The 244,451-nt window shown below is 30.3% G+C and overlaps 8 protein-coding genes across 8 annotated transcripts; 5 read left to right on the forward strand and 3 right to left on the reverse strand.

Annotated features, from left to right (window-relative positions):
• The first annotated feature begins 5,796 nt into the window (after positions 1-5,796).
• LOC136976408 (uncharacterized) lies at positions 5,797-10,924 on the forward strand. The gene is made up of 4 exons (XM_067271673.1): positions 5,797-6,052; positions 9,123-9,242; positions 10,271-10,363; positions 10,427-10,924. Exons 1-4 carry the CDS (start codon positions 5,992-5,994, stop codon positions 10,684-10,686), a joined length of 534 nt encoding a protein of 177 aa, XP_067127774.1. The 5' UTR covers positions 5,797-5,991; the 3' UTR covers positions 10,687-10,924.
• Positions 10,925-22,242: 11,318 nt separating this feature from the next.
• On the reverse strand, positions 22,243-28,888 carry LOC136976489 (uncharacterized). The gene is made up of 4 exons (XM_067271791.1): positions 28,808-28,888; positions 25,775-25,903; positions 22,910-23,002; positions 22,243-22,841 (listed from the first exon to the last, which is right to left on the reverse strand). The coding sequence occupies exons 1-4, from the start codon at positions 28,866-28,868 to the stop codon at positions 22,468-22,470; spliced, it is 657 nt and encodes a 218-aa protein (XP_067127892.1). The 5' UTR covers positions 28,869-28,888; the 3' UTR covers positions 22,243-22,467.
• Positions 28,889-31,256: 2,368 nt separating this feature from the next.
• On the reverse strand, positions 31,257-31,922 carry LOC136976516 (uncharacterized). The gene has a single exon (XM_067271820.1). The coding sequence runs from the start codon at positions 31,920-31,922 to the stop codon at positions 31,257-31,259; it is 666 nt and encodes a 221-aa protein (XP_067127921.1).
• Positions 31,923-39,521: 7,599 nt separating this feature from the next.
• Positions 39,522-113,110, reverse strand: LOC136976398 (ubiquitin-associated protein 2-like). Its single transcript, XM_067271656.1, is given in 23 exon segments — positions 39,522-40,836; positions 40,915-40,973; positions 55,435-55,521; positions 64,676-64,763; positions 66,822-67,024; positions 67,172-67,250; positions 67,324-67,412; positions 67,521-67,686; positions 67,758-67,933; positions 68,010-68,324; positions 69,102-69,207; positions 69,302-69,476; positions 70,707-70,843; positions 70,917-71,141; positions 71,216-71,387; positions 72,564-72,640; positions 77,789-77,847; positions 78,029-78,313; positions 78,387-78,597; positions 79,499-79,609; positions 82,349-82,432; positions 89,966-90,118; positions 112,910-113,110. Coding segments are annotated over 22 exon segments (3,309 nt in total). The 5' UTR covers positions 90,095-90,118; positions 112,910-113,110; the 3' UTR covers positions 39,522-40,560.
• Positions 106,446-174,150, forward strand: LOC136976517 (programmed cell death protein 4-like). The gene is made up of 12 exons (XM_067271821.1): positions 106,446-106,646; positions 126,896-126,985; positions 127,044-127,158; positions 158,420-158,511; positions 158,588-158,701; positions 160,469-160,690; positions 160,802-160,899; positions 164,121-164,235; positions 165,838-165,945; positions 173,413-173,523; positions 173,781-173,926; positions 174,011-174,150. The coding sequence occupies exons 1-12, from the start codon at positions 106,446-106,448 to the stop codon at positions 174,018-174,020; spliced, it is 1,422 nt and encodes a 473-aa protein (XP_067127922.1). The 3' UTR covers positions 174,021-174,150.
• Positions 174,151-176,855: 2,705 nt separating this feature from the next.
• LOC136976385 (microtubule-associated protein futsch-like) lies at positions 176,856-192,786 on the forward strand. Its single transcript, XM_067271637.1, has 3 exons — positions 176,856-177,447; positions 182,198-182,293; positions 184,538-192,786. Exons 1-3 carry the CDS (start codon positions 177,339-177,341, stop codon positions 190,414-190,416), a joined length of 6,084 nt encoding a protein of 2,027 aa, XP_067127738.1. The 5' UTR covers positions 176,856-177,338; the 3' UTR covers positions 190,417-192,786.
• Positions 192,787-215,500: 22,714 nt separating this feature from the next.
• Positions 215,501-235,903, forward strand: LOC136976386 (protein O-linked-mannose beta-1,4-N-acetylglucosaminyltransferase 2-like). Its single transcript, XM_067271638.1, has 8 exons — positions 215,501-215,640; positions 219,690-220,225; positions 224,690-224,752; positions 228,473-228,562; positions 229,641-229,765; positions 229,848-229,953; positions 230,038-230,148; positions 232,583-235,903. The coding sequence occupies exons 2-8, from the start codon at positions 219,719-219,721 to the stop codon at positions 232,796-232,798; spliced, it is 1,218 nt and encodes a 405-aa protein (XP_067127739.1). The 5' UTR covers positions 215,501-215,640; positions 219,690-219,718; the 3' UTR covers positions 232,799-235,903.
• Positions 235,904-239,369: 3,466 nt separating this feature from the next.
• Positions 239,370-240,004, forward strand: mRpL54 (mitochondrial ribosomal protein L54). The gene is made up of 2 exons (XM_067271792.1): positions 239,370-239,497; positions 239,578-240,004. Exons 1-2 carry the CDS (start codon positions 239,398-239,400, stop codon positions 239,973-239,975), a joined length of 498 nt encoding a protein of 165 aa, XP_067127893.1. The 5' UTR covers positions 239,370-239,397; the 3' UTR covers positions 239,976-240,004.
• Positions 240,005-244,451: the final 4,447 nt, after the last annotated feature.

Consider the following 244,451-nt stretch of genomic DNA (forward strand, 5'->3'; position numbering starts at 1 on the left):
CTGAAGTTTTCGCTTCGAAAAGAGGGCCCTTTAGTGTTGCTAAATTTTGTCGCTAATTGGCGTCTTCACACCCCCGTTCAGAGAGACGGGCGCATGCCGGCTAAGGCAGTATTCCCTGGCTAAAGTTTTGTGAAATCCATTGGAATTTAAGGTAACGTTCCTCCCCCCGCGAAAGGAAATTGACAAAACAGTAACATACCTAGGTATTTTTATACCGCATTATTTCTTTTATTATAAAAGAAATTTTGATCCTTTTCAGAGCATTGTTTATTGCTGCGTGCCATTGTGTAAAAGCAGTGGACATACGAAAGGTGTTGCTTTCCATGAGTTTCCCTCTGAAGCACAGTTGAAAACACAGTGGCTCTTAAGTATAAAAAGAGAGGATGAGAAAAAAAAGGAGTTCTTGGATTCCTTCCGAAAGATCTAGAGTTTGTAGTCGACATTTTCTCTCCACAAGTTATAGTGTTAGCACAACACGAAAAGGCTTTTACCTGGCTCTATGCCATCAGTTTTTGAGGCGTATCCAGAAAGATTGAAAAGAAAGGAGTCTGAACCCAACCCAGAAAATTGCCCAAAAAGAGATGTACACCGTCTACAACTAGATATTTAACTAGTGTGGAAAATAGTATTGATCAGGAAGAGGATGAAACAAATGAAAACAGAACAGCCGTATCTAAATCCACTACTTGATTATTTTGGAAAAGCTACGAGAAACTCCAGCCAGTAAAGAAATCACAAAATAAGCCACTGAGCAGAAAGGTTTTGCGAAAAACTGATGATATTCAGTTATTTTTCAAAGATTGAACTATAGTATATGTATTTTTGTTGTTCTAGCTTTTGTCTACATGTTCGAAAGAATTTTTATTAAACAGTACTCATTTGTTGTATTGAATAATATGCTATGGTAGACAAGACATTTCATTTTACAGAGATCAAATATAAAAAACGGGAGCACCAGATGACAAAGGTACAATATTGTTTCATGAACGTATTTCAAGGTAGTAGGCCTAATATTTCCTTTCACTTGTGTTCTCATAAACGAGTGGATTGCAAATGTATTTAGTACGTAGTCCCGTTGCACATTTTCTCTCGTATAAATCAGAATAAACATATACGAGCGTTACTAGTAAGCAACAATATACACAAAGCACTAGGGAGCTTTTTCTACCCGTAAGCAAGGGGTGTAGAAGCGCCCCTGCTGGCCGCCGCGAGAAACCGTTTTGTCCCCCTGCGCATTCTCGAAATGCGACAGCTTCTCCTTTATTTCGTAAGCAACAATTCTGTCATTATCTTAATAAAATCATGATTTGTGTTTACGTGATAAAATATGTGAAACTTCTACCAACATGATTTTGGTTTAAAGCGATACGAAATTCATCATACACTATAGGAACGTGTTAGCTGAATGACCTTGGTCGAAACAGTTTTTACTAAGCCATTTTGTTCGGCCGGATGGCCGAGCGGTCAAGGTGGCAGCCTACCGCTCTGGGGGACCCGGGATCGAATCCGAACGGGTCGAATAATCCCCAGGAATTTTTCGGGGGGTGGTCCGTTCGGATATGTCGGGCCCCGTCCCTCACCACCCGGTCGCCCCATTGTGGGCCTGGCCGAACCCATAATGGGCCTTCTAAAAGAGGCCCTCTTAGTGCCCACAGGGCGGAAAGAGTTAAAAAAAAAAGCCATTTTGTTAAAACCCGTTTTGTCTAGTTAAAACTAGTTTTAACTCAAATTCATTTTTGACTAGCAGTAAAAACTAGTTTCAACTAGTTAAAACGCGTTTTCACTAAAAACGGGTTTTTACTGTAACATATATATATATTTCATTTTTTAGCTGAATTCCCCTCTGAGCACTAGTGAGTCTTTTCATCATACCCATCATAAATTCGGCCCCCACAATAGGCCTGCCAAGTAATGAGAGACGAGGCCAGACATATCTGAGATAAACCACCCATAAAAAGTATCTGGTGTTGCTCTTCCGAATTAGATTCCGGGTCATCGAGAACGGTAGGTAGACGCCTTAACTACCTCAGCCATCTGGTCGTTAGTTAAAATATGCCACCGTAAGGCCTCAGACTTTCGTAATTAAGACGTCAGCTTATCGATCTGGAGATCCGGAATCGAATTCGGGCAAACAACCCAAGAAATTATTGTAAGCGGTCTGTCTTGGATATGTCGATTCTGTCCCTCACCATCTGGCTGCCCCATTGTGTCTTGGCCAAACTCACAGTGGGCTTCATAAAAGACCCTTATAGTGCCCACGGAGTCCAAAAGTGCTCTAAACAGGAACTATATTATTTGAAATAATCTACGTTCGCTCTCAAGAAGATAGCTTAAGCTTGGTTTATTTGGTTACGGCAACGCGACAAATGGGCGATCTACCGAAGAGGGAATGCCTCCCGGGAGTTTTTTTTTTATGGGAAGAGTCTCCTATTTAGGTGTCACTAACCAAAAGAAAACGCGGAAAACTCGACGTGGCCAACCCGTTGGCCAGGCGCGAACCTACGATCAACTACCAGTGTTTAATGGTTTTATCCACTCGGCCGAGATAACATAAGCAGAAACAAACATGTATAAGGAACATGATTTACCGTATTTTACGGACTATAAGACGCTACAGACTATAAGACGCGCCTTAATTTTTAAGCAGTTTTTTAAAAAAAATGCCTATAAGACGCTACGGACTATAAGACGCACCTTAATTTTTAAGCAGTTTTTTTTAAAAAAATACCTATAAGACGCTACGGACTATAAGACGCACCTGAATTTTGGAGGCAATTTTTCGAAGAAAAAAATGCGTCTTATAGTCCGGTAAAATACGGTAATTAATCAATTAGATGGAAATTTGATCTAAATTGTATTGTATATACAGTCAAACCTGTTTTTATGCGCTCTTTTTATGTGCGATTTTTATTTGTGCGATTTTTTTAATGCGAATTTTTAATTTGTGCGGTATAGTTGGCGACTAGTCTCGTGCGGTTCGTCATGTCTTACGTTGACTTATTATAGCTAAATAAACTTATTATAGCATAAATGCACTTATTATAGTAATATTATTGCATGAATATGCGAAAAATGAAATAATTTACTTATTAAGTCAACAAAACACCACCTGGACAAAAATATGTAAAACAGACGATAGACCAGACGATGCAGTCAAGTGCTGACATCTGTTGTCAATAAATTCTATTTCGTACGGTTTTGAGTTATTTTCTATGTGAGACTTTTTTTATGCGGTCCCTGTTGACCGCATTAAAAAAATATTTTTTTAATTGTGTTGCGAAAACTATTATTTACAGCCATTCGTGAAGTTTCGTGAGATTTTTTTTATGCGTTTTTTTTAATGCGGTCCCTATCCCCCGCATAAAAACAGGTTTGACTGTATTTTCTCTCCTGTGACAAAATCCGACAAGGTGTCTTGCAGGTTTTTGTCATTTTCATCTTTCACTCACACTATCCAATTTCATTGTGTATCAGCCTCACCTGTAATAAAATTGGGACCAATTATTATAGTTTACATTCTTTGGAGCTATGCAAAACAAATTCAATTTAATCCATTTATTAGAACCATTTACCATTTTTAACAGAATTGACACTAGCTTCGCCAGTCACTTCGTTTAGAATTTAAATATGATAAACACGAAAAAAGATTTTAAATGGGATTCTACTTTAATTAGGCATACCAACTGTGATTGATTATGATAATCTGATTGTCTATTTTTGCTTATAACGGAAAATTCAATTTTAATATAAAAATTATAACGTTAGTGACAAAAAAAAAGAACTTTTGATAAATTTACAGTTTGCACTCGCATCGTTGTCATCATCCAAATACTTTAAAACCAGACCTGTATATTTATTTAAATTACTGTATATACCAGAGTTAACGTGTACATTTATGTACAAGGTGTGACAATTTAATTCCTGGAATGGCCGCGTAACATTATTATACCGAACATTATTATTATATAACGCGCCCGTGACATTACAGTGGAACCTCGCTTAACGAGCACAATTCGTTCCAGTATTACTCGTAATGCAAAACACTCGTTAAGCAAAACAATTTTTTCCATAGAAATTAATGTAAAATACAATAATACATTCCATGCCGAAAAAATGCTCAAATGCTTTATGTATAACGTTTATTCAAAAAGAATTGTACAATATACAGTCAAACCTGTTTTTATGCGCTCTTTTTATGTGCGATTTTTATTTGTGCGATTTTTTTAATGCGAATTTTTAATTTGTGCGGTATAGTTGGCGACTAGTCTCGTGCGATTCGTCATGTCTCACGTTGACTTATTATAGCTAAATAAACTTATTATAGCATAAATGCACTTATTATAGTAATATTATTGCATGAATATGCGAAAAATGAAATAATTTACTTTTTAAGTCAACAAAACACCACCTGGACAAAAATATGTAAAACAGACGATAGACCAGACGATGCAGTCAAGTGCTGACATCTGTTGTCAATAAATTCTATTTCGTACGGTTTTGAGTTATTTTCTATGTGAGACTTTTTTTATGCGGTCCCTGTTGACCGCATAAAAAAATTATTTTTTTAATTGTGTTGCGAAAACTATTATTTACAGCCATTCGTGAAGTTTCGTGAGATTTTTTTTAATGCGTTTTTTTTAATGCGGTCCCTATCCCCCGCATAAAAACAGGTTTGACTGTACACTGTTAAGGAGTTTGAATCACCATCATCTTTTCTTCTAGCGCGGAATGAACCAACCTGAAATGAGAATTCGATTTGCAGAAAACAAAAAAATCACAGCTAATATGTTTGATAAACACTCCAAACAATATGTCAAATTCTTGGGTTATGTAAAGGCTATAATTAAATATCAGAAATTAATTAATTGAACTAGAGGTAGGCAGTTATGTTTCCATCTCGTATTAAATTTAATAATTACAAAATTAACTAAAAAAATTAATTAATTTTTAATTCAGACATTTCTAAAATTTAATTTGGAATCGGTCATTAAATTTAATGACCCAAGAATTTGACATATCGTTTGGAGTGTTTATTATATAACGGGCTGTGGTTGTTGATGTTTATAAGTAATATGTGTGAACACAAGTTTGGAAAAATGTCATCACAAGCGAGACTAAGATGCTAGCGGAAGGAGTGCTAAACGCAGACTGATGGAGCATGCTGCATGCACACAATTCGGGACTTCCCCTCTCCTCATCACTCGTTATGCGAAACATCGCTCGTTAAGCGAGGCGAATTTTTACTATTCGTTTTTGCTCGTTATGCGAAATACGCGTTAAGCGAGGTTCCACTGTATTATGATACGTCAAGTAAAATATGATATTCCTATCACCTGTTACCGAAAAGACACGAAACAGAATACGTGACTTTTGCTACAACGATCACCGAAATGTCGTGCCGAGTTGGACAGAGTTATATAAAAAGAGTGACTGTTGAAAAGAAAAGAATAAACAATGTTTAGAAAAAGGAATGGTCAATAATTCGAACATTTAATAAACAGACAAAATAATGTAATCATTGCATTCTTGTCGGAAACAGCTTGAACGAACTCAAAGCTTCAATTGCCCGTAACTTTTAATACATCAATATTATATACGTATATAAATGCTTCAGTATCTTGCCTTTTTCTGCAGAATCCAAAATTACACTTTTCCGTTTGAAATTTCAAAGTTGCCCCCGTCCCTCTATGAAAGGCGGCGAGGAGCGACATAATTCTGTCATTATCACGAAAAGATCCTTTGAAATAAAAAAATAAATAAATAAAAAGGACGGTTCGCATCGGTCAAGTGTTTTCCAATTATTAGCTTGTACCACTGTACAGAACACCCTGTAAATATAAATGAAATTTTTCTTGTTTATTGAGATGGCGCTAGAGATCAGCTGATTCATAAAATTACTTTCGTTTGTTTACGTTTTTAGTAGATGAATGTTTTGCGTGAAAATATTTATACTTTCGCCAATATTCAATCGATAAAGCAGATTTATTCGTAATGAATTCTATTAATTGTAAGAATTTAATATTTCTCGTTTTCTTGTCCACTGTAAGCGAAGGTAAGTAATTAATTGTAATCGCATTATTAATTTTTAACACAGTTTTTTTTTTTAATTTTATGTTAACGAGGAAATTAAAATTATAAAATCGTTTAATATGAATAATGTTACGGCCAGACACCTTATTGATTGACATGTAATGCCGACGGAATTCATAGCCTCAATTACAACAGCTTATTTGCTGCAAATAATATGTATAAAATGTTAAATTATATACGCGAATGAGATATTGTAAGTAAAATAATACTTAATAATACAACTTTTTTATTTAATCAAAAATAATTTTATCTGAAGTGAACTTCAGCTTTCTGTTTCAAGAAAATGTAATTTTCATACTCTTATTATAAGTAATTATGATATTAGCTTTATATTTATAATTGAAAATATGAATTGTGGTTAAGACGTTTCTTTATAACTTAATCTTTGTAAAGTTTATCGGCAGAATATAGTAGAACTCAGATTATCTGAGTCCCGATTAACCTGGGTTCTGTATTATCTGAAGAGAACTTGTTAAAGAATACATTACTTTTCTTACATTATAATTCATAACATCTTTGTAATGAATGCACTGAGTGGGTAAATTGTGTATTTCTAATGTTGATGGTACTGCAAATGGCTGATGCTGAGGTTATGGTGGAACATTGTAGCAAAGAAGGGAGGAACTGCTATATATGAAACTTCTAAAAGACTTTCTAAAAAAAGTTTCAAGCAATAACAAGTGCATGAAACTTTCTTTAGAACAGTAAAATGATTTGTTTTTGTTACCTTTTATCATTTAACTTCAATGTGAGACAAACTACTCATATTAAGGTGTAACTATAATAATACACATTTTTATTCTTGAAAGTACTGTACAAATTAGCTGTATAATAAGTGATGCAGAAAATGATTTTTTCATGTGATAAATTGAGTAAGGTGTAAAAGTGTCACCATATAAATCTTTTATAATTGTATTTTGAAATTGGAAATGTCTGTGACCATTTTATCCAAATTTTCAGTTATCCAAGGTAGAATTGGTCAACATTTTATCTTGGATAATTGAAATTTTACTGTATATTCAGCCAGAAATGAACGGATTGACAAAAGAAAATAAAGTAAAATGGGTACAGATAATGGGAGTTGGTAAATTAATATTAAGAGCAAAAAGTATAACATTTCATAAAGCAACAGGTATAAGGTTATTTTCCAGTGGAGTGCAGTGACATTTGATAATAGGGAAGCTGTTTCCATAAACATTATAAACAAATACTGAAAATGACAAAAATAAACAAACTGTTTATTTTAATTATAAAATAGATACATTAACATGAAACAAAGATATAAGAACTTGTTTATAAAAATAATCGCACAATATGTATTTATGTTTTAGAAAATACAAGAGAAGCGGCATTTCCACAGCTTCCATGGACTGCACGCCACTGTTATTTTGAGTACTGTACATTATTTACTGAAAGAAATGTTGGGCAAATAGTCCTATTCAAAATGTATATCTTCTTTATCTTTGCCTTTTTCCATGTTTATATGGGGTCAGCATTTCCTTCTCTAATATGTTTCCTCCATTTCTTCCTTGATAGGAAGAAATGGAATGAAAACATTAAAACTTTAACTTCATATATATTCTATATATGAAGTTAAAATAAAGTTGCACATCTTGTTGGTCTATGGAATGTTGTCCTTTTTAATCTTAAAAATAAATTAACATAATTTTTGTAAATTCTGTTTTTTTATTCTGAAAATTTTCATAAATTTTGCAAATAAATCAAATTCTTAGATACAAAATTTGTTTTGTTTAGGTTTTGTAATTTGCAAAAAATCTTTGCATTGTTTAAATCTTTTTTTATTGATTTTATAAAAAAAATTCAAAATTTTTATAAGTTTATATTCAAATATCTAAAATTAATAAATTAATCTGTCATTATAATAATGAAATGGTACAGAATTTTATATATTTTTGAATGATAAATTTAACTTTGTGAATAGATACAACTTCATGTCATTCATCATTTATATATATATATATATATATATATATATATATATATAATATATAGTTTAGTTTAGAAAACTTCGTACTATTCTAATTACTAGAGTAGATTTAAATTTCTGGCCAAATATGCTTTTGCATACTATGTTATTCAAAATAAAATTTATCTTATTGTATAGAAATAAAATATAGCTGTTGGAGAAGCTTGATCAGATTAACTTGCAAGAAAAAATATATAATTAATATTAGGCATAATAAATCTACATCAGACTTAACATAATGATAAATTATAAAATTTTTATTATCAATTATGATATCCTATTTTTGTTTTAGTATAAATAGATTAATATCAAATGTCTAGTCATCTGTTTATGGCAAATGTAAACATTGATATTTGTCTATGAACAGTAAAAGCTCAACTGATAATTTAATTCTTTTAGCAAAAGATTGAGCATAATTGTATAAAAATGTTATTAATATAAATAGAAGTTATGTAGTATCTTTTAAAACAATTTGTTAGATTGAACAGATATAATTATATAAATTTATTTTAGGGCTTGTTATAGAGGGGGTTCTTATTTGTCCTGTTGGACATTACTCACGGCCATTACTCATAGTAATTCATAATAAATAAATAAATGTAAATTATTTCTCTAAGCCATTAATATGATAAAATTAACATTTGTGAAAAGATTTATATTAACCAAACAACTTAATAACTTTGTCTTTTTTCTAAAATTTATAGTTGCTATTAGTAATAATTGAAGTTCTCGGAGACATATAGTACTAAAATGTAAAACATACAGTAAAATGAAAAATTTCAAAATGATGAGATGATGGCCACATCTATCGGCAATGTTTGGAGAGCAAAAATATTAACACACAACTGTTCATACAATTTTAGAACTTTTTCGAACATTCAAACTCAGTTACCTCAGAGATTCTGACAGCACTATATGTCCCTGAGTGCTTCAATTATTTAATATTATGAATTATATCTTAAAATTAATTTTGTTATACAGTATAATGTGAGTATACTATAATAAATATTTTACATTAACTTTTTTATTTTTTCATTTAATATAGCATTTGGTGTCTACAATTATTCAATATTTGCTTTTGATGAAACTGGATGCAGCTGTTATAAATATACTTGTGGCTGTTGTGCCCATTTAGAAGTACCAAAGATTTATTTGAATGATACAGGTAATTTGAATAAATTTATAATTGATTCATTATAGTTTACAATATATTTGTAAAACTACAGTTATTTTTTCATATTGTTTCCTTTCATTCATGACATAGTAGTTTTTATGTTATAAATAAAAATGAATTTAACTAATTAAAAATAAATAAATAACTGAAAACTAAATGTTTTATATTTACATACAAAAATCTGAATAAGCAATTTTCTGAATTTTTAACTTTGAGAAATTCCTTTACTTTTTGGATAAAATATAATGCAATTTAATAGAGTATATAAAATTTTGTCACAAATTATTCTCTAGATTGCTACAATATACAAAAACATTCAAAAGTTGTTACCACATTAAATTATCAATAATCTTATTAATGTCTTTTAGTTTAGATTAGTTTAGTTTGTATTAAAATAAATTTTAAAATTTTCATATTTAATTATTTATCTTAATTACAGTAGAAGATGTCTATTTTCTATTATTAACAATTGATTTTCTCACCCATATTAAAAATAAGACATTAAACAACATATATTAAGATATGTCATATATAAAAGAAAATTGAAATAAATTAACAAAAATTTTATTGAATGAAGTTGAAACTGATGATAATATATATATATATATATATTTTAATAACAACTGAAAACTGAATTTAAAAAATGATATATATATATATTCAGTTGTTAGGGAATTTACAACTGCCATAATGTTATATTTTTTTTCAATAAGTATCTCATTGTTGCATTGAAATTAAAAAACAAATACTCTTCTTAGTATTGTTTAATGCTTTTAAAATTCTCAGAAATAAAAGTGATCATATTAGATAAGTACATGTTGAGATATCTTATTTTGTTGTTAATTAATTCTTTTATTAAAAAAAAACATAAAATATTCAAAGTTGAAATTTGAAATTATAAAATATTTAGTCATTTGAAAAATAAAATTTTAGATGGAATCTTAACCCATATTATATATTTCACTTTGCATATCGTATTAATAATCATCTATTTTTCTATATATGTATATTCTATTTAGGTTGTGTAAATCTCACTTATCTTCCAAATGATTATGGATTATCATTTACTGTCACTATTGATAACAAAACCATTTACAATGAAACCATTTCAGGTAAGTTTTAAAAATTAAAATATGAAGTAATTTAATTTTTAACATTAATATCTATATTGGTAGTTCACAATCCACCACCAATTTGTTTTGGAGTACCATATCTAAAGGAGTATGCAGACATCTGCATTCGATTTTATGATCTACAAGTTTCTAAACACAAGTTACATGGCTGTGTAGAACTGGAAGCTCGGCTTCACGAGGTGATCTTAGCAACGTATAAATTGGGTTGTTTTAATTTAGGGCATGGTTCTTTTTCACTACCAAAAAAACCATCCAGGAAAAAGACTATTTTTGTTCCAAAAATTTCTAAACTTATGCTATAAAGTATATATTTGAGAATTAAGAAACAACAATATACTGTAGATTTCTTATATTTGTTTAAATATATATTGTTTAATTATGTTTAATGTAAAATAATAATTCATTATAATTGTTAAAACAAATAATGAAAATAGTCTTGATTACATGAAATCACTCTACTGATTACAGAATATGGAATATGATCACAAAAGTTTTTAAAACATTTTATTTGTAATGATTATGACATTTTTTCTTCAAAAGTTATTTTTGTTTGGATAACAATCATTATTTTTTAAAATATCTATTGCATTGTCAGCTTAAATGCCTGAATTAATATTAAAATGATTGATAGTTCAGAGTTAAATAAATAAATAAATACTGAATAAATAAAGCATCACTACTTGATGTGATAATTTATAAATTTTAGTAAAAAAGCAGTGTTTAAAAGAGAATATCCATCCTCTTTTAAGTTACAGGCAGTTACTTCTGAGAAAACCACTTAAGTTAAATTTATATAGTTTAGTTGTAGTGAAATTGAAATGAATTATTTTGACTTTTTAGTACAATAAGTTGTAACAAGTGAAAGAAATTTAATATAAATGAAGATGCTTTTATGATTGAAAAATGACATTTTAATTTCTGACGTTAATAAATTATACTGTATGTTGAAATTTATTAATATACTCAATATTTTTTTTAGAAAATTGTTTTATTACAAAATATTTTTATTTGTAACATTTTTAATTGGTAGAGATTGATTATAGTAATACTGCAAATAGGAAACTAATAGTGATTGTATATTTTTACTTTTATATATTTTTATATTAATTAATGATTAATGAAAATACAGTATTATACTCAAATTCATTAATTTGCAAACTTGAAACACTAGAACAAATTATTTTTTAATGAAGTTTTGAAATGAATGTATTTAAAGCACTTAAATGTAAGTAATTTAAGATTTTTACAAATATTTGATGTTTTATTGTAGTATCGTTTGTATATTTATAAATAAATAAGTATACATTACAAAGTCAATCTGTTCTTTAAATAATTTCAATTGTCGTCGATAAATTGCTTAGAAATACGTGTCCTAAAATGATTTTCATTATCTTTTTTTAGCAGTGGCGTGCCGTCATTGGAAGCGATGGAAGCGCCGATTCCACCTTCCAATGACCTTCCCTTGTATTTTATAAAATATAAATTTTCATATTTTAACATACTTTGAATTAATTAAAATTAATATTTTATTATAACTGCATTATGTATCTTTTACAAATTTCTATACTACATGTGAAAAAAAATGATAAGATTGCTATTGTATATTCGAATAATTCGGTGGCGGAAGGAATGTCGAAACCGGGTCAGTTTCTAATCAGCCAGATTATATAGGCATTAGCACATGCAGTTTACAGAGCACCAACCTCACCCGGTTTAGCTGGTAGAAGCGACACACGCGTACGGAGTCCAACTTTATAACCTGGACCGGTTCTGAGCTGTTAGCCGCCTGCTAGATATTCGGCCACCCTCGCCCGATTATGTGAATCATGAGCAGACTAGATCAACGGCGGGCAACCCGCGGGCCAGCTACGGCTGGCGAAAAGTTTCTATCCGGCTTGCGAGATCTTTAATAGATTATTAAATTGGAAAAATAACTAATTAATAGTTATTTTTCCAATTCTTTGTAATTTTCGAAAACGATAAGAGAAATAAATGTAGTAATTAACTTTTTATTTATTTATTTCATATTTGCAGACTAAAAAAATTACGAGTCACAAGAAGGCGTCAATTAACTACTACGGCGCGGAAAAAAACGTAAAATTTATTCTGGCCCATGTTATAAAAAGGGTTGCCCACCCTAGACTAGATTTATAACAACCCAACCGATAGGAGTTTACTGGCACGTTTTTATGATAGTTCTGTATAGTTGACAGGAGTTTTAAAAAACTCCATTAAAATATTTGATATATTTATTCCGCGTTTATTCTGCTCTCTCATCTTATATTACCGGTTTCAATGTTAAACCGGTGATACTACGATTTGGTATGTCCCATCTGTAAGGGGATGCAGAAAAAACATGTACAATTCTAGTACAGTGTTAAAAATTAACTGTTACTTTGGCAGCATCATTTACAACCAAATTTAATGAATGAGACGCACAAGGTACAAAAAAGCTCTAGAATTTATTTTCCTTAAATTTACGATCTAAGTATCCATTGTCAAAAACATTTATCTTTCCAATGTTTTCCCAAGACCACAGATATTCAAGTACAAAGTAACTGGTTTCGACTTATTTCTACTTAAGAAGTAATTAAATAATTAAGAGATCAGGGAATGGGGACATAAATAAAACCCTGTTGAAAGAGCCAGAATTTTACTTAAACAAAAGCTTGACCGAACCAATCACTCGCTCAGTACAGTGGGGAACTGATTTCCATGCACACCTGGTATTAAAACGAATTAGTTAGAAAACGAATGACTATTAAGTTTAACATAGTTAGATTTTTACAGCTACGGTGAGAAACGTTTAAAATTTACAACAGCCCTGTGGCGTCCTTTGAGATATACTAGTGATGCGACAAAAGAGGCAATTGACATTGACCGGTATCGGCACCCTCGGGATTTGGCACGCACACACTCACTACACACCTACCTGGACCGTCACTAGTTCCATCCATTAGCTACTCGTATCAAGATATTTGACTAAGTGGATTGTTTTAAGATTTAAAAAGTAAAGACTATTTTATGTTATTTTTATGTACGTTTCTTTACAAAGCTATATTTTAATTATAATTTTCTTTAAAAGTATATTAATACAATCGAACAATACATTGTACCAGGTATGTATATCCACCGCACATTTTATTTCACCGAGTAAGTTTTTATAATTTATTTTTAATTTTAGCCCTTATATCGTGGCTAGTGATTCAGAATGTAATTGTGATATTAAAAATACATTTAGAGAAGTCTACAGTTTTTACTGGCTTATCGAACAAATGAATGCGAATGGACCCTAGACCAGTGATTCTTAACAGGGGGCCGCGGCCCCTGGGGGTCCATAAGAAGTTTGCCGGGGGCTGCCAAATTATGCAAAATTTCCTTCAGAATATAATAAAAAGAAAATTGATGTATAATCCGAATATCGTATTGAAAAGTGAAATAAGAAAAATAAAGTACCTATATAGAAATTTTATTTATTTATTTTGTATTTCTTCCTACATACAACTTTGTTAGTACAGAAGAAATAAATGTAAATATGCTACTTACACCGCAGTATTTACTTCTTTTATTCCAAAGCAATTTTAAGAAACTATTAATGCTTGGAATTTTAAAAATAATTAGGAAAAATAGTAGGCTTTGAAAATTTAAATATTTTTGCAAAAGTTATGCAAAATCCTTACGACAAGTGGGCGTTTTAGTTTTAGTTTAGTTTTAGCATCGACATTGGATCGATTTATCGACATGTTTCTTATTTTATTTTCTGTTAAAAATTAATGAGTTTTCATGTTTAATTGTGAAGTTTGAATATAACATTAATAATGATAATAAATAGATAATGAAATAATAAAGTTATGATTTACATTTATTATATAAAAAATAAAGCAATAATAAAAAAATCAATTTATTATAGATAAATTATCAAATTATCAAATATAAATTATTATTAAAAAATGGGGGTCACAAAAAAATTATGAAATATTTGGTGGGCGGCGAGTATAAAAAGGTTAAGAACCACTGCCCTAGACCATCACTGACGCGCAATTAACTGATTACCCCTGGAAGTCGGCTTCTTACAGAAACACAGCTTCCCTGTCATCAAATGTCACGGCACGCCACTGATCCTTAATAACTACCCAAAACATTTATTAACGAATTGGCATGCACAATACTATAAACATAGATTTAATATAAAAAATAAAAAAGATACTAATTACAAAACTTTTCCTTACGTTACTAAAAATATAGGCCTATATAATAATTGTTCTAAATTCCTTAAAAAGGATAATATAGTTTTGGCCCCATCTTTGACCAATAAAATATCACAGCAAATACATAAGGTAACAAACCAAAGTAATATTAATAAATGGGAAAAAACGGAATTAGTTTACAAAATTAATTGTAATTGCCAGTGGCGTGCCGTGACATGTGATGATAGGGAAGCTGTGTTTCTGTAAAAAGCCGACTTCCAGGGGCTATCGGTTAATTGCGCGTCAGTAATGGTCTAGGGTCCATTCGTATGTGCGTGGTGGCGGAAGAGACAAAGACAACAAGTATCTGACAAAAACCGTTCATTTTAACATAAATAAACATACACTATATACGAAATTTTGTTTGCTTTAGGACAATCAATTGTTCGGACGTCCTGGGCATCGATGTGGTTCTTCGATGGTCGATCGAAGGTCGCCCCGGGACAGTGGCGTTGACAAGTCTGCAAGGCACGGGGAGACTTTGTCCGTTAGAGTCGGGGACACGGTCTACGAGTAAGTCCGAAGTGGCACGGGTTACAGGTTGGCACAATAGACGAGAAACAGTTTTTTTTTTTTTTTTGCGCATTTACACACGGCGTTTTGGTTATTCGGAACGTTAACCGAGTGCCAGGTGTCCTCGATTGTCCGAGATTATATCAATCTCCGTTCTTTCTTTTATCCATTTCAATTGGTCGTTCTCCCTGAATTACGCTTCCCGAGTGGTTGGTCCCTTGTTACTAAACGTAACAAGACTCTTACCTGGAGCGCGAGAAAAGTCAAAATCGAAGATGAATTCGATCTTTCACCGATCATAGGACGACTTCCTTCCGCGATTTATGGTTTCTGCCTGGCAGTTTGATATAAACAATGGGTGTTCGACTACAAACGACTTTTACCTATGTTTTTTTAAACGAATAAATTTTTCTCTAAATTAACCGTTTTTTCGCGTCTTTCGTCACGGGTTAGACCCGTCCGGTACATCACATTCCATAAAAGTTTTAAACAAATACTGGAAATGATAAAAATAAACAATTTATGTATTTTAGTTCTAAAATACAAATAATACATACATAATACAAATTGATATGATACAAACAATGATAAAAAAACTTGTTTTATTAATTTTTTATAAACTAACTCTATTCGGCGATTTTTTCGGCAAAGTCGTTAATTACTTTAGCATAAAAGTCGCTGGTCGTCGACTCCATCGACGTATTTGAAAGCTCTTTTTCTATCGAAAGCAACGCTAGCGGCCACAATATTCCTCCGACCGAGTGTTCTGGCCAATGTATGAATTTGCTTCGTGGTCGAAAAACTGCGCTCAACAGACGCACTGGTAGATGGTACCATAAAAATTAATGATATTAAATCATATAATTCTTTTAGTACGCCTTTATTCGGATCGACATTAATTATAATACTTTATATGTCTAAGAGTTACTTGTCGATATAGTCCGGACACGAATATAAATATTGCGATTCACTACGTAATTTAGGTAAATCAAAAAATTTTCCATAAAATTTACTTAATTTAAAGAATTAAAACACGCTTGGAAAAATTGTTTTTCGTAATATTAAAATTATTAACATCTAAAAGTGATAAAAATTCTAGATTTTCTGTCAATATGATTACAGTATAATTAAAAGAAAATTATAATTAAATATAACTTTGCGAAGAAATGTACATAAAAATAACATTGAATACTCTTTACTTTTTAAATTTTAAACAATTCACTTACAAGTTAGTCAGATAGCTCCCTACCAGTGGCTAAGGGATAGAATCGTTGGAAGCGTTAAGGAGGATGCACACATGCGGCGCGGCAAGGAAAAGCGGTGACGCAAACGCGTCTTCGCCGCGCGGCAGCACGACCACACAAGCGGCAATCCGTTTACATTTCGGCGCATGCGTTCAGTATTCAAGATGGCGAACGATATCGACACTCCGCTATCCACGTGTTTACAAATTTTGTTTTGTACGGCTCGTTTTATTTAGCTAGAAGATTTCGTCGAAGATTCGAATGAATATTTTGGATTAGAGATATCGTATTGGCAAGAATCTTGCCGAGATATTTTGTTGGATCGATAAAGAACTGATGTACAAAATAGGCTTATTCTTCGATTAAGATCTCTCGATAAAGAATACTATTTCGAGTAAGATTCGGTTGTTTTGTTCTTTGAATTAAATAATATATGATTACTGTATCTGTGTAGAATTTGTGTTAAATTTATTATTCTTTCCTCTTTATTCTGATGTTAGTTATCTCGGTTAACCACGTCGAACTTTCCGCTATTAAAACACCACGTGATTGTATTTTCTCACGTGACTGCCAGACGAAATGTTATTGGCTGATAGAAACGCGTCTTGGCGGCGGCCGCCGCGAAAGATAGAATTCGACCAACTTTCGCGGCATGAGAAAAGCGGCACGAAATAGACCTCTGCGGCGAGAAAAAGTGACGTCATTCTGCCGCTTTTCCTTGCCGCGCCGCATGTGTGCATCCGGCTTTACACTTGTGTAGTTTCCACCAGCTAAATCGGCCGAGGTTGGTGCTCTGTAAAGCGCATGCGCCAATGCCCTCTGGCTGCTTTACACCATTCAGTTATTCTCGTCGTGAAAGCTGTCTCGTAAGCGCTTCCATTCCGCCACTGACATTCGTATATACAATAGCAATCTTATCTTTTTTTTCACGTGTAGTATAGAAATTTGTAATAAGATAGATAATGCAGTTATAATAAAATATTAATTTTAATTAATTCAAAGTACGTTAAAATATGAAAATTTATATTTTAGAAAATACAAGGAAAGCGGCGCTTCCATCGCTTCCAATGACGGCACGCCACTGTTAAGGATAAATTTGTAGTCTAAATTATTTAATTCAGCTTTGCATTCACTCTGTTTACTCGTTCTTGTATATATTTTCTTTAAGTCCATCATATATGTATTCTTTCTTATAGTATCTGGGATACACGAATAATAACTAATCGTTTTATTTACGTTAGATAGTTTTTTTTTATATGTTTTAAATAAGAAATTCTCTTTTTCTTTTATTATAGTTATGTCCAAAAAATTAAATTAAAATTAACGGAATTGTTTTCTGTGTCCATTATAAGCCCCTCTAACTCGGGCTGAGAGGAGGGGATGGTCGTTCGAATTTACGAAAGTCCGAATTAGCGGGGTATTTTCTCCGATGACATGTAAACAAGAAGGTTCAGTAATTTAGTACAATCAGCTCTAGGCAGATGTGTTACCGAGCCACAGTACAGTACATTATAATGCTGAATTTATTACAGGAAATGAGCTTAAGAATTTCGTGACAGTACAGTATATAGCAACTTAATTTAAATAGTATTTAATAGAATTCTTGACGGATAGTATTTAAAATAGTACTAGAAAGTACTATTTTAAAAGAATTAATTTCTCTCTTGATCTTGACGGCGTTGATGGCATACTCTTTGGTTATTATTAGCAAATGAGCAAACTAGGCTTTTTTTTTTCTTTTTTTTAAATGTTTTGTTACCCATAGACAAAGGTAACAAGTTTTCGTTGCTAAGTAAGAAATCGAAAACATATCGAAAATTGTACACGTATTTAAATATTTATTTCCTTTTTGTAATCAGCAACGACAGCACAGAGTAGCTATATTTATCACTTTTTAATCGATTTAGATATTATTCCTTTCGTCCCTGAATAACCTTATAACTTGTCGGGACGAGTTTCGTATTTCGGTTAGCAAATCTTATCAAATAATTTATTAAATTATTAATTACGAAAATAAGTTTTTTAATATTTTACATATTAGAATGCAAAAATTAAATAAGTATATTCTATTATCTGTTAATTTTGTTTTGGCCATTGAAGTCCTAAACAAAGTTAACGGATTGACATCTATATAAAAATACCTCCTACGACGCGAGTATTTAAGCTGATTTGACAATAAAATTTCTGTCTTTCGATTTTAATGAAAGTCTCGTTTTTATATATAGTTTTTTAAATATTTTCAAGAAACTTTTATATTTAGGAACACGCTCACGCTTATTTATAATCCAATAATGTAAAGTAAAATAATTACCATTTTTATCATAGCCTACTTTATCTTATCAGAATTGTAATGGCTATCTTTTCTCAAATTATAATCGATTATAATTTGAAAGAGATATAAAGCAGAAAATAAGCTTGCTTTTATTAATATGAAATTAACGTTCTAAATGCTTTGTGGTGGTAAATTATAGGGTACATTCTACCAACTTGCTCTACAATCATTTTACTATTGATCTAGCGAGGAGTAGAGTCTCGAGACAAGTACAATCAAACTTCTGAACAATGGCCACTGATGGGAACATAAAAAATGGCCGTTGTTTGCAATTTATTTTGTATGCATTGAAAAAAGAAATGTTCCTGGTAGAATGGCCGCCGTTTACGGGTGGTCGTTATTGGAGATTCGACTGTATATATCAATTTTATTTCACGCATTAAAGCGCGCGAATAGTTGACAATAAATAATATCAATACAAATATTAATCAATTATAAAAATTTTGGTCATTCACTTGTCTAGTCACACCTGTTATTTAACATGTTATCAGATTATTTACACGTTAAAATATAATAAGTGTAATTATCGTAGAATGCGCGTTGTTTTAATCGAATTCTTGCCTTACATAATGTTTTATCTTGGATTTTATTGGGCTGCAATTTGAAAAAATTGTAAACCTGTAAATTTTCATTGTCGTCCGTCCGTTCGTCGTCAGTGTCCTTTCTTAATCTCGAGAAACGTGTTAGATAGATGAAAGTCGAGATAGGATATGGAAAGATTAGGGGCAGGAAGCCTGGATTAACTGTATACGAACTTCCGTTGCAAACCGGAAGTCATCTTATTTCAATTCAAAACTCAAAATCATTTATTTTGATTTCACTACAATTAAATTATATAAATTTAACTCAAGTGGTTTTCTCAGAATTAACTGCCTGTGCTTTTTACTAAAATTTATGAATTATCACATCACATGCTTTATTTATTCAGTATTTATTTATTCAAAAGTTAAATCTGAATTATCAGAAGCTCTGGTAATTCAGATTTAACTTTTGAATAAATACGTCGCAATTTCTACTAGATTCAACCTAGTAGAATGTGATGCAATACGAGATCGTTACGAGTGACCAAAATTGCCTTTGTCTCAGGAAGATATCACTTGTCTCATCTGTTGATGTCATTCGTCTCCAAAAGAAAAGACGAAAGATAAGTGACCAGGGCCGTGTTCAGTAATGCAAAAAGAATCTAATTGACTAGGAGGGCGGAGCTAAAAAGTGTTCTGAGCATCTTTGAAGGGTATGCTGAGTTAGTAAGTTAGACTGATTGTGTGTAAAAATAATGGATTATAAAAATACGAGTATATTTAGTCTCGCACGAGTATGCTACACATCTTGAAAATCGTACGACGAGACAAAAACTATGATGTAACTAGTAGAAAGTTAGCATAAACAAAACAAGGTGACTAAACTAATGAGAATTCTAGCAGTGGGAGGAGTCAAGAAGTAGTTAGAAACGAGTTCAACCTCGCAGCAGTACTAGACTTAGCAAGAATTCTGGATACTAAACATGGCTCAGATTAAGGCCGGGGCCGTCGAGCGCTTGAATGGGACCCGGAGATAAAGCGGGCCCTTCTCTTTCCATTGTTTATTTGAACAAATGAAATAGTATATAGAATGTTTCATTATTAATAAAAGATATTCTTAAAAAATCTTTTTGTTAGTAAAAATAACATTAATTTATAAGGTTAGGAACAATTACGGATTCTCGTGTTTTCCCCCGGGCAGGGGAAATTTCCAGCTTCCCCTCTCGACAGCCCTCTTCTTCAAAGTGAGATGAAGAAATACATATGATCGGCTTAAAGTTTTTTCCGATTAATTTTCACTAGCCATTTTTTCATTAAGGCAGAATTTTTGTGCGAAAATAAATGAAAAGATTCCATTTTCTCTACGTCAGCGCTCCGCAGTCAGTGTACCAAGGCAATGCCTCCAAGAGGAGGAAAATAAATATGATTAATACATGTTGATTCAAAAGAGGAATGATTTGCCTATTACATGTTTATTGAGTCGATTAACTTTGTCACAGTAAAGTTTGTCAAAGCAGAATTAGCCATTTCCACTGCTTGTAGAGACTTATTGTTTTCACTTCTTTCACACAAAACTAGGCCCACAACCTGTTAGCTTCTTAGGTAACGATCCAGAAAACAGAACAGAAGACAGATTTTATTAAGATGCTGCGATAAGAACAAAGGTACTACACTCTATCAGAACAAATTATAAATTACATATGATGAATTAAAATTTAATTTTTAATTTACAGTAGAGGAAAAAATTAACACAATAATCTTAACAAATTGTTTTTATTAATAAAGAATTTTACATCGAAATAATTATTAGACTATATCAGTCTAATTATATTCATACTTGGATCTATAAAAATGTGCTAAATATTGATAAAGATATATTTTGCTCAAGTATAGATATATAATTAGCTGTGATAAGTGATGATTCTTTCAAGTATATTTACAATATGATATCTAGGGATGCCAATTGTTTCAAACTGTTTGGAATTTCAGTTACTTTTTGAAAAATGGACTGAGTTTTTTGTTTGTATTTTAAAATTGCCCTTATTTTTCTTAATTATAAGTTAATCCGAATTCTTTTAATTTCCGTTAGTTTGAGTTTTTCTTCTGTTTTTGTCTCCCTTCACCATCGCCAACAAGTCCATAATGGCAGCGGCTGGATGAAGACGAATGGGGCTTCATATATTGGGAACGAACCGTCCATGAGAAATTCCTGGGGTTTTTCGACTTAGTCCGGATTCGTTTCTGGATCCCCAGAGCGGTAGGCTGACACTTTAACCATTTCGATCATCTTATCTCATCATCATTTCATCATAATCATCAAGAGGAAGAGGAAATGTTCCCAAGATTGTAGGTTTTCACCTCATTTTTGTGTTTTTACTTTCCCGGCTATACAGTATATAATAGAGGGACAGCATGGCGATCGGTCAAAAAATGACTCCCCCCACATTCTTACATTTTTAGACTCGGCACCTTGAAACGTTGAGAATGGGGTAATGATGATAAAACAAAATTTGGCATGGTAGCTTGTGTATGAGGAGCATTGATGCTATTAAATTTTGGTGGTTAAAGGTCGAAGTTGTGAAGAGATAAAGAAATATCGTGTGTCATATTCCTAGAGGGTTTGGACTTAATGAAGATGTTATTCTTCCTTACTAGAGTTTACAATTTTTTTAAATCACTAACTTCAAAATTAAGCCTTTTTCCATTTTACACTAATTAAAAATATAAAAAAATTTAATAAGAAAATTTCATAAAAGATGGCGCTATGCACAATTTTATTTAACATGATTATAAATATACTGCACTATAAAAGTTATTTTTTAACAGCCAGAAAAGTTATTCAACTTGTTGCTGGATTTTTAAAAATAGAATTTAATTACATTTAAAGCGATTTTAACCTTTAGTATTTTAAGTTAATATAAAATAATTTAACCATTTACAGTTTGTGGTGAATATATATATATATATATATATATATATATATATATATTATATATATTTGTTTTTGTGACAAGTAATAGATGGTAGCAAATGTTAAGTTGTCGAAATATCATCTGTAGAAGTGGGAAATTCAAAAAACTTTTATAGTTATATTCAATATTCTGTAATCTAAAGTGTGATTTCATGTAATCAAGACTATCATCATTATGCGATTTAACAATCACAATGAATTACATTTTACATTAAACATAATTTTAATATATATATGTAAGCAAGTATGAGAAATCTATATTGTTTTTTGAATCAAATACATATAAGGGTGAATCAATAAATAACCAGCCAAAAGCAACAGCATTGCTGCTTGCTCCGGCTGGTTATTTATTAACCCATCCATATAGTTTTCAACGTAATTTAAAAATTTTTTGAATGAAGATAGAGTTTTTTCTAGATAATTTTTTAGTGTAAAAAAAGAATCATCACCTAAATTAAAACAACCTGATTTATATGTTGCCAACTTTACTCTGTAAAGCCGAGCTTCCAGTTCTACACAACCATGTAACTTGTGTTTAGAGTCTTGTAGATCATAAAATCGAATGCAAACGTCCGTATACTTCTTCTCTAGATGTGGTGCTTGAAAACAAATTGGTGGTGGATTGTGAACTACCAATATAGATGTTAACGTTAAAAATTACATTACTGTATTTCATTTTTTAATTTTCAAAACTTACCTGAAATGGTTTCTTTGTAAATGGTTTTGTTATCAACAGTGACAGTAAATGATAATCCATAATCATTTGGAAGATAAGTGAGATTTACACAACCTAAATAGAATATACATATATAGAAAAATAGATGATTATTAATACGATATGCAAAGTGTAATATATAATATGGGTTAAGATTCCGTCTAAAATTAATTTTATTTTTCAAATGACTAAATATTTTATAATTTCAAATTTAAACTTTGAATATTTTATGCTTCTTTTATAAAAAATTAATTAACAACAAAGTAAGATATCTCAACATGTACTTGTCTAATATGATCACTTTTATTTCTGAGAATTTTAAAAGCATTACTATTTAAAAAATGACTTATATATCTTTTATCATCAGTTTTATTTTTATTCAATAAAATTTTTGTTAATTCATTTCAATTTACGTATTTATCATACAAATATTTATTATAAACCATCACACTTTCCATTATTTATACCTGCAAATTTCAATTTTCTTTTATTATATGACATATCTTAATGTTTTAATTTTTTGTGTTAATAGACAATTAAAGTTTTAGGGTTTATCAAACTGACTCACTTGACTAATGTTTAAATTACTAAAAAGCTCTAACTGAAGAGGGGGGCCATTATAAAGCCCGAAATGCATTTTAGATTGGTAATAGTGTGCATGTATATAGGTGTATATAATTAATTAATAAACTCCCCTTGTCAAGTGAGTCAGTATGATAAGCCCTAAAAGTTTAATTGTGTATTAACACAAAAAATTATAATAGTAATAATAAGGGCAAGAAGCTATAGTATTAATATACGTTGTTTAATAATGCTTTATTTTTAATATGGGTGAGAAAATCAATTGCCAGACATTTCCTACTGTAATTAACATAAATAAATAAAATTAGAATAAGTTTTAAAATTTTTAGTGAAAATTGAGTGAAATCTTATCATAATATGATTCTAAAAATATATTTAGGATTAATCCAATTTTGATATTTATTATGATAACTTATCATATATTGTATTTGTTAAACAATCTACTTTTGAAAAATATCAAAAACAGTCTTTCAAGTAAAATACTGTAGATCTTTATTATTTAAATTTATCTTTGTATACTAGTACATTTATCAATTAACAGGACTTATTATACTGGAAAATTATGGATGCAGATATTTAGTCTTACAGATCAGAAATAATAATTTTTATTTAGTTCACCTGCAAAAAATCAGATCTTTGAATATCGGAAGAAACGATTTTATGTAAATATTGGATAAATATAATCATCGTGTGAAACGGCCGGTGCGCTTCACCTGCACGGTGTGCGGTTATTTTTACAAAATAAAAATATTCACGAAGCAAATCTGTATTTTTTTTTGTGTATTAAAAATACTTTATAATTATTTTACATTACAAGACGCAATGCTTGTTAATGTATCTCATTCTAGCATTCTTTATAAGTTGTGCTTTCCGTTCTTCGTATAATTTAATTCGGTCTTTGGATGACTTTTTGAAAGTGTCGGTCGTGGAATTTGTTGACGGGGGTTAATACACACACACCAAAAAAAAAAAAAAAAAAAAAAATACAGATTTGCTTCGTGAATATTTTTATTTTGTAAAAATAACTGATCAGATTAACTGTGATTCTCATGCAAATAAATACTTATTATTTTGTTCGTCAGCAAGGAAGCGCACCAGCCGTTTCACACGACGATTATATTTATCCAATATTTACATAAAATCGTTTCTTCCGATATTCAAAGATCTGATTTTTTGCAGGTGAACTAAATAAAAAATATTATTTCTGATCTGTAAGACTAAATATCTGCATCCATAATTTTCCAGTATAATAAGTCCTGTTAATTGATAAATGTACTAGTATACAAAGATAAATTTAAGCTATGATAAAGGACACAAAGGCATAATCATAATAAATATCTATTCAATTATTATCTGTTGTAGATGCTATAACAATGTTATAACATCTTTTGAGAGTAATTGACGTTTAATTTGTTTTTACTTTTGTTAATTATTTGCAACTTAAAAAATAAAATGTGTATTCATTTAATAAGATACAATTTAATAAGATTTTGTTTACAGTGAATATTCAGTAAAAATTTAAAAAAAAAAAAAAAAAAATTAAGGATCACACATTTGATGCTCCGTTAATGCCATCAGTAAGCGATTCCCTGCACAGTAGCTTACAGTAGCTAATACAGCTAGCAAGATCACTGATTCTTAATCTTGCAGACTCCTGAAGAAAATGGAGTTTTAAATAAGCCTTATTCCATTCAACAATTAAAACTTTTCATCAAAACAAAACGTAACAGTTATTACAATTGCCACATTTTATTTAATGAATGTATTTTGAGATCATGTTTATACAAATGAATTCATATTCAGAAAATAGCAAGTAAACACAACATTTATGATGAAAATTAAGTTATTGCATAAATAGGTTTATATATATAGAAACATAAAACTAAAAGAAATTAATAAGATTATTGATAATTTAAAGTAGGAATAACTTTTGAATGTTTTAATATATTGTAGCAATCTACAGAAAGATTTGTGACAATATTCTGTATACTCCATATATTTATTAAACTGCATTATATTTTATCCAAGAAGTAAAGGAATTTCTCAAAGTTAAAAATTCAGAAAATTGCTTACTCAGAGTTTTATATGTAAATATAAAACATTTACTTATGAGTTATTTATTTATTTTTAATTAGTTAAGCTCATCTTTTTATAATATAAAATTACAATGTCATGAATGAAGGGAAACAATATGAAAAAAATAACTGTAGTTTTACAAATATATTGTAAACTATAATGAATCATTTATAAATTTATTCAAATTACCTGCATCATTCAAATAAATCTTTGGTACTTCTAAATGGGTACAACAGCCACAAGTATATTTATAACAGCTGCATCCAGTTTCATCAAAAGTAGATGTAATAGCAGATATTATATTGTAGATACTAAACGCTATGTTAAATGAAAAAATATAAACAGTTAAAGTGAAACATAATAATATTCTTTATTAGAAAAAAGGGAAGTACCCTGTTGCCCAGAGACAAGGCAATTACAGATATTAAGGTAAACAATTTTTTGTACAAACATTAGTCTGTTATTTCCAGTATTTTTTATTAGTTATATTTTAGCAAGTCCTTAAATTTAATTGGTAATTTCACAATTACAATTTTATTTAATAATTTTAATAACACAGTTATATAGATTATAAGGTTCCATCTTTGATAGATTGTTTAAGTTTTCTATAAAATCGTGTCATGTGCTTGTCAGAATTATGTATGCCATTTTAAATTATTGTGGTATTTCTACGAGTTTCTTCCAATCTCTTTTAATATGTATATTACCGAGAAATAACTAGAATTACACCAATAACAATGTGTAGTTAAAAAGTTAATGTATACGTTTCTTACTTAATAATGAACAATTATCAATGTAAACAGATTAATCGCCCAATTGCGATTAATCTTTTTACATTGATTCTATGGATTTTTAAAAATATAGTTGAGATGAAGGCATATTTATTATTTTTAAATAGTAAAGAATGGTAAGTATTGGATTAATATAAAAGTTTCTAGATGTCATCTGCCGGAGAACAATTTTGAATTTTCTAAATTCAAAATTGTTCTCCGGCAGATGACATCTAGAAGTTTCTTGTAGATATGTAAATGAAGGATGTTAATGTGCAAAATCATAATTAAAAAGCTATTCTGTGTGCCAAAACTGGAATTGCATCAGTGTAAAGTTATGCTATGTATTTAGTGGGATGTTCGCAGACCAGTCCATTTGGAGATTCTTCCACGGAATACCGTTATAACTTCCGAAATGTACAGTACTGCCTCAGCTGCAACGTTTGGTTGATGCTATTCGCACTAAGCGGCTACAGATGAGCATTGTGCACTTTCTTCGTGACCGCACGTGTCAAGGTCTACCAGACAGAAGTTGCTTGATCTCGGCTAGGAGGGTCACTCCCCGATATTGCACCATCTGACTTCCGTCTCTTCCAATTCACATAAATGTCTTGGAAGGAAACCACTTCTCTGATGGTGAAGAGATGAAAATCAAACTTGCAGAGTTCGAGTCAAAAGAGCCCGTATCTTATTCAACAGGAATCCGTAAACTGTATTCAACAGAAGGTGCTGAAAGATAATGACAATTACTTTCTTCAATAAACTATTTTTAACTTTTCCGGCTCTGTTATATATAACAGAAGTAAAGTATTGCGATCGGTCAAAAAATGACCTCCCGAAGATTTTTACATTTTTGAACCCGGGACCTTGAAATGTCGAGAAATGAGATAGGGAATATTTTCTGTATGTATGGTATGTATGGATGCTTGTGTGTGTGGGGGGCATGATTTTGTTTACCATGTTTGAAGCTTAATAGCTACTGTGTTTTTTGTCGAAAACTTCTGAAATTTTGCAGGGCGGTTTGTGTATTAGGGAACTGATGCTATTAAATTTTGGTGGTTAAAGGTCGACGGAGTGGGAGAATAATAGATGGTCGTGTGTCACATCTCGAGTATAGTCGGCTTAAGTAAATTAACTCTTACCGAAGGGAGTAGAGGTTTGAGAAATTTAGTCGGAATGTGATCACTACTTGTAAAGAATTAATAGGCCCATGCATCTTGTCAATTGAGTCGTCTGTCCTCTATTGTGAAGTTTAAATCCAGATACAGTGGAACCTCGCCTAACGAGCAAAACAAATTGTAAAAAATTACTCTCTTAACGAGCGACGTTTCACATAACGAGTGACGAGGAAAAGGGAAGATTTTGTAAAATCCCGATTATCCGAGATAACATTGACCAACTCTACCTTGGATAACCGAAAACTTGGATAAAACGGATGAACGTAAACATTTCCAATTTCAAAATACAATTATAAAAGATTTATATGGTGGCACTTTTAAGCCCATTTTTACACCTTATTGAATTTATCATATGTAAAAACATTTTCTATGTCACTTATTATACAGCTAATTTGTACAATACTTTCAAGAATAAAAATGTGTATTATTATAGTTACATATGAGTGGTTTGTCTCACATTGAAGTTAAATGATAAAGGGTAACAAAAACAAATCATTTTACTGCTACATGTGTTTTTACTGCTGTAGTGCTTTTACTGCTCTAAAGAAAGTTTCACGTACCTGTTATTGCTTGAAACTTTTTTAGAAAGTCTTTTAGAAGTTTCGTTATATAGCAGTTCCTCCGTTCTTTGCCACAATGTATCACCTCAGCATAAGCCATTTGCAGTACCATCATTAGAAATACACAATTTACCCACTCAGTGCATTCGTTACAAACATTTTATGAATTATAATGTAAGAAAAGTAATGTATTCTTTAACAAGTTCTCTTCAGTTAATACAGAACCCGGGTTAATCGGAGTTAATCGGGATAATCTGAGTTCTACTGTATTCTGCCGATCAACTTTACGAAGATTAAGTTATAAAGAAGTTATAGAGAAATACGGTCATATTTTCAATTATAAATATAAAGCTAATATCATATTTACTTATAACAAGAGTATGAAAATTACATTTTCTTGAAACAGAAAGCTGAAGTTCACTTCAGATAAAATTATTTTTGATTGAAGAATAAAAATTGTATTATTAAGTATTATTTTACTTACAATATCTCATTCGCGTATATAATTTAACATTTTATACATATTATTTTCAGCAAATAAGCTGTTGTAATTGAGGCGGCAATGAATTCTGTCGGCATTACATGTCAATCAATAAGGTTGTCTGGCCGTAACATTATTCATATCAAACGATTTTGTAATTTTAATTTCCTTCGAAAAATAAAATAAAAACACGCTATTAAAAATTAATAATGCGATTACAATTAATTACTTACCTTCACTTACGGCGAACAAGAAAACGAGAAATACTAAATTCTTACAATTAATAGAATTCATTACGAATAAATCTGCTTTATCGATTGAATATTGGCGAAAGCATAAATATTTTCACGCAAAACATTCATCTACTGAAAACGTAAACAAACGAAAGTAATTTTATGAATCAGCTGATCTCTAGCGCCATCTCAATAAACAAGTACAGTGCTACAAGCTAATAATTGCAGAACATTTGACGGATGCGAACCCTCCTTTTTATATATTTATTCTTTTTATTTCAAAGGATCTTCTGGTGACAATGACAGAATTATGTCGCTCCTCGCCGCCTTTCGTAGAGGGACGGGGCAACTTTGAAATTTCAAACGGGACCCAACAGAAAAGTGTAATTTTGGATTCTGCAGAAAAAGCCAAGATACTGAAGCATTTATTTAATTTAATAGCTATTGAGTAGAAATTTTTATATCAGTTTCTTTTGAAAATATATCATTTAAATTGGTTACTAGTTCCAGAAACTGATGTGAAGCCATTTTATTTTTTGATCCTTTCTGCCTTGTGGAGGCCAAGCGGTTCCGTTTCCTGAACACTAGGTCGTGGGTTCACGCCTCGCTCGGACAGCTGGTCACGTGGAGTTTTCCGCGTTTTCTCCACGTTTGTAACGCCTAAATAGGAGCTAGTTTCCCTTAAAAAGATGTTGGGCGATCTGCCTAGGTACCCCTAGGCAGATCGCCTAAGTGTTGCGTTGCCATAACTTAACAGCAACAATACGTATTCTGTTTCGTGTCTTTTCTGAAGTAACGGAGATGGTTGGTTTGGTTCGCAGATAATTGTTTCAATATGTTACGTAGAGTGGAGTGTTTACTAAAATCAGGGTCGATAGCTATACTGGTCCTTCAGGTATGCTCTAAAGTAAAGTTAATATGTGAGGTAGCCACTAGCTGGCTGTAGAGTCGCATTACGGCGAGAAATTGTTTGTTTATCTATTTGGTTAGTAGGTAGTTTTACCGTTTTCAAGCATTTTTGTAACTTTTTTCTGTTTTGTCAAAAAAATCTTATTCGTAATTACATTTTTAAATTTTATATCATGTATAAAGAAAAAGTATATTTGGTTTATAAAAAAAATTTAATAAAATGATAAATTGAAATTACGGATGAAGATGTGGATAAATCGAAAATAATTATATTTTCGATTTAATTAATTTAGGTTTTAAATAGAGAAAACTGTTTTAAAACTGTTATATTGCTACATATTGTGAATGAAAGTTTCGTACTTTCTGAGTATAACATATCTGTTCAATACATAGGTAATGGTAAAATAAATAAATAAATTTGCATTTTATTGTTTTATTTTATTACATATGTATGACAATATAATTAGGAAAACCATAGCTTATCCTTTGATACATTTAAATAGCAGCCCACCAGTGGCCAAGCAGTTCCTTTCCCTGAACACTGGGAGTTCGGTCGTGCGTTCGCGCCTCGCCAGGACGGGTTGGCCACGTCTGTTAACGCCTGAATAGGGGCCAGTTACCGTTAAAAAGACATCCAGGAAGACATCCCCCTAGGCAGATCTCCCAAGTGTTGCGTTGCCGTAACTTAACTAAACAAACAAACAAAACATTTAAATAGGGATAGAAATTTAATCCAGATAAAGACAAACTATTTTTTTAATTATGTAGTGTTAAAGTTAATAAATTAAGTGTGCTATACAATTTTATTTAATTCAGTATAGTGAGAAATAGTATTTGGGATGAAATAGTTTTGTATTTTTGACACGAGAAATTACTTAATTATAATTATAACAACACACCTGAATTTTTGCCGAGCATAAAATTATTTTATTTCAAACGTTTTCAACCTATTTATTATAGGCTATCCTCAGACTTACGATTATCGTTCCAAAATAAAACGTAACGTTTTTCGAATAAGTTTCATTTTTAAATTTAAAGATTTAGAATAATTGTGTATATGAAAAAATAAATAAATAAAATAAATAAATAACAGTAAAAATAAAATAAAATAAAATGACATAAATAAATAAACACCGTATACAAGGCCATGTATAACTATTACAAGTTTTAAGGGTTTTTAATCCCCATGCTTTTTTCTATCATGTACTGTACAGTACTTCCATGCTGTTGGAAGCGCATTAGCATCCTTGGCACTTAGGCAACGGTTTTTTAATTTTATTTTTATATATTTCCATCTTTTCCATTTCTAATGCAATGGTCGGGGATTGGACTGTTTTAATGATTTTTGCCTCATTCCATTTTACATTCGCTCCTTCCGTCTGCACATGATTGCTAAAATGGTGTTGTTGTGTGCTTTCTTAACGTTGTATCTGTGTTCTCGCAGACGTATTGCTAAGTTTCTTCTGGTTACACTCACATAATCCTTTGCTACTCTTAATTGTTGATTTTCAAATGGAATTTTATACACTTCAGCCTTCTCTTACATTTTTACTCTGTCTTTATCATTCCTTAGTAAGCTGTAGATGTTGGGTGCTCTTTTATATACCATTTTTGTGTTTTTATAAGTACTCAATTCATTCATCACTCCTTCTATATGCTTATTGTATGTGAACTTGTTAATTGCATCTACTTTAGTATCTTTTTTGCCTTTATGTTGTCTGTAACTTTTGACCAGGCCTTCAATTGTGGCGGTTTTGTAGCCTGAATTTGTTGTAGTTCTTTTAATTCTACCAATCTCCGTAAGACGGTCTTGAACGTTGGTGCAATATAAGAACGCTCTTTTAATAAGGGACTTAAATGCTGATAACTTGTACTTATATGGATAGTTGGACCACGATGGTATATATAGGGGAGCATGCGTGGGTTTTAAATACACCACTGTTTGTACATTTCCTTGTTTAAATTTTATATCAATGTCCAAAAAATGGAGATGAGTATGGTTTTTCTGTTCTAGTTTTAACCCATGATCATTACTATTGATTGCAATTAAAAATTGTTCAATTCGTCGGTTATCTTTCCAAATTATAAACACGTCATCGACATAACGTTTGTAGAATATAATGTCCTCTGTGAAATCTCTGAGGATGTCTTTTTCCAGTTTACTTATTACTAGTTCGCAAATGAGTCCTGACATGGGACTTCCCATTGGGACACCTTTCTTTTGTTTGTATGTCACTCTGTTGAATCCAAAAAAGGATTGGTAGCACATCAAGTCTGCTAGATTATTTAAGTCCTCCGAGTATGTCGATAACACTGGATTGTGTTGGACCCTAAATTCAATGAGTGCATTGTGTGAAGCCCGAGCGATACTCGAGCTAATGTGTTAATAATAATATAAAAATGTCAAATCAGGGGATCTTTGATTCTGACGTTCGTAGAAATTGGAAGAAAGCCCTAAATAAAATCGGGAAATATTAAAATTATTAATCGAGAGAAAAATGTTTTAACCTTAAAAGGAGATGCAGCGCTGATATTATGTATCAGACTTATAAGAATTCGAAACAATTGAATACGAGCAGGAGTTTCAAGTTGCGATTAATATCCCTTGATTGGACTAAAACACAGTGTCGAATTTAAACCTTTAGTAGCTCGAAATGGTCGGTCATCTGCCTAGATACAGGAAACCGACCAATCAGGAGCTGGAGATCCAGGGAAGAGAAATCTTATAAAAACCTGGATCTCAAGGGCAAAGTAGACTTTTCTCTGCCTCCCCTTTGTGAAGACTTCTCCCAGCTTCTGTCCGTGTCGACCACTGTTCAGACTTTCCCCGGCTAACAACTATAATCAACTGTCCAGACTTTTCCCTGCCTCTACGAGTGGACATCATCCGATTGAACTTCGGGTTTTCACCATTCGTCACAACCTCCCACCGTCTAGCGTCAACTGTCTGCCCCAGGGTTAACAACCGAACCATCGAGAGCCACCAGAAGACAAGACACGCAAGACACACTAGATTGTAAGACTTAGTGTAAATAAACGGGTTTGTCTCTGCAGCTATTTGCCTCACTTTCCTTCACCCCACATGCGATAAGTCCTGACATTTGGATATCACGAATTCGGCAACCTCACAATTGAAACAAGATATTAAATTCATGGATGGATATAGACTTTCAAAATCCATCACTGTCCCTATTTCATCGTTCATTAAAGCTAAGTCTTGCAATTCTTTTACCTTATTTGGATTATGAGCCACATAATTATTTTCCTCTAGCTCCTCATAAATGTACTTTTTTAAAGCACTCTCTAGTATATATGTTGGTGCGTTACATTTTTCCACCACCGGTCTGATTTCTTTGTTCTCTTTGTGTGTCTTTGCGAATGCGAAGATTCTAGGCATCCAGAGGCTGGGGTTATGCGACCTTTTTAAGAATGTTAGGAATGACGCAAGCGGTGCTTTTTCAAGCTTTTTAACTTTTTTGTCCGTTAATGTGACTATCTTTTCGTCCACAATCTCACATTCAGTCTTCTTAATGTATTCGTTAATAGCTTCATTGTAACGTTTTCTTTCCACAATTACCATTTGCTTGGTTTTATCCGTTTTTGTTAACACCAACTGATTTTTTGTTAGCCATTCTTTTGTATACCTTATACTGCCTCTAACTGTTCGTTACTTTTTAGATTGTGATCCCTTTTCATTGAATACCATTTTCCATCTAAAATAATCCTTTTCCACATCATCAATGAGGTAATTCTGTTAAATACCGAAAAGAATCTTTTTATTCTATCCACTTAAACCAAACTTAAATATTTCATTATATTTCAGGCAGTGATTCTCTAGCTTTGTTCTATGGATATACCGAGGTGTGTAATACAAGGTGTAGAATTTCAAATGTTATGTTATATCTCTAGCTTTGTTCCATAGAACAAAGCTAGAGATTCAATCTAACCTTTGAAACCACGGCCGATATCTTCGGCACTAATAAACAATGGGAAGGAGGCTCAAAAACGCGTTTTGAAAACACACGTAAGCATAATGATGTTTCATTTACTTTTAATAATTTTGGATTTAATGCAAAATGATAAATATCGATGCCAAAATCTCTCATTGGCAAATTGTTACACTGGCAGACCACTTTCCAATGAGAGATTTTGACCTCCATATTTGTCATTAGAGTACTGCTTAATCATTTATTTCTAATATTCTCGAATTTCCTCGACTCATTCTAGACACATCACGTCCTCCAAATTTTCTTGAGATAATTCTTTGATATAAAACCGACGAAGAATTTTCATATTAAACATGTTCTATGTAAAAATAGATTTTTCGTTATCACGTAAATTTTACAGAAGTTAGGTTGACGCGTAATAAACCATTTTTCAAAAAATAATTTTTACATAAAGCAGTATTGGAAGAAAGTACCGGTATTTGAACACTATTTTAAATTCCATTCAAATTAGAATGCTCACATTTGAAGAAACACGCCTCTTAAACCGAATGGTTTAAGAGGCGTGTTTCTTCAAATGTGAGCATTCTAAATTCTAAACCGAATGGTTTAAGAGGACTGTTTATATCATTTTCTAAGTAAACAGTGATAGTTACTTGTCTTTGCTTAACTAAACAATGGCCACAATAAAAGAATTTTATAATTTGTTTTCTCACATCATTAATAAACTACTACAGAAGCAACCAAAGAGAAGTTGCAATGTGTGTTGGTGTGTCGTTACGGGCCGGATGGCCGAGCGGTAAAGGTGGCAGCCTACCGCTCTGGGGGACCCGGGATCGAATCCGAACGGGTCGAATAATCCCCAGGAATTTTTCGGGGGGTGGTCCGTTCGGATATGTCGGGCCCCGTCCCTCACCACCCGGTCGCCCCATTGTGGGCCTGGCCGAACCCATAATGGGCCTACTAAAAGAGGCCCTCTTAGTGCCCACAGGGCGGAAAGAGTTAAAAAAAAAGGTGTGTCGTTACGAACTGTAAATTACATTTGGTAAATGTTTAAAGACACATATAAAACCAGTAAGGCTCAATATCACCTATTAAAAAAATAATAAAAATGCTTAAAAAATCGAAAAATATCTTCCAAACAAATAAGGAATAGAAGAAAATACTGTAAAACAAATATTTATGACAGAACAGTAAGAAATAGACTGAATGACAGAATTTTCATTTGCAACGCCAAAACACTGTCAAACAAAAAAAAAAAAAACATTGTTTAAAATGGTCAAGGCAGCACAAAAAATAGAGCGTAAAGACTGGAAAAAAGTTGTTTTCATATAAGAGTCATATATGCATTGGAAGTGGTGGTGATGCAGGAAAATTCGTTTGGAGATGTCCAGATGGAAAATTTAAGGAAGATCGCCTGAATAGGAACAATAGCTTCCAACAAGTTTAATGATTTTGGGCTGCATGTCAGTTATTGGACCTGGTAATACATGTATTCTTAATGAGGCTATAGTAGCAGAAGTGTGTGAGGTTTTTAGAATTGTTACCGATTCCAACAATAGAAAATCACTTTAGTGATACTGCTATTTTTCAGGATAATGCCAAATGCCATCGAGCCGAACGAAACACAGAATTTTTAAAGTCTAAGGGCTTGTAAATGACCAAAATTTAAATCCTATTGAAAATTTACGGGCAGATCTGAAAATGCTGGTTGATGAAAGGATGCCAATAATAAAGATGAATTTTAAAAAGCCATTAAAATTAGCTGGAGTAAAATAACTTCAGAAACCTGCAAAGAATTAATCTTGACAGGCCCAAGATGCATAAAAGATGTAATAAGATTAAGAGGAGGATCAACAGAATATTAACTTCTATTATTTTGTATGTGATCCTTTTATTATTGTTGACGTTCTTTGCCAATACTGCTTTATGTAAAGATTCTTTTTTGGGAAAATGGGTTTGGTTTATTCATTTGAAATTTAAGTGATTAACACTTAATCGCCCAACGAACAAAATGTATATTTTTGTTTTGAATTTTTTTCATTTTCATTTTCTTGTAAAATGATTTCAAACTAAAACGACTTAATTTTCTTACATCATGTTCAAATATTTTCTGTCGGGGGTTGTAGTTATTTGTTCTATGGCTCTTCGATTATCGTTTTTTAGTGTTGATCTTTCCAAAGAAAATTTGAACATGGCGGCACGGTTCTGTCTGGTCTCGTTAAATACCGGGAAAATTTGCCAGAGCAATCGAACTTGCATTCGATATCTATAATGATTATTTTCACGATACGCTGCTTTTTCATATAATATAAAGTATATTTAATAACAACCAGATCTTAATCGGATTTTTTTTCGATACACGGAAATACACCGACGAGTTAATTACAAGATAGAATAGTTGAAGGGGCATTCTCTTGTATTAAGTTGGCAAGACAATATAACATATGACGTATTTCGTTTCGTATAAGACGAACTACGTCATTGGCTACCTCGCTTATTGCTTGCCACCTACAGGGCCCCTTAGATTCAAGCAGAAGGGCACATTTTTGTATTCGTTTTATAAAGTCATTAGAGTTCGAAGAGATTTTTGTAATTCCCTTATTAAATATATCAATTGTGTACAATTTACAAAAAATAAAACCAATTTACTAGGATAATGTCTGCAGCGTGCTTTGTTATTTAATACAATTTAGGAAATAATGATGCAAGTTTAGTTTAGTTTACAGCAGACGTTTCCACCATTATTACAATAGTGGAAACGTCTGCTGAAAACTGGCGACAAGCTTCTGCCCGCCATCTAGTGGTTCGAGAAGATAACTACACTTTACTTCATTTCTACCGCGTGTATAAGGAGACGTTTTTGGGTATTAATGTAAAGTTTTGAACATTTTTATATCTCACAATAATTAGAATGGCCGGAAGATGGGTTATTTGCGCTATGTATGGCTGTTTTAATTACAAGATACAAAGTAATCGCGAGTCGTTTTACAGATTCCCTAAAAACAAACAAGTGTAAGTAACAAGCAATTAGATTTTCATTTATATCAACATTCCTCATTTAAAATATTATCATCATTCAACTTGTGTTTATATTGATTTTCGGATGCACTCAGTGGGTTATTAAATTAAGAGCAAAAGGTCCGATTTGGACAACGGTGGTTCGATTTTGAAAACGAAAGGCCAGAATATTTAAATTACGTCGTGCGTTCCGATCATTTTACGGAAAAGATTATCTCCAGAAATATCAGCAATATTTCAAAACAATTTTAATATATTTTTGTTACAGAGCCCGTATGGAATTAAATTTAAGTTAATTATTTCTTAAAGAACGCAAATATTAAAGGCTTTTGTGACAATTGTATTAAATTATCGGCAGATTAATATTTCAAAGTCCTTATTAAAGTATATGTGACAAAAAATAATGATTCGTCTGAAAGTTTTCTGAGAACAAAAAATGCTAAATTAAAGATTTCACATATGTAATACAGTAGCGTGTCGTTAATCGGAACGATTTTCAGTCGGACTGTATCATGCTGAATCGAACGTTTTTGATACTAGATTTACTTCTAAAGTATAATTTTCATGTTTTTATATTCTTTAATATATTTATTTTGTTTGTACAAAATAAAGAAATAATTTTTAACGATACAATAGCCTCGATTATTATTATAAAAATTTTCGTTGGCGAAAATTCAACGCGAAGCGACACGCAACGGAGAAAAATTTCAACATCGGATAGGTTAATATATTTTTTCGTACATAATTGGTAATCGGAACAAATCACTAATCTAAACCACCCCAGTCCCCAATTGATTCCGATTTTTGACTCTCTACTGTAACTGTATTATCCATGACCTGTAGATCAAACTGTACACGCAATACATTTTGGCGTTCAATGTCTTTTAATTTAATGTAAAATTGTTTCAATTTAATAAAATAAAATTAAAACCTGATTTTAATTTTAAAAAATCTGACTCATTGCATTTGATTTAAAGGAAGGAATAGCAGCAACAAATCACTATCCATCCACGTTTCCTACTAAATAAAATTATAATTCGTGTTTTAAGATCATAAAATAAAGACAAAAAGATGATAAAATATTTATTTCTTTGCATTTTCGCAAGCTTTGTTAGACTTTACATTCTGAGGTGTTAGTGTTCTCCTCGAACCGCTAGATGTCACTAGTTCGCGCTGTCGCCACTACGGTACAGTACGTGCTAATTCACGAGTTTCCACTATTGTCGTATAAACTATTTGGTTCCATTCACTCCCGTTAACTTGACTTCTGTATATTTTGCATCTGGACAATGGGACAGTACATTTAAATTTAGTACGACTGAATACGTCGATAATTTTCTGTACGTAATTATAAATGACGTATTAATTATGTTGTGCAGAATTGTCTTATGGACGACATAAATGTCATGTACAGAATGTTGAACACACGAAAAATTTAAATTCTAACTGTTTAATATTCTTCTAGTGTAAAATTGCTTTATGAATAATTTCTGTCATCTAACGTCTGTAATTAGACTTAAATGGCAGAAATTAAAATTCTCGGTAATATAGAGAGTATTGCAATGTTTCAAATATAAGAGGGCCTTTAAAAATAAATAAAGTAACAACAATAGTATAGAAAACAAGGCCTGTAACAATCATTCTCATCAAAATAATTTTGTATTTAGAATCAAAGAATCTGGAATATTGCTTTTTGAGAAGAAAAGCAAGGTAAATTAACTTTTATGCAAATATATTAACTGAAACATTAAGCATAAGTAATATTTTATTAAAAATCTAAAAAGATGTTAAATTTATTAAAACCAAGCAGGCAAAATTATAATTGTATCATAGGGAGAAATTTACTAAATGAAAATTGGTGTTCTGTAGTTTAAAATTTGTTTGACTTGAGATAAAATTTGACACAAAAGATGTCAAATGTTATAAATTCATTTAAAATTTCATCATGTTTCCAATTTGCATTTGTTTATACTTAATATTTGTAATGTGGAATTCCAGAATCTGGATACATCTTTGTGCGAGAAGTTTTGCATCACCCTAATGTTTTAAAAACGTCGTCGTCGCGCATTTTAATACAGAAAAATTTTTGACACTACTTTTGGTTTTTATCGACGCATTCCGTACTTCTTGGACGAGGACGCGAGCAATCCGACTGAATGAAAAGTGTTGACGTTTAACAATTGATAACTATCAGATTTAGAACAAGATTATTAAACATACAAGCTTTTATTATTCATGAGAGCAATTTATTACAAATACAAAATTTCTATTCACATTTGTTTAAAATGCTAAATATTTGCAAGTTTAAAAAGCATGTATTATTTAGATGTACAATTAAATAACCAGGCAATATATTTCAAACTCTAGCCGAAGCCGTTCAATTATTCTAAGAACTAGAGTTCAATATTCACGAAATATTTGGATTCTAGATGCTTTACGAGCATCGTTTGTCCCAAATAAACTGACTGGAATCAACAACAGCTTTCATTTTTTTTTCTTTTCTTAGATCAATTTTAGATTTTTTTTTCTGTATATATTTATGTATATACATATATTTATGATATAAAATTTCACATAACCAAATTTTTTCAAATATAAAAATCACATTTGTGTGATGCAAAACCTTTCACAATTTTGTAAATATTTTTTTTTAATTATTTGTACACAAAATTTCGAATTTGTTTACCTTCGTCTGTTTTGGAATCTTTGGAAGGGAATCTGTGCATCTCCCCACGCAGAAACGTCTCCCGCCAGGACAGAGTCCCCCGCAGAAGCGGGATTCGGCGGCGGGAGGGATCGTCGTGCACCGTGGCGCGCCGGCATCATTAACAGTCGTCATCAGAAGAGTACCAAGGCAGTTTATTAGGGAACATATCGTAAGGACATTATATAAGTCACATGTAAGAATATTACCAAACACCACTCGTCTGGCTATATATATGTATATATGTACATCATAATCTGCAGAAATGAGCACATTTTAGAAAAAAACGTGCCATCAGAAAGTGATATGATGGGAAAGGTACAAAATTACCAATATCAAACTGTTGACTTACAGTTTGAGTAGGAACTCCGTTAAGAACAGAGAAAAAATAAAATGATACATAATCTGTACATGATAGTTGCAAAGGAAAAAAACATGATGAACGACACACACATCTTTCATGCTATGGGAAAATATCCAGATTATAAGGTAATATGTCAAAAAAACTAATTTCTAGGTAAGGTGTAATTCCACTAGTACATTAATTCCAATAATTTGTATATGTGCACAGCACAACACACACCGAATAAAGCATGGAATCTTTTTCGTGGAAAATGGGGGGATTCAATTAATAGTGTTTAATTCTGTCATATAAAATACAGAATTGTATTTTCTCCACACCCACAGTAAAGTTTTAACGTTTTTTAATATTACATTTGGTTGTGCTACTTGCTACACGCAAAAGGTTTGAAGATAGTAAAGTATGCTAATGTTATTAACAAGATAACAATTTAGATGTAAAAATACCCAAATAAATATACAAAGTGGATGTGTTATTACATGTTGTCATTCAAAATAAAAATCACAGTTACATGATGGTCCTGTACCACACAAAATATTTTCACACAGTTAATGTTCCTAATACACATTTTTCGATATAATAACTTGGCTAGCATATAGAAATAAGGGCAACATATTCTTTGTCACGATGCTTACATTCACAGCAAAAAATTCAAACCCTCACCAGACACCACAATGTATAATGAAAAGCACCAATAAACTCCTGACAGATACTAAAAATGGTACATACTGCCTTCGATAAACACAATACCAATACTTGCTGACAAATGTATGTGATCACCAACTTGTAGTGTCTGGGTGCAAGTAAGAAATATTCAATTACTGCTCCAATATGCAAAGTTCTGCTTATTGCCACCGGGTCCCTTCTGCTGACTGAGTGTGTTTCTCTGTGGTCCGGTCGGAGGATGGCCGGGATCTTGCTGAAGATGGTGATGGAGCAGAGTGGAATGATGTTGTCCGTGGGCCAGAACCGGAATGAATGGAGTGGCGGCGTACGGAGCAGAAGAGACGCCGAGGGGACCCGTTGTCTGACTACCGGCTAGGTTGAAGGGTGGAGGAGTTCCAGCATGAAATCCAGGCTTCTCGTACGACTGAAAGATAATTTTGTCAGAGCGTCAACAAAAATTAAATCGAGCGGGAAAACTTTAGTCTTGTCGAGAGTGACTCACCTTGGCTAGCTGTGCATGATTTTTATTGTACACGGCAGCTGAGATGTCAGGCGATCCTGCTGTTTTGGAGAAAGAAAACATTAATATACCTTATAAATAATGTAAATATTTTTAAACATTTATTATGCTATACATAAATGCATTCATAATTTATAACAAGCCTAATACCTAATCTAATGCAACTAAATCCACTTATAACTTTAAATAAAATACATGTTAAAACTATTATCTCAATCAATGGCTAGTAATTACTGATGGTAATTAACAAATTATGTAACAATTACTTATCAAAACTTTTTAGGATTTTTGACAAAACTCACTTCCCTTTATCTTAAAAGGGGTTAAGGTGGTTTGTGTCATCCTGTACACATACAGCACTCGATTAAACAGGGCCAGGGCCAATGGTTAAGGAGGGCAATATAAGATTTTCTACAAATAGTTCTTACAAGAACACTGATGGAAAAATGAGTTAAAATTCCATTAAATAGTTTATATTTTGGTTGTATTCTGTTTTATAAAGTGTGGCAGAACAAATTGGAAATCTAAGCCAAACTCATTTCTCTGGAGCTAACAAGCAAACTGCACAATTTGCTTAAAATAGTTTAATTAATGTAAAGCATATTTTATTTTTAATTTGATAGACACTTTATCGTTGATTGTTCATCTCTATCGGCTAGAACTGTATCTTATTGGATAAAGTGGAAGTTGGAACCGGGAGGAAGAAGAAAAAGGTGACTTGCAGAGTAGAACAAGAGGTGGTGAGGCAATATCAATGCCAAAGAATACCTATATGAATAGCAGGTTTTTAATCAAATACAATGCCAATGTTGTTGGCAGTAAGGATAATTATTTGCCTATTAATAGATAAAGAAAAGCAGATCAAAACTTTCTGTCAATCTTAAAAAACTTGTAATTTTAAAATCAAAAACAAAAGTATCAAGATTGGCCTGTAATAAGAGGGAATCAGAGTTAACGATTTTTACATTGTTGGCATAAGTGGCAATAGTAGAATTATGATTGTGGGTAATAAGAGCAGACACAAACAAGAAAAAGGAAATTACTCAAAAGACTTGTGATATGCCACAGATGGTAGGGCAAGGATAACAAACTCAGCTTTAACCCCCAAAAAACCAAAGCAATCATCTTTACTCAGCAGTATAAAAATACACTTTATAAGAGGTACCCCACAGTAAAAATGGGAGAAAACAGTATCAGATGCTACAAGCAAATTAAATACTTGAGTGTACTTTTTTTAACTCTTTCCGCCCTGTGGGCACTAAGAGGGCCTCTTTTAGAAGGCCCATTATGGGTTCGGCCAGGCCCACAATGGGGCGACCGGGTGGTGAGGGATGGGGTCCGACATATCTGAACAGACCACCCCCGAAAAATTCCCGGGGATTTTATTCGACCCGTTCGGATTTGATCCCGGGTCCCCCAGAGCAGTAGGCTGCCACCTTGACCGCTTGGCCATCCAGCCGTGACTTGAGTGTACTACTGGATCATAAACTCTTGTGGGTCCCACATATCAAGTACAACAGGGGTGGCCAACTTTTGTGTACATAAGATCTACTTTTTATCTTAAAAATGTGTCGTGATCAACTTGTTGTCATAGGCATAGTCTAAGTGGAGAGGGAGAGGTGTGTAATACATACTATGTTTATACACAGTATTTCAGTACGAGGTACACTCCCGCGAGCTATGGGTAGATAAGCAAAATATATTCGAAACTATTTTTCTATTTTTTAAAATCACTTAAGTTTTCGAGATATAAGGCTCATAAAAAAATAAATTTCCAGACCCAACTTTTGATATTTGCAGCTACCAGTTCATTCCATACAGGCGGTACCTAAAAAAATCTTTCAAGATAAATTATATTGTAAGTTACTAAAAATCTAATTTTTTTATCAAGTGCAATGTATAAATTGTGGTACTATTTGTTCGTAAATATGAAAAAGTACAGTATGGCTGATAATTTGATTGAAGATTATCATAGAAGAATGATATTAGATTTTGAGATTTATTCTTTGTTAATCGATCGATCGCGGGAGTGCACGTTGTACTGAAACACTCTGAATATCTACCTACGTAAAAAACAACATAATTATTTAACGGGCCAAAAAACTCACACCCAGGGGAATTAAAACACGAGTAATTATTAACAATATTTATTAATTCGAATTAGATACAGATAAAGACAGATTTGGAATCTATTTTATTACCTTAATAATAATGGGAGAAATAGTAATAATATTGTTAATACATGTACTAAAGAAAAGAAGCTACCTTATGACAGTACCAAATATTCAAGCTAAATGGCTGTGTTTTTCTATGAGTCGAGTCATAACTGCATGCATACTGTTGCGTTTGCTTGTTACGTTCAGGCGTTGTGTTCAGTTACAAGTGTAACACATAAAGTAAAGGCATCGCAAGCGGTCGACCAAAATTGGCTTCGCGATCGACTTGTTGGCCACCCCTGAAGTACAACACAGACAGAACCTTGCTGATTTTCAATGGTCTAGCAAGACATGCCAAGAGTAACTGGGGCCTTACCAGTGAACACTGGATGTCATCTATGAGTGTGTCTTCCTGCCTATCATTAGCTATGCCTTGGCTGTCTGGGTGGAAGACATTAACAAAGTGCACATCAGAAGGGGGCTGATAACTGCACAAAGAAAGGCCTTACTCGTTATTGCTAGAGCATATAGGAAAACTGCTACTAGTGCACTCACTACAAATTATCATGGGAAAACAACCAATCTACCTGGCTGTTCCGTCTATTGGCTGGACTCAGCTTGCCTTGTGTGGCATTGCCAGCATTGCCATTAATCACCTTCTAGAGGACAACACAATGGAGGAAAATGTCAAAATGGGAGACCTCCTATCTTCTTATTTATGGCCCATCTTGGACAAAGAACCTTTCATGGACAATGACTTTTGTATATACACCAATGGATCCAAATTGGACAACAAGGTGGGGTGTGCTTTTGTGGTATTCAAAGGTGACAAAGAATTTTTATACCAGCAGTACCACATAAACAGTCGTTGCTCTGCTCTTCAGGCAGAGATGTGTGCTATCCACCAGACCCTGTTCTGGTGCTGTGATAACCTCAATCATCACGACATCAACATAGTCACTGACTCAGCCTCTTCCATCTGTCTTATACAAGATTTTAAGTGCACCCATACGACTATCAACAGCATTAACCACCTGGCATTGGGTAGTACCAACACGTACTCCCTCTCCTGGATTAGGGGTCACCAGGGTCTGCTTGGCAATGACAGAGCAGATGCTCTGGCCAGGCAGGCTGCTATGGATTGTAAAGGTGATTATATCTACAATGCTATTACAAAGAAGAGTGCAAAAACCATCTTCAAGAATGAGAAGAACAACATCTGGGAAAGCAAGTGGAGAAACGAGCAAACTGGTGCTATTACATGATTATTTTTCCCAAGCATTCTCACCAATTCAAAACATAAAAGACACTTCTACACTCACAAAGAAGTCCAGTTCCTAACCACACATGGGTCTTTTGCCAGTTACCTTAAAAGGTTCAAGATCCAGGATGATGATAAGTGGACAATCTGCAACATAGAAGACAGGCCACTGCACTACATTTATCAGTGCACTGCAATGGAGAGCAACAGACTCAGAATCCAACTCTTGCTGACACTGCTGGCATTCCATGGCCTTGCTCCCCACATGAACTGTTGAGCAATCACATGCTACTAGATGAGTTTCAGTGCCTCATTAAGAGTTAGTTTAAATGCATCAGCAATAATAGAAGATTTCCCTACATGCAAAACAACTAACTGCTATAAGGGTATTTATAAGTATATGTAACCATTTTTTTTAATGTCCATCATCGCTTTGTTCATCTCTATTTTACATTAATCCTAATGAGTATTGAATGGCAATTATATTCTCTGTATTTTAATGTGTAATACTTTGCATTACTTCTTAATTTGTATGTTATTTGTTGCACTGTAATTTATTACTCATTGTTTCTACTATAAGCAAATTACTCTGTTTTCTACATATCTTTTATATAACTGTGTATATTCTGTAATCCTATGTTTTGGTACTCTATGTCTATATGTATATCAACCTCTGCGGTGCTCTGCAGAGCAGAGATCCTTGCAAATAAAGTATTATTATGAATGAATGCCACAGACAGAGAGAAATTGCAAAAGTCATGCAGTTTAATTCCTAGAGATGATGGTAATTTAAAAAAAAAAAAAAGCAGCCATTGATGTACTAGCAGGACATACAAAATGTAATTATGTCTAACAGGAGAAAAGGGAGTCCGCCGAATCAAACACCCAATCAATGTCAATATATAAGACCTGTGTCAGTAATTAATTGAATATGGTATTTAAACTTCATTAAATACACATATAATGAAGTTAATTTCTATTAAACAAATTTTTGAAATCCAGATAGATTAAAAAAACTTTATTTTTCATATTAATAAATATTAAATGTGCTAATAAATAACATAATTTCAAAAAGCTTTAAAAAAAATAAAAAAATAAAAAAAAAATTAATGAAAAGTTGATTTTCTGAAATTAGCAGCAATTTAATTTATTTGCAAAACTGGTTTAAAGTCATTCATAGCTCACTTCTGCAACTGTCACTGGCCAGATGGATATTATAAGTTAAAATACAATATCATGGTACTCCTAAAGAGATCAAAACTCATGTATATTTGAGGGCAGTTTCATAATGAGTTTTTGATGTATTTGAATCTGTAAGAATGCTCTCTTACTGACAGAAAGAGATAAAATCTTAACTATTTAAATAAAGTTAGAATTATCCATTAAAAGTAAAAAGTTTCATCAAAAATTACATGAAAAATAGTCTTCATTGTTTAGTTTGTTTGCATACATGAAAAGAAGACACAGTATACTTCATTACTGGTAGAATTTTCCATTTAACAAACTTGCCACGTTTTCCAAAGGCAATTTGTCATATGGCAGTTGACAACTGTAACTATAAATAATGTGCCATTTTTTCATTTTGTTATATTAGTGTTTAGTTTAAATTTTTTCCTAGAATATTTACATATTCATTTGAATCTAAATATTAGCAATTTCAATGTTATCTGAAATTGAAACTATGGTAGTAAAATTTATCACTGGAGATAGTGGAAACAAAATATAAAATTAAAATACATATTTAAATTAACAATAATTTAAGAACTTATAAATAACATTTGATTATTCTAACACAAGTAATGTCTACAGTAATAATTTAATTCAAGAGATGGTAACCCTACCCCAGTAGTTTATTGAGCAATTGAATCCCAAAAAGGTTAAATTCTTTTTGTTTGTGTGTATATATATATATATATATATCAGAATATTAGTGAATGAATTCATTTCAATTTTACAATAAAACAGTAAAAAACTCACTAGGTCACAAATTTTCCAGAATATCAAAATGATGCAAATATAAGCGGTAACATTTTGCAAGTCGTGTGATTTTTGGCGCTTAAAATGTTACGGCTTCACACAAATTCAACTTCAAAACACAGACATTTAGTGCCAATATCGTCTCAATATTTTTTGCCGCAGAAAACATTGCATTTTATTGAAGAATTCAATTCTTCAATAAAATGTATTTACAGAAAAATGGAATTTACAACATCATGGCACTGCATTTTTCATATATCTGCTACCAGTGAAGATCTAGATTTAAAAAACTGACAGCATTACCATCACCATAATACATAATTATATTGCTATTTTCCATCCTTCTAAATATGTTTCTCTATGTAAATAAATAAATATACCATTCACAGATTTTAAAATTAAATTATAAATTAATTTTAAAAAATAATGTATAGAGCTAGGTTAGGTTACAGGTAAAGTGTTTGCAAATATGACAACTGATAAATATTCTGTAAAAAATTGGAAGAGGATATGTGCCCACTGACCCTACCCTTCATTTGTACTGTACAATCTACTAACTTAAAGACAATACATATTAGAGACTTTCTAGAGATAGAAATTATTACAAGAATAAAGGTAAAGTAGTCATCTTCAATAAATTAACAAGCACAAATATTCAGCTAAGAAACTGGCTCAAGCACAAGAATAAAAAATAGTCGGGTTGATATTATTTGCTTTACGGATAATTTAGATATATTATGAATCATATGGCATAGAGAGAATACAGGATTATTCAACAATAAATTTCCATTTTTAAACTTTTTATAAATATAAAACAAATCATATATATTGATATCTATTGATTAGTCATAAGTATTATGATTAAAAAAATATATATCTATAAAAATCAAAAAGCTTACATTGAAATATAGAATAAGAAATTTATAAATAATACTTTTGAAAATATTTATTACAACATTCCATATTAAAAAATTTCAACTTTATTTCATTATTATTAACCAACCTTCAAACATCAACTTTCTATTGAATTAATATTTTTCTGTGTAGAAATTTTCAGAAATGCAATGCCAAAATATCTATACTTTAGCCACTTAATCATTTTAATTTTTAGATCAACTTACACAACTTGCCTGGAGCCCTTACTATAGAAACAACATGAAATGAGTTGGATTTGATTTTCTAACATTTTGAAATCCTTTACTAATGTCTTTGTAATATTTCTCGAGCTTTGGCAGAATATCATACAATAGTATAATAAACTTATTTCTAGAAATGTCGCGACACTCGTGCAAAAGGCAATCGACAAAAAAAGCACCGAGGTGCAATAATTTTCAAAAAATTTAATTTTTAGAACAAATGGTTCGGTATCGATATAAATAAATTTATGAATAATGTTATAAACAAGCAATATCAAAGACAACGATGAAACTGGCATAACAGAAATTTTAATAATGATGATCAAACTGAATAAATAAAAATAAAGCACTTTTGGTAATTAAATACACACTTTATATAGAATAAAACATTAAACTTTAACAAAATTTGTAATTTCGAATGCCAAAATGGGAGAAGATTAAAAAGGTAAAACTTTACTATGCAAGCAAAAATTTCTCTGAAGAGAAGACTTAAAAATATTTAAATAATTCTTCAAAAAGAGCTTCTAAAAGGTTATTAAGAATAATGTAAGAACTGACTTTTCACAAAAGTCAAAAAAACAAAATTAATTCAAATTAATTAAGTATATCTATTTTGACAACAAATCCTCAATTGATCTGGACATCTTAAATGACAAGGGATCTGGGTTCGAGTCCCAGTTGAAAAACTATTCTTTTTCACGGAAGGACAGTCCCCGATACCTCGAACTCTCTTCTAGCCACAGGCCTGGCAAACCAAGAGCTTTTATTTTTCTACAAATCGTAGAAAAATAAAAGCTCTTGGTACTCGCCAGGCAGAGGGGGTTGAAAATATTTTAAACATTTTTGCATAATTTTCAAAAAATTGTGTTTGAAAAGAAAGACAAATTGCAAATTTTATTCTAATTTAGATAGAAGAGGATTTTAGTGTAAACAAAATTTAGACTAAAATCCTCCTCTATTTAAATTTTATTACGTCTGGAATAATTTACAGTATTATGTTTAAATTCCTGTGCCTATCTTTGGGTGTCACTAAATGTAAAAACAAAACAAAGATAACTGCTATTGTTTAAGAAAGCTAAAAAAAACTTTTTTCTTGCTTCCTTAACCATAGAAATTTTTTTTTATATATTTGCATATAAAATCCTAGCAATTATTAGATATAAAATTTTGTTATCTACATTTACACTTAAAGCATATTGTAAAAGAAAATGAATCACCAAAATATCCCAGCTATTTATTTGACAGGTTTGACATTTAAAAAAATTGACCTTATAAGAAAGTACAATATCAATTTAAACTTTTAAAGTCTTACAATGAAATTAATGCATTAACAATAGTAATGTTATGCAATGATTTATTTAAATTGAAATATCTTAAAAATTGTAAACTACAATATTTGTTTTTTTATTTATACTTTGTTTTTTTCCAACTTTTGTACACAGCATACATTATAAATACACGTTTAATAAAATTTCAAAGCATATAATTGAATAAAAGGTTTAAGTCAAAAACACAATAAAAGGATTTAAAATAGAATCTATACAAGTTCTAGAAAAGTTAGGAAAAATCTTCAGCTAAATCAATCATAAGAACAAGCTGAAATCTGTTCATTCACTTCAGTAAAAAAATAACAATTTGGTTTTATTCCAATTAAATTCAGAAAAATTATTTTGTGAAATATTTAATTCATTTATATTATATTTAAAAAGTTAAATGAAAATTTTTACATTCACAAGATTATATTTTGGGAGGGGATTTCACTTATTTGTATTTGTAAAGTGTATTTATTTATATTTATTAGCTTTGATGTTAATGGTCTTTATATTATTATAATTATATATATATATATAGAATATATAGAGAGCTAAACAATAATAGATTCCTGTAATAAATTCAAAAATAATCTGTATTTTTCTCATACATTTATTTTCAATTAATCAAATATAAAAATTAAACTCTTTTTTTATAAAGTTTGTTAATATAATAAATTTCTCAAATCATTTTTCTAATCATACAAGAATGTTGATTTCTATATTATATACAAACAATGTTGAAAGATAAAAAAATATGTAAATATATACCAGTATTTGGTTTAATTTAAATTAAATTAAATCTAAAAATATTTCCTGTCAGGTATTTGTCCAAAACTATTCTAAAGCACTAAAGAAGCTAGTCAAAGTTATTGTTAAATAAAACATTGTTACAAATGGAAGCAAAACCAATTTCATGTGTTTATTAATTTATTAAATAATTTACATATACTTAAGAAATCAAATCAGTATCAAGTATAGTAATATACATTTTTAGTCCTGCAAATCCATTATGCAAGTTTTGTATAAACTGTTCCAGCATTAAATAAATGACAAGGAATGAACTCTAATTGAAAATAAAAAAATGTTTAAGTAAATTTTGCAAATTAGAAATAAAGAGTATTAAGCAATTCTTGTGATTTATAACTTTGCTTATGACTGTTTTTATCATTGTACTGATTTAGGAAACAATGTAACTATATTTTATCTTGTAGCAACCTGTATAAAAATGGTTTTATTCATTTTAATACAATTTTATAACTCAACTGTAATCAAAGTATTAAAAATTAATTTTAACAAGTGACATCAAATTTGATATTAGTTATTTTGTATGCTAAACTATATTGTGTATATTGGTAATCGTTAACAAGATATTCAGATTGTATGTTACAAGAATAAAATTTTGTGTTAATATTGAATTTGTAGACTAAATAAAAATATTTAAGGATTAACAAAACATATAATATATATAAATAAAAATTAGCTTTAAGTATGAAGAAAAGTTTGAAGAATATTGAATATGAAATTATCAAAAATTATAAATGAAGATATAAATCTAGACTAGAAAGACAATATATACATATGTATACTGCAATACATAGTGGATAATTAAAGTATTTGTGAAAGAAACTTCCTAAAATGATACCAATCCTTCGAAACAAGCTTGAGTTTTCAATAAATTAAAAACTAAATATAAGTAACTTGTTAATATTATGTGTCTATGTATACAAATACACAAAATATGTACTTGTTAGCATTTTAGTTCAAGTTTTTACTTACATGTAACTCCAAAACTCTTCATGCATACACAAGCTACTTTATTTATATGAACAATAAAACAAATAAATAAATTTTGTTTACATTTAGCCTAAACATTTTATTTAAAGGGAAATCTATTAATAGAAAGTTAACAGAAATTTTTTAAATGTACTAAAATCATGTTTTGAAGATTGAATTTCCCCCAAAATGTTGCCTTATAACCAGAATTGTATCCTTATTATTGATATAAGAGAACAGAATTCAATCAATCAGTTATGTCAATTACAATTTTTCATCTCCAGTAACTCTCCAAAACTGGGATTGTATAAACACACATTGCCCAAAACCAACACCAGCACTTTAAAAAGAAAAAATTTACTGTTTTCATCTATATAAAATAGACATTATGAGGTAAAAACGACATAGAACAGAACCAGTTGGAACATAAAAAAAATTTTTTTACCTCATGATGTCTATTTTATATAGAGGAAGATGTTAGTAAATTTTTCTTTTCACAGTGCTGGTGTTGGTTGTGTGTTTATCTTCTATATTAGTTGAAAGATGATCATTTTCCAAGAGGAAAAATGTGTAAAATTCAATTTATTTGAGTTTTTAATACTTTACTTCAAAATTCTGTCATCCAGATCAGTGAGTGTGGTGGATAAACAAAAAGTCATACCCCGACTCTAGCAAATCTGAAATGTGCTACCTTAGTTTTTTTTTTTTTTTAAATATCACACTACAATTTCTTTTATAAGAAAAACATCACTGGGTACCTAAATATTTTTACCTAAAATTTCTTTAACAAATTTGAAGACGAGTCTGCCCAAAAGGGGTCACCATTTATTTTGCGTTCCAGACTATACACATTCACAATCATGTGTATAGTCTGGAACGTAGAATAAATGGTGGCCCCTTTTGGGCAGACTCGTCTTCAAATTTGTTAATAATAATATCTCCATTGGATGGAAAAAAATTTTACAAAATAAAATTTCTTTATAAAAAGTCATTCTAACATTAATGGCAAGAATCAAAAATGGACACAACAAATTTACCTTGGAAAAACTTTCGAGTACATAAAGAAATGTGCCATATCTTAATAGTCAAAAGTATTTCATTTTTATTAATTAATTACAAAAAGTTGATTTAAATTTAATTATTTTCAATAAAAAAAATTAAATACAATAAATGCAAAAAAATATGATCTGACGAACGACTTAATAAATTGGTCCATAAAACAATTTCTCCCTCTCCGACTACAACGGGAATAGTTAATTTCCTACTGATGGTTGACCAAACTCAAGTATGTAACAGAATTTTAAAATATGAAATTTGGAAAAAAAAATCAATCATCTTGAAGTGCAATTGTGCCCCGAGAACCTGTGAAAAATAAGCCAAAATAATCCCATTAATTACATTTTGCAGTTTTCTCTTTCTCTTTTAGTTTGTTGCAGTTAGATTCTGATCTCAGTTTTATTTTTTTTCATTGTTTTTCTATTGGCTGTTTTAAGACCAAATTGCGATACCAAAGCTATAATAAATAGTCATAAATAACTTGAAAACTTACAATAGAAGGGCAGTGAAAAAAATTAGTCAAATTACTCAAAACAATTGATATCCAAAGTAAAACATCGCAGATGCAAACAATATTGCACCAAGTAAAAATTATGGCACTCTAAATGAAACTCAAACTTTTTCTTGGGAGCTTATCTTTGGTAAAGATAGCATTAGTGCTTTGAAGCAATACCGAGCGTTTACTTTCCAGGGACGACCCCTCAACTAACTACAAGTGTTCGGTGATTTTATCTACTTGGCCATTGGTGGGCCTTAAATTAACAAAAGCTATTCTCTATAGAGTATGTCACTTGAGATACGCATAACATTTTGCTATGAAATGGCTTTTATGAGTGAATATCATTTTGATATCTAAATGTATCAAAATGTTTGTTTTCTAAAATTTCTTTACATACTAATTGATTAAAAAGTATTTTTCTTACTTTGCATGTTACAAATAGTAAACTTTGAGGTCAGAGTTGCTGGAGTCGAAAGAATTTTACCGACTCTGGCAACTCCGACTCCACAACACTTGTCCAGATGGATTCTGAAGTTCAGCAATGGCATTACTTGATTTCTTTAGGTGGAGGGAAAATGCCTACAACTTTTCTATTGGTTTGCATGTAAATTTTCTTACACTCCATAAATAACTGAATAATGTGTAATTTTGTTACTGAATATTAATTGTAATAGTTCAGTTTGAAGATAACAACAAACTTATTAATTATATACTTGATTAATACTCAGCTAGATGCTTCTTAATTTCCACAACACCACCTTATCTCACTGAGAATTATTAATTTTGACAAATGTTTTCAACCAGTTATAAAAGCCATCTTCAGGTTTTTAAAAATTCATGGAACATAGATAACTGTTCTATTTCAAAAAAAAAAAAAAAGACAGTTAAGAACATTTAAAATACAAAATTCTTTGGAATAATCAGCTATTTGAATCCAAAGAATAAATTACAATGACATACAATTTAAAATAAACTAATAAAATAAGAAGAAAGAACAAAGTAAGTTTACACATAACAAGAACACGGCTGGTGTTATGAATGAAACAGCAAACTTCAAAGACTCCCAGTTAATTTTCAAGAGTGTGCCCACCATTTATAGCCTTTTAAAAAATTATAAAGATAAAGTTAAAAAAGGAGAGCAGGCTGGAGTATACAAAATCCCATACAAAAATGAACAATCAGATTTGGAGAAAGAATACATAGGAGTCACAAACAAAAACCTTAATAAACAAGTACAGGGTGGGACATAATGGAGTCCCATATTTACAGGGTGAATTAAAAAAAAAAAAAAAAACAGTACAATAATATGGAAAAATTTATTTATTCAAAGTACACGTAAGAAAGTTTTTTTGGTTAGGTTTTAAAAATGATGTTAAATCTTTACAGCTGTGCCTCCTAGTGGTATTGCGTGAAGTAGCAACAAACTGCATTCTCATCTGTCTGGCACAGTGAACAAGCAGAATTTTCATTATTGGGCTGTTGGAAACCCTTGAGAACTCCACAATGACCTCTTCACAGCCTGAAAGTCACTGTTTGGTGTGCGTTGTCCTGTGTAGGCATCGTAAAGCCTTTTTTTTTTTTTTTTTAAGAGGATAGTGTCACTGTTACCGTGACTGACTTCAAACCGATACGACGACATTCTGGAGAATTTTTTGCACCCCAAAATGAAAGAATATGATACAAGTGGCTTTTAGTTTTGACAGGATGGAGCCACAGCCCATACAAACTGTTGTTCTCATGCCATTTTGATGGCAATGTTCCCCGGTCAACTAATCTATTCACGAGAAGCCATTGAATGGCCCCCCTCGCTCCCAATTTGAGCCCCTGTGACCTTTTCTTATGGGGGTTCAGCATATAATCAAATCCCTTTACTTATGATGATGAAACAGAAGATTGAGACAAAAGAAGATTAGAAAGAAAAAATAACACAGAAAATGCTCTATATTAAAAAACAAAAAGTGTATTTCTTTAAAGTCATAATTATATTAAAAAACTCAAAATTAATTGATAAATTATCATCAAGAACCCTACAAAAACTCAAAGAGGGCAGCATTCATGAAGAAATTGCCAAAATTCCTCCAGATATGCTGGCGAGAGTTGAAGAAAACTTCAAGGAACAGCTCAAAATGGGCATCGCCCATGAAGGCCAACATTTGGACATCATTTTTAAAACCTAACCAAAAAAACTTTCTTACATGTACTTTGAATAAATAAGTTTTTTTACATATTATTGTACCTTTCTTTTTTAATTCACCTCGTAAATGTAAGACTCCATTATGCCCCACCCTGTATAATATTGAGAAAAGGCAGTATTGTTTGGCTTTGTCTAGAATGGCGCAAAATGAAGGATCAGTGGTAGAATGAGAGGAAGTTAGCATTAAAAAACTGGTACACTCACCAACATTAGTAATGAATTTAGAAAAAGTTGAAATTTATAGAAGTAACCTTTCACAGTAAGCAAGTTTATGAACTATAAAGATGCCACAGTGTGGAAATATATGAGCAAAAAGAAATTGTTGGAGAATACTGCATAATGTCCATACAAACAGCAGCTAATGTTATGATTAAAATAAAAAGGAAAAGAATAAATTACATTTTATTTTATTAGTTTATTTTAAATTATATATACATACATACACACATACACAACTATTTTATTCTTTGGATTCAAACAGCTCATTATTCCAAAGAATTTTATACTTAACTGCTCTATTTCAAAAAGAACATTTAATCAATGTTCCACGAATTTTTAAAAAACCCAAAGATGGCCTGTAGAACGGGTTGAAAATGTTTGACAAAGTTAATAAATAATTCTCAGTGAGATAAGTTGTTGTGGAAATTATTAATTATAAGTCTGACAAGTTTTTAAAAATATGTAAAAACTTAATTCAACAAAAAACAAATAGAAATTGTAAAAACTGAAAAATTTATTACAAATTAATTTCTTATATATAAACAGTTTTATTATTAGAAAGATGTAATATAAGCATCGATAGTCTAATCACTTTATTTATATGTATTTAAAAAAAACTGATTGGTCTGTTTTTGTGCTTGTTAAATAATATATTTTTAACTTCCGAAAGTTGAATAGCCAAAGGTTTGTTATGAAAAAAACTTATTTGTGGACAATGTGAAATTAATTGCTATACACAATATTAAAATTTAGGATATTCAATTTTTAATTTTTGAAATTCAAAATTATCAAGTCATTGATTTAACTGATGATTTTTAAATAGCTTTTTGAATAAAACTAAATTAGAATTTATTCAAAATAATTCAAAACTATCAAAAGAGAAGTGAATAATGATAACTTTAAAAAATTTCTTCTGACCTGAAACTCCTTTCCCTTGACTCTGAGATCCAGAACCATAAGTACCTTTGGCAAAATCTTGTGCTTGAGTCAGACTTTCATAACCAACTACAAGAAACCATTTATTATAACTTATGGATTTTTATTCTTGTTTTTAGTTTATCAATAAAAACATTTATTTTTAATTAATAAACCTTTTTTGATAAATATAAACTGAATAATAAAAATATCTAATCAATTCTGGAAAGATATCAAAAATAAAATTGTATGGCAAATAAATAATTGGAAATTTTTACCAAATCTCCAGAACCAAATTCTGAAGAATACATGTAACTGCACGCTTCGGTGCAACGTCATGTCAACTCTCGACTATCCGAGGTAACAAGACCACATTAAACGTTCGATGAAATATAGGTCTTAAAAGTATATAAATATTAAGTTAAAATATTATCAATATTGACGGTTTTATATAAACAATGTGAACGCAAATAAAAATATTTAAAAGTAATCAATTATAACAAATACTTATACCAATCGTCTAATTCGCCTCTTAATAGTCGAGAGTTGCATTATCAAAGTTTGAAATACTTCCTGAAATAATCAATGCTCACAGTATTTCACTTTCAATTCTTCTGAAAATTAAATTAATTAAATCTTTAAAATATTTTTACTATTTATTTCCAGTATGATCAACTTCAATTTATTTCAAAATCTCCTTTTACCAAACAGAAATCAAAATAAATTTTATTTTTCTACATTAATAAATCTAATTATTTTTTCTATTAATAAAAATTTATATTAGAAATATACAAGAATGTAGTTCAACAAGGATACATTTTGATGATATTAAGAGAATTTCAACCAGAACAATTTTTAAGAAATTGCTTCTGTAATACTTGAAATTTTCAAAATTTCATTTGAATCGAAAATTGTTTTGAACAAGAACAACTGATAGTACAATAGCAAAGGAAAAAATGCCTATTTCTATTTAAACAATTATGTGTTTTTCACAATAGACAATAGTGTTATATCAAAATAATAAAAATATATTTAAAAAATCTCTGTATAGGTCTACACGGGAATACAAATATTTAAATATAAATTTTCTAAAGAGAGAACATGATTCAATGACAATTGCACAGATCTAAATTGCTGACAACTTTTTTAAACTTAACATTCTGTTACATTCTATACAGTAGTTAGACAAATTACAAAAAGGTAAATAATTGTAATGTTTTGCCATTTTCCAACTGTAGTTTAATTTTTTTTTTGGGAATACAATGGGCCACCTCACTTTCAATTGATTCAGCATATAATCAAATCCCTTTACTTATGATGATGAAACAGAAGATTGAGACAGGAGAAGATTAGAAAGAAAAAGTAACAGAAAATGCTCTATATTAAAAAACAAAGTGTGTTTCTTTAAAGTCATAATTATATTAAAAAACTCAAAATTAATTGATAAATTATCATCAATTATCTGTTCCCATTAAATATTATTTGATCAGTTTATAAGCTTTTTCACAGGAGATATGTAAACAACAAAAATAAAAATATGCAGAGAGAGTTTTAAATTATTAACTTTTTTCAATTGCTTTATTAAAGTTTCATAATAAAATACTGTTCTGTAGATGCAAAAAATTAGTTTTACATATTTTACCACATTTCTATAAAAAATATTTAGAAGTAAAACGTGTCTCACGTTTTCTCATTTTCAACCGTAAATATGCACTGAATGGTGTGTTTAATATAGTGTCAAACATTCCACAATAGAAAAAGATAAGGGGTGTTTTCAGGTAAAACTTAAAGGAACACATGTTCCATTAAGCAGAATGTTATTCATTCTTTGTCATTACTATGCATTATAACCACATTTCATAATATTGAAGTACAGATAAATAAAGGTTATTTATTTACATACAAATGAGACATCTTGTGGATATAAAAATTTAAATATTTGAGCTGTTTTATTTTGAAAGTGGGGAAATATCTGAAAGTCCATTTTTTCTTGTTTTGAGATATTTAAAGGTTTGCATTTCAGTAGATTTAAAACAAAACTAATTCAAAATTAATGAATTATTGTAAATGTTAATTAAACAGCTAATGTTTCACAGTTCAATAAGTGTAATTTTTTAAAATTAAATATTTAAATAAAATAGCATGCTATTTTTTCATTTGATGAAAAATAAAAGCAAAACATTATATAATGTATATAAAAATAAATAATTTTAATGTAAAGGAAAGTCATTAAATAACAGAAATTTTAATCTAAAATTTGTGAAGGTGTATGCATTGCGAAAAATCTGATTGTGGCATACAAAATGATTTGTTAGAACTATGCCACATAGGTGTCATGACAATAGAGTGGTATGCGTCTGCACAATAGCTCATACAACATGGCAGCTCCACTGTCAAATTACACTGTAGAAGAGCAACAAAGTGTCATTTGTTTCTTATGATCAGAGGAGTTCAGTATGAAGACAGTTGTTTGAGTCAGGGGAACGTATGAATGGGTGGAAAGATTTAAAAATAGAAGACAAAATGGCAGTGAGGAACACTGGAGTGGGAAACCAATTGGTGTGGCAATTGAAACAATGAAAGAGCAGATTGAGCAGCAAGTCCATGACTACAGGTGAGTTACTGTTAATGAAATTGCCATAGAATTCAACATGAGTCATGACTCTGCATACAATATTATGCATGATGACTTGCAGTATAGGAAGGTGTGCAGGAGATGGGACCCAAGGCAACTGTCTATTGATCACAAGTTTACATGACAGATAATTTGTCAGCAGCACTTGGAACATTATGCTCTTGAAGGAGATGCTTTTCTCCATCAAATTGTGACAGGAGATGAGACCTGGATGCACCAATTGTTTCTTACTCTCTGGTTCAAAGGTTAAAAAACAACTGATGCAACAGAAGCACACATCTCCAGTGAACAAAAAATTCAAGACAAAGGCTTCTGCTGGGAAAGTCATGCTGACGATATTTTCGAATGTCAATGGCCTTATACTGGTGCACTTCCAGGAAAAGAATCAAACTGTGATTAGTGCTTGATACAGAGATATGCTGGTGAATAAGTTAAAGCCTGCAATACAATTGAAACATTAGGGACCTCTCTCAAAAGGAGTTTTGCTGCTTCATGACAACACCTGTCTTAATATGGTTGCACATATAGTAGATACACTAAGTGATCTGAAATTTCAAGTGATGAAATATCCACCACACAGTCCAGACTTTGAGCCTTTGTATTTTCACTTGTTTGGACTTTTGAAAGAACATTTATGAGGTCAGAAGTTTGCTGATGACACTGAGGTAATAGAGGTGCAAAGTTGGTTAAATATACACCAAAAATTTTTTCTTGGGGGCATCTTGTGAACCAACTGCATTGTGAAGAAGAGTGACTGTATCAAAAAATCCAGCAATGAGTTGTTTAACTTTTCCAGCAACATTTAAAACTGCATGTGTGGCACCATCTGTTATGATATTCAATTTAAAAAATTTTATATTTTTAACTATTATAAAATGGAAAAAAGCTTAATTTTGAGAGTAGGGATGGTTTTATAAAAAATTGTAAATACTAATAAGTAAAATTGTCATTAAGTCTTACCTTACTTGAGATACACACAACCCTCTATCTTCCTACCCAATTGACCTTTAACCATCAAAATTAATAGCATCAATCCCCTCAATACACAAATCTCCAAAAAGCACAGGAGTTATTTTTCTTCAAAAAGGGTGAGCAAAACTGCCCCCCACACACAAACATCCATACATACAGGAAAAAAAAACCCCAAATTTTTTTTCATTTCTTGAAATTTCAAGGTCCCAAGTCCAAAATTACAAAAATCTCGGAGAGGTAATTTTTTGACTGATCATCATACTTCCCCTGTTATATACAACAGAGCTGGAAAAGTAAAAATAAGGCACAAACAATTTTTTAAGTACCCTTGTTAAAAGTTATAAAATTTCCTTGTATATACAATTTTAACTATAATATATTATTATTATTTTCTGTATTATTTAAGGTTTAACATTTTAATGTATTCATGATAAATAGGTGGTATATATGATAATGATAAACCCATCATGTATTTATGTTTTTCAGACATAATTGGTCTAGTTTTGTATATAAAGAAGATAATTTTATATTTCCGAAATTACTTGATCTTTCTTGTTGTGGTGATAAATCAAGAATTTTAAATGACTTTTACACTCCTATATGCACACTATTTAAAACAAATGGAAAAATACCCAAATATTACACAAATTTTTAGGTTTCAGTGTTGCCACTACTGACATAATTTTACCAAAGCCAAATTATACAGTAATATATTCGACTTTTGTAATAATTTTGATCAAAAATGGACTCTCCACTTTCAAAATAAATGGCTCATTTAATGTTTCACACAATCAGTCCTGAAATCATTTAAAATTCTGTAAAAGTAAGTGAATAAAAAAAAAAAAAAAAAAAAATATGCAATACAACTCTGTGTTTAAATATAATATAGGAAAAATTGCCTCATCCAGCAGAAAAACTAAAAATAAAAAACTGTGCAATATATTTTTGATTTAAGTGAAATTTGGAAAAAAAAATCTCATTTGTAAATTTTATTTTGAATTGATTTGCTAAAATTTTGAAAGGATAATGCAAAAGGCACAATATGCACCAGCCATTACTGACATTTCTGACAGTAAAATATTTCACAAAAATTAGTTTTAATTAATACAGTGATATGCAATATCATATCAATTAACATTATAATCTATCTAGCTTATTTTCTTCATGCAATTTGTGATATTCAAAAAATCATTAAATTTGGATAAAGTAATTAAGTAGATTTTAATTACTTTTTTTCTGATTTTCTTGTTAAGTTTGACCAAAAGTAAAAATACAAAGAAATAAAATAAAAACTTTTTATTCACTATGATTAGCTAATTGTAGGAATATAATTCCCATGCTGAAGCAGGTTTGCCTGCCAAATTGGCATTAACCCCACTATCATATACAGGTAATCTAGGTGAGCATGGATTAATAAAATTAATAAACTTATAAGCCAATTAACAACGTAAACACAAGTATTTTCAGTAACAAGCATTTATCATTTTGAACAACATATTCAATAAAATTAATCAAATTGAAATGCACACTCTATTAGACAATATATGACTGGAAGCTCTCTCTCTTATTCATTAAACTGTAAACCATTGACAAACAAAAACATCCTATTTGACAACTGAAACCTAAGAAACCACTGTCCTATACATAATGTCTGCAATAAGAAACAGGATATCTAGCTTAGGCAGCCAATTTCAACATTTGCAAATTCAGCAACGACAAAGATATTTTTTCATGCAGTTTCCGTAGACTCGAGTTATCTCTCTCAATGCTGTTTTCCTGTTAAAAAAAATGGCTCCAGCAGCATGTTTACAGATGCATATAAATAGTGTATTGCTGCACTTAAACCATTGTAACTATGCAATATTTTCTAAAGGAATACAGAGGAAAGTGAAAATTATTCAGAGTGATTAAAGTGGTTATTGATTTTTGAAAGTAGTTTTGTGAAATAGGCCTAATAAAAATTTCATTCTGTATTGATCCTAGGTGCATGGCTACACAAGATACAATAGACGATTGTCTAAAAATAGTTCTGTAAAAAATCCAAGCTTTACAGGATATTTCTGCAGCAACAGTTGAGAAATGTTTTGGTTAAACAATGGTCAAGTTAAACTTTGAAGAAAACCCTGACATCCTATCATACACTTGGTTTTATTAGTTAAGTTTATATTCATTTCTCTGCTCACATTAATTCTGTTGGTTTCATTTTCTCAAAAGTGGTAACTAACACTGTCTGGAATTGTGAATATAAGAGTCAGAACAGTGTAGTGTCACCAATCAATACTTTTTTAAATGATATTTAACCTATTCTTTATTTTATGTAAAAGCAATTAACTGAGGTAAATTTTACTTTATATGTTATTGAAATGTAACTATGCAATTATGAGGTATTGAATAAAGTTAATTGTTCAGTTACAAGCAAATCATCTTGTATAATGAATTTACTTATTCATTGAAATGTGGGCAAACTTGTTAAGACTATCAATATTTTTGAACTGATTGAAATGCAAATCCTTAAATATCTCAACAAAGAAAAATGGATTTACACTACTTTCATAATAGTCAGTCAAACTGAATAAATGCAATATTCTAGAATCATTTATGATTAAAATGCTGTAATTATTACTGTATTTACTTGCATATAGGATGAGGTGTGATTTTAAAGATCAAAATAAAGAAAATTTAATTTTTTAATACAATTCTAATTTTATTTCGTTAATCACAAGTAAAATATCAAATGCATGTAAATGCACACTTTATCCCGCAAAAATTACTGGCATTTTAAACTTTAAGGAAAATTGTTGTAAAATCAACAACATAATTTGTTCATGTAAAGCAGGACAATCAGGAACCTTTTTTTGCTAATTCTTAACAGTCAAATTCACTCTTTGTCGATTACACTTATGAGTTTCTTTGAATTATGATTTCCAAATAATCATCTGTTTTCATGTGGGAATGGATTAAAACTCATATCGTGCTCCTGTGTGATTTTGGAATTTCAATCTGGAATTCAATTCAAAAGCTTTGCTTTTCCTATTGCTATTCATATTTACTCCTGACAATATACAAGAACAATTCAAAGGACCCAGATAAAATACTTATGTTTTTAAATACAAGAGGGTAAGCATCTGGTAAAAAATGCAAATACATGGTTCACAAAAATTATTTGCAAAAACACAAAGAATCTTTTGCTCGCACATATAGGACGACCTAGGAATTTGAAGCTGTGATACATGAATAAAAACCTCGTCTTATATGCGAGTAAATATGGTACAGTACATCAGTTTACATCATCAATTATGTTTATTACTAAAATTCTTTCATTCTAAGATGCATAATGCTTTTAAAATACAAAATTTGAGATAAATATTTTAAAATTTTTTAAATGTTGTATTAAATTTTCTTATATAAATAAAATCAAGTTAGAAAACTAATTCCAGGAAATACATAATGTTTGCCAGATGTATTCCCAAGATATTCTACATATACAATCACCTTTTTATTTTAACACTGCACTGTAATGTTTTTGAAGACATTTTAAACAATAAAAATGGAGTTTAAATTAAATGTCTGATACAGTACAATCAAAAATATCACTTTTCAGTGTATAACACTTCACGTGATCTATTTGCTAATGATTGCTGATTGTCATTTTGAACTGCAAATGTAAGATGTAAAATGTAAGAAGACATCTCTTCTCAGACAAGTAAAAAAAATGGTAAAAAGTACATCTTATAGTCAAGGAAATATGGTATATTAATATTTTTCAAATATTGATATACCATAAAAAATAAGTTAAATATGTATACTAATTTAAAACATGCTCTTAACTATTTTTACTCACTAAAAAAGTTTTAAAAGAATTGTGTTTCAACTGAAACAAGATGTTTCTAAATATGTAAAGCAGTTGTAAAATTAACTTTGTTACAATTCTCATAAAATCTATTTTTAAATAAACTGGTGAGTGCAGTTTATTTAAAAATAGATTTTATGAGAATCTTACTATCTTTTACATTTTCACTGACAACCTGCTAAAAATCTGCTATGGCATCAAGACTAATTTACTGCATTGTACCCAATTAGTTTGATGTCTAAAAAAGTGATGGAGGCAAGAACAGGCAATATCAATCTTGTTTTCTAGATTCTGGCAAATTCAGTAATAGCAAACAGATAATTGGCACCAAATTATGAAAGTTATTTCAGTAATACATTAAAACCTTCTGGAAATACTGCTCAACAGATTTAATTACACAGTAACATGTAAAAAGTCCTGTTCCGACCTGTTTTTAAGACTTATGAAGACACCAAAAGATTAGTTGAATAAATTAAAGTTATCCAACTAAACAACAATTTTTTGTATTTCCTTCCTAATGATATATTCAGTTTGTTTAAAATTAATAACTGAAGAATAAGTGAGCTATACAACAATATAAAATTAATCTTGCAATTTCATAAAGCTCTGGATTTTCCATTTCTTATGACACTAGACATTACTACCTACAGCAGAAAATTAGGAGGAAAACAACATTCATATGGTGAGAGTAGTTATGTAAACAAAACTGATACGAGTCAAACTCACTTTCACTGGAATAAGCCTGAACACAAATGAAAATGTTCCAAAATTATGAAAATTTAAAGTAACTATTGAGAAATACATTGTGATGAATTCTTTTCTATGTAATGCTTAGAGAGACTATTTTGAATACTACAACGAATGAATACTATTTCTAAGTACTCATAACAGCATCATAGCTATGAGAAGAAAAATTCACAAAGCAGTTCTATGATATTTCTGTGGTTTGAATGGATTTCAAATTTCAAAGCAATGTTTGTGTCAGCAGATACTCTATTCATTACACATTAAAAAATCTTAATTTCTCTAGTATTATATTTATATTAAGACAAAGAATACATTCTCTATGTATAGAAATATTTAACAAATAGAATATAGACAACTCTGGTATTATAAATTAAGTTATAGCCAAGCATGCTAAATGAATTCATGAAATTTGTTTAGAATATGTTTATTCATTTCTGCAGTATTTAAGACACAAGAATGCTTTTGATGTCCTTTTAAATTATTATTGAGTATTAAAAATTAAATAATTGATAATCTCTAAAACACTGCTAATTCTTATTGACCTACATTCACAAAATTATACAATGAGCTCAATTTAAAATATCTTATAATTCTAATTTATCAATTATCCATTCCACATTTCTTCTTTGTCAATGTCTATAGATTTTTGCACATACAGTATTCTCAATACAGTATATTTTTCTACTATAATTAGCAATTTATTGATTTGTATACTTCTTATCTACCCTTAGAGGTAGGAGACTAGTGGGATGCATGTCCCATTAAGTAAGACTGTTGGGACACCAGTGTCATACTTTTTTTTTTTATAACAATGCAAATATTTTGAGGTGCTTACAGGAACCTATAACAATACATTGTATTAATAAAAATATTATCTCAAAAATAAAAACCAGTCTTGAAAGGGTTAAGAAATGTATATAAACTAAAACAAGTCAAACTTGCTCAAATTTTCCATTTCTGCTACAATAATATTTTTATAACTTATAATAAAATGTACATGTAATAATAATTAGATTAGTCTACATAAAACAGTTCTTCACCTGAACTATATGAATGGGAACCATATCCAGTGGGTTTCTGAAATTGAGCATTTGGAGATGCTCCATGGGCATTTGTTGCAGGTGAAACCTGAGAAAAATCATACTTAAAATAAACATATTAATTAGAATTGAACATATCTTACATTATGCAATGTATCTATGGTATAATTTTACTTAGATGTTACCTATGATGGCATTTCGGAAATCTCGACAACACGAGTCTTAGAATAGTTATACATTAAGGCTATGGTGTTTATTTAGCCCACATGACTATGCCGGCTTCGAGTAGCCCACTTGACTGTTCGTGAAAAACTTGATGTTATGTAGTTTTAGGGAGGTATGGGGGCTTGCCCCATCTGAATGCTGAGGTGCAAGCGATAGAGTAATAGCAAGCACTGAGGCATATGTCTACATGTAAAGCATGTAGAAAAGGTGGTAGACTGATACGTGTTAAAAACTGACCTTTGTGCCGTAGGGAATACCTAAGTAAAATTTTACCATACCCATTTATAGTTTACCACTTTTAAAACACAAAAAGTACAAAATTTCAATTTTCAATATTTTCAAATTTTATAAATTATCTACTGTAGAATGAACCATTACTATAAAATTTTTAAAAGTTTTTTAAAAAATAGTCTATTAAAATTATTTGATTAAAATTTAATATAATGCATAATGAAAAAAATTTATTTTGGACTAAATTGTTTTTAGAAATATTTGAAATTTTATATATTTTTTTAAAGAATGAAATCTTTATTTGGAATAAAATCAAAATTCATGTTTTTAATGAATCTCTTTGTACATAATCAAATTGAACATGAATAATCCTATAAAATAAATTACTTGATGTTTTAACTTCTACATGTTCAAAAAAATACAATATAAAAATCTTATGTTTATCAAATAGTTATTTTTTTCTGGTAAATATTAATATACACAATAAGACCAACTGAAATTTTCACCATTTAATCCCATAATTCAATCAGCATGCTCTATCATTTTCTTTTAATTAAATGCATCAAAATCAATTTATATTGGATATGAAATATGTAATTTTCTGCATATTCAAATGCTTATTTTGAAATAAGTTTATTTAATACATTTAAATAGTTTTACTATAAAATTCTCTCTCTCTCGATCCTCTAAAATATTTAGAAAAAACTTTTGCTGACAAATTGAAACAAATCCTTTTTCTCAAAAACTTCCTAATATGAGGGATACCATTCTTCCACTAAGTTCCTCAACTGTCAATAGACAAACTTATCAAAGATAAAACAACAAATTTATAGAAAACATTTAAAGTACTTTTATTATAAATAAAAATAATTTTTATATAAAAACTTGTTTTAATTATTTCTATATTCTGCATTCACATACAAAAACTGTTACATAATACTACTCAAAACTTCAAAAATAAATGTAAAGACATTAGAAAATATACCATTACAATAGCATAGTAAGTTAGACATTTTAGAAATATTTAGGTTAAAAAAAAATAATTATATATTTAATTGTGTCATAATTACAGTATAAAATTTGGTAAAAATAATGAATTAGATTATATGAATATTTTAATGATTAAATTAAAAAATAAATGAAGTGGCATTTTAAACATACATTTGCCAATCTCTAGTAAGCAATCCAAACCCTCACAGACTGAAAATTTTTATTCATAGATTTCAAAGGAGATAATATGCAAAAGGATTATAGCAATCTTATAAATTTCATGCATTTAAATAAAGCTGCTGATATAAGATTGATAGCATAAAGGCTTTTCTGAAACTTATTTAATATAAATAAAATTTAATTTAATTTGCATAAGAATTAACTGTACATCAATTTCAAACAGAAATAAAATTATCATCTGAGATAAAAATCAGAAGTTTATATATTGATTATCTCAAGCACAATCTGGATTCTAAAATTTTTATTAAAATAGGAACTTTTATGAAAGTTTTAACAAATCAACTTATATTTTTTTAAATTTCAAAATAGGCTCAATTTTAAGATGTGATTAGTTTGTAAGTGACCCTTAAAATTTGATAAAAATTATAGTAATAAATGATGTAAAGTTGTATTGTGATTATTAATAATGAAACTAAAAATGCAACAAAATAATCTGCAGTTTATTAAATTCAAAACATACCGAATTAAGTGGAAAAATAGGTGGAGCATAATGATGAATGCCCCCTGCCATCATTCCTCCAGGGAAATAGTATCCATATCCGGGAGGTAGAGGTGCAGGATTAATGAAAGGCTGGCCATGAGGCTGTGTTGATTGACCCTGAGACAATGCTGTTGATACTGCTGCTACTTCTGTTTCACCACGACTATATTTAACATCAGCAACTGCAAAAGAGACAGAATAAAGATTAATCATCACATGAGTTACCATTAAAACACATTCAGATTTTTGATTTTATAATAAAAAATAAACTAAATCATAACAGTAAAAGTATATTATAATAGTAAAAGTATTACATTTTGCAGTCATACCCGTATATGCAACATTTCCAACATTAGGATCACGACCAGTCATACTTGTTGATGCTTGAAATTGCATATCATAATAACCCTAAAAAGTTTTAATCCAATATTTTAATTAAAAAAAGAAAACTAGAATATGAAATAAATATACAAAAACTTACATAGAATGGTAAACCTGCTTGACCCATTATGTACTGATGTCCTAGCATGGCTGGAACACCTGGTGGGATGTTAGGCATAACTTTTCCTGCTATAAAAAAATTACTACCAGCTACTTTCAAACTGGAAATATTCTTACCTCAAATACATACTAAAATCTGAAATAAAATTTTTAAGTAAAAAATTTTTGCCAACTTACTTGCAGGTAAAGAATTCTTCAAAACTGATGTTGTTGTGGTCGAGGAAGAACTGTTTAATCCTAATGCAGAAGTTGCTATTAGGCCTGCACAACTGCTGACTACTGCCGAAGTAAGTGCAGGTACATTCAATGCACTTGTGGTGACATTACTTAATTCATAATTATGCTGTAGAAAACAAAAATTTAATAGTTTGTTTGAGAATAAAAAGTTATTCTAAAAGTTTTAAAAATTCATACTTGAGCAGTATTATGTTGTACATCTCTAACACCATGACTTAGAGAACTACCAAGCTTCGAAGAAATTGAGGAAGAGTGTAGTGGCTGCTGAGAACTTGCTGCCGCAGAACTATTGTATCCTTGCTGGTTTGCAAAATTTGAAACTCCATATCCAGAAACACTGTGAGAATTATATGCTATAAAAGAAAATTATTTTGTGAATATTAATTTATACTTTATTTAAACTTTCATTTCTAAATCTAATATCCTAACCAGTTTGTGATCCATGATAAGTGCTGTTGCCTGAAGACTGTGTAGAACCACTGTAAGCAGACTGACCCATTACATAGGAAGTTGAAACTGCAAAATTTTGACTTTGTGGGACAGAAACATAGCTGTTTTGTTGTTGATTATTTAGAGAAGATAATGGAGAATTAGAATAACTGTTACTGGAAGGCGTTAAATTTGAAGAATTTAGAACGGATGATTTTTGCCCCGTATATTGACTTTGATAACTTGTAGCACTGTTTCTGTGACCAGAATAACTGTTTACAGTTGGATTATCAGAGGAATTGTTTTCTAATGTGCCTGAAATAATTGAAATTTTTTAAAATCCTATCAATCACTCATTTTTACAATAATTAATAAAAATAATAATGAATAATTTGATACTTCTTAAATCTGTATTAATCTGATAAGATTAAAAGTGCACATCTTTTCTTCTGTAATAAAAATACTATCTCTAAACAGATTATTGTTAAAATTTAAAAGGTCTCTTACAGAAAAAGTTAATTTTTCAATATGTATTATATTGTAGATAAATATAGTGCATTACTTGAATTTTGAAATTTAAAATGTATAACAATTTTTTTTAAACAAATTTATTTATCTATTGCTCTTATCTCTGTTTTCCTCCCATTTTCAATTACGAAATTAATAGTATTAAATAAAATAATTCAATTTTTAAATTTTATTTTGAAAATTTTTCATTTTCTAAGAAAATAAATGAAAACAGTTTGCTTGGAAGCAATTTTCTAGGATGTAAGAACTTGCAAGCACTATAAATTCATAGTCTGTATGCTCTGAAAGTGCACTTCAGCAGCTTTGATAGGATTCATAAGTTATAATTTTATATACAAGCTCAGGGAGAATAATTTCATAACTATGTTTTATGAATATGAATTGAATTGAAAATTTTTAGTTATATACATGCATTATTAAATCTTTTTGAACTGCCTTTGTAAATTTTTATTAAATTATGCTTAAAATTCAATCTGAATATTCTATAATTTAAAAAATTAAAATTATATAGTATGAAATTAAGTATTTTTTTTTTACAAAAATAACAATGAGAATATATGATACCATCTAAGGTGGTTGTTTGTCCAGCTAAATTTCCATATGCTGAGATTCCACTAATTTCTCTTCTGTCTTTCTGCGATGTCAGAAGAACTGAATCTGATCCAGTCACCTAAAATATAGAATTTTTTTAATATATTTTTTTTTTAAACCTAATTTTAATGAAAGTTAATTGATAATTTCCAATAAAATTAATTTATACTAACTTTTGAAACATCTGTCAGAGAGGTAGAATGATCCTTTTCAGCTGAACTATGTGAAGTGTTGTTTCCTGTCACATCTGTACTGTGTGAAGGCATTGTATAATTTGTATCTTTATTCAATGTTACAGAAGTAGAAGTCTGCGTGTTTTGGTTACTATTTGTTGATTGATTAGAATGGCTTGAAAAAAAAAAAAAAACAAAATTAAAATAAAATATTACTTGATATAATTTTATTAGAACATTTTAAAACAAAAACAAATATTTACTGCATGGTAAATGGTTATTATAATCCAACATGGAAAGTTTTAAAATTTGTCTTATTCAAAAACAGAATGTTGTAAACTGTTATAGAATAATTGATAGCTTTGTTCTTTTTAAATTGTAAAATTCAAAAATATCTTATGAACAAGGTCGATTAAAATGATTGAAAAACGTTAGAATAATAAATATTTACTGCATAGTACAGAAGAATCTCATTTTAAAGAATTTCTCATGCTGCCAAAAATCTGTTGTTCCAAAAATGTTATATAACAAACAATGGATTTCCCACACACCTACGGAAATATCACCAATGTTATTCACACTGCACACACAGTTATTCAAAAAAATTTTCCATTTTTAACCTCTACACATGTAAGAAATACCAGTATTGAAATTATTCAGTCTCTTGTAATTTTTCTTCTTTATTCTAGAGAAACAGATATGTTACAAGATCATGTATTATGATGTATGTGTACACAACAAAGATGATGGAAATTGTATATACTGTAAGCACAAAAATTGGCAAATTACATATGCTCATTAGCACTTTTGCTTGACTTCACAATTTGTTGAAAAACTCATCCACCTTGGTTTGTTTTGATGTCACTTTTCTGTCTATTGAATACAACAACCACTTGATATTAGCAAGGCCAGGCCATGGTATAGCCTATTTATTCATGCCAAAACTTGTCAGGAAGCTCTTCACAACTTGGAAAGACTCAATGTCCTCACTAAGTTTCAGCATCACATTTGGACCAGGATCAGAATGTTCACTAGGTGGCTCCTCCTCAATCATATCAGCCCAGTGACCCCGTTCATACAATTCTTCAATTGTACACATCCTAGTTATAACAAGTGCATCATCAAATTATAAAATTTGCAGAAACACTAAAACATTAACTACATGTTGCAAAAAAATGTAATGTTTACAATAGATTGGAGTAGAAAAAAAATCCATTATTCCAAGTAATGGAGCCCCTAAAAGGAGGTAAAATTACATTGATCTGGTGGGACTGGGAAAAAATCTGTTATTCTGCAATCCATTAAAATGAGATTCTACTGTAATTGGTTATGTTTTTGTTGTTAATGCTAGTGCAGTTACAAAAAGAAATTTTAGATAATTTAATCCAATTTATCTTAAAAATACCTTTCTGGATAAGCTGATGGTGTTTCTGCTGTACTAAAATCAAATGATACAGGATCTGCTCCAAATTCTAAAGCTCCAAATTGTACATCAAGAGACTGAATAGCATCATCTGGCATCTCAACTGCAGATTCTGGAATCTTTTGAAATAATTAAAAATAAGTAACAGGAAAAAATTTGTAAATTAGAAGTTAACACACAAAATATACATACCTTAGAAGGAGGTGGAATTCTAGCTTTCTGTGTCCTCGATCTTGGAGGAAGAGGCTGAGATGAATTTGTTACATGTACAGAATTATTGTTTGATTGCTCAACACTTCTATTGAGAGGTGTTTGACCATTAGGTAATGGTGATGCTGCAGAAAAAGGACTCTGATAATTGGCACTGACTGACGTTGCACTATGAGATACACTACTTCCATTCATTACACTTCCCACCTAAATTAACACCCACAATTTAATTCATTGATCTAATTATGAACTAAAACAAAAAATTTCAATATAGAACTTACACCAACAGCTGCTTTGATTGTTTCTGCAGCTTGTTTAGCATACTGACTAAAACTGTACTGATTGTGATCAACTTGCGAAGGATTTTCTGACATTACAGATTCTCCTGAGAGATTAGTCGATGGAATGTCTGATCTCACATTTGCTTGTTGCAACAAAGTCGCTAAATCCAATCTTGAAAAAACAAAAAAAAAAAAAAAAAAAAACAAAAACAAAACACACATTCATATGCCAAGTAGCTATTTACTTCTCAGATCAATTTTAAAATTAATATATAATAAAACATATTGATGGCAATATCACTTTTTCTAATAATGTTAAAATTAAATGCTGTAATGCTTTCTTGCAAATGTTATTTATCCACTACTTCCTGCTTTATTCAAGATCTTTAGAATACTTCCTTTAAATCCTAACTGCTTTTGGCTCATCAAAGGTAGCATTTACAAAATAACTTTGTAAAACTCAAATTGAGCATTATCAGCTTTCAAGTCAACCCATTTCAAGCTAACACCATCATGAACAAATGATCTTATATGAAACTTTCAGCTGGACAAATTATTAGATTATCTACTCATGTTTATAAGATTAGCTCAAACAGCTTAGTTTAAAATCAAACATTATTGACTTCAAATTTTACAATCTCTGATTTTTCTCAGACAAAGAGCAAAAAGGCTTGAAAGTATTTGGGAATTAAAAAAAGTAATCTAAAATTCTCCAATAAAACAGGAAACAGGCTGACAATTAGCATAGTAAATTTTAATATTTTATTTAGGCTTATACTATCTCTGTACTAAATTAGTTACAATATTTTAATATTTTCTCTGAATATTGGGCAGTATTGCCAGAGTCAACATTTGATTAATAGAATACAACTTTATATACACACCAATTTAAAATATTTGGAATGGGTTGCCTTACAGTAATTATTATTATTTTTTTAAAAGGTAATTCTAAAATTTGAAACTGAATAATTCAAAAATGCATCCAAAGTATTTTCAAAATAAAAATTCATACATAAAGACACACTAAGACAAGAAAATTGACTAGTCTCAGGTATCAAATGTACTCCATTTTTTCTTAAAAGTTAAATATTGTTGTTAACATTTGATTTATATTTTTAAATTTAATATATATATATTAATTCTTTTAAATTATTTTTTAAAAAATATGATAATTATTTCAAAATAGAAGGAGCATATCAGAAATGTCATTAAAATATAATTAACATTCAATTAATAAAATGTAAAGTTCTAAAGTTTAATAATACATTTTCATTTATCTTTTTTATAAAATCTTTTAATATTTATACAATGAAAATACTATTTAATTAAAATATACATAAAAATATACCTTTGTCCTATCTCTGGGGCAGTGTTATTGGGTAATTCAGAGAGGGCACTTGGGGTAAAAACTTTAGTTTCTGTCAACTAAATTATGAATAAAAATTAATATATAGATCTTTGTAACCAAGATATTTAAAAAAATTTAAAATATATTATTAAAATATAAAAGCTTTCTCTCAGTTAAAAACAACTAATTCAGTACATTTTATAAGCAAGTTTTATATTCTAAAGATTAAATATTCCAAAGACATGACTATAGATGTCAATTATAAAATGAAAAATGATTTATTAATTAAATATAGCTTAATAAATAACTTTTATTATTATTTATTATTATTACTACAAATAAATACAATTTGCAGCCAGATTTGTAAGATTGTAAGAGTAAACACATTAGCGAGGTTGAGGTTGAAGTTTTAAATGCAAAAACGTGTACGTCAAACATTCAGCGCCACCTTCCCGTAAGCCTAGAAGTTTGACAATGGTGTTTGGAAAGTCAGTGGAATCATGCTCAACATTCCAAATGCCATTTTCAAACTTCTAGGCTTCATAGGATTTTAACGAAAAAGTTAAAATCCTATGAATGGTGCTTCGGGAAAACCCCAAGAACCAAAATGCAGAGATCATCTAGAGTGATTTGCTGATCTTCACGCATGGTTTGCTCAACCTTCTCAACTGTCTCACGCTTCTTTCTTCATCATTAATTTCAGTACAATCAGCTGCAAAATCTCTACACCACTTGAGAACATTTTTGACATCTATGCACGACTCACCATACACTTCCATCAATTGAAGATGAATTTCAATCAGTTTAATATGACATGGCGGCAAGCTGTTATGACATGGGCATACAAAAATTGCCACAGCACATACAAAAATGCCTTGACCAAAATGGTAATTAGGTAGAAAAATAGATAAATGTTCAAGCTTTAAAATGATATGAACATTATTGAAAATAAACGTTTCTTTGTATTTTAAAATGACAGGAGACCTTACTTTTGGGATTACTCACGTACTATATTATTTGTTCACATGTAATTAACGTAACCAGTACACCTGAAAACCTTGGGGCAAAAACATAACTATTTTTTCAGGTTTCTGGAAAAAATCCTCACCCTAGTTTCAAAATTTTCTGTATTTTATGGAAATTACAAGTGATTAATGATATTAGAAGTTGATAGGTCAGTCTGTGAGAAGTTATGGATCATAACTCTGGAAATTTTATCTGTTCTATGTTTGTAGATATTCAATAATGTTCAAAGAAACTGAGTTAACATGTTCTTGTCTCAAAACCTTCAATTATCAAATTATATTTATCAATATTTTTCCAAAAGAAAAAAAAATTGAATCAAAATGTTCAATATCAGTATTACATTACTGTAATATTTCCCTATATAACAATTATATGGTTAATGGACAAGTATATTTTTACTTGAAATTAAGTAACTCATAATTAAACTATTTGTATAATATTTTAAGATTGCATGCAAACTGTTACAATGAACTACTACTGATGCTTCACACTTTTAGCCAAACATTTTTTTTACATGCAAGGTATTTGTTTACTTTAAAAAACACTACAATTTTAATTCTTACAACTTATAATGAAAAGAATATGCAGTTTAAATGACTAATATCATTACACAAACTTCAAAGTTTATTTCATTATATGTTCAACATAACTGCCATGCTTACTTTGGATTAGTGTATTCAAATGCAAATATCACAAAAACATGATTGAGAATTTCCTTATTGAGTTGTTTGACACACCAGGTAATGGATTCCTCTACAATAAGTGGGGCAGTTTCTTTAAATGTCTTCAAAGTAAGAATTACAAAAATTTATTTTGCCACTTTCCAACAAATCATTGAATTACTTGGAAAACTTCCATCATTTCAGTTTTGCTTGTTTTGTCAAAGCCTACACAATATATATTTTGTAACAAAACATAAGCAAATCTTTATGCAGAATAAGGCAAGTTGTTCTAAAAAAATTCCTTGCTCCAATGAAATTCTATGAAGTGACTTCCTTGTTGGACTATTCATGACACTTTCTTAAATTTCTTCCACCTTTGCTTCCACTGGATGCTTGGCTTTTGCAGTGTTTTAGACTCACCATGGACATTTCCTGTTTCTTAAACTGTTTGTATAGTCACCAAATTAATTTTCTATCTGATGCCCATGAAGTTTCACATTCACTTTTGTTGCATGCTTAAGATTGGTCTTAGCTAAAATATACCACATAAAAACTAGCAGAAAATAATTACTGTTAAGTTTAGAAATAGCCGTTTTTAACATGTAGTAACTATAGCATCAATAACAATGAACAGTATGGCTCCAAAAACTTTGAAGTTTGTTTATTAATATTATGTAGTCATTTATAGTAAAAAAAAAAATACACAGTTTAAGTTACCAAGAATTAAAATGGTGTCATTTCAAAGTAAATACTTCTATAGATATTGATACATCATAATTATGATTACATTTCCATAGAATTAAAATATTGTAAAATTAAGCCTGGATTCAAGAATGGTCTCATAAGAAACTATACAGCAGTAGTCACCAACCTTTCTGACCTCACTGACCACTAAACTCTATGAAGTGGTATTCAGTGTACTGTGGTATTCAGTTTTGAATACCACAAACCACTATCATTTAAAAAATATTTATGACAAACATTTATAAAATAATGATCATAGAAGTTCCATTTTACTTTATTAATATGAAATTCACTTGTTTAATTATAACAAATTAGGGTGAAGTTTGCTGCTGCTTATTCAAAACAAGTGTATGAATTCTTGGTTCTTTTCCTCAAAAAACAACAATCACACTCACATTATTTATTGTTGATTATTTATCAATAAGTCATTTTGTGTTTGGTTTAAGATTAGAATAAAAAATCCCCAATGAGTAAGAAAAAGCAACCAAACATTTTGTATTTCTTTCATAATACTTTGCATAACCTTGAGTTTATCAGTGTCCAAATTTCTCTACAGACTACCAAAATCTCACAGACCACTGGTTGGCAACCACTTTAATGTCATAAAGTAACCAGAAACTAATGATATTTTACATTTCATTTTCACATAACATGTCATAGCACTTAACGATAAAACAGAAGAGGTTGGTAATGAGAGTAGGTCTTATGACATCAATAGTGACTATTTTCATTTTAATAGAGCCAATAGAAAGGAGTTTATAAGTGAAGCATTTACAGAATTTTCTTGCTTCACATGCTTATGATGATGGAGGAAGATATTTTTATTTTGTTAGAATTAAAACAGGCAGAAATTACTTTCAAGTAAATTATATGTATAATACATAATATTTAAACTTACTTCTACCAAAAATCATAACCAACTTAGGTATGAAATGAAATCTTCCCAAAATTGATATGGATGGTTATATTAATAAAAATATTGAAGTTTAATTGGAGGAAGTTAACCTAGTAATTTTTTTCTATTAAACAAAAGAACTATGTTAAATTATAACAAATGAGATTTCTTCTTATGACATTCATAAACAGTTTTAACTCCACTGAGGAATTCTATCAATAGTGCCCAAGTACTCAGATACCATTTTTCCTGGTACATTGACTTAAAGTGCTATTAGCCATAATAGTATTTACTAGACTTTTTATATCGCAACTTATGATTTGCTTTATGAATACAAGACTTTGCATCCAACAACTTAAGATGAATTTTGTTGAAACTTATGAAGTGTTTAAGGGCCCAAATTCACATAGTAAATACAGACCAGGGACCAAATTTATGAAGGTTATTTTTAGTTCTACAACATTTTAGATACTTCCTAAAAAAATTTGCTTTCTTTCTTGTTTTCAGAAAGTGTCAACAACAACAGATTTGATGAGTGAAATTTGAGCGTATCAAACATCTTGTTTTTATATTTCATATATTATGTTTTAGAATCTCAATCAGTGAAAAATTTAACACAACATTTAAACAAAGCAGAAACATCGACTAAATCATAACCAAAACCTCAAAGTGAAAAATAAGCATGCTTAATAAAAATTAGCAAGTACAGTAGCCTTTCATTATATCTCTTATTTGGGTAATTTGCACTTTTTTGGGGTCTTCCAAATATTCTTTAACCAATAATTTTTAAACAATCAAGTGCCATTGAATTTCTACTGGCAAAGAAACATCTTACTCTAACCACTGACCTTGAAACCACCACTGTACAACCCACAAAAATACAAATCGGAATGGAGATTGAAAATAGACAAAGTAGGTAGATAGATAGATACATCAATTGAATTGCACCATCTGTTATATTGCTCATTTGATTTCTCTCTCTCTACATGCAAATTAATGAGGGACTACTATACTAATTGAAAAATCATTATACTAAAGAAAGTATAACAGAAAAATCATTCAAGTGCTTGGTGAAAATCATAATTTCTCTAACTAAATAGTTTGTACAATTAGATCATCAAGTATTATTATTCTAAATAAGATAAAAGCTCTTTCATTTGTCATTAACAATTGTCTTTCAAAAGAAATTCAAAAATAATCTTAGGTTTTATTGCAAAGAGCTTAATGCACATTTTATTTAAAAAAAATATAAAAAATTAAATTGAAAATTATTATTAATATTAAAGCTAATAAAATTTATAATCATAGAATTATTATTATTTGGAGGTACAGTAGAGAACTGAAAATCTGAATCAATTGGGGACTGGGGTTGTTCAGATTAGTCATTTGTTCCGATTACCGATTATGTACGAAAAAATACATTAACCTGTCCGATGTTCAAATTTTTCTCCGCTGCGTGTCGCTTCATGTTGAATTTTCGTCGATTTTAAGCCTAACAAAAATTTTTATAATAATAATCGAAGCTATCGTATCGTTAAAAATTATTTCTGCATTTTGTACAAACAAAATAAATATATTGAAGAATATAAAAACATGAAAATTATACTTTAGAAGTAAATCTAGTATCAAAAACGTTCGATTCAGCACGACACAGTCCGACTGAAAATCATTCCGCTTACCAGCGATTCCGATTACCGGGGTTCCGATTAATGAGTCTCTACTGTATTTAGGTCAGTTAATCTCTAAAATAGCTTTTATAAATGAAACTGAATATTAAAATTACACTTACATATTATTTCTATTCACTATTATATTATAAAACTCATAAGTACAAGTCATTAATCATTTTTAACCTATCAAATTCAAAAATGGTAAATAAAATATAGACAGATATTTACACTTTCTGTCCAATCTTCTTCACTCCAATCTTCAGTAGATGGGAAGTCAGACCAATTACCTGTAAATTAAATTATTTTTAATGTAATTATATAAATTTAAATTTCTGAAACAATTACAATAAAAACTTGTGTTAAACTCATCACACAAAACATTATAGATCATTAGAAAGTTTAGATATTTCAAAAAATGTCTCATTTTCAAAATATTTGAGATTCAGAAATAGATAAAAAGAAACTCACCAACTGTCATAGGTGTATTATTGGCATCTGCTTGCTCTGCTGTGCTATTAGTCCACGTGTCTATGGACTGTGGAAAGCTATCATTTACTCGATTTTGAAATGTTCTACTTCTATTTCCCCTTCCACGACCTCGACCTAAGAATGTTTTAAATAGTTTTATGAGTTATAACTTGTGACAATAGTAAATCATAAAAACAAATAACTCACGTCCTCCTCTATGTCTTCCTTCTGAACTTTGTCTGTCTTCTAAATTACGTTCATTTTTCTCACTTTCTTTATTTCGCCCTTTAGAATTAAATGAAATAAATAAGCTCATTGTTAATACAAATGTAACTAAACTTTAAACCATAATAATTACATTTTCTACCACTCCCACCCCTATTCAACCTGGGAGGACCACCCCTGTTTCGAGACCCTTCACGAAGTTTAGTGTCACGATTACGACTTCTCTCTCCTTGCACTCTATTCTCTTTGTTACTTGGACTGACATCAGTACCATTGGTTTCAGCTGTTTTCACTGTTGAAGTCTGACGATTCTTTTTCTTTTTACCAGATAATTCCCATTCACCCTAAAACAAACACCAAATATTTATTAAAAAAATACAATGTGGAAGATTCAATATTTGTTGGTTTTAGACTTAAAAACAAGCTTTAAAAACAAAAACAAAAAACCTAAAAATGTTGAATTCATTTTTCCTCTTATCTGCCTTTTATCAGAGACAAAAGATAAGGGGAAAAACAAACCCAACATTTTTAGTTTTTCATTTTTAAAGCTTGTTTTTAAGCTAAAACTAACAAATAACAAATATTAATAATAATTTATTATTTTTGTTTAATATAAAACTTTTAAGGCTGATTTGTAAAAATATAAAAACAAATATTAGTGAGTATGATATTCTTAAATAATATGAAATCAAACTATGTTCAAATTAAATCCACTAGAACAAATCTTTGATTAATAACATGTTTTTATTTCGTCATCCATAAAAAAGTTTTATGGTAAAATTAATATGAAAATGTTGCAGATACTTCTGATCAAGATAAACAAAAAAACCTGAGATGACGACAATACTTTGTAAGAAGAAAACGTCCTCATTTAACTAAAATTAATACGTTATACAGTACTTTTAAATCATGATTGTTAATTAATTATTGATTGGAAATAAATTATCGATTACTTTAATAAACATCTTTCTCATAGTAACGAAGAAGAATAGTAACTTTTGCTAACTTCTAGAACCTAATCCTACATTTTGCATTAGTCCTTTGTTTCTTATCACAGGAATTCACATAACACAGCACTTTTTTGGAATGTAACTACCATGTTATATGAAGGATACCCGTATTTACATTTAATATAACTAATCCTCTCTCATTTATCCATTAATATCACTAATAAAAAGATTTCATTTACAACTTGTTAATTATCTATAAATAATTATCAAACTATAAGAATAAATTACTGCATACCTCATTCTGTTTACCATCCAACAGCATAACTACTGCTTTTGCAAAATCATCATCACAATCATGAAGAGCAACAATCGCTTCATCATTTGATTTTCCAGTTAACTCCATAACCTTAAAAAAATTTTCTTTTGTATAGATATTTGAAAATTATTGTCATTCTCATAATTACATAATTAAGTCAAATAAAATTTCTATTTTGCCAAGAATAACTTTAGTATTAAACACAACAGAAAAAAATTCTATTATTTATTTAACATGAAAAATGTAATTATTCGAGTCAGTAAATAATAAAATTGTTTTAAAAACTGAAATTATGTCTAAAAAGACAAAAATTTAAACACAAACACCATCAAAAAGTGATTTGTATTGCTTCAGAAAATTTATTTTTCTATAGATATTTGAAACTATTAAATGATCTGCTATCTATGTTATTAAATCATCATTAGTTCAGACATGATGGCAATCCAAAATAACATTTAATTTTAAATGGGAAGCAGCTTTACATTTATCAATTATAAATATCATATTTCCTGAATTAAATCCCAGGGAGTTTATTATTAAAAATGTAAATTTCTCCTGGGGTTTATCTGAAGCCCCAGGGTTTTCTCAAGGTCAAGGTTTATCACCTTGAAACAGGAGATGAGTGGATAAAAACTGAAAGAAACACCTTTAATTACATGTACTGTACATTTTTGGAACTGCTAAAACTGTTTATTAACAGTATTTATGGATTACAGCTATGACATTTAAAATAATTACTGTTTTCATACCTAACTTAATTAAGTGTCTTTTGATACAGTTGTTACATTGTCATTTCTATCTATCTGTTCAATGTGTCAGAACCAGGATCTTAACTACCATATCCTGGCACAAACTCACCATCTAAGAGTTATTTCCATAATTACCCTTTGGCTAGTAAGTTCTCAATTTATGAACTCAATTAAAATTTTCCTACATTCAATATTTGACAATACTTATAATTTTATTTCCGTAAGTTTTTCTGTAAACCTTGTAATAGAAAGTGCTGACCTACTCTTAGACAATAAGAAATTAACTAAAATTTTATCTTTCCATATCTGTCACTAAACTACATTATCCAATATTTTGTAGTACCTTAACATGTTTTCCGTGCTTTTCAACCTGGATTTATTTGAAGACTGTGGATTTAATTGAGGAAATTGAGAAAAACACAGTACACAATATAAAACATTCCTTTAAAGTTTTGTTTTCTAATGAAATCAATTCATTCCTATTAGTCAATTTTTATAAAAAAGGTGTTTTATTTTTTGTATCATACAAAAACAGAACCTATAGACTGGTTAAGTGACTTCTCGTAACTATATTTCATTTGCATATATGATAAACTTTGTAATGAACTTGATTCATCCACTTATCTCCAAAACAATTATATAGATATACACACTGTAATGTATCAATAATTCTAACTGTATTGTTTTAACAGTTAAATATTTTGTTAGTATTGAATTGTCTGAAAAATCCATGCCAATTTTAAGTTTGATCACAACAGTTTTGTATAAAATTAAGCTACAAAAAGTAAAACAATTTGAGTAAATAAATTAGTTTAGCATTTATAAACAATTAAAATAAGCAAAAATAAAACTACTCAAGATAGGCACATTATATGGGAGAAAAAGCTATGCCACAAAAAGAACCTATCAAATGATTTCAAAATTTCAGCAGAATAATTTGGACATGAATTCATGAATATACTACTATCTTATAAAAGTCATTCACAACAAAACCAAACTGTTTAACTGTTTAAAACATTCTTAATATTATTACATTTATTGAAAATGTAGGTGTTGAACTATTTAAAACTATGATGTATATTTACAAATATGATATATAGTAACTAATTGTTAGTCCAAAATTTGTGCCTGTCTGACAACATGCACTTCAAGTTTTGGCCTTTGGAAAATGAATACTGTATGAATTATATCTAACACAAATGTTCACGGTGCAACATAAAGATATCTTCAATAATGTAAAATTGAATAAGAATCAAATAAAATAATGCTTCTGTCAAGAATATCTAGTATATCATCTTAATGTCTTTTGAGTGAAATGTAGCAGTTGGCTTATGATTTCAGTGTAAAAATACCATAGAACCAAAAAGTTACATATTGATCTCTGAAAGAAAAAAAAATTGTTAGTTTCTGAGTGAAATCAAATTGCATAAAAACAACATGCACATTGTTTGATTTCTCAGACTACATTAAACAGTAATCTCTCAATGAAAGAATGCATTGAGGTATTGAGTACAAAGATAAAGGATGTGGCTATTTAATTCAAAATTTGAGAAATAAAAATTCAAAAAATATTTATTTTCTTTATTATATAATATAAATATAATGTAAAAGCCAACTATATTTTAAACATTCACAGAAAAATAAAAGTTATTGTCTGATACACAAAATAGTTTACCTGAAGCTAAGTAGTTTACCACTTACCTTGAGGTAAACTATTTTGACTGGTCTGTATTTTCCTACTCCTGAGGATGACCAGTTATCAAAGTTATAAAATAAACAACATATACTAAAAGATTTGAATAAATTGGACTAAATGCAAAATAGACATGTCAGGAAGAGATTTTGTTATCAAAATTATGATTCTTGCAGCTGGTCCATTACTAATCAAGTATCAAGTTGAAAATACAAATCTGCCTGTTATAATTGTTCAGAAATAATTTTACTGCTATTCTTTTTATAGCTAAAAATAGTGCTTTTTTTCTAAATATAGAACTTTTTAAAAAAAGTATGAATATGACCTAAAAATGAAACTAATTCTAAAAGATATTTCTAAATGTTTAAAAAGCTTAAGCAAACGTACCTGTTCCACTTTTTCCTTTAAATCCGGATCTAATTTGTTAACTTCATTCACAATTTGTGCAATTCTCATCTGTTCAGCTGTAGGCTGTAACAAAATTTAAATATTTAAAATAAATATAAATTTTATTATAAATTGTTTTCTAAAACATTTATAAATTTCTCCATGGACCATCAGTTGAAGATAGCAATCTAACTGATGGTCCATGGAGAAATTTGAACATTGATTAACTCAAGGTTACACAAAGTTTATTCAAAGAGGTGAAAGATCAATGGGATCGGTATTATATCTAAAATTCTTTTTTTAATTTAAAACTCTAAAAATAAAAATTTTTAGGTTAAAATTCAAGTAAAAATACTCTTTAAATCCGATTTCGAGTGATTTAACTAGCGTGCAAATAATTAATGAAAGATGCTATACTTCAACCAAAAAACTTCATATTTATTAAACTCCCTTTATTTTTTTTAAAAGTTACACAAAGTATTATGAAAGAAGTGCAAAATTCTTGGTTGCTTTTTATCACTCATTGAGGGTTTTTTTTAATTCAAATCTAAAACTATACACAAAATGACTTATCAATAAATAATAATATCACAAAATCAACAAATAATGTTGCAAGTGTGATTGTCGTCCTTCACGGAAAAGATCCAAGAATTCTTAAACTTATTTCAAACAAGCAGCAACAAACCTTACACTAATTTGTTACAATAAAACAAGTGAATTCCATATTAATTAAGTAAAAGTAAAATAGAACCTTTATGATCATTATTCTATAGATGTTTGTATCAGTTAAAAAAAATTAATAGTGGTCTGCGGGATTCAAAATTGAGTTTAGTGGTCCACGAGGTCAAGAAGGTTGGCGATCACTGTTCTAAAATATTCAGTTCATTTAATTTTAGTTTTGGAAATTACAATGGAATTGAAGTGAAACCTTAAAATTTTTGCAAAATGATATATACTGCTGCACATGAATTAAGAGAGACAGATTCAAATATTTAAATGAAATTTGCAGACTATCACTGAACACATTGGTATATCACTGAAAACTGAGAGGGTCAATTTCCAATGTGATTAAAATAAAATGTGAGTTTGTAATCTTCTTTAGACATTGATAGTATTTAGACTTTTATTTAAACTGTACCTGAAATTAATAACTCCTTACAGGGGAAAATTTTTGAATTAAAATAATGAGACTTCCAGTTTGCATCGGAAGTTCATATACAGTTAATTGGGCTTCCCGCCCCTAAGCTTTCCATATCTGGTCTCAGATTTCATCTAACTCCATTCTCGAGATTAAGGAAAGACAGACGACAGTGAGAATTTACAGGTCTACAATTTTTTCAAATTGCATTCCAATAAAATGTGGGACTTGTACAGAGCAATTAAAGTTGACCCATACAATGATCCCTCAATGCTTCCAACAACATGGTTCAGGAGCTCAGTAGGGAGATACTCCCATTCCTCCTTCAGCAGAATTGATAAGTTGTTCCCAGAAGTGACTTGTAAGAAGCCATACTAAAATATCCCAAATATGTTTGATGAATAAAGAAAGACCTGGCTGGCCAATTCATTCTTTGTACAGTATATCTTCATTTTAAAGTTAACAAACCTTATTCTACCACAAGTATCACCATAAAAACAGTCTGGACAAACGGCACTTTGAAACATGTAGTTCTAGAACTACTGTATATGTATACAGATACTTAGGAATTTTAATTTAAATAAAACAAGAAAAAAAACAGCCATTTTTTAAAACAACCACCACCAAAACATGAAACTTTCTTAATTTATGCAAACTACCAGTGTTGTCCTTTTATAATTTTGGATTCAAATTTTGTCCAATTAAAGTAATTTCTTCATTATAAAAAAACTTTTATAAGATTGAACTAAAAATAAACGAGCTTTAACTCAACAAAATAGTTTTATTTCAAAATAAAACATAACAAAAATTGCAACAAGCAGCTAAACTTTGCTTCTCTACCAAACATTTTAGATGAGAACATTGCCTCACAGGACAAGTATATCAGAACATAATTTGCTCTAGTAAGCACAAAATTAGAACAAAATTATGCTACAACTGTATGTAATCCTATTTTTAACACAGTAGATTATGTTTTTGTAAATCACTCTGAAATGTCCTATACTGATGATTAAGACCAAGATAGTTACATGCTAAAAACATCTGAAATATGCATAAATATGTGCATTAATAAAACAACAAATATACAATAAAATATGCTAACATAAAACTTATTTATTTGCACCAAAAATTATTAGATTTTACTACTAATAATTATTGTATAATAAGCAATTTTTACATGTCTAGTTGGGCTCAACAGTTTCCATTGTCTAAGTGGCAAAAACATGCTTTAAATTAGATAATTTAATGTAATGACTTATGTACAAAACATGTCTGAAATATTTTGCATAGTTTCTGGATTGATGGATTTCTTAGAAGTATGTCTCATAGCTTTTTCTTTGCTATTGGATTCTATGCATTTTCCAGTTTTTCAGAAACTTACTAAATTAGATGCAAGGAAGTATTGAGCAGTTGGCTTTGCTTTTCTAGTTTGATTATTGCATCAATAAGGCAATGAAAATTTGATCTAATGTATGCAATATCATTTTCATGAGCTTCTACTATGCAATTTTTGAGAATGCCTAATTGCAAGAGCATCAATGGGTTAAAAGATATCCATGATATATTTTTTATTTTATCAAAATTGTCTGCACAGTAAAGCACTGCATGCAACTACATCCCCTATTTGTGACAATAGTGAAGGCAATCCAGGAATAAACCTCAAACTACTGAACTCAAGTAAAAGCTTTGGAAATACTTTAACATTTACTACTAGTAAATCTATGCTTAAATATTGGTCTCTCACATTTTTATGTGAGGTAGATTATGAGCTGGATAAGTAAAGTGCAAAAGCTTTGTACATAAGATTTTCAAATCTTCTGCAGCCTTCATTATGTACAAAGCAATGTTGCTGACAAGTACTTTCACACAGATTTCTTTGGGCCACAAAGCATCATTGAAAACTTCCATTGACAATGCTTTATACAATTCCTTTTGACAAGCGACAAAACACAATCACATTTGCAGTACTTTGTCCGACTAAATAATTGCTTTATCAAAATAGAGGTTCTGCACTTGGTTTGTATTTTTTCCCCTCATAACAAAACAAAATGCAGTTCTTTTGCAATGTAAATTCATCTGATGCATTGAGTTATTCAATTTCCAAAGAGAAATATTTACTGATATTAATGCCAAACATAAATCTGAATTAAATTCTGATTTAGATGGTCCTGTCTTGCTTATTTCTGTTAGTAGTTGCTGTCAAGGTTTATCTTCTTTTTCAATTTTAACATTTTGGCTATGAATGTCCATGCCTGAAACCTCACACACACACCACTTTATACACCACACTTGTTACAAGTCAAAAAGTTCACCACCATATTAGACACAAAACTTTAATAGAAGAAATTTGGAAACATTAGTGTTTATGGAACAATCTACTGAGAAATATCATCAAACAGGGAGAGAATCAAATAATAATATTCTTTGAATTTAGCTTTTTATGTTTACAAAGATCTTCCATCAGATAATGAAATTCATTTTATTCATATTTTTATTTATTCAATTTGTAAACCCACTTTATTTCCTTTTTGAGCAATGGTAAAAGTAAATCATCATCAGAAGAAGAATCACTATCTGTCCAATGACCACAACATAGCTTTCTTTGTGGTCACCCAGTTTATCTTATATAGCATCCATAGAGTGTAGTGTTCATATAGCAATTTGCATAGCTGAGGCACAAATACCGAATGATTTGAAATCTTATCAGAAGGAAGTTTTTCAGAAATTATGCAGTAAAGTAAAACCTGTCTAAAACAGTATCCAAATAAAACAAAAACCTGCCTAAATGAAAAAAACTTTCAACACACAAAACCATTTCATTTTAATTTTACTATAAGCCAAAAACTTGTCCAATGTAAAAATGGAATAGGCACAAAGAAAACTTAAAGTGGAAAATTAAAATTAGTAGAATTCCACATGTAGACAAAGTAAAATTGTTTCCAGATGTAACAGTTACTACAGAGCATGACAAACTGTACTCCAAGAACAATTTAAACCTCTTCAGAAAAACAAAGGTCACAATAAGGAAACATACAAATGCAAGGTTTTTGTCATCATTAACCAGAAAGAAAATCAAATGAGTTTCTGAGAACAGAGTTCAAGACAAGCAACAAAATATAATTCATTGAAAACAGTAAAAATAAGGTAACACAATGTTGTCAATTTGATAACAGTCACCTTATTCTCATTAGCCTATCTGAAGCTTTTAAATATAGCTTGTGTTTGACTACAAAATCTGCAAGTCAAATTGATTTGCTTGTTCTGAAATCAAAAGTAAAAATTTTTAAATCTGTGATAAAAGTACCATAACACATCAATTGTATAAGATACCTGTCCAATGACCTGGTTAAAAGATATCCATGATATATTTTTTATTTTATCAAAATTCATTTCAGTCATCCAAAATCAGTCATCCAAACTTCTAAACCTACTTATCAATAACAAAATTGGGGAAAGTCCAAATAAACAGAAAACCATCCACATATCACTAAGAACAAATTAAAAGGAAGATTCATTCCTTATGAGGAGGAGGAACTTCCTTGTAATCAATAATGAATTCTAACAAAAACCTCATAATAGCTGAGTGTTGAATATGTTGATGTATTGTATGTCAACATATTCAACAATCAGCAATATGGTAAACTGTTCAACTTCGATTATTGTCTCATTTATTCTATATATGTCAATTAAACATAAATTAGGATTAATTTTTATGAAGTTATAGTTGATGTTAAAAAAGTAATTTAATATTTTTTTTTTAGTTAAGTCTAACTAATTTATAAAATAGTCTTCATGTATTATTATTATTTTTGTTTGAATTTTAATGTAAAAGGAAGTAACTGTTGTCTATTTATTAAAAACTTATTTTGTAGTGATAAGCCAGAAATCACACTCTAAAAATAATACACAATTATCTTGATTTTTGTGTTCATTGTTTTTCTTTAAGCAGTCATTTCTAGAATGTGAGACACTTTGTTGTTTTTCACTATCACAAGAAGCTGGTAATGGTAATTAATAGTATGTAAATGCATCATTCATAATATTACACTTACATTTCATTTGCAAAACGTTTTTCTGAAATCACCATTATAGTGAAATTTGTGATGTCAAATCATTTTTCGAAATTCTTGCATGAATAGTTGAAATATCACCTTAAAAAATCAGAATTGTATGTTTTGACCCAAGAAAAATTTTCTCCATTAATTCACTATTATCATTTGACATTAATATTACTTGATGTTATTGTAACAGTGATGTGTAATGGTGAGTCATCACAAAATGCAACAAAGTAGATTAAACCAAGCCTCTATTATAGTATCAATCAGCACATTTAAATTTTAAAACATTTCACAAATTTAAAAATGCCATGTTAGACAAAATTGTAAATTTGAGAGGACTCCTAATATTGATAAAATTTGTTTTTGAAATATTTTAATTTTTATCAAACCCCCTCACAATTATCCTTCACACACTCAGTTTGAGAGAAGGAATTAGTTTGCAATGAACTAGTCTAAAAATAAAAATAAAGTCCAAAAATTATAAATTATTGTGATTTAAATGGTACCATTTATCATTTCCATTTTAATTAATAATTTTGATTGCACAACAAAATAGTTAATTCTTAATTATATTTTCTTCTAGTTTGATAATATAAAATTCAGGATATTTATTAAGAGACAAATTTAATAAATTTATATTTTTGTAACAGATTACATGGTTTATTAATGAATAATAATTAAAAATAACTGAAATAATTGACACCTTAGTGTTGTGGCATTACAATTATGATTTATAATTAAGACACACTTGTTAGTTCTTTCAATAGCTTACAGCCAATGTTGGCGTAAAGTGTCTTTTTATGATTATTATAAAAATAACTGCTTTTTTCCCCTTTTAAATGGAAAAAAATATAGTTTATGGTTGCAGATTAATAACAGGGTAAATTATCTTTATATAATAAAATGCCAAATTATTCAGATTTAAAATAAGACAATTCTAAAACTTAATTTTTTTTTACTGAAAAAAACAATTGTCAAGTTGGGTAAAAAAAGAATAATGAAATGAACTGTCAAATACATCAAATGCAAGTAAGCATGAGCCATGTTTAAAACCATTGTTCTCTCACATATTCAAACCTAAAAAAAACAGTTATGAAGATAACAAATTATTTCTAGAGTATATAAAAATCTGAAAGAAATTTATGTATATTTACAACAAAATTCCTAAAAACAAAAAATTTAGATTACTACAAAGTCTATATTATACTGAGTTAAAGTAAAGTGCACTACTACTATTTGCAATAAAAATATTCCAGTTTATAAAACATCTTTGATGAGATTTGCAATGCATGGGTGGGCATTGTTGTATCTCCTTAATTTTTGAAAAATGGAACAATAAGTTTTAGAACTTACACTGTTTCTGTGTGACAGAAATTCAATGAGCAGAACACCTTTTCAGTCCCAAAAGATTCAGTCTAAAGATCATATTGACAGACAATACTGCCTTGAATTTTTTGTTTTAGGGAACCAGAATACATTCACTGCAGATTGCTTTTTGCTTTCAATGTTTACATATGAGTCTCAGGTCTCCATCACCAGTAACGTGATTCAGAAAGCAGTCACATTCACTAGTTTGTTGTTGAATAATTGATGCCAAAGCCATTTTCTGTGATTTGTACTAATCAGTCAACATTTTCAGTATGCATCTTGCACATATCTTGTGCTGTTGCAATTTGGTTGTCACAATTTCACAAAGCACAGAATATGACAATTGAGGAGAATGTATATTCAGCTCTGTAATCATAAAACTTTAGTTCTCTCAAATTTTCTGCTTCACTTGTTTCACAATGGTATCAGTCAATATCATGGGGGATTCATTCCTCTCATTATCATGAACATTCGTATGACTTTACTATATTTACAGCACCAGTGTAACTTTAGAGTTGCTCATCAGTCTGTAGATATTACACAATTGACAGCGAATTTCTACAGCAGTCAGGTTTTTTGCCTGTGAGAATCTTATCATGGGGAACTTCTCATTTAGCAGGATTAGCAATCATCTTGGTGATCAAAATGTTATTCGTCTCTGCCAGGATTTACATGACACAACTGTATAGGCTGAACTATGACTGGATGTACAGTACTTGGCTGCCAGTAATGACTGGACTAGTTTTCTGATGACCCTTGTATATATTAGTGGCATTGTCAATCATTGAATAAAAACTGTTACTGTTAAAATAAAATTTTAAGACAAAATATAATTTTTAACATGACCTTGATCATATAAAAACTCATATTTGTGCTTTTTCAAACAAGATCACAGCTCAAATTAAAAATTCTCTCTCTACATTTCATAGTATTACATTAATTCTATTGCAATGCCTTTGACAAAGATAGCAAACAATATATGGAGCTGAGTCACTGATTCTGTTATATTTATATAATGCTAACAATATAAATAAAATTTTCATTATGTAATACCTGAATTTTTGGATTTACACTGTCTGCAATCTTTGTCCCTTCTGGAGATGACTTTGTCTGAGTTACAGGCTGTGTTTTAGCTCCCTTTTCTTTTGTTTTTCCCATTCTCTGTGTTGAGACTGAACTCATGATATACAGTATATACAAAAGTACCTGAAAAAATAAATAAAAATAAGTGCAACAATCAATATAAAAAAAAATAATAAAAAAAAATAAACTTTTTCAAACTTCAAGACATTTTTGATCGTATTATAAGTGATACTGTGCAAGATATCAGTAATGGAATGTTTTATTAAAAAACTAAAAAAAGCAGCAATCTTACTTCTTATATTCAATATATAAGATATAAAGTGCTCTATATTAATATCAAAACAAAAATTTTATTATATATATATATAAAATCAAATTTTAAAACTAATTTGTTTTAAATCAAGCTTCTGAATACAGTGAGAACATCAAAACTAAAATCTAATGTATAAAGAACATCTTGACTAATATAATTTTGTGTGGATAATCAATGGACTATCTGTATTTAAAAAGGCAATTTGAAAGAAGATGCAGGTTGTGCACCAATTTTAGATTGCAAGTATAAACTCAAACATCTTTTCTTATGTCTACATCACTCAAGAAAACACGAAAAATCTTTTATGCACAGCATACATTCGTCTGTGACAGTGATTTTTCTCCGAAACCAAAAAGATATTATTAGACATTTTAAGACATGTATATCAATTAAAGTGTGAATTAAACATGTTGGAAATTAATGGGAGAAAACTAAATTCTCTCCCAATAATTTCTACAATGTTTAATTCACACTAATTGATATTATTAAACACTCCCATTTTAATTGTAATTTGCAAGCTGAAATTTACAGTAATTATCCTTTAGCTACATATTATTTTAGAGAACTTTGTTAGATAAAATGTGATGCAATAATTGCCATTCTAATAAGCTATAAAGTAGACAAAAATAATTATATATGTTACCGGCAAAACCTGATTTTATGCCAAACTAGTTTAGAATTATTATTCAAGTATATTAATGGTTAAATATATTAATGGTTAATTTAAGTTCATCATAAAACACAAATAAGTTCATTTTTAATTTTAGTTTGATTTTAAAAGTTATTTTTATTATTTCATTTGAATTTTTGAAAATATTTTTGAAAGTTAATTACTTTTAAAAGTGCATGGCTTAATAAAAATATACAAATTGATAAGTACTGATTAGCTTATTTTTATTTTATAGTTTTGTACAAGTGTTGTGTCACTTCTAATCAATACCGTTTTTGGTTAATGTTACACTAGGTATTGAAGATGGCGGCTCGTCTCCGATTCCAGCGATCAGAAGACAGGGAACAGTGGGGATGCACGTTCTAACCTATTCTAATAATTTGGTTGCTAATAATTATGGTAATTTATTAGAATAGGTTAGGTTAGGTTAGGTTAGAACGTGCGTCCCCACTATTCCCTGTCTTCTAATTGCTGAAATCAGAGACAAGCCGCCACCTTCGATATCTAGGGTAACATCAACCCCATTTTTTATAATTAAGTAGACTATAAATAAATATTGTTCATGTAATTGATTGCCTTTTAATTTTATTTTAACCATTAATATATTTGAATAATAATTCTAAACTAGTTTGGCATAAAATCGAGTTTTGCCGGTAACATATACATTTAAAATGATAGCCCTAGCTTGATTGAACAATGTTTTGTTTACATATTTACATTTTTATGAAATCAAAACTAAAAAAGTGACATTATTGTAATTTTAATTTATTTACTTCATTTTATATTAATTTAAAGTGACATTCATATAAAATTAGTTCATTAAACAACTTTTCAGTTGGAAATGTAATAAAATAAATCTTTAACATTTTCTGAACTGTTATTGGATGAACAAAACAATTTCAGAATCCTTTTGAATGGTTTGACCATAATCCATCAAGTCTTTACAATATTAAGCAGCACATCTTTCATTTGAAGAATATGGTGTACATTCAAGATGACCACCAAGTTGCAAACTGATTGGCTGTGTTATCAAACCAAATTTGCATGATTGTCATAGATTTGACAATAAACCGTGCAGTCATCAATCTGACATCACTCCATCTCATATCCTTCAAAAGAAAGACATGCTGCTTAATATTGTAAAGACTTGATGGATTATGGTCAAGCCATCCAAAAGGATTCTTTGCATTTTTGCAAATATTATTTGTGAACTGTGTATTCGCATTTTTTACCAGATGCTTACCCTCTTGTATTTAAAAACATAAGTATTTTATCTGGGTCATTTGAATCATTCTTGTATATTGTCAGGAGTAAAGATGAATAGCAATAGGAAAAGCAAAGCTTTTGAATTGAATTCCAGATTGAAATTCCAAAAATCACACGGGAGCCCGATATGAGTTTTAATCCATTCTCAGTTGAAAACAGATGATTACTCAGAAATTAGAATTTGGAGAAACTCATAAGTGTAATCGATGGAGAGTGGATTCAACTGTTAAGAATTGACAAAAAAAAAGAGGTTCCAGATTGTCCAGCTTTACATGAACAAGTTATGTTGTTCATTTTACAAGAATTTTCCTTAAAGTTTAAAATTCCAGTAATTTTTGCAGGACAATGTGTGCGTGTTCTATGTTCGTTTGATATTTTACTTGTGATTAAACGAAATAAAATTAGAATTGTATTAATAAATCTAATTTTTTTTTTATTTTGATCTTTAAAGTCACACCTCGTCCTATATGCGAGGCCGTCTTATATTCGAGTAAATACAGTATATCATCAAAGAAAATTTATCACTAGTTAATTCACTGCATATGTTAGGCTCAAAGACCGAAATCACTCATTGAGCAAAAAAAAAAAAACAACCACAACTCACTGTGATCGTTTCAAAATAGCCATGAAGCAAAATTTGTGTCATGGCATTCGTAAAAATGGCCACAACGCATTGTGGCTAACTCAAAATGACAACAAAGTGAAATTCGTGTCGTGGCTGTCACGATATTTGACAACATGTTCTGGTTAGGTTAGGTTAGTTAAAGGGTTACTTTTCAACATGTAATCATTTGTGAAAATATGTTGCAGTACTCGATATGTCAATGTTTTTTAACAACTAATTTACTAAAAATAATTACTTTGTCAGGAACTTTTATTCATAAATCAGTCTTTTTTATGAGAATCAAGAATGTTTCAGAGTTATTTATTTTTACAACAACTATTACCGTGACGTTTCGAGTTGCATTTTATGTTCTTTAAGCAACATTTGCATTTTTTATCAATACAGTATCTTTTACAGTGACACATTATAAACCCTTGCTTACTTCCAGGATGCTGAGCGAAGTGTGAAGTTGAGGGTACGTCCTGAATGTTAATAAAGGTCTGAATGTCTCAGAAATTGTAAATTCATTATGAGCATAAAGTCGATCAAGACCCTCGTGTCTTAACTGATACAGACCTGATGGATTAATGCTCACGACAACAGCTAAAACATTTCTGGGAGCTGCATGTCCCTAATCAACATCAGGCACCATAACTAAAACATTCTAACCAATTTCAATCTGTCCGAGTAATCTAGCCTAACCTAACCAGAACGCGTCGTGGTCAAATATCATGAAAGCCATGACACGAATTTCACTTTGTGGTCATTTTGAGTTAGCCACAACACATTGTGGCCATTTTTACAAATGCCACAACACAAATTTCACTTTGCGGGCTTTTTTTTCGCTCAATGAGCGATTTCGGTCTTTGAACCTAACACACATGAATATAAAAAACAAAGTTGTAGCAAGCAACTATAAGCAACATATCATGATCATTGAGTTTCGTCATATCGTAAACAAGCAATAGTTCATAGAGGAACAAAAGAAAATGTTCATCAATTCTTAAGAACTATATCAAGAGCCACAATATCGCAAGATCAAAGGAAAGCAGTCACATTATACACAAATCTCTTCTGATGTCACATCGAAAGCAACAGCATCAACTAGTTTGCACCAGGCTTAAAATGCATTCAAACTTACAGGATACAAATTAATTTTCAGATAAATTTTAGGTACAAAAAAAAAAAAAAAAGAAAAAAAAAAGAAAAAAAAGGTCTTTGTGAGACAAAAAATATTGTATAGTGTACAACAGAATGACAATGTAAATATCACAATTAGGATTAATAAATGCACAACACAAAAAAATATATTCTATAATCTTATATAACTCAAGATATTACATATATGATTGATTAGATTTATGTAATAAATCGAATTTCACAACAAAATTGAAAGTAAAAATGATAAAAAACGGAAAAGTAGGGGGATTGCCATTATCAATAATATTAACAATATGATTGTTAATAAACTTATACAAAGGTCATTTCAGTTCATAAATAGTAAAATATCTCAATCAGAATTTCACTTACATTTAAGTCTTTCAATATAAAATTAGAAAAGAAGCATTTGAATCTAAATATTGTAATAATGAAAAAAATATATAGTATACATGAAGATGGCAATCAACAAAAACTGGAAAAAAGGGTTATTAAACCGTATATGAAAAGTAATCTCAAAAAACAAATACAAATTTGAAGTTCACTGTAAAAAATGAAAATTTTTTTCCTATGTATTACAAAATAGTCTACAATAGTAGGCTGTATGAATTTTGAAATGCACATTCAAATGCAGCTATTGATATGTAAATAAAATTTTTTTGAGAATATCACTATTTTTTCTATTCTCATATATAGCCTATTCTTAATATATTTTAAATAAAATTAATTTTGTTCTCATATTAATTATTTTAATTCTTTACCATTAATGGATTAAGTTTAAGTATTGGCATTTATCTTATTTATTAATTAGAAGTTTTTGGGCATCTTTTAGAAATGAAAGGAATACAAAGTTGAAATAATATTGTTGAAATTGTAGAATAAAAATTATTCCACAATTTTTATTTTTATAAAGTAAAATATTTAATTTTTATGAATGTTTTCAAAGAATCAGCCATAAAAACTATGTATATTATACACACACAATTTTAATATTTAAAGAATTTTACATTGAAAATAAAATGTATAGGCATGATGAAATTAATGCAAGTAAATAAATAGCAGCAGAATTTATGCAAAAAAGAGCTTATGTAAGATTACAAGAACAGTTCAACTTCTGTTCAGAATTTCAGTCATGGTAATGGAACTGTGTGTGTTATGTAGTCCCAATTTATATGCTTCTCAAGTACTTCTCCCTTCACACACTGACATATCCAACTGTTTTGGCAAGAATGCTTTGCTTGCAGAATAGAAATATTTTGGCTGGTGTCAGAATCACTAACAAATTCTGACTTCAGTATTTGAGGTGAATCTTTCATATCCTAAGACTTCTTTCAAAGGACCAAACAGATAACTGCACAGTGACAGATCCAGACTGTAAACTGGATTGTCCAGAATTCCCCACCCAATTTGGTTGATTCCCTTCACCATGAACTGGGCTCCAACACCAACTAAAAAACAATTCTTCATACAGCACAGTTACCAAAATGATGGGAAAAGTGGCAGTGTGTGGAGGAGAGTCCCCCAGAGAAAAACAAAAATTGGACTATGTAACATATGCAATGCAATAACAAAATTCCAGAAAAAACGACCACCTTCATATGTTCAAATAACTTTATCAAACATAACAGATTAAAATTAAAGTAAAACTAAACCTTTATAATCCAGTTTTTTTTTTTAAACTTATGTTTTCAGCTAACTTAATTAGTTATCTTAAAGTTCCACAATCACTTCAACACTCATGGTGGGTCTTGTTCTCATTCTCCAATCTTCTTTGGTATCGCTGGTTTTGAGAGCAATTGCTCAAACTTTGCCTGCCACAACCATGAGGTTTTCCAAAACAAAGTTCTTTTAGGATCCTGTTACATATAGCTACCACACAAAAAATAAAAGCCAAGGACTTTGATGCAAAGACTGCACATTGAAGAGGAAATGTGTATGTCAACCTGAAGAACATATCAAACTGAAAAGAACATCTTACATGCAAGTTACATTGTTTGCTACATGGACTCAATCAATCAGCCCAATGTTGTAACACTAAAATAAATTATCTTTTATTAAAGCAAGGATATACCAGGTAAACAAAGTCAAGCCAATCTATGTTTATATTCTAAGTTCAAGAAGTGACATTAAATATATATTTTGATGTATGTTGACAATTTAACAATTATTCATGTTGATGAGAGAAAGCTAAAAGCTTTCTCTCATCAACATGAATCTAGGAGACATCACATACTATTTAGGAATTCAGGTTCAATGAAAAGAGGATAAGAACTTCTAACGAAAATTTTTATAATAATAATCGAGGCTATCGTATCATTAAAAATTATTTCTGCATTTTGTACAAACAAAATAAATATATTGAAGAATATAAAAACATGAAAATTATACTTTAGAAGTAAATTTAGTATCAAAAACGTTCGATTCAGCACGACACAGTCCGACTGAAAATCGTGCCGATTACCAGCGATTCTGATTACCGGGGTGCTGATTTACGAGTCTCTACTGTATTTGAAACATGATAATGAGAGTAATCTTTTATCAAATAATGATGCACAGAGATTAGCAATAAGGGCATTATTATATAAAACTATGACTACACCCTGATATAGTTTTCTATATAGAATTCTTTCTATACAGAGAACTATAATTTCTTCACTGCATTCTAGTTCTCCTTGACAGGAGAACTAGAATGCAGTGAAGAAAGTGATAAATTACCTTAAACAAACTCTAAATTTAAATTATAGATTTCAGCTGGTAAGAAACTGGATGTGATTTGCTTTGTTAATGTAGACTAAGCTGATTCTAGATATCTTGTTAAGCAGACTAAGAGATTCTAGAGATAGGAAATCATTGAGTGGTTATTTATTCCAGCTTGGTAACAGTTCAATTTCCTGGTCAAGCAGAAAGTTTGGTTACTTTATCATCTATTGAAGTGGAATATACAGTGAAATATGAACTTATTGGTTGTACACCATCAACTTAGGCATCTTAAACATGGCCATCAGATATGCCACAGTGTACCATTTTCATGTTTTGCAAATGCGTTCTTTTTTCACCAACTGTTGATACTACAACATTTCTGAGGCTTCGTTGTTTCCACACACATCTGATGTCACGATTATATTTGATTGAACAAACTTATTGCATATTTTTAACTGCCAATGCTAATGAACATACTTGACTTAATTATAATAGTTGTGAAATTTAACACTCTTACTAATGTGAGATTATATTCTTTGTTTATAAGTTTATTTTTAACTTTCACTTCAGATAAAAGCACATCAGACATATTATGCTTTGAGTTTGTAAAGGATATAATGCAATAAAAAAGGAGGCCAAAGATTACATCAAAATTCTCAAAGACAATCTCAGCATTTCAATGCCAGACTTCATATGACAGAAGTAACTACAGAATGGCTTGCAGCAAAACATGTATTGTTCTTCCTTGGTCACCTAGTAGCCCAGATTTATCACCAATAAAAAAAATTTATGGAGAATTTTGAATAAACAAATATATCATCATCTTATTGACTGCAAACTGTCAAAATAATAAGTGACTAAAATATACAAAATTCTGTTTTTACATCATAAATACATTCCGGAAAACTTCACATGAAAGATGACAAAGTCTTTACAGGACAACTAAGTCGACATCTGGACAAGAATCTATAGTAGGAAGGATTTAGTGTTGAAGTTACATACTGTTGCTGTTACCTAGGTTGAGGTTACTCAGCCAACAGTTTCAAAAGAAATATTTACTATAAAGAAAATGGAAGATTAGTTCAAGATCTTTTAAAACCAGTAAAAATAATACAATATACCAATTAATACCATTTTGTATAACACGATATGTCTAAACAAAATATTACTTTTAAAAACCAAATGGTATAACAAATACTATTCCATATTGAAAGGATTGAATTGGGTCGATGGAATAAGGAAATGCAACAAATGGACAATCTGACAAGGCGGGGCTTGCCTCATGGTAAACCGGTCCCTATTTAAGAATTACACGTGTGAAGAACACTTAGAACTGTACCTACACCTATCAAATAAATCATAAAAAACAACCAAATCTTAAAAGTTACTTGAGTGTATGCAGCAGCTTTTAAATGCAAATTTTAAGAAATTTTTTTAAAAAAAGCAATTTTTTCTAGAAAAGGAAGCAAAAATTCTTTTAGAATTAAAAATCAAACAATGATTTTTAAAAAGGTAAATTTATTGAAATGTATTAAATCAAAATAAATCATGTGAAAAACAAACCAATAAAAGACACAATAGGATGTATTATAAAATTATATTTCATTTAAATTAATTTTGATTAATGTCAGAACTTATCATTATATCATTAAAATATTTCACAGATTAAATGAAATAGAAAATTACTAAGGACACTATTTCACAATAACAACATTGACTTCAACAATTACCAGTAGTAATTTTTTTTTGTTGTACTAAAACAGAACAACAAACCTGTTTTTCAATTACAGAATTAATTCAATAATTAAATGACAAGTTTCTAACATATTTAACAGACTTAGCTTATCTCTATCAACAATTATTGATTTAACACTTCATATAATTTTTCCACCATCTTCATTAGATAAAACAGGTCTATTCATTTTGTACTTTGATTAGTTACATAAGTCTTTGTTCTATTTCTCTCTTCTAAATTTTACTTTTCATTAAATATTTAAAAGTAAATGTTAGTAAATTAAATTTATTCTAAATAAGTTTTTCAGAAATAATTTAGGATAAAAATTTTTATTTAAAGAAAAGTAAAAGTTTTATGAAATTACTTTTATACATATAGCCTAATTGTTTAAAATGATTGATTATGGAATATATAATAAATAGATTATGCATTCTCTAACTCTAGCAGCAACTAGCTTAATACATAATATTTTTATGATAATGCTGAGTGAAAAAGCAATACATTATTCCTTGAAAGGTTTTTAGTTATATAATATCTCTATTATGCATTTTGTTCACTAAAGATTTTTATAATAATTTATAAATTCTAAACTATGATGTTTTCACTGCCCAAATATTTAGAAACAAATGTAAATAATATATCTAGATAATATATTGTATATTGATAATCATTAAAATTCCCTTATTCACATAGAATTGCTATTATATTATATACAGTAGGAGTTTGTTAATATCATACTCTCTGGCAGTATAATATGATAAATTATACATAGTCTATATTATATTCTACTGGATGAACATTGCTTGTTAGAGTTAGATCAACTGTTGTGTGTTCAGTAACATATGCAACTGATGTATTTTCTTTCTCACAAAGTGAGGGCAATGCTGCTAAAAGCAGTTTCTCATACATGCACTCCATGTAGTTTTTGTGAATTGTACATATACAGTAGAAGCTCCAAACTTAAACTACTACAAAAAAAACCCTCACACCAGAGTTCATTAAAATGCCAGAACTGGACTTTGACTAAAAAACAATAGTGGTATTACAAATACAAAGATTATTATGAAACTGAAATGCTGCAATTTTAAATTTAATCTGGGCCCTGTTCAGTAATGAAGAATGCAAAGTAAGAAGTCTAGGAGGCTGGAGCTAAAGTGTTCTGAGTATCCTTGAACCATGTGCTGAGTTAACAAGTTAGACTGATCATGTGTAAAATGGTATATGGCAATCACCTTAGCTTTATGATAAGATAATTTATCATAATTTTATGCTCATTACAAAAAAATATATTTAGTCCAGCACAAGCGGCCATCTTGCAAATTGTACAATGAAACAAAAACAATGACATCATTAGAAAAAGTTAGGATAAACAAAATAAGCTGATTGAATTAGCTAGAATTCTAGCAATGGGAGGAGTAAAGTAGTAGTTAGAAACAAGTCTAGCATCACAGCGTAAGTATACTTAGCAAGAATTCTGCAACACAGTGGAACCTCGCATAACAAGCAAAATAAATTGTGAAAAAATAACTCGCTTAACAAGCAAATTTTTGCATAACAAGTGGCTAGGAGAGGGGAAGTCCCGGATTGTGCACATGCTCCATCGAGCACTCGTTCAGCTAGCATCTTCGTGTTGCTTGTGATCACACATTTTTCCAACACACATTATGTATAATCAACAACAACCACAGCCCGTTATATAATAAACACACCAAACGATATGCCAAATTCTTGGGCTACGTAAAAGCTATAAATAAATATTAAAAATTAATTAATTTGACTAGAAGTAGGCAGTTATGCTGCCATTTCGTATTAAATTTAATGACCAATTCCAAATTAAATTTTAGAAACATCTGAATTAAAAATTAACTATTTATAATTATTAAATTTCATATGAGATGAAAGCATAACTGCCTACCCCTAGTCAAATTAATTAATTTCTATTATTTAAGTATAGATAGCCTTTACATAGACCAAGAATTTGGCATATCATTTGGTGTGTTTATCAAACATATTATCCGTGAATTTTTTTTGTTTTCTGCAAATCAAATTCGCATTTCAGGTTGGTTAATTCCGCGCTAGAAGAGGATGATTCATGCTCCTTAACAATGTTTATTGTATAATTTTCTTTGAATAAACATTATACATAAAATATTTGAGTATATTTTTCGGTGTGGAACACATTATCGTATTTTACATTAATTTCGGTGAGAAAAATTGTTTCGCATTACGAGTAAGACTCTGGAATGAATTATGCTGGTTAAGTGAGGTTCCACTGCGCTGAACATGTCTCTGATTATGGAAAGAATCTAGAAGAAGAAAATCAGTTCCAATATATTACAATTCACCAGTTACACACTGACTAGCATGAGTGAAGAATAGTGCTCTGTCCCAGTTTAACTATGTTCTTTTATACATTGCTAATTTGTATACTACACATGCTTATATACAAAAAAAGTTTTTGATTGGCCATCAAAGAGTGGAAGCTGGAAATTTTTCTCCAGACAACGAGAAAACAAAGGTATCTTCTAGTGGTTCCTACCCGTATAAAATTAATGTTATTTGGCTCCTTGTCAAGTCTTTCCCAGAGCAATTCAGCACCAGACACTTCTTTCCCAGAAAAATTTTTCTTCACATTTTAGAAAGTGAGGATATTTCCTCACTTTCTAAAATGTGAGGAAAGAAGTTATATCCTCTATGTTACTTTGGCCAATTATTTCCATTATCCTACTTTATGTTTGCATAATCAACATTATTAAAATTCCAGCTGACAACTTTAAATTACGATTTTATAGAGATAAAGTTATGTACACAATTTTGTGTACATAACTTATTTACATAAAACATGTTTGTAATACCATTTCTGTTAGAATGAGTCATGTCATTTGGTTTATAAGTATACCCTCTATACATTCATTTTAATAACAGTATGCAAAACTGTGCCAAGAAATAAATACTACACAATATATGTTTTGTGGTAGTAACTGCATAAAACTTAAAACTTGAATATATCAAATTTCATAATTCAATGTTACACTGTATTTAAATATAATGTTTTATATTCCTAATGAATACAAAAGTAAAATATTAGGTATACTTGTATAAAATACTCAACTAAAAATATGTAAAGAAATTAGTTGTATTAATTTAAAAAAAATGTTTTCCCTGAAATAAAATGAAAGATATAAATTAAATAAATCAATGTTCTATATATTTTATCCAAATGGTGCCAACAGACTGATCAAGATTGGCAGATTATGTTTCAAAAATATTTTTGGTAAATAATTATTATTTGTATAATCTACATACTTCTGAAAGGAAATATAGTAGAGTTGTTTTTAATGAGGGTTTAAATGTTGAATGGGGGATGAAAATTATCAACTGACATTTCCATTTGTTTGTAAAATAAATAAACAGAAAATAGCAAACAATTTATTGCAAAGGATTATGAAAATAATATTCTAAAGGAAAATGTAAAGGTCCGCTTTTAGCGTAGCAGGTCGAAAAGCCACGCGACCGGGATAATTGGTCCCACCTGGCGTAGGGGCTATAAACAGCCTGGAAGAACACAGGGATAGCGTCTCCGTTTATGGGTACACGTCAATGTGTTTGCCACGTGTTGGTCGACTTGAAAAACGTAAACAAGGGACGGACGCGACTGTAAGCTACGTCGTCGGGAGGAGGGCGGACGTCTTTGGAAGCTCCCAGGGGAAAAGCAGAGCCTGATTGGTTGCAAGTGATCGCCGTAAAACTCTTTAAATTGTAAGAGTGGCGAGAGGAACGGGGAGAAGGGCGAGAGACTGGATACGTGGTAGTCTCTGACACTTAGGAAGCCCGTGAGGTGTAGAGAGAGAGTGTTCTCCTCTTAGGAATTCCTCTGAGAAGGGTTAGTGTAGAGACCGGACGGCCACGCGGTTGAGCCAACTCCGCAAACCGACGGGAGTTTTCCCAGAGTCTAATAGTCCCCAATAGACAAGCTGTTACGTGAGGCACCACACCTTTGTTGCATCGTGTGTGTAACGTTGTCAAACTTGTATATCCTGTAAATATTTGTTTTGTAAATAAACTGTAAATATTCACTGGACTGAGTGTGGAGGTGTAGCTTTCCTCGAACCATCGTACGGACATTCTTGAGTCGTAAGAACCAACTCGAGACGGATCATCGTAAAGATCGTAACGGATTACGTAAGGATCTTCACTGAAAATATGGAAGGAAACTGTCTGAAGGAGAGAAGAATCATACGAAGACTATCTTGAATAAACTGTTTAAGGTAGAACTGTCTAGAAAAACATGCCTAGGGATAAACTTGTCTGAGGATCAACTTCTCAGGAAAGAATTGGTTGGTCATCTGTTATTTTTACTAATAAAAAAATATTTTATGCATTTCATTTGTTTTAGAAAATGGCTAAAAGAGCAGCCCATTAAGAGACAAAAGGGTCTACTCTACCCTTAAGTTCCATACAAGCTCTCAAGAACACTGGTTTTTGCTTAACTTGCATTTCATCAATATCTCTTTATAGGAATAAATTCTAAATAATTATATTCATGATTAAAATATTTAAATTAGTGTGATGCAATCCATTTATTATGCAAATCTTACTATGGGATCATGCAAATGAAAATCTGGTTGAAAGTGTTGAAATAGTAGTTGAGATATAACACAGTCAAATTTTTTGGGACTTGAGCTGTGTTAACTCCCTAAACTCAAAATATATGGGGAAAGGCAAAATTTAATTATAAATCAAAAACTCACTTGCTACTTGACACTAGTACATGCCCAGAAAATAATTATATATGTACATGAATCATTATGAATGTTGATTTTATGCAATAAAGTGTTCATTAACACATTTTCAGGTTTTATGATCAATCTTAATACAGTATAATGATATACTATTAGATATTCAGACGAATACAAGTGGATGCATAAACAAATTGAAAGCATACAGCTGTCTGCACTGGTATATAATATATGCCAACATCCGCTACAGATTGCATATAACTCATCCAATTTTGCAAAAATACAAAAATGCTCAGTAATCCAGCATTTTCAATAATTTGGCATCACTCTGGTCTCACAGATGCCAAATTAACAAACTTCTACTGTAGTAAAATTAATTGTAATATAAAACAGATAAAGTTAATAATGAATGTACAATAAACATTTTTTCATAGCATAATCACTGTTCAATAAATAATATAAATTATTTAAAACTGACCGCTAATGTTTCATATCAACACTTCTTAAAAGATATTGTTTTGATTGTACCAAACATTTGTTTTAAATACAGTGTGATCCCAATTTATGAGTACCTTGTTCCAGAAAACCTCTTACATCAAAAATAGTGTCATTATTTACAAGTTATTCTTATGATCAAAATTTGTACTTTGTTGGCAGCATAACCATTCATTCTACTTTTATTTTCCCAAAACAACATCTATTTATCTAATCAATCAATGATCCTAAATAAAATGAAATTGTCATTAGATTATTCACCACTATAAAAGCAATACATATATAATCAGACATTTTTTTATTTAATAATAAGATGGCAACAAATCAAAATAAATATGCTCTTGCAGTTATTCAATATTTTACCACCCAACATCAAAAACAAATTCCCTATTAAAAAATTCTAACATTTTTAGCATAATTGATAGGTCATCAAATTGATAGGAAATCAAACTCAAAGGAAAACAAAAACATCCAAACAAGTTCAAGAACTTGATTCTATAAACAATAATATATATACATGAAGCAATCTGAACCAATAAGAAATGAAACATAACTGTGTATATGCATACAGTCCTAATCTGTTAAACAAAGTCTATTTCCATGTCAATGGAAAAGATTCCATATCTCTATGGTTTAGGCACTCCCCTTTTACTTTCTGCTTTTTTGGCTGTTAATCCCTGGGCAGGAAAGACAATGTTCTGGATAATTTTAGCATTCTCTCACAAAACTGCTGTGTCCTCTGTGCTTGTGAAGATGGTTAATGTTGTGTTTAGCCACTGATTGTATGCATCTCATTATTCAGCTTTACAAGTGCTGAGGACATGAAAAACAATGAACTGTAAGTGTTTTTGAAAACATTCACATTCACATTAATAAAGAATCATCACACACCAGAGTAAGATGCAATTAATCTCTCAAACCTTTAACAGGCGTGAAGTAGAAATAACTGTCCAAGCAAACGTTTTTGGATCCCTCCTGGGTCCTTCAAGCTACAAATCGTTTGTAACGATTAATCAGAACGAAGACCAGCCGTTTGGAACGATATTTCAAATTGTGAAATTCAAAAACAGAAAGGAATCACGTGCATACTAGGTTTCGTAAACTAAAGTCATTACGTAATGTCCTGCTTCTTAATGTGCTTGTTTCAAATGGCTGGTCTTCGTTATGATTAATCGTTACAAATGATTCGTAGCTTGAAGAAGGACCCAGGAGGGATCCGAAAACATTTGCTTGGACAGTTATTTCTCATTATATTTAATTGCATTTACAATTCCATTGTCAAATTTGTTTAGTACAAAAAAAACCAACATTTTGAACTGAACATTCAAAAATAAAACGTCTTTTTAACATAAAGAACACATTATATAATTAGAAAATCCTAATTGTCTTTTTTGTACCAAATAGATCTGATGATGGAATTGTAAATGTTCCAAAAATGTTAATCTTTCTAAAATTAAAACATTTTCTGGCTTCTTACAAATGTAGTGTGTGCATTTGAACTTTATTGTTTAAATAAATTATCATCATTTGAAAATAAGGCAAATAACTGGGGAGGAATTTTTGAAAAATGACAACATATTTAGTGTCATCATTTATCAATAATTAGTTTATTTCAGTTATATAAACAGGACGTTAATTTATGTGCCTGTTAAACAAAAACAGTATAAATCTATCAATCATAAAAATTTTAGTCAATATAATTATCATCATCTTGAAAAATAAACATTAAAATAATGGCTAAATAAACTGATGGTTTTAATTCAAAAAGTTTTGGAAGAAAAAATTATGATGTTTTCAAGATTTAACTTAATCTTATAGCTTTGCAATTTAATAACTAAAGAAGAAAATAAGTCCAACTTGTAATTCAATCACTATCACAATCACTAAGTCATCAGTTGGAGTGTAGCATAAAAAAAAACTCATCTTTCAAGTGTTTTTGGGCATTTCTGCCTAGTTCTTAATAATATTTTAATGTTTTACAAACAACACTAAAGTAAAAATTGCTAGAAAAAATTAAATGTTAAAATGTGTAATATTAAAACTAAAACATTACTGTATATAAATTTTTGGAAATTCAAATCTCCAAGACAACCACTGTTAAATTTAAGACAAAAATCACACAGGAAATTTAGAAACGTAATAGCATTAAAAAAACACAATTTAAAAACTTAGAACTTTTAAAGTAATTGTTTTAAGTTTAAATGAGCAGTTATCTTCAGTAATAAAAATTAAATATGAAATGGAAAAACTTCTCAAAGATGAATTACAAGCTGTTGTATTTACAATTCAGTTATAGATGCTAAAGTATAACTAGTAGAGAAATATCCCAGATTTTAATACTCTATATCTTTTATAGATGGTAAAAAGTAATCTACTAACCTATTCTTTATTAATATACATAAAAAAAAGCAAACATCAATTGGATGTTACGAATTAGAGATATTTGTGCTACAGGAATAAGAATAAAAATGGATTGATAATTTTAACAAAATTACTACAATTATTAGTAATATATATAAACAGTAAGACCCCGCTTAACACTGCCTCAAAGCCTAGAAAAAAGCTCAAAATTTATGCTGATTTAAATTATCGCGGCATTTTATTGATTCGTATATAATACGATTATTTACAAACATGAACTAATCAGGTGGCAAAAAGGTGTACTTTCTTTAAATCTATGTTTGTTTGGTGCAATTTTGGAAAAAAATATATTATCATTTATGCCATAGGCAATATCGGCTTCGCTTGACATGAATTAACTGATAAATGCATGAACAGTGTGTGGAAGAAGTTATGGCTGAAGGTATCCAAGAATTCTCAACAAAAACCACCTATCATTCACCAAATTGTCAACCTAATTGATACAGCAGGACTAGATGTTGAGGAGCAGGGTATTCAAGAGTTACAGCAGGTTTCTGGTGAAAGCCTTACCAACTACAACCTTCAAGAACTGGCAGAACAAGGAATTCATGTAGAACTATAAAACAGGGATTCTGCAAACAAAGAACCCAAAAAATTTCTCTACAGATTTCCTTAGTAAAAGCTTGGTAACAATAACCAAAATTGTTGATCAAATTGTAGTGAATGATCCAGATTTTTAAAGGAGTGCAAAAGCAAAACAAGGCATTTTGGATGTGATCTCCTGCTATCAACATTTGCTTAAGGAAAAGGGGAAAAAAGCGACAAATGAAACTACACAACTTTATCACAAAAAAGAAGATTTTCAGAAAATCCAGGACCTTCATCACAAAAAATGAACTTTACATTTCTGTGTTCATGTTTGTGTGTTATTTAACATATATTATTATACAAATTAATATAAACATAACTTAAAATTAAAGTAAAATTTGTTTATTTTTGGTAGTGTGTTCCCCTATCCCTATTTACTCTATGTTAAAATGACCTCATTTAACACTGTTTCATTTAGCGCCTTGTCGTCGTCTAGGAGTGCATCCCTGTGTTAAGCAGGGACTTGCTGTATATTAATTATATATTTTTAATGCAGGTAAGAAAATAACTCAGTTTATTGCAGCCATTAATGGTAACAAATCAAGTATTAAACCAGAAATGAACTATAGAACAGATTAAATCTGACATTCAAAATGAAAATGCTCATAAAACATAGGCTTAAAGAAAAATCAATGAAATGATAAATGGTAGATTCTATAAAATCTTAGAATAAATTAACATTTATTGCATCACTGAGTTTGATAGTAGCAATAAACTATTCAGAGAGAAAGAGAGAAAGAACTGAAACAAAAAACACAAAAGTTAGATTATTTAGCACTCTTATTTATAAAGTTACATATTCTCATGAGTTACAATATTGAACAAAGAATAAAAAGAATAGATAGAAATTATAAAAGTACAAATCAGTAGAATATATGAGAAAGTCCTAGTAAAGCAATTTATATAACAGATTAAAGATGGAAAACACATGAATATAAAGGAAAAAAGTAGGTCATTGGATATTATTTACTGATATATAGAAACTAGTGATCAACAAATGACATATATAGGTGAACAACATTGAAAGGTTACTATTTGTTACTTAATATAATACAGATTTTAGAAAACTAAAACTGCTTTGTTTATTGAAATGATGGATAAAAATGTAATTATTAGTTGAGATGATAATGAAGTTCTTAAAGCCATAAAATCATATAATGCTCGATTACTTTCTAACTTTAAAGAAATAAAAAAATTATTACAACAGGAAAGTTCCCCATTTTATTTGAAATGATTATTGACAACAAATTTTTGATAAGAATCTCATTATTTCTAATATTTCAATAATATTTTGATGATATATTCAGACACTTTCTGTTGTTTCATTAGATATATTCTTATGTCAAAATATTCCATATAAATGCACTTGGGATGATGCTATTTAAAACAAATATTTGTATTTATATTTTGTTAAGAGTTTTTCCTATAATGATTTTTCTTTTGAAATGAATATTCAATAATAATTTGAATATACTAATATAAACTATAACTTTAAAGTTATTACATAGTAGCAACAAAAATATTAACAATTAAGAAAACAACCTTCCATTTTTTAAAATACATAGATGGATTCAAATAAAATCTATTTATAAATCAACACAGCATAAAAGTTTAAATTCTGTTTAACATTTACCAGTAGTTTTATTAAGTCACAAATTTTCCCATATCAAAACAACCATTAATCTATCAATTAAAATATCAATCCTTATCTTAACACTGAAAAACAAAACTAAATATAATGACAGAGAAGTGGAAAATTTTGACAACTATACTGATATTTTCTTCACAGGAAGATGTTAATCTAAAATGCATTTTTTTCACTTGAGGATGAAATACATTATCTGTGGAGTTATTAAAAAGTATTTAAACTATAGTCATGTTAAACCTTCTGAAAAACAAAATTTAAAAATGAATTTGTATATGTAATGAGTCTCGATAAAAAACAATTTATAACAACTTAGGAAAACACATGTTTGCTACACACAGTTTTATTGAGCAAAAGATTCAAAAACAATTGATTACTCAAGATCAGCAGCTGTTACAGTGTGAGAATGTTTGTCATTAGTTCAAAACGTGTTGAAAGTTGCATAAAGTGCATTAATATCAAGGAAAAAAGCAAAAAAATTTCACAAATCAAACTAGTGTGGATGGCCTTGCCTCAGCTTGAGTTGTCATGTCTACTGTTGACTGCTTATGAAATTTCCTGCCAAAAACAAAACGCCTATTAAAAGGCTATGAGAAAATTCATAGCTGGCATGTTCTATTTCTACCGGAAGTGACTTTTCTTGCATTTTCTGATTTTTGGGTCATCCTCACATTGAGCCAATCAAAACAATATGCAACATGCATACATTTGAACAAATTTAATTCACTTTTGTTGGCTAACAAAAATTATGAAAAACAATTAAAATATAGATAAAAATACTAAGAAATTTAACAGCTGCAGTAATAATTAGTATTCATCGTTCTGTTAAAATGCATCCATTTATTATTTGTCACCATTTTTTTCTTTTTTTAAATAGTCATAATTTGAGATATGAGAATTTTGAACTGAATAAATATATTTGGATCTATCATGATAAATGATAATCTATACAATATAATTTTCTTTAAAAAAGGAAATACATAGCACACAAATTATAATTTAATAATTACTTAAATACATTAAGTACTTACTAAAATACTTTGCATATATAATAATTGGTATTTAATTTATACAAAAATAATACTTTTATTTACAAAGTCCATATAAATTTTAAATATATATATGTAATACATATAATAATTTTTACTTTAAATTATAGATCATCATCAATATTAATGGACATTTCATCATTGTAAAAGAGTAAATTCTGAAATCTAATAGCAAGGTTGAGCCCGAAGTTTTAAATGCAAAAACGTATGTGTCGGACATTCAGCACCGCTTTCCTGTAAGCCTAGAAGTTTGATAATGGCATTTGGAACATTGGTGGAATCATGCTCGATGTTCCAAACGCCATTGTCAAGCTTCTAGACTTACAGGAAGGCGGCACTGAATGTCCAATGTACATGTTTTCGTGTTGAAAACTTTGGCCTCAACCTTGCTAATATTTAAAATTCAGTGTGGATAGTTAAGATAGGTCAATGAGATCTTATTGAAAATAGATAAAAAATTATAAATCAAAAATAATAAGTTCTACAGACTATTATGAATGAAAAATAATGGTTAATAAAGAATAAATAAATACATTAATGTTTCTGTATTTGTCCAGAAAATTAAAGTATTTCAACTAACTAAAACTGATATCTGATGACAAATGTTAATAGATACTTTTGTTATTTTAATCAAAAACAGATTGTATAGTGTTTTGTGCATTATTTATTACTAAACATATATTCATAAACTAAACTCAAGATCTAAAGTTCATTAATAACAAGTTAGAATTATTTATAATCTAAGATTTTGATAGTGAAACTTGTTAAAGCAATCTAATTCATGCATCTACAATTTCTTGTTAGAATTTTTCATTTAAGTAGAAAATATTGGCACAGATGAACATAATCAATTGCAATTATACCCAATCATTAACAAAACCAAAAGTGAACTATTTATTGAAAAAGAAATAGCTGAAAAAAAAAATTTTTTTTTCAATTTTTCTTCAATTATAATATACAATATAATCAGCAAAAACTGAAAATAAGAATAGAATGTACTGTATGTAATACTCAATAAACTGATGTGTTCCTATAATCCAATAATATTCAATTTTCAAGAAAGTCAGAAATCTAAAATATTTATCATATAATTGAGAATTCTACCAGTAGATTTTATTTACATTTTAAAATAATTTATAATTATTCAAACACAATTACAATAAAAAAAATTAAACTTTAAAATTTATTCATCTTAATTTATTTAGCTCAAAGTAATTCAATATATAAATTAGATATATTTTAGAAATCCTTATGCTAAATTTAATTTGTATAATAAGATAACTAATTTTAAACTCATTACATATTTTTAGACTAATTATTTTGATGATAGTTTTAATAAAGCAATAAATAAGATTACAAATTTAAATATGTATGTATAAAACATTATACATACAAATTTATCTGATTTCCATTTCTGAAAATAAATATAAAAACTTTGCTAGTCATTAAGTAATGTTTAAGATCAATAATAAATGTAAATTTATTATTATTAATCATCATGTATTCATTACAATCAAAGAAATCTCATTCTAGTATACTAAAATGAATTTTTCTTCATATATGTATAAAATCATCAATGTATCCAAGAATTAACATAGAATTAAAATTATAAAATTTTATGATCCAAATAAAAACTATAATTTAACCATCAACAGTATCAAATTAGAATAGCTACTTTTTGTTGCCATTTACAACTATTTTATATAACCCATTTCAGCATTTTCAAATCAGATATTTGAAATAATAAAGAGGTGCATTAAACTGAATATACTCTTCATATAATTAAAATAACTTTTGTTAGATCAATAATTTGCTTATGTAAGGCAAATGTGATCAAAGAAGTTGCTAAATAAAAATAGCAAATTTTTCACTACTGATAATAAACAGTTTATCATACTTTTTAATAACTATTATTGATAATATAGGATGTGGATATTTGGCAGTCAAAATATTTTTAAACAAAAGGATAGATAATTTAAAAAAATTTCATTTGTAGTATATAATATAAATCTGTTATTTATTAGCAAAACTATAGGCATAATAAATATGCCTATAGTTTTTTGTTATTATATATGACAAAAAATGAAAATACAAAAATGCACATTTTAAAATATAAAATTTTCAGTTATTAATCAATTGTTATGCAACTAATACACAATCAAAATTTTATTTTTTCTATCATAACATTACTCTGCTTTGAATTATTAATGAAACAAAACATCTATTTAGTATAAGAGGGTAATTTTACTTAGATATAAATAATGAATAAATAAAAATCATGTTATTACTTGTAAAGAATGTGTTTTGTGTATTTTAGCTGAATTCTTTTAATTTGAATAAATCTGTTTTCATTATATTTCCAGCTTCCATCATAATTGCTTACTTGTTTTTACTTTTATTTATCAGTATAAACATCTACCACAAATATTTTCGAAAAATTCTTATTTCAAAACACTCAAATTGTATTAAGGATTTTAAAAAATGTAAATGTAACTACAAGATACCAGGAAAAAGAAAGCATACAGATTTTATACTTACTGAAGTATTTAGTTATTAAAAATAATTTTGATGCATAATAAAATATAATTAGTATTTAATGTATAGTCCTAATAAATTATGATTTAAATTAGCTATTTCAATATATATAAAATTTCCAAAATCATAAAACAAAGAAGTAATAGTTAACACTGTTAAACTTTAATCTGAATTTTATATTAAAAACTTATATATTTATAAAAATCCTCATTTAAATCACAAATACAATTTCAATAAATAAAGTATTTTATTATTAAACAAACAGAAAAATCTAAACTAATTAATTAAGACTTGAAAAAATGAAGTTCCTTAGCAAATCTTAAATTATAATTTAACACTATAATAAATAATTTTCAGTCAGTATACAGTAATAAATGAGAAATTTAAATTTGCATAATACAGGAATGTGCAATCTTATTAAAGCAGGTGCTCAAAAAATATATTTTATTGGTTACATGCCAAATGAGGGTTTACTTAGAAAAGAATTCTTGAGGTTCAAAGTTTCTGGAAGGCAGATCTCATTTTAAGCCCACAGGTTGCACATGCCTGATGTAAGATAATCTAAACAATGAGAAAAAAAAGCAGAAATATTTATTTTTTAGTAGTTAAAAACACTTTTATTAAATAACTATTCTAAAAGCACATTTGAATAATAACTGAGACTCCATTATTAACTTGGAGCCATATTAATTTGGCGAATTAGTACCACTTAATGGTGCAGATAACAATAGAAATCACACAAGGTTCTAATATGAATACTCGATATAATTAAATAAATTCTAACACGCCTAAACAGTTTGAAAGGCAAACCAAAACGTTAATTAAAGTTTGCAGAATATAATGAGCCAAAAACACTCGAGACACTCCAACAGCACTTCTCGCTGAGAGAAGGAAACAATGATGCACGTGACACCACCATCACCAAATAATGTCTAAAGAATGTTTTTCACCTCCGTAAACTTTTATAAGTAGATTCGTGTAATCATAATTACTTACTAAACATCAAATCAATCAATCAATCAATTGAACCTGGTTAACCCTTCTACATCCGAAGATGCTTCATTGTGAATGACGTCGTCGCCTTTACCTGATGAATAAACCTCGAATAATGTTAAGCTTGATTCGTGATTATTAATAGTTGTTAATAATGAATATCATCAAATAAAACGATCAAAAATGTCACATATCCTCACAAATTCATTTACTGATCAACGTTTCATCTTTTTACCTTTCGGGAAAACGATCTCTTCTTCGGAAATATCACGTGACTCCGACGTTGTTAATTGAACGCGAACGGTTTCCAATTGAAAATCACTTTATTAATATCTAACTTTAAAAAATTTTAGCGTTAAGATAATTTTTACGTATTTATAAATAATAGTTAAATAGTTTATTGCAATTTTTCACATACATTTACTTTTTTATTACAAATATGTATTTATTCGATACTAGAGGCGTTACTGTCGGATAATGTTTTAATATATTTGAAATTTTGAATTTCGGTTGAAATTCTAAGTTTGTCCAAAATTATTTTTTATTACTATAAATTTATCTACTGGTAATAATAACATAATTTGAAAAAGACTAAATAATAATTAGTAAATGTTACTTCATGCGTTTTTGGTTCTATAGTATTATCTGTATAAAATGCTTAATTTCAGGTAGTTTAAATCTACCACACTAAGGGATGTTTTCGTTTTGTTTTAGGACATCTTCAACTTCTTCTGTTCAAACTGAATTCGAACATTTTATAACGTTTTTGACGAATTGAACCATATTTCAAACTGTACACTTTTGTTCTAATTTGTTAAAATCAAACCCCATTCATGTGCAGTATTAAGATTGCTTCCCAGATCAGCTAAAAGTATTAATTTTTCACACTTATAACAAACTGCCTTCTTCATTCTTCTGTCCTGAAAGCGTTTAATTATATCCTCCCAATTTCTTGTTTCTAGTACTCCCGTCCATCTAGTGAACAGTTTTTTCGAATCTTGCGAATTAATAATGCTTACATGCTTTTTAAAGATATAAATGAAACTTTGCTTCGGAATTTCTTATATTCTTAAGGCCGTACAACTTCGCCCACCAGTGTCCGAGTGGATAAAACCACCGAACTGGTCGGTGAGTTTGCACCTCGCCAACGGGATGGCCACATGGAGTTTTCTGGGTTTTCTCCATGTTAGTAGCACCTAAATAGGGCCCATAAAAGTCCTCCCGAGAGGCATTCCCCCTCGACAGACCACTCGTGTCGCGTTGCCATAACCAAATAAACCAAACCAATCATACCAAGTTCTAGGTACTACGGATTGTTTCCAACATACTTCTACTTCTTTCTCTGGGGCCCATTGCATTAAAATCGTGCTGTTTGTCGTGTATCGGGTAATAGATTCGAAATGCTATTTTATCCTGAGAGTCACTGATCTATAAGTGAATCCTACGTAGAAAATTCATTATTCCCTTAGCTTAATCCGATCGCATAGCTTCCCGGCTTTTTAACTTCTGCCACTGTCTCTTTGTCTGTTCTAATTATCTATATGATCGAGAGTAACCTTTTAAATCACTACTTGGATGCTATTTTTTTCGCTAACGGTGTTATCATCCCTGCTATGGTTTTTCCCGACATTATACAACGCTACTTTTACTACTACTTTTTTTACTTCAATTGTAGATTGCCCTTTATGTCTATCAGTTTGATTTATACAAACATTCATCAATCCCTGTATCACTTTTTGCGGGACCCCATCATGGCCCCCACATCCTACAGCAGGCCCCCCAAACAAGGATCATTGGCGAGCCCCTCCCCCACTCGAATTCGAGATCTTAGTGGTGTGAGGCGAGGAACCTAAGCCGACCGCTTTGGGATATGATAAGGTAGCTAAATAACAAAAAATATTATTTTCATCCACAAACTAAACACACATTTGCAAAAACATAAATTAGATTTATTAGAGACAATAGAGGAATTACATCGACAAATTTTACAATGACGAACACGACATTAAAAACAAAAACAAAATAGGAACCAACACAAGAACTGAAAGAATGGCAGAAATTGGAAAACAAAGCACGTTAACAATACAAAATCCGAGAACCCATCGATTAAATTATTTCGCAGTAAATTTTCTGGTATTTGCCCAAGCAAATTGCCATAATTGTAAACGGAAAAATTCTGATAAAAAGTTTTTCAGCTTTCCTTGTGGCTCAGAAAGGTAATTTTTATACTTTTATGATTGTTATATTAAGTTAATAATAGTAACTTAGAATATTAAACTATGTCAAGAAGTAAATATTCCAATTAAGTTGAACTCAATATTCCACCAGAAAATCCAAGAAAAGCAAAAGATACAAGCTGGCCATCTTCATACCGGGCCCCCATGAACCCGGGACCCCGTGACCGGATGGCCGAGCGGTTCAAGGTGGCAGCTTACCGCTCTGAGGGACCCGGGATTTTTTTTTTAACTCTTTCCGCCCTGTGGGCACTAACAAGGGAACTGTCGGAGTGTCATCTAATAGATTTTAATAAAATTTAGTTAATAATTACGTTAAAAGTATACAAACTCTATGACAAATTTCTAGAATTCACTAAAAGTGTTAATCAGAGTTATTAGCAATCAAATGTCGTACTATTTTATAGTGGTTTAACACAAATATGCAAATTTTTAGAAGTGAAAGGGTCGCGGAGGAAGACGGCGATATTACATTTAGAATAAATGCTGGAATTTTCGGAAATGGGAGAAGAATTAATAAAATTTAGTTTAATTACGTTAAAAGTATACAAACTCTATATCAAATTTGTAATGTTTACTAAAAGTGTTAACACGAATATGCAAATTTTTAGTAGTGAAACGGTCGCGGAGGAAGACGGCGCTATTACATTTATGAATGAATTGTAGTTTTCGAAAATGGGAGAATTAAATGTAAATATTCAAAACATTATAGCAGAATTTAAACGTTTATGTGATAATGTTTGGCCTACAGAAAATATTTGTAGGCCTAATATTTCAGACGTTGATAAACAGGTAGCCAAACTGCTTTTTAATGCATTTAGCGATATTTTAAGTAGTTATGTAAGTAGAGATGACGAAGAGTTTTGTCAGATGGAAAATAATAATTTGATTATAGATAGGCCTATTTCAGATAATAAAATAACACGTCTGCTTCTAGAGAAAGAAATTGATAACGCAGACACTGACTGTGAATCGGGATATTCAGATGATGAAAAATTCGATAAGAATATAATCTCAACAAAACGAAAAGAAGAAATTCTTAACTTGCATAAGAAACACCCAAAATGGAAATTACACACATTACAGCGGAAAGGAGCTAAAGAATTAAAACGTTTTAGTGATTTATATAAATGGGAAAAACAATTTAAATCTCGAAAGCATAGAATTGAAACGTTAAAAATCATTAAAGAACATACTAAACAAATGTTTGACGAAGCTCGAGGCAGCTATAAAATTGTTAAAGGAAATCAATTAAAAATATGGGCATTACAGAAATTTCTTCAACTGAATAGTTCAATTAAATTTACAGCTAGTGATTCTTGGGTTGCAAAATTTAAAAAAGAATATAGATTAGTATCTCGAAAGATTACAAAACTTGTAAATAAAACAGAAATAGTGAACGAAAAGGATATTTTAGTAAAAGCTGCGCAATTTCAAACAACAGTAAAAAATTTATTGCCATCTTATTCGCGTAACTTCATATTCAATACGGATCAGTGTGGTTTTTCATACGAAATGATTTCACCAAGAACACTTTCATATAAAGGAGAAAAAAACACTATTGGATTTGCACATTCTCCAAGTAATAAAGTTACGCATTCCTACACTGTTCAATATTTAATTAATGCTAACGGACAAGTTGTAGGTAATGTATTTATTTGCTTACAAGAGGCTCATGGAACCTTTGGACCTAGAGTTCAAGCATCGCTGTTCAATGCCCCAAACGTAACTGTTACAGCTAGCTCATCTGGCAAATTATCTACAGCAATTATTACAAACTATGTAAAAGACGTATTATCTCCAAATATAACAGAAAACTCTTTATTAATAATTGACTCGTGGAGTGGACAAACAAATATTAATATTTATAATATAGTATTTCAAACATCTACAAATCAAAATTCATGCGAAATATTAATTATTCCACCAAAGTGTACGTCTATATGCCAACCTTTAGATGTCGGATTTCATAGACAATTAAAACTTTTAGCTAAAGAAATTTTAAATGCTATACAATTATTCTGTAATGATTCTTCGATGAAATTGTTTTGGACAACTAGAAATGGCATTATAAAATTACATTCGATTCTTCATCATCAATTATCTGCGCCAATATTTAATAATTTGATTAAACATGCATGGTTCGCTTCTGGACTCATAAATGAAAAGTGTCAATTCTTAAATGTAAAACAAGTTTGTTTTTCTTTTTTAAACACTGACAGTTTAAATTGTGTCGAGAGTAATTGCGAAAATCTTCGATTTGTTAAATGTGCACGATGCCAACAGATTCTTTGTTTATTTTGCTTTGTTGAAAAATATCATGTAAATAGTTGCCCATCTAATAATTTGTGAATATAATAACTTTTAAATATATCTATTAAAATGTATTTATTTATTACGTTTCGATTGTTTTCTTTATATTTATTCTATCAATACTTTTATATTAAATTTCATTGTTAAACTAGTATATATATCTAATCTTTTATAATATTTATTTGCGTTTCCTTATTGAGTTATTGAGTTTCCTATTTGAGTCATTCCTTCTTCCACTCTGTAAATGTAATACAGTGATACCTCTGTTTTCGTAGTGTTTAATACTAAAAAAATTAAGAAATTAATATAAAATGAGTATAAAAAACTAATACAATGGTCTCCGAAACAGAATCGCCATCTAACTGTTTCTGATTGATCAAAATTAATAATAACTGTTCGGCCTCTTCAATTCTTTGCGGTCTCTGTTTCATTAGCACATTTACGCCTTTCGCTACATTAGCCTCCTTTTTCGCCACAACGAAACTTATCGTGGATGCCGACTTCCCGTACAGTACTGTACATGCGACCGATTTCAGCAATCTTAATGCCGGTCACGTATTTTTTAATGATTTCCTTCAACTCGATCGTGTTCCTGGCCTTCTTCGAAGGGCTACTGGCTCTGGAAACTTCCCACGATGGAACTAAAAAGAATGGAAGCAATGGAATTGTTTGGCTAGACGCGCGGAGTAATGCTCATACAGCAAAAAACACCGCCACGATGACTTGTGAGCAGAAAAATGCGTGGGTCGCTCTTTGTTTTCGCAAAATTAGCAACGAGATCATGTGGCACTCCGACGAAATCCGAGGCAAATTTTTTGCACAAAATGACGAAAACCAAAGTCAACAAAAATCGAGATATTACTGTATCTTCCTCCGCGACCCTTTCACTACTAAAAATTTTCATATTTGTGTTAAACTACTATAAAATAGTACGACATTTGATTGCTAATAACTCTGATTAACACTTTTAGTGAATTCTAGAAATTTGTCACAGAGTTTGTATACTTTTAACGTAATTATTAACTAAATTTTATTAAAATCTATTAGATGACACTCCGACAGTTCCCTTGTAAGAAGGCCTCTTTTAGAAGGCCCATTATGGGTTCGGCCAGGCCCACAATGGGGCGACCGGGTGGTGAGGGACCCGACATATCCGAACGGACCACCCCTCGAAAAATTCCTGGGGATTATTCGACCCGTTCGGATTCGATCCCGGGTCCCCCAGAGAGGTAGGCTGCCACCTTGACCGCTCGGCCATCCGGCCGTCGAGACCCGGGATCGAATCCAAACGGGTCGAAAAATTTCTGGAGATGGAGCCGACCGGCTTGTTGGCCCATCCCTTACCACCCAGCTGCCCCATTGTGGATCTGGCCGAACCCATAATGCCATAATGGGATTGTTATAAGAGGCCCTCTTAGTGCCCAAACGGCAAAAAGAGCAAAAAAAAAAAAAAAAAACTCCTTAGCCCCTAACTAGGGCCTGGTCAGTCACTACCATGTCGGTCCCCGTCCCTCACCACCCGACCGCCCCATTGTGGGCCTGGCCGAACCCATAATGGGCTTGCTATAAGAGGCCCTCTTAGTGCCCACTGGGCGGAAAGAGTTACAAAAAAAAAAAAAAAAAACCATGTGGGTGCCATGGACCCATACATACGTGCTGCATCAATTATCAACCTGATACGTTATTTTTTGTGCCAACTGTAGGTTGAGTGAGTGACCACTTTTTTCAGTAGGGCTGTATTATGCTGTCAGTTCATGAGCTATGTGGCGCAGTTTGGCCCATGGCCCTTGCGCCAAAAAGCACCAACCAACCAATCATGAGCTATGGAATCATTGGAGTACCGGTGAATATATGCATCGCTGTTATATGACTTTCTGTACACTTTGGTCCAATATTACAATTTTTGTTACAAAAATTTACATCCAGAAAGTTCACTTCCGAGGAACTTTTCTGATCCATTTTAAAAGTAATGCCCACTTTATTGTTCCAAATAATGATTAGATCATCCCACCCGGTCGCCCCATTTTGTGGGCCACTTAATACTCAACACCTCTGCAAAACTTCAGAAAATTTTGACGAAAGGCAAGAGCGTTATTAAATTAAAAAGTAATCATAAAATATTCGGCACTACAGGTTGAACTAAATATAACATTATAAATAATATACGAATTTCCCGGTTTGCAACAGAAGTTCGTATATAGTTAATCGGGGCCTCCTGCCCCTAAGGTTTCCATGTCTAGTCTCCTCTTTTATCTATTTAACTCTCTAACTCCATTCTCCAGATTAAGGAAAGATGGACAGATGGACGAATGACAGTGGGAATTTACAGGTAGGGATAAAGTGAGCATCCCAGGTAACTAGTAATTTCAAAACAAATTAATTCGGGAATTTTAAGTGTCAGAATTACATTTTTCCGGCCAATCTATTGCCCATCTGTATGGATGCTGATATGACAGACTGTCGCTAATCCTTGGGGAGACAGTCCATCAAGATTAGAAGCTTCGGGCATGACAGACAAAATCTTTTTCTGATATTACTCTATAAGAAAATTTAGTGTAGCGGGTGGAGAAACGAAAATTGAAATATTTCCTGAAGTTTTTATTTCGACAAATTTCTCGACTTGCTTTACTTGTACAGTTCCCACGAGCAGATCGCCAGATATTATTTTTGAATTTCGTGAACGTCGTAAACGCAGACTCTATCATTTTTTGTATTACGAAATGGCATAGAATTCAAACGAACACTCATTACTCGAGTGCAGAGTATGGAAACCTGGCTTCACAGGTATATAACATGTATTTATAATATTGTAAAATTGTTTGGAATTAATTAAGGATTCCATGATTAAAGAATGAAATTTTGTCTTCCAAAAAACCCACCCACAGCGACCCCAAAAACGTGGTACCAAAGCGCAAAACGTTAAATTGAAGAACGCAGAAAGATAAATTAAGTGTTTCTATCCATATTTATGAAAATACAGGGATACCTCGGTTTTCGTCGATAATCCGTCCGAAAACAATCGGAGAAATGAGAAACCGACGAAAACCGAGGCAATTATTTCTATATGAATCAATGTAAATCCAATTAATTCGTTCTAGACACTCCAAAATACATACCAAAACACATTTTATAGAGAATTAATATAGCGTTAAATACTAAAAGCAATAAGAAATTACCGGTAACATAAAAAACTAGAATTAGCATAAAGATAAAAGTATTAAGATTAAAGATAAGATAATTAGCATTAAGATGAAAGAAATGGAATTGTTCGGCTAGACACGCGGAGTAATGTCTCGTCTTGTAGAAGCTAGTTTGGACACGAGCTTCTAGCCTATATCGCCCCGTGGTAAAGTGTGACGTAATTGTTATGTAATAGTAGTTGTATGCGTTTATGATGGTCGTATCGAGGGGAATAATGCCTTACGGGAAATCCGTTTAAGGGTAACTGGCCCCTATAGAGAGGTTTCAAGGTCGCATGTCACGTGATAAAACACACGTTTGCTCCGCCCATTCGCCATTTTTGTGGTAGTTTTCGCTCGCTTAGCTTGCACGTAGTCTGTTATTCGACGTCTTTTTTTAGTTTAAACGTACAAAAATACTGCAGTTCTATTATCATGGATTAAGTTAAAAAAGATTCTTTTCTTGCAAGCTATTCTAGCAGTCTAACAGGACGAGATGCAGCTCTGTACGAAGAGAAAATTTCGTTATGTCAAGGCGATCCATACGAAGCCAGTTTATCAGACTTCGTCGTATATCAAGAGTTGTGGCCGAAAGTAGAATTTGGTGACATTATAAACTATTTGGTTTTTACAACAAATTTCTACACCCTGTCACAAATGAAAGCTTATAAATCTTTAGAGGCCCATAACTATTTAACAAGTGGCTGGGTTTCTCCTGATATAAAAGTAAAAGTAATAAATAACAGCGAAGTAATATTGCTTGGAAAGATATGTTTTCTTTTGTTTGTTTAAACTCGTGTTTTTACGTATTTCTTAAGTAAGAATTTTTGTCTGAAAGTAAAAGTCTAATTAAAAACAGCCGTGGAAATTTTTTAATTCAAATTGTTCAGTACCTTTATTTTCTAGTTGAAACTAGCATATAATAAGTCTACTTGCTTTTCGTTTTAACGTGTAATGTTTATAAGTTTGCACTAGCTAAAGCCTGAAATTACGTTAGTTATTCGTTTATAAATGCACTATACCTAACTAAATTAATATAAGCAAATCAGTAAACTCTTTTAGGTTTTAAAATATAACTTAGTGTTTATTAACGTAAATATTGAAATGAAATGTTTCTGACAAACTCTTGTATTGATATTCACTTTATTCGTAACGAAATTTTTCCGGTTAATTCTCGAGAGCCATGCAGTTTGCCTTCGTCGTGAAAGCTCCTCAGTTTGAGATCCTTGATGACAAATAATGCCGGGAATTTTAAAAAATGATGTTCCTTTGTTCTTGAGTGAACTAGCATTACACCCAATTACACAACAAATCACCATAGTGATATTCGCGACGAAAAAGAACAACACAAGAACTCCAGTTAAAACGCACGTGAACACACACAAAACGTAAACAAGTCACAAACAGTCACAAAGATGGCGCTGGACAATTGCGCATGCTCATGACGTCACTCGTGATGTCGACATGAAACCTCTCTATTCAGGCTTTACAGACGTGGAGAAAACCCGGAAAACTTTACGTGGCCAGCCCGCCCTGGCGAAGCGCGAACCCACGACCGAACTCCCAGTGTTCAGGGAACGGAACCTTGGCCAATGGTGGGCCGTAGTTGTTCACACAACGAGAAATAACGTCACACTGCGCCGGAAAACGCGTGGGTCGCCCTTTGTTTTCGCAAAATTAGCAGCGAGGTCACTTGAGCACGCCGACGAAAACCGAGACAAATTTTTTTCGAAAAAGATCGACGATAACCGAAGTTAACGAAAACCGAGGTATTACTGTAGTGAACTTATAAAACATTGTATCACGTTAGTTTTTGACAGCGTGTTGGAGTTGATAAAGCAATGCATTTTAAGAATTAAAAAATATCTAAGCATAGTCATTTATCTTCTATAATCATATTGTAAAATACATTAAAAAATAAATTTCCAAAATATATATTGCATAGTTAAATGTGTTTTAATACTAGAACAAATGTAAATACTAAATATTTCTGTAGAACTTAATCACGAGTGATATCACAAACAGCGACATTGCCAGATCGTGAAAATACAAATTTCCCTTCTCGCCACATCGAAAGAGACGTGTTACCTAGTTTCTGGCACGGTTTATATTTAAGAAAAGAATATAATCACTAAATTGTTATTGTCAAAACAAATAGTTTTATTAATTACACATATATAAAAATTGTATGTAGTTAATAAGTTCTAGCTATTTGTTTACTTCCAATTTAAAAATATTGTTGAAACAAATTAATAGTCTTGTTTTAATTTCAATCCTTATTGGATTATCGATTATAAGATAACTTATACAGCTTTATAATAGGATTTACATATAAATTTTATTATACTTTCTCATTCAAGGTTACTTTTAGAAAGTATAGACACTTTAAATGCTATAATGTAATGTACCGTACGATGTAAGGAGTGTTTCAATTGCTAAAGTACATATTAATAAATGCAGTGTTCAAGCATGACTAGTAAATTGATGATAAAATATCGATTACGTCTATCATTTACAAATTAAATTTATTCATGAACTTATTGAAGACTTCAGCCATAATCATTAATTAAGAAGAACTTTAGAAGGGAAAATACTCATATATATGTTAATAACACCAATACACTTGAAAATTTCATATAATTGATGAAGTATTGATATTTTATCTGTAATAATATAAAAAAATTTTCTTAGTAATGCTTTTTCTTTGCAGGGTTGCATTTATCTATTAATAATTTTTCATGAAGACATTTAGTCTTATACAGTTCTCATAAAGAACAGCTCAAATAAAATCAGTTATGTATAAATACAGCTTAAATAACTAGTAAAAATTACACACACAATTCATGTTGTCATATGAGAAAAACAATCACATGAACAGAAACTAACTTCTTCTGTTTCTTTAATTATCCGATTACCATTTTTAACAACTTATCGAACATAGATAATGGGAAACTACATTTCAAAATTTATCCACAGGATTCAAAAAATACAAATTTTCAGTGAAGAAAACAATAGAAAATGCATTTGGACCCGATCAGATCGTTGTCTGTCTTACAACTTTCAAGTTATACTTTCTGTTTGTAAAGTTTTTGGCACGAACCCTTCGAAAAATGTTGCTGTTTCAAAGGGTTCGATGTTTTCCATGGAAAATAACAAAATAGAAATGGACATTGTATGAGTTTTACGTAAAGATGATTGAACTGTTCTTATGGTTTTCTTCGTTTTATCTATTTGTGTTACTATTCAAGGAAAGTTTATTGTGTTACAGAACCAAACACGTATACGGTAAATATGCAGTAGAAATGCTCGCCGTGATACTAATTATAAACATTTATGTTTAAGGTTGTACCGTTGTTCAATTTTCAATTATAAAAAGAAACAATGTTTCTTGACATTTTATGAAAAACACGTATGAAGAAAAAAAAATATTTGCCACTGCAAATAGAATTGCCTGTGTTAGGATACTTGGTAAGTGTATTTCTCGTGGTTTTGATTGTTTCGAATACTGTGGCAATGAGCGCGTTTCCAACAGTCAAAAGATACGATGGAAGTGAATTCGAAGCAACGTTCTGCTCCCTTTACTTCTCGTTTTTGTTTCTGCAATTCATTGGACAGATATGTTCAACTATTCTAATATTTTTAGTTTCTGGAGTAATCATTGTAAAACGACTGAAAAATTACAACAAACAAACACAACTTCTTTATTACTGAAAAAAGAATTACAAGAAATTTGCGAAAAGCGCACAGAAATTTGGGAGATTTTTGAAATGATAAATAAGCAATAGAAAGATCTCCATGCTTTGATCTATGCTCACTTTGGGTTAATGTTATCTATGGTTCTCGTCTCTGATTCAAGGAAACAGAAGAAAGAAAACAGTGAGGACGCACGTTCTAACCTAATCTAACCTATTCTAATAATTTGGTAACCTAATAATAATTTGGTTCTATAATTATGGTAATTTATTAGAATAGGTTAGGTTAGGTTAGAACGTGCGTCCCCACTGTTTTCTTTCTTCTGTTTCCTTGAATCAGAGACGAGCCGCCATTTTGGAACCATAGGTAACATTAACCTCACTTTGAATACGTGACATGCTTTCTATGTTTTGCCACGATGTTTTTTGACCTTGATATTGTCATTCGACTACTACTCGGCGGCATTTCGATGAGTGTGTTCTTCTATCATGGGGCCTTTCTTACTTGACATCTATAGTATTATCAGCTTTGTTTTTTTGGTAATAGTAATTTACTATGTAAGAAATATTATGTAATTTTTATACATTAGTTTCCGTTAAAATACTACTCAATAACATTTACATCTCCAAACATCAAACTACCTAGTTTCCTGCATTATTTGTTTACAGAAATATATTTTATTTATTGTGTTTATGCGTTACAACATATTACTGCTTTCCTGACAATCAAACCATTTTAATTTTCTACAGGAAAGTAATTTTTATAGAGAAAATTATATAATTTCAAATGCTATTTTTCTTTACGATATGTTATAATATAATTACTTAGTAGAGGTCACAGAAATTACACGTCGTGCTATCTAGTTGTATAGTCGACTAAACCAGCGAAACCGCTGGAGTGTCACGGGTTGGGTCCTCACCAATAGGCCAAGTGAAATTTATCGGCTTATTTTTTACCAGTGTAACTCCTATATAAGGACAGTTTTAAATACAAGTTATTTCTATAGGCACATCACTTTTGCGGATCGCTCTTCTGTGACGATGTGCCTGTGCCTTATTAGATCATTATTTTTATGTTAATGATATAAAAGTATAACTTCATTTGTATACGGTAATGCCACACGAAGACGATGTCCCGAAAGGAGTGCTTCCCAGGAGATCTTTCTGTGGAAAACTGGCCCTTATTTAGGTACTATAAACGTGATTGAATGTTCAATGTTTATATCTACTCGGCCACTAGCAGGCTCTGAAGATAAAGAGGCAATAAATTAAACTAGAGCGTAGTTCCTTAAAACCAGATTCTAAACATTTTAAGGTTAAAGCTAGTGTAATTTCGACGATAAAGAGTTAAATATACAGTCTGTTGTTTTATATAATGTTCTGTAGTCAGTGGCGTAGCGTGGTGGGGGCGGCAGGGGCGGCCCGCATCGGGCGGAACTTTTAGGGGACGGCAAAATTTCACAATAAATAATAATAATATCTTGTAAAAATTTTTGTAATAAATGTGATTATTATGTTGTAAAATATTATATACATGATTTTTTTATTTGTAACATGTACAGTACAATACACAATAATGATGATTGTTCTTGCCGAAAAGTTCTTTAGAATTACTGTATATTTTAGTTTTTTAAATTGAGATACCTAAATAAGGGCGGCGGCGAAATTTTCCTCCGCCCTGGGCGCTGACACCCATGCTACGCCACTGTCTGTAGTACTGATCTACAATACATTGTTTTTAATCCGATTTTTTCCTCAGTGGCAGAGTCGATAAAACCATTGAACATCGATAGTTTGTTTCTGATTCACCATTGTACCGGCCGTGTGGTATTATCCGTGCTTGTCACATGTGTAAAACGAATACAAGACAGATTCCTATAGAACTTTTCCCGAGAGAGAGGCACTTCCCCTTCTCAGATCGCTCGTTTTTTTGCCTGATCCTATCACTCCGCTTTTACAATAGAAATAGAAAGTTATAACATTATATTAGTAAGCGTTTTATATTTGCAACATGAAAACATGTAAATAACAATTTCACTATCTTTATATGTTATATTTTTCTCTATAGAGTACTAGCAAATTCTTTAGCAAGGCATCATTCTCTGAAATTGGCTACTCAAACAATTTTTTACATTTAGACTCAAAACGTTTATGTATAATAAACTACTGATATTACGATAAAAATTAGAAGAGCCGAATTGAAAACTTTCATGTAAACAAGATAGATATACCAGGCATATTATTGTAAATGTTCCAAAATATCGGAACAGTTTAACACTTGCATTTTGAGCAGTGTTATAAGCACCAAATAAAGTATATTTTAAAAAAGCTCTTAAACAAGTTATTCATTAATGCAGAAAACGTAGGCAAACGGTTAATTATAAACATACGTAATAAAGCTCTGATTATTGAATAATTATTCTGTATTTTAGATCTAGGATAACTTCGTTTCCATACAAAGATTTTCTTCTAACAACTTGTTAGTTGAATTCAAGTTTAAGGTGAATTATAAATAAAATATAGTTATTAAATTATAATCTAAACTCACTAATTATAATTTTATATTTCAAGCTCAATTGTTTCATGAAAAGATTCGGAAAACCCAAAATAGGAATTTCTATTGGTGACTTCTTTTACATTCGAAAAAATTTTCTGATTCGGGTAAGTCAGTGTGTTAATGCTTATCCATTATGCAATAAACAATTGTCTTTGTTTACAGATGGCGAGTGCTCTATACTCAATTTTCTCTTCGGTGGTGCAAGTATCTGGAGTGATGAGCAAACACAAATCACGTAATTTAACTTCTATACCCAATAGTTTAACATCCAATAATAGTAAATCTGTGTTTTAATAGTTTTCAATTCTACTCCTTTGTCGGAATATCTGAAAAGAGTAAGTGAATTAAAAAATGAATTATATAATGTTCTAAATCTTTGATTAAACAAAATCATATATTTGAAAATAGGATTAAGTAATTATAAATATACAGCAAATTCTATGACAGTATTTATTAATTAACATTAAATTTTTAAAATCCGCTTTTAGTAAAAGCTTAGCTAATTTACAAGACTTTTTGTTTTCACTGACATAATTTATGAACATTAAATTAATAATACTCTTAAAGTGAATATTTCAAATTGTGTAAAAATATTCCTTAATATATTAGTAGTAAACTTATGTTTATAATAGTGTTATATATAGTAACATATACATTATTATTTTTAAAAATAACTCAAATCTTTAAGTGTGTTTAAACATGAAAACATCACGGTTTGTTACGTAGTAAATGTCACTTTGCATAGTTAACTGTAATAATTTAGTGATTTTCAAAAATACACAAGTAATACTTATGCATTATTTAAGTGAGATTGTCTCTTCGGTGAGCATTAAAATAAACACTCAAAAAATATACTTAAATATCAAAAATTCATTACACCATAATCAAGTTAATGATTATAAATAGGCTTACCAGATGTCCCGCTTTGATCAGGACTGTCCTGGTTTGATGATAAGGTCTCTCCCTCCCGGCCAGTTTGTCATTTATCCCTGTTATTTGGTAAAATTTTAAAAGTGCCGAACATACAAGATGTAAAAATAGTACACCCTCGTAAAATGGCGATTTGGCAACTAAAATATCTCCTCTGTTATACTCATTGTTGCCAATCTAAATATTTTGAATCTAGATCTAAGTACTTTTAATGTTATGTAGATGTTTCACCCAAAATTTATACCATGTGGCCTAATGAATTTAGATGTTTTATCTTCTCATCTAGATATTTCTTCACAGAATTTAAAATAGCCTGTAGCCTATAAGATCTAGATGTTTTTATTTCATGTTTTAGATATTTTCTTTCAATTAGAGTTGGCAAAACTTACACTGGCACGTCATTGTTGCGCACGTCCTATCTTAGTTGAGTTCAAGCCGGAAGGAACTTTCTCAAATATATTGTTATATTTTGAAGGTAACGATTCAAACTGCATTAAATTTCGATGCCATTAAAAATTATATATTGGTACTAAGATGATTCTAAATTATTTAAGAAATTATTAAAATAAAATTATTAATCTAGATAAGAGATGGTGCCTAAAGTCTACCTCTAGTACCAAATTACTTAGTTTCTAGTCATTAATAATAGTGTATTTATAGCCCAGTGTCTAAGGCGATTGTTTGGTTGAGTTAATGATTTTATCAATGAAATATGTTTTCGGCTTTATTATCTTAATTTTTACTTTATTACTCTACTTTATTAAATACTTTATTACTCTCCGAGTTATAGGACATTATGCAGATATAATAGCGAGGTTGAGGCCGAAGTTTTCAACGCGAAAACGTGTACGTCGGACGTTCAGCGCCGCTTTCCTGTAAGCTTAGAAGTTTGACAATGGCGTTTGGAAAGTCAATGGAATCATTCTCGACGTTTCAAACGCCATTGTCAAACTTCTAGGCTTACTGGAAGGCTGCGCTGAACGTCCGACTTACAGGTTTTCGCGTTTAAAACTTCGGTCTCAACCTTGCTATTTACTTGGAATGCGACATTCACTCGAGGTCAACAATTACACAGAAGATAAATTTATTATATAATATTTATTTAAATACATTTTGGATCGAAGTTTTCGCCGATTCCTCTTCAGACTATAAACAATTAAATTGTATTATAATATACAGTTAAAATTTTGATGTGAAATACTGTATTAAAATAAATCAGAAAAATACAATCTGCGTCAGAGTTTATACCAATATTTGAGACTCTCAGACATTATCACAGTAACAATCATGCAGCATCGAGTAACAATAATCTAGTTGGAAATATTGGTGTAAACTCTGTTGCAGTTTGTATTTTTTAAGTCATTTATTTTAATATTTTATATCAAAATTTTAACTATATATTACAATACAATTCTATTGTTTATAACAGGGTTGTCCAATCTTTTTTTCCTAATGGGCCAAATTAGAAATTTAGGTACATTCAGCGGGCCACAAAGGTACAGTACTTTATATAAATATATGCTTTTAAAAAGTTCAAAACTTGGATATCAAATTTTAATAAGAAATATTATATAATTACAAAAAATTTGTTGATCGGTCTGAATCAAGGTGTTGTTTACATTTTCATTATAAAGATTGGATCTCTGCGATACGTAGACATGTTGAGTGGTCATATGAATGGCACTGATCTTTTAATCCTTTATGATGGTAGCCGCGTAATCAAAGATTCTACTATCTAATCTGGAAGATTGATGATAAAATTAATTTTAAATGTCATGAAACAATCTTGTCATCGACTGAGATTTTTTGTTAATAAATTGTATTATCACTATTACCAGTGGCCGAGTGGATACAACCACTGAACACTGATAGTTGGTCAACGGGCTAGCCACGTGGAGTTTTGGGGTTTTCATCATGTTAGTAACACTTAAATAGGAGCCAGTTTCCCGTAGAAAGTCCTCCCTGGAAACAGATCGCTTTTTTTTATCACGTTGTCGTAAATAAATAAACTAAACCTGATGAAACAGTATTTACAGTATATTTAATAGAATTTAAGTGATTAAATGTATTCTGTGTATTATATAGTAATCATTGATGCTACAAATTAAATAAAATATAAGTTATAAATATTATTATAAAGTTCATTTCGAAATGGACTCACTTAGAAACACTGATCGTTTTTTCTTATATTACTTCTAATGAAGAAATTTGCCCATCCTGTGAGATGTGGCAACATCCTTTACCACATCTCACCAACAAAACCTGAAAATAACTTACATTTTCCTTTATAGTTTCATTGCTATTTCAAAGTGAAAGATTACGATTAGGCGAAAATATCTTAGAAATGTACCGTACGTATTACCTGTAGGCCTATTATTAAACCAGTCTTTCTAATAGAACGGATGTGTTTGGCATTTTATTCACCGTGACATGACATTACTTCATGTTAAAAAACTTGGCAACTTCATTCATTAATAAAAGTTTTAAATGAATTAATGGTTTTACAGATTTTTAGTACATCAAGAAATTGTATTTTAAATAGTGTACATAGTGTACAGTGTCTGTATGCCTTCAGACAAGAGGAAGTCCTACAAGATAGCAAAGAGAATTTCCTGTACAAGAATGGAATATAATGAAGTTTTATTACTGTGAACATGAGGACGATTCCAATGTCTTCTTTCAAACATCTTAACTTCGGATAAATAATGAGTATTTCTTTTATTCGATATTTTTAAGTTAGATCGTTGACTTCGCTTATCATACAAGAATTTGACGTAATGGTCAATCAATATAAATCAATAAGTGAAGAGTCTGGAGATCAAATTCTGATTCGAATTCGTGGACCAGATTCGTTTTTAAATTGCTACCAGGAAAAAATACACCTTTATACAACTTTACAAGAAATACAACATTATATATTGCTCTACGTCTATAATAGTAATGTGGAATTAACATCAGGAAAATAAGGTTTCATTTATAAAATACAATCGAAAGGTTTGCAAATTTTCGATATGTAATCATTTTTAGTGTTTTTGTTGAAAGTATTAAAATTTTTTAAGTATTTGAAAAAAAATGCTGTGAATACGGCCGTAAGAGATGCCAGTTTTTTCCAAATAAATAAAATATGACACATTTAATTAGGTAAATTTTTTTATCTATTAATTTCATTTTGGATTACGTATTTTAAGGTTTATAAACTTTTTATACATCTGTATTCAATGTCCTTCAGCCATCGAGAGAAGTTGAGCTATTTACCATTTTAAAGTCCTCATTTTATTAAAAAAATAAAACAGAGTTTAAAAATTGTATTAAATTTGTAAATAACTAAAATTTGACAAAAATAGATTTTCCCCTCTTAATACACAAGAATACAATTAAGTGAATAATTTGTAACAAATGTTTTTGAAGCCTTTTAAGTATTCGGCCTAAGCAAAATCGATCGTTGTAAGAGAGTCAGTTTGTACGCTTATATATAAAAACAGAGAAAATTATTAATAAAGATTATTTTATTTCAGATTATATATCACTCACTGATTTGTTTGTTACGGCAACGCAACACTTGGGCGATCTGCCTAGGAGGAATGCCTTCCGGGAGGTCTTTTTAAGTGTAAATGGCCCCTATTCAGAGTTACAAACGTGGAGAAAACCAGGAAAACTCCACGTGGCCAATCCGTCCTGGCGAGGCGCAAATCCATGACCGAACTCCCAGTGTTCAGGGAACGGAACCGCTTGGCCACTGGTGGGCCGATTATATAACTTAAAAAGGTTTCTAAATAAAATAAACTAAGAATTTGGAGTCCATCCGTAAGAATTTTTTAAGAAGCCCTTTCTAAGAATCCTACAAGAATTTTACAGGATCTGGCGCCTGTTTTTGCGGGTCTGCTATTTATGCAACTAAATAATATTTTTTAAAGTCTTAAATTAATTTTTGTTGTTCTTCTTGAGTATTGTCATCCGTTAACCAAACTAAAAGTATATTTCTTGTTTATAAAAGATATCTTGACTGAATTTTTAAGAACTTTTATAGACAAAATTAGAAGCTATTGTAAAGAAAAGGTTATAAATAAAAACAAATTACTGAAGCATATGCCAAAAAACTGACCACACCTTCCATCAGTAATGTCTTTGATTATATTTTTAAGACTTCCTCATTTCATTTCCCTTGCCTATGTTAATATTGAGGACAGAATTGATTAAGTGCATTCATTTTTATAATAAATTGATGTTAAAGTGATAAAATTTATTTATGAAATGGATCTTTCGTATGAATAAAATCTCAAAAACACATACAATTTTAAGATTTTACTAAGATTCTATTATATAATATATAAAAATCAGTATAGTTAATATTTAAGAGTAACGTAACATAAATTACTTTAAATTTTCTAATTTTATTTTTATAATTTATAAAGCACGTCGAACTTGAATTCTATTGATTTTTAGTAATAAAACGAAATGAAAGTATAGTGAACTATAAAAAAATGGGGTCGACATCCAGTATTTTATTGTTCGAGTGCATTAGCTTTAGAATGAATAATGTTATTGTGTGCAGTAAAGAGAATAGATTAAAAGAAAGAAGGGGGAAAGACGAAAATATGTACTATAAATTATATGGGTCAATTCCAGAAGTTCTAATGATATATTTAGATGTTAATTTGAGAAATATTTTACAAGTTTTAATTTGGACAATATAGGTCCATACATTTTAACAATCAAAGTAAAAAAAAAGAAATAAATTGTAAATTATATCCATGCTAGTTCCTTTATTAGAAACTATTTGATTTTTTAAATCTATGAGCCAAGTAAAGCTACTTTTTAAAAAATTAAATTCTATAAAAATGGAATAAATGTGAACTTGTATTCCATTTCCACTTGTAAAATTTAAATGACCGAATTTACTTCGACTCTATATTGTTTGTAGTGGCTTAATGCTGTAACAAGTAGCTTCCAATGAATCATTTTTAACAAGAAAATGAGACACGATTCCAAAACTGTTACTCGCTGATAATTCAATCGAATTATAATTAATTATAAACAGGGTTAAAATAAATGAAATTCATAAATTTATATTTAAAAAATAAATTATTTAATGTTTTTAAAAAAGTAAGTTATTTAAATAGGAATGTTTAACGGATATAATTTATTAAGATAAATCTCAATAATAGTATATAACCGATGTAAAATAGATCAACCAATTGAATTTTCGATATAAAGTAGACAATATCAAACAAGAGTTATTGGGCTGCAATTTTAAGAAAAAATATTGTAGACCTATAAATTTCTGCTGTCGTCCGTCTGGCTGACTGTCTTTCCTTAATCTCGAGAACAAGATTAGAGAGATTAATTCGGGACCAGATATGGAAACCATAGGGACATGAGGCTCCGATTAACTATATACGAACTTTCGATGCAAACCAGAAGTCACGTTGTTTTAATTCAAATGTTTTCCCCTGAAAACAGTTAATAGATGATCGGCACGACTCTGTTGTTAAAGGAAACGTATAATGTATAGGGGCAAGACACAGTACAGTACTAATTTGAGGTGGAGAGCATATATTTTAAATGAAATAAATTAAAAATATAATTAAAAATTGCAGCCCCGGCTGCAATTTTTAATTATATTTCATTGTGACGATGTCACAATAAATAATCGCTCGTTTTTTTTTCTAGAAATAATGCAGCGTTTTTCTAGAATTATTAATTCAGGCTTCTATAAGTTTTGAGGATTTGGTAAGAAAAACTTATGCTAATTATTCACAATTAAAACAAATATCAAACGAAGAAATCGTTCTGTTACTTTGCAAACGAACACGAACGAATTGTATTGGAAAGATAAATATTTAATTAAATTTCACGAGATTCATTTCCAAAATAGTCGTGTAATTGATCTTTCAACCTTTTAAATATTCCAACAAAGTAATTAAAGATTCACTCGATTTTTAAAAATTTTCACTCATATATAAGACATCAAAATAAAGAGTAATAACACTTATTTTACTAAATAAAATGTTAATGTCAGTTAAACACAGTTCGACTCAACGGGAGATCCGTTCTGTTTAATACGTTTCTAAAATCGTTTCGCGTAGTTTCATTTAATTTTTGACTGGTAATGGTAATTAATAATGGTTCATATTCAGGGTCGGGTAATATTGTGCAACCCAGTTTCCTATGCCACAAAAGGTAATCATTTTTCTACGAACGAAAATTGACAGCCACATTATTAATCTTAAATATCGCCGTTTCATCTGTTCTATGGTGGAATCTGTTTCTAGGTCCACCAGTGGGTCCGTTCCATAAACACTGGAAGATCGGTCGTGGGTTCGCGCCCCGCCAGGACGGGCTGCCCGCGTGGAGTTTTTTGAGTTTTCTCCACGTCTGTAGTACCTGAATAGGGGCCAGTTACCCTTAAAAAAGACATCCCAGAAGACATTCCTCTAGGCAAATCATCTAAATTTTGCGTTGCCGTAACTTAACTAAAGAAACGATTCTGTTTCTGTATTGACTGTAACTGCTCTGTTGGAACGGATGGTTGTATTTGAATTCAAAATCAGATATTTTAGTTTTTATCTCTTAATTCTATTAATTTAGATTTGAGCAACTCATTGTTGTACTTAACTGTGCATTGGTCGTCCATAAGAAACGGTAATTAGTTAAAGTCTTGTAAAAGTAATTATTTTATATTTGTCATTTAAGTCGTGTATTTGAAAAATCTTCATGTTTTGCATTGATTCTGTTTGGTATCGAATAAAGAAAATCCAGCAACGAGTTGTTTAACTTTTCCAACATTTAAAACTGCGTGTGTGGCGCCATTATATTTTATTTTTAAAAGATTTTTATATTTTTAACTATTACAAAAAGACAAAAAGCTTAATTTTGAGGGTAGGAATGGATTTTATATAAAAAAAAAAAATTGTAAATGCTAATAACGAGTAAAGTCGTCATTAAGTCCGATCCTACTCGAGATATCTCTTTATCTCCCCATCCCGTCGATCTTTAACTACCAAAATTTAATAGTAGCAATTCCCCCAATACACAAACCTCCCTGAAAAATTTCAGAAGTTTTTGACAAAAAGCACAGGAATTATTAAGCTTGAAAGTGAGTGAACAAAATCGTGCCCTACACACTAGGGTTTCTTATTTCCCGGTCCTTTGCTTGTCTCGGAATTTAGAAAAAAAGTGATCTGTTTCCCGGGATAGAATTAATTATTTTTTAAGATATAAAATAAATCTTGAAACCGAATGATATAATTATTTTTTCATTGTTTTAAGTAATTTAATATGTTCTGCAACCTCCAAAATAATAATATTAATAATGCTGTGTAAAATATGTATAAAAAATTACCTTTGAATTACGTAGAAATTTTCACAAATAGAAAAATTTATTAATGTTGGTTAGAAACTGCTTACAACAACAACAAAAAAGCCTTTGAATTGAGTTGAAAATTTAAAGAAAAAATGAACTTAGATCAAACTTCTAACTTAGAAGGTAATATTCGTTTTTTTAAATGAAACATAATACAAAATATTATTGTACATTTTTATAATAAGATTTTAAAAAGCGAAGATGGTCAATACTCCAATCATTTGATCCGGTTCTTATTTTAGTAATGAAAAGTCCTGCTACCGAGAATGCCCTTTCCGATTGATGTGGGTGAAATCGTCTTTAATGCATTTAAGAGAAGATAGATGTTTTTTAGAGAAGAAGATAGTTTTTCACCTGCAACCTCGAAGATTTCTAGTTCGTTTTCGAGATGCGTTGCTATACTTCTTTTGCTCTCTAGTATTCTTGATTTGTCTACCTCGGCTGCTTTAATAGCGGCATCAAGCTTACAGCCCAATAATTTGGCAGTTCGTTTGTCTTTAATAATCAGGTTTATGAAGAATAGCTTCATACTTGCATTCTTCGTACTCATTCGTACCCTTGCCCAATTTGCGCAACCTGGCATATGCAGTTATTCAAGCTACTGGGCATTGTTAAAAATTAAGACAGCATCGGCGCAATTATTCAAGATCTTACAGATTCTGACAAGTAAAGAATTTCCAGTCTTGCCGCAAATAGGCTACATATTGATTATTGTAAATCTGTCACATGCCAAAAAAGCAAAAATTTAAAAAACTAATAAGTAGGTTTAAAATTAATAAATACAAATGTATTGACAGTTTATGAGTTAATCATACTTTCTATTTGCAAAATTTCCTCAACCTTAACACAAAATAAGAAAAAAGTGACCTTTTAAGAAATTTGCGGATTTCCCGAGATGAAAAAAATTTCCCGGGTTGAAAACAGCCGGGATTACCGGGATCCCGTTAGAGAAACCCTACTACACGCACACAAACACTAACATCCATACACACAGGGAAAAAACCCTATTTTTTGCATTTTTTGACGTTTCAAGGTCTCCTGAGTCCAAAAATATAAAAATCTTGGGGGTGTCATTTTTTGACGATTGCCATACTTTCCCTCTGTTATATATAACACAACCGGGAAAGTGGATAAAATGGGAAACCAACAGTGGCCGAACGGTTCCGATCCCTGAACACAGGTAGTTCGGTTGCCTCGTTTCGCCAGAACGGGTTGGCCACGTCGAGTTTTCTGGGTTTTCTTTAGCGTTTGTAACACCTAAATAGGAGCCAGTTTCCCATAAAAGACCTCTGGGAGGCATCTCCCCTGGGCAGATCGCTCATGTGTCTCGTTGCCGTAATCGAAAAGTTACTGTACAGAGTTAAACTTCTTATTTCTGTATACTAAATTGTCTTTTATAGAAAATCTTTTCGTCTTTGGAATGTGATAGCTTCTTTATTTCATGTTATCATATTCTAAAACAAAGAAAAAAACCATTAATTTTTATATTAATATTCTACGTTATTATTTCGTAGTGATATAATATCTATAGGTATGATAAATACGAATTTATGTTCTGAAAAGTTCTAAATTGTAAATTACTATACAATGGCATATATATTATGATAAATTTCATTATCAAAACTATGCATATTTTTTAAAATTATTAGTTGATCACGATATGATATACAGTAGACAAAGCATACAAGACATAAAGAAATGAGAGAAAATCACCCCAAATAAATGAAATATATATCAAAACTACATAATTTTTAATATAATATTTTAGAAATATTTTGTATTTTCTTCGAAAACAATAAATTTCATCATGTTAATATGATTTTCTCAATCATTTCTCCCCGGGCGAATCCGGATGCGGAATATCTGCAACGCAATATTGTTGATATTTAATAAACATTCTAAATAATTTATTATTATTTACGAGAAATGTTACTTGGAAATTGATGAAACTTCATTTCTATACGAAACTCGATATGTCACCGAATATTCCAGCAAGTCGGAGGGCGCTTAAACTTATATAAACATCCTGACAATATTGTGTCTAAATTGTCATTAAATATTGCTTTGAAATTAAAATTGGGTTATGATATTTCCGCATCGATATCGAAATATATTTTTCTTTCGATTTTCCACACGATTGCTTAATCGTTTCTATTATTTACATCTCTTATCGTCTCCATTTATCAGTTGTTTTATTCTATCAATCATCTCAATTAATGTGCTGTAAGTGACATTAAAAATTAAAATCCAACCAATAGCGAAAGAAATGCGATTTAAAAATAAATAAATAAATATCAATTATAGATGAATTTATGAGATAAAAAAATAATTGTTATTATAAGAATTGGTACCGTCTATTTCATAAAGTAGCTACAAATAGAGGAAAAAATAAAAAAATTGTTTTCTGAGAAGCATTTTTTGCTTTATTATTTTAACACTTTCCTCCTTGCAGGCAATAAAATATTTTTCTTCCATATCCATTATGAATCCGATCAGACCCACAACAGCCAAATAAAGAATGGGTTCCATACAGTTGAACTCATTCATAAAAGTTTTTAGGAATTCGAGTTCAAACCGGAGTGCTTTCATGGACTCGCATCCAGTCATTAGTTCATTAAAAGAAATTTTAATATAACTGATTTAAGTAATATAAATTTGGTTCGCCAAGGAGAAATGATTGAGAAAGTTTCATTGTTTTCGAAGAAAATACAAAATATTTTTTAAATATTATATTAAAAATTATGTAGTTTTGATATATATTTCATTTATTTGGGGTGATTTTCTCCATTTTTTAAAGCCTTGTATTATTTATAATGCTATAAAAAATACAAATAAAAACTGTTTTTTTTTATCTTTATTAACAGAGATTAATCGTGTATAAATATGCAGTTATGCATTAATAAACTTGCATTATGAAAGTATAAATTATCAAAGGGTGCTATAGCAACGAAACTTATCGTACGATAAATTTCTCGATTTTTTCTTTATTTTAGAATAGCGAAATATAATTTTTAGTTGTGAGAATATTCACGTTATTATCGATCGCTTAAACATTTTTGAATGCTAATAAATAATTCGCAAGAAAAATTTAAATATTTTAATTTAATTAAAAGTTAAATTAAGATTTTAAGTATTTTGAAAATAATACAGACATGTACTGTACGGTACATAGCCTTTGAATATATATTATACAGTACATTAAATAATTTTATTATTAGCTAATTTCCGACGATAGACTTAAATTACTATTCAAGAGCTTTCGTAGATGAATAATAAGTTGCCAGCATTTAAAATATTAATCAATCAATCAAACTTTTTATTTGATATAACGAGTTTTTTTTACAAAAGGATTAAATAACATTACAACATTAAATTTGATATATGACCAAAAATTTTATACAGTTTATGTAATGTTAACATGGCGAAACTGTCACCCAATAAAATTCGATAACAAAAATCAAATAATTAAAAAATATGTATGTATATGTATGCTATAGGCCTATGTCTATTACATATTATGATATGAAATAAACATATAGGTTGGCTGATACAATAAAGACATCAGCCAGCATCTCTGGAGGACCTCGATGGCCGGATGACCGAATTATTATTTACATATTCGATCCCGGATCCCAGATCCCCCGGGATCGAATCCGGACGAATCGAAAAATCTGAAGAAATTTTTCGGGGGTGGTCCAACCGGATATGTCGGTACCGGCCGCCCCATTGTGAGCTTGGCCAAACCCATAATGGTTCGGATAAGCCCCATTGGGAGCTTAGCCGAACTCATGTGGCTAGAAAAGGTCCTAGAGAGCCCTCTTAGGACCTTTTCTAGCCACAGGGCGGAAAAAGTTCTGGAGGACCCAGATTCGAGTTCGGATCAACTCCGAAAGAATGATCGGGATTTGTTGAATTTCGTTTCGAATTACTTGGCAGCTCCTATTGTGAGTCAGAGATATTGGGATGTAAAACGCCCTCGTAATGCCTATACAGTAACAGGAAAAAAAAGAGAAGAAAATCGATTTATTATTTAATAAATAAATATACTGTACTTGATTTTCAATAAACCGCGATACTTATTTCATACTTTTTTCATATTTTGCATGAATGAATTCAGTTTTAAATACCGATACATTTATTAATATTTTAATTTATTACATTATATTAAAAGGTTCGAAATAGAAATTTGATTTTTACATTTTCTAATACTTTTTGTATTTTAGTGATTTTATATTAAACCAAATTTAAGTTTATATATTCTTTTTTATATTATGCAAATTTATAGTCAAATTAAAGAAAGAAAAAAACTAAATGTATTTTATAATTGCATTAGTGAGTAACCAGAAAATTCATTCAGAAATCAGATGTTGATCGCTTTCTTGAATTTATAATATATAATATACATAAATGAATAAATTAGAATTATTAATGAAGATATTATTATTGTTTTGCAAGCGAAACTTTAATTATAAAATTTAATACATTCTGTTTTTTTTCTTCTATTGATAAATAAATCTTTAACTTGAAGAGTTACAGAAAAAATTATATGGACTACATCCTTTATATTTTAATTAGTATTTTATTTATATTTAATTTAATTAATTTTTTTATAACTTTAACTTATTATTTTAAAATTTACTTCGTTGTTTTATATTCTTATCATCATTAAACACTTTTATTTAACATGCTTTGTATCGTGTCCTCAAAACCTGCAACTCAAATTTTATCCACTTCTAATTAAGATAGAAGGCCAAAACTTTCAGGAGATGTGACAATGCATTTTAATGATGTTTTAGAAGAGTGGTCCACTCCCACCATCCTCTCCAGCCCGAAACCTAATAAACATAAGTAAAAGTAGAATTTAATCGCATGTGTAAATAATCTGCATTGATATGGTGGGGATGAGGTCACCCCAATCTCGAAAAACATGACCAATAAAAGAGGTTTTTTTTAATTTTTAAAAATATATTAAAACTATTTATACTGATTTCTAACTATTCGATTTTTACTTTATTTTTTTCTGTAGTTACTCTCTACATGATGGGGTGGGTTTGATGAATCAGAAACTATTCACGTTGTTTATATATTGTTCCCTGTTGTTTATTTTGTACGGTTTTAATATGAATATGCTTTTAATTATGTGATATTTAGGTAAGAGAAATTAGCTTTATTTTGTTTAAACCTTATTAAATTACGAAAATGTGATTAAATTAATTTAAATTTTTTTTATTTTTCTTGGGCTCCCAGGGTTTCTTCGGAGGAAGGTAATTGTCACTCGCTATGTTCATTGCAGTACTGAGTATCAAAATTGTCTTAATATCTTTATAAAAAATTAGTTATCTAAGTTTATTTTTCGTATAATCACTAATCTTTCTCGTCTTCTTTTATTATAAACTTGATTTATCGCGTTCGAATTGATAAAAGAGAATAACATTTATTTTTATATAAATGATATGGAACTTTTAATTTCTCTTTGAATGAAAAATATGCATCTGTTATAAAATTAAACGTTATAATTTTTCAAGAACAGTAATTTTCTTATATATTAGTATCATGGCCTTCAATGACAGCCATGTAAATACTGTCATTAAAGGCCATGGGTAAAAAACAATATCTATGTATTGAGCGTTTCATTTCTTAAATTAAAACATTTATTAATATACGTAATAACTCTTGTTATAAATTACTATTTAATTTTGAAGTCTTTTAAAACATAATTTTATTACTACAAATCAATGAAAAATGCAGATTTGTTTATTCTGTACTTTTATAGATATTAATAATAATTTTTAATATTATTTTATATTTTGCTCAACATCTGTAATTTGTAAATATTATTGAGTAAAAAATAATGATAAAGAAACCAGGAGAGACTCAGGAAGAGGATATAGATAAAATATTTATATCTTTCTTCCTCAAATATAAAAAACAATTATGATCAATATTATTTAAAACATTATTTTCACATTAATTCAAAATTGTATTATAGTATACTTTTAAAAATTGTGCTTTTATTACACAATAAACAGGGAAATTTACGTTTAAAAAAATATAACTTATTATAAAAAATAAATTTCTATAAAAGTTTCTTTGTTCTAAATAATGCCTTTATAATAAAACATAATTTTTAACTTTTAAAAATATAAATTTCATTATTTTTTTTTTGTCTTTGAGTATTAATAATTAATAAAGGTTTTCCATAAAAATTTAGTATACATTATATGAAACTCAACATGCTTTAGTTTTAATGTAAAAAATAATCCTAATTTTTGGCTAATAAAACAATGAATTGTGTATTTTATTCAATATTTAAAATATTGTCAGTTAGATTAATAAATAAAATATTCATTTTTAATAAAATGCCAAAACTAAGTTATTTTATACAAACTTTCTGTTTATATCTGGAAATTATATTTTATTTAAAAACCAGCAAAGAATACCACGCAAAAAGTTGCAATATAATTCATAAAAATCTCGATTAAGCATCTCATTATAAATTTTTCTACTAACGAAATATTTTAATGGACATTTTACTAAAATATTCGTTCGTTCGAGATCAATATCTGCTGTAAAAAAGTCCAAAAATAAAAACCAACACCACCGTAGTGTTTGGAATTTTGAAAAACGAAAGGATTCAGTTTCAAATTAAAATTAAACATATTTATATTTAAAACGTTCTCTGTCTCCCGTATGTGTTTGAAAGATTCTTGTTGTCTTATCGAGAAATCCCCGCAGCACACACAAATTATTTATTTCAAACATTAACACAAACAAATCAATTACGGCATATAAAATATAAATTTGTACGATAAATAAAACAAAAATTGCAATTTCTCTTAAAATTTTCTTTTATATGCAGTATGTATTTATGCATTTATTATATTTTATATTTAAACATTTAAATTATATTTTAAGTGAAATATTTTATAGATGATAACCCACGTGTGCACGATAGTTTTCTTATTAGATGTTGTATACCAGTGATTCGCAAACTTTTTAGCCACCGTTCCCTTAGTTCTATAAATTTGTACTATACACAATGCCCCCAACTCGTTTTCTCTATGAAAAAGCTTGGAAATATTCTTATAAAAGCCTTATACTTTGACACAAAGTAACCTTGTTTAATGGTCTCCACACCTGGAAACCTTGTTCTTCGGGCAATGTTTCTTCCTACCCTTTTTTTTTTTTTTTTTTTTTTTTTTTTTTAAACAGAGGAAAGGCTGTCAGTGATCCGAACCCTGATCTATGGTCACCGTTCTGTTGAGATCGTGCCTCCAGTGCCCCCTTCCGCTCTCTTGCTTCTTTTCGCCCTCAGATTTATTCACCGCCTCCAGGGGCGGTGGCGCCCACTTTGGAAACCACTACTGTATATGGAAGTGGATGGCCAAGGCGGTTAAGACGTTAAGACGCACTGAAGGGCCCGGGATTGAATCCGGGCTTGCAACCCCAAAAGTTGTTTATGGGCGATGTCCAGACTAGATCTGGTCCCGTTCCTCGCACCCGGCTGCCCATATTGTTGGCCTGACAAAATTCTATCATGGCTGTGATTAAAAAGACCACTTTGTATCCACAGGGCAGAAAGAGTCAAAAGTGAAAAATATTGAATGATAAATTATATATGAAACCAACATTGAATTTTTATTAGAATTTTTCAGACTGAACTCATAAATAAATTATTATAGTCACCGTAGAAAACAATTCACAATATTGAACACAATAGTGAACGAATGGTGAAGTTCAAGTAATATTTTAAATCTTAAATATATTAGTAAAATGTGTAGTTTCTAGTCAAAAACAATTTTGAAACAAAATTGGTACGTAAGAATAAAATACAAATAGCCTACAAAAATAAAAAAAAAAGCTAAATTTTTCATTAAAACACTTCTTTAAATTTAATTTTAAAATATCATGTGATTTCTGACATGGATTAATAATATTATACAATGAAAATACACTTTTAATATTAAAAAAACTTTTATAATAGACTTAGGAATAGCCAAAATAATCAAATTCTCCTATCTGTATTAAGCTACTTTTCTTTAGATTTTCTAAAAATATCTATACTGTATTTCTAAATACTATCACTTCCGACTTTTCTTCGTTAATCCATAGGTCTTGTATGACACAAAATTGTGAAGATGTTTATCTCCCTCTTCAACCAATTTCACTTTCTAAAAGAATAGCAACGGCATCCGCAAAAGACAAAAGATTAATGTGCTTAATTATCTTTTAGAAATTTTTCTTGATGATAATGGCTGCAGAATTGTAGAAAACTTATCTGGTAAACCACTAAGTTAATAGAAATTATTATCAATCTATAGTTTATTTACCGTGCTCTGAAATGTAACTAAAATACATGGAATGGGCATCGGAAATGCCGATTGATCCTATACTACAACTGAAAAATATATTTTATTATAAATGTAATAAATTTGTTAAAAAATTAAAAAATGCCTTTCGAATAATGCTTCTAGGCCTTATTATATAAACCTTACTATCAAGGCCGTTTTAAGGCATTATTAGGTCTAGACTTTTCTACCTTGGCCAACATAAATTTATTGCCATATTAATCTAAACCCTAAAAATTATTATTTTATTCATTAGAAAAAAAAATTCAAAACAATATTTATAATATTTCGTTTAAAAATCCTAATAAGAGTTTTGTGATGTTTAAATTTAATCATTATTTTATAATTATAACACTTTATAAAAATAAGACAAAAATACCAATGAATTGTACTGTATAAAACTTGTATTTAGATGTATTTTTCAATATTTAGTACAAATTCTGATAGCGAACATTTGTTTTTAAAACTAAACTGTACAAGAAATTATCTACCATCCTCTCTTCCATTAAAGATAATTTATTGTGAAAAATGTCTTTTGATGACATAATTAGTGAATATTCCAGTAAGAAAAACAGAAAAAATAATATAATTTATAACTGCTGAATTTTATTTCGTGCATTAAGCATTTAATTTTATGCTATAATCCAAAATTTTATATTAACTAGAAGGTCTACTAAAAAATATTACTTGTATGTAGTGGTGGAAAATGAAACTCGAAACTATGAAACTACTTCGGAAACAAAAATAAATAAGTTTTGTTTTTTTGCCATTTTATAAAAAGTTTTTTAAATAAAATATCGTAATAGCCACCAAAAGTTTCCGAGAAAGTTAAGCAACTCGTTGTTGGATTTTCTAATCTAGAAGAGAATTCGTTCGATTTGCATTCAATCATGCAAATATGAAAACAGAATGAATTGCAAGTCGTTCGTTTATTCACATATTCAGACATTATAAACATATTTTATACTATCCAAGTTAATTTAATAGAATTTAGTAAGCAAAACTGGAAGAATGCTTGTCGCTTAGAATGTCTATAGCTAAAATTTCCTTTATACAGACGTTCTGTTATGATATAATTTGAAATCCTAGCTGCTGCAGTCTTTTGGAAAATATGTAATAGATTAGCAAAGGAGCATTGTCTACTTTCTTACCACTGTATAATGACATAAAGCTATAGCAGTATGTTATTGATTGCTTGAAAAGTCGGATATAGAAAGAACTTACAATAAACTTGTTAGTATTTTGGCTAAACGAATAAATATATGATTTTCCTGACTAAAAAGTAATGATATATAGCGGGAATTATGTAAAAGTTATTTTTATTTTTACGATTGTTAACTTAATATTGTAATTTATTATTCAGCAAAATTATGTGTAAAAATTCTCCAAATAAAATTATAGATATAAAAATGAACAGAAATAATCTCAATATATTTTTAATAAAAGTTTTTTTATTCTTTTCATTTCATTATGTCGAAATATTTTACATTTTGTAATAGGCGTAAAAATACGTTTTAAAATTGATTGAATCTTTAGGTCTTTTACGCACGTAATTAAATGGTCACGCTATTCCCATTCTTTCAACAATTACTCAAAAAGAAATTACAAACTAATTTGTTATTTTTTCTTCTGAATGATTAACAAACCATTCGCAGATGTAAAGTTTAGAAAAAATTTAAAAAAATACTAATTTAAAAATAGTAAAATCAAAGTGTAGTAAAACTACGTTAAAATGTAATATTATATCATATTTCATAACCTTTAAAAAACTATATTTTTTTCCCCATAACATTTCAAAATTATAAAATATTAAGCAATAAATTAATATTTTTACTATCTTTTTTTAAATTTTAAATTAAAATTTATATATACAAAAATTGTTTGGCTACATACTGTAAAAGTTGTATACAATAGCAACACACTTTAGTTTTATACGTATACACAAATACACGTATTCTGTGCACATTCATCAATTCCAGAATTTCATTTAGTTATTGTAGAAATAAATTTAAAAAACTAAAGCAAACCATTTTATTTGACTACGTTGAAATATTTTGAACGACGGCTTAGGACCAGGGGCGAATCTACATAGGGACTAATAGGGCTTAAGTCCTGGGCCCCCAAGTGTCAAGGGCCCACAAAAATTGAATTATTATCATACATTTTTAATACTTTTTCATTAACAATGAGCATTTATCGCATTGTAAAATATAGTCAATATTAATAATAATATAATAATGATAATTTATAGTATTATTTGTATAAACAAAAAATGAGTTCCCATTGGACTTCAATAAGCCCTAAGCCCCGGGAAACCTAGATCCGCCCCTGCTTAGGATCCATACATTTTTAAAATGTGTTTTAGTAATTAACGGAAACTGGTTAAGTCTGAAGGTGAACCAGTTCCTCCAAAATCAGAATTTTTGTTTGCTTCTTCGATGAGGAATGCAACAAGAAAATTTGTATGTCGTGACTTTATTAAGAATTTTTTCAGGATGCGTTACTAGGAGACACAAGGTTATATTCCGTTAGGCTTGGTTTGGTTTATTTGTTTATGGCAACGAGACACGAGGACGAGACGAGAGGCACCCCTCTCGCGAGAACTTTCTATGGGAAATTTAGATGTTACTATCGTGAAGGAATCTCGGAAAGCCTCACGTAGCTATCTCGTTGGCGAGGCGCGAACCCGCGGCCAACTACTAGTATTCGTTGGTTTTATCCAATAGACTACTGGTGGAAATTACCAGTAGCGCACTCAAGACTTAATTTTCGTGAGAGCCGAGTTAAACGGGTAAAAAAAATTTTAATGAGAATTCAATAAAATTCCCATCTTATGTGACCACTAATTCATAAGTAGTATAGAAATAAAAATAAACACAATATAAATAAAATACAGTAGACCCCTATAACACGGGTTCATATAACACGGCGAAAAAATTGCGATCGGGTTCGTATAACACGCTAAAAGAGACTCGTATAACGCGGTAAAACGTCATCGCCGACTCGTGTCGCGACAGGATTGGTCGATTCTGGACCAATAGTGGACGAGCAGCCGAACTACTTGCCGTTGTTTAGCGCCAGGCGTATATACCGAGAGTTTAGGCGGGTAAGTATTGATAAATTTTTATACAGTTCTTGTGAAAAAAACATTTACAGTATTATTCAACGGCCATAAAAATCATATTTCTATTAATGATGTTTCCAAAGTTCAGCGAATTCTTCGCAGAAAGAATAACTTATCAGAAAACGCATCCGCCGTTCGATGAGTCGCTCCGCGAGGAAAACAAGCTTAGGCAATGGCGTCTTTGAACGGTGCACACTCGGTAAGTAATCCAACAATTTTTTGTTTATAGAATTATTTATATGGATTATTCCCAAAAATTATACGTGATTCGGAAATGTTGAGTCAAATTATTCTAGAATCAATTAATTTTATGGAAGAAAACCTTTCAAACAGCCGTAGCCCCTAAACTGCACACGTGCCGGGCTGTGATCGGCTCATATATTTAAGGGACTCGTACAACACGGATTCATATAACACGAAACGTATCTACCGTGTTATAGGGGGTTCTACTGTAATTAATTTTAAAGTTAAGAAAAGATTTTTGGAAAATTCTCTAGTGTTTGTTTTCCTGTTTCTTTGGCTTAGGCTTATTGAAATAAGATTTAAAACTATTTGTTTTCAACTAATATGGTTATTATTGGGTTGTTCGGAAAGTAATTTCGGTTTTTTCCATAGAAAAATAAACGCAATATTCTTATAATAAATAAATATTTTATTGAATTATATATTGACCATTTTGGTCAATATATATATATATATATATATATATATTGACAGTTTCCGACGAGTTACCAAACTTGTGTGAAATTTGGCATTATCATGGTAAAACACTACACTTTGTTTGTTGATCAATTCTGACCTTTTCTGTTTGATGATATTACTCAATTTGTTTATTCGATGGCAGTACGCTTTCGAATCAATTGTTAAATTGTCTGGTAAAAGCTAAAAAAAAAAAAAAAAATTTTTTAAATCCCACCATAGAGAGATCTCTCTTTAATAACATGTGGAACCCATATATCGAGCTTTCAAACGAAACCAATTCGTTTTAAGTAATAATAAACGGTTCAATTTAACAGATTTAGTCTCGTAGTGATTTCACGTGTTGTTATACGGCAGATTGCTTCAATCGGTACCTTTATTTTGTTTTCACTGCCTTCAAATGTCCATCCAGAATGTGGTGTATCTTCGATATTAAAATTGCCAGAACGCAATTTTGTAAACCAGTTTTGGCACTGTCTTTCTCTCAACACATCTCTCCAAACATGTACCACAAGTTTTTTCTTGTTTGAACAGCATTTTGATTTTTTAGTTATAAAAAAGCAAAATATGCCGCAAATGATGCTTTCGATTTTCCATATTTGATGGGTCACCGAAAAAAAACAATTGTACAGAATCAAACAAAATTTCTTACAAATAAGTTTTAAAATGTCAGCTGTCCAATTATATAATGAAAATGTGGTTTAAAATAAAATTGACTGGTAAAAATACATCTAATTCCTCTAGTAATAAAAAAAACGAAATTATTTTCCGAACAACCCAATATATCGGCAATAAATGCAGGCCTCAATTTTGGATAATTTTTACTTGATATTTTGCTTCGAACCGCATAATCAGAAGCCCACATTCCTCACAGTTAATATATCAGTTAATTGCAGTCCTCACAAAGAGTTTTTTCAAAGAATAGGCATTTTGGAGAGCCAATATTTATAAAATTTAAATCATTACAAATTAATTTCATTTTTATTTTTTAGCAGAAGGGACAATAATATTTTAACAATAAAAAAATATATATATTTCTGTGACAGAAATGACAGAACAGCAAATTGTATTGAAAATAAATAATTTTTAAACTAGTATCAAAAATTTTTTTGTTTAGTTAAAATTATTTTAACGCTGATAAGAAACATGATGACAAGAAAAAAGAAAATAAAAATCATATTTATATTCAGGGTGGTCAAAAAGTCTGTAGAAACTTTAAACATTTATAAAAATTGGAAGAATTATCGGAATAAAATGTGGTCTATGTGATAAGTATTAGAGAGGTTGCGGCCGAAGTTCAAACGTTAAACTTGTACGGCAAACAGACGTACACGTTTGACGTTTGAACTTCAAGTAAAATACGTTGCGCCACACGTTCACGTCGCGCACTGACTCATGGGATATTGTTGAAAAATGGCGGAACACGTTTAACAACGACGAATGTTACCAGCGAAGGTAAAGAAACAAATTAAACTATTTTAAAGTATTTATAGGATGTTTAATAACACTAAATAATTATTTTTAATTAGCGTCGTGTCTCCTACCGTACGATAGGACGATAGGACTACCTCATACTTTTGTTGAGGGAAGTACCTTATGTAAATCCGAAAGCAGCTTGAGAAATTATTTTTAGAAAATTTACAAACGTATTACGCAGTTGATGGTAGATGCTGTGAAAGAAGAAACCTACTCCTACAGAATTATGATAAGCTATTATATATGTGAATTCTATAGGCACTTCACATCGCTTGCAAAAAAATTGAATAATTAAATCATTTCTGGATTAAAATCGTCTGTTTCTTTACAATATTATTCATAAATGCTTAAATAATCATTATTTTTAAAAAATACGTCATAATTTTAACTCCAAACACAAAAAAATGAAGAAGTTTAGGTCGAACTTTTACTCGCCATGCTAGTCGTAGCGAATGCCATTATCAACCTTCTAGAATTTCCAGATGGCGGCGCTTGACGTCCGACGTTCACGTTTTGGGCTGAAAACGTCGGCCGCAACCTCTCTATTGTCAGCACGAGGACAGGGAAAAAAATTAGTTCCAAAAATCACCTATAGGTGGCGATGACATACAAAGGAGATGAAAATGACAATTAAAATTGAATGCGTTTATTAGAAAAGTGTTCGACATGGCCTTCATTACAGGATATAACACAATTTAGCAAAGTAATAATATTTGGAAACAAAATTGATACATAAAGATAAAATACAAATGCAAAAATATGAAGAAAAATTTAAAATTTTCCGTGGTATTCTTTACTAGTTTTGTAAATAAAATATAATTTCCTACTATGAATAGAAAATTTGTAAAAATAACTTAGTTTTGACCTTTTATTAAAAATGAATACTTTATTTATTAATTTTACTGACAAATTTTTATAGTGTAAAAAGAATGCTTTAATCATTGTTAAATTATGATTCTGAAAAACTAAATCTATAATTAATAATTCAAAAGTGGCCTATTTTTCGCAATTGCTCTGAATAGAAAACAAATGGACATTTTTTATTTTTGTATGAAATTACGGACGTTTGTATTGATTTCATTAATGTTGTTATGATGTGAATTCCACGAACTTTATAACCACGTGATGTCTTTAATTGTGTCGTGTTCTGGTCAACGAACGTGGCTATAACTTTTCGCTACAATCACAGGAAATTTTGGACCTTAGAGTATTCGTTAATTGCGTTGATCTAAATGACTAGTCGCCAATTTTGCATTGAAATGAAACTATTTTTAAACATTTTAAAATTATATTAATGTAAAATATAAAACTGTTTATTTAATTATTTACATACTTCAATACTTAAATATTTTCAAATTTACTCGCGATATATTTACGTGTTTACATTCATGATATGTAGGCCATTCATTCTGAATAGAAAATATTTTAAAAATATTAGTTATATCGTGCTATTTAAAAATATGAAACACTGGAATATACAGCCTATATTTGTATATGAATTAAATTGAATAATCTATAGTATAATTTAATAATTAAAGTGTAAGATTCTACAGATAACTACACTAAATAATTATCCTTTTCTCTTATTCAAATTCAATATCACAGGCTATTGTTTTTCCAGGAAATGTCGCTGAACTGGATATATTGATAAGGGTTTATTCTCATTCCATGAAACTTCAAGGTACGAATCTGATCTGACCCACGTGATTTTTTCGAATGTTCGGATCGACTTTTGTTTTTACTGTTTATTTGTAATAGTATAGATAAACAATAAAATTACAGTTATTTATATAGTAATGTATTCAGGAGTGAAATTATTTCATTTATTCTTCTAAATTTTGCTTAATTATTTTCGCTCATAAATCAGACAAAAATTGAGGCCTGACATATATTAGTGGAAACAGAAACTTGACGAATACTCATTGCAATTCTCTGCAAACAAAGGATTTTAGTCAAAAATAAAAAGAGAACATACGCGTATGAAACTTTTAAATAGAAATTAAATAAGAAATTACAAGCAAAATTATTATTTAAAAAAACTGATTAAAATATGTAAAATGTTAACACTATGTTATTATCTAAAAACCCAAGAGCCTAAGAACATCAATGCTATCGTTCGTTCGAAATTTCGAACCTAAGTAATAATCAGCAAATAATATTTTTTTAATCGTGGAAATATAAAAAATTGTTTATGCCAAACGTCATGTGATGCCAGAAACAATGTAATACACGAACAGAATTGTTGAAATTCTCATTTTATTTTCCCGGTTGTTATGTATACATAATAAGGAAAAGCATTGGAAGCGTGTCAAATTTTTCCTTCCGAGTTTTTTTTTTTCAAATCTTCACGTTTTGAAACCTCCCGAATCCAAAAAGTACAAAAAACAGCAAAAAAAAAAAAAAAATTTCGTGATGATGTATCTGTGTGTGATGGCGTCTATTTCGCTTAGTATCTCAGGATAGGGTAAAGATTAAGTAACGAAATTTGGCATGGTGGCTTGTATATGAGGGGCATTGATGCTATTAAGTTTTGGTGGTGAAAGATCGAGGAGGTGGGGAGATAAAAGGGATCGTGTATATCTACAGTATGGTCAACTTAATGGCGATTTTACTCATTAATAACATTTATACTTTTATGTCGGAACGAAGTGACGACTAACTTGACTTCATGCATTCCTTTTCAACATTATAACTCTAGAATGAGTTGTCCGATCTTGATGAAATTTTCTAGGACGACTCATCATCACTCAAGGATGAACTGATTAAAATTTCAACTCTCAAAAATGATCCATACTGAAGAAAAACGCGATCTTCTTTTTGAACCCTATCTCCAGTTCTACAAAAATGGATCATTTTTGAAAGTTGAAATTTTAATCAGTTCATCCTTGAGTGATGATGAGTCGTCCTAGAAAATTTCATCAAGATCGGACAACTCATTCTAGAGTTATAATGTTGACAAGGAATGCATGAAGCCAAGTGTTAGTCGCTTCCTGCACGCACGTGTAGAAGCGTCATCTAGTGGTCGGAAAATATGAGAAGCATTAAAACGGTAATTTTGAAAGGTAAATGTTATCACTAACTAGATACACAACAAATATAAAGAACCTTTATAGAATAATAAGTTTAAAAAGTTTTCTTTTTAAAACGTGGAGCAGCAGCGATCAATATTGATGGCTTTACGATCCATTCTCTCCTTCGTCTTCCTATCGTTAGTACGAAATTTCGATCTCTAAATGGAGAAGCTGCACCGAGAAAGATGAGCCGTTTGGTGGAACGCCTGTTAAAGATACTCCTACTCGAGTGTCAATGTAATGTCAATGTAATGTCCTAACAAGGTAGGGACCTTGTTGGGGCATTACATTACATTCCCATTTGATTCTTTTGAGAAGTTCATTGAACTTAGTAATTCTCATAGACAAAATAGCGCAGATAGTTCCTTCACAGATGTCTTACAACATCTAGCTTCGGGTGATTTCTCTGATACAGATCTGAACATTCTGACGACAAGAAAACGAGTCTATTTATCCAGAGATGAACTTGATCAGTTCCAAACGGCAGTAGAGCTATATCCAACAAATGAGCAAGTTAAACAAAACAACGAAGACTACTTGCAGCCAACTGGATGCTCTCTTGCTTATATAGCATCTGAAAACACTCCAGATATTGTCCCGCCTTCGTCCAAAGATGACTCAGCTCTTGGTCTATCCAAGTATTTGAATCTCTCAGTTAATGCCAGAATCATGCTGAGAGTCAACTTATGGGTGCAAGGAGGTCTCGTCAATGGTTCACTAGGAACTATACGCTACATTATATATGCTCCTAATGCTCGCCCTCCAGTTCTTTCTCTTTTTATTTTAGTGGAATTCGATGACTATCAGGGACCTTTCATCTATGGTAATCTGTTTCCAATAATCCTCATAACACACTCTTCGAACGATGGCAGTATTTTGCGATCTCGTAGACAGTTTCCCCTTACCTTAGCATACTCGATGACTATACATAAATCACAGGGATTAACTCTTCCAAAAATCAAAATAGATATAGGGAAAAAAGAGACAGCTATCGGTCTTACCTATGTTACATTGAGTCGAGTGAAAAAAAATAACTGACAGTATTTTTAAAGAGTTACGATAAAGATCGCTACAAGTCGATCTGTAAGTCCAAGACCCATAGTGATAGACAGAATTTCATAAGACATTGGCATAGCAATTAATTAATGGCTTATTCTGACCTTATATTTGTACCTTTAAATGATCCAATAGAAATCAAATATATTGTGGAGAACGAATGATTCTCTGTTTCTTTTTTCCCTCATAATTTAGAAAATAAAGGTGCAAGCAGCTTCTACACGCTGATACACCGTTATTTAACTAGTTAAGTTATATTGTAATTAAAATTATAAATGTTATTAGCGAGGTTGAAGCTGAAGTTTTAAACGCGAAAATGTGTACGTTGGACGTTAAGCGCCGCTTTTCTGTAAGCCTACGAGAAGTTTGACAATGGCGTTTGGAATGTCAAGCATGATTCCACTGACTTTCCAAACACCAGTGTCAAAGTTCTAGGCTTACAGGAAAGCGGCGCTGAACGTCCGACGTACACGTTTTCGCGTTTAAAACTTCGGCCTCAACCTCGCTATTTTCTAAATAAAATCTCATAATAGCCAGGAAAGTTACGCAACTCGTTGCTGGGTTTTTATCATTACATAACAGAAGCATTGTTAACTTAGAAAAAAAGTGCTTTAAAATTAATTTTTTTCAAAGTTTAACATATCCAAATTAAGTTTTATAAGTTTTATGCAATCGGTCGCCAGCATCATTCCATTCCTCAACCATGCTGTCCTACCTCAATGGGGTAGGCCAGCATGTCACAAGCCCATAGCCCAGCTCGTAACAAGTACTCGTATAGCAGTGACAGATCATGCAGTCTTTAAAGGCCTGAATTATGCGTTTACTATTAAAATAATCAATGGCAGAGTCACGACTGCCGTCAATTATACCCTAGATGCGTGCTAGTGTGACGAGTTGGGTTCGAACCCCGATCGACTTAAAACTTTTTGGGGATGAGTTGACCCGTATATGTCGGGGCCATCGCTATCAGACCGCTTTCATTATGAATTTACGTTAGACATTAAAGGGCCTTCCTTACAGGACAGACAAAATAAAATCAATCATCCTCGAATAATTCTATTTAATACGGTTAATTAATTAAATTGATATTAAAGAAAAGAAATTCGCCTTTATTTAAATTTATTATTTTAAAATTAACTTAAAAATTTGAAAAATAAATTCGTATCAATCGAACGAGTCGGAAGAAAAATGATGGATTGATTTATTTGGTTTGATTTTCGTAGTTTTTCGCTGTAGAAAGGATAAACTTCACTTATTTTATTCAACTATTCTGTTCATATTTCAAATAAATTAAGCAAACATTCAAAATGAATTCGAAAATTCGTGTAGAAAGTAAGATTTTAATTAATGCCTATTTAAAATTTAGCTTAAGTCGAAACCGAATGGTTTGTTCACATTAGGCTTAATTAATTAAAATGTAAATTTTAGATAGACGATTCGACTTTTATTAGAATAATCTGGCTTATTTTGTTTTATAAAAAGTAATTATTTTTTAATGTTTTAATCTCGTAACTTATTTAATATTTAATTTTTTTTTAATTTTGAAATTTCGAATTGAAAGGACAATTAAAATATAATTCAAGTGTAATTCTGTTCAAAAATTTACATTTGTATAATTATAATTATAATAATTAAGTATAATTAGCTTTAAAATATCATAAAGTTTGTAAATTTGAGGACTATTATGTAACATAATATTATGATTATTAAAATTTTATTTGTTTTAGTAATTAAATAGTAATAAAAGTCTAATTTTCGATAAGGTATGGTTAATATAATGTAATCAAGCTCTAAAATTCGAATAAATTTTGTGTTCTATATCTTGAATTATTTAAATAATATTTTAAAACAGTTAAAGATAACGAGCGATTATTTATTGTGACATCGTCACAATGCCGGGTTGCAATTGTAATTTTAATTATGTTTTTAATTTATTGACAAGACTATGTCTTGTTTATAAAATCGTACTGCCTGCTGTCTTATCAGCTTAGAGGTATGAAGGAGTATATGCCAGGAGTTGAAATTTGACACAGAGTATTAGACGCCCAAATTATGCGCGCATAAAAAAACCAGACTCGTAGATAGTCAGGGGACTGAGAACCAAAACGCAATAAAATACAAAATGGTGACACTCGACAAACAGGCAGTAGTGCGAGATTTGCGCATGCGTTGCTCGTTGGTAAGTTGGAAATGCGAATACAATGGTGCCTCATATAACGTACACTACTTAATTCGTTCCAGGTGCACGTCCGTTAAGTGAAACGTCCGTTATACGAAACGCATTTTCCCATAGAAATACATGTTAAAACATTTAATTCGTTCCGCAGCATAAAATAACCGTACTGTATCATTAAAAAAATGAACATGGGGTGCGTTCTTTTATTCCTCCGCGTAACTCTGCGCGAGCGACATCCGTTTAAAAATTCCTGCGGAACGCGTTCCTAAATTCCGGTGGGAGTGCGCGCCGTCGAACGGCAAAAACGGCCGCTTGTAGCAGTAGTTTACGGTGAAAAGCAACATGGCGTCATCCATGGCTCAGATAATTTCGTTTTCGGGTCCATTATGTGGTTTTATGAATGAAAATTTAGAAATTGTGAAAGCGCGAGTTAGCGCACGCGGTGATGTAAGTGTCTTTACGAATTTTTTTCGAATGGTAGCCGGCATTCTAATTTTTTTCGTAGCTATTTTGAATGCTCTTTCAACAAATAATCCATTTTATGGTTAAATTTTACAATTGGGATTGGGACCCTTCTTTTGCCTTTAAAAGCTCATATTTTAGAATTATAGATTCCTCCATCACGATACTATCGATAGTGCGAGCGCTGCCATCTTTCTTTCTTTCACCGTCGTTCCTAAATGCCTACAAACAGCAGCGCACTCCCGTAGTAGCGGAGACGCAGAACGACCGCTATTAAAGAACGCACCCATGGAGCAGTCACCAATTATGCCGGAAAGTCCGTTGTTCGCAGCATCCGTTATACGAGGCACCACTGTATTGTGAAATCGAATTTTGACAAACGAATCTTTGAAAAATCCCCATTTACCTGTCCCCTCACATATTTCTGGTCGCCACGTGCTAACCTTGACCGATTGACCGGAGATATCTCGTTTCATCATCGGAACTTTTTGAAACTAGATGGCGCGTCGTTATAATTTTATATTAAAACTAACGTCCGAAATAGAATTATTTTTTCTTTTTACATTTATTAATATATATATATATTTCGTTTGTGCAAAATAAAAAATAATTGTAAACAATACAATAGCCACCATTCTTTTTTTCAAAAACGGGAAATTTTCGCAATGACAAAAATTCAATCTGGGGCGTCATGCAACGGAGAGAAATTTCAACATTCGATAGGTTAATTTCAATGAAAATGCATCGTGGAAGACGTCGTGGTCGTGGCTGTGGCCGGCGAAGTTTGGATGATCGCGCTCAAAACCAGCGATACCAAAGATGATTGGAGAATGAGAACGAGACCGGTCGTGAGCGTCGAAGTGATCCCGCTTAGTTGTGAGTCTCCGAGACATAGTCTTGTCCCAAACACGGCCTTGCTGTTTTACTTGTTTCATTTAAAATTAAGCTTACCAGACCTTCCCGGTTTGATGATGTGGTCCCTGTGTCCTGGCCAGTTTGTCATTTTGTCTCAGTTTTGGTAAAATTTTAAAAGTGCCGAATATACAAGAAGTAAAAATAGTGCAGCCTCGGGTAAAATGGCGATTTGGCAACTAAAATGCCTCCTCCGTTACACTCATTGTTGCCTTCTAAAAATTTTGTATCTAGATTTAAGTACTTTCAATGTTGTCTAGATGTTTTCACCCAAAACCTATAGCATGTGGCCTAATGCATTTAGATATTTTATTTTTTCATCCAGATATTTTTTCACAGAATTTATAATAGCACGTTGCCTATGAGATCCAGATATTTTATTTCAATTAGCGTTGGCAACACTGAAACTTACACTAGCACATCATTGTTCCGCGTGTCCTATCTTAGTCGAGTTTGAATTGCTAGTCGGCATTTGCGATTATTTTATACTATACATTAAATTAATTTAATCTCAAAAATGCCAAAAGGAAACTGCGTGTTTACCAATGAATTAAAAAAGGATTATCCGTTTTTGAAAAAGTTTGTGATCGTATTGACAAAGTGAAATGTGGACTGTTCTTTCAGAATTTTCAGTAACTCGTGGTGCGCGTTCGGACATTAAAAATCACTTGAAATGTGCGAAAGAAAGGCAGAAGGAACTTCCTCAAATATATTGTCATATTTTAAAGGCACCGGTACCTATTAATAATAGAGTATGTTCAGTTGAGTTATTAAAATTGCTTTTAACTCGTTGTTTTTTGTTAATAACTTCTTCATTTAGCCTTTTCAATCACAGATACTTTATCTTAGTAAGCTTTGTTTTCTGTTGCGAGTATTTTCTCAAAATTGCCCGGTTTAAGAAAACATATGGTAAGCCTATTTATAGTATATGTTCTCCGCCTCAAATTAGTAATGACTTGCTCCTGTACAGTACATCATACTTTTCCTTTAACAATAGAGTAGTGCCGGTCATCTATCTAACACCCGAAAAGGTGTTAGATAGATGACCGGCACTACTCTATTGTTTCCATTCATACAAATTTTTGAATTAAAATAACCTAACTTTCGGTATATACCGGAAGTTCGTATATAGTTAATCGTGGTCTCCTACCTTAAGGTTTCTATATATGATGTCGTCTTTTATCTATCAAACTCCGTTTCCGAGATTAAGGAAGGACAGACAAACTGACGGACAACAGTGGAAATTTATAGGTTACAATTTTTTCAAATTTCAACCCAATGAAAATAGCGCTGTAGTCGTACCAGGGTGGTGTTCTGCCATTTTTTTAAGCAGGGCGAAGGACATATTTTTTGGACATCTAGATTAGACTTTAGACTATGTACCTCAGTCAAAAAACTAAAAAAAATTACTTTTTGTACAATTTTTTTTTTGCGCCAATTACGAATATATATGTTGTTTTGGCGCATTTAAGCCTTTTTTCAGATATTGCTCCACAAAATTTCACTTTACCCATACAAAACTCCATAGACGGTGCGCCTCCGTAAACAATCGATTCGAACTTTTCAACTTAAACAACTACACCCTTGAATGAAAGACATGCCATGTTGTATTGATTTTTACGACAAATTTGTTTGATTTTTCTTAAGATAGTATAACAATGAAATAATTTAAATCTGAATTATTGGTATTGTTTAATATGTAATGAAACACAAATTCAAATTATTTAAATTCTATATCGCAAGTATAATAAATCTATGTTTGGAACCATATTATCTTTTTACTTCTTGGCGAAATTTCGTCTTTTGCAGCGAAGTAAAGTAAAACAATGTATAGTAGATATGTTAAATTTAATATTTTATTATAGAAATTTATTACGAGAAGATCGAATGAACATTATGCAAACTTTATTCTTATTTATAGACCCTACAGATGAGGAAGAAGTTTGGAATTGTAAAATGAATTTACCGGAACCAATATTCAAAACTACTTGTGATTGTTGCTGTAATTTAATGGTAATAATCTGCTTGTTGTGCTCAACTTTAAATAAATTTATACATTAACACAGTAAAATTTGGTCATTATTAATAGGGAGAAACTGATCGTAATCGTACTAAGAATGAATCAAAAAATGAAGTTGCGAACAAACAATTAAATATAATATTATTAGAATATTTTGAACATGGTGATACTACAGAAGTTGCTGTAAGTCTATAATTGTTTAATTTTACACTATTTTTCTATTTATTTTCTGTAATTCACATATTATAGAGGTTTTGTTTGTCTTAACGGGATAAAACAGCACAATCATTGGTGATCTGCCAGTGGCAATACTTCCCAGGAGGACTTTCTATGGAAAACTGATCCTTGTTACAAACGTGAAGAAAACCCGGAAAACTTCACGTGAGTCTGTGAGATGCAAACCCACATTCAATTACCAATGTTCAGTGGTTTTTATCTTTTGGTTCATAATATTTTTCACGACAAAATTAAAAACCGTGTTGAGATGACAAAGATTCTCGAAATTTCAACGTGGTTTTATAAATATAAACATGTATTAATCCGATTTTTAGATTAATGCCAAACGATTTCCGAATTACATCGTGGCTTTATCATGAAAAATATGGCATGGGTTAAAATCATTTTGATATTAATTGAAACCGTAATTAATATCATTCGAAACAGTTTAATATGGAATCTTATATATATATATATATATATATATATATATATATTTATACACTAATCATAGTATAAAAATTAACCTTTTTTTCGTTTATTGACATTCGACATAATAAAACAATTGAAATGACAATTTTTGTTTTTGTTTTAAATTCTATTCGCTTACGTGTAAAGGTGGCTATCTAAGAAAGGGGAGAAAAACGGAATCATCTGTGATCGCGAGTTCTCTTAAAACAATAATAGGCCTAATTATACTATTGTTATAACAATAATAATAATAATTATTATTATTAAAACTCCTGAAAAACTCCTGAGATCGAAAAAACTCAGGGTGGTCCGTCCGGTTATATCGAGCCCGTTTCTTATTACCCATCCGCCTCACTTGTGGACCTGGCTGAATCAATAATGATCTCTTGCAAAGAAAGCCCTCTTAGTACTCACAATGCGGGAGAAGTTTTAAAAAAAGTTATATATAACGATCTTATGAAGCTTGCTTTACTTTTTCTATATTGTACCTAGAAACTGATCATACTACATCATTAACATAAGCTTTTGTTTGTTAGTTTTAGGTAAGTTTTAATCCCAATTATTTCTCGAAACAGATGCTTTACTGATAATAGCATAATTATTGGCATTTAACCCAAAATATTAAATCAATGTACAGTATCAATTATACTTATCATTAATAGAATTTTTAATTGAAATTAATTTCGATTCGATTCAGATATTTTTGAAAATTTTTGATATTGCTGTCATGTAATTTTGTTCAAAATAAACTATATCTTAATAAGATAGAGCTCAAAATAAATTGGATGTAACGTGACTCGACGTGCCCAAACTGATCAAACAACGTCCAGACATATAAAATATATACAGTTGAACCTTATCTATCTCGAATCTCACGGAAGCGAGGAAAAAATTCGAGATATAGAGGTTCCTACACAATAAACGGTAACAGGATTGGAAGTACGGTATTTTATTAATACAATAGCAAGTACAGTACATATCTGTATTAGGTATAAATAAGACATTTTTGACATATCTTAACAGAAATTGTCATTAGTTTCTAATGCCAAACTTTTTTCAACCAATAAGATACGAACCAAACTCGTAGCCAGTCAGAAAAAAAGCAGTGTTAATTGCAAATTCATAAAACTGAGAATTGAAACTGTCGTCTTCATAAGAAAGATTTTGATTTAAAAAATATACTCAGCTTAAATTCTTGTGATAAAGTTCATTTTTACCCAATTTAGACTTATATTTATTACAGTTCTTTTGTTTATTTTATAGTTATCATTAGAAGATATGCAGATCGAAAACAAGCAAGACGAACTCATACAAAAGGCTGTTATTCTTGCAATGGAAAGGAAACATTCTCAGCGTGAAATGATTTCAATTCTAATATCAGATCTATACGGGTTACATATATTTGAAAAACATATTTCTGAAGCTTTTTATAAACTTCTTTTATGTTTGCCAGATTTAATTTTAGACACACCAGACGCTCCTATAGTACGTAAATAATAACTTATAATTATATTCACATTTATCTAAACAGATAATTTTATAATTTTTTTTTCAAATTGTGATTTGACTGTAATATTTAATATATTTTTATCACAGATATTAGGAAATTTTATTGCTAGAGCCATTGCAGATGATTGTTTGCCTCCAAGATTTATTTATGATTTCATAGACATTATAAACTATAATCATGCAAGGTGAGTTTTCTCAACAAATTTTTATAAAAAGGAATTTCGGTTAATGTTACCTATGGTTCCAAGATGGCGTCTGGTCTGATTCCAGCAAGGAAACAGTGGGGACGCACGTTCTAACTTAACCTAACCTATTCTAATAATTTTGTTGGTAATAATTATGGTAATTTATTAGAATAGGTTAGGTTAGGTTAGAACGTGCGTCCCCAATGTTTTCCTTCTTCTATTTGCTGGAATCAGATACGATCCGCCATCTTGGAACCATAGGTAACATTAACCGGAATTTCTTATATGGTAAAACAGAGAATGATTGGCACTCTAAAAGTATCCATTTTTAAAATAAGAAAAAAATATTTAAGAGCTTAGATCTGTAAATCACAGATACAGTTTATCTGTTCTTCATCTCTTTTCTGAGTAGGGGATATTTAAAAAACAAAAAAAAGAAAGAAAACTATTCATAACGGCAATGTGAGGCAACAGATTCAGGCAAGTAAATTGACTATTCGAAGTTCAATATTTTCTTATTTTTTTCTTAAAGATAGTGTTCGTATAATAAAATGCATATATTCTTTTGATTTAAGATCATAACTACGCCATATTTAACCCAAACGATCATAAATTCGTATAATTAAGGTTGTTTTTCTAAGTCTACTTTGCACTTTCCATTTTTAGAGGCTGCTAATTATTGCAATTAAATAAACGCATTTTGTTAATAATTGGCATCCCTTTTGTCAATTCCTGTATAATTATATATAAAAAAATAAGTTATTTTTTTACAGTTATAACAGTATACAACAGTTTAAAATACTAGTTATTGGCATGAGGCCAATGGCACAATGACACATACCAAACAATCTTAAACTCATCATATATTTATACTTTGTATTTAAAACCGAAAAACAATAAAAACAGAAAATTTTACAGTAAGCTAAATTCTTGGACATGTAGACATAGCTTAGGTACAGTTACGCTAGCCTATTTTTTGTTTCGACTAACCTCTATTGTAATAAGACTAATTGCGAACTTTGTTTAGATCTTTACCACTTCCTATTTTCCTATTTCAGAAGTTGTATTTGTTTTATTGAAGTTAAAATACTGAAAGGAAGTAAAGTCTCATATAAAGCAGAACAATTAGAATAGACTTCGAATCCAATTTTAAATGGTCTGCCTATAAAATTACTAAAATGAATCATCGCTTGTACGGAGAAAGGCTTTCCTCAGAAAAAGTACGACCTATCTGAAGCATCTAAGAATTTCTAAAAAAATCCCTTGCCCAATCCTTTTAAAAAATAATTCTCAGGAGATAAATCTTTCTTCACAAGAAACAGAAAAGTAACTGATTTGCCACTTACGTTTGCACTTGTGTTAGTGAATCCTCTTTGCGATCTTAGTCCCGAAATATCAAGCAATACCTCAAAAAATAACTTTCATGTTGAATTATAACTCACCTACTTATGTGCAATAAAGTTTCATTTTTGACGAGTTCTTAACACTCATACTATTCCAGACATTCTTCAGGAGAATCAGTATTTATATCAATTTGCTACGTTAAGGAAAACGAAATTGAATACTCTTCAGTGTCATACGAATTAGGAACAGAACCATTTCTTAATTTTGATGAAATATACTACCTAAACCTACATTGACCTACTGAGAAATGTAGGCTAGATGGAGATCAATAGCAAAAAGAATAAGGTGCTTAAGGTGGGAAAAGAATAAGAATCACTGTCTTAGCATATGCCAACTGTGCCAATAACTATACTTTCGCAGGTCTTTCTTAAAATAGTTAAATATTTTAAAAATATAAGTATTATGGAGAAAATCAAATCGATATTTGTAAAATAGAAATACTAAAGCTCATTAAAAATCTACGTTGATAGTCTGAATAAACCAGGCTTTCTATTTTATTAATTCAAACAAAAATGACTCCTTAAAGTTCCAATCACTGTTCGTTTTTACCCCATAAATTATTTATCCTAAAAAAACTGTATATATTTAATTTACTTTTCGTAATTGATTGAATTTAGAGCTATTAAAGGCAAACTCAAAGGCAAAAAAGAACATACAATATTTATTTTTTTATTGTATTAAATTAAATGTAATATATCTTAGACGTATATGAAAAAATACTTATGAAGATATAACTATTACAATAATTTATCAATTTAGACCAATTTTCTCAATTTGGAATTTGTTCGTATTGAATTGGCTCTATACAAATTATTCGTTTGTACTTTTAATTGTTTAAATTTACCAATTCGATTAGAATTAGATTTTATTGTAAAAAGATTTTTAATCTTTTTCCCTCCTTCACTAACCTAAAATTTAAAACAGTATCGGTATGGTGTACTCGGGGTCGTCGATGGTTGAGCGAGCCTCTTATGCCTTCATTTATTTATTTATTTTGAAGAAATGAAATACGTAGAAAATGTTTCTTTATTAATAAAATAGTAGTCTTAAAGACTTTATTTTTTATTAGTGAAAATAATTTATAGAGTAGGAACCGCTACGGACACCTCAGTTTTCTTCGAGACCGTGAAAAATCCCCAGCTACTTTCCCAACGGCCTTAAGTGTACTCAAATTCATCAAATAAATTAAATTTGAAGCTTTTCTGCATTTTCAGAAGATATACATAAAGGCATATAGATAGATTTGTATGTACTTTTATGTGTTAATTTAATAACTGAATTTACAAATATATATATCCTACTGTAACTTTAATGATTAAACTTATCGTATTATAGGTTGTAAACTCTTTCTAACTTTCGTCTAAATATATAACTTACTTGTTAGACGTGTCTGCAATAATAATTTCTATTTGTATTTTACACTAGCAGAAATTATTATTTTTTAAAAACATTACAATTTTATTTGATCTCATAAGTCACTAATAATGTCAATCAGTTGTAAAAAAATAATTGTAATAAATAGTAAAATTATAATAATTGCGATTTCATTTAATCGTTAAATAAAACATAAAAATAGCAACTTTAATTTGTATATTATAAAAAAATATATCTAAGATCAAAATTATAATTTTTATGAAAAGATTTGGAAAAATAAAAATTTAAAAATCCAAAATGGACGTGTAGAAGAATTCAAAATGTTTTTTGTATTAGTCTTCATATTTGTAACTATATAGTCTATTGCTTTAGAATCTTTCGATATTTTTATTTCGAAAATAAATTATTATTATTAAATAATTATATTGTAATTTCCCAAACAGATCGTCCCTCGAACATGCCAAAGCTCTTTTAACTATAAAACATGGATTGGTGAGATTAGATAACATATGGGGAATTGGAGGAGGAATGAAACCTATTAAATACCTAATTAAAAAGGTATCAGTGCTTCCAAGTTTAGAATTTTATTCAATTCAATTTAATTGTATTAAATTTTAAATATACAGAATTTCGTAAGCTTTATCAATTACTATTATTTTTTTTTAAATTTCACAAAAGATATATTTAAAGAAACACAAAATCATTATCTTTTGTAATAAAAACTAGTTTTTATTAGTATTTATCAATAATTTGTAAAAGATTTATAAAATAATTCTTCAATGCTGTTTTTATTTCTAAAGTTTTTCAGATATTTGTTCTATGTCAATGGATTTAATCTATAAAATGATTAATTTTTTTATAAAAACAATATATTTTTATCTTTAGATCGTTTTTAGTTTTTCTATAATAATGAAAAAGAATTTCGAATGAAAAGATTGTGTAATTCATAAACCCAATTATTATATCAGCTATAAGTGATGTTATTGATATTTAAAATAGTAATTATTATTTTTATTAGTGTTATTTCACAGTACATTGTGTTTACTTAAATGCTGACATATTTATCTAAAATTTTTATTATTTTAAAATCTCTTGTAGGTATTCTTATAACCAATCAACGTAAAAAATCTATTACATGACTTTATCTTTCAAATTATTTTAGTTTTATTATAGAGTGTCTTGTATTGTTTTAAATTGTACATACATGTATAAAGTATTTTGTAAATTTTACATATAGTATATGAAAAAGTATCAAAAAGATTTCATTTCTTTTATAAATATTAAAATTCAAGATGGTCGATGGTTTAAAATGCATTTGCTTTTTTAGGACAATTAGAAATATCAGGTTTCTTGTCAAGTAAATCACACTATATTTGTTACATTTATAATTTTTTTTTCACTTATACAATTTATCTTACATATTACGTTTAAATTATTAATTCTAAACTAGTTGATAATATAAAATTTCACATAATTACTTTTGGAATTCCTAGTAATTCTACAAAGAAAAAAATCCATGTCATTTATGTCAAATTGGGTCAAGGTATGGAGAAAAAGAGTGATGAATCATACAGAAAAATGCAAGAAATTAGGGTATAGTCATTCATACAAATAGTTAAATAGGAAAAAAAAAAAGAAATAGTAATTTCCCTTAAAATGTCTTCATATACATTTATTCTCATCAAAATTGTGTCTATTTAACATCATTGAAATGAAAATTATATTAGTTATGTTATTAATCCCAATATAATTTCTTTAAAAATTGAATTAGCTATTAAATAAAATTAATTATTAAGATTTAAAATAGTTTAATATTTTTTAAATGTTAGAATATTTAAATATTTCTACCGAGATTTTAGAAAATGTTAAAGAACAGATAGTTATAACCAGCTGATAATTGAATTTATATAATGTCTTTGTCTTACGAGTAAATCATAATGCTTAATAGATGAAGTTCTCAAGCTATAATTAAAAACTGAGATTGAAACGTATTGAATATATTTCTAATTATATACGAAATATAATTAATAAACCATTTATTAAAATATTTTTAAAGAAGTTTAAAAACTGCTTCTTGTTTTAGTTGTTTTGTTATTTTAAAAAACAATTTAATTGATTGAATAAATTTTATAAGAAAATAAATAAGAAAATTTATTTTAGATTAGATTACTGTTAAAAGAATATTTGTGTTCGGGAGACGTTTTAGAAGCTGAAAGATGTGTACAAGAATTAGAAGTTCCCCACTTTCATCACGAATTAATATATGAGGTAAATTTTATTTCAATAAGTAAAATTGAGAAAGTGGAAATAGAAAATTTTAACCCATTTTATTTTATTCATAAAAAGATGTAATAAAGAATAACGGAAATAACATTTGCTTTTATGACTTTTAAAATTTTAACAAATTTGATAATGGTCAGTATAAAATTATTCACATATACAAATACAACAGTTTATAGTCAACTTAATCCTATATCTATCAATGAAAGTAAAGTGCTGAAGTTATTTTAAAATGAAGATTTAATAAAATTTCTTTTCCTTGTTTGTTTTTTTTTTCTTAGATCAATATAACTATAGCAATATTTAATTCAGTGTTAGGTCTACTAAGATTAACTTTTTGTATACAAAGCTTGATCAATGAAATGTTTAGATTTTAGCATTTATTAAAATATTAAACGAAGCAAAAATAATTTACCAAGACAAATTACTATAAAATAAAATTCAAATAAAATACACATTTTTCCCAATGATTTTTATATTAAGAAAAATAATTCGGCTTCCTTACGATTCATAAATAGATCTATTCATTTCAATAATTATTTGCTTGAATTATTAGCAAGAAGTTATAATATGCATGCAATTCTAAAAATTATTCTCGTTATAATATTAAATTATTACACTTATTGACAAAAAAAGTTACACGCCAAGAAGAAAGTGTCGAAATCGAATGATTACGAACGTAACGACGATGATAATAAGAGATTACAATATCATAGCAAATGACAATTTCTTGTGGAATAAAGGCATAATTTTAAAGAAATCTTTAGTACCTTATAGGTCCCCCTCCTCTTGCTTGGATATACGCAGCGATACAATCAGGCATGGAAGCATATAGATACCGTATGTTATCCTTCGACAGATTTGCATACAGATGTTGCAACTGTCGCTCTGGATCGCTTACACTCGTAGATAGCCGAAGATGGCATCCCATCCGGTTCATAAATGCTCAATGGACAACAAATCTGGAGGCCGAACAGGCCGAGAATATGTGGCAACGTGACAAAGATATTCCTGGGAAACACTACCTGTAGGTCAGTGGCGTAGCGAACATAACTGGCGCCCGACACTTTATTGGCGCTCCTCTCCCCCTCCAGAAACAATATAGTTTGTCTTGGAGACCATTTGGGCGCCCCTCTGCGAGTGGCGCCCGGTGCATGATACACCCCTTTGCACCCCCCTCGTTACGCCACTGCTGTAGGTGGCCGAGTACTAAGTTGCCGGATAATGACCGTTTTCAGCCTGCCATGAAAGGCAGTGCACAAGAATGCAGAGTTTTCTAAACATACCGTTGTGCCTCAATGTCCCTCGTACCATAATTAGGAATAATCGTGTCACGATTTTCAGACCAGCACGCCAGCAGTGGAGACAGTGTGCAGCTCGACAGTAAAGGCGCAATAGTTCTCCATACTCTGAATGGTGGTCATTCGTTCCCAAACAGAACCAAATTTGTCGCTAAAGACGATAGGTTGCCAATGCGAAATAGTCCAGGCTTCTTTGTTGCTGCACAACTGCAAACGGCGATGTTGGGACTCGTAGCAAAACGCGTAGCCGTCGCTGTGCATGCAAATTTGCTTCTGCTAGTCGCCTGCCAATGATATGGTAAGAGATAAGATTCTGTAGCGAGGTTTCCACCTGCCTCTAGATGATGGACAAAGACGCCGATGTAGCTGTTCGTGCTCACGCAAAATCAAATTTATTGCATGTTTAATATTTATGTTTAATACAGAAAAATTCGAAAAATCTAGTTATATTCTCGTTTCCAAATGTATATATTCCGACTTAATCTAATAGCTTGAGTATTTTATATTACTTCAAGAAAATAAGTGCAGGAGTTTTATTTGATTTTCTTAATATACATTTTTCCATAAATTTATACAGTATATATCGCATCTTAAAAAATGTGTGGATTTCTCTATTCATCAGAATTCATCAGAATCTGGAATTTTCCTACTGTAAAAATCGGTAGCTTTAATTATCGTTGAACGTTATTTAATAATATACGAGGTTATACGATTCATAAATTTTAAAACGAAATAAAAAATAGTTATCCTCATAAAGTAATTTTATAGCATTTCACTTAAATCATCGTGTCAACTTTGTTTTCAATTATGAAAAGAATTTTTCAATCACTTTAATGTTAATTAATTTTCATAATTTATAAAATTAAAGATGAAAAAATATGATGTAGCTACGTCGACTTCGTTGCTATTCTCGCGTGTAAAAAACATCTACTTTTTAAACATTTCAGCAGAAAAGAAAGTGAATTTCACTACGTGCAACTTTCTTAACGATTTATAAACTGCCATCTTCGTTCACTGACTTCGAGTCTCTTTGAGTAAACAATCTTTATAGAACAGATTGTACATTAATGCTAAGACAGTAGATTATTGTGCTGAAATTTGGAAAAATTGTACACCTATAAAGTCCCCCTATCTGCCTGTCCGTCGTTCCTTAATCTCAAGAACGGAGTTAGACGGATGAAAGCCGATACCAGATATGAAAATATTAGGAGCAGAAGGCCCCAATTAACTATATACGAACTTCCAGTTTGCACCGAAAGTTACGTTATTTCAATTCAAAAATTTTCCCCCGAAAGGAGTTAGATAGATAACCGACATGACTCTACTGCGAACAGGAAAAACATGACGTACAGGGGTAAGACACTACTAATTTAAGATGGAGAGCATATATTTTAAATTAAAAAATTATTAAAAATATGACAAAAAATTGCAGCCTGACTGACATTGTGACGATGTCACAATAAATAATTGCTCGTTATACCTTGTATATTTCGGTGAATTATTAGAATTCATTAATCCTAAATAAAACGTAAGAACGTCAAGCAGGTTATCAGATCATTAAAACTAAGATCCAAATGCATCACAAATGTTCTATACCGGACGATCAAACGAGAAGAGGGCAACACAAGGAGTTTGGTGACGTCGCTAGTTGGTGGCGCCTGACTGACTCATCACGCATCATCGATTCCGAAGTGTAATGTCTTCGTTAATAGCGAGGTTGAGGCCGAAGTTTTAAACGCGAAAACGTGTACGTCGAACGTTCGGGCGCCGGTTTCCTGTAAGCCTAGAAGTTTGACAATGGCGTTTGGAATGTCGAGCATGATTTTATCGACTTTCCAAACGCCATTGTCAAACTTCTAGGCTTACAGGAAAGCGGCGCCCGAACGTTCGACGTACACGTTTTCGTATTGGAAACTTCGGCCTCAACCTCGCTACTATTATTTAAATTAAGCTTCTCGATACTTGGAAATCATTAACTCTATAAAACAGAGATTTTTTCTTTAGTATAAAGTTACATAAGAAAGAAGTTACCAAAAATTAAAAACTTCTCGGGACTCTCTTCTGCTTGCGCCCAAATATCTCGGCATCATTCTTTAGATAACTTTTTGGATGTGACCGCTATTTCTTGCTAAACACAGACACCGTGACTGCTATTTGTTAAAAAGTTTCCAGACATTATTCTTTTTAGGCACAAATGATTCGGGATATTTTTGTATAAACTGTCGTCTTAAGCACGTTTCTTAAAATTCCGTTCATATAGTTAAGGAGAAAAATCAAATTTCAGTCTTATTATAGTGAACATTTTATTTTATTTTATTTATTTATTTCTACTTGTATTATCCTTAGTAAATAAACCTTCAGTATTTAAGTATTTCGAGAAGAGTAGTTTGTCCCACGACATCACCAAGTCTAATTTGTAACATTGCCAAATTCTTCGCATTATTTCTCATGAGTCCTGTTTTTATTTCATCGCTCAGTATAATATCAGTATAGTATAATATTTATTTTATCACTCAGTATTTATCGTAATAAGCTTATCGTAAACTATTTAACAACGCTGACGAAAACAAAACAGTATAATATGGAGCGTTTCATAATAAAGATCGCAGGTGAAGTTACTGTCACACGTAACTACACACACACGTGTAGGCTACGTATGTATATAAATTACATTAATTTTGTGAAATTTGATATTAATGGCAAGAAAAAAACGTTTTATTGACCCCATGTTTGTTGTGCCCATTTATTGGCCATATATTTTTTATATTTAATACAATTTAAAAGAGTCCATGTACTAGGAACCGAAAACCTTACTTGAAAACATAGAAGGTATTGTCGAGAAAATAGACATTTAGTTATTTCAGTAAACTATTCAAATGATCTAGCTTCATATATAAGCATCTAAAAGTGTTACCTCTTATTAAATTTAATAAAATATGGCGCCTAACTCATACCAAATTACTTAAAATTTAATTATTATTTTCAAATTAGTACTGGCTTTCCCCTGTACATTTTTTAACAATAGAGTCATGCTATTCATCTAATACCTTTTGGGGAAAAATGTTTGAATTGAAATAACGTGAATTCCGGTTTGTTTCGAAAGTGTGTATATAGTTAATTGAGGTCTCCTACCCCTAAGCTTTCTATATCTATCTTGATTTTCATGTGTCTAACTCCGTTCTCAAGATTAAGGAACGACAGACGGACGGACAGAGGGAATTTATAGGTCTACAATTTTTTCAAATTGCAACCCAACGAAAGGTGTAGTGTATGATGAGAACCAAATAAGTACGAATGATTATTTGATTTCTTTATTAAGATTTATATGAAAGTCGTCTGATATATAAATATGCTAGAAAAAATTATTTTGGATAAGTTACAGGCTATATATTGTATTCAAGATTTAAAATTCTTTAGGTGTAAGAGTATCTTCGGGAATGGTTTTAATAAAGTTGGACATGGAATGGAATTCAAAATATAAAATAAATTTTCGTGTTAAAAAATTATATATTTTTCCCCCAATGCTTAAGAAAATGTCTTTTAATTATTTCGTTGTTTAAATTTTAATGAACATTTTTCTACACTTGACACACGTTTGTTTCTAAAGAAAGTTTTCGTTTCGGTAAAAAAATGTAAACTTACATATGCGAAAAGTAATTAATAAGTTTTTCACTACATATTTATAAACTTATTATAATAATTTTATATCTTATTTTCTATTTTTCGCCTATAAATTTACTGCAATTTAATTACAAACAAATTTTTTAATACAAATCTTTTAGAAAAATTTTCTTTGCAATTTCACTCCTACATAATAGATAACTTTGTTTAGTATTTGAATTTGTGATTAAGATTTTAAAATTTATATTTATTTTATGATTTCATAACTTAACTTCAAAAATAATTACATTTCTAGAAAATAATATTATATAAATGAATTTTAATATTCCTGTGAAACGATTCAGTTATGTAGTATAGCGACAGTTTATATATATATATATATATTTCAGAAAATAATTTAAAAATAGTCGGCTAAATTCCGTAATGAGGTATATTTAAATATTAAATTGAATTTGTCAGTGCGGATTAAAACCTTCCGGGGCCCTAGGCACAGAAGATTGAGGGGTCTCTTTATATAATTTTACATCATAAACTAATAACGCCTAACTGTAACTAAAGAATTATTTATAAATTATGATATACAATTGAAGTGGGAGAATTGATTTATTTTTTCAATTTCGGGCCCCTGGGTATGCGCCTAACATGCCTAGTGGACGATTCGGCACTGGACTTTGTTGATAATAAAGCCCGAAAGCAAGTTTCTTCGTTGGATAAGTCTTGTTTTCTTTGGATAGATGAATATCTAGAATATCTATTTGGAATATTCTGTTTAAAAGTAAACAATATAAAAATATGTTTTTGTTCGATAAACTCGATAATTGTAAAGAATTATTTTCAGCTGTTTATTCATATTTCATATCAAATAGCTATCTATCAGTCTTAATTTTATCTTTGAAAATATAGATAAGGCTCTTAATTATTTTTAGAATATTTAAATCTATATTACATAAATGATTCTTTTAAACGAGTTGATATTTCAATGTAAAAATCTTGATAAAGTTCACTTAATGAGCGTCATGGTCTGGTTTTATTTTATTTTTTGTTAAATACGGTATAAAATTACATACTATAAGAAAAAGGTTTCGATTATTTTCTTCTATTAAATATGATTAACGAAATCGAATTAGGAATGTAAAGTTAGAAAATGTAAAAACTTTTTAGTTTATAAACATCGTCTCAATGCCGGACTTTAATTTATTTCGTTCAAAATATATGCTCTCCACTTCAAATTAGCAGTGTCTTGCCCCTGTACATCAAGCTTTTCCTGTTAACAATAAGGTAGTGCCGGTCGTCTATCTAACTCCTTTCGAAGAAAAAGTTTTGAATTGAAATAACGTTGCTTTCGGTTTGTACTGGAAGTTCGTATATAGTTAATTGGGGCCTTCTACCCCGAATATTTCCATATGTGATCTCGAATTTCATTTATCTAACTCCATTCTCGAGATTAAGGTAGGTCAGACAGGCAGTGGGAATTTATAGGTATTTTGCATCCCAATAAATTTTATACGTTAAATAAATTAATTAACTAAACTTACTGTAGCCTAAAAGTCAGTTGAAGCGCTGTAAATATATAATTGCTCTCAGATTGAAATACTTTAGTGATTATAAATTTTGCAAACGTTGCTCAAATCGAGATCTTTCTTGCTCAATTATAACTTTTTAGAAACCTTTTGGAAGCTTATTCGTGTAATTTAGACTGTAAACTGGCTTTAGGACCACTTCATACACATTGTATATATATTGCAGTGGTTAGATATTTATTATATTTTAGATGTCTTAAAAGAATTCTAGTGTATGGAAATTTTCTGTAGGAGGAATAGTTTGAAAGATTGTTACAATGTAGACATGTTTTAGTGCAGTAAATGGAATAATTATTTCTAAAAATAATATAATAAAATCTGTTTAACGAATATATTCTGTAATACAAAAAAAAAAAATCTATAAATTGCTTTCTCGATATGAAATACTTTAGCTTTTCGTAATTTTATTTATGTTAATATGAATTGTTATCCACATATAAATAATTTTCTATTCGTTTTATTTTAATTAATAAAATTAATGAAAATGCTGGTGTTTGTTGTGGCGCCATCTGGTAAGGAACATATACACGACTTAAATTTATTTAAATTTCGTTTTTTGCACATATTTATACTTGTTAACGAATACTGTATATGAAAAGTTATAAAATTAAATCGAATTTTTTAATATATATTTTAAATTTTAACATGTAATTGCAATTCATATCTTACTTATTGTACGAACTTTTCAAGTGCGCAAAATTTGCAAGAATTTTTTAAAATAATAATACTGTAATAATTATAATTTAAAATAATGTATTGAATACTATAATTTTTATATATTTATATATTTTGTTAATAGTTTCTAGTTTGAACTTTTATGTCCTAATTTGTAGTAATAAATGCTTGTATACCTATTCTCTTAATTCACTATCACATAATGTAGTCTGGTGTATTTTTAAAAATATTATATAGATTGTCATTATTACTTTTTTAATTCTCGATTTATTTATTAGGCTGTTGTAATGATGATCGAAGATGCTGGAGAAAGAACAATGGAACTACTTCACAAACTCATCCAGTCATTAGCAACCGGCGCCATTGTTAGTCCATATCAGTTGAAACAAGTAAGTATACGGTGAATACAAAAATTTTTTTCCATCAATCTAGGTAGGAAACTGTCAACTCTTGCAGATATTATTGATTATAAGTCATTTGCAAATTATCGATTATCATGCTAGCATGAAAGGTATAGATCCCGTAGGGTAATTATCCCCGCACAAGTCCTTGAAAAAATTTTACAACGACTCTATAAACTTAATATTTATATTAACTGATGGGCTGCTTAAATACACTATATTAATATTGTTAAATGCGTTTCTAGGGTTTTGAACGCGTTTATAAAGAGATGGATGATATTAGCATCGACGTCCCTCACGCTTATATTTCTCTGGAAAAAATCGTGATGAGGTGTTATAAAAATGGAATTCTGCCAGAATACTTAATGAAAAAGATGCCTAGACCAGTCAGGTGAGTACTTCCTACGGAATGAAAATAAGAAAAAACATCGTGGCCAAAACTAATAATTTATTTTCTTAATATATTTTTAAAGAGAAATCTCTGAAAATGACTTAAAACGAGAGAGAAACCGATTATAGAATACGAAGAGAATGTCGTTAATTTGATATTTATTCTTCGTTCTGGAATGAAAACTGTAAATACATCTATCACAACTCGAATAAAAATTGTCTTGACTACTCAAATATTAGTGTTATCTTTTTTTTAAAAAAAAAATTAATTTTTACTCGAATTATTTTCTAGTAGAAAAAAATATTTTAAAATAACAATTCCTTAAGTTGTTTGGACACATTTAGTAGGTGTTATATTAAAGTAATCAGGCTTCACAGGCTGCTGCTGACAGCCGGTAATTAGAACTAAATCGATCGCTTCTACACTGGATTTCCTGTCCGCTTTATTTTTCAGGATGTTTTCTCATTAACACTATCATTCGATGCGACGTAGTATTGAAATTTATGGCGTATTAGTCGCGTATCTTTCATTATCACTTCGATAAATATGTGGCTCAGATAAATAAGTATATAAATAGTACTGGGTAGATCTAAATATTCTAACAAATAGTTTATAACAAAAAATTATTTATAACAAATGGAGTTTCAAATATTCCGCACTGCAATTATCTTTGAACAGGTGAATAAATTCGAACTGTTCTAAACATTAAAGAACGTATCGTTCATCATATTGATGGATGAAATTTTAATATGAAATTCCTTGAAAGACGCACAAGTATGGATCGAGATTTATTCGAAAATTTTTCTACGAATTTTAAAATAAAACTAAAAAAAAAAACTAGTTACTTAGTTTTTATGCAGTTATTTTCTCAAAATATCAATTATAAAATCTCAAAAATTGTCAGATTAATATACAAAAAGTGTTATTACCCCATAAAATGCCTTAACTTATCTGTAATATTTAAACAAATGTTATCGTAATGGCATTTTTTTCTTATTTTTAATACAGTATTGCATTAAGGTCAAGAATTTTCTCAGAGTGACAGTCTGTTATTGTTATTATTAATAAAAACAAGATGTGTAACTATGATTTTAATTTTTAAAATATTTTTAAAAAATTGAAACATAAAAGATAAACAAATACGTCACGTGGAAAAAATATGTATATATAAAAACTACTTATATTTTTTAATTGTTTAATCACAAACTGCTTATTAATATCTCATAAAATAGTTACGTCACTATAAAGCCATAGGCATTGAGTGAAACCATAAATCTATGCATTAAAAAACATAAAGTGCATTGTAAGTAGTATAAAAAAAATAATTACGACAGTAGAAATTGTGTAATTTCGTAAATTTCTCGGGTTGGAGACATTTCATTCACCTAAAGTTATTCACTTCCATAAAGAAGTCAATTAAAAAAATAAGGGGGGTGATCTGTCACGCTGGAGACTGACCTCATAAAAGTTGAAATTTAAGATGCATAACCGACAATTCTGCCCTCTGTCGACGTCTCGGAAAAACAAGAAAATTGCTAGGGGTAGGAAAATACTTGGCCACTTCCGAATGTGTATTAAAAGGGCCATTAGTTAAATTGTAACAATGTCGTTCGCGCTCTAGAAGCCGCGGTGATAAATAACAAATTTGGCCTCAAATTATGCAAAAAGCACAGTTTTTAGATGAATTGAAGCGAATTCCTATCGGAAGACGTCATGGCGATTAGAGAAAGAAATTTTAGTTTATTGTGGGTGTACTTGAACTGTTAAGTTTATGTCTTCCAGGAAGTGGGTTCTTTATTCGCACGAACAATCAATGCTGCTTTTAAAGCAACTGTTTACAGTTTGCTGGGTAACGTTATGACGTCATTGAACGAAAGAGGTGACTCATTGTCACTCCCCTTTTCCCCCGATACACGACGTGAGTCAATATTCCTGTTGCTATTACATATCTGTTCGAAGCGAATAAAATATTCAATTGAATGTTATCGATAGAGTTAAATTAGTAAATCGAGACCCTATAAGCTGCGGTGACTCAATCAGATCGAAGATACGATTGCACGTGCATTAAATATATGGAAAGACGAAAAAATAAATCGATTATATACATTAAATGTCTTTTAATTCAAATGATCAATTAGAATTTTTATAAATAATTAATTGTTTTATTAAGCTTAATTATTGTCTAAAGAACATGGAAATTCGGAATTATCGAATTTTCCAAAATTTAGGGCAGACTAAAATATCAAATAGACTAATATTGAGTTATATTAGATTATATAAAGCATTGAATAAATTAAGGTTAAGGACCTTATATATATATATATATAAACTAAGCAGACCTTATATTGGGTATATTTGGTTTATATTTAGGCCCTTAATCTTAATTCATTTGAAAGGTTTATATTAAAATTATATAATTATAAAGCCTTATATCTGTTAACGACTATTATAATACAGATTTTAGTCAGTTTAAATTACTTAAAACTAATAATCCAATATTGTAATTCGAATGCATTAATATTGAGAATGAAATTTAATATTGGAAAGAATTTTAAAAAAGTTACTTTAATTTAAGAAAGAATAAAGGATTTAATTTAATGATATTTTTAGAAAAATTACAATTAGCATGATTTATAAAACAATATTTATGAAGGATTTTAATTTACATATATAACGAGGTAAGAAAATTCGTAATTTAAGTCATTTCAGATTTAATAAAAACAATTACACGGGTAAGGATATGAAAAAATATGAAAATCGATTTTTAATGGTTTGATTTTTTTAATGTAGGAAAGGAAGAGTGGTTATTAATGATAATGAAAGTACAGAACGGAAATGATATTTCATCATAAAAAATAAAGAATCAGAAGCTAAATTTTGGAAGGACTTAAATATGCGGAAAAAGAAATTCATTAAAACCAGTAAGGGACATCACCAGGGCGTATAATTGGCACGTGAAAGCTTCTCGCTTCATTCAGCGGAACCATGTGGCCTGTTAGGCTTGAAGTTGGACGTGAAACAATTTTTTTTATTTTTCTAATTCTTCTGTTCTGTATTTATTTTTTGTGGTCGTTAACCTCAATCGGATACTCGGAGAGTGACGTCATGGCTGACCATATCCTGCTATTCGAACCCGGACCGGCGACGATGTACGTTAATAATCGTGCGAGGATGCACGTCTGTATTCAATGTTGACGATGAAGTCGTACTTTTGGAAAGAACGGAGCGGCACAGAAACCGAGCAGAACCCGTGAATCATCGCTTGCTTCACCTGGCCACCGTCTCCGACGGTTGTCATGGTAACGCCATCTGTCCGGTCGGCTGAGACTGCGCCGAGCGATCACGTGACGCTTCCTCCCCCCATTTGGTACCGCAGTCTGTGATCTGTGAATAGTTGTAGTCTAGAGCCATCATGGATGTAGCCGATTCTTGTTCTCTACCCGGTTGCTATTTATTGGTTGTTGTAGGAGAACCGTACAGCGAGGATCACAAGAAGCAAATTCTACAGAAAATATCGAAAGGTATTATTATTATTTTTTCTACTTATAGATTTCATTATACGTTTTTCTACTAGTGTATATCTTACACGTACAGCTAAATAAATAATATATATATATATATATATATATACAAATTTTTTAAATGTCAAAACGACTGGGCTGCTCTGTTATGCATTTTTTTGCGCGCGTTGGGTACTGGCGAGAGAAATATTCGCCGGGATGTCACTGCTGCAGTTGACTGGGTGATGAGTCGAAACGAGCACACCCCGTCTGACATATGGCTGCTCTCCTAGGAAGCTGGACATTATGAATAGACGGTCGCCATGTTCGAGAAACCGGCACAAACGTTGCACGTGAAGTAGTCAATATGGCGACCGAAACATCCCCGACAACGCCTTAAAATATTAAACAGTAATTAATATGGTTAAAAGTATATCTGTCATCTCCACTTACTGTAACAATCACCGAGCATTAATTTTCTCCAGCGATCTTTTTCTTTTTTTTACTATTATTATTTTTTTAATTCGAGTTAAATTGAACATTCAATTCGAATACACAAGGCCACTGCGCTACACCATGCGTAACTGTGCTCTCTCTACTGAGAAAAACAATGTAACATATCGAGTCATTTCAAAAATATAGTGTATTTCAAAATATTTCTGACACGTAATGGGGTCTCCGGATCAATCAGGGCTTGAGAAATTAATTTCTTTCCCCCCAAAAAACAGTTTGTATGAGAAAACACATCTATGAGTCATCGAGTGGAGAAATATTGAATAGTGTAAATACAGATTAGATAATTATAAGTGGGGGTTGCTCAACTATTTATATGCATTCTATCATCAGGGATCTTATTGAAGATTATTTAAATCTTATGCTGCCAGGTCGGAAGATAAGTCGAAAACGGCACTCCTTTAACTAATTCTTGAACTTTTATCATCATTTTTTCCAACATTCTTGGATAAGAATTCGTACCGCAATAAATCCTGATAATTGTTTAGGTACAGTGAACGACGGCGAGTAAGAATAACAGAAATTATCACCTAGAAAATAAATTAAAATCTTCGAGAATTCTTAGATTAGGAGCGAAACTCGTCGTTGACGTTGTAGATGGTAGGCTACCTTTTGACAGTTGTTACCAGAATGCTTGTATTATTTTGGGTAACGGTTTAATTTAGGGAAATCTCTATTAATTCTGCAGAATTCTATAAAATTATTTGTTCTATTCAAAAACGGAAATTTTAGGGAGATTAAACTTCAAAATTTTTGAATAAATCACGCTATTTTATGTGGTTTTTTTGTAAGTCGCATCCGATCTAAATACAAAATGTCGCCTTTTAATCCGACTGGCATAGAAAAAAAACGAGAGTAAATATAAATTCGAAAATCATAAAAGAGCGGCTACAATTTAGATTTTACTGCTCCATTCGCGTTCCAACGATTTTACATTATCAGTTGTACAAACAAGATGCGGTTAACTCCGCCCAATAGAAATTAACGTCGGCAAAAGTTCCAGAACGACTTCACTTTTTAAAAATAATATTAAACACGTGAGAACGTTTATAAATTACGATTTTATTTCCAATAATTTACCTTTAATTTTTGAAGATTTCTGTCGTAATTACTTTCTCCATCTTGTCTGGAGACATCTCAGCTTGTATAACCTGTTGCCATAGTAACAGCGATCATCCTTAATGGGATGTCTGCTCCCAGAATATCAACAGATAAAGATTAAATCGATTAAATGTATCGAAATCGGTCACCTTCGGAATCAAAATGGCTAATTTTCCGTATTTGACTGTATATAATTAGCTATTAAATTAGAAATGTAGAGTCAAATTTAAAAAAAAAAAGCCTTGTGCCAATTGTTAAATTCTGCACGCTTCTCCGACTTTGACGTAATCAATTAGTAATCGAGTTTAATTGTTGGATTCAGAAAATTCATATTTATTTACGGCGAAATTAGAAATTTGATTGGATCTTTATTGGCTTTGAATATTCAAATTTGCATCGATCTCTTTAGGCAATCTTCTGCATAATACGCGAAATTTAATTAATTTAATAATACTTCATGCTTACTGAAATCTCGGTCTCGTCGGCTGATTATTTTATTGAATTTTTTTAAAAAGTACGTATCTCTGCCATCCTTCCTATATTGTATTATATTGTACCGAGAAAATGATCGTACCAATAACTATATAGGGCAGATACGAAATTATAAAACATACATTTCAGTTTATTTTCAATCGTCAAAGCAGAAATAATGGTTTGCAGTAACGTCACAGTCAGGGCCATTTGTTCCAGTTCAGTGTGATTTGGCGCCGAGGCCCCAGTCACGTCACGGCTGACTCATATCGGCGATGCATTATGGGAAAAGAAAGTCAGTGAACCAAACACGACTAGTTCTTGCGCCAAGATGTTATCACATGGACCATGACATGGGTAATGGGGTTAAATTCAGGAGGGACAAATTTTTATCATTTTAACCATTGAATTATTCGAAAATAAACAACGTAACGTGACGCCAGGCCGACTACACGGCATGATTTTTTTCATACATCGAGAAAGACTGTAATTTTTTTTAAATCCGGGACGTAATCCCATTTCGAGTACAGAACACGGCGAATAACTAATATTGTAACTCGCAGACTCGATTATGTTTACAAAGCGATTAAAGTCAGCCAGCGTATTACCTGCCCGATCACATATTAAACATGAGTCATGCATGAGGCATGCCGTCTACCAGCTGCACTATTTCCGCTGCCGAAGAGTAGAAAACGAGGTGAAGGCGATTATAAACGTTTTATAATCACGGCAGTTTCCAATCAGATGCTCCAGGCAATTAGAGACGTGAAAGCGCCCCTTCTTTTTTTAGTTTTTAACTGCTCTTTTCTGGTTTTCGTATTTTAATTTTAGTCTCCCTTATCGTTGTATCATTCGAGACTGCGGCAACTTGAGGGGAATGGCGGGTGAATTGTCGAGTGTATTGTGTTGTTATCAAGTTAAATCTGTCATCGAATGTCGCACGCCCTTAAGCCCGGGAGATAGCAATCGAGATACTTCTGAGTTCGCAAATTATTTCGTTGCAGCATTCTGTTGAGCGTGGAAAATTAATGCTCTCCACTTTTCGTGCGATTTTTATCCGATTTCCTCTTTTTTAAAACTGCGTTGTATTGACCAAGCAGTAATAGTTTTTTATTCTCTTTAAAATAAGTTTGTTTTTCCTTGTGTTAAATGTAGTTTGGGGTGGAGCCGACTTTGCAGGATTAATATTGTTAGGGATAAAAAATAAAAGCCAGATATAGATGAAATATTAAATAAATTCAAATCTTAAATGTAGTTATATAATTGTCGTGGTCCCTTTTTCGATCCTCTCAGGATATTGACCTTCGCTTTCTCCTTTTCTTCTTTCACTCGTCGTAGAAGATAAAAATAGAAATTCTACATTTCTATGAGTTAGTAGATAGCACGATATATATTCTGTTGATTTCTTTTCGATAATTTTAAGTATAACACTATCTTGCTTATTCGGTATAGCACTTTGATAAAACGAAGCGGCTTCTTACCTATAAAGATAACACAGCAAGATATAAATAAACATAGCTATCTACGAAAGGAGCAGAAAACCAATCGTTATAGTAGATTTATTGTTTAACTGATATTTAAATTAAGATTATAATTAATTAAGTATATCCCTTTATATCATATTTTCAATTCCAGAAAACTTATTTTATTTCTATAAACACGTTTTAATGAGTAACACGTAGATGGACAGCCACATTTTTATGAAATATTAACAGAAATATAATTTATTACAGATACATTTTAAAATAATATATTTAATTATTTATATTTTAATAATTAAAAAAAACTGTAGAAGAATTGGTTTTCCTTTTTTATATTAATTAATGTGTTAGCAGAAACTAATAGGATTATCATATTACAAAATTAAAAGAAGAATTTTACTAATCCATAAAAATCTATATTTTTGTCTGAATTTTTCCCGTTAAAATTATATGGCTTATATAAATGTTGAACTAATTAAAGTTTAATTTAATTATACTATAAATTGTTATAAAAACATAAAAATAATGAAAGTTCCGAAGAAATAAAGATTTTTTTATCAAAGTATTTAAGAAAAATCTGATAATATTTGAGTTCGATCGTTAAAAAGAGGATAGAATTCCTTCCAACCCATATTATAATGGAAACGTCCTTTATGCTTCAGAAATTGTTTTCTGCCAAGTCTTTAACGGTGGAGTGAAATTCAAAAATGTAAAATATATATATATATTATATGAAATGACATTTCACATAGATTGAAATATCCACAATTCGATGATTGCCAAATCCGTGATTATATTTTTACAAGGAACTGCTACAACCTGGATAACATTTCATTCATCGAAAAGGTTCTTTCCTTTTCTAGAAAATTGTACAGAAAACACCAAAAGTAGATACGTGACATTCGTTCATTACTTAAGTTTTCTTGCAATCTACGGAAAATGTTATTTATAAACTTTCTTATACTTCTCAGCCTGTATTAAATTTGTAAAAATCGAGTTTGTAATTCTCAAGGGAATAAGGGACCAAAAAGGGTTTAAGTTTATCTAATTACACACACACACACACACACACACAAAAAGAGAAAAAAATAGGTTTTGTTTAGTCTTTATATTAGTTTATAAATTTTATAGTGCAAACAATTTGAGTGATAAGCCATATTTCTCTTAGATAAATCAGAAGTAATGAACTCTTTGTTTATCATTAGGTCTGTTATCCTGGGACACGAAAACTACAGGATGTGATTTATCTGAACTTGAAAACGTCTGCAACAATGTCAAGCATGGAAGTGATACCGAGAATGGTAAGATTATCACAATTATTTCATTGTTAACGAGTAAATGATCAATAGAATTTTGATTTTTCTCTGTTTAAAATTATAATAAAAACGTTATTAAATTTATTATTTATGTTTTTTAATAAAATGATTCGCATTGTGAAATATCACCGATACAATTTTTTATAGGTTTGAAATGTAATAAAATATTAAACCCATAAAAATTATATTATAAACATGTTTTTCCCAGTCTTAAATTTTAAAATTCAGATGTATACATACAATTTTGACCTTTATTTGGTTTTGTTACTCAATTATACATTGTTAAAGTTGGGTAGATTCCAATATTTAAAAGTATAAAAACTCGTCTGATAAGAAACTTCCTTGTCATTTAGAATTAAACGTCGAATTCATTAAATATTTTGCTTTCTATTACCATCTTTTTAAGAATCGCCGATAAATGAATGGATTATTAAATAAAATAGTACTAATGGGAATTATCAGAACATCAATCAAAAGCTTCTTTAATTCATTCCATAAATAATTAAACTGATAATCTTCTCTGTGTTTAATTTTTTGTGAATAATAATTACTATAATTATTCATTTATGAAGTAAAAATTATAGGATATCTTAAAGAATGAGGAAATATATCTATATCATTTAATTATCTTTTTCAAGTTTTGCGTGATTGGAATTATAAAAATGAACAAGGAAATATGAATTATTATTAAGAATAAATTATTTTAGATTAAATTCATCTTTAGATTGAAAATAAACCTGTTTAAGACTTATAAATGTAATTAAATTTAAATGCCTGATAGTATCTAAGCGTTATTTCCCGTATTATGCATCTATATATAGAGCATATCTATATTTTTTCCTCAAATTTTATTTGCTAGTAGTGCTTAAACACAAAATATTTATCTCTTCTAAAATATATAACAGCTTAAAGAAGTTTGCTTAAATACAATTTTTCGAAATAATTCTAACAGAATATTGATATATCAGTTGCTATCGATGTTAATGGCGACGATGAATATCATTTTCAAATAAGTTCGTGCAAGAAATATTAACTCATCTCTTTATCAAGCATTTTCAATTCTTTCCGTTTCTGTTTATTTCATAATACTTTAAAAACTTCAGATTCAAAATGAAATAGACTTTTCTCTTATGTAATGAGAGAATGATTAGTAGAATCTCTTCACGAGGTTTATGATCGATGTAAACCAGGAAAACTTTATCTTTACAAGATTATACTTCTAATCGAGTCCGAAGGATTTATTATTTGATAAAATAGCTTTGGATCAATATGAACTTGTAGTATTTATTTGTTATTTTTTTGTGATTAAATCTTAATGTAGTCACGATACGAAGGGCAGGCCTATGCTTCCGATAAAACATTCTGCTTTGTACTGTATCTACATATATATAATTGAAAAATTTCATGCTAATTATCTTCAACTATATTAATTATATAATGTAATTTATTTTAAATGTTATTTCATATTATAATTTCATATAAATTGCTCAACAATACAAATACGTGATTGAAAATGGCCTTCGCCGAAAGTCGAAATCCTTATTCATCGGAAATTTTACTCCAATTAAATGATCTCTTGCTTTAACATTTTTTCTTAATTGCTGTATCTACAAGGACTTTTAGAATTACATAATTCTTAATTAGAAAATTCTTATACAAAAGATGCAATTCATGCAAGTCACAGTCTATTCTTTTCCTTTTTTTACTTAGTTTCAAACCAGTTTTTTTAAAGCGTAGTCGGTGAACCACATTATCAGCGGGTGATAGTCTTGGTCTACGAATTTTCTTTTTTGTTCTCCATAGGTCCTTTCGATTTCAACTGACACCATTGTGAAACTGGACTTTCGATGGGTTAGATGAAACTATGAAACATAATATATCCTCCATGTGAACTCAAACTCTTTGAACAAAAAATGATACGATTTACAGAATTCATATATGTAGCAACTACATTAATTTATATACACACTCTGTAAATAATGCCATTTCACCAGAATGTTATGCAATGATTTAATATGTTTATATGTTACACAGCATTGCACAACATTTTCTAGCTATGGAATTATTTTCTGTGATTAAAATTAATAAGTTATATGAAAAGATTATTATTGTATATTTTGTCTATCATTTATATAATATATTTTTTAAATTTAAGCCCAATTTTTAATTTAAAAGTTTTGATAATTTTAGAAGAAAGCATTAATTCTCAATTGTTTGCTGATTTTGTAGAACTTCTAATTCAACATTCAACTGAGACATTGGCTGTAGAAGTTTTGATCAACCCTCAAGTAAGTACGTTGAAGCAATGTTTGAAAAATCTACTTCTGGCGAGAACCGGCCACAAACATTTGATTTACGCTGGCTATTCTTTTACTGGATCTGGATCGTGGATATTACAAAATGGAGCATTCAAGTTTTCAAATTTCATCGATGCCTTTCAAGATGCCGATGTTCAAAAGGAACTACAGAACAATCAAGGTGGAACTTTTCATGTTCACTGTACAGAAGAAGGCGAATGGACCTCTGCTAATTTTCAGAAGCAAGCCATTCAGAAACTAATTAAACTTCAGCTAAATCCAGCTGATAAAATTGATAGTCTTCCAGGTATGCCAGCCCTTATCCAATGTTTGGATTCGGCACTCGTCAGTCATACTTTAGAAGAGATTATGACACTGTCGCCTTTAGTTGGTAACATACGCTTCAATAGACCTACTCTGTATGTGTTTCCTGGTGGAGAAGGTGACTGTGCTTTATTCGGAATTAACGGATTTAACATGCTTATCGACGGTGGTTTCAATAGGAAACCGTGTTTCTGGGAATTCATAAGACATCTGGATCGACTCGACGCTGTAATGGTAACAAGATTATGTGAGAGTAACGTGTGCGGAATTACAACTTTAATGAAAAGGAAAGCTATCAATAATATTTACCCGCAAATTGGTTATGTATTTTGTAATGTCATGGAAGGAAAACCAACACCAAACGATGAAATAACAAAAGATAAAAATGATTTGTTGGTTAGTGTTGTGAATGAAGGCCACACCTTTCTAAACAATCTAATGGAATTAAATATGAAACCTCACAGATGTCTGAGAGACGTAACAAACATGGATCCATTTACTTTGTATCAAAAGGTTGGCCATGGGACTTTGGAGATGTATACATTGAGTCCGCAGAAAGATAGTAAGGAAGTTAAAGAATTCCTCCAGCAATGGGCTTCTCGTAAAGAAACATTTAGTAAAGTAAAAGCTGGCGTTAAATTCCAAGAACAAGAAATATCTATTCCGCTTTCACACGTGCTCTCAATTTGTTCATTGATTGTATGGAGACCCGCTAATCCTAAAGACACAATTACAAGAATATTCTTTTCTGGAAGTGCACCACAGAACAGAATATTCGAAGGATTGGAGAAATTAAAAGATTTAGATGTTTTAAAGAAACCAGTTTGTTCATATTCTTCTTTACATCCTACGATCGTTGAAAAGCCAAAATCAAAACTGTTATCGAAGGGACCATCGATCAAAACTTCTCCACTCGTAACTAACGGTACAGGTAGAAGTACAGAGTCATTGGGATCAAAAAAAGAAACGACAGAAACAGAATCAAAAAAGGAAATCATCGAAAAAAGAACTTCGAAAACTCCAATTAAGAAAGAGCCTTATAAGCATGTTATAGAAAATAAGGAAAAGAAAGAAACGAGAAGATCAACAACTACGACTCTCACCTCCACAACAACCAAAAAAGACATTAAAGAGAAAAAAACACCAGCAAAGTCAACAGAAATAAAGAAGACATCTCCTACACCTAAAGTTACTGAAGTTAAATCTAAAGGCTTGAAAGAAGTAACGAATAAGAAAACGGTCGAAATCAAAACCGCAAAGAAAAAACCTGAACTTCTCAAACAAAAATCACCACCTACAACAGAAACTCATAAACCAAAGCCAATAACAAAGTCACAGCCTTCAACGAAAACAACGACTAAAACTGCAAAAACAGACACATCCAAGCCTACCAAAACAGAAGTAAAGAAAATTGTTTCTAAAGTATCTAATACAACAACTGCAAAGAAAGAGACACCAATAGAAAATAAGGAAACAGCTAAAGAACCGAAGGTTAATGGCGTTGCCAAACCGGCTGAAATACCTGCTAAAGTAGAAATTTCTGATGGGAAAGCTACTGAAGAAGTTTCTTCTTCACCCGCTGACATTCAAACAAAAGAAAAAGAATTAGAAAATGTTGAACCAGAACCTGTTAAGGCAGTATCACCTTCTCTGGAAAAGGAAAAGGCAGAACCTGAACCAATCTTAGAAGAAAAGCAAAAAGAACAAATAGAAGAAAAATTACCTGAAGAAACTAAAGAAAAATTTTCTGAAGAAGTTACTATTAATGATGATTTGATTAAAGAAAGTGTTACAGTTGAAGAACAAAGCAAAACAGATTTACTATTAGCAAACGCTTCAATGGAAGGTAGTTTCTGTGAAGGATTAATGGAAGAAGTTCAGGAAACAGTAAAAGAAGATAATTATATTCAGAAAGAAGGCACTATCTTGGAAACATCCCCATGTAACGAAGAAAACATTCCCGTAGAAGAAATTATTGAAGAAAAATCAGAGAAAGAATCCCTGCATGATGTGATGGCTCTAGAGAACAACGAAGAATATGAAATATTAGAAGAAAAAATAGAAAAAGAAGACAAAATTTCCGAATTCGAAACCGAAAATAAAATCGTAACTATAAAACACGAAGAATTACCCGTGGAAGAAAACGAACCCATTAAAGATGAGCTTCCTGTTAGTAAAAACAATCTCTTCGTCGATATCGCACACAAGGAGGCTGAAATTGAAGAAGACACTATTAAGAGTCCAACTCCTATGGCAGTGGTTGATTATGAAGACGAAGGAGTTGCTCTCGAAACTACGCGAGAGAAATGCGAGGAAGATTTGCCTGAAAACGATAAAATATTGAAAGACGAGGCATTTGAAAGTTACGAAGGTAAATACCAAGACGAAGTTTTAGAAATGGACAAATCTGATGATCGTGAAGAAAAAGAATCATCAAGTCTTAGCGAAGAGGAAAAAATAGAAGAGGAGGAAGAAATGATAAGACATCCTACACCACCCGGAGAGAGAAACTTTTATGAGAAAATTGGAGCTATTCCGGATGAACGAAACATGGAAGAACTTGATAGTAGATTCATGGAGCATTATCTTCCACGGCAAGGTGAAGACGGCTATCAACAAATATATGAAGAAGGTGAAGAAAATGAAGACGAATCTGACAGTGAGGGACCAATCGTTGAACAACCCGTATACGGCAATGTGATTCAAGCAGACTTTCCTGAATTTGTTAATATTTCTGGTGGTACCACTCCTTCGGAACCACAATCTCCAAAAGCTGTATATGATTCTAAACAGAAATTCGCGGATGTTTCGGAACAATTACTCAAATCTACTCCTCCTCAGGAGATTGACGAAGACAGATTTGAAGAAGAACAAAAGGTTCATCCCGATTTTCAGATGTCGCCATCTAAATCATTAGGAAGTAAAATGTGTGTCGATGAAGCATATAAAGAATTCGGTAAAGATTTATATGATGAGGAAAAAATTGTCAAAGATCGTGAGGATAAGATTATGGAAGTAGAAGAAGAGGAAGAAGAGGAGGAAAGCATTCAGAAAGACTCGATCCTCGAAGAAGCCATTCATACAAAAACAATTCATGAAGTTCATGAAGAAGAAATTATTCAAGAAACAACATATGATAAAGAATTAATGACTGAGAAAGCTATGCAGGAAGATTTGATCCAAGAGAAAACTATGAAAGATGATATTATTCAGGAAAACGAACCAAAAGAGCAGGAATTTTATGCCGAAAAAACAGATCCAATGAAAGAACAAACAGAATCATTTGATGAGCAACAAAACCTTTCTCCTCATAAAGATGTATGTGAAGATCGTCAGAGTCCTTTGCAAGAGTACGATAATACGAGTTTTCAACAACCAATGCAAAGTGAAACCGATTTCCTTAAAGAACGAGAAACACTCTCTCCAAGAAAAGATTTGTATAATGATCGCGAAAGTCCTGTAGAAAAATACGAAAGTAGAAATATGCAAGAAACTATGCAAGAACCAATTGATTCCTTTAAAGAACAAGACGGAATATCTCCATGCAAGGATATATACGATGATCGCGAGAGTCCTTTGCAAGAATATGATGACAAAAGTTTGCCGGAATCAATGCAGATGCACGCTGAGCCTTTTAAGAAACAAGAAGCAATTTCTCCAAGTAGGGAAGAACCAATATATGAGGATCACTCTAGATCTCTACAAGAACACGATAGTATTTTTACGTATCAAGATCAAAAAATTGAAAACGACGACAAACAGTTAGCAAGTTCTGATCTAAAGATCGAAGAGAATATTGAACACGATAAAGACATATATGAAGACCAAGAAAAACTACTCTTGGAGCAAGATGAGCCAACGACTAGAGATATTTATTCATCAGAAACCACGGCCGAGTATCAGGAAAAACAGATTTATAGTGAAGTGTCCAAGTTTGAAAAAACATTGGACGATGACAAAAATCTTTCTGACGACGAACTTGATTCCCAAGAACAGTCAATACCGTTTCAACACGAAACAGAAGACACGACAGAGCATTACGATGTTACATCAAGCAGTATGTTCAATTCTCATCCTATGGACCAGAGCTTCCACGAGAGTTATGCCGAAGCAGATAGAAAGGAAGATGAAGACTTCGGAACATACCTCGACGAAAACACCGATAAATTGCATGAACAACACGATTCATATATAATCGATAAAGAACAAAGTAGAATTACATCCGATAGTACCGAGGAACATGCAGAAAATATTACAGCATCAAATACTAATGGTAAATACATTGAAGAAAAGAAAGAAACAATCACTAGTCACTACTTCGAAAGTGGAGAGACACATTTCGAACATTATGAAAGTTATCACAAAGATGCACATCGCCAGTTTGTTGAGGTAACCGAAGAAGGATATTACGGTGATAACGAAAGAAGTAATATGGACAATGATCATCCTAATAATATTTCACGGTATGCTTCCCAAACAACAGAAACCTCGGATGGTGACACTATTATTTCCGAAAGAAAGGAATTCGCGTATAGTACAACAACAAACGGTGTTGGTTTATCCTCAGATATCAATGGACATAAAATGGAACCTTGGAAAGATAACAGTCTGCTTGGATTCGAAGCAGATTCTTTCCGAAACGAAGGACACGAATCAGCAAGTTTTTACAAAAGAGACTTTTCTGATGCTTATGGAACAGATAATCACACTGTTCCATCATCATCGGAATTGTTCAAGAGTGATATGGGACAGAAACACTATTCTGATACGACCAGCATTAACGACATTTATCTGGACTCCAAAGATCCCAAGGAGATTGTAGAGAAAGAAACTTTCTCTAGCATGTCTTTCGGTTATATGAAGAACGATTATCATTCGGAAGATAAAGATGATCTTTTGGAACATCAGTATTCGGAACACGTTCAGAAAGATTCTTCGAAAGATTTTCGGCTAGAAGATTGGAGCAAACCGATGGGTCTTCCTTCACCACCGGAAATAAAATCTAAGACGTCGTCGACTAGAGTTTCTTCGGGTAAGTCAAAGATAGAAAAATCGAATACTTCGTCTACAGAAAACGTTAAAATGAAGATGACATCCAGAATGGACAAAAGCAACAAGATGAAGACGAATACCTCTTCGGTGCAACCAGTCTACGTAGATTTGGCATACGTACCTCATCACGGAGATCCTCATTATTCGAATTACGAATTCTTCATGAGAATTCGAGCTCGTTATTATGTATTCAGTGGTATTAATCCTAGCAAAGAGGTATTGAATTCCCTTTTGGAGGCGAAGAAAAGTTGGAAAGACGATTCTGAAGTAACTATCATACCAACCTACGAAACCGACACCTTGGGTTACTGGATGGCACTCAACCAAGACACACTGATCGAAAATAAGATCGACGTGGCGCCTTCGGCTAGTCGATGCACAGTAAATCTTCAAGATCACGAAACGAGTTGTGCAGCTTATAGATTGGAATTTTAATTCGATTTTGTGATATGCACTGATGTTGAGTTTCTCGTTATAGCATGAAATGGAGCCTTTTCGTTACTGTCATTCAAGAGAAGGTACAAAGAAGAAGCAGTATTTGTGAGTTTATTTTTTATTCCCACATTAATCTAAGGTGTGGTTTACATCTGTTATATCTAGGGCATGTATTTCTAAATCCTACAAAATAAGTTGCTGCCTCGCATTGTTTCTCTGAGAGTTGAAGAAGTATTTCAGTTGGGAAGTTTTTCGTTTAAAAAAATATATATATTTAAAAAATTTAAAATATTTCTAAATTCCATTTTAATATGCCAACTTGTGGAGATATATATTTAAAGAAAAGGATATAAAAAGAATAACTGTAAAATAAGGTAAAACATGTTTGGTATATTCGTTTTGCATCAGTTTTATGAGAGTTCCTACACTGCCAAATAATATAAAATGGGGGAAGAGGCCTAAGTATAAATATATATCTATATCTATATATATATATATATACAGTACACACACATATATTCATATATATACATATACATATATATTCATACACGAACTAGAATTTAAAAATTCTTCGTTTTGGATTTAATATTTATTAATCTATTTTATACCACAACATTAATGATATTTTCCAGTTGGTATATAAAAATTATTTTATCAAGGATATGCATAGGTAAATAAACACATACATACTCACATACATATATAAGTATTATATATGTTTTAGTCATTTTTTGCTTTCATACAGCACAGAATGACTTATCGAGATTATCTAAAGTCATAATCTCTAAATAATGGTCTAAATATCTAATATTTGCATTTAAACATTCACATGAGTGAGAAGTGAAAGTATACCAATTATATATACTTGATACAAAACCTCATAATAACGTGAATAGTATTCATAAGGTTGGTCACGTGATTATTTCATTTATTTGGTGGAAAACTATGCACCTCATTATCTTTATTCATCTTTTTTAATTCTCACATATCTGAAAAAATACGCACCGAAATTCACCAGTTTTTCCCGTTTTTTGCGATATGAGAAGGAAAAAAAACCAAATAAAATATAAATATAAATATTTTGTAGGCCAAACAATATTTTCTGTAAGAGGAATTTTAATGGGTTATATACGTATTTAGGAACCATTTAAATAATATTCGTAATTACAGAAATTTCCCTCGAAAGAATTAGTAGAGAAGAAAGAAGAAAGTTTTTGGTGCTTTACAGATTCTTTCAAATTTTTCGGGTCATGTTATCAATAGGTAGATGATGATGATGATGATGAGGTAATACGCCTGCACTAAAGGGACGAATTACCCGAATTAGTGTCGTGTGGTGCTTGTATGTTTGTGTGTATACGTGTATAAGCTTTCTAGGTGCACACACAGAAAGTTCCCAAAAAATTGTTTATGTTCTTCTCTGCACGGTTGAATAAATTGTTACGAAAGTTAGTTATGTTCTAAGATATTAAACAATGAAATCGTTTTTGCTTTATGCTGCACACGTGATTGTTTTTCGTGAGAAGTTTTAATAAGAAAAATAAAATTTAAGAAAAAAAAATAATGATAATAATAATAATAATAATAACGCGTTATAATTGCCTGTGATTTATATCAGTGGCCTGCTTTTCGTATCCAATTACTCGTCTTTCAATGCTGTTGTTGTTGCTGCATATCCTTTTTTTGCCTCTTTTTGCAAACAGTTGTTGTCTGTTCATGATATTCAGCAATGTGTGAATGGATCACGTGACACCTTTTTTACGTACTTACGTAACAAAAATTAGGTAAAGATTCGGTTGATATATAAATAAGAATTTTTCGATAGATTTCGTAGGAGTACCGAAGATTAGTGTTCAATGTGGAAGTAGTGCATGTTCCCGAGATAGGACAATCTCCTGTTGGAGTCTCTAATTCGTACACGTGTACAGTTTAGGTGGACAAATGTTGATGAATCAACCCTAAGAGGATGAATGTGTCGTCTCGTCTTATATAGTATGGAAGTTGAATAATATTTTAGCTCTATGCATGTTCTCGTTGCCTGGTACAGTCAGACTCGAAAGAAACCTCCTCCATTTTTTTATTTATAGATGTAGTTATTTGTGAAAATTTATAAACAGCAAATCTGGAAGTGTCATTGGTCTAAATGTTTATTTACATTTTTTATAATTTAAAAATAATTAAAAAAACGGCACTTTAGGAGCTTAAGATTTTTTAATTTATTGTAAGGCTATGACCAAAAATACAGCCAACGAGCAAATTTCTTGTCAACCAATCTGTATTGGTGTAGTCAAAATGCTTAGCCTGGATTTAAACACGGGTTTATGCCATATTATGCTGATGTTAAAATAAACTTTCTCAATACTTCAATTTTTGTACTGTTTTTTTTCTTTCAAACGTTTCAATGTGCGCTGATATTTCCGTGGAGGCGTGTAATTATTTGATGTAAAGTAGTCCAACATCTGGTTCAAATTTTTTAACCATTAACTTATTAACATTTTGAGGAAAACGTTAATCGTTGTCATATTTTTAAACTACTGTTTTATGTATTTTTTTACAAGTATTATAAATTTTATATACATACATAAACGTGCATTCCGAATAAAAATTCATAAAATTGGAGTCGGGAATAAAAGAAACACTAGTTTTTCCTTCGTCTACGTTCGTAGAAGTAAAGTTCTATAAACCAAGCTGAAGGCAAAATTGGTGTTTTAAAAGCTCAATATTTTATTTGGATAAGAAAAATTGCCACAGTTTATAAGAAATTTAAAAAAATACTCTAAACACGATTATAATTTCTTTACAGTGTTTAATAGTGATTAAATATACAGTTCGAGTTTCCTCCAATTTTTGTATTATTTTTCCGTACAATTTTTTCGAAAATTTTTATAATTCGAATAAAAAGTAACCATATAACACAGACCCACAGTATTATTTTACATTTGTATTATAAAATCGTTACAAAATTTTATAGACGGCTCTTTAGGATCTTATTATTTAATTTATCCCAAAGAATTTAAATTATAGAATCAATATTTATAGAGGGAAGGAAGAAAGAAAAACAGTATACGAATCGACATATTGATGAGAACGTTTGTTACACATTTTGTTTCCTGGAATTTTGTAATACGAGATGATGCAACAAGGATGAAACAGGAAACGGCTAGACTTATCTTTCATTATCGATATCGATAGCCATTCCTGTAGATTTTGTAGAAAAACGTTTATTTTTAACTATTTTAATTGAGGAAGTATTAATCATTTAATTATTCGTTCAAATAAATGCGCAGCTTATATGTATGTACAGTATTTCATTTTATATTATAGAAGCACTCTCTTAATAATAATAACAACAATATAAAAACAGAATAAAATTGAAAAAAATGAAGGTAAATAAACAGCATTATTTAATTGATATTTTATCTATTACCATTTCTGATAAGGCATATTTATGTTTTGAAACGAAAGTGTCATTACATGGATGACTAAACATTAAAAAAGGGGTTCCATAAATAGAATTACATATGTGGATTATGACACATTTCAAACGAATGTGGCACGTCTACAGTATGAGACCAACGTAAACAAATTTAGCATTGACACACACACATCACACACTTATTCGCAGAATCCAAATTAAAGCCAGAGCATGTGCCCCCCATATGATACATAGTTTCTTTTTAACTAGAGGAAAATGACTTAATATTGTTTTATTTATATTTTTTGGCGGAAGTTAATCAATTCTTCTATCCGAGTTCTGTAACACTTAAAATATAATAGATGGCTGCTTTTATTGAAGCTTTAAATGAGTTATATACTAGTCTTTTGTTATTTTTATGCTCATTTTTAATGGTTCGTCGTCTTGGATGAACGATGAAGGGGGGACTTATTCTCAGAATTTTTATTCTTTGGTGGGAAGATGAAGTTCTCGACCAGTTTCTACGCTAAATGTAATTATTTTTAAAAAATATATATATATATATATAAAATAATACGGATTTATAACGCCGTAGACAATTTTAACTAATACATATGTCTGGATGAAGATAGAGGGAATGGAAACTGTCATTTTCTTTCAGTTTTTGCATTTAAAAAATGCAATAAAAGGGTCCATAACGGCATATCTCGAAAATCCTATTACACTTGTATGATTTATAACAATATTTGTGTCATATCAGTCACAACAGTATTTATTGCGTCGGGTCAGTTCCTGGTTAAGAGAAAGGACAGATAATTTTCACACCGATGACGTCACCTAGCCAGTAATGAAAGCAAAATGCAAACAGGATGTCTGCAGCCTTAATATCCCAGTCAACATTTCGATTCTAAGTCGGACGAATAATTATTATTATTTAGGCAATGACCTCATTAAAAGAGAACTAACAAATTTCAATATTTAATTATTTTAAAGCCTTTACTTTATTCTTTAAATTGCAATAATTTTCGTAATGACGTTGTTTTCTTTTTTACTTCGCGAATAATCGATAATTTGTTTTTATTTTTCGATATTTTTTAATGTTAATTCTATTCTTTTATAGTTTATTTCAAAGGATAAATTGTTAAAATATATTTTTAGAATGACAATTTCTGCTTTTAATACACGATAACTTTATTTTTAGATAAGTTTTTTTGTTTTTTCCTAAAGCTTAACCTTAAAAACCTTAACGCCTTAACCTTAAAATATTCAAATGATTAATTAAACAACAATTATTTTTAATTGTACTATATATATTTTTTTATACAGCTTAATTATTTCTTTCGTATATACAATGGGTAGGATTTTTTAATATATTAAAATAATTTCTTCGTATAGATACTTAATTAAGAAATTTAGTTTAAACAAACATTTTTTTTTAGTAAACGAATTTTGTATTATTTTTTAACGTATTAAATATCTGCTTAATAAAATATAAGCTTATATATTATAAAAATAGCTCGCTTGTAGTGCAACTGGGTAAACAATTTATAGTTATTAAGGAAAAGCTTCGTGTTCTTGTGATAAAGATAGAATAATACGTAACTATTTTAAAATATTCCTTAATAAATTTATTCTTTTTTTAATATTTTATTCCATAATTTCTACATTTAAAGCTTAGTAAAATGTTATCTATTATAGTTTTATACCTTTAGCTTCTTGAATATCACTTTAAAATTATCTTTCGAGTAAATTTATCTCTCTTATTCTACTTTTTAACTGTAATATTACATTTAACGTATCCGTGTCAGTTTGTCAAAGGCCTCCACACATTTGCAGGCCCCAGACAAGCACAAATATATGCTTGTCAGCTACTCAGAATCCAATATTAATTAAGCTGGTAGACCTTGTACAATATCAAATGTCACGTCAATATCAAACAGGCTTTACATTATATAAACTTGTGGACTGGAGAAATCACGTTTGCTCTAGGGCCTCTCTCAATCCGTACGGCAATTATCTAATAAACATTTTTGCAGTTTAAACTAATTTCTTGCATAATTTACCAATTGCTAATTTCTACTTCAGCTTATTAATTTCTAATCGAAACATTGAAGTGAGATTAAAAATTAAGCGTTAATTTACCTTTTTACGATATATTTATCGAATGGCCTACGGAATAAGTAAGTAATTGAAACGCTTACAGGAATGGACTAATTAAGTAGCAGACAAATGGCGAACGAATATGAAGACAGATTAAATTATTGCTAAAATGCTTTCAGAATGAATGAAAAGCTTCATTGAACCGTTGTTGACCTTCGCATCGATCGGACCTCTACGTACTTTATCGATCGTCAGTTAGACGGACGAATCCAATGCTATCTACATTTAATGGCCTAAGTCCTTGAACTATTATTGACCTTCACCCAAAATTTCATCCTCATCCGATCTTCTTTTCTTCTTTATTTTCAAGTCTATGATGTCTGAGAACGAGCGCGTGTATATTAAATATCAGGAATTCTGCTCTTACACATACAAAGATTTTTAATAAATTGTATCTTATATCATTTAAATATTCAAAAATTTCTTTTTAATTTACAAAAATTTTTCAAAATCTTACCAACTTTGGTAATAAATCAACATATTCATTAGTTACCCGATTGATATTGACACTGGTTAACGAACTTGCCATCGATTTTTACCGTATATTCTCAGTAATATTACATAACTAAATTTCGGGGATTTTATATAATAAATTGGAGAAATCGTTTTAATTTTTATAAAACAAAATCCGCTCAGGAAAGGCAGAACTAAACCCTGATTTTCCTGTCTGTAGCAATACAATGAGGGTGTTATAAATATATTGTATTTGTATAGATACAATGGCGTCTGACAAAGATTTTACATTTATATCCCGCTCAATGTCCATTACTGACACACTGATGAACCGTAACAGGTTTTTGGCCCTCGTAAAATGACAATGGAACTATCTCTCGTAGAGCAAATTTCATGTCGAATGGCTTTGTTCTCAGAAAAACCTCCATTCAAATAAAAACAAATACGAGGTTTTATTTTGTTTTATTTTATTTTTTTATCTATATAAATATATATATATTTTTTTTATTTTACCATCTTCGGTTCATTGACAACTAAAGTTCAAATTCGACCGAAGAGAAAATGTGGTTTGATAGACATCACGATAAAATCCAACCTGCCGAAAACGCGTTAAAACACGACAATTGGATGGTGCTGATAAATATAAATAGAAAAACTGGATTGTAATTTATATTTACCAATTAAATAATGAATAAAGACTTTTTTATGAAGTGACTTTTATAATTTCTTTGCATTTTACTTCCTTCATTTGTGAAATTTTAACTAAATTTACGAATTATCGCGTGGTGATATGGTATAAAATGAAGCAGAAAAATCCGAAATATATTAAAATCGTTTCAGATTCGTAATAATGAAGAGACGGAATCTTTCATGAACGTAACAAAATATGATCTGTCATATAGGCTTAAATATGCTTCTGTGCAGGGCCGTGGGGAGCGACCACGGGCTCTAGGAATAGGATCCTGCAGCCTCTCTATCAGTGGCGCGTTATTCTACGGGCAAGAAGGACATTGCCTGGGACTCCACCAACAGGGGACCACAAACCAATCTTTTATAAGAAGATATTTCTCAAAAAAATTCCCCCGTAGAAAAATATCGGAAGTCAATACTTTATATGGAGCCCCCTAATTCAAATTTGCCTGGGCCCCATTAAGCTGTAACGCCCCATATATCTTATTGATGTAAAATTCTCAGTTTATCAAAATGTTCCCTTTCTTCATTCGTCTGAAATTACATAGATTCATTTTCTAGACTTCATAATTAAAATTTTAATACAGAGATACCGCCCTATGCCCCTATACAGATCCAAGGCTTAGGGCCCGGACCAGTGTAGGAGCTTCGGATGGTATCTATATATTATCCTTGGTTTTTCTTACTAGTAATTTTCTACACTAAATTTATTCCGTTTTCGTATTTCGAATACTATAAAATATATTATTATTTCTCGATATATTAAAATCGATAATCTGTTAATATATGAAGAAACAGAGAATTATAAATATTTATTTTAGAAAATAGATCATTTTAAATATTTAAATTATCATTTTATTCAATTAGGAGTGAGAAGTTTCTCATATTTTTTTCAGTACGATAAAAATAAAATCAATCAAAATAGTTTTAAATATTTAACTAGCTTTAAAAAAGTGAATAACCTAATGACAACAATGACAAGTTATAAATAGTTTTCCTCATTTAAACTAATTGAATTTTATTATAAAATATATAATATTTATTTTATTTTAAATATCTTTTTATTGCAAAATCACTTGGTACATGCAATAAAAAAATCATTTGGATCAATTTATGCCGGAGTCAAGTATTTAATAAATGAATGAAGGGCGTGACATAGAGGGTCAAATTACTAATGATGTCATTTCTATTAATATATAGAAATTGTTTTCGTTATTGTATTTTAATTAATACGAAGCGAGATCCGTTTTACTGCTAAGTATCTAGCACATTGACCGATTCATTTTAAATTCTGGATTCTATTCTCATATTGGGATTACTTAATTTCCTATAGAGTAAAAGAGAGGGAATTTTACTCTAATATAACTATTAATATCTCGCGATTAGAGCGAATTTATTATAAGAATCTAGAGTTTAAACTCGTGATTTAGTCTTTATATTCGTGAATTTTTATTTAAACTCCTTCCCTGCCGTCATGGATTTAACTAGGCCCGCAATGAGGCAACCGGGAGGTGGGAAGATGGGTTCAACTAGGCCCACAATGGGGAAACATCACCCCCGAAAAATTCCGTGGTTTTTCGATTGCCCGGATGCTATCCGTGGTTCTTCAAAGCAGTAGACTGACACCTTACTCTATTCGGCCATTCCGTCTTCAAATATATTCGTGTATTAATATAAAAACTGATCGTATTTCTTATTATAAACTATAAAAATATTTGTCAATGATCAGATTATATACATTTAAGGTATGCAATTTTTAATTTTCTTCAGCTTTGTGTCCCTTCTTATCGATTCCTCTTCCTTCTGCAGACTTATTATTATTCTCTGTCTGCTCTATTTCTTTATTACAATTTAAATCTTTAACATACCGAGTTACATAATTAACTTAAAAGCATAAATTCAATTAAAATCGAAAGTATCGAATTTCCCTGCAAAAATGAAATTACACAATATAAAATTTCGAAAATTATTATTATTTTGTAATTAAAATTCTCAAAGTTTTACATATATTTCCTTTAGGATAAAAAAAAATTAATTGCTGGAGATTGTAATATCGAGAAAAATATTAAAGATTTGTATATTTTTATAATTGCATCATAAATTATTAATAAATTATTCAAAAATATAAAAATTATTTAAGAAATTATATTGATAAGATATCCACAAAGATAAAAAATGAATAATTTAAGACTTATCAAGATTAAGAATTAAATTATTATTTGCTCTAATAATCAGTAAAAATAAATTATTTTTGGACGTTCTCATTTGATTATATTTTAAATATATATAATTATATAAAATACAATTATTTAGAATTAACAATTAGATTATTTTGATTCCTAGGATTTAAAATCAAAATGTTTCTTTACAGTTTTTTTAAAGCAAAGATGTATAAGAAAAATTTTGCATGACTTCTTTAAATAATAATTGAAAATTACAAGAATAAATTTTCCTCAATTGTCTGAGCTTGCATGATAAACATTATTTATGAGATCAATTTTAAAAATATCCCAAAAAACTGTATGACTAATTAATTTTAAAACAGGAATATTTTAATTATTTATCCGAATTTTTCACGAAATTAGCCTGTCTAAGTTAAGTTTTTTTTTCCAGTAAAGTTTAATACTAAAACCGGATCTGTTTAAAGCAATTAAATAAACAGTAGTTTATCTAATTGCTTTAAACAGTAGTTTTAGTATTAAGAAAGGGTTTTGTAAACAAATTGAATCTCGTATATTCACAAAATTTTATTTTTGTCGTATTATTTCTATAATACGACAAAACGCTTTTAACGCTTTAATTTTTAATTTAATACTGGAAGATCTCAAAGGCCTCCCAGTATATTAAAAATAGGCCTACTGGAATGCCCGGGATCTCATCTGAAAGGCCTTTTCGACAAAAGATCAAACGATTCAATTCATAATTATTTGCTCCAAATTCCAACAGACAAAATAAATAAATATCTTATTGTTTCCCTTTATTAATATTATTACAATACTTCAAAATATACATAATTAAAATTTGATCAATTAATTAAATTTTATTACAGATTCCTGATAAAACAAGTATTTCTGTTCTAAGTTTATGTGAAAATGTTAAATCTATATAATATCTAAAGGACAATTTTCAAAAAAATCGTTAATTAACCAAAAAATATAATTAAGGAAAACAAATAATTGCAAATAAAAAAAATTCTACATGCAAGATTTATGTTTGTTTTGAAATGAAATTATATGCTCCATAAACCATATTAGAGAATTTTTATTTTTTTCAGCAATTTATCGAGAATTATTGTTAGTTTTCCTGTCGTTTCGTTATAGTTATTAAGTAGTTAAAACCTTATTAAAATAATAAATAATTATTCCAAGTAGAATCAAGATGACTTACTGCATGGGTGTATTTACTGAAGGATTGTTTTTTTGCAGTAAATAAGTACTGGTAATAAACACTGAATTTTCGGATTGGATTGATGGATTAAGACAACGCGACGTTTGGAGGACGATCTGCCAAGAGAGATGAACTTTCTACGGGTAATTGGCCCCTATTTAGGTATTAGACACGTAAAAAAACACGGAAAAGTCTATGTTGGTGAGGCGCAAATCAATGTTCAGTGGTTTCATCCACTGGGCCACTGGTGGGCTATTTTATTTTTACATAAAGTATTAAATTTTGAAGCTCCACTGTGCTCCGGTTCAAGTCAAATGATTCTGTTGGCCTCTTTATCTAGATGTTGCTTAAAGAATGAATCTCTTTTGAAATAATTCCACGATTAATTATAATAAACAAAATTTATTAAATGAACCAAAACACTATTTTTTAAAATCTAAATTCGACTTTTTCCTAAAAACTAATGTAACAAATCGAAAAAATCTAGGCCGCATATCACTATTTAACATTGTGTTTTTTTACGATTTCAAAGATCAATTACATTATTGCTTAATATTTGTTTTGACATTTAAGGCGTTAACTCAAAACTAAAATTATCTCTAAACTATTTTACTGACCAGAATTACAATTAACTTATGCATAACTATTTCCTTGTTAATAAAAACATTTTGATATCATTCCATGAGTCAGTAGAATGGAAATTCGGAGAACAAGTTTAGTCACATCTTAGATGCGGATGCAAAACGAATTTTTCTCAAATTTCGCCGATTTATTGTGACTTTTCAGACATACAGTATTTATTTTTAAATAATCTTGCTGTTGGTATTGTTAAAGGGCCATCAATACGAAAAGACAGAAGAACATTATTATATTTTTCTAGAGGAATTTACCCTTTCTCCAGAATGTATCCCTTCTCTATCTTGGATTTTCCCAACTTTCACGGAAAAGTGACCGTTGCCTTTGCAATACACTCGTGAGTAAGCGACATTCAAGTGACATTGAAAGATAAATATTGTTTTTAGATAATTGCAGAATGTTAAATTGTTGAGTAACACTTTATTTTAAAATTAAAACGGATTTGCAGAAGTTATCCAATGATACTAGAAAATGAAATTTCTTAGATATAAATAATTTCCATTATTAGCGAGGTTGAGGCCGAAGTTTTCAACGCGAAAACGTGTACGTCGGACGTTTAGCTTCGCTTTCCTGTAAGCCTAGAAGTTTGACAACGGCGTTTGGAAAGTCAGTGGAATCATGCTCGACATTCCAAAGTCCATTGCCAAACTTATAGGCTTACAGGAAAGCGGAGCTAAACGTCCGACGTACACGTTTTTGCGTTGAAAACTTCGGCCTCAACGTCGCTATTGTGTTTTATAATGTTGATGTTAAATGATTTTGTACTTGATTTCAATACTTATTTTTGATAATAAATAAATGAATTCAACTTTAATTAAAAATCACTGTTATCGGATATTCCGTGGTTCGAATCATGATTCGCGACTGAATTTCATGATTTCGGATCACTTACAAAAAAAATTTATTTTTTTTTATTTCCATCGCAATGCATGGCAGTTAAATATTAATTTGTAAATTAATTTCTACGTTGTGAAGTTTCAAGGCCAATGTGGCCCACCTATGCTAGAGGCTTATCCATTTCTGGTATAGGCATTCAGTAACTTCTAAAGAAATGCAAGATTCTGATACGTGCCTTATATTAAATCAGTAATACTGGTGCAATAATCAGTTTTCGTGTCTTTCGTAATTTATGCCGTTTTATACCGAGCATAAGTGTTAGAATCGATATTTCAATGGAGTTTTTGTATAGGCCTACTGTACTCTACTGTACTTCGCGTAAATATATATAATTAAGCCATATCTTCAATAATTTTGCAGTAAATAACGTTGGATTATTGAATGAAGAAAAAGAACAATTTTAAAACGGTTATTTATTATAATTTTGCGTATTCGTAAATGAAAATTTAAACGAAACGAGGAGCCAACACGCTACCAATTATTTAAGTGACCTTGTAAAAGGAATTTGTTAATTTTATCTTCTACCCGAAAAGAATGGATAGAAATCAAAGGGATATTGTCTTACGTAACGGGAAATATTCCAAATTCTATTGATAATTATCATCATTATAAAGTTTTTATCATTAAAATTTATTTCCGCGGTCATTTCCAGTTTCCAGGCCTTTTCGATTGTCGAATGTTATGTAGTTTTACGCACCAATTCAATGTATATAGTTATAAATTGTTTATATTTTTAATACATTAATGCCATAGACGAATGCATTCATGACATCAAAGTGGGCCGAAATATCGATAAAGCATCGTTAGGTTATATAAAAGACTTTTCCTGTCTCCGACGATATATAAAAGGAAACATTACGGACTGAAATGTCTTAAACGACAGTAATTGTTTGTAAAGCTTATTCTATTCTGACACGTGTGACGTAGAACAGGATTGAAATTATTATTCTACACGAGAAGGGGAATGGAAATTTCATAGCGATGCGTCATTTGTATCAGCTCTGCGCCTGCCGCGAAAGGGAAAACTTGCATGTGTTTTCGTTCAAGTTTCAAACAATAGTTATTTTATGCATAATTAGTCTCGCTCCAGAGTTTTATAATGCGAATTTTTCTTTCTTCAACGGTTGGGAAACGAATGTTTGTCTGACCCTGAAAATTCAGTTAACGTCATTGAAATAGTCATTTCATTTATCGTCGATTTATCATACATATGTAGATATATTCCAACTTAAAAAAATCTTTCTAAACATTACTACTTCCCATAAAGATCCTTCTAATGTATAGGTCTATATACGTATTACAGATAGGCCTGTATATTTGCATGTTTCTGATTAATCTGGAGTTTTTATTATAAAATATTAACGAATTAAACAATTAAAAGAGCTTCTATTCTTTTGATACATACGAAAATAAACGTACGCCTTTTATTAGATGAGATACGCCACGCTAACAAATTTACATGAAAATATTCGAATTTTTCATGTAAATATTCAATACAAACTTGATTGGCATAATAGAATTCTAATTATTTTTAGAGTATTATTAAGTTGTATTAATCAAATTTGTATCTAGTTAATAATTTTATGTAATACACGACTAAATGGTAATAAATGCTTATGACTGAAAATTTATCCCATTTAGACAGTAGTGGTAGCAGGCCTAAACAGGTGAAAATTTATTTTGTGCCGTACGCCTTAAAGATACAAATCCAAGATATATTTTAGAAAGATAAATAACAAAGCATCGTATTTCGTATTCTTTACAGCGCCTACGAAATTAGAAAAATCTTAAATATCGTCTATTACGATGGCCAAAAGAATCAGACTCTATTTAATGCTTCTTCAACCGAAATAAGAAATGAGGATTTTTATTGACGACTCATAAAAATCAAAAAATCCACATCAAACTCGATGCGGATCTCTCAGAGAGTAGGAGAATCCTTTATTTTTATGATTAAACTTGGAAAGTTGAGGTGCAAATTTTCCTTTTAAAAAGGACTAAAAAGATGATAGAAGGATAGAACACGAGAAAATGATGAAAAATTCGAATAAATTAGTCACTTTCGGAATCTGATCCATAGTTTACAAGCAGAAATGTATTGTACTTGCAAACGCACAGTTGTTCTTTATCTTCCACGGTCAGCCGCAGACGGCTCGAGGAAAGTAAATCTTTAAATTGTGAAAACGATCGCTCGACATTAATAAATGTGAGTGCACTAAAAACTTCAGATTTTGTGACTGAAGACTCAGGATTTATATTTTGAATATCGGACTTTTCATCAGAGGGAGGCTTTCCAGTTTCTCTAAAGCAAATCCATCCAACTGGTTTTTGGCGTGTTTAAAAATCTCCCACTGCTTCTCAGTACACCGAGGCTTTCCTCAAACTTATAAATTGAGCTGAACAGAAACTTGTACGGTATGAATGAACAATGCACAGTTCTTTAACATGGTTTCTTGTTTCAATAGATTCTTCAGTTTTCATTGCGGGCATTGAAGACTTTTTGTTCAGTTTATCGCGCAAAAATTTCTCATACATGAAACCATTTCTATGAATGGGAAATTTCGGCATAAAAAACAAGCCAACTTGAATCCACGTGCTCTATTTGGCTATTACAGGGCATTTTGGAGTGGCAAGCAGTTATCACAATATAGATGTTCTGTACATTCGTGGGGCATTTAATTAAAGCCTTTTTCCATTTCCGAAATGAAATCTGGCCCAAGAATATTTTGCCTAATTGTTTCATATATCCTATTAGTGCATTTAAGACTTGTCTATTCATTTGTTTTGCAATATATTCAATAAATCTGTCTTACCCATTGGTGTTAAGGCAATGGGCAAGACAGATTAGAATGATGACATATCGCAAGTGACATGACTCAGATTCGGATACATCAACTATATTTCAGCATGAACTTAGCATGTAAGGTGCCTGGTGTGTTACAAGTAACAAACTTTTTTATACGGAATGACAGAATTTTACAATTTGGCACACGCATCGTTGAAGGACTGGATAACAGTAGTGGAGTTTATCTTTCGTAAACTTTTAACAGCATGGATTTACGGTCCCTCCTGTTAACGGACCAACGAGAACGTTCAGTATGTACCTTTTCAGTACATACGTTATTTCATCTAAAATTTAAAAAAGAAATGGTTATTTCCTATTTTATACTTTCTTTTTTTGTTTAAGTTACTTCATATCCAGGCTGCACATAACTTTCCTTAGCGTGCTTTAGCCAGGAATTGAGTGTTTGGCATACTTTTATAAAAAGTTTTTGAATGCCGGAGGATTTAATACTTTTAAGACCAAGCTCTGGCCGTATAACAGTTGTAGCCAGTTTTACATGAAAATTCATTCTTCTCGCTTACATTGGTCTTTGCAGAATGTCAATATTTGTTCTTCATTCTTTCTCTGTTAGAAATATGTTTTACATATTCAATGTTACTTAACCCATGAAAAGATATACTTTTTATCCAAATTTATGGTAACATTATACAGTTAGCATCTCAAAAGATTATCGCTGATTTTAATTCCTTCCTCTTTAAAATTATTTACGAGGTATTTTACATCAGGGGAAGGTTTTTAAATATTTTTAAAAAATGTTAATTAAAACTTTCATTTTAGATTTATAAATAAAAATAGAAAACATACACAAAATACCCAACTTAAGTGCAATGAGGAAGAAAACTATCAAAAATAGTACTCAACAGTAAAAAGGGGCTACACCACTCCAAACTATTGTAAGTTTTAAAAAGAAGCATCCTATGATACTTTTAAATAATCCCCGTGAAAGTAATGAAAAGGAGGAGCCCCTGAGCTTCCCAAGTTTATTTATGACCATCCGGCTGACGATAAAAAAAATTCTAAACACAAAATTCCAGTCCAGCTATTAATGATTACTATTAAGTTGGGAATGTATTTGGTGAGATAAAATAAATATGTTAATTTCTTTTTTAACTGAAAATGCTTGAGTATATTAAATTAGTATAAAAGTTAATTTATAATAAGCATTGAGCCAGCTTTAAATTTCATGTAAACATATTGTTATGGTCTTTAAAAGGAAAATTTTAAGAAATATAAGAATATTTAATTAACTGATTTGATTAATTATCCAAGTTCAGGATTAGAAAAAATGAATAATGTCAAACTTTCGGTCATCTTTATTTTTTTTAAAGGGTCCAAAACGACTGGAAAAAAGATTAGAAGTAGACTGTTTTTTAGATTATTTCAAAGAGTTATCAAATGACGTCTAGTTTTAAGTGATTATCAACTTTTCAATCTAATTTGGACTATGACTTAATTAATATTTAATTAATATTAACCGTTATACGTTTTAAAACAATATAAATAACAATATAAAAAATATATGTACAGTGGACTTTCGTTTTATGATTTCGTTCGTTACATACTTTACGAAGAACTTAGATTGTCACCATGGCAGGCCATAAGTGTGAGCTAAACCAATCAGGGATGCGAATGTAAGCGTTTTAGGTAATAAGTCAATTGGCCCACCAGTGGCCGAGTGGATAAAATCACTAAACACTTGTCATGGGTTTCCGCCTGTGGAGTTTTCCGGGATTTTTTTTTTTCGCTTTAGTAACATCTAAATAGGAGCCATTCTCCCATAAAAGATCTCGCGGGAGGCAACCACCCTCGACAGATTGCCCATGTGTCACGTTGCCTTATACGAATAAAACCAATAAGCCAATCGACAATGCGAATGGAAACGTTTTGGGTAATACCGTATTTTACGGACTATAAGACGCATTTTTTTCTTCGAAAAATTGCCTCCAAAATTCAGGTGCGTCTTATAGTCCGTAGCATCTTATATGTATTTTATATGTATTAAAAAAAAAAAAATGCTTAAAAATTAAAGTGCGTCTTATAGTCTGTAGCGTCTTATAGTCCGTAAAATACGGTAATCCTCACTTATCATTGGGCGCGTTGTCTAGTAAAGCGTCTTCATTTGAAACGGACTGTGTCATTGGTGTACATACAGCTTATACAGCTGTATTAAAGTAGCTTTACTAAGTAACGCGCCAATTTTAAACGTGTTTGTAAAACAAATAAATAAAAAAAGAATTAAATCTTATAATCCGTTTATGTTTTTAAATTATATTTAATAGTTATTTTGTAATATTTTATATGAATATTTCTTATTTCTTTATATGAATATTTATATGAATGACCTTTTAGAGAGAGAAATGATAGTTTAATACAGGGGCAAATATTTCTATATTGGGTCTAGAAACGAAGTTTTAAAAGAAGCAATGTATTATGGGATTCGTGTTACAATGTTTTTACGATAGAATATGGTCACTGGAATGAATTATTATATATCTGTAAAAATTTGTCAAAAATTAGGAAAGAACTATATAAACTTTCGCATTGTTCAAGAATTACGTAATGTACCTGTACAGTACAAAAGTCGCGTTATCCCGCTAGACAGCGACACTGAATAACTTTCGCCCTCTGGTAGTCGTAAAAGATAATTAATAAATATTAATTATATATCATTTAAACGAAGAATTGAAGTTTTCAATAACAATTATCGTAATTTTACTGAATAAGCAAACATTTATTGAAAAAAGAGCATTTTGCATCGTAAATTTAAAGTTTAAAAAAATATTATTGATTTAAAGAAATTTTTCTACAAGCCAGTTTAAAGCCGTTTATTCAATTGAATGCTTATCCTTCAAAAAGTTTAAAGTTTTCAGAGGATAAGCATTTCTTTGTAAAATATAACTTTTTTCATCTATAATTCAATAGTAAAATATAACTTATTTTATTTTTTTACCGATATTATAAAATACGGATTAAGGATTATTTGACACCGTGATAGGCTACAAGCATTTATTTGATGCCGTAATGGAATCATTTGTTTATTATCCATGGTCCATTGTATTATCTTTATCTGTATAAAAACTAACATCCAGCAGCGTGTTGCGTAGTTTTCCTGGCAAAATATTTAAAATCGTGCGTGGCACCACTGTTATAATATTTTATTTTAAAAACCTTTCATTTAATTAATTCTTGTAAAACAGCGAAAAGATTAATCTTTAGGATTTAAAAAAAACTGTAAATGCTAATAACGAGTAAATTCTTCATTAAGTCCGACCCCTCTCGAGATATGACAAGCGGCCTTCTCTATCTTCCCACCCCCTTGATCTTTAACCACAAAAATTTAATAGTATCAATCTCCCTAATACACAAATCTCCTTGTAAAATTTCAGAAATTTTCGACAAAAAGGGGCAGGAATTTCAAAGTAGGCGAACAAAATCGTGTTCCCCCCATACAATGGTCTTGGGTTACCATAATAGTTGAAGGCAAAATACGGACAGATTAGCATTAAAAGTACTCAGACAGCGAAGCAAAATGAAGGGAATTTATTCATAATTTTTAATCTAGTAAATGTAGGAATATAATATAACGTTTCAATTTACACTTTCTTTTGGGGTACAGAATACAATTTTAAATATCAGAAAACTATTTTGCCACTTACTCGTTAAACAACAAGTACTATCAAATTGGTCCACTAGTGGCCAAGTGGTTTTCGTTCCCTCCCTGAATACTGGGAGTTCAGTCGGTGGGTTCGAGTCTCGCTCGGACGTAGAGTTTTCCGGGTTTTCTCCACGTCTGTAACGCCTAAATAAGGGCCAGTTTGCCTTAAAACCCTCCCGGAAGGCTTTCTCCCTAGGCAGATCGCCCAAGTTTGTTAAGTTGCGTTGCCGTAACTTAACAAACAAACTATCGAATTAAAAAACCGAATGAATGTGCACATGTTCTCTTAGCAATAGAGCCGTTACATTTGCTCATACAGCCAACAAACACAGTAATAATCATCAAAAATTTAGCACCGTTTGTCAGATTTAAATATAAGTGGTTATGATTCAATTATTAACTGCGCGATCAGTTGAAAAGTGCGGACATTTTGTTTATTTTTTCTAAGTACGGTACGGACACGAATAGAGCCCTTAAAGTAGGGACGTATGGTAACCCTATACATACAGAAAAAAGTCCTATTCTTTTGCATTTCTCGATGTATCAAGGTCCCCGATTCAAAAGTGTAAAAATCTGGGGGTTTATTTTTGACCGATCGCCATACTTTCCCGCTGTTAAATATAACAGCCAGGAAAGTAACAAGAACTAATACTATTTTTAGAAATACAGTCCATTGTAATCTAAAGTCTGTATCCACCTTTTAATCAATTTTTGTATTCTTCGCTTGCACCACTCTATTTTTGGAGCAAAACCTCAGGCAGAATTTTTATGAAATATGAATGATGTAATAACAGCTACAAAGAATTATAAATAGCACAAAATCAAACATGGTTTGGTTATAATAGAAGGAAAGGATAAGCTTAGAAATGAGTTCAGTTGATTTTTCTTTTTATTACAAATAAATATTTCCTCTATAGAAACTATGATTATATAGGATAATTTTAACTGTTATTAAAAATTTCAGCATCAATAACTAAAAAACATTTTTTCTTTTATATATTAAGTTTTTAATTTTCGATGTAATTAATTGCAGAATTTATTTACAAATAAAAACTTTACTTATACTATTTATCAGTTTTGTCAACAGAAACCAAAATATCTTGTTTTCAACTTTACGATAATTCAATTTATTTTTTATATTCGTGTAATATTGTAAATAAACGGACAATATTATTAGCAGTTTCTCGAAGTATTGAAATAAGTAAGAAATGTCAAAAAATTTATGTTGGATAGATTTTAAAGTGCGTAAATACGCAACAGCATCCCAGTAATTTATAATCGTCCCTTCGCGTATGTCCCTAATCAGAAATCAGTAGAAGTAACAAGAGTAACAACTGGTAAACGTAGAGGCTAAAATGCCGAAAGTACATGTTTATTAATCTCTCTTTTATGAAAGCGCACGAAAAAGACGGACACTTGTCTCGATGATGCTCTTCCACGTATAGTTACGAAGATACTTGGAAGAGCATCATCGTGCATAAAAATCGTGTCTTGTAAGAAATTGCATTTTCGAGATCGTGGTATAGCTTCCCTCCTAACAGCTGTTTTACAAAAATTCTGTTTATTATTGTCGTTTCCATCTCCATTGCATTTAATGCTCCAAAGCAGTTGTAAAAAAAAAGATTAAGAGCTAAAAGAAGTAAAATCACATCAAAGTGTTCGACAGAGTTTTCAAGAGAACGATGTGAGATGTTTCGAACCAAATGAAACAGTTATGTTAACTTTAAATTAGATGGGAGAATGAATACATTGTTCCATTTAATCTAAAATTGAATTTCTGTTCATAATACTCGAGCAACCAACTTGAAATTAATCTCAACGTCTACAACATGTCTATAACATTCACATAACAAAAGCGACTCTGGGAAATTTTTGTTAGACGATTCTGATTAGCAGAAATTCATACATTTTATTGATTTAAAAGGACAATGTGCAAATAAAATGTTAGTTCTTTTCTAACAGTCGTCAGTTCGTGCGTGTGTCGTAGAAATTTGCCCTAAAACACTAGAGGAGTTTATGAATGACACTATTCGAGAATGTCACGATATGGATTCCATCGTTTCATTTTTAATGCGTTTTTATCTTAAAATTAGTCTTAATTCTACTTTACGCTTGGGATTTAAGTTCTAGCTTAGGATATGCTTAGAAATTAAGTTCTAGAACTTCGAAACTTTTTAAAATAAGCCATAAGTTAAAGCAGTGTTTCCCAGTCTTTTTCGATTATTGGCACACTTTAAATTTAAGATTCCTGTGACATACCATAGTTCTTAAAATAAATTACGGTTGATTTAAAAACATTTTGATAATACGAAAGTTAAACTTATCAAGATAAAACTCACAATTTTATAAATATACAGTACTATAAGAATATTTAAATCAAAGCGTAAAGAGCTAGTATCGGTCTTTAAATATCTTATAATAGCTTGTTCAGTATGAAACGGTTACCCCAAGCAGTATGATTTATATTAAATAAAGTATTATTTGTTCAATTATGTTAAGAAAACAATTAGTGTCATTGCAGCATTCCAGTGTTTTCAACCATGAAAAAATACACCGATTCTATGTTCGTATCAGATGTCGATAGCAATGATCAGAACGTTTGAAATACTGTAGGTGTAAATACTGTTTCTGTGTACGAGTTGCACGATCTATCCAAAAATAACCTACTAGTGCCTAAAATGGAACATTAGGAACAGCGGGACTGAAAATCTGATCGATCTACTATGTATTTAACACAAAAGTGGCTGATTGCACCAACGAATCATTCATATCGATTTAAGCATAATAAAAATTCATCAGTGAATATTCAAAAGTTTTTTTTTTAATATGAAAATAAAATTAATTTATTTTTAATTTGAAAATTTACTGAATCCCAAAGGCAAAAAATATAAATTAAATTTATTAATTTATTTAATAAAATCTTGCCTTATCATTCTAAATTATAGCTAAACCAATTCGTTTACGTACTAATTTTATAAAATATATAGGCCCATTCAAGCAATTTACTTTTTCTTTTAAGTTTATTGTTTAAAAGAAGATATAAAAGTAATTTTGATTTTACGTAACCCCGAGGTAAACAATGGAATCAATGGAACAATGGAACCTTTCAGGATTAAGAAAAGGGCAACCCGACGAAAAAGGGGGGACACGTGCCCCAATATACGGGCGTCCCTGGCACCGTATCAGAAATTATAAATACATAAAATCAAAAAATTATTTTAATTCTAAGTATGCAAATTTAGAAATTTAAAGCATTCGAAAACTGTCATGTTTGAATTACAAATGCTCTAATTTTTAATTTAACAAACAAAAAACATGTCGACCTCTACACGTGTTTGTTTGTTTTGCTAAGCTAAGGCGACACAACACTTGGACTTCCCAGAAGGGGAGTTCGGTCGTGGGTTCGCGCCTCGCTCGGACGGGCTGGCCACGTGGAGTTTTCCGGGTTTTCTCCACGTCTGTAACGCCTAAGTAGGGGCCAGTTTTCCTTAAAAAGACCTCTCGGAAGGCACTCCTAGACAGATCACCCAAAGTGTTGTGTTGCCATAACCAAACAAACAATTAAAGGAAAGAGCCTTAGTTTGATGGACAACGAAACAAAGGGTGATCTTCTAAGGCAGTGTTTCCCAAAGTGTGGTACGCGTACCCCTAGGGGTACGGGAAGAGTTTAGTGGGGGTACACGCTGCACCGTGCTTCGGCTGTTCCTGGTGCAACAAGCAGTTTACTTTTTTTCGATTACGAACATAGAAAAATAATAAAAAACTTCGTTACTGTTTAGCGGTTTCGCCGGGTGCTGTGATTCTGTGTATTCCTCCACCTTATGGCCAAGACAACAGTGTCACACAAAAACCTCCAGTATCTACACATTGAATTGTTACAATGTGCGCGTGTGTATTTTTAGCTTTTGTGCGATTTTTCTAACAGGAAAGGTTTGTTATGTGCTTTAGTATTAATAAAAAGCTAAAATTGCCGAATAAACCAATTTTTCTGTAGCTAGTTACTACAACTAACAATTCTTAGCAGAGACTTACTTTGACAGTGCTTCTAGAAAGACGAAAATGAGACCTAAAGTCCATATCGCTATATCTAGGAACAATATTTTCCACATAGTCTTCTATTTTGGCTTTTTCGATTTTTCAATTGCAGCAGCATATAGAAATGGAATATCCTCGTTATCTTTGGTTTTTGATTTAAAGTATATGCAATTTTTTTGACGAGGGGTACTCAGCATTAAGAAAATTATACAAAGGGTACACAGATGTCAAAAGTTTGGGAAACACTGTTCTAAGGAATGCTTCCCTGGAGGACTTTCTGAAAATTTACGTGTTACACACACAAAGAAAACCCAAAAAACTCCACGTAACCAGCCCGTTGATCAGGCATGACACCGTCACCAGCCATTCATGTTCAGTGGTTTTATCCAGCTGGCCACTGGTGGGCCAGACAAGCAATAAGACCGCCGAAAGTGAGAGATTGAACACGACATATCCTAACCAAATTATCTGAAAATTCTGAGAATCCGACCTAAAAGTTAGAAGCGTAACTAGAATCAACATTAGGAAGGGTCCAAATTAGAACATATAAATCAATATTCACCCTGTACCACTGTGGATGTAGACACTATAACTATCATTTTACATGAAGAGTAAACTGTTAGATGTAAGAGTTTTGTAGCATTCAAAACTTTCTTTCTCTACTTATTTGGGTTTTTCATAATTTATTTACAAAGGTAACGTCACGGGCGCTTTAAGCTCCTCGCGGATTACGCTACCGCCCAGATTCGAATCTGGATCCCTTATAGCGGCCGACATGCATTTTAACCGCCTTGACCATTCGACCGTCAAAAATGAATATTAGAAAAAATATATAAATATTTGTACACAGTATACGTAATGCACAGATATTTAAATACAAAATTAAATAAAGATACATAATGAACCGTACTTAAAACTATGTACAGTACAGTACAGTAATATAGATAAGCGTTGGTAAGGCAATATAAAGAATATGTCTAGAAAATAATGTAATATGCCATGTTTTATTTGTACCGTAGTTTATCGATATAATAATACCTACAATGCGGATATTATCCTAGTGTATACGTACAATTATATCGACAAATAACAGTATATGTTCGATCGATAAATTAGGCCACTTATTTAAAGTATTATTTAAAAAGACTATTGAGTCGAAGATATTTTGGAAAAAATATGCCGATATGTTTCATCTTCATGGTTTTAAACATGGGAAAAAATGTTGATATGAAAATTTGATACATTAATAAACATAAAGTAACAACGTTAAAATATCAGAATGATGCCTAAACTTACAATAAAGAAGCATTTAATAAAGAAGTATTTTTAAAGTTTGAACTTTATCTTATTTATATATTTACGAATGAATTCGTTCGTTATAATTGCGTTACACATCGATTTTCAGATTAACATTTTTACTTAAAAAGGAATCGATCATGGTGCACCATTAAATAGCGATCATGTCTATCTGATATCTCCACTGTTTTATTATTTGAAGGATTGTGAATAATGTCTATTTAAAGAGCGAATGTGTCACTTCAGACAAATTCACACATTTATAAGATGTGAAAATTTCATTGTAACGCACGAGAATTGTAAAAATAGCAGTAAATTTAGATAAGTGGCGGCAAAAATTGCTTAACTTGTCATTAATTTAATGTACCGATACAGTACCTACATTTTCGCTTGCAAATATTTCGTTCATAATTTATTTTGTTATTAGGCTCTTGTTTTCAAAATGTTCGAAGAAGGAAGTTTACGAAAGTTTTCCTTAAAATAACTGTTATAACTTAAATAACTCATAAACATCTTAAACTAATTATTATATATACAATTTATTCGAATATTTAAGAATAATTCTATCAGTAATGCGTTTAATAAACAAATAAACTTTTACGACACCTTTCGTCATTATTAAACTTACTGCCCTTAGATTAATTAGCTTATTGTTAAATATTTGATATATCCAGTTTTAAACACAGTGGACTCTCGATTTAGCACGGGCCTCTTCTCGAATAAAGGTTTAAAAAGTTTCTTATTACCTTTTTGTCTGTTAAATCGGGGTCTATTAAATCGAAGGTCTACTGTATATTAAAATTAAATGGCCTGGTGGTCGAGCGGTTAAGGCGTCACCCTACGCTCTGGGGACCTTTTTTATAAACTCTTTCCATTCTGTGGGCACTAAGAGGACTTCTTTTAGCAAACCCATTATGGGTTCGGCCAAGCCCACAATAGGGCGGCCGGGTGGTGAAGAACGGGACTCGACATATCCGGACGGATCCCCGAAAATTTCCTGGGGAGTTTTTGACCCGTCCGGATGCGATCCCGGGTCCCCAGAGCGGTAGACTGCCATCTTGACCGCTCGGCCATCCGGCTACGGGCGTTCAACAGTGCTGTGCCAATAGCCGATGCATCAAAGTAAAATCGATATTTGCTATGATATCAATATCGATATTCGGTATTTATTTAAAACATCGAAGGAATCTCGATATCAAGCCCGATATTGATATCAAAATTTTGATTAGCTGCCACTATTTTTATATATTTAATATTCGAATATTAAAACATTTGAAAATAAATTTACATAAAATACAGAAATTATTCAAATTTATTTATGCATTTATATATATATAATTAATTTTAAATTTAATTTAATCAACGTTTTATTAAAGCGGTAAAATTTATACATAAAAAAAACAATTTAATAAACTATAAATAAAATGATATAACTTATAGCCGTTTAACCCAGTCTGTATGATAAATTTATAATTATTTTTAAATAATATAAATATTTATATTTCAAAAAAGGTGTTATCGGTAAAGTCAGATTCTGACGATGTTAATTAACTTTTTATGGCTGACACCTTACTGACATTTATCGACTAGTGGCAACCTTAAGCGGCGCTTCGGTGGCAGCAACTTGTGGAGCATTTTTATCACGTGACCAAGCTGATTCGACGGTGGCAGTGTCAGTGTGAAGATGTAGATCGGTACCAAATGCTTGGTTTTTCTCATCATCGTTCCGCATTCCACGTTTTTGCAAGATAAGTAAGTAATTTAAAAATTAATTTCAACGTTATTTCTCAGTTTTTTGCACGATCTTTTAAAAACGTGGTTTATTTTTATTAGTTTTAACTGTAACTTCGGAAGAATTTCGCTCTTCTCTATAAGAGCTTTTAATAGTAATGACGTTAATATAACCACTAGAGTATAAATGATATACGTAAACACGATTATCTACCAATCAGGGAAAAGCTTTAATCAGATCATTTCAACCACGTCAGTTTCTGATTGATGCTAATTCGTGTACATTTATTTCTATAAATATCATCGGTAATCGCGGTAGAAAAAAATAATAATAAATTTAAGATTGTAATAAAATATATTAATTTGAATTTTCTCGCATCCTGTTCTGGTAGTATTTTTTAATTAAGTAAAAGTTAGGTTGTGAATGGCTGATATCGATGAAAAAAATGAGCAGTCACGTGGTTTAGATGTCTTAATTCCCGATTAACGAGGTAGAGTGGTAATAGTTTTGTATTCTGCATAAAAAGAGCCGAGTATGAACTGTTGGAGGAAGTGGAGACAGATTGTACAGGAAACATAATGCTTACGCGACCGATATTGTGCGGCTTAGGTAAATGTGTATTTGGAGGGTGGGGAAGACGATGGTGGGAAAATTTGGTTTTTATACGTGAGGATCAGCGACCCTGTGGGAAAGGAGCGCAGATGGTCGTTGAGCGTGAAAATGATTCTGACTATTTCCTGCCACCGTTCGTCCGGGTGGTGTCAATGCTTTTCTATTGTCGAGTAGCAAACACCATCTGCTACCCCGCGCTTTTTAACTTCCTAAACAGAATCATTGCCAAACAGTGCAACCTATAAAATGTTATCTTATCTTCCTAAAACATGTTTGTATAGTTTTTTTCCATCTAGTGAATTTTTTTTTCTACTTCTCTGCTCTATTGCCCTTAGGAAATTATTGTCCCGGATAAAAACCATCCCTTTGTTATGCACTTCCTGCATATCCAGGTTTTAATTACCTGTGAAAGGTATTGGCAGTTAAACAGAAAAAAAAAAAAAAGGAAATGAGATGATGAATGAGTGGAATGTGTCTGTGGGAAAGATGTCTTGGATCACCAGATGGGCCTTGAATACTCTGTACTTCGAGTCAAATAATAAAAATCATCATCTAGATTTTTGCATCTTTTATTACATTTATAAATCTTGATTATAATGTTATCGAAAGGTAATTGATAATAGATATTTATTACTATTATGCAAAAGATATATTTTTGTTATTTTATTATTGTAAATTTGTTTATATTCAGAAAATGCAATGTGTATATTTTTTACTGGAATTTTAATAATTTATAGAATTATTTTGCAGGCTAATTAACATTATTTTTAAAATTTTTAAATATATAAATCTTAAGAGTGCAATGCACTTTATAATCTTATAATTTACTTTATTATTTCAATGCAATTTTTTTGCAATCATTTGACATTTCATTCAACTTGATAACATATTACTATTGTTTTACTATATTTAACAAGTGCAATTTCTTATCTATAAACATTCAAGCTACTAAATTAAGGTTAATGATCTTGGAATCTTTGTTTATCCTATGAAAAACTATTTCTTTTCTTGATATAATATATAGTGTCTTGACTTAGCCTTCATATATATAATGTTTTCCCATGTTTTTCTAGTTTGTTTTTTCCTAATAGACTCATGCATTATGTCAATGGTTACTTTTAGAAAAGTGGATTACAAGATAACACTTTCCCACATTTAACTTTTTTCTGCGATACTAAATAAACTTATACTTTGTATGTATACATATACATTAAATTAGCATAATATTTAATGTTTAGTAATTTTCACAGCAATTAGAATGCCGATGATTATAATCAAAATTGAGAAGTAATTAATTATTATAATAACATAATAGTAGGTAATTTACATAATTGCAGATTGTTTACTGTTATCATCTAATCTGTGATTCATTTTGTTTTAATTATCTGTTAAAAATTTTCTCATTGACTTTTTTTATTATTATTAATTCTTTTTAATATCAAGTTTTAAAAACTGCTTATTGTAATCACATTGGAACTCTCTTACACTGATAATTGGTAACTGATAACATTATGCAGGTAAGTAAAAATGACTACATTTGGCAAAAATTCTCATTTTATTGATTCTGACATTAAAAGGAAATGTTAAAACCACTAAAAAATGTGTTACTAAATGAATTACTATTATATTTTTGCAACTAACAACTATTAGCATATAATTGAAAAGAAATACCAGCAATTTAAACTACTATATTGCAAATAATGATTAAAATGATTGAAACTGATAATGCTTAAGCTTCATCAATCATGTGTTGAAGTTGATAATGTGAATATACAGTTTAAAAATGCTTATTTACCTGAAAATAATAATTATAGCAAAACAATTACAGTAAGCAAAGTTTTAAATTTATTTTAACCATTATTTTGCTAATTCTGGTAACATTCAGTAACTAATAACATCCATTATTACAATAAGCAGATTATATTGTGTGCAAATAAAAAAAAAATATTATTATATGATTTTTTTTTCATTTGAAATCATGAAAAAATATAAACTTAGATGTTAACATAAATTTTATTAAAATTTTAAAGGTACAGTACATTGTTTTCAAATTTACAGTTCATAAATGAATGTTTTTCTACAAATTATTATTATTATTATTATTATTTATGTTGTTTACAAATGACTGCGATAACCATCTACATCTTGTTTTTCCAGTTTTTCTAAAGTAATTTTTTTAATGGGTAATAAATGCAATTCAGTTTCTTTAACAGTATACAGTTGTCATCATTTTCAATTGATAATTCTTAGATCAGTTTATATTTTCAAAACATCCTTTATTATTTAGAATCACAGTAGTCTCTATTGCTATCATTTTGTTAAGCTGCATTATAATTTATTGATATGTACTGAAAAAATTCATGATTTTTTAATGAATGCATTATTTGTTCAAAAATGTTTAGATACAGTAATGTGAAGGCAAAGTATATAATTTTTTTTCCCCCCTTTTGTAAGAGAATAATAATCTTATTAAAAGAAGTAATAAAATGTTTATAAATATTTATAAATTGTAAATATAAAGGCAATATTAAATTAACATCATTTGGTAATACAAACAAAAAATATAAGAATATTGTAACGATAAAGCCATATATTTTAAGATATCTATATTCCAATATTAAAAACGTTAAACAATAATTCTGATATAGAATTATACTATTATAAAAATAAATAAATAAAAAAATTTGGAAATGTTTGTTCTGTTTTCAGAAGTATTGACTGTAATTAATTAATGAAAAAAGTGTCAAACTTTTTAATGTACATCTTTAAGCTATCTTTTCACACTCTCAGCCTCAACATGTGGTTGATAAGAAGATACATTTATCAGTTGTTGTTATCAGTCAATTTAAATGTTGAATGTTAAGTTTTTAATCATTACTTGCTTGCAGACAATAGTTTAAATTGCTGGCAATTTTTTTTTACTTCAGTTATATACTAGATGAGTTGCTATTAAAAAATAACTTGTCTTTGTAATATGACTCAATAAAACTAGCATTTTTATTGATTATAGTCTTATTTACTTGCCTTGCATAATGTTATCACTATAAGTGAGTCTTAAAGCAACTACAATAAGTGGATTTTAATATAATTTTACTATAGTGAATTGTTATGAGGAACATATAAGATTAAATGAATTATAACTTTAGGAATTTTATGATAACTAAATATTTATTTATTACATATATGATATGATATATTATAATTTATTAATTATATGATTATATTATCTTTGAAATAAATTAAATATATTTATTTGCTTTTCAAATTGACAAATAAAAGTAAATTTATCAAAATATTTAGTAAAAAAATTTATTAAAAGAAAACAATATTAAATCTAAATTAAATTATGATTTTTTAATATAATAATTGAATACAAATGAAGAAAAACAGTGTAATCTGAATTTTATTTCTTTACAAACAATTAGTATTAAATTTTGATTGTTTTATTTTTATTTAGGTCATGATATGCATGAAGTTATGACTTAAATGAAAGGAATACATTCATTGATCATGGCTAGATGCAGTTTGGACAAACTATTTTGGTTGTGCATATTAAACTTCTGTACTCAAATTATGCAGTGTGCATTTCTCTGTTCCAGTAATTCTTCCAACAATCAGTCGTGTAAAAGGTCAGAAATAATTAGTCTTCCTGGACATTGGCCTGCAAATTACTGTGTTATCACCAATATTAAGTTTCAAGTTAGTAACAAAACAATAACTATCAATAAAGAAAGTATGAAAGATTTGGATAAATGTTTTAAAATTCAAGATATTTGGAGTTTTCAACCGAAGCAAATTGATTCAGATAATTTAATCTGTGATCAAGTATTTCCAAGAGGACACTTTTTCACTGTTTATTATTATCATGGCAGCAATTATTTTCATCTTCATTATGATACATTGATTCCACTTTACTCTGCATTATATTATCAACAGACTTCTCTTCCGAAAGAAACAGTTTTGTTACCAGCAGTTGAGATAAAACGGGGCGAGGTAAGTTAAAATTTAACTATAAAATTTAGATAAAAGTACAATAAAGATTATGTTCATGCAATTTTGGGGCCTTATCTTTATTTTCTCTCAATTTTTTCAATTATTTTAATAAAATTTATTTAAAGTAGAAAATAGCTTATCCAAGAATTAGATGATAGTTTTTTAATTTTATTATATGGTGGTTTAATTATGTAAATATAGTCTAAAAGATACATTATCATTTAGAAAAAAATAATATGAGATAAATGAAACTTATTACAGATTTTAAGATTTGCCTGAAACTATTATTATGTTTTATGTTAAGATTACATTTTTATAATCTATATATATATAATCAAGATGAGTTGATGATGATGATGATAATAATAATAATAATAATAATAATAATAATCAGCGCAGAGCCCAAATGGTTAGGAGTTGAAAGTTGAAATTTGGTACACAGTTAGGGTACGTCACGAGAACGCACACTAAAAAGGGATTTTTCGAAATTCCTCCCCATGGGGGAGAGGGGCAGGAATAAGGCTTAACACTTTCATCAACAATGGAAGTGTTACGTAACAATGGAATTGTTAAGAGAAAGCGACGTGCAAGACGCAGATGCAGTTTTTTTCGTTTTTGCAGGAAATCAAACATATTTTTAGACCCATCTAAAACTTCTCTAATTAGTCTGGAAACAGGGGATCCCAATTCTTGCATTCTGTGAAAACAGGTAAGGTTGACTATAATGTTATAATCTTAATCTTCACTATCGTTAATTTTGCCCGAGCAATGCCAGGCCCACCCACTAGTTTTATATAAAATTCTCAAAATATTAAGTTTTATTGTGTATTCTGAAACTGTGTCTTCTTTTATCTGTTTTTACTGTCACGACTAGGTGGCTATACAGACACTGGGCATTTCTGACATCAATCATTATTTGGGAATATCTTTTTGGCCAAGATGCTTTTCAGGCATAAGCCCCTCTTCTGTTGGCTACATAATAAAGCATAAACATGAATTTCTCATACTACAAATTGTTTTGTATTATAATAGGTTACAACGTACCATACCATTACATCCGGGATATCCTGTAAGGTGGTGTTAACATGCATACGTCTTGTTTAAAATCACTTATTTACAGTTAAAAATATTTTACTCTTAAAATACCTTTTTACAGTTTAAACTATATTCACAGTTAAAAATACCATTACAGTCAACATTTTTATGACTTTACACTAAATATTACGTATCACATACTCTTGACATCCATGTTAGCGAGGTTCTGTATTATCTCATTGGTAAAATAAAAAGAAATTATCTATTTCTTTATGAAATAATTTCTTAAAGATTATTAATTTTTTTTTCCTTTCATTTCTGATCATTTGATAAAGCAAATAATGCCTGCTATTGTGACACATTGAAGCAGTTGCTGGATGCAATTTGTTGAAAATGACTTGGGTTGCTACAAACAGGCATCGTGTTGCTGCATGACAATGCAGGCCACACTTGGCCAATGGTGCTACCAGAGGGCGGTACTGAGCCATGTTTCCCACAGCTCTGATTTTCATCTGTTCAAACCATTGAAGAGACATCTGGGTGACAGACAATTTCATAATCAATGCAAAAGTTATGCAAGCTGTCATGTCACGGTTTTTGGTGCTTGACACTGACTTCTATGCTGGCATAGATGCCTTCATGTACCATTGAACAAAATATGTTGAGAACTAATCTATAGCAAGACCATACTATTGTTTATGAGTATACTATTAGTTGAATAAATTTAAACAGTGAGAGGTCTTGTTACTTTACTTATGTATTTGGAATATAGAATATGACTCCATATTCCCAAATACACTGTCTCTACACAAGCACAGCTACATTACCTATTATAAGTTATACACACTTATTCCATTGTCATTCAAGTGGAGTTTGCTCTAGACAAATGCAGAACACTTCATGTAGAAAAAGTAATTCTGAAAAAAGATAATTTTATATTCAGAAATGGAGAAGTTATGAATCTATGAATGAGAGTGAAGTCTACAAATATTTAGGATTCCAACAGACCACACTCATAGAACCAATAAAACAAAGACTAACAAAAGAATACAACAGAGATTAACTCAATACTAACAACACAGATGGAACACACCCACAGTAAAATTACCAGAATCAGATATATCCTTAGCCTTCAGGAGAACCCCTAAAATCTACACACCACTTAGAAACAACAAAGACACCAACAACAGAAGCTCTCTACTAGGTGTGTACTCCATACCAGTCACAAGACAGTAGAATTGGCAAATGCTTATAATATATTGGTGCTAACATGAGCCTGTTATGCCAATACCTAAAGAAGGACATAACTTCATTAAGAGCAACAGGGAAGCCACAATGATTTAGCCACCCTTGCATTGGAGAGTGGATGTATTCACACACATCAACCAAGCAAAACTTATACATCCTTCAATGGATATGACTATCCTTCACGTCCACTGTGCACCAGTTCAATTCTTTCTTCTTTCCACAAAGCCATACTTAAGCTGTGGAAGGAAAAATTATAGCTAATGAGATTTTCTATCTGTCCAGACTTTAGGGATACCTTATATAGCAAAACCAGTCAAACAACTTTCCCTTAGCTGATTTAGTCTCAAATGGATTAAGCTGATTTCATGTTTAAAGAGTTAGACAGCAATTCCCATGCACATGCTTAGAGGGTCTTATTTGAGATACAAAAAAAGTGACATCACAAAGCAGCCTATGCCATATGCACCACTGACCAATTTGGAAGTTGTAATGGTTTGAATGTGGTGGCTAAAGACCACTGAAAACAAATTTTTTTTAGTGGTCTTTAACCACCATTTAGTTATTACAATAATCAGTAGTACACAAGCACTTTCGATAGCATAAAGCTACCATCGTCAGGTGAATATTGAATACAACGGTTTTCAAATTCTGAGCTTTCGAACAACTTATGACATTATACGAAGCACGTGGATGGTAGTAGTTTGCAGGATTTTTGGGTGTTTTTAATAAATTTGGATTATTAGTTCTGTGGTTGTTCACATGTAGGAATACATTTGTATTTTATTGGTTATTTTGGAATTCTCCTTTTGTTTTTAGGATGTTATAATAGAATTTTGTAACATGTTATAAATTGCATAGCTTTACCTATATTAATTTATTTATAAACATCTATTTTTATAAATAGATTTTTGAAAACAATATAAATTACATGCATAAACATTTTGTTTCATTGATTTATATATATATATATATGTATGTTCTCACTTGTAGTCAGCTCTGTGTCACTATAGCATATTAATTATTATATATTTTAAATATAAATCTACATTTATTTAAAAACCAATACAGTAGAGACTCGTTAATCGGAACCCCAGTAATCGGAATCGCCGGTAATCGGAACGATTTTCAGTCGGACTGTGTCGTGCTGAATCGAACATTTTTGATACTAAATTTACTTCTAAAGTATAATTTTCATGTTTTTATATTCTTCAATATATTTATTTTGTTTGTACAAAATAAAAAAATAATTCTTAATGATACGATAGCCTCGATTATTATTATAAAAATTTTCATTAGGCTTAAAATCGACGAAAATTCAACATGAAACGACACGCAACGGAGAAAAATTTGAACATCGGACAGGCTAATATATTTATTCGTACATAATCGGTAATCGGAACAAATCACTAATCTGAACAACCCCAGTCCCCAATTGATTCCGATTTGCGGTTCTCTACTTTATTATAAATGACAGCTAGCACTGAAAGCATAAACAATCTGTGTCAAATGTTTTCATCTAAAAAAGAAACCAAGAAAAAAAATTTTCCCCTCTGAATGAAATGCATTCAGCAATACTGAAAGAAGTTTCATTAATATGCTGAATTCATTAATCAGCTAAATTATTAAGACGTAACTTGCCTTTTAATGGACTCTTTATTTTAGTCTTTAGAATAATTTTCAACATGCTATGTTCATTAAAATCCTAACTTTTTTAATGGATATAAAATTTATATATTTTAAGGTTTGTTTTGTCTAGATTGGGTTGATTTTGTTGTTAATCATTTTCTAAATGAATGAGAATAGATTATATTGGATTAGATATATTGAATTAGAAAATTCTTATTTTATTTATTGATTTAATTTAAGAATAATATAGATTACAATATTCTACATTAAATAAAATTAAAATTTTTAATTATTGCTTTGGAATTAAATAAGAAATTGCACAAAATAAATTTCTTAAAAAATATTTGTTAAATTATAATTAACTTTAAATATATATAACTTTAGGAATGCATAATAATTAATTTAATATATTTCATGTTTCTACAAAATATTTGTATCAAGTAATTGAATTGACAATTGGTTAAAAAATTTTAATGATTACAATACTTTATAATAGAGTTCATTATTCAGATAACATTTTTTTTAATATTTAATTCATGTTTTTATAATTTTCAGGGTGTAGATTGGAATACAGATGCTTTCATGAAATCAGAAATGTATTGGTTAGATATGTTGATGGTAAATTTTGAAATTTTTTTTTTATAACTCAACATTATTTTCATCAGAATTATCATTAGTAATCTGTTTTAAAGTAAATATATTATCTATACAAGATTGATTTACTTGTTTTTATTTCTCTTCAATTCTTTTTATTTTCTTAAATAATTTGCTAATTGAATTTAAGATACACATCCCTTCATAATTATTACAGTTTCCTCTATTCTCTCTCTGCGTGCCATATCAGAAAACCTGACGTCGGTGAGCACCTGGCGCAGGTTAATAAGTTGTTAGTAAGGGACCAATGTGTATTTTGGGGAAAGTTACAACCAGAGTGGTTCCCCATTGCCTTCTCTGGTGCGCAATGTTATGCGAGAGGAAATGCCTTCCGGGAGGTTGTAAGGGAAACTGGCCCCTATTCAGGTGTTACAAACGTGGAGAAAACCCGGAAAACTCCAAGTGGCCAGCTCGTCCGAGCGCAGCGCGAACCCACGACCGAACTCTCAGCGTTTAGCGACAGAACCGCTCGGCCACTGGTGGACATTCCTCTATTACCCTACTCAAAATTTGATGTAATGTATACCTTGGAATTTTTTTTCACTTTTTCAAATTTTATTAAAATAATTTTATTGCTTTAAAAGTTATTTACTTATCTTTGCCATATTTTGACAGTTGTGCTGTCATCCTTCTGCAGCTAGATGATTGCTTTTTTTCTTTTTTGCTTGCATTAAGATGATTTTTATTTCTTCTAGTCTAAGAAATACACTTTTATTTCCTATACACACTCATTTCCCTTCTATCCATATTCCTATTTCTTTAAATTCTTTTTTCTGTCATTTAACAAATTTTCATAATAATTGCACCATTTCTCTACATCTCTGATTTATTTTAATTTTCTGTTTTCTTAGATTTTTTTTTTTCCTCCTTGCTTCAGTAATCTTTTATATTCTTGAAATTATTATTTTTATCTCTGCACATGTTCTATCCCATAACTCCAACTTCATTTATATAATTTTTTCTATCATTGTATTATTTGTGCAATTCTTACTTGTAAGTATGCTTCTCTTTTTTCCTCAGCTTTGTCTGTCTGTCTAATCATATTCCACTGTTTCTTTCATCTCTACTCAAGATATTTTCTTAACCCCTTGTCAGATAGTTTTAAATATCAATGGCATTTTTCTTGTAGTTTTTTTATCTAGTTCATTATCTAATCTTTTTATGGTGTAAATATTATTTTCAATATAAAATAATCTACATGAAATGAAATAATTCTAGCTCTTCCAAAAGAAATATTTGATTTGTCAAATGTTATTTTGTTGACTGGGCAGCCATTGTTAGGATTGAATCAATAATGAATTTGAATTTGGAGTATAGAATTCATACAAATTTTTAACATTTAAAAGTTACAAAGTTCTAGAACAGCTTAAGAAATGAAGTTAGAATAGACAAGCAAAGTGAAATAAAAATATAGCAAACAAAAATGAAGCAAAAATACTCCATGATGAGTGAAATACAGTAATAAAGACATGGTGTCAGTAACCTTTTACAAGTTTTCATGTATTCAATACACCAGTTTGCAAGACTTATTATTGATCTACATTAAAATTGTTCACTTTCAGCTATTCACTGTTCTGTATTACTTTTGAGTTTTACTTGTTTGTTTAATGTCTTTGGAAAAAGCAATTTAGTTTCTTTCAAGAGCATCAAGGGCAGGTATAATGATCAGATCTGCAGTTTGCTTCTTCCATATATACATATATTAATATTACATATATAACAATATTATATTGTTTTGATATCGTAAAATCAATAATTGATTTCAGATTCCTTGTTTTCCATATCCTTATGTGTGTGTGTATATTTATGCTGAAAAATTGTATTATTTATTTTCATTCTAAACTTTTGCAAAGTTTCAGTAATTCTTTACTATTCTCTTTATAGTCTATCCTCATAATGTGTCCCCAATATACACAAGATTACTACTATATCTACAATGTGCCAAAAGTAAAAACAACCATATAACATTTTCAGAAGAAAGGAGAAAATTAGTTAATGTTTTTAATTCTTATAATAGATATCTGTAGACAATGAAGAAATAGTCAATGTGGTGTGTAAAATCAGAATGTTTGGCTATTTTTATACACGCTTACTATTTTAATTTTCTAATTCAAATTGAATGCTTTATATTAAAATTGGTCACATTATCATAACATTATACAGTCTTTATGATTGTGTCAAAAAACTTGTATCACTGAAGTTATGTAAATCTGGCTTACATAAATTAGGGACTAACTATTCTCAGAATATGCTACTCTTTCATTGAAGTCACTAAATATAAAAGATTCTCTATGTATAGAAATTTTCATTAACACCTCATTGCAATTTTTTTATAATAAAAAGTTTATAATTACATTTATTTTTATATCAGTTGATACATAAATGTACATAATAGTTATTTTTTTTCCATGTATTTTTATTAGTTAGGATAGAGCTTTATAAATTAAAGAATATTAACACTATCATAATTCATCTGTGATATTTTTCACCAGAATTGAAATATTGCTTTTGCTTAAAAGCAATGTTTCACTATGGTGAATGGTGACAAAGTACTTATGTTTCACATTGCCTAAAAAATGAATGTAATCTCTAATAACTTCTTACTCTTTCTCTTTTTGTTTGTTACATATAATAGTATTAAGACAAACTAATTTAAATGTTTGAATCATTTATCAACAGCATGGTTGTTTTTGTTCTAGTCACATGTCCCCCTAAGTCTTTCAGCATTTTAAAATTTTCAATGTATACAAGGAGCCAGTCCAGACTAAAAGTACACACTGCACTGGAGTATCAGTATGAGCTTTTAGCTGGAATCTAACCTATGAACCAACTGATTTGGATAATCTTTCCAGCAGTTATACTGTTGATATAGTTCTGATTTATTAGAGCACAAAAGTTTCTTCATCCATGGTGACACCATTAAAATTCTTACCTGTGAAGACACCATATCATTATTACTAATGATAGTTCTGATGATGATAATTTAATATAAATTAAGTAATAATTTAAATATTTCATAAATAGAAATAATAACCATTATGAGAACTAAGATTATATTATATGTTGGATTGGTCAATAAGTCCATGCAGTTTTTGTTGATAGATGATGGTAGATATTATGAAAAGCAACAAATGTCTGTGTTCAAATTTTGAAAGCATACAATCATTCGAAATTGATATTTCAACATTTATTATTATTTTTTTAAACCATAAAAATTGGTTGTTTTGTGCATTTAAGATGAATCGAAAGATGGATAAACAAAATAAGCATTTTTGGCATATCCTTTTTTTATATTTGCCCATGTTAGCAAGCTCAATATTTGTTTGGATTCCATGCAGATTGACTAAAGCAAATTTTCTAGAACACATTTCCATCAGCAATTCACTAAGATAAGATGAGGAAAGATTCATTTCTATAGCAGATGATGCAAAATGAATCAGGTACAACAATGTAGAGTGCAGTTGATCATCAGGACTAATTTAATAAATTAAATTAGATAAAATTGCAAACTGTTTTATGTATGATAAATTTATTTTTTTATTTTACTATAGTATTTTAAGTTCATTCAGAAATTTAGATAAAAAATTTAGGTTAAAACTTAGATCTAACTAATGTATCTATCATAAAGACAATTTATTTGATTTACTAAGAGCTTTTTTTAATACAAAGTTTAAAATTTTACAGACAATTGCTGGATCTCACAGATTATTACCATTGGATAAGAGACTTGCTGCAATAAATAAAACAATGTGTTTTGAAAGAGCCTATTTTGGTGTAAGTTTCTCAGTTAAGCAGTCTTTGATTTTTGTGTTTTAAAATTAAAATATATAAATATTAGTTATGCAACAAATATTTAATCACTATTCCGCCAAATACCGAATACCTAAAAACAGGAGTAAGAAATAACAAAAACACAGTAAATTAATCATTTTGGTATTTAGATTTAATGTTATCGGGTTAGTGTTGTTTGTTTATATTTTTTTATAACTTATAACCTGTACAAAATAAAAAACAAAATAATATTGGTCACATGTATTCACAATTTATAATTACAAAGATCAGCACACGTACACAGCTATTTGTTTGAGAATCGTCGCACATCTGAGGGTCTGACCCTGCCTATCCTTCTTTTTAAGCACTCGTCTTTGCTCTTCCCTTTCTCTTTCCTCTATTGCTCTAGTCCACACATGCTTATGCACACATCATAATGTGTGCGCATGATACTTTCAATTCATCACTTTTCCGTCGTAGATTTCCCATTTTACAATTACGTACTTGGTGATAACAGAAAAAAGAGACAGATAGGACATTGGTATAAGTTAGTTATGATTTCACAGATTCGAGACAGCTTGGTAGCCTGAATGGCCCCAGGCTTTTGCTCGTGCATGCTAAGTGACTTTCATTACAAGCATTTAGCTTTCCGAAGTCTATGAGAACAATTATTTTGTATTGACAGCCACAAATTTCGTGCCAATAAGCTGCCTCGACTTGTTCTATTATGTTATCAACTCAATTTCATATTTATTTTCACATTTTCACTTCACGGTCCTTCTCTGTTCTTTTTCTGTTATTTACACGTGTAGGTCATTTCATTGTTATCCACATTTGATATCATCACTTATCACATACTGCCATGATGCTCCTCTCTGTCTGCTACAACTGTCAAGAATTAATGCGATTGGCAAAGCATAGTGACAGCGGGCCAATAGAGAACAGGGTCTTTGCCATAATGCGGTTTGCACGCCAATTTTCATACCTGCATTAATCAAGCCAAACAGTTTGGCCGAATATTCGGTATTTGGCCTGAGGCCGAATATACTATTCATTGCAACATTAATAAATATCTTTTCAGACTCCAAGAGTTAAGTATTCTGATCCTTCTTTGATAAAAGCTTTTATAAATTTTGTAAAGAAGACTTTACAAATAGAAAAGATTAAAATTGATGCTCACAAACCAAAAGTTGCTCTTATTCATAGGTAGGAATAAATTTTTATTTTATAGTAATGATATAAGATTTTATATAAGGTTATTTTTGATAAAATTTAATATAAATTCTAGGGAAGGCAGAAGAAAAATTCTGAATGAAGATGAATTGAGTAAAAGCATTGAATCATTTGCTGTAGTAGAGATTATTGATTTTAGTGAACTTTCTTTTAAACAACAAGTTAGTTTTTAATTAATTTAAAAATGAGAATTGATTTGTATTGGAATTCAAAATGATTAAGTATATAAAAAATATCTATTCCAGGTTCAGAAAGTTCAGGAATATAGTGTTCTGGTTGGAATAAATGGTGCTGGCTTGACAAATGCACTTTATTTACCTGAAAGCAGTGTTGCAGTGCAACTTGTTCCATATAAAGTAAGTTGAAATTATTTTATATGTAAATCTGAAAGTTTTTAAAAAAAGGGAGTACATTTTTTTAATCTTTAGTACTATTTTAATAGTTTTGAGTACTAATACAGTGCAAAATAATTTCATAAATTAGTCTTAATATTTTCAAGAATTTGAAGCAAAAAGAAGAAATATAATTTTGTTGTGTAAATTATTGAGCAGTTTTACAGTTTAGGAAGAGATTTTTCTGTGACTGAAAAAATATTTCTACCAGAATTTTTAATTAAAATATATATTTCATTTATCTATTCTTGCTTTATTTCTGAAGACATTCTGAAACTTTGTAATTTGAAAATTGTATGAGTTTCACATTCCAGTCTGTTATTAGTTTGATTCTGAGGATGGCTGCCCAGTCAGCTGAAAACATTTGATTAACAAAATATTTCTGCTGGAAGAGGCTAGAACTATTTTCATTTATTCATACACTAGTTTCTGAGGATTATTATTATTCTATTATATTTTATCAAATGCAAAACTGTAATTTAATTCCACTTATTGAAAAGAATGATTTTTGATTACTAGTTTGTACCTTGTATTTTATAGCATATACTTAATTTATATATTTGCACTCATTGGGCTGCAATTTGAAAAAATTGTAGATCTATAAATTTCCACTGTTGTCTGTTTGTCCATCTGTCCTTCCTTAATTTTGAGAACAGAGTTAGATAGATGAAATCCAAGACCAGATATGGAAACCTTGCTGGAGCCCCAGTTAACTATATACGAACTTAACTTTCTTAACTTCTTACTACACCGGGATGATATATAAAAATAACTTTCACTCAAACCTACTAACCGGAGTAAAAAATTGTTCTAATAATGCGAACGTTTTTGATGCCCCTTCTGGGCTCTTCTTCAGGCATTCCACTAAAACCATTGTAAGCTGGTTCTTCACTTTCGAATTTTTTTTCAAAGGCATTCGATTTATGCATTCCTAATGCGCGCGCACTTCAAATCCAACGTAACATCATAAACTACTATAATATTTGAAATGAAAATCGTTTATAATTCAAATGATTATAAACGTGAATAAATAAATAAATTTAAATGCTATCATTCATTAGGAATTGCCATGCTGTAGAAAGTGACATTTCTTCCTTATAATTAGTGCTTTTGCATTTGCACTCCTCCTTAAATATTTCCATAGCTTCTAATATTTTGAGGTGATCTTGATGTGGGGTGGTGAGAACGATGCATGCCCTGTCAAATTCTGCCGTAATGTCAGAATCTGATGCATAAATCGAAAGGACTGTCGTGTATCTATTTCATGATATGTCCAATTTATGTTCCTTCAATCGTACCTCTAAAGACCTCTTGGTTGCGCCCACATAAACCATTTCCTTATCAAGCCTGCCATCTTTTATAGGGACTTTATAGACTCCTGGTAATCTATAAACTTTCTTATTTTTCATCTCCAGTCCAAAAGTAGGTATCGTTGAACTCAGTCCGACCTCATTACGGCAGAATTTGACAGGGCATGTATCGTTCTCACCACCCCACATCAAGATCACCTCAAATATTAGAAGCTATGGAAATATTTAAGGAGGAGTGCGAATGCAAAAGTATTAATTATAAGGAAGAAATGTCACTTTCTACAGCATGGCAATTCCTAATGGATGATAGCATTTAAATTTATTTATTTATTCACGTTTACAATCGTTTTAATTATAAACGATTTTCATTTTGAATATTATGGTAGTTTATGATGTTACATTGGATTTGAAGTGCACGCATATTAGGAATGCGTAAATCGAATGCCTTTGAAAAAATTTTGAAAGTGAAGAAACAGCTTACAATGGTTTTAGTGGAATGCCTGAAGAAGAGCCCAGAAGGGGCATCAAAAACGTTTGCATTATTAGAACAATTTTTTACTCCAGTTAGTAGGTTTGAGTGAAAATTATTTTTATATATACGAACTTATGGTACAAACCGAAAGTTAGGTTATCTCAATTCAAAAATTTGTTTGAATGGAAACAAAAGTCGTGGCAGTCATCTATCTAACACCTTTCGGGGTGTTAGATAGATAACTGGCACAACTGTATTGTTAAAGGAAAAGTATGATGTACTGTACAGGGGCAAGACATTACTAATAATTTGAGGTGGAGAGCATATATTTTAAACGAAATAAATTAAAAATTGCAGCCTGGCATTGTGACAGTCACAATAAATAATTGCTCATCTCATTTTATTTTTATGGCACAGAGCTTCACTATATGATGATAATTAACAATTCATCCTAAATATGCTAATTTGGTAGTTATCATGGTATTATTAATAAGATAGTTTGGTTTCTGTAACTTGTAATATTAATTAAATACCAAATTACAAAAATGTTCTGATTTTCTGTTAATTATTGTAAAGTCATACATGATAAATATAAATTTTATTTGTGAATTTCTAGGCCCAATTAAATGTTGATGAATTTGCAACTCTGCTGAAAGCTAGAGGACCATATCTTCAGTGGGACAATACTCATTCGGAACTTAATTCTCCCACTAAATCCGATCCTTTTAATAACGGCTCCGACACTATAGTACACAAACAGGAATTTATAAAAATCATCAAGAAGGCATTAGAGTTACAGCGGAATTTTCTGAATCAGAAATTCATTGAGTGAAATTGGTTTGTTTAAACAAAAAAGGAAAAAAAAATTAAGGTTTGCTTGATCTGTGATGTGGTTTTGTATATAATATACTATAATTGTGAAAGTTGTAAACATTACTATAGTTTATATATAATGATTGAAAATTTTAAAACACTTTAATGTAGTTGTTTTTGTTTTTTAATATTTCACTGTACTTTAAAAATTATAGCTACAAATTTATATTTAAAAAAGTTTAATAGTTTAGATCATAAATGTTTAACTTCAGAAAGTTTTTGTCAATAATATTACTCAAAAGATTGTTGCTAATATTTGTTAAAGAAAAAATTTTAAATTCGATGAAGTGGTACCAATTTGTTGTTTAGTATATTTGAATCTATTAATTACTAAATAATTACATTTCAAAAAGATTATTTTATTGAAAGTGTTTGATAAATTTTCTCTTGTAAATAATAGGATATTTGCTTTTAATATGATGATTCCTAACTTTCCAAAAACTGTTTAATTAATTTTTGTAATGGTTTTCACATTTCTAATAATCCAATAAGAATGACTCATTTGCAAACTTTTTAACAGGAATTTGTTACGTTTTACATTCCTAGAATTGTGATATTTAACACTATTATTTCTACACAATTTTGAGTCATAGAACATTTTTAATGCAGCTAAATATTTTATATTTTAAATGAAGCTAATTTGATATAAATGTTGATTTCTTTTTTTAATACATTTTTATAAACAGATATATCTGTTTTATTTGAAATTTAGAAGATATACAAAGTAATTTAGGATTAGAGTATTGAATTGTATTGATATTTGAAAATAATTGATTGTCATTTTAATTGAAAAACTGTTGTGACAATATGAAATTTACTGATGTGTATGCTTTATCATTGCATTTGAAAGATTTATTATTAATTTGCTATGTAATTGTTGTACATTGGAGAAGCTTTAATGTTCAAATCCGGATAATTAATGGAATAATATACTTTGAGTAAAGCAAATTATCTCACAAATTTGAATCTTATAATAATTGTGTATTAACAAATAAGAGAAAATAGATGTGTCTTTAGTGTGTGACGGATTTGCTTTATTTAAAGTATCTATTCCATAATACTTTTGGATAATTTAACTATTCACTAATTAATTACTAAGTTTCATTTTCGTAATAAGAAAAACCAAAAATCTACTATAAAAAAATATTTAGAGATATTAATGCTTAGTATTCATTTGATTTTCTTGTAAATGACATATTAATTCGATTAACAATATATTGAATGATTATTTTGTTTTTTCAAGAATTTATTTTATAATTGTAATATTGATGGTGATGAAAAAAATTTAAATTGAAAATCTCAATTTTATGAACTGCAGTGAACAATTTTATTAATTCTTGCATCTTCAATCAAGTAGTGAATGATTTAGTTTAGTCCTTTGAGAATTCATTTTTCTTGAAAACCATACTTAAAATTTTCTAATAATATAGATTAGGTTAAAATTTGCGAAAAGGGAAAACTTAATTTCTGAACAAATATTCTTAGCAAAGTGTGTTGTAATTATAAAAAAGAATATAATTAATATCTCAATAAAGTGACTGCATTACAAATAGTGATTTCCAGTTCTGTTTATAAATGTTTGTATAATTTTGAGATGTTTATAAATTACAATTAAATTAGAGTGGATATTCTGATTTCAAATCAGAGGGAAAAAAATTACACAAGTTCACAAGTACAAGAAGTAATAATGAATAATTAAATGTCTAGAATATATATAAAAAAAGTAATTTCATATACAAAATTGTTGGAATATTAAAAGTGTCAGTCCAAACTTGACACTCGTCAGTATTCCAAACTACAACTTCATTGACTCAAGCTCTACAACTTGATTTAGTTATATCATCTTGTATATAAAATTTATATAAAACAAATATTTTATATATAATTATATGACATCTTTGAACTGCTTATCTTTATACTCTAAGTTTTTCATATTTATCTATAAATTTGACAATGTTTATCCTTAATTTATTAAATAATGAGGTTAAATATGGTTGACTTATATATGATGACAATGATTATACAGAAACTAAATTTTTAGAAACAAATTAGCTTCAGTAATATGCAATGTACTTAATTCCTTTTTATATTCGAGTCCATGTTTAATAGAAATAGGAAAACGTTGTTCTATTGTGATCGTGTACTCTCGTCAGGAAATGTTAATACGTCCGTGTGGAGCATCTTCTCTTAGTCCTTTATGTATTGTATATAGGTTATTTGATAATGGTATATTTTGTATTGAAGTAGATCTTTTTTTTATCTGTTATTTTTCTGAGATGATGTATATTTTTATACAATATTTCAGAATTTACTTTATTACTTCAAATTACATCATTAATTTAGAAACTATATACATATATTTTTTTAAGGTTATTCATGGTTATATAATTATATATTCATTTTGTTTTATATTCCTTTAAAAACTGAATTTTATACTCTGATGTTTAATATGTAAATTTATATTATAGAATCAAAATTTATTTTTATTTTATACTTCTAAATATCTAGTTTTGTATGTTATAGCTTTGAGTAAATTTTCTTATACTTCAATAAATGTTCGCTAACTTAAACTGAACAATATATAAAAATAGAAATAATTTTTCATAGATTAAGTTCTTTATTGCCAATTTATGTCGGTTAGATTTCTAAATCAAAAATAATCTAAAAATTTCCTTTGTGCCGTATTTAAAAATATCTACCTCACACTTTGTTAGTTTTAAATGCACTGGATGTTAGTTGAATAGTGTTACTAAATGATCAAAGAAATGTTAAATCAAATTTTATATTTTTGGCCTCAAAATACAAATTTTTCTTTCTTAGAGAGAAAATCTCTAGTTATGGTTCTTTCAAAGATTGTGTATGTTTCTATATATATATATGCATATTCTATACAAATATAAATTGTGATGTCAACATTCCAATTGTCTTGGTTGTGCTTTTGTTTGGAACAGTATATTACATCAACATTATTTTAAACAATGTATGCACATTTATTCTGTTTTGCAAATTCTTTTTGTAACAATTATTATTTTGGTAATAAACTGTTATGCTTTTTAAAATCAAATAGTAGGTTTATTAATTTTTTCATTAACTCCGTGATGAGTATGCTCCTAAGTATTGTGATGCATGTGGATTTTACATAAATATATATAAATAATATGACTATGTTCTTGTAGTGTGATTGTATATTTACGGGAAAACTTCAAACTTGTCCGACAACCAGTGCCATATATTGACAAGCCTAGAATATTTTTTTCACATTCAGTGTAGAATTTCCTAGTGTAAAAACAATCATGTGTCTAGTAGTTGTTCACACTCAACGTTTCCTGAATAATTGGAGTTATTCAACACAGTCAAATTAGAAAAAGAAAATATTGCCTAGTTTATAAAAAAAAATATGAATTAAAAAAAAGAGATTAATTTTTTTTTTAACTAACTATGGGAGGATAGGAAATCACTGGTAAACCCACTCATCAAAGGGTTAAATAGTACATTTCATTATGAAAACAATAACCTATCTAATTTCTTTTAAGATCTTTAAATAACTTATAAATTGTTATAAATAAAATATTTTAATAAATAATTATATTTTGTTTTTCTAAGTACAAAAAAGACTAGGCATAACTAAGTTATGACTATGCATTTGAGGATGATGATGATAATGAAAATCATTTAATTCTTTCACATTTGTAAAGTTTAGATTTCTTTAATGTTTATTTTTGTAATGAAATTTATACCTTAGCCGATTTTGTCAACTTCTTACTGAGAATAATCTTTAGAGGAAGCATTAAAATTCAAAGAAAAATAACAGCTACTATTAATTATTGTCTGTTCAGCATATTACTTTGTTGGGAATTTCCTGAGTAGCAAGGATTTGAGATATTTACTCAAATTTCTGGATGAGGTAGTAAATTGATCAAGTTTCGTGCAAGTTAATATACATTTGAAATCTTAGGGTATAGCTCTTATTTATTATAATATCACTTTGCATTTAGCATTAGAATATACATAATATATTTTCTATGCAAATGTTATTCAATTTACTCCACGAGAAATCAGATAAAGCAAACACAGGAAATCTTTTTATTTTACTTTTGAAAAATAGTTATTTTTATCGATTGTATGCATATTTGATACAGGTAAGCGATTCTTTACGTGAATTCAAATTCAGGTTTTAATATTGAAGATAAATCCAAAGTAAATTATTACCAGTGCCACTTCAACCATCCGCCGTGTGACCGATGTTACCGCTTCTCGGGACACGGACCCAGAGGTTGGATTTTGGGAAGCGCGTTTGAGTTATGTAATTGTTATTTATAATGCAAATGAATGGAATTATCGATGATTGGATGCGATGAATATGTCATTGTGTTTTTGGACGTGAGGGAAGATGATTCTGTGAGTGGCTGTGAATTACTAAAGTGATGGAAGTATAGTACAACAAAGGGGAAAAATCAAAGAACTCGTACTTTTATAAACCTAGACGTAAGAAACCAAGACCTTAAATTAATGTTAGTATGACGAGGGAGAAAAAAATAAAAAATAAAACTTTTCCATTCTTATCTTAGGTTAGTAACTGAAAAGCAAGAAACTTAGTCTAAAGACTTCAGAAAAAGCTAAGGAGAAAATCGTTCGCGTTCTTTGTGAAGCGACTGCATCTTTGCCCACACTGAACGAGAGGATCCCACTCGTCCGACAAGGAAGGAAGGAATGATCAGCATATCCTCCCCTCTCAATGCGGAAAAGATGATATCGACAAAGAGACACTTCTCTTTTCGGAACAGGTCCGAATAGGAAAATGCCTCCTTTTCGTTCAACGCCGAACAAAGGGTGATGTCGATAGTCCGTGCAAGGAGAACCCCCTTCCGCAATCGATCGTAGAGTCCTTCCCATTCTAAGGAGGTAAATGCTTTCTCTTCATCGACCACGGAAGAAAATGCTCTGAGAAATCTTCTTAGCACCCCACCGGTGCCAAAACCGCCAGGTCTTCGTTCTTTAAAGAAATATTTAATCCATTAATAAGCTTTCCGTCTGTTATTTTCTGCGCTTCAGTTGCTTATCAAAATGGCGGCCTTTTAAAAAGCCGAAAGAAATCCATTTTAGAATTAAATCGTAAAACGGAAGTGACGGCAGATTTAAAAGGGAAGAACGAAAGTTGAAGTTGGCTGATGTCGCCGAAAGTTCGAGTAAATGGCACAATTGCAGGTGTGAATGACGCTGTTGGGACCTTAACACAGCTGTAGAGCATGCCCATAGGAGCAAAAAAAGCCTAAGGAAACATTACTTATGTTAAAGACATTGGTCGCCGCGCGTAAAACAACTTGCTTGCAAACATGACGTCCGCAAGCAAGATGGCGACCAGAAGTTCCACTGTTGAGGTTCACCATTTGCAGGCGAATATCTCGCAAAGGATCGCATATCGGACTTTTCTTTATTCTTTACCGGTAAATATCGTTAGAATGTCTGACCACCGCATAGCATGTAAAGCTGGCAATCTGGGGGGAAAAACTCTAAATGCAAACATAAAGCATTAATCTTTGTTTTTTGGATAGTTTTTGCTAATAAAGTACAAATATGAATAAATTATTTAAATACATTATTTAATATACGTAAAGAAAATTAAAATTATTTACGGCAGATATATAAAAATTCGCAAATATGAATCTGCAAGTTTGGCGAATTCATATTTGACTAAAAATAAGTACATTAACAGACATTCATATTTAGTATTGTGTTTAACCCCCTTTCTTTTTTTTTAACTCTTTCCGCCCTGTGTGCACTAAGAGGGCCTCTTTTAGTAGGCCCATTATGGGTTCGGCCAGGCCCACAATGGGGCGACCGGGTGGTGAGGGACGGGGCCCGACATATCTGAACGGACCACCCCCCGAAAAATTCCTGGGGATTATTCGACCCGTTCGGATTCGATCCCGGGTCCCCCAGAGCGGTAGGCTGCCACCTTTACCGCTCGGCCATCCGGCCGTCGTGTTTAACCCTAATAAAATCTCAATCCTCAAAAAATAATAAATAATAAAAGACATTACTACGCAAGCAAAAACGAAAAATACAATCATAAGTGTAAAATTCATTCTCTGATAAATTAAATATTTAGGGATTTATTTTTTTAACTGCATGACAAGGAAACGCGCCCAACATATCAATCGTTTATATTTGCGACAGGTCTATATCGATAACGACAATTTCAGTTTTTAAACTTAATATTAACAAAATATTAATTTTGAAAATCAAAAAGTAATGTCTTTTACATTTTTCAGATTATAAGAAACAAGTGAAAATTCGATAGAAATTTTTAAAGAAAATTAATAATTTACAATTATCGGAATTATTTTTTTTTAAATTCCAATACATTGTAAAGTGCATTGGAATTTAATTCTTTTTCAATAAAAAATGAAAGAATTTTTAAAAAAATAAAGCTTGTATATGTATTTATAATAGTCGATAAAATTCTACTAAAATTATATTATTATTTATGAATTTATTTATAAAATTAATCTTTAGATTTATGCAAGCTAAAAGCCAGGTGTCGCTATAGTAGACAAGATGGCGTGTCGTTTGTTATATTTTTGTCGAAACAGTGGTTGTAATAATGTTAATTTTCTTCTTATTTCGACAAGAACGTACGCTAAGAAACCTGCTGCCGGTAAGCCAGATAAATATTTTAAAAAATTATAAAATAAATATTCGGTTAGTTGATGTAAATAATTAAAAATAAACATCTAGCTCCGCTTGTGACGTCTGAACCTAAGAAAAAGAAAAGATTCCCCGTGGAAACGGATCCAGAAAAGTTAGTTAATTACGTATGTGGAAGCAACATTTATAAAGAAGGAGAAGATATAAAACTGAGCCCAGATTCTGAATATCCCGAATGGATTTGGAAGATGAATTTAGGTCAAGATCCGGAATTGGATGAACTTGATCCCAATACTCTTGAATATTGGGAGAAACTGCATAAGGTCAGCTTAGCCAGACAGAACAGATTACTAAAAATGCAGAGATTACCTAGGCTACACGTGGGTGAAAATGAACTGAAAAAATTTAAGAAATTAAAAGAACTGCGGTTTAGAGCTTTGGCTGGTGTACATTATGATCCCGGAGAGATTATTAATGAAAAAATATAGTTTCGTTATTAAAAAGTCTTGTTTACGAATTAGTCTAGTAATAGCCTTTTATTTGTGTGTTTACTGTATGGAATTTCCATCGTTTTTTTCGTTATTTGTTATACGGGGTGTCCCAAAAGTCTCCGTAAGTTGACAGAAATCGAGCTGCCGGTGGAGGAATAAATAAAACCATTAAACGCTGGTAGTTGGTCGTTGGTTTGTGACTGACCAATGGGATGGCCACCATGCAGTGTTCTGGGTTTTCTTCGTGTATCTAACACCTAAACAGAATCCAGTTTCCACGTAGGAAGTTCTGCTAGGAGTTACCCTGTTGGCAGATCACCCGTGTGTTCCGTTGCCTCGGGGTGAAACTGTGCAGATGCAAGCGAGTGAGAAAAAGTGAGGACGTTTGCGTGCTCTCGTTTATTACGACCGCATGGACGAGAGCATGAAATGTCGTCGCCTCTTCTCACCACGTATTCTCGCTCGCTCGCTCGCATCTGCATAGTCGCACCCTTACTCCGTCAATCCGCTGACACAATCTTAATGCTGATGTTTTAATGTTTTGTGAATAAAGTTACATTTCACCTTTGTATGTATGGAAACTTTTGGGACACCCTGTATATAAACATGACTATTTCTTACATTTACAAATTGTAGAAATGCATATTATAACCTCTTTTCTAAATATACAAATATTAGGAAAATAAATTTCAAGAAATATACTTAAAAATTTATAAATGTAATTAATATATGGAATACAACTGAGTCAAAAAATTGTCATAATCTTACAATTCCAGTCTTTTCTAACTTTCAATGTTAAAATTATAAAATTTTAAGTCATATCTGCTAATAATTTGTTGTTTGACTGTACTTCTAAAAAAAGTGTGTGTAAAAATGCTAAGTAATTTTTAAAAATTCATCATTTAAAGAAATTCAAAACATTCTAATAATAATTTTAAATATTCCAATTACTTGTTGTTACACAGATGTATTAAGATGTTCTGACATCTTTGTTGTTGTAAAGTTTGTGATTTACATTGCAATGGGAAGCAAGATAGACTTATCACCTGTGACGAGGAAACTGATTCAAATTTTATAAAGTGAAGTTCAATCTTGATTAGAAATTGCCAAAATCATTATCTATTTACAATATACAGTATCAAAAGTCTTAAAACAAATTAATTTGGAAAAGAAAATTAAAATACTTGTTAAAATTGTGGAAGAAAATTTTCAAGAAGTTTGAGAGATAAACATGAAGTAAAGGCAACAGTAAGAAAAAAAAATTGTTTTAGATCAAATAGGTATCATTCTGTATGAAAAAAGGAGAATTAAATGTGTCCCACAGTATAGAAGTTCAGACTTCATGAAATGAACTTGTTCCAAAACATAAACCACTCCTCTCTAGAAACAAAGATTGAAACTAGTTCAGTGGTTTAAACATTATATTAATTGGATCTCTGAAGATTGAAATAAAATTATTTTTAGTGACAAGGTTTTGTGTATCTTATGGTAATCAGTGTGTACATTTGTGGAGAACCAAAGAAGCCTTTCATCCATCCACACTAAAGCAGTGTGTCAAATATCCAGATTATGTAATATGAGGTGCATGTCTGCAAAAGGTATAGATCATATGATAACTATTAAAGGTAAATTCCTCAGGGTATTAACAGTTGCTCCTTCAATAAAAGAACTTCATTCAGATGAGAATGTTATTTTCCGACCAGATGTTGCACCAGCTCCAGCTCCTGCAGTGAAGTCAACTCAAACTTTGTTTCAATTTACCAGACAAATCTTATAATCTATGAGGGATAATGAAACAAAGATTGATGAAGAAAAAGCTTCAATATTGAGTTTAAAAAAATTTGGTCTAAGATTATAGCTGGTGATTATCAGAAATTGATTCAATGCCATGAAGAATCATGATATAATTAAAAACAAAGGTTACCCAACTAAGTATTAAATGAATTTTCAATTATCTTTTATAAAATATTAATACAATATGAATTATTCTGATATAAACATACATATTGCAATTTTTTGAATTTCTTAAAATAAATTTTTAAAAACTACCAAGCAGTTCACATAGTTTTTCTTAAAAATACAAATAACAGGTTAATTAGATACATAACAAATTATTAGCAGATATAACTTAAAATTTTATAATTACTTTCCCGGCTCTGTTATGTATAACATGGGGAAAGTATGGCAAATGGGCAATGACGCTGAAGATTTTTACATTTTTAGACTCGGGACCTTGAAATGTCAAGAAATGAAAAATAATCAGATTTTTTTCTGTATGTATGGATGTTAGTGTTTAGGGAGCACAATTTTATTCATCCTCTTTGAAGCTTAATAACTCCTATGCTTTTTGTTAAAAATTTCTTGTTTGTGTATTAGGGGGATTGATGCTATTAAATTTTAGTGGTTAAAGGTCAAGGGATGGGGAGATAAAGGGTGTGTCATATCTTCAGTAGGATTGGACTTAATGATGATTTTACTCATTTTTAGCATTTACAATTTTTTATAAAATCCATCCCTACCCTCAAAATTAAGTTTTTTTAAATAAAATATGATAACAGATGATGCCACATGAGTTGCAGGAAAGTTAAGCAACTTGTCGCTGGATTTTTTTAACATTGAAAGTTAATCTTACAATTCTAGTCTTTTCTATGACAATTTTTTGACAGAGTTGTATTTTGCTTTTACAAGTATAATATAAAATCAATTTAGAGCAAGGAAAATAAAATTAGCAGTTTGTTTTTTATTTTGGGTTTATTATTATTTTTCTGTTTTGAGCTTTCATAATAATGAAAAAAACTGCTTAATTCTTAACATTAAAGTATATGTACTTTGAACATAAATTGAAGTTAACAGTTCAATGTATCAGATATTACAATTACTTTTTTGTCAATGAGTATATAAGGGAATACAGTGTTGTCACCGCCTGATACCTAGTTTGCCAGGAAACCGAACCCAAAAAGAGTTTGTGGGTATAAACTGCATTTGTGAATGCCGAAGGACTTGGAATCATAACACCTTTACAAATTCCCATTTATTGTTACAAAAAGTTGCTTGCATATTTAATTTTTATTCTTCTACTCCTGTTGAACATCCCACGAAGACGTTCTTGGGCTTCAGATCAACAGTCTAAGTCCTATGCGATGCTGGGCCCGGGATGATGATGCTGATGCTGATGAGGCGGGCAAAGGAGTCGCTTAATCCTTTTATTGTTACACACTTCGTTCTTGTTTATATTTACTAGGGCAGCTCCAGAGTTTCCAAACAATGAAATTGAGCATTGAAGTGAATCTGCAAAGTTGACTGGAAGTTGTCGGATCGGAGAAGTGAACCATGACCTTGATATGCGAGTTTGTATAGAATATCTGCAGACCGAACAATTTAATTGGTTCCGAATCCTTCTCTTTCCTCCCCAATTGGTTCCCTTTTTGTCTCCAGGTAGAACTAGACCCGATTGGAGCCCAAGTAAGGTCAAGCCACAATGTTAACCTGCCATCCCATTCGATCTCAGATGACAGAATGTTTAAACACACCTGATGATGGCCTGTGGAGCAGGTTGAAAATGTTCATTGAGGTAATAAATACTTTCTCAGTGATTTAAGGTGTTATTGTGTTGATTACAATCTCCTATCTGAGTGTTTTAGAATGTTAATTTTAAGAACAATTCAAATTAAATATTATTGGTGTACAATATCATAATTTAAAATTGAATGGAGTAGAAATTCAGAAGTTTTCAATTTTGAGAATTTTTTTTTAAACTTTGGAATTAATTGTCCTCACATGAGTCGCTTCCCTAAAACAGAAGCAACTCACGTGAGGACAGAAATTTTTTTGCTTCTCTTTAATAGGTAATTTTAATACATTGTGTTTACTTCTCTTTAATAATTATAATATTTTTAGTTGCAAAATAATTCCTTTGAAGCTATTAATTGCAAGTGTATTGATGTATTTTTCAATATAATCAAAAAATCAAAATTTGTTTCAATTTTATTATGTCAATTTTTCAAATGTTTTAAATTTTGTATTTAGCAAATAAAATGTTTGCTATTTTCTTCAAATTTTTCTCATTGGTGAAAATACCTTGCTCTGGATTCGATCTAAAGAACCTCCTCTTTGTACTGTTGATTGATCTAACAATTTGCCAATGAAGAATTTCAATGATTGAAACAATTATGCTTTACTATAAAATTGTTAAAAACCCACTCAGACTTGGAAACCTAAGCAAACTTACCGATTTTTTTGCTTGAAAATCATGAGAAACCCATAGGAAACTTGAAAATCTCGGATAACACACCTTCAAACCTTAGGAACCGAACAACCTGTAGCTAGAATTGTCTGGCCTTTTGGTGACGAAGCTGTCTATTTACAGATACGGAGAAGTGGCTCAGCTACTATGAACCAATGTAATTTAAAAATTTTTTGCCACTCACTCAAAATTTGACTGATGTCATCAGTGCAACATTTTCTTTATAAGTT

Source organism: Centruroides vittatus, unplaced genomic scaffold (assembly GCF_030686945.1).
Source record: "Centruroides vittatus isolate TY-2023 unplaced genomic scaffold, ASM3068694v2 contig_400, whole genome shotgun sequence".
Lineage (NCBI taxonomy): Eukaryota > Metazoa > Arthropoda > Arachnida > Scorpiones > Buthidae > Centruroides > Centruroides vittatus.

What these genes read in the sequence shown, in the direction of transcription:
- LOC136976408 (XM_067271673.1), top strand. Translation starts at nt 5,992, where the DNA reads ATGAATTCTATTAATTGTAAGAATTTAATATTTCTCGTTTTCTTGTCC. An exon ending in GATTTATTTGAATGATACAG is followed by an intron (nt 9,243 to 10,270) that starts GTAATTTGAATA and finishes TATTCTATTTAG; the next exon opens with GTTGTGTAAATCTCACTTAT. An exon ending in TTACAATGAAACCATTTCAG is followed by an intron (nt 10,364 to 10,426) that starts GTAAGTTTTAAA and finishes CTATATTGGTAG; the next exon opens with TTCACAATCCACCACCAATT.
- LOC136976489 (XM_067271791.1), bottom strand. Translation starts at nt 28,868, where the DNA reads ATGAATTCTATTAATTGTAAGAATTTAGTATTTCTCGTTTTCTTGTTC. An exon ending in CTTGTTCGCCGTAAGTGAAG is followed by an intron (nt 25,904 to 28,807) that starts GTAAGTAATTAA and finishes CATTTAACATAG; the next exon opens with CGTTTAGTATCTACAATATA. An exon ending in TTACAAAGAAACCATTTCAG is followed by an intron (nt 22,842 to 22,909) that starts GTAAGTTTTGAA and finishes CTATATTGGTAG; the next exon opens with TTCACAATCCACCACCAATT.
- LOC136976516 (XM_067271820.1), bottom strand. Translation starts at nt 31,922, where the DNA reads ATGGGAAGTCCCATGTCAGGACTCATTTGCGAACTAGTAATAAGTAAA.
- LOC136976517 (XM_067271821.1), top strand. Translation starts at nt 106,446, where the DNA reads ATGAACAGTGTGTGGAAGAAGTTATGGCTGAAGGTATCCAAGAATTCT. An exon ending in ATAAACTATAATCATGCAAG is followed by an intron (nt 160,900 to 164,120) that starts GTGAGTTTTCTC and finishes TTTCCCAAACAG; the next exon opens with ATCGTCCCTCGAACATGCCA. An exon ending in GTCCATATCAGTTGAAACAA is followed by an intron (nt 173,524 to 173,780) that starts GTAAGTATACGG and finishes ATGCGTTTCTAG; the next exon opens with GGTTTTGAACGCGTTTATAA.
- LOC136976385 (XM_067271637.1), top strand. Translation starts at nt 177,339, where the DNA reads ATGGATGTAGCCGATTCTTGTTCTCTACCCGGTTGCTATTTATTGGTT. An exon ending in TCTACAGAAAATATCGAAAG is followed by an intron (nt 177,448 to 182,197) that starts GTATTATTATTA and finishes GTTTATCATTAG; the next exon opens with GTCTGTTATCCTGGGACACG. An exon ending in TGGAAGTGATACCGAGAATG is followed by an intron (nt 182,294 to 184,537) that starts GTAAGATTATCA and finishes CTGATTTTGTAG; the next exon opens with AACTTCTAATTCAACATTCA.
- LOC136976386 (XM_067271638.1), top strand. Translation starts at nt 219,719, where the DNA reads ATGAAAGGAATACATTCATTGATCATGGCTAGATGCAGTTTGGACAAA. An exon ending in TTGAGATAAAACGGGGCGAG is followed by an intron (nt 220,226 to 224,689) that starts GTAAGTTAAAAT and finishes TATAATTTTCAG; the next exon opens with GGTGTAGATTGGAATACAGA. An exon ending in ATTGGTTAGATATGTTGATG is followed by an intron (nt 224,753 to 228,472) that starts GTAAATTTTGAA and finishes AAAATTTTACAG; the next exon opens with ACAATTGCTGGATCTCACAG.
- mRpL54 (XM_067271792.1), top strand. Translation starts at nt 239,398, where the DNA reads ATGGCGTGTCGTTTGTTATATTTTTGTCGAAACAGTGGTTGTAATAAT. An exon ending in CGCTAAGAAACCTGCTGCCG is followed by an intron (nt 239,498 to 239,577) that starts GTAAGCCAGATA and finishes ATAAACATCTAG; the next exon opens with CTCCGCTTGTGACGTCTGAA.